This window comes from Liolophura sinensis, chromosome 1 (genome assembly GCF_032854445.1).
Source record: "Liolophura sinensis isolate JHLJ2023 chromosome 1, CUHK_Ljap_v2, whole genome shotgun sequence".
In the NCBI taxonomy this organism is placed as follows: Eukaryota; Metazoa; Mollusca; class Polyplacophora; order Chitonida; family Chitonidae; genus Liolophura; species Liolophura sinensis.
In genome coordinates this window covers 68,455,139-68,743,496 of record NC_088295.1, presented here as the reverse complement: position 1 = coordinate 68,743,496, position 288,358 = coordinate 68,455,139, and the positions used below count along the sequence as shown (strand labels likewise).

The 288,358-nt window shown below is 38.5% G+C and overlaps 10 protein-coding genes across 20 annotated transcripts in view; 5 read left to right on the top strand and 5 right to left on the bottom strand.

Moving 5' to 3' along the window:
* LOC135482225 (uncharacterized) overlaps positions 1–6,655 on the bottom strand; it is a 9,898-nt gene extending 3,243 nt beyond the window's left edge. Inside the window, exons 1-5 of one of the 2 annotated variants that reach the window (XM_064762099.1) lie at positions 6,624–6,655; positions 3,646–4,650; positions 3,193–3,415; positions 988–2,355; positions 58–277 (exon numbers count right to left, since the gene is read on the bottom strand). In XM_064762099.1, coding sequence (XP_064618169.1) covers positions 58–277; positions 988–2,355; positions 3,193–3,415; positions 3,646–4,614 — 2,780 coding nt within the window. In that variant the 5' untranslated portion in view covers positions 4,615–4,650; positions 6,624–6,655. The other variant, XM_064762101.1, reaches the window with a different exon arrangement.
* A 109-nt stretch (positions 6,656–6,764) lies between these two features.
* On the top strand, positions 6,765–9,312 carry LOC135462031 (NADH dehydrogenase [ubiquinone] 1 beta subcomplex subunit 2, mitochondrial-like). The gene is made up of 3 exons (XM_064739366.1): positions 6,765–6,898; positions 8,191–8,314; positions 9,033–9,312. The coding sequence occupies exons 1-3, from the start codon at positions 6,822–6,824 to the stop codon at positions 9,105–9,107; spliced, it is 276 nt and encodes a 91-aa protein (XP_064595436.1). The 5' UTR covers positions 6,765–6,821; the 3' UTR covers positions 9,108–9,312.
* Positions 9,313–16,518: 7,206 nt separating this feature from the next.
* On the bottom strand, positions 16,519–34,310 carry LOC135482221 (adhesion G-protein coupled receptor G6-like). 2 transcript variants are annotated; one of them, XM_064762096.1, is made up of 17 exons: positions 33,093–34,310; positions 32,797–32,947; positions 32,314–32,437; positions 31,904–31,998; positions 30,057–30,288; positions 28,871–29,033; positions 27,498–27,653; positions 26,843–27,031; positions 26,098–26,238; positions 25,276–25,403; positions 24,641–24,758; positions 24,100–24,244; positions 23,748–23,826; positions 21,995–22,374; positions 20,879–20,965; positions 20,419–20,462; positions 16,519–19,044 (listed from the first exon to the last, which is right to left on the bottom strand). In XM_064762096.1, the coding sequence occupies exons 1-17, from the start codon at positions 34,161–34,163 to the stop codon at positions 18,961–18,963; spliced, it is 3,387 nt and encodes a 1,128-aa protein (XP_064618166.1). In that variant the 5' UTR covers positions 34,164–34,310; the 3' UTR covers positions 16,519–18,960. The 2 variants fall into 2 exon arrangements, with proteins under 2 accessions (XP_064618166.1, XP_064618167.1); XM_064762097.1 differs by lacking the exon at positions 20,419–20,462.
* A 24,249-nt stretch (positions 34,311–58,559) lies between these two features.
* On the top strand, positions 58,560–96,650 carry LOC135482218 (connector enhancer of kinase suppressor of ras 2-like). Of its 3 annotated transcripts, none has more exons than XM_064762092.1 (20): positions 58,560–58,667; positions 60,197–60,360; positions 61,757–61,983; positions 62,268–62,397; positions 63,183–63,299; positions 64,287–64,346; positions 65,270–65,338; positions 65,980–66,242; positions 73,721–73,816; positions 77,124–77,353; positions 77,661–78,247; positions 79,042–79,139; positions 82,834–82,918; positions 84,492–84,540; positions 85,310–85,461; positions 85,874–85,968; positions 86,522–86,590; positions 87,208–87,329; positions 90,375–90,425; positions 93,941–96,650. In XM_064762092.1, the coding sequence occupies exons 1-20, from the start codon at positions 58,598–58,600 to the stop codon at positions 93,970–93,972; spliced, it is 2,766 nt and encodes a 921-aa protein (XP_064618162.1). In that variant the 5' UTR covers positions 58,560–58,597; the 3' UTR covers positions 93,973–96,650. The 3 variants fall into 3 exon arrangements, with proteins under 3 accessions (XP_064618162.1, XP_064618160.1, XP_064618161.1); XM_064762090.1 differs by having other exon boundaries at positions 90,375–90,581; XM_064762091.1 differs by lacking the exon at positions 73,721–73,816 and having other exon boundaries at positions 90,375–90,581.
* LOC135482217 (acetyl-CoA carboxylase-like) lies at positions 96,645–165,763 on the bottom strand. 3 transcript variants are annotated; one of them, XM_064762086.1, is made up of 56 exons: positions 165,689–165,763; positions 163,594–163,891; positions 156,307–156,460; positions 155,728–155,866; positions 155,128–155,237; positions 154,006–154,087; positions 153,065–153,163; positions 150,434–150,654; positions 149,396–149,605; positions 148,861–149,034; positions 147,769–147,930; positions 147,238–147,401; positions 146,626–146,776; positions 145,194–145,297; positions 144,810–144,891; positions 143,994–144,064; positions 143,631–143,771; positions 143,042–143,170; positions 142,057–142,147; positions 141,210–141,425; positions 139,925–140,044; positions 139,408–139,446; positions 138,165–138,265; positions 136,564–136,652; positions 135,518–135,642; positions 134,918–135,031; positions 123,529–123,642; positions 122,706–122,795; positions 121,643–121,764; positions 120,718–120,867; positions 119,554–119,671; positions 117,918–118,025; positions 117,565–117,621; positions 117,305–117,346; positions 116,651–116,788; positions 116,279–116,359; positions 115,953–116,042; positions 115,145–115,216; positions 111,845–112,048; positions 111,141–111,296; positions 110,260–110,406; positions 109,104–109,235; positions 108,740–108,877; positions 108,402–108,522; positions 106,949–107,046; positions 106,076–106,186; positions 104,377–104,520; positions 103,758–103,878; positions 103,414–103,510; positions 103,040–103,136; positions 102,650–102,785; positions 102,058–102,235; positions 101,142–101,409; positions 100,424–100,591; positions 99,901–100,034; positions 96,645–98,747 (listed from the first exon to the last, which is right to left on the bottom strand). In XM_064762086.1, the coding sequence occupies exons 2-56, from the start codon at positions 163,830–163,832 to the stop codon at positions 98,615–98,617; spliced, it is 7,092 nt and encodes a 2,363-aa protein (XP_064618156.1). In that variant the 5' UTR covers positions 163,833–163,891; positions 165,689–165,763; the 3' UTR covers positions 96,645–98,614. The 3 variants fall into 3 exon arrangements, with proteins under 3 accessions (XP_064618156.1, XP_064618157.1, XP_064618159.1); XM_064762087.1 differs by having other exon boundaries at positions 156,307–156,433; XM_064762089.1 differs by lacking the exon at positions 139,408–139,446.
* A 2,202-nt stretch (positions 165,764–167,965) lies between these two features.
* LOC135461308 (calcium-responsive transcription factor-like) lies at positions 167,966–183,419 on the top strand. Of its 2 annotated transcripts, none has more exons than XM_064738332.1 (13): positions 167,966–167,994; positions 168,867–169,088; positions 169,934–170,164; positions 170,617–170,774; positions 173,725–173,914; positions 174,537–174,711; positions 175,397–175,534; positions 175,963–176,133; positions 177,457–177,610; positions 178,150–178,315; positions 179,146–179,291; positions 181,807–182,023; positions 183,012–183,419. In XM_064738332.1, exons 2-13 carry the CDS (start codon positions 168,890–168,892, stop codon positions 183,059–183,061), a joined length of 1,995 nt encoding a protein of 664 aa, XP_064594402.1. In that variant the 5' UTR covers positions 167,966–167,994; positions 168,867–168,889; the 3' UTR covers positions 183,062–183,419. The 2 variants fall into 2 exon arrangements, with proteins under 2 accessions (XP_064594402.1, XP_064594403.1); XM_064738333.1 differs by lacking the exon at positions 167,966–167,994 and adding an exon at positions 168,044–168,113.
* Positions 183,420–186,618: 3,199 nt separating this feature from the next.
* Positions 186,619–223,663, bottom strand: LOC135482186 (golgin subfamily B member 1-like). 4 transcript variants are annotated; one of them, XM_064762051.1, is made up of 21 exons: positions 223,624–223,663; positions 221,482–221,648; positions 218,419–218,560; positions 216,964–217,065; positions 215,467–215,745; positions 214,687–214,845; positions 212,836–213,972; positions 212,333–212,450; positions 209,173–209,324; positions 208,541–208,726; positions 207,966–208,116; positions 207,451–207,569; positions 206,981–207,172; positions 197,324–205,408; positions 196,829–196,975; positions 193,508–193,704; positions 192,638–192,797; positions 192,221–192,287; positions 191,408–191,462; positions 190,837–190,994; positions 186,619–188,487 (listed from the first exon to the last, which is right to left on the bottom strand). In XM_064762051.1, the coding sequence occupies exons 3-20, from the start codon at positions 218,533–218,535 to the stop codon at positions 190,862–190,864; spliced, it is 11,556 nt and encodes a 3,851-aa protein (XP_064618121.1). In that variant the 5' UTR covers positions 218,536–218,560; positions 221,482–221,648; positions 223,624–223,663; the 3' UTR covers positions 186,619–188,487; positions 190,837–190,861. The 4 variants fall into 4 exon arrangements, with proteins under 4 accessions (XP_064618121.1, XP_064618122.1, XP_064618123.1 ...); XM_064762052.1 differs by having other exon boundaries at positions 190,837–190,973; XM_064762053.1 differs by having other exon boundaries at positions 212,384–212,450.
* Positions 223,664–224,342: 679 nt separating this feature from the next.
* LOC135482195 (methylosome protein WDR77-like) lies at positions 224,343–250,914 on the top strand. The gene is made up of 9 exons (XM_064762066.1): positions 224,343–224,463; positions 242,248–242,433; positions 243,421–243,562; positions 244,657–244,706; positions 246,841–246,911; positions 247,656–247,710; positions 248,707–248,890; positions 249,198–249,275; positions 250,269–250,914. The coding sequence occupies exons 1-9, from the start codon at positions 224,406–224,408 to the stop codon at positions 250,543–250,545; spliced, it is 1,101 nt and encodes a 366-aa protein (XP_064618136.1). The 5' UTR covers positions 224,343–224,405; the 3' UTR covers positions 250,546–250,914.
* Positions 250,915–257,089: 6,175 nt separating this feature from the next.
* LOC135482188 (staphylococcal nuclease domain-containing protein 1-like) lies at positions 257,090–274,265 on the bottom strand. The gene is given in 24 exon segments (XM_064762057.1): positions 257,090–258,469; positions 259,244–259,489; positions 260,409–260,516; positions 261,189–261,255; positions 261,684–261,807; positions 262,367–262,505; positions 262,923–263,111; positions 263,685–263,797; positions 264,202–264,343; positions 264,858–265,041; positions 265,606–265,688; positions 266,008–266,137; positions 267,433–267,524; positions 267,908–267,998; positions 268,662–268,768; positions 269,028–269,183; positions 269,844–269,937; positions 270,110–270,224; positions 270,227–270,253; positions 270,256–270,266; positions 270,824–270,905; positions 271,666–271,789; positions 272,785–272,934; positions 274,204–274,265. Coding segments are annotated over 24 exon segments (2,688 nt in total). The 5' UTR covers positions 274,252–274,265; the 3' UTR covers positions 257,090–258,403.
* A 647-nt stretch (positions 274,266–274,912) lies between these two features.
* Positions 274,913–282,663, top strand: LOC135482206 (transmembrane protein 216-like). The gene is made up of 6 exons (XM_064762078.1): positions 274,913–274,984; positions 278,030–278,046; positions 279,133–279,226; positions 279,484–279,576; positions 280,182–280,383; positions 281,079–282,663. The coding sequence occupies exons 1-6, from the start codon at positions 274,948–274,950 to the stop codon at positions 281,092–281,094; spliced, it is 459 nt and encodes a 152-aa protein (XP_064618148.1). The 5' UTR covers positions 274,913–274,947; the 3' UTR covers positions 281,095–282,663.
* Positions 282,664–288,358: the final 5,695 nt, after the last annotated feature.

The window sequence follows — 288,358 nt, the reverse complement described above, 5'->3', positions numbered from 1 at the left end:
CTGACAAGTACCACTCCTGCTTTGCTGATATACCTACTGTTAACCTTGATCACATACCTGTACTCTCTACGAAGGTCCTCTGGGGCAAGAGTCAGTCTCTCGCGCACTCCCAGAGCCACACCCACCTCCGAGTCACCAAAAGTCACAGGGCGTGGCTGTGCAGGAGGTTGGGGCTGTGCGGAGGGCTTCATCAGCTGTCCCACAGAGTTGTTGTAGTTGTGCTTTGCAAACACATCCACATACCTGAAATTCGGACTCGTCCATTCCAGTGTACGCACTAAAACCACAAAATCACAGCAACACTGACCTGACTGACATTAACAAGGCATGTGTATGTTACATTTAAGTCTACATGATAAACAAGAGCTAATGATACCATGGTAAGTCTACAAAGCTAAGTCAAAGCAAACTCATTTATGTTACATATATTATACATGTACATGTATTTGATCATCACACAGCTGACAGGGCTTCAACTTACCCACAGAAACATGAATGTGTTTTTCAGGAACTCTCAATACTATGAACATATTCTAATTCCTGCTAGTATAAAAGTGGAGCATCTTTTCAGACTTCAGGCTCTACTAGAGTTACTGTTTTTGCCATAACAATTAGTCTATAACACATTTTATTTCAGAGACAAATAGAAGTCATAAAATGTTACTTTTTTGAGTTGAGTTTTACATTTTGCAAGCAGTTCTCTTCAACACAAACTTTAAACGTCTCTCTGAGGACTCTCAGAATCTGACATACATGTAATGAATAACTTAGTTATGAACTGTATGTACTTGTACTGTAAATTTAATGTACATGTATTGCTAAACAGTGCATAATTACTTAAGTTCCATTCTTATAATGTGAGTCAGAAACTTGTAAACATGATTGGTGCTATACACATGGTACTAGTATATTACAACAGTGAAATAAAATCTGTTATACACTAGCAGAATGGTACTCATATTTAGACTGAGCTGGCGTAAAGCATACCTGGCTGGCTTCTAATATCTGGATTTACCCTGACACCTGACTGCCCTCTGGCATCTGGCTGGCTCCTGACATCTGACGGCATCTTGGTCACTGGCTGGTATGTCACTGCTTGTTGGTAATATACAGCTGGCTGGTGTTTTACATCAGGCTGGGAATTTCTGACACTGCGGTCCTTTGGCTCCAGAGGCGCTTGCATCATTGTCTGCCGAAATGGCCTGGGTTTACTTAGCCCTGTGGTCTTTGCGCCAATCTCTGGCGTTGGGTCACTCCCCCAGTATTTCCAACCCGGTTTCTGCCGAGGTTTGCGCACCTTGGCTGACTGATTCCTCCTGTAGAAGACCCTGTACTCTGGTGGTAAGCTACCCAGGTTTTCCTCATTCTCCCACAGTTCTGGGCTACTCCCGTGACCGCTGTCGTATCCTCTGTCTGTGCTCTCCTCCAACTCGTCCCGGAAACTCACAGACTTCCTCAGGCTGTTTTCTCCACGCCTATCGCGTCGTAGCAGGCGCTCATAATCAGGCATCCTCTCACTTGGGGATCGGCATTCCCTTTTTCTCCCTAAGCTTTCCTCTCTTCTGTCCTCCTCTAGCCGTCTGGCTCGCTGACGCTCCAACTGCTGTTCCAAATCGTCCTTCTGCTCTTCCAGTTTAAGTAGCTCCAGCTCCCTCTCTCTCTTTCTTATTTCATCCATCAGAATTTTGCGTTTCTTTATGCCGTCCATATCAGCTTCTTTGTCTCGCTGCTCCCTTTCTTTCACAGCCTCATCATTAAGTCGCTTGATTTCTGCCTCCCTTGTTGTGATCTCCTCTCGCAGTCGCTCAATCTCACACCCCCTCTTTACAAGTCTCTCCTTATTCTCACTTTCACTTTCTGTCTGAAACTCACTGTTCCTTCCTTTTGTATAATCAGATTTGCCCAGGTGCTCCTCCAACTGGGAACTTACCTTTTCCTGCAGTTCCTTCTGAGTTAAATTTGTCCCTGGGATCAGTGCATCAATATCTTCACTTTTAACAGCACAGGGGACCTCATCCTTCCTATCTTTATAGAAAATGGGATACAGGGGAGTGTAATCTGGGTACCTGTACAAACCAGCATGCATTATGACTGGTTCATAGCGGAACTCTAGGGCTGGGGCTGGTGTGAATGTAGTTGGTTTTGCCAGAGGCCCTGAGGTTGGATAACCTGGCAGGCTCTCCTGAGGATAACTGGTTTGCGCTTCCAGAGATTTCCTGGCTTCAGCTGGCATCTTCAGCTCCAAGTCCAACCTTTCAAACACCTGCATTGGTATCCAAACAGCAGTGTCAAGGGGAACTGCCTCTGTTTTACCATTGCTAAATATCACTGTGATTTTATAGTCTTCGTCTGGACCTAAAACACAAAAATATTTGATGTTATGTTTATGCACCCAAGAGCAGAAGTACATGAAGTACATCAAGAAATGCTATCATGCACCAGGCACTAGACATGACACTCCACAGTCACCTGTACTGACAGGCACCAACAGCAGAAATACATGTACATGCATCAAGAAACACCATCATGCACCAGGCACTAGACATGACACTCCACAGTCACCTGTACTGACAAGCACTAAGAGCAGAAGTACATGCATCAAGAAATGCCATCATTCACCAGGCACTAGACGCAACACTCCACAGTCACCTGTACTGGCAGGCACCAAGAGCAGAAGTACATGCATCAAGAAATGCCATTATGCACCAGGCACTAGACAGGACACTCCACAGTCACCTGTACTGACAGGCACCAAGAGCAGAAGTACGTGCATCAAGAAATGCCATAATGCACCGGGCACTAGACATGACACTCCACAGTCACCTGTACTGACAGGCACCAAGAGTAGAAGTACATGCATCAAGAAACACCAGCATGCACCAGGCACTAGACATGACACTCCACAGTCACCTGTACTGACGAGCACCAAGAGCAGAAGTACATGCATCAAGAAACGCCATCATGCACCAGGCACTAGACATGACACTCCACCCAGTCAGACTGTACTGACACTGGGTCAACCAGAACTTCCCCTATCCATTTAAAGAGTGTGTCAAAAGAGAAAGTACATGTTCTTAAACTGACCTGAAATGTATATGACCAGCCTTAAAGCCATTCAGAAGTAGATGTACATGTATGTGTCATCATATACTCTGTATACAAGTAAACAACTGTGTTTATAGTGAATGTTACCTTGTGCCTCCCTCTTCTCTTGGCCGGTAATCACTGTCCCTGAGCAGAACTTTTCCCCTTCAGGTTCCCAAGGAGCAAGCACTTTGTCCCCAGGAACGATGGCATGGCGCTTAGCATCCTCAAATGATATGATATCATAGACCCATGTTTCCTGATACACGGTGTCCTTGAATTTCCCATGCTTCGTTGGGCCAAATCCTACCAGAAACTTACTTTCCAGGATCTGCAAAAGAGATGAGTTTAAATTATAACCCAAGAAACCCTCAAAACTATTTTGAGGCAATTTTGAAGTCTATTTGAAATCTCTTACACTGCAAGCAAGTTGAAAATAATAAATGAAATGACTCAAGAGCATATGATGGGAAGAATAGCTATTTTCACCAGAAAACAAGAAATTCATTAAATATTAAAACATTTGACATCTGTCATGGAGACAAAGTTTAAACACATTACCTGACTCTGAACTGTGGCAAGATAGAAATAACTATCTGTATTGCTTCTTGCCAATACTCTCTTTCCAATGAGAAGAGCTCCTGCAGAAGGAGAATAACCTAAGTTGTCAAACTTATCCAACATCTCCTCTTGTGCCTTCAGCCATCCCTTTGCTGGGCGGTATCGACTCCATGGCTGTGGGTAGTAATGGTAAGGGAACCCTGGATATATAAAACTGTGTGGGTGACAGCAAGGGTTACAAAAGTGGTTATTGGCCAGCCACACCTTATGGGCAAGATTTAAGGTGTCCTCTGGGTCAACCTGCAGAGTGGTAGAGACACTGCATGACTTGCTGTTAGGATGCATCGTTCCATTCACGGTCCGGATCACCCTCCTCTGGGAATGGTCTATTGCCATGACAGGGGTGACTTTATCAACACAGCCATGGTTTGTCAGGGTGACTACATGGAATGACCCATAGGTCTCTGAGGCCAAATCTTCCAGGAATTCTGATGCTGCAGCATTGATTTCCTGTGTGACGAGATAGATACAGTGAATAGGCCGTCCCTGGCCCGCATAACCTACGTGGTCCAGGATGTCCTCAGGGTACTGGTCTGGCAGTCCATCTGTCACCAGGTAAACTGCATCACAGCTGGGATCAGACAGTGCTGTCAAGAGGGCATCTTGGGTATTTGTCCCTGTTTTGGGTGACAGATCTTTGATCCAGGTTTTTGCCACACTGACCGTCTCTGGTGTACACTGAACCATCTTGTCCGCCCATTGTGTCACCTCTGAGTTGAATTCAATTAAGTTGAACTGCGTTCCTTGGAAAAATGTGGCCCTCTTGGATAGTGTTTCTATTAAATGTTCCTTCACAGCATCTAATCCAACGTACATACTACCTGAGGTGTCAATGCAGAAGGTGACATTTTTGTCAGGAACCAACCCAAACATTGTGGGAAGGTTATGGGCAACAGGTACTTCAGACATGGATCCTGGTATTTTAATACCTCACCACTTTTATACCTGAAAATACAAATAGTGACATTAACATTTAGCATGAAGAAACATGCCAGGGAATGCCCCTAAAAGAGGTATATGACACATAAGCAAAGTTAAAATATTTCCAGAAGAGAAAAAGTATTACAGAGAAAATATCAACAAAGAATGCTCCTTTGTCTAAAATGTTACAGATAACAGCCAACATTTCATACAGCCTATATAAAGATACCTGTACAGTTTCAAAAATCAGAAAGCCTGACTTTGGTGCATTAAGCTAAGGGGGTCTCAGCCAGATACGCCTAAATACATTTAATTACATTTGAAGTATTTGACATAGGTACATGATCCCCTCACCAATTAATGCTACCATGGTGTACATTACACACTAGTTGTAAGACAGCCTTCATGTACAGCTTTTCAGTAAATTATTTCAAAGTGAATCATGAATTACTTTTCAAGGCAATAGATTCAACAACTACAGTACAAGGAAAGTGTTGGATTATGGTTCATATTCATTTGTATATTTATTTGACTGGTATTTAACATCATCAAGAACACTTCACTTATAAAACGGTGAATACGCTTGTGAATTAAGGAAACCAAAGTGCCGTTCACTTAGTCAGATACTGTACGGTAGCTGGCAAATAATTAACTAAACTGAACAAAAATATAAACGCAGCACCCAATATTTCAGATAAAATGAAAATTAACTGCATATCAAATTCCTTTCAATACCATTTTTCACAGGGGCATAAAATGGACTCTCAGCAATCCATTTCCATAACTGATGGAAACAGACAACTGATGGTAACGTTGAGGCAGGTTATGAAACAGGGGTGGGGTAAGTTTGGGAAATTCCACACTTCAGTACTGAGTGTGTCTGTCATTTATTTACTGCACTGCTTCACATCGTCAACGCACAGACCTGTCAATTGTGACTTGAGGAATGTTTTCCCACTCCTGTGCGAGGGCCAAACGCATCTCTGCAATGTTACCTGGAAATGGAAGTTGCCAAAAAATGGGCCCGTCAAGGACACCAACAGGTGTTCAGTTGGAGACAAATCAGGTGAATACCCTGGCCAGTCGAGCACTTAATGTTTTAGGCCTGTAGAAATGCATCTCATCTGCATACAGCAGCAACATGGGGACGAGCACTGTTGGGCTGAAATGTTAGCCCATAGTGCCCAACAAATGGGACGACTATTGAGCACTATTTTCCTGCATTCAATTTACCTTTGATGACATGCAGTTGAGTGTGAAGGACATGGCTTATTCCCGATCACACAAGTACCCCACCACCACCGTATTACACCCTCCACACGAGGGCAGCGTTGGCACAGCGCTGCCTCCCATCGAATGATTTTTATTTTTCCAAGGCAAAGACAATTCATATTAAAGATGTACTGAATGTTCACAATTTTCCCTTTCTTTCCAAATAGTTCCAATCTACATATAAACATGAAGGCCTGAATGAAACGTGAAACCACCAGAGCATATTACATACACATACATTAACAGTAATGGCCACATACAATAAAAGTTCTTGCATTAAGCTCCATGTTACAGCCAGCCAATGTATTAATAGCCAAGAGTGATACTGACCATCTATATACCTGTGCTTACGTCATACCCACAGAATTAATTAACACTTACGTGCCATACTCAATTAAGATGGTGCTATTAAATATAACTGTCTAACGTACCCAATTACTACCTATCGTTAGCAGCGTATAGTATCACGGAATCACCACAATATTACACTACCTGTACATACGTGTTGTGGCTTCACGGTATGTACATGACAGTCACATAAACAAAACCATCGTTAGCAATTTGATCCTCATCACATCAGCTGATGAGTACCGGCAATGTAGACGTCCATTACCTTCAAATACCCCCCAGATAAAAGGTGAGATGCATCTTCTCGTGATAAGAAGCCATAAATACCAGATTAAGTCCTTAATGGTCGATGTGTCGCTGATTATTTGTTTACTCACCCTGTTACCAACGAGCACCTGTCACTAAGGCCGCCATCTTTAAACAGATAAGTAATCTACATTCACAAATGCGTACACTTAAAAATAGTTGTCCTGATAGGAGATTGCTGTATTCTGTAGAATTACCTCCCTTCCCCTGATAACTCGATTCCAGAGAAAGGTAGCATTAGTCGCGACCTCCATGGGACACGGCTGAAAATGTTTGCTGTCAGCAACTTGCGAGCCGTGTCTACGGTCTTAAAGCGAAACATTGGTTCGGTTAGGAATGCTGGAGCGTAAGTATTGATGATATTGTCTCGTTCTTATACGAAATTGGTAGTACAAAACTGAAACGGCACTGACTCGACGCTTCTGACAACTTTATCAGTGATTACAACATCAACGAAAACGGAAAATCCATGGTATCCCAAATTGCTGAAGAATCTTTAGAGAGTTTTACGCGGCGGTTAGATTTATACACCATTGAAATAACTCAAAAAGGTTTAGGTTGCTATCACGTGGTAAAGGGACTTCAAGTCCTTGAAGAACCAACTATTCACAGTGAGTATCTGAGAAGGGGCCCATTGGCATTGGCTGACAAACACGGGCAAATGGACAAACGTAGCCTCTATAAGTTACTATCCTACAACCAAATCATTTTACACATTTATTGCAATCCAGAAGTTTACCTTGCCACTGATGTAGGCGGAGTTTCTACACCAAAGTCTTAATACTGTCCGAATTTTCAGACTAGGTCTTGCAGCAGATATCGTAATAAGCCTGACGGCATGCTGCAGTTCTAGTCCTTCCATCCTATCTTCTTGCTTTGGTTTTTTCCTGGTAACTTCATTTTGAACAATGTTTTAAGGAATGAAGTTTGCCTCTAACAACTCTTTTCTGTGGCCAAGGTGGTTAGCCTGCCAGCGTGGTGAATGAGCCAGGAGCCTCTCACCATTACAGTCGCTGTGAGTTAAGTCCAGCTCATGCTGTCTTCCTCATTTGCCATGCATGGGAAGAGCTGTCAGCAACCTGCTGATGAAGGTGGGTTTCCCACAGGCTCTGTCGAGTTTCCTACCACTATAATTCCAGTCGTCATCGTGTAAGTGAAGTATTCTTGAGTACAGCATAAAACATCTATCAAATAAATTAATAAAACCTTTTATGCTCATGCTTTTGGGCCCTCTTGGCACGCCAGGGCGACGCAATGACTTAGGAGCTTCTCATGCGTGAGGTTGCTGTGAGTTGAAGTCCAGCTTATGTTGGCTTCCTCTACGGCCAAGGGATGGTCTGTCATCAACCTACGGATGGTTATAGGTTTGCCCCGGACTTTTCCACCATAATACTGCCCACCGTAGTATAAGTGGAATATTCTTGAATATGGTGTAAACACCAAATAAATAAGTAAATGTTCATGCTTTCACTTGAACCTGCCACTGAGTGTGCAAAAACTGTTTACATGACACGCATGCTGTGTTTTTCTGCAGTACTTGGTAGGGTCATATTTCATACACCAGAAAGTTTCATCCAATTCTGTGTTCGTAAGATTCTGTTTGTATATATAACACTGCACATTTTTATTTTTGTATAGGTGGACTTACAGAGAGCCCCCAGCTCCACCCCCTAGGTATATTACAACCACAGCAGAGGTTGTAGGGGCTATTGCTTGGTACTGGTTTCTCTGGCATCTGTGGTACCAGCCAGAACATGTGTTTGTAAGCTAATTTTTTTTTTTTTTTTTTTTTTTTTTTTTTTTTTTTTTTTTTCAATTTTAGTACTCATGTAATGGATACCAGGCATTTCATGTTTTCCTTAACACTGACAGTGGTTCACAGTGCTCACATGTTTATATACATGTTTGTTACTCTTTACTTATTCTGTACTTTGTGCCAAAAGGACAGTGTTTCAAATGATTCATTTCGGATTTTAAAACATATAATTGACCTAGTGGTACAAGTGTGACCATGTTTGGACCTATCCTGACATTTAATAATCCTTAAAGGAGAAGAAAATATAAGTACAAATGTATAATGTGTATGCCCATGTGTGGTCCTATATTGTGGATGAATCAGTCAGAATTATGCAAAATTTGTGGATTGAAAAGAGCTTAACTGTAGATGAAATCCACCATGTGACTTGGGGCCTGGGCATTTGTACTTGTAGCAAGATAGCTGCCACTGCTGGTTGGCTGAAAGCCGACATACCTTAACCCTGAACTGGCTGCCTTCATTCTCTTCAAATAAGGGCAAACCACCAAATTCTTTGATCTGACCCTTACAACACTTTATTGTTTGTTTTAAGTGTGGATGTGTGAATAAGAAGACATCCAAAATTACATTAAAATTGTAGTATGGATTTTTGGTCAGTCATCCTTAAAACTCAGTTAGACTACACATGTATAATAAAGCCTTATATTTGTTTTCATGTTAACAGGGCCATTTCCCTTATCCAGACCCATCCAAATGGACAGATGAAGAGCTTGGTATACCACCAGATGATGCTGACTAACTTAATGACTGTACAGGGAATAAAAACCACAGTGCTTGTATAAAAAAAAAACTTATATTATGCAAGCTGTCATAGCAGTGTGTGGAGAGTTACATTCATTAGTCTTCATTGAATTTTTGATAGGTTGACTTCTGCATTGAGAAGCTATGCTACTGTGAATTAGTTTGTTATCTATGAAGTGCTTCAATAAATGTGTTGTGTAGTACTTTCGCCTTGAGTTACAGTTTTCCTAGATATACCTTACAGTGTGTTGTAGGTTTGTCGCATGTTGCAGTACTTCAGAATTTTTTATCAGGTTTGTGGGTGGGGGAAGCACAGTGCCCGGCATAAACCACTGCCAACACCTGGCAGCATAGCTAAAATAAGGAGAGCAGGGCCTATACTTATCAAAGGTCTTTAGAATATGAGGCATAAGTAAAGAATTCAAACACAGCTGCAGTTAAAATGTATTGCTTCAGGAAGAACAAATTTTGTGCACTAATTCTTTATTACAAATCAATGCACCAACCACAGTTTCCTTCTCTGGGTTCGGCTTTTTACCACTTTGTCTTCTAATGTATGACTTAACATTTTAATTGTAGCTGTGTTTGGATTTCTGACCCAAGTCTTGAGATGTTTGATAAATGTGGACGCTGGATTCTAGCCAGTAACAGTAATAGTAGCCAATCGGCTGGGGCAAGAACAAGGCTTCGCTGAACCATAGGAATTATACATGTATACCACTGACTGACTGATTTGGTGTCTAATCAAAGTGATAAGCCTGCATATGTACCCGTAGCTTGATAAGCTACTTGATTGTCTGAAGTCCGTTTCCACTATAGTTCTGCCTATTCCCCTGGACCTACAGTGCTGGACCCCGCAGTGTTTGTTCTGATGTTATCTTCAGTAAACAGTTTTACTCCTTCACGCAATCAGAAGTTTGTTGGATTATTCAACTCCCGGATGATATAAAACTACGAAACATGGTGTCAAAACTGGGATCAGTTTCCCTTCCTGCGGTGGAATGAACTTTATATCGACTGATATTTGTGTTTTTCTCTTTGCGCTGATCGTACAGGTGTTTTGAATCGCCGGGAGTGATGTTTACATACAGTGAGTGACTTTTTGAACTGATATTCTTGAACATTTATGCTCATTTTTCACGCTGATTGAGTGTTATCATTGATGCTGGAGACAAAACTATGGATGCCTGTTACGGATATTTAGCCTTTGCGCGTGAAACTGCATTTCTACGATGTCGCGTATGGGACATTCGGCTCCTACTCTTATGAAACACTAGGAGTTTTTTGTGTTTTATTTCCTGTTTACTATCTACTGTACCATTTCTACTGAAGCTCTGCATGTATATGACATACGGACTTGTTAGCGTAATTCCTGAAAAATGGCGGAAAAACAAGCTAAAAATATACTAGTCCCTATAGTTGTACAAGTCCCTACAAACATTCCACTGCCGAGCAAACTTGATCTTAAAGGAAACTTTGCAATAAACTGGAGGAAATTCAGACGGATGTGGGACAATTATGAGATCGCAACCAGACTGTGTGGAAAGTAAATACAGGACTGCTACTCTTCTAACTTGTATCGGCGTCAGTGCGTTGGATATTTTTGATGGTTTACCCTTCACACAGGAAAAGGATAAACCGGATATAGATATGATATAGGTATTGTTCTCCAGAAGTTCGAAACATTTTGTGTCGGTGAGACAAATGAAACATGAGAGAGATACTGCTTTAATCTCCCGAGACCGTGAGGCATCAGAGACTGTTGACTCGTACGTTGGAGTTGTGGACAACTAGAAGATAGCTTAATAAGGGACAGAATTGTGGTCGGCATTCATGACAACAATACTGGGAAAAGGTTGTTACATTATGCGAGACTGACATTGAAATGTTGCATTGATGTGTGCAGAGCACATGACTCTGCTTTTCAGCGAATGAAATCTATGGCTTCTGTTGATGAAGTTCAGCTTGTTCGGGACAAATGTAAGAACAGAACACAGCACAAACAGAAGAGCCTGAAGCAACAGAATGTGAAACAGGAAAAACAATCAGAGCTGGAATGTAAATTCTGTGGTAAACGTCATCCATTTGTGAAGGAAAAGTGCCCAACCTGGGGTAAAGTTTGTACCCACTGTGATAAAGCTAATCACTTTTTGTCCAAAGGTCAAAATAAAGATAAACAGAGAGAGTATAATGTACACCAAATGGACACTGATGAAGAATCTTCTGATGTTGAGGAAGAATATGTGCTATCCCTAAGCTCAAAGGGATAACAGACAGATTCTGATGGAAAACGATTTCTGCCCTTATGATTCTGAATGGCAAAGCTGTTGTTTTCCAGTTAGACTGTGGAGCTACAATCAACATTCTTTCTGAGAATCTCTACATTGAAATCTTCAATGACAGGAACCTGATGAAAGTGGAAAAATCCACAACAACCCTTGTAATGTTCAACGGGACAGAAACTGTGCCTATCGGAAAACGCCGCATCTGTATGAAGAATCAGAAGAATGGGCGGAAATACAACGTTGGAGTTGTAGTTGTAAAGGGTGACTACAGACCTCTGCTAGGAGCCAGGGCATTTCAACAGATGAATCTGATAACGGTTGAGACTGAGAACACATGCTGCTAGCATAACAGCAGAGCCGCCTTGAATGAAATCAAGTCTTCATATCGAGATGTTTTCCAAGGAGAAGGAAGTCTGGAAGGACTACTGCTTCTTGAAGTCGACGATAAAGTGCAACCTGTTAAGTTGCCATGTTGCAAAGTTCCTACAGCTCTTCAGCCTAAACTGAAAGAAGAGTTAGATACTCTGACCAAGAAAGGTATTATTAGCCAGTTATTTTGCCAACTGACTCTATCTCAGTGATGGTTTCTAAGCGGGATGGACGAATTCGTCTTTGTATCGATCCGAAAACTCTGAACTCTGCTTTGAAACGAAACCATCACCCAACCCTCACTATTAATGATCTACCTGAACTTGTTAAAGCTAAATGATTTAGTCACGCTGACGCGAAGAATGGAATTTGGCACGTTCAGCTTGATGAAGAGGGTAACCACCTAACAACCTTTGAAGCTCCTTGGAGACGATACCGCTGGCTTGGCATGCCATTTGGCATTTCTTCTGCATCGGAAGACTCAACTAATCCATAGAAGGCCTACATGGCGTGAAAGTAGTTCACAATGATGTTTTAGTCTTTGGTGTTGGAGACACCAACCACGAGGCAGATGTGGATCACGACAGAAAGGGGATCGCCTTTCTTGATGGCTGTCGTGAAAGGTACCATACCTTGGACACATCTTGTTTTGAAGGTAGATCCTTCCAAAGTAAGTGCAATTAAAGATATGCAATCACCGACGGCTAAGAAAGGTGTGGAACGTCTATTAGGCATGGTGAATTTCCTGCAGAAATTTGCCCCAAGACCCTCAAGAATGAGAACCACGTTTTCTGGGATGAGTGAATGCTTTAACGTCGTACTCAACAATTGTTCAGTCATATGACGACGAAGGAATCCTTAGAGTGCATGTAATGTGCCTCCCCGCTGCAGGACGGACCGCCGCCGCCCCTTTATTTAGTACTGTTTCACTCAGACGCCTTACCGAAGGCAATTAAGCTGCGCCGACCGAGCCATTATACTGATACGGGTCAACCAGTCGTTGCACTATCCCCTTCATGCTGAACGCCAAGCAAGGAAGTTACAACTTCCTCTTTTAATGTCTTAGGTGTGACTTGACCTAGGATTGACCCTGGAACTACCGCGCCCCGAAAAGGGCGCTCCACCAACTGTGCTATCGGGGCCGGTTTTTCTGGGACGAACAGGTCCATGTAAAATGTCTTCAGTAAATGAAAGACACCCTGCCAAGTCCTCCTGTTCTGAAGTATTTTGACGACAAAACTGATATAGTACTTCAGTGTGATGCCTCCCAAGATGCATTTGCAAAATGGCCAGCCTGTGGCCTGTGCATCGCGTTCTTTCTCTTCGGCAGGGAAGAATTACGCACAGACTGAGCGAGAAATGCTCGCTGTAGTCTTTGGAATGGAAAAGTTCGAACAGTGTGTCTATGGAAGGAAAGTCTGGATTGAATCCGACCATAAACCACTGGAATCGATCGTTAATGACCACTAATGACCATGGAGGTGTCATGCTGATTGATGACAGATGTCCAACAGCCACCGAGACAAAATCCATCCGTATGGTGGAATATCTTACCATCCACACGCGAATAGAGTTGATTCAAATAGCTACTTCGTTGGATCCAACCATGTCAACACTGAAGAGAGTCATACAGAATGGATGGCCAGACAGAAAAGAAGATGCTCCCTAAACAGGAGAGTACAGGAGTACTTTCCCTACAGAGATGAACTCACTGTTCAGAATGGTATCGTGTGTAAAGGTGAAAGAGTTATCGTTCCTATTAGTATCTTGGTCATAGAGCTAGTGTACTAGCCGAACTTAGTAAGGGACATTACCGATTTGCTAAGTAAGTGTGACACGTGCAACACCCTACAGCACAGGCAACCGAAAATTCTCATCAGTCATAAGATTGCAAGTCGTCCTTGGGAAAAAGTGGATTGTGACTTGTTCGAGTTCGAAGGCAAAAACTGATAGTGGAGATTACTACTCTGACTACTTTGAGATTGGTCGATTACATGACAAAACGGCTACAACAGTGATCAAAATGATGACATCTCAATTTGCTCGACATGAGATTCCTGTTCAAATCATGTCAAACAAAGGACCTCCATTTAATTCTTCACTTCTTGTCACTTCTTCACCTGTAACCATAATCGAATGGCAAAGTGGAAAGCGCCGTTAAAACCCTAAAGCACCCAGTTATAAATTCTCTGCATGCCAATACAGATCCTTTTCTTTCTCGGCTAGAATGAAGAAATATACCAGCAGAAATAATTGGTAGTTCTTCATTTCAGAGATTGTTTGGAAGAAGTGCAAGGGCTCTTCTACCTGCGACCAACGAACTCCTCAAGCCGAAATCTATTGACAGAGTTACCGACAAACTTGCCATTAGAATACTGAAACAAGTCCGATACTACAATCGTTCCTCTCGTGATCTTCCTGATCTGCAACATGGAGAAGTCAGAATTAAGCCCTGCAACAGGAACAAACAGTGACTTAAAGTCTAAAGTCCGTTTCCAGTAAGTATAGTTTGCATATTCCCCTGGTCCTACAGTGCTGGACCTTGCAGTTTTCGTTCTGATGCTATCTCCAGTAAACACTTTTACTCGTTCACACAATCAGAAGTTGGATTATTCAACTCCGGTTGATATTAAAAAACAAAATATGTTCCATTAGTACCAAGTGGACAGACTACCGAGTGTGTGACGGAAAAATGCATAAACCCAGCCTCATTACCTAGTTATTTTAATGTCATATTACTCAGATTGCTGTATTTTTTTCTAATCTTTTTTTTACACTCAATGTAACAAAATATACAAGGATAGCTAATTATGAATAAATCATCAATCTGGACACTAATCCTTTAAACATGCGATTCGCATGAAAAACGTTAAATTTTGTTGCCATCAAAAAGCGTAATTATTAACGAACAAAATCGCTGAAGTTTTAATGAAATCGGTTATTTTTCATAGAAGCAGGAGGCTGGTAAACAAGGTTTGTCTCGGCGAAAGTGAAATCCTCGATATGGGTCTCCCCGTCTTTTGTGTATGTAATTGGTGGGGGATAACCTAAAATGAATTAGACAATGTGGTAAAGATACGACGTCTAATAGCTCATTCCAAACCCTTTCTTTTCCAGACCGTATATGCTGTCTTGCCTTTCAAATCTGTACGTTTTCCATTGACGGTACATGACAAATTATTTCGGTGTCGGTTCACATAGCTCATGAAAGGTCTCGAATCCCATAATAATTATCTGAAGAACTCTTCCCAGGCCCACTAATTGTTTTATGTATATTTGTAATTATAAGATGTAATACATGAATGTATATCCATCAAGACCCATGGAAGTATACTTCCCCATGAGATACTCATTAAAACCGCTGCTGGTGTTCTGTTATGTACGTTGAATAGTTTGGGAGTGGCTTAACTCTTATCGAGCAGCGCAGTCGTTTACAGAGAGAAACAGCTCGAAACGTGTCGGATTGAGGGTATATATAGGATTTACCGCTGTTCACATGTGCACTAAATCTTCCGTAGCATAAAGCGACGTCAACTGTGTGTTATATGTAATTAACTAACCAGATATGAGGCTTTCCAAATCAAAAGGATCCATAGCAATCACGCCTGTTCATCAAAAATAATCACATTTTTCATTTAGTGGGTTTTTCGGGATGGAGGCCGCAGTAGAGTGGACCCTGAAAATGCCCCTTTTTTGTCAAGCTGTGTTATTGCCATGTACTATGTTTGGTTAGGCCAACGTAAGAACAGGTTAGTTAGTTATGCATAGAAAGATTTAATGCGCGTGTGAAAAATCGTAAATGTTCCGTCAGACGGACACTTTTGGGGCTGTTTCTCTCCGGAACTCACGAAACTGTGTTGGTTGATCAGATTTACACCAGTCCTAAACTAACGTTTTAAAAGAATTTGTTGGTTTATGTATTGTGCACTTAGACTTTATTTATTGGCCTACAGGCCATACTCCGGTTTTGGTTTATGTCTGAAACAACCCCAGAAAAGCCAGGTATCTAGGGTAACACGGCACTCTCAAAAAATATTCAGTTAAATTTAACAGAAAATCTGTTGTCTGAGTCATGCCAGAATGTATTCTGTCATTGCAGCAGATTATTCTGTTAAATATAACACATATTCTATTAATGTAGCATAACGATTCTTTTAGACAAACAGGATATTATGTTGAATATATGCCTCGGCACTGTGCTGTAATAACAGAATACATTCTACCATCAGTCAGAGAAAAGACTTTCTGTTTAATTACTAGATTAGTTTCTTGACCGCATCGCGTCAAGTACATATAGCAGACGTAACCGAAAGCCGCAACCAGCCAGGTATAGCTGGGTTCAAACCTGCAATGTCAAAACCTAGTAAACTTAGCCCCAACTCTACTAGATGACTTTTAACCATAGAGTGTCCCTAATGGATTGACAGTATATTGTAAATTAACCTAATATGTCGTCCCAAAAAGGGCTTTTGGAAGGAAATACATGTCATTAAATATTAATGTGGGTGCAGAAACTTTTTGTAAATTTCTTAGGAAGGATAAAGTGTACTGTAAAACTGTCTTTGTGCGTGGTAAACTACAGAAGAAACATGACAAACTCAACTTGTCGATTTAACTTACTAGTTTTACCGTATCATGAATCGACATGCTGAGTTTTTCATGTTTCTCCTATATATATATATACATGTACTATAGGAGAAATATCGTTTATTGTCATAATATATAAGACATGAAATGATCACAATCATATACCGTATGATACTCTTTTATTGCAAATAAACATTTACATAAGACATCGTTTATGGCCTTTTGATAAAATGAAGATAGATAAATGCGAAAGATTGAACCCAATTAACCATTAGTTATTAAATAAACTTCAAACAAGGAATATTTTTGAACTGATATAGTAACAAATATACTGAACAAGACGGTTTGATTATTTATTTATTTCTTTGTTTTTAACGCCGTGTATCATCAAGAATTTTCCACTCCTGCGATGGCAGTGCGTACCACCGACCTTTGACAAATTACTGACAAACTTCCCTACACGTGTCGTACAGATATACACACCATATTTGTGGAATACAAGAAATGTTAGGTTAAGCAAACGGCCACATAAGCGTCATTGTCCGCTTATGGTCACCAAGTCGGCCTTATTGCTTCCTGTATTGCTATAGCTTTATGACTTTACGTAAACAATGATTTAGTTCTGTACACTGATATTTTGAAGGACTTCTCGCAGACGGAATGACGGTGTCATATAATAACTTCTGTTTTCCATAACACAGAATATATAAATATTTACATCTAGTAAAATAAACAATTTGAGCTTTAATTACACAAAGATCAATAAATTTACACTATATATACGAATTAAATCCCAAAAAAGTAGGCTATCATGTACAGGATATACATAAAAAATAACACTGAACATATTAAACAATGTATAGAAAGTAGAAATCGGCATTGTCAATAGTAAAAATAAAACAAACAAAAAATAAGAGAAAAAAAAACAATATGTTTATGGCACAGTCCTTATTCCTTTATGAAGCCCACTATAAGGTAAACATTAATATAAATTACGAGGAAATTTTACAGTCCATTTCAGGTGATCATGGTGGTTTGGGCATATATAGGTCAGCAGAAACTAAACTTACTGAAACACATTCTTACTTCATTGTTAGTTTACTTTTTAAAGAATTATCGTCTTTTTTCAGACTAAGAATTACCTATTAAGTGATATTACATTTGTATATTGTTAGCTACATGTAGCAGCATTGCATAAGAAGTAAAGAAAAATCGATGACTGGTTACCTTATGAAAGCTGTGAGATATGCAAACCAACGATAGTTCATCTAAAGCGACAGGAATGTATGCAAATGAACATGTTCAAACATCACTCAAAATTGATGTCACACTTAAGTGAACGTGCCATGATATAGCACTAAATCGCCGACCTCACACGGAATGTAAATTAAACCGCAAATATTGGCTGAAAGCACTGTGGATATTCACAGTTGGAGTTGAATATAGCGTGTAATGGAAAACTAATATGTACAAGTATATACAGACGATTGTTATAAACGTGGAATTCTTTGTCCCTTGTTACAGTCATATAAGGCTATACTGCTATTCAGTCAACAAGAACAGGAAATCCAGCCAGGTAACACTGGAAATATGCACATTATGTTTTCAACTGGATGTCTGTTGAGTTTGTCATCAAAAACTCACGCTCCTCTGACAGTGAGTTATATTGCCAAAATTTTCATTAAGTAACAGTATTAGCGATATTGGCATCGTATGTTCGAATTTATATCGTCGGAATACTGTTAGCGGTACTTAAAATCCACTTTCCATGTGACATCTACCAAGCTGGTATACCCTAACAAGTTCATTTGTGAAAATGAAAAAGTGGCCTACACAGAACGCGCTGCAAGAGGAGATAATAAAACATCTGTTTGTGAGCTTATCGAACAGGTAACAGTAGCTATTTAAACTATGTTACGATGCGTAATTAAACAACATTCCATGTAGGACTAACACTCATTTTTTCTACACAGTATTTCTCCAAACATGTAACACTGATTATTTACACAGTATTCCCCCAAACATGTGACACTGAGTATTTACACAATATTCCCCTAAACATGTAACACTGAGTATTTACAGAGTGATCCCTTCCACACATGCCAATGAATACTTGACGTAGGCCTACACAACGTTCCCTTACTTACGTAATATTATCTGGGTACATATACACATTATTCCCTAAACTTGTAATGTCAATTACTACACATTATCTACACGCTATTGCCTCAACTTTGTAACACTGGATCTCTACACGTTATTTACATGAACATTTACAACGCTGGGCGTTTTGAACAGTAGGTCCCTCACGCCCTACATCTGACATCCCGAAATACCCTTAAACACGTTACAGATGAATACGCAGTTTTCCCTTGGCATGGAACGGCATGCATGATGTACATGTAAATGATATTCTACCAAACTATAATATACGTGCATAAGTATAATCCACACAGTTTTCTCTTCTACATGATAAGTTTCCAGATGTTTTCCATGCATACTGAGGTTTGTAGAGCACCCTTAGGTTTAGGGATTCTCAGGGTGGACAGTTTTCTCTCTGTCTCCAGCTGTAACTAGTGCAGCACGCCTATGTTTCCCATGCAGCTGTAACTAGTATAGTATGCCCAGCGATTCATACGGAGGAGGACTGTTTACCTTGGAGCTTGGTGTCACTGTCGACGGACCAAGAGGAGTCTTAAAAAAAAAAGCAGACATAAATTAGTTTAATTCTCACCTTTTATATGTATATCAAACAAACGCGAAATACATGAACATGAGGTAATTTATATCTAGGGCTGTCAGGGCATCTCTAATTGATAGATTCTTATCTAATTTAAAGTTTCGAAGTAGTTTGATAACCCAGTATAAACAAATGCGAGTCAGTGATTTCTTTGCTCGAGTCACATAGCTACATGTATATGCTCAAATCTAAAAAGGTGTTAATATTTAAAGAAAAACATAGAAAAATGGGAGTATACAAATGAAACTGGGACGAAACAGCAATCTGAATAATTCGCACATTATATAGCGGTTAATTCTATATAAACTGACTTCTTCAAAAATCCGACAACTGCGACCTAGTTTTGTGTTACTTTCTGAGGTGACTTCTACACTATAACCACAAACACCGCTTATTATTTTGCCAGAGTGGAGATACATGTTTGTCGTCGGAGAATTAATAGAGCAGCAGTGCTTAGAGAATTTGCAGAAATAAGGTACAATAATTATACACTTCAAAAGAGGACACTTCAAAACTTCTGTCCGGTAAACTCCCTGCCTTATACAACAAAGCCTAGTGTGGTATACATTTTATCCGAAAATAACTTGTGTGTGTGTTAGTTGTAGATCTTATTGGTCGGCCTTGGTGAAAGATGTGCATCTTCTTATATTGTTTACAGCGTATTTATTTATTTGTTTAGCGTTTAATGTCGTTCTCAAGAATTGCTCACGTTTACTACAGAGGTCAGGTTTATGGATGAAAAAAAATCCCTTCACCATTCAGGTATATCTTGCAAGGCTCCTGGCTTAGAGCGAGTGTTGGATTGGAGATGTATTTATAAGTAGGGGACGTCAACGCACAATAACAAAGCGTATACCCATGGCTACTGGCTTTGGCTTTATCACACCAATAGTGTCTTAAATAAAAAAATATGTGCTGATTTCTTCCGCGTACCGAGCGTCACTGACACGTGACACTTAGTAATAGTTTATTGGTTACGTGAGTCTAATAAATACGCTGTGCGCGGTTTTGAACTCTGTATACATCGAAGAACACCTGCAGCACGAAGAGGTCTTAGAGGAAGTATGAGGGAAGAACTAGGGAAAAGCGAGCAAACTATAATATATAAGTCTGAAGTTCGAAATAATTTACAGCAAATACAGCAGCGTTTGTCATAACAACAAGTTTATAGCAGAGAATTCGAAATAAGAGAAATGGCTGCTTAATGTATAGTTTGTTACTGATTATACGGTTTTTTTGGCTTCTACATTGGTGCGAGGGTATAGGCCGATGTAGACAGATTAGTATGAAAAGGACGCCAGGGATATTAGCTAAGTCAGTAAACTTACGGCATTAATGTCCTCTACATTCTCTTGTATCGTCTCTTTGCTACCTGTATCAAGCCATTACATACGAAATTTTCAATTCGGCTTTACACAGTTTAATGACAATTATTTTTTTATTTGAAGCAATATTCGTGTCAGTATATTCGTTGGAAGAGAAGCACAAGAAGTTACGAAAAGGTAGATCTAATTTGGTCTTAACCTGTCATGCACAGTGTCTCCAAGAAATGAAAACCGAGTCACGTTTGGTTTAACTACTTGATGGCAAGCGTTACCACGTACAGGTCAGGTGTATTTTTTAAAAATCAATACTTAGTCGGTTTGCGTGGATAAAAAAGAACAACAAAACAAAACAGAGAATTTCTACTGTACTACAAGGAAATAAAGACAAGCAAAAAGAGCAGGATTTTTACTAGTTATGGTATCAACACAGTCAGTATATGTATGTAAGCCTATATATACACACCTCTTTTGCTCACTAGCCTCGTCGTCATCACAGCGTTTACAGCCGCCCGAAACCTGTGTTTGGTGCCATGATTTGTACTGTGTGTACCTGTAACACCAAACAGGTGCCCGCGGTTTAAATGAAAATTTACGGATTAATTATTCAGCCACACTGAGTACACAGTATTTATAGAATACATGCGATTTAAACAAGAGTATAATTTATATAATATATAGGTATAAGCGCAGAGCCAAAAGAAAAACAGAAATACCTATCTCACAACAGACTGAGAGTTGAACAAATTATAGATGCGAAGCAAGTTTGTATAATTTGTATATATACGACGTCATATTCTGATCTAGTTGAACATCTGAAGTGTAACATATGTTTCATATAAATGTGACGAGTTTATAATACAAAACATCGATATAGATTGTTCAAAACTGATCCATTTTGTGCCTTCTCGTCAGTTCGCTATTTCGTGGGGCTAGCAAAGTAGGAAATGGTATTTACACACAAATAGCAAATGCACACAAATTAATTAGGACGGACTGTAATCCCAATGTCATTCATTTGCAGAATGAATTCATTATGACTAATGATTCGCGGTGCTTATAACCTGCATAGACACCATGATCCTCACCATGACCAACTAACAGTGTCAACTGTTTGACCCGTATCAACTGATATGCACACCGCGTTGTAGAGCATTTAGCTTTGGAGTGAGTGAGTGAGTGATGGGGTTTAACGTCGTACTCAACAATTTTTCAGTCATATGATGACGAAGGAATCCTTAGGGTGTATGTGATGTGCCTCCTAGTTGCAGGACGGATTTCCACCGCTCTTTTATCCACTGATGCTTCACTAAGACAACTTACCGACGGCAATTAAGGCCGCCCCGCCCGAGCCATTATACTGATACGAGTCAACCAGTCGTTGCACTATCCCCTTTATGATGAGCGCCAAGCGAGGCAGTTACAACTTCCACTTTTAAAGTCTTAGGTGTAACTCGGCCCAGGATTGACATTTAGCTTTGGAAGTCCATTTCCAAGTGCGCGACAATGCCATATTTTGGTCACTTTGTCATGTCTGATCTGCATAATAATAACTGGCAATAGTTAGCTTGGTCCAACTCACCTCTGCTGGATGATGACGGGAAGGACTGAGAGTCACAGCAGAACATCCTCTTCTGTATGTCTCGCTTCATCAGACAAAAAAATATGAAGATAAATAATCCCTGAAGGGAGTTGAAAATGGTAAATAGATATTGGAAGGCCGGGCTAGCGTCGCCTATTGCAAATATGGCGAATATCCAGGTGAGCCCCAGAAGGATGAAAACCCCTGCAACTCCACGAAACTGTTGGCTTAACGAAACTGTCTCCGATTTGTTCAGCTTCTTGGAGGACAGGCCACATATCTGGCGCACGACCATTGCAAAAATGATAGAGTTTCCAATGAGAACGATGCCCACCGGGGCCAAGAAAGTTACATAAAAAGCGACCCGGTTCAACCAGCATCTGTAAACGTAAGGAAAAACAAAATATTATCGGTTTGTGGCAGAGTTTGGAGCTTTGTGGTCCAGACTCTAACCGTGAAATAGTGCATGGGGTTATCATGTGCGTCAAATTAAAACCATCCAAGGATCCATACTGAATCGTGTTAATGCAGTCGTCACACTGTCCCGAAATTCACACCAGATGGGCACACGATAAAGGAAATGTTCAAATTCGGCTCTGATCGTAAAAACATTGAGCCATTCTTGAGGGCATCTTAAGACACCGTATGGCCGCCGGTAGAGTTACTCAGGCTGCGGCAGCAACTTCGTTAGCTTAGGCAAAACCTTTGACATTTCAAAAATTGCCGAAAGACCTTGCGAAGGTTTATTTTCGTGTTGAATTCATTTGTCCATTTTGTCCTTAGTAAGTTCATTGTTAGGGCATCTTGGCAAACCGTGTCATCTTCGTCTTTACTTCGTGTGATCATCGGTGCCATCGGGCATTTTTCGCCTCACGAAGACAATATGAAGGAAACAAGAAGCTGCCTGATTGTCTTAGGAAGACAACACGACTACGTGAAGACCCGCAATGCCGTCGTGTAGCCATCGTATTACAGAACGATGATATCTTGATGGACCATGGTGTCGGCGAAGATAGCCGAATTTGATTAGCTCAAGCGTTTCCCGTGTGTCATGGTGAACATATAAAAGGCCAGCCTCAGAGCATCAGTCCTGAGCAACTCTAGAGATCAGCAATTGAATTTCCCACGGTCGGCTGAATGTTTCATTTCACCTGGAGGCCAAATGACGCCTTCGTGATTTAGTTCGAACCCATCGTACTCTCAATACGACGTCGTGTTGCCATCATGTTGCCTTCGTGTGTCCTGCGGGTATAAACTACTATAAAAATTCACTTCTTAGTGTTACCTTCGGGTGCCATCGTGTGACCTTCTGCAGGCATCGTACTTGCTTCGGTTATTGATTGGCTGTTGATCAAGTTCGGGGCTATCTTCGCACGGAATTCAAAATTCCATATTCGTATGACCATCTGGTGTCAGTTTCGGGACAGTGTGACGCCTGCATAAACATCACGCTCAAACACTCCTAGAGCACATGTTTTACAAGTTATAGTTTTCTCGACTGCTTTGCAAATCCCATCGACCTAAAGTTCAAATTTAGCTACCATCATTTAGGAAACAAAGTAATCTCGAGGTCGAATGCGACGTTCGTATAACAGCCTTCAGTCAAAATGAACGTACCAGGTTAATACAATCGCAAGTCCATGTCAAATTAAAGACATCATGACTTGATATTTGTATCTTTGGTTTATATGTCTAACAGAAAACTTCTGTTTAGATTTGTTTTCGCATGGTCAATATTTTATTCCAGACTTACAGTTTATCATTTGCCAGAGATCCATAGTTTTCTGTCCGGTTTACTCCGACTGTTATTGCGACAATGACCAACGGTACGCCTGAAAAAATATTAGCGTCAAAGGAAGACAAGTAAGCGGACTTGTTCTCAAATATCACAGCAGAGATATTTCCTTCATCAAATACTAATACCGTAGCCGTATAATACAACTCCTATTTAGCATAAGTCTTGCTTTGACCGTTTTCCAAAGGGATGGGGGATTATGCTGTTTCCACCATTGGTCTGGAATATAAATGAGTGTTTGAATTCTAAATGATCGAATTAATGAATATGTACTGCATTGGTACTGTGTCATTCTTATGTTAAAACTTACCCCATCCAATCAGCATGGTCCTCAGCAGGAATCGCCGGAAGTAAGTCCTGAAGACAAGGACCAGGGCCAGGTACATGTAGAAGGCCTCTATACTCATCCAAACCATGGATGATAGCAAGAAATAGTGCATCAAGATTGCAATAGCCTGGGAAAAGTGAAGTTGCACAATGCATACAAGTATACACGTGTACATAATATAACATCAGCTCTGACAATGATGGAAATGAAAGTGACCTAAAAGAGAAACTTTTCACAGGAAAAGCTTAATAAACACAGCAAAGGGAATACAGGAGGAATGAGGAATGAAACACAAAACTTCTTTCTACAATGCACAGAAATATTCGTTTTTCGTTTTGCTGTATGAGCAGTTCATTTGACTATACCATCGTTTCAGACTGAAGAACACTGACTTCAGGGTATGTTGCTGTAGCAACTATTTTACCACAGGTGCCAAATCTCCGAAACGATGACAGAATTTAAATTATTATACAGACGGACAATTAAAAATTAGTTCGTTTTCTTGGAAACATGGGATTGGTACCTTGCACAAAGCTGGGTTCTCAAGGGCATATATCCCAATAATAAAAGTGACATTGGCACAGGCCAGAGCCAGGCAAAGGTTGAGTAGTATCTTTGACGGGGTGTCTCTTCTTAATTTGCTGAAATGGAAATGGAAAGATCTTTCATCATTTGTGTGAACACCTCCTGCTAATTCACCATTCATTTACAGTATATCTGTTACCTGAACAGTAACTTCAGGCTTGCCACAAATATGTATTTTTAGACAGAAATTTGTTGCAATGATGATTTTAGAAATGAATTAATAGTTAATTTCATTTCATTTATTTGACTGGTGTTTTACGCCGTACTCAAGAATATTTCACTTATACGACGGCGGCCAGCATTATGGTGGGTGGAAACCGGGCAGAGCCCGGGCGAAATTTCATTTCATATCAAATAATTAAATATAATTTACATAATTATTTATATGGAGCCTCTTATCTGATGATAATTTTAGATAATATTAATTGTACTCAGCTGAGGGCAAAATCATGTAATTATAATTTACGTGTTTGATTGGTGTTTCAAAGAGTAAATTGTACTCTTTTCTCTTCACTACAACAAACACATAGGTCAATCTTGTAAAACAAAAAAAAAACCTTCAGCTTCTCATACCTGAAGAGACAGTATATGATAATGGTGAGTACGAGTCCGAAGAAGGAGATGGCACAGCCGATAAAGGACAACAGAGTTAGATTCTCCGCATGGTGATTTGATTCTGTCGTGCCGCTGTTATATACGTCCTGCAAATAAATACAACCATTACAATTTCTCCGTTCCATTTTTGAACATAACTTTTCCGTAGCCTACAAAGAACCATCTCTTTTCTCTGCTAGGATGGCGCTTCATATTTTGTTCGCGTTCTGTCTACACCTATCGTAGTCATACAAGCTTATCGTCTGCAATTATCCACGAAGGCAGTTAACCTTTACGCGCAAGTGAAATGGTAAATGTAGCAGAACTGTCTACAGAATGTGACAATAAAACGCGAGGTGTGCCGCTAAAAACAGAAGGTAGTATATGTAAAGGGCACATTCAAAATAGAAAATGTCACAGTAGAGTCGTTGTCTCTAGGAATTTTCTGTAGTATCCAGTTCTTGTTCAGACCGTAGTAGGCTTATGTGAAATGTTGAGCTCTGTAGCGAACAAGTTCGCATGCACTATAATGGGAAATGTATACTTGATCTTACCTAAATTACCTATCATTTGTGTGTTTTTCATCTTGCTGAAATTTATTTATTTATTTATTTATTTGAATGGTGTTTTACGTTGTACTCTCTTGTTGAAATGGTACCCTTGATAAAGCTGCATTACCAAATGTGCTATGTCTCTTTGAAACTGGATTTCAGTCGATTCTAAAAGACATAAATTCCTTTGAAATGTGGTCCTGTAGTTTTGTATATTTTACGAGTTTTAATATTTATTCACAATACTCACCATCAAGAGGGCGAAATTTGTGAGATGATCACACTGGCAGATAGTGTGACTCCCATTGACAGATTCCCTCACCAGGCATCCTCGGTCTGACCATGTCCCATTCAACGTGTCCCAAAACACACACTGGGGATTACTCGAGTTCTGGACGATACACAGTAAGCATAAAACTCTAATGCGTTTTACACCATGCAATCACTGCGCATGGGCAGCCGACTTTCATGATTCGAGATGTGATTGTTTATACAATGTAATATCACAGTGTGTAAACATGACAACTAGGTATCGGTGAAGAAATGGAAAACCAAAATTCACATAAAAATATTTGATGTTATTCAGACTGAAAAGATGAAGGAATATCGCAGAAATTGTAAAGAGAAGTAAGCACAGCTTTTCACCGTGTCTCTGAATTGCGACGAAAATAAAAGGATTCAAAGAAATGTGTTTTGAAGGGTTGTAACTACAATACTTTTGACTTCCGTCGGTATCCCCATAGGTGATGGCACGGCTCGTAACGCCTTAGTTATATTGGCGCTCCAGTGAATGTGTTACTTATTCATTAATTAGAATTAGCAAACCACAAACATAATCACTGTTCCCCTAAGTGATATTAGAAAAGGGAACACCTTTAGACACAGCACGAAGTAAGTTGTGCTTTCAAACCCAGTTCTTGCTAGGTTGCCTGTGTTATTTTCTGGCAGAGTCTTTTTTTTTTTTCTCAAACATCTCTTATTTTATTGTATCTTACCTGCAGACGGTGTGTGAATGTGATGACTACAGGGTCGTGTAGATTTACGAGGGTCAGGTTACCGATACTGACAGACAACACCCGGCTGTTAACCTGCCTGATATCCTCACGATCTGGGGTCTCATTCCCGTCTGAGGTCTCATTCCTATCACCCACAGCCTTCGGCTGCTCCTGGGCATCTTGGATAGCCTTGAATAAATAATGAAATCCGTAAATGAAAAAGTGTGCCAAATACATTTAGTGTGACGTAAACTGTAGCTGCATCAGGTTCTAAATACAATATTGAATGAATGCTTCAAAATGAAGCATTCTGGGAGCCGCATGCCCTACTCTTACTCTACAAATCATAGCCTGTGTTTTGATAACAATGTGTACATTTAAATGAATAGACACTTTTTAAAAAAAAAGGAAAAGGGCTCAAAAGTAATGGACGTTAGTACCATGTACAAGCAGGCAGCTGCATGATACATATATATATATATATATATGTATATTTCAACAACCCAATTATCCATTCATAATTAGAGATAAAATGTGTGAACAACCAAGCTATATCCATCGTTATATCTTGTCCAAGTGTCTGTACTGATATTATTTCATATGCAACAAACCGCAAATGACATTGATGATAATTGTGAATGTTGATCCCGTTTACCTTGAAAAATATGTCATCTTCATGAAGGATGAAACTAGCGCGATCCCCGTCTTGCTTAGAACTGTCGTCAACGTTTGAGAAAAGCGTAGCTGGTAGACTGATAGAATCCTTATACACTCCTTCCGTGACGGTGGACATCGAATCTCCTATTATAACCTGTGCAACACAAATTATCATTGGGCATAAGGATGGGCAAGTAGATAAACGGGATTCCAAATGTCTGATACCGTGAATAATTTGGTGAAAAAATTTTTCAGAATAAAGGGTGAAAATTCTGTATAACATAACTACATCACTGGTGTATATTTCTATTCCACCTGGGAATTCTTCATGGACAAAAGTTGGAACTTTTATCTTGACATAAAATATTGCAGCAGAAAGAAGAGTAAAACCAGACCAGCAGCGTCAGTGTGATAACTGGCAAATGGTCACACGTAACCGGTGAAATACGGCCTCTTGTCATTTTACTATAGTCAGGATTTTATTTTTACTATTCATGCAAATGATTAAGTGGTCATTTGATTTCATGCCTATAATACCTTCCGGGCATGACTGAAAGCTGATGACTGCTTCTCACTTACATTGCACGCTCTTTATTGATATATGGATACCTATTCCTTTGATAACTAATGTTTTGGGTTGCTTTAGAAAGGGATTTTGTGATTATCGGCTTGGAACGTCAAGTCATGGTCTTGCATATAACTGAGCGAAGCTTCGTGGAATAACTCTTACCTTTCTTGACTTCACCTAATGAAAGCCTTTGAAGTACAGCTGCTTCGTGAGTCGCTTTTCCATAAGGTACGGAGCAAGGTTAATGTTACAATTAACTCTTATGAATTAACATGGTGTGTTTTAACACTATAACCGCCGTAACAAACACTGGTAATCCAGTTTTCAACCTTAATGGACGGTTCAGGCCCGGTTCAGCGCATAGGACTAAGGGACAAGAATTTGGAAAACTAAACAAGCATACAAGTTAAGAAATTAAGACGGAGCATTAAGTGGGGGAGTGCAACGACTGGTTGACCCGTATCAGTATAATGACCCGGGTGGGTCGGTTTACTTGCCTTCGGTAAATTGTATCAATGAAACAACACTGGATAAAAGAGCGGTGGAAATCCCTCCTGCAACAAGGAGGCACATACGTGCACTCTAAGGGTTCCTTCTTTGTCATATGACTGAAAAATTGTTAAGTACGACGTTAAACCCTAAGTACCCACTCACTCAAAATGCTGCAGGCCGAGATATGTACACGCCATATGTGCAGGACCCTGCAGTATATTGCTATCGAAGTAAGGATAATGGATGTCAAACCTAAGATCATCCCTCTGTTTAACTATGTACTTGTGATGTAACTTTGCTAAATGACTCACCGACTCTTTCCCCGACACCTGTCTGTCAACCTCCAGAGTAATGTTTTTGAAATCAGTCGGACTGATCTGTTTAACGACGATGGCCAGGTTGGGATTTACTTCCTCTATCGCGGAATCTTTTATATCGACGTGACCCGTGAAATTATCAATCGCCTTAAGATACCTGTAATGGTAAAGTTGATCGCATATCATAAAAAAACACCAGAAAGGTCTGAGAGAAATAGCAGCTGTAGAAAACGTAAATTTGAAGCCGGAGTCAGCTTTGTTTTTAATGGTTTTTGCAATGCAATAAGAAATTATTTCAAATTGTTGACAGTATTCCAGGTCACCGGTTTCGTGTGGGAAGATTAGATCTCTTTTTATATACAGCCGTAAATTCAAAAATCCAGGTAAATTTAAGATAATATTTCTATATCTTCGAGTCTGAGAATCATAAAGGAAATCTTATTTTTTCTCATTTAATCATTTTTACTGAGTTACGATTTACAGTAAGTTATACAGGTGTTCAGCTTTGTAGGATGGAGCTGACCACACCTCCGGCCATGTCACCTCATCTTATGACTTGACTTTCTACCCATGATTTTAAATAAGGACTTGTGCTGAAGACAAATGTATTACAAAGTAAACGAGTAATAAAATGAATTAAATTGAAGACAGACAAGTGGTATATTGTCACATACAACCGACAAAGTATTATACTGGACATTTTCCCTCGTCCTTAAAATTTTTTCCGTCAATTCCGATCCCTGAGTGATGACGGATTGCATTTTCGTTAATATAAACGTATTAAGATGCGTTCCAGAGAACGAATTAATCAGGAATAGATTAATGCGTTAAACTGACGAAAATACAACATATCAACGTAGTGGCTATATATGATATCGATTGATCTTCTGCTCTATGAACGAAACTATCAAACATTAAATACGTTGGCTCATGTCTGAAAAATATGTACTGTATTCCGCCTAAAATTTCGCCCCTGGCTAAAGTTACTCAGCATCATTTTATTTGGATGGTAGGATCATGTCCTGCTGGAATAATGCAAGTTTTAGCACCAACAGCTAGTAATATTTTAATACCGATATTTGTCCCTAAAAATTTTGTGAATTTATAGCTCAAATGCAGTATTTTATGTTCTCTGTGCATTTTGTATATACATGCTTGATCAAAATACATGAGGACATACCCTTTGGCAGATTTATATTTACGCTCAGCACCAACAAGGCTTCTCTTCGGGACTTGGAACATGTTACTCATTGCAGACAACGTGTTCTTTATCACATTCCGATCTCGAGCATCCCTGCTTAGCTGGAGCAATTCTGTGACAATCCACACTGCCTTCTCAACGTCTTGCTCACTAAATTCCGAACTCCTCTCTGTTAACTTCATTATACGACTTGACACCTTCATCGTCTTTTCTGGGAAGAGGAATGATTTAAATACCACTAGAATACGGAGATCCAAAATACGACCCTTCCACCCAACAACATTTCCCAGAATAAAAAGAGGAAAGGGGTTTGCATGGACAAAGTATGTGTGCCTGAAATCCATTATTGCACAAAGCATCTGAACTCCAGTAATCATTCCTAAATGGGAATAATTTGAAAATAACTACCCGATTTCCAGCATACTTAAGCATGTACAAGTTCATATGATAAGAAACATGTATGGCATAAAATTCTTCAAAATCGGTCAGTAGTTTAGGAGGAGTTGTATGGACAAAATCGTGTCTACACACGGACAGAGCCACAGGCAGGGTGATTTTAGCGTACACACCCCCAATCCCCCTTAACTTCGTCCGGGGGACTATAATGCAGTCGGTAAAAGATAACGCCCTGTGAAGATTCAGAACTGTACTTTAATAATGTCAAGTTTTGTATTTCACTTATTAATAATAAACGTATGACCTTAACCTTTATAATGTCATTTAATATAAAAGTTAAATCTTATAATGCTTTTCTGTTACCATTCAAGCTGAACAGACTCGATTCATAACCGAATACTAGTACAGGTACTATATAAAAAAGAACAGTCAAGCACATGATAGCTTTAATGTTATATGCCTATTTACTAGGTCGAAACTAGTCAACCCTGACCCAAAGGCTCTCCTCATACAGTATTAAAGTCTTTTTTTCTATGCCGTTTTCCTTGTAAAAGTGAATGTGCATGACTTGGTACATAAGTGATGCAGCATCACGTATGAAGACTAATATGGTCCCAAATCCATCATATCACAAATATATTATTCTGAGTAAAGTATATACAAGATATATGCCCACCAAACTGAGTATTTGATCATGGATTGGAACCATAATGTTGACCCAAACAAACATATATCTCGGAAAATACAATTACCAGCCCGCATGAAGTGATTAGAGATTAGATTAGAGATTAGAAGTGATTAGAGATAACAAATGTGTTCACACTATCGTTGCCTGACCTAGTACAGCAGGCCAACTTTAATATTGCTGCCCGGGCCTTACGACAAACGGGCAACTTTCAGGCCTGCGTCAACCAGAATTAACGCTCGAAAACATTCTTTTTTCCCTCGAGCCATGAATTCCTATAATGACCTGAGTTCTAAACATTCCACAGAAATTTTTTCTTCACAACAATCTTTTAGAAGGTCAGTTCACTCGATTCTTTTTTAACGGTTTTTCTGTGATTAACATATTTCATGATCTTAACTTCTGATTATAGCGGTTTACAATTCTTACTTTTTAATGAAATTTCAACAAGAATAGTTTTATATATTCTCCTTTGTTTACACGTAGACTTATAACATTCCTGTGTCAAGAATTACATCATATGTTTACTTCTGTTTACACTATCTTTGCACAAAAATTGTATTTTAAATTTTACCTAGCTTTACATATGTGTATTATTCGCTTCTGTTACTCTGTATGTATCCCTGTTACCAGACCTGTAAGTGGGCTCCTGGCCTGTTGGCCCTGAATATTAATAAACCATGTAACCTTTATTTTTCAGATGACGAAAGAAAAATGTAAACACATCATTGGCGCCAATACTGACCTGATATGTTTTCCTTAAGTATGTCATCTAGATCTCCTGTAATCTTACTCTGACATTTACTGAAATCCGGATCCCTCCACGTGCTCGTGCTCGAGCTGTTTTCGAAGGAATAGAAACAAGAATTTGATAGTTTGTCCTTTCTGAGACAGCATCATACTCAATATACTTGAAGTCTAAAATTCCAATAACTCATTTGATTGACAATAAAATAAAAAATCCTGTCTTTACGTTCATGTTACGTTCACTGATGAATGGGCTATTGATTGTGATATCCATCAATCTATACCGTTGCCCAAACTTAAACGAAAGAAGTGATTTTTGCGTTGATGCAACGCACTTAATTTACGGTCACATAAGGAAACATTCTTTATGTAAGCTTACATGAAAAGGTACAGTAAGGTAAGACTTACCACTGCCGTGTGGCTTTTCCCGTAAACTGTCCCGAGCACGGAAGCTCCGCGGTGGATCCTTGAAGCGTTTTAGGCCAGGTAAAACGATCTCCCGTGTTTGTTTGACATACGCACCTGGAGACATCTGGAATTATTGAGCATAGCGTAAAAGCAACGTTGGAGTTCAAGGACTAAGGGTCATCTTGTCAGCCTTTCATGCATAAAATAGTGGTACATTTGACTAAAATAGGCCTACATGTAACGGAACTTCGATTGCCATAGAAATAGCGACAGAAGCCACCTTTGTAGTATGATATTTCCAATGAACCTGGGCTCGATAGTCATGGATGATTCAATCGGATCGACCATCACGCCCATGCTGAAATAGCCAATTACAACCATTTTTAGGAAGATTGTATATATAACCCATATAGGGTAAAGAGAATCATATGGCTTTATGCCCTGGGGATGTTGTTATTGACAAAGAATACATTTTTTGTTTACCATTGACACTGTTGCACAGTTCTCCTTCACAGCATACACTACACCTGCCCTCTGTACAAGTACATCGGTTAGAACATTCATTTGTTACAGCGCATTCCATGGTGTAGTAACTACGGCCTCTTGTCAGTTGAATACTGGACATACAAGCCGGCTGAAAAGCAAAATATCACAACGTGAACTATAAATGCTGAATGCCAAATATATCAGGCTACTTAATGTAAGTTCCTTTAATTTTCATCGCGATCAGATGCATACTTAATTTTCATGCGTCATGCAGGACTGGGAAAATTTCTTACCTTTCTTTCGGTACACTGTGCCGTCTTCTTGCACTGCTTTTCATCAGTCTCGTTACGACATACGTAACAGCTGATCGCCTCGTCCGATTCACTACTATCACTCTCACCCGTCACCCCTGGTGTCGCCACTGACGCTGTTGAACCACTGGAGCCTTTGGAAGGAGAAGAGGCGATTGTTTCTAAGGGTATATGCGTTGTTCTAGTTACTAAAGAATCAGTGTTCGCTACTGAAGGTGAAGTGGCTGTCATATCAGTACGCGGTGAATCAGTCAGCGACTTTGTGGGTGCATCAGTAATCGTCTTTGTAGGTGAATCAGTCAGCGGCTTTGTAGGTTCATCAGTGGTCGGCCTTGTAGGTGAATCAGTCAGCGGCTTTGTAGGTCCATCAGTGGGCGGCTTTGTAGGTGAATCAGTGAGCGGCTTTGTGGGTGCATCAGTAATAGTCTTTGTAGGTGAATCAGTCAGCGGCTTTGTAGGTCCATCAGTGGGCGGCTTTGTAGGTGAATCAGTCAGCGGCTTTGTGGGTGCATCAGTAATCTTCTTTGTAGGTGAATCAGTCAGTGACTTTGTAGGTTCATCAGTTGGCGGCTTTGTAGGTGCATCAGTAATCGTCTTTGTAGGTCCATCAGTGGGCGGCCTTGTAGGTGAATCAGTCGGCGGCTTTGTAGGTGAATCAGTCAGTGGCTTTGTAGGTCCATCAGTGGGCGGCTTTGTAGGTCCATCAGTGGGCGGCCTTGTGGGTCCATCTGTGGGCGGCCTTGTAGTTGCATCAGTAATCGTCTTTGTAGGTCCATCAGTGGGCGGCTTTGTAGGTGAATCAGTCGGCGGCTTAGTAGGTGAATCAGTCAGTGGCTTTGTAGGTCCATCAGTGGGCGGCTTTGTAGGTCCATCAGTGGGCGGCCTTGTGGGTCCATCTGTGGGCGGCTTTGTAGGTGAATCAGTCAGCGGCTTTGTAGGTTCATCAGTGGGCGGCTTTGTAGGTGCATCGGTGGGCGGCCTTGTGGGTCCATCAGTGGGCGGCTTTGTAGATGAACCAGTAAGCGGCTTTGTGGGTGATACAGTAATCGCCATTGTAGGTGGATCAGTCAGCGGCTTTGTGGGTCCATCAGTGGGCGGCCTTGTAGGTGAATCAGTCAGCGGCTTTGTAGGTCCATCAGTGGGCGGCTTTGTAGGTGCATCGGTCAGTGGCTTTGTGAGCGCATCAGTAATCGTCTTTGTAGGTCCATCAGTGGGCGGCTTTGTAGGTCCATCAGCGGGCGGCTTTGTAGGTAAATCAGTCAGTGACTTATTGGGTGCATCAGTAATCGTCTTTGTAGGTCCATCAGTGGGTGGCTTTGTAGGTGCATCGGTGGGTGGCTTTGTAGGTGCATCAGTGCGCGGCTTTGTAAATGAGGCAGTGCTTCCTTTGAAACAAAACCATTTGTTTTTGTTAACAGAAAACGTGTAATCTTGCTTACAAGAAAACGTTCCAGTCGTTTGTAACACACGATATACCACTAGATGAAGTTGAATATATCATTACTAACAACACCCAGTGTGTAAATGTGGTTCAGTGTGCAGCCCTAAAGCTTAGTCCCTGGTAAGGTCATTCCCATCCTTCACATACACTACACTGTTTTCAGACCACAATGGTTTTGCTCAACCAATGATGCAATGAAACGTTCATGTTCCTGTAATTTCTAGTTAGGTCGCCTATCGCAGATTGAGAAAAGAGTGTCATACCTGTACAATTATGTCTTCCTGACGGTAGACTGGAGTCCCAGCTACATCGGAGGCCATACAGCAAAACGTTTTTATTTCCAGACAGGCTTCCCGTCCATTGACAACTGCACTCCTCCCCTTTAGTTTGAAGGTTTCTACAAAGCAAATTAATATGCATTGCAGTGCTTGAAAAAATATTTACCCACTAAACTAATCAATGGATAATAGCCTGAAAAATGGCAAAAGGCATAAGTCCATCCGGTCACATTCTTAGCTTTTGGCTTAACTATTTGAGTGAGGATTTAACTATTATAAAAACCAGAAAAAGGACAACAAAGGGAAAGATAACATACAATTAGTCATCCATGGAAAAAGCTGTAAAAATGACCAATCAAAAGCAAAGGCTCTTTACCATTATTTACACTGACCGCAATCAAGTCCTTCCATTCAGACAATTTTCTTTAAGACGACCTACCGTTAATTTGCTTGTTTAAAGTCATGTATTATATATTATATAATAGTGATTGTTTCACAGTTTAATACAACCAACACTTGAAATGTTTTCTCGGGTTTTATACCTGACTATCAAAAACCATTTGTTTACTGGTATATATTAACTATGTATATGTTATCCATGTATATATTAACTATGTGACAAAACACAGGTGTTTGAATCAAAATAGTTATAAGGCTTCGTCTCTTAAACTAATTTGTGACCCTAAAAATAGCATTTCCGACTGTAAATGACAAAATGGATCTAAATGTATGCAATTGGTATGAGAATAATTTAATATCAGGTAACTTCGTGTACCGATATACTAAAAAACCAAATGTATACTAAAAAACCAAATGTATACGTTTTTATGTCGTGATGTAAACAAGATGTGTATCGCATGTGTACAAGTTGGGTTAAGTTAAAATTAATATGTACATTTGGTATTTTTTTGTACATAATTGCTTTTAGATAGGTATACGAATACTTACACCGCTTTCAAATTTTTCATTGCTGAAAACGTCGAAATATTAATGGTTGAAAAGTTGTTTCCGTCTAGATACCTGAAAAATGAAAACAATTTGACTCAATCTCAATATCCAAACAACAATTACTTCACACAGATAATGGTGACTGATTTGTGGGTGGTATATATATACCATTACATATTCCACATCAGTATTTATGCATAGGTGTGTATGCTTTTCCTTAGTCAAATGACGAGTAGGAATCATTAGGTGTGCGTTTGTGTACATATACTGTGTCTTTTGAGACCATGCGGCCAAAGTGCTGCTGCCACTGAAGTATCATGCCGAAGACACCAAACATGACACCCTACCCATTAACAGTGACCTGAAACCGGTACCACCAGTCCTATTTCCTTGCTTTATCGTCTCAATGCTGAGAGCCAAGCGGGACTGCAATAAGTACCAATTTTTTGGCATTACCCAACCAGAGTTTCATCTCCAGACTTCGAGGAGTTGTGTACATAATTTGAATCCTATCCTGTTCTTATGAAAAAAACATTTTGACATCAAAAGCTGTCATAAAAAGGTACTATGAAATGAAGAGTATGGTTTATAAAACGAAGAATGACATGCCAAAAAATGAGAAAAAAAATTGGGGGCATATATTTCTTAATAGCCCCTTTATTTTAAGCATATTTTCCGTCAAGGGTCGGATATATTCGGAAATGATGTGATCGATGAACGTACTAGAAAGAGGGCCCATTTGGCGCCCGGAATTTGTGCTCTCCCCAAACAAAGTAATTTTGACAGCTTATCACCGTTAACCCTAACCACAGAAAGCTACTTTATTTCCTCACTGATAACTGGGGCCTCAGGAAAACTGTAACTTAAAGCCCCTTTTTCACCCCAAGAAAAATGCTGAGAAGCTTTTTGGTACTTTTATATATTAGGCCACATCATATAATTATAATAATAAGAAAAAACCTTAGCGTTTCAGTCCGCTAAGCTTCAATCTACACTGATTCGACCGAGAAGTAAGTGAGGTCAGGTATCTGAATACCTGGCAATATCATAAACGGAAATAACAGCAACGTCAACCTCCCGTAAAGCTGCAAGTTTGACGTTATTCACTAATTAAATGAATACACATGTATCCATCGGAATCAGTTTAAAGAAATTAGGATACCTCGATGATTTAATCAATGAAGTTTAGAATTTCTTTGGAAATGGGTTTTGCAATTATAGATGGTATCTCGCCATCATGTAAACGTAAATGTGGAGTTTAATAGCCACGTGCGGCCGATACTGTGTTCGCATTGGTCAAGGGTTACTCCTACAGAGGGCATTAGATCACTCGGTCACCAAAACAATTTTATTGAGAAAATACAGTGCTATAGTTGGCATTTTATACCAGAACTTTGTTAAAACCAGTGACTATACAAAGTTTTCACGAGAAAAACAGGAAGGATAAATGACAGTCACTGTGATTGTATTTCCACTTACAAATATTGGAGTTTGTTCAGATTATTATTTCCCACAGACGAAGAAAAGGAGACAGTGTGGATTTTGTTTTCTTTTAAAGACCTGTGAACAGAAAATATGTCAACGTTACACACATGAAGCGTGCTTAAACAAACATGGTGACTTGAACAAAGCATAAAACAAGGGTTTCATTATTGGTATTGAAATGACATTTGCTGTAAGCTATACCAAAGAGCAGCTTCGCCAGAATGGCTCCAAAACAATAATTTTCACTGGCAAATAAATGTAACATGTAAACGCTTGAAGCGTTTCAATATATTTACTTACAGAGTGAGCAGGTGTTTAAGGGTAGAAAATACAGAAAGATCAATCGTTTCGATGAGGTTGTAGTCCAGGTTCCTGTTAAGACGTAAAACAAAAAAGATTTATATCTACCGCTGCGTTCTGGCTATCCCAATAGATATCAAAAAACTTTTGCTTTACTAACTTTTTTTTTTAGATATTTCACGAATTCTATCAGCTTATACTACTATACATAACAGGCTCTGTTCGCTGCATATTTCTCTGACGGTTTCAAAGTGGGGCGATTAACCACATGGTGCACGGTTTAGATCCATCGACTCAGTGGAGAGTATACAGATGTGTCTCACTCCTACACCGACATACATCTAACAGTGGAACAGAATACATTCAAACATGTACCTGTCCAACGCTGCCAGCCGCCAATGTACATGGTAGCAAAGTTCAATATCAACCTGTCCTGCACGGCCGAGATTTTCAGCATGAAATGTTGGAGGCAAAAGTTTTTAAGTCAAATGTGCGCTGAAACTTGTGCACTTGTTAAATGAAGCAGCAGCAGAATCAAAGTAAACACAGACTTACAAGTTTCTTAACTGACTAACCAAGAACCATTGAGTCCCTGATACTGTTGTTATCTCGTTGCGCTTGAGTGACCTGTGAACAGTAAATTAATGCAATTTATCTTCACAGAATGATCAATTCACGTGCGATGCGGCGTAAAGACTGTCTCATATGAAAGCATGCAGGTGCAATCCAATCCATTCTGACATTTAGATTAAAAACTATGTTCCAAGATAGTATATAGCACTAAATGTGTTGATTAACACATAAAAGTTTTATCAATACTTACAGATGCCACAGTTTGGGAAACATCCGAGTAAAGTTAAGGGCTTTGATCTGATTGGCGTCCATAAACCTATCAAAGGGAAATAGTAACGCTGCTTTACTGGCATTTGATTGGATGGTTAGACAGTTGTATTGGGGGTGGAATATAGGGGGTCATATTAGAAGATTTATTTAATTAAGGCTAGTATCATTACCTAGTATCCATTAGTATCCATTTTAATTTTACTTGGATATTTATATGAATAGTCGTTTGTCTGGTCAATACTCCACAGGGACAATGGCATATTGCCATGCAGGAATGCCAGGCAAAAGTGACGAAGGTGTTTTTTCCTAATTATCTGCATGTGCAAAAGGCTTGTATATATATATATATGACGGATATAGTGCTCAGCTGTATAAATTTGTAACGGTTATACCTGCAATGTTCAGGTCCATGTATGCATAAAGGATATATACGTATTTTGTTCACATATGTATAACGGATATATACCTATATTGTTCAGCTAAGTATAATGGATATATACCTATATTGTTCATCTATGTATAATGGATATATACGTATATTGTTCAGCTATGTATAATGGATATATACGTAAATTGTTTAGTTATGTATAATGGATAAATACGTACAGTGATTTGGCAGTCGTCGATATTCCTGCTGGGATGCCTTCCATGCCTTTTCCAGCGCAATAAACGTTTTGGCCTTTATTATCACAAGCGCACCGTGACGGGCATTTTTCTTCGTTGTCAAAAAGCTGCCTGGGAAAGCTGAAATGGCTAGACCAGCATAGGGTTGCCCCCCACGCAGCCAGCAGAAGAATTCTCAGTAAGAGGGATATCATGGTGATGAAGTGTGTACGGTTCTAAAGTTGTCGACCATTTTCACATGTTCGGAGAGTTGCTACGCCAGTCAACTGTCGTCCAGTCCCATTGTGTGTTCTAGACGACAGCAATCCTTTCTACGACTGGAATCCACAGAAGTCTACAACATAACAGAATATCAATAAACCTGATATTGGTATATACTGTAAGTTACTGGGCGAACTATGCAAGTCGTATTGTTTGTTTGTCTTTTAATATGCTTGGGTTTGCCACCGCTTTTAATATCGGTTCTAATAATTATTTATTTATTTGATTGGTTTTTTACGCAGTACTCCAGAGTATTTCATTTATACGACGGCGGCCAGAATTATGGTGGGAGAAAACTAGGTAGAGCCCGGGGGATACCCAAGATCATTTGCAGGTTGCTGGCAGACCTTCCCACGTACGGCCAGAGAGGAAGCCAACATGAGCTGGGCTTGAACTTACCAGCATAGGGTTGCTCCCCTGGGTCATTGCACTGCTAGCGCGCTAACCAACTGAGTCACGGAGGCTCGTCGTTTCTAATAAGTGATATCACGACGGTATCGCCTTATAGTTCAGGCTTTAGTTCAAATCCAGGAAAGTGTTTGTACAAAGCTGCTTCACTAGAACGCCATGCCGAAGACATAATATAGGACGCCTTACTGGCCAACCACAGTCTACCAACACCTGACGCTTAATTGTTTATCGCCTTTCTAGCTGATATCCACATCAGAAATTACCAAAAAGAGGTGTGACCTTCCGGCAATATGCTTCTGTCACTGTTTGATTTTGTTACAAGGTTGATTATTTTTGTCGATTTACTCAAGTTTGTTGCACTAATATAAGGCGGTGATCAAGTTAATAAAAAACGTCATTGTCAATATTGGGCACAGATTGTTTACAAAATAACGGATACACACGAAGTACCCGGATCGTACAATATGTCTGTTTGCAAGGTGTGAGATATACACATACATACATGCACAGTGTATATACCTTTGCCCTACTTACATGTGGGGAGCTGAAGATTTTTGTGTGCTTTATGCTACCCCAGCGGTAAAAAGATGTCGGATTAAATACTTTGAATAGATCTGCGGAACGCCCAAATTAAAAAGAAGTTCTGTAGAAAGGCCCTGTAGATGGGCTGTCCACATCCTCCTTCTGACAGAGGCCTACTTTAAGGCCCATGGCAACGCTGGTTGGACTGTTTACGCAGTAGCATGCAGTATAAGACTATAGGATACACAAGCGCATTGACTTATACAGTTAAAAAATTCAGCCTCAAATATATAGGCCTACATTCCCTAACTTTCGCTTGGTACCAAGCAATACCACTACATACAACTTGCATTTTTGTCTGCAAACATATTAAAAAATTAACGTTGCATGACCTCCATTTTTTGAGCGGTGGCTGCTGGAAGTGCAATGGCACACTGTTAACTCGATGACATACAGACGGTGGGGAGGTGTTTATTATAGTAACACGGGCAAACAATTTCAGTTCTATCCGAAACAGACAAAACTCAATGTAAAACAGTAGCGCAGAAATTTACTGAGTATCGATAACCTAAAATATCTGCGTGGCATCATCTTCAGTTCTTCAATTTGGATGGAATTGTCCGAATAGCTAAGGTACTTATCTTTACGTCACATGTGGAAGAGTCTGTCCGCAGCTTTCCGAAGGTCAATGGTTTTATACCTTCAGTACTCTGGTTTCCCCCACCCATAAAACTGACTACCGTCAAATAAGTGAAATATTATCAAGTATGACAATTAAATGAATAAATAAATAATTCAATTTAAGACTGAATTCATTTGCGACGGCATTCAGACATTGTCAAGACGTCAGAAGACGTCGCTATGAAAACGATATTGTTCATCTATACATCCTATATTGAATCCGATAAGCCGTAACTTGTAAAATTTAACACGAACCGTAAGGATATAAATGTGAATTAGAGTGACGTCCTATACAGCCCATAAACACAAATGTACCAACCCAGAACAATATCAATGGAGAGAACCTACAAATGACATACAATTAATGCTGCAGTGATTAAATGAGTCGAAGCAGTGTGAACGAATGTCACAAGAATGTTAAGAAGCCTTATGGGACGAGATCGAACCGCCGTCGTATACCTTACGTATGGAGATGTTGGGATAAAGGTTAGTCTGTGGTGGTGGGAAGAGTAACACAAGAAATGTCGAAACCAAAAGGCTGGGAATAACATTTAATATTTACATGAAAAAGAAAAAGAATTCATATCCTTCCACCAGTTTATTTTGTTAATATTGCGCCTTCTGTAACACTGAGGTCAGTGAAAACATTGCATATGTGCATATGTATAAAGGAGACTAAAATACCTTCAGAATAATTGTGCTTGTCATTGAATAGGCACTGAATGTATTAGCTATATTTTACGATTTGATAACACCAAGAGGTTTCAAACTGTACATAAATCTTTGCAGATGTATATTTATTTCCTTACTTTATTTATACCCAAGAATTTTTCACGTTTTGCACATGCATATTTAAAGAATACATGATAAAAAAAACTTTATATAAGCATGTTCAAAGAACTCTATAGGCTCATCTACATGAGCAGTAAATAATTCAAATTTAATGTGTTAAGAAATAAGTTTCCAGTTGCATTACAGATACGTGTGGTGCAATACAGGCCCAGCAAAGCATCCGTAACTTGCTAGGGGATGAATGTTTAACAATTCATTTTGGTTCAATTCAGTCTATTAATTCACTCTAAAACTTCTTAGCACGCACAAAATATGCGCTGCATGTTTGTAGAAATGGGTTTGACAACACATCTACAAAATACAAACAAAATACAGGATACATATCAAAATATGTATAAGTTTAGAGTATACGTACAGCAACGTGAAAAGCAGCGTGACACAAGGGATATTTCGGTCATCACTTAAGGAACGAGAACGACCATGCACACAACAACAACGAAGTCATGGACAAAGTTAAGACACACTCAAACAACAAGTACGTTGCACGCCGTCCAGTAGTATACAGTGTTTATACAGTTATTGAGAATAATGTGGAATATAAATGCGATCTCATAGCGTGCAAGGACCAAAGAAGCTGTGTTTTATACAGATTAGCATATATCCATCACCTGATTTCTCATTGGGCACATCCATCGTCTTTTTGTGCAATGAATGTAGTAAAATATTTGTAACTCTACATATAGGTTATCAGTCATCTAGTGTGAAAAAAAACAAGACGCTTCGTTCGGTTTTGACAATTTAATAAACTGGAAATGATCGTAGCTACAGACAGTGATACATAACTTCACAGGTATTTCTCCAGTCTTTCTAAAACTATTTCATATAAACTGATTTGATTCGGTGGACAAATTATTTGTTTTTTGTGGGGCCTGATAAGACTGACTTCAGTTCTGTTAGGTTGGATGTAAAGAGTCTGGCAGTGTCTCAAATAATGCAACATGTCATTAACCCCATAAAACTCATCAAAAGAGGTTTACCTCATTTGTTCATAGGTATTCATGATTTTGTTACTTAATACTTTATTAATAAAAACCCTGCATCACCAAGAAAGTTGAGTTAACACTTGAAACAGACGTATAAAGTTACCTCCTCTTCTTGCCACATCCGCAGCTTGTAAATTTTTTTTTTTTTGATTGGTGTTTTACGCCGTACTCAAGAATATTTCACTTATACGACGGCGGCCAGCATTATGGTGGGTGGAAACCGGGCAGAGCCCGGGGGAAACCCACGACCATCCGCAGGTTGATGGCAGACCTTCCCACGTACGGCCGGAGAGGAAGCCAGCATGAGCTGGACTTGAACTCACAGCGACCGCATTGGTGAGAGACTCCTGGGTCATTACGCTGCGCTAGCGCTTTAACCGACTGAGCCACGGAGGCCCCGCTTGTAAATAGGGTCGTACAGTTCGAGTTACGAATCAAGTCTATTTTTGTCCACGCTTTCAATTCAATTTATAGAGCTGTATTTTCACCCATGCTGATTTGAAAAGCGTTTTTGTTCGGGTAAGTGTTTTCCCCTCTCCCTTAGGAAAAAGGTATGAAATACCTGCAAACAATTAACCGGTGCCTAAACCAATGGGCGAAACTTAGCGTTACAGGTAAACGTGGGGAAATAGGACAGACATGTAGTGAACCTTTATTGATGGATGGGTGGGGAACAGGGTGTACTTATATACCTATACATGGGTTTGACTCATGTATATACACGTGGCTTGTTGAACTAATGAATTTGATTATTAACTAATGCCATGATGCCCCATTTATGTGTAGAAAAGGCAATTTGTCCTACATCCATTGATGTAATATATGACCTTACATTTCAGCAAAAAGTTCTATATTCCAAAGGGTATAACTGCGTAACTTATATATGAAAATGAAACAAACAACCAGGTTTTAAACAACATGAAACAAGAGTTCACGTGTAAACGTTACGCGTTCGATTGTCAACTCGTCGTTCAGTTGTCATCCTAGCCAGACCCTGATATCTCTGGTTGATTAAATGAGGAACCTTCCGTTTGCGTGACATTGTTTTCAGTGTTGCTCTTAATAATACTCCTATAACGCTAGTCCATAAATGTAGATATTGAGGAAATAAATAGTAAGGATATAATTAGATATGTCAAGAGCAAACATGCCACTAAAAGAAAATTCCCTGTGGGTTTTACATAACAGTGTTTTTATGTGATTTTTGCTCTAATATATGGTTTCATTTTATCCGCCATAAATTTGTGATAATAGAGTAAAGCCTTATGATAAGATCGAAACAAACATTTACAGACCTTCGGGCATTCATAAAATTTGCCAGCTTACCACGTTAGTAAAGTGTGACTTACTGCGTTGGTCATTTGCGACTGACCATTTTAGTCAAGTGTGACTTACAACGTTAGTCATTTGTGACTCACCACGATAGTCAAATGTGACTTACCACGATGTGGTCATTTGTGATTTACCACATGAGTCAAGTTTGACTCACCACGCTGGTCAAGTGTGACTCAGCACGATTGTTAAGTAAGACTCATCACGATTGTTAAGTGTGACTTACCACAATTGTTAAGTGTGACTTACCACGATATAGTCATTTGTGACTTACCACTTCAATCAAGTGTGACTTACCACTTTAGTCAAGCGTGATGTGCCACCTTAATGAAATAATTATCCAAGTGTGAACATATGCGAGCTATCTTGACTCATCGTTTCGTTGCCCTTCTAGGTACGAATGCAGAATGACTGGACTATACGTGCAGTACTAACTAGAAAAATATCACCTCCAATGTGAATATCCCAACTATACAAACAACCGAAGCTGAAACCTCCTAGATTTCCTAAAGGAGCTAGCTATTGGAGAACGAAAACGATTTACAACTCATAATAAATGTGTGATGTACAGAATTTTTCTCAACACGCTTTTGTTCAGCAAACGATCTATACGACTCCGTGAGCTGGACCACACAAAAGCATATTAAAAACCTAGAGAACTATAGAAACTGGGCGCATTATCTATTCCCACACACTTAACAAGACTGCTTTGTGTAAGGTTTTAATGCTTTTGTATTCACCTTAGTCCAAGTCTTCCTCAGCATACTATTTGTGTGCTGTTTATGATTGAAAAAGCGAAATATTATTCAGGTGTTCTGGTTTTGCCCCACTCAAAACTGGGACGCAATAGAGACATTTTCATCAGAATTAACACTTGTATCCTAAGATATATGGGTATCATGTAGGACAATGTATATACGCACGATTATATTTGTGTATCTTTAATATTTCTACAGCATAGCCAGTACTAAACTATCCACTTTAGTATTTAATATTCTTAAAGTATAAAAAAAGTTATAACTTTGAAACTGGGTCGTGTATACATGTTGTTAAAGTGAATATCAGTTCTAGTTCAGACATTTCTGATATAGAGTGTCATGCAGTCAAAAAAAATTTCAAAACTAGTGGTTTTTGGTCATGTCAGCTAGTCACATTCACTCATATAAGTCATGTAATACCCCAAATAAAGGCATACTCGCGCAGGCTCATTTGTGCAGATTCCTAAGGATGGGTCAACTAATTCTCTGGAGGACGCCCCGCGGACACTACGCCCTTCGAAAGATACATACACAGCCAGCATAAAGATTCGGTTTTTGATACAATACTAAAATAATAATTGAGCAACATACTTATAGCATGTGCTTTCACACCTTATGAATGACACCCGAGAAAATCGAGAGCTTTCGTTGGCACCCTTCCTTTCCCTGGACTGATCTGTATACTGCATGTGGTTTTGAGTCTATACTGAGTGTTAAAGCTGGGATGAGCATCTCGACCACTTCAATTCTCTCCCATATTTCAAACATATACTGTCAAGATAAGAGACGGTACATTTGACTCCATCAGATGACTGGCAAAAAAAAGTTTTGTAAACTTAACATGGCTGCTATTGGATTCAAACTGGTTGGCTAATTTTTTTTTCAGTAACAGTTTTGACAGTTTCAGATTTCGAAGTAAGTGTTTTTCGAGTGCTGGCCATGATGGCAAATTAGGACAATATCACATGAACTTTTTTGCTTATTCACGAACGGTCTCATGTTATCTTTTCTCCGCATTCTCGGCACTTATATGCCAGTTATACCGCCTAGCCTATATAGATACACACACAATTCAGAGGGTAGTGGAACCATAGGTATACGCAGCATATTAATCACAATGTCTTATCACTATAGCAACATAGCTGATGTTAAGTTGGTGTTTCACAACTGAGTTGTACAAAATTGCTCTTGTGCATCTGACCCGGTGAAGTAAACCTGAGATATTGCAACCCTAACTACAAGTTAGTGTGTGGCGTAAAACTGTGATATTGAAGGCCACCGACTGAGTTGATATTGTACACGTGAGCTAGTGTTCTAAAACTGAATTTGATTCCCACTGAATTTCTTTTAAAGTGTACCACTTCATTGGATATGCCAGTATACTTTCACATGTACATCTCAACAAAGTATTAAACGACGGCTAACACGTCCAGGGTTTCTATAAACCAGTGCAGCTGGTCAGAAATATGCTGGCAGAGGTAGCGGACCGTGAACATCATGTGTTCTAAATCCTTATGACATAACACACGTAAATACATTAGGGTAAGTTAGAATGAGTGAATGAATGCTTAGGGTTTAACGTCGTACTCAGCAAGTTTTCAGTCATATGAAGACAAGGAATCATTATGTGTGTGTACATATACAGTGTGTTCTTGTGGCAGGGCATGTCGCTGCCGTCACTGAAGTAACATACCGAAGACGCCAGACATGATACCCCACCCAAACACATCCCACTGACACAAGGCCAACCAGTTCTGTTTCCTTGCTCTAACCCCTCAGTGCTGAGCGCCAAGCGAGAAGGGTCAGTTTGAGCCAGACAACATATATATTTATATATATATATATATATATATATATATATATATATATATATATATATATATAGTGTATTCAAACTCTCTACACATGCAGGCAGGCAGAGTCTGTAATTGAATGTTTCAAAATAATTTGAAAAAGTGAAACTATATGTTCCAAAAATTAAAAGAATTAATTTTTGGTCAAACAGTGACTTCATATCATACATAATGGTAGGTTGACTTTATAAATGTCTTATGCTTTCCGAGTGACACCATCAATTCCAATCTGAATAAATGTTCACTGTCCACAGCGAGGGCAATTCTTACTAGTGTACACCTAAAACAAACCTAAGAAAGCCTGATGTAAATGCTTCCCTGCATGCTTGGTTCATCGGTCTATTGGTTCCTGATTTGATAACATTTACTTCCGTTTGTTCCGCTGACTGATTCTTTAGCAATGTAACTGGCTGTTTGGCTGTTCCATTTTGTTTTCATTTTCTACACCCCCCGCCCCTCCCTCTTTCATTGCTCATGAGGGGTTGGTGACAGTATAAGCGGTCAATGGCGTCCCTGGGAACGTTTCGGCCCTTTGCGCAGTTTGTTGAAGAGACGTTCACTAATAAACTGTCACACGTGGCAAGTGTCTTGCCAAGGTAACATGCCGAAGGTCGATGGTATATTTCAGGCACCCTATACCCTAAGCACACGCTACTTAAAACACAAAGTAAATCATTTATTTAATAAATCCTTGTTGAAAGTGCCGTGCATGTTTCACTTATTTCCTCATTTTTTCTTCCAGGCTGTAGTTTCTTGCAATTTTCAATCAATGTATACTTTTTAGGAATATATTCACTCTCAAAGAGCAGCACATAGTATTAGCTACATAAATTCTAGGCATTCCAACAAAATTTAAAACTTCTTCGTGGAAATTGGCACATTAGTAATTTAGTACCAGCTAGCTCTCCAAGTTTTCTTACAACGATAAAATGGTTTCCAAGCTTGTGGAGTTGTTCAACTTATATACGGTATTAATCTCTCAGCATATCATGATTAATTGTGTCAACGATTTAAATGGTCTACTTTCTTCCTTGATTGGTAACGGCTCGTTGCATGACTGGTTCGCAGTTAGCTCCTTGCACGTGTAACCACTCACAGGTTATGTATGGTTCGTTGGATTTTTTCCGTTACGTTCCACAACATGGCTGACATTCATTGCCTCCAAGAACAATTGCATATGATGTTATGATATTATGATGTTATAATATTCGATATGCATGAGACTGACCACTATCATTATCCTTAATACAGAATCGATCCCACCACATCAATCTGAGGTTTGGATTAACTTTCATGGATAACCTCAACCTCGCGTGATTTCTCGAGATTTGATACGACCAGGTGTACACGTGGGAAAAGTCAAACAGAACAGAATAAAAGGTGTCAAAGCGTTAATCCGCAAGTTCCTTGTGGAAATAATGATGATCGTGAATATCACTGAACTATGACAACTCCTTCCTCCCGTGGACAGCAGGAACGAACGTGATTTCGTACAATGCACACGAGTCCTGTTAGGAAAACACAATTAACCCGGTTGGTATATAACAGAATCTCCACTCAGATTGCCCTACCCGAGTAAATCGCCGGAGCGAGGTGAATTTTTCAGTAAAACATTGATATACACATAACATTGTGTTGATATATCTCCTATCTTGCTATAAATGTATGCACTCCTTGATTTCGCAACACGTTAAACAGGTTCACGGAAACACTGGAAAGACAACTCTAGGTATGTGTGTGTTAAAATAGGCCTACACGGGAAAACATGAGCACGCAACAATGAACTCTGTTTTTAAAAAAAATGTCGACAAATAAGCGTCATAAAAACATAGCAAAGCGGAAGAATTAAAAGCAATAACATTGTCTCAATGAGAAAGTATGTAGTACCCTAGCCTCTACAAATACATCACACAAGGTAAAAGAGGGCTTTTTTGCATTTTACGTGTTTGTCACAAAAGCAGCTCTCTACATCTACATGACAGGCCTACCCACCTTGTGTACGTCAACTAATATTTACAAATAGCAGACAAATTAAATAAAGGCGATAAAATAATACCTCACGGACCTGATCGTCTTATCATTTAATAGATCTTAAATACTTTTTAATTTAGTTAAATTAATTAGAGTTTTGATAGGACCGGGTCTACTTGTTTAAATACACACCAATTATGGCAGATACAAGTTCCTTCACATAAATCGAACAGCCAGTTAGGATATGACATCTTAATTTCTATCAGCACTACATGCAGTATAAGAAAATATAGATACAATCACTTGGGGATTTTTTAACAATTTTACCAATTACCTTATTCCTTGACATTTCTTTAGGTCAATGCCCTTCACAACTTAAGTTTATATTCTTGTATAATCTAACCGACAGATCTAAAGCCTTGTCTTCTTCACTAGTTTTCAGATCTTGAAATCACTCACACAGGTGTATATATACATAAATCTGTATATCTGTATATCTATATATGTCCATAAACATACGCTTACCTTGTATACTGTGGTTTACTCCACTGCTTTGGTCTTGATTCCTCTAGGTATATGGTAAATCCGTATTTGAAATCCCAAACTCACAAGATATAAACATCCAACACAGGATATTACTGTATAATGTAGGCGATTAGGTGCGTAAACCCCAAGCCAACAGCTGCTGTATATAATCGGACAAATAACAGCTATAATGATTCAAGTTTGTGTCCACAATTTCGACAAATACCCACACGCGGCGGAAGTCAGGTATACTTGAATCAATATAACAGTGAGCTACTTATACAGATCTCCCCTTCACAGATTGTCACACGAAGACCACAGGGACCCCCAAGTACACACCTTAACCTTGAATGCAAGCCCTTGGTATGCCGGGGGGAAAAACGCAGAAGACCGTGAGCTATCTGGCCGAGTAGTTCAACCGCTGGCTTAAAGCGTAGCCTCTGATCATATCAACAAAACAGATGCTATCCGTGTATGAACAGTGTAGAAAGCCTTTGTTAACTAAAAGCATTGGCTGAGTCAGTGAAATGACATGTCTAGGTGCGCGCACCGGGTCTTGAAGTGAATACAGTGGGAAGTATACGGGGATAGAACTATTCATTTGAACACTTCACTATATGCTGACATACTTAACAAGCCTCACTGCATGACAGAGCGGATTTTAGAGGTTTATCTATTAAGATTGAAGTATAATACTTCATGACTTCCCCTGAGGCAATTTATATACTTTCTTACAGTTAAATACAGGGCGATGTGTTTTCATTTGTAAACAAATTCAATTTGCCTTATTTTCATGTGCACATAATCCATTATTCAATCAGAGCATCTGGCTGAGAAGCCTGAAAGTTGATAACATGCACAGAATGTGGCTATAGGATGTCACTCCTCGACGTGTTAGTCACTCAAGCTGTCGAGGACGACTTCTATTAAATAAAAATGCGAACTAATGTCAGTTCTTTTTAAAATTCAGTTCATTTCAAAGTTCGTGAGTATTCTTACTTTTATACACAACAGTATAGCGTATGAAAACATGAATTTTGTATTAAGCAAACGGCTAAAGTTTACTTAAAATTAAGTGCTCATAGTAGACAGGGGTTCTGTTTATAAGTCAGTATTGACAGTAAGAGACACGAGCTGTTTTATTCCACGATCTTCGAAATATATTTCAGGTATAACATGCAGACATATTTATATCATGTACAGTATATAAGAGATATTACACTAGTACTTTATTATTACTTTTTCACGACTTTTGTCATATCAAGTTTAACCCGTACAAACTGAATATTCACATGTCCTATAACAGTGATTGTAAGCGCTTGAAAAGCAATTCAATAGATGTACCCAGAAAGACTTCCGATCAGGTTTCATCACACGCACGTGCACCATTGAAATGACGTCAATGCTGACGTGTGTCTTTCTTTGACATCGCAGGCCTTGAAAAGTCTCCATAAAGGTGGGATGATGGGTAAATGCCAACGATTTAAAGGAAAACTAAACAAATGAAATGCGTAGGGTTTTTCCTATAGCAAGGCACTAATTCGACTGATGAAGCTTTGCTGGTCAAGTGTACATAGTCTTATAACAGTCTTAGAACTTACAAGTCTATTAAAACCCGACTATATAAGAGGTGGACACTTGTCTTGGCCTACCGCACTCGACCAAAGACGGATAAAATAGTTATTTCTTACAGTTTCTCATGAAAATATACCAGAAAATATCAGTATAATGAGGTTCATTTTGTCTTTTATAAACCATCAATCGACAATTGGTTGGAAGATGCCAACATTTAACAAAACAGTCGTACTTCAGTAAACACCGTGCATGCATGGTGATTTAATGAATAAAATCATTATGCGGACCCAGGATAAATGAAAAAAATTAAATTACGAGATATGCAAACAAACATTGTCTGTATAGAAATACTTAATTAAAACCATAAGAATAGTTGATTTCATTTTATTTCCCACAGACGAAAGCCGGTTTGTGTAAAGACGAAAAAAAAATCTCGTAATCATGAGATAAAAATCTTGTAATATGAGATTGCCCCTCCGTAATCATGCCCTGGCTATATCTCCAGTTCTTTTCAATGTACAGTTTTAAGTTCAAGTGGATACATAGATACGGAAATAACAATGTGTGAACGGCCAGAACGGGCTCCTTATTACCAATTTCTCTTTGTCTACTGAATTGATACTTGTAAGTGTGACTGTGAGACTCACCCCACATTTGTTTTGTACATGCTGTTTTAGTTTTTTATGCGTATAAGATGCAGAGGTGATGATGTATCTAGCACAAAAATTAAAAAATATTCTTCCGTATATTGTATAGAGATATATACGTAAAGACAAAATATCGCGTAATTAAGAGTAAATTTCTCACACTTTGAAAATTACGATATTTCCCCCAGAAATATTCTCGTTATTACCATATTTTCTCGCAGTTACACCGTTTACTCTTATTTACGAGAAAATATTACAGTAATTACTAGAAAAAAATGCCACGTAAACATAAAGCATGAAAAATTTTTCTTGTACGGTTACACCACCCGGCAATTCAAATTATACCCTAACTGTACATTAGCCAGAGCTGACAACTTATATACACAGCAGTGGGTGCAATAACTCAGGAGTTTAGCTCATGCTGGCTTCCTGCAAAGTGACCAAAGACCGAAACTATGTGTGAAGTACAATCAGTACATCAGTACAGTGCACTGCGATTTATCTATTTGAGAATTATTATGTGTAAAGATATTTTACGACATTTCTATCAACTATTTGCAAAATGTTAACAGACATTCGTATACCAGCTGTCAACCAAAATATACATTCCGGGTAAATAATTACAAGGCCAATTCCCTAAACAACGTTTAATACAAACCACCAAAGAATTAAGAAAGTAAGTAGAGTACAAAACCAAGACGGATTTAAACAATTTATTTATTTATTTATTATTCATACAAAGGGAATATGACCATGTATATATATATCGCGATACATCACAACATACCCAATACCACCAAGACATGGTCATGGCGTGAACCTAGTTTTCGTGGCGGGAAATATGAGAATAAATATAGGGAGGATGACATGTTTTAATACTGCTCGGAAAAAATGTATTCTGGGGAAGAGGAAGAAAACCTACTGTTGGATGTTGCTGATGCAATGTTGCAGTTTTATTGGAGGCACACGTGGACTGAAGGTTGGCTCTTGCGAATGTATAATCACACCAATATCCGGACTAATTACCCAGAGATGCTGCGAGAGCGGTTACAAGGAGGATAAATATAGCAGAACCACCAAGCTGCCTTAAACTTTACCAGACCTCTTTCAAAAGGATACATGAAACGTTTGGTTTTTATTTCTTAGAGCCTCATATGTAAAAGTACAGAAACATCTCAGTTTTCTTCTTGGGGCTGTAGAAATGGCTACACCTCTACAGTTATCCTGTTGCCCCAGCGTTCAATCTGGAAATTAAGTAGCCTGCTGTGGTGACGTCACTGGTAGAAAATATGCATAAAATAGACGGGCTGTTAATACATACAACATATGCCTCAAAATGAAATATTTTTGAGATGTTTTTCTTCATCTTTCTTTAAACCATACTCTTCGTTTTATAGTACATTTACATGTAGGCCGCTTCGGTGGCCAAATAGTCAGTACTATTTCTTGAAATAGAAAAGACACTGGACAACAACAGGAAAAGTTGCTGCCTTGTCCATCAACCCTCAGGATTGTCCAAGTCGTGGTAAATCATTTCTGGCGCACCTATGACTCCGGCACGACCAGCACGCCATTGCTATACGACGTGGTGGGATATCTTGTCGAGCTTTTTTGTAACACGTTATAAAATTCGTGAAAAGCCAAGTACCAAGACATGTCATTAACAGACCCTCGATTCTCCAGGACTCTCCATTGGCGCACATAGAGGCTAGCTAATTCATGAAGGTGGCAAAGGGGATATCTTACATAGAGCTGCATGCCATAGCTTAAAGTACATTATCTTTTCTTCATTTCAATGCTTGCAGTCTTCGGAAACATCATTCAGAGATTGCCCCGTACTTAGAATCACTACAACATACATTCACCATCAATGGTACGTAAGAAAGCTGGCTCACCCCTGGAACTGAGGATCTGTATAAAATTCCAAATTACAATTCGTTTTACTCCTTCCAAACGGAAGGGAAGGGGTCTTATTCTTTTTGTAAATAGCAGTATAAATGATTCTTTCGTTAGAGATGACCTTTTCTCAAGTCTATTTTTGGAAATTGAACAAATAAGAGTCTTACTGGTTATTTTATAGACCCCAGGGAAGGATCTTTATTTCTTTAACGATCAGCGTAATGCTTTATTAGATAAAATAATATCAGTGAGAAAGTTTTGCACAATTTTTGGTGATTTCAACATAGATCTGTTCAAATCTCATCAACACTTCCTCTAAAAAGACCTTTTTTCTTAGAAATCCTTAAATCAGGCTATCTATTCCCACTGATCACCAAACCAACAAGAATAACTACAAGCACAGCAACTTTGACAGACAATTTTTCACTAATCACATGGCCTCAACCGTAACATCTAGTATCTTACTAAACCGACATAACAGATCATCTACCTATATTCTACATCAAAACATTATCACATGCTGAAGATCACACATCAAAAAACGTGGGGTACTTAAAAATAACAAACCTATCAGAGAGTAATAAAGCAAATTTTATAACCCGATCCAATGGCATTGATTCGGAGGAAACATTTCAATCGACGTACGCAATTGAGGCTTATGATATTATGATCAAGAAAATAGATGACCTTTATCAGTTCAGCTTTCCCCTCATAAATCTTAACAGAAACTGTAGCAAACCAAAACCATGGTTTACTCCAGCCATACGTAACTTAATTAAACAGGACAATATATTGCATGAACAGCACCTGTAAAGAGTAGCAGCAAAGAAATCAATTCATTTATTTATTTATTTGATTGGTGTTTTACGCCGTGCTCAAGAATATTTCACTTATACGACGGCGGCCAGCAATATGGTGGGAGGAAACCGGGCAGCGCCGGGGGGGGGGGGGAACCCATGACAATTCGCAGGTTGCTGGCAAACCTTCCCACGTACGGCCGGAGAGGAAACCAGCATGAGCTGGACTTGAACTCACAGCGACCGCATTGGTGAGAGGCTTCTGGGTCATTACGCTGCGCGAGCGCGCTAATCAACTGAGCCACGGAGGCCCCCAAAGAAATCAAAGATTCATACAGGAAACACATAAATAAATTGAACCACATATTAAGTTCAGCGAAAAAGACCAGAAATTTAATTCAGTAAATAACAATATGAAAGGAGCGTGGAAATTAATAAGTAATGTAATTAAAACAAAACGTAATAAGAAACTACCGAACTCGTTCACCATTGATGGTGTTAGAATAACTGATCCGGAAATACTTGCAGATGATTTTCACACATATTTTAATGACATCCACAATAAACTAGCATCCGAAATACCGCTTGCCTCAAATTGTTTTAGAAGTTACCTTCAACCAATCAATCCCCCAAGTTTTTCACAAGGCCTTTGTTCATATGAAGAATTTCTTGAAACAAGAGCTTGAAAAACAGTTCCCCTCGATTAGATGGCTTTCATCCCTCTGTTATGAAAATGGCAGCTGATTCCTTGGCTCATCCATTGACCCATATAGATAACTTGTCGTTTCAAACAGAATTTTGTCCATATAAATAGTAAGTCGCCAATATCTGCCCCATTTTTAAAGCAGGACGCATGCATGACTTTAGTAATTAAAGACCTATTTCTGTATTGCCTTTTCTAGTAAGATGTTCGAATCATTAGTAGCTTCTAAAAATATTTTTAGAAACCAACAAAATAATTTTTCGAAAATCAGTATGGCTTCAGAGGCAACCATTCTACGATGCATGCTTTGATTTCCCCTATGACAAAAAGCCAAAGAATCAAATAAATTTAGCATATCTCTTTTTCTTGACCCAGCCAAAGCAATCTAGGCGCTCTCTCTCATATCCGAAATTTTCTTCAGAAGAAAACATTACATGTTCTTTGTTATGCCCTTGTATATCCCTTACTTAATTATTGCAACACTTACACAACCCACCTGCTCCCCCAGATACACCTTCAAAAACGTGCTGTTCAACTCATTAATTTTTCCCAAAAAACAGGATCATACTGGCCCATTGTTTAAGCAAAACGCACTATTGTCGATTGAATCTATTAACGTATTTCAAATAAACAAGTTAATTTTTAAGTGCTTACACAGTCCTGATCCAGTCCCTTCCTGTTTCAATACTTATTTTATTAAGCAATCATCGGTTCATTATTACTCTACAGGATCTTCGTCATTCAATTTACAGAGGCCTTTCCATAAAACCAGTCTTAGTTTCTACACTTGTAAGATAAAAGGTCCCATAGAATGAAATAAGTTGCCCTCTGACTTAAAATACTGTGATTCTGTCTTTCTTTTTAAATCCAGGCTAAAGTCCTACATGATTGCTTACTGTCAGCCAGACTAAGTGTCCTTGAATCGCTTCCATCTAAAGCTTTATACAATTATGTGAATTCACCCTGTAAAATATCGTCACCCCTAGTTCAAGTATCTTAATTACTACTACCTATATCCTTAGTTAAATGATGCATATCTTTCATAACATATACACATTAATACGCATGCAATTTTTGATTCTAGCTGGTCTTACTAAGATATTGTTTTATGATTTCCGATTGTTCTGTTTTACAATTTTCACTAGTCCGTTATTTATCAAAAAAACCTTATATTACCTTAGCTCATATTTTCATGATCAACTTCTAAACGGGATAAAGCAAGCCCTCTCGGGTTTATGTTCCCGCCATGGAGCGGCATATCACTATAACATATGCACTTTCTTTACCAGTGTCTTCTTCATTCCTGTTTGCATCTGATGAAATGTGTTTTGTTGTACCCTGCAGCATTTCTGGTGAAATAAAAAAAAATAAACAAATAAAAATAGACCGGAAATTGCTGTTAGCAAGGGAAATGATAATCGGTTTTTGTTTCAAGAAACAGTAATCTCTAGAAACAGTAACGGCTCTATATACCTGAGAAACTTAGCTCTTCTTCTGTAAATTATCCGCTCAGTGTAAACTGTAAAGATTCTATTTTGGAGCGAACCATGTAAGCAACTTCTAGAGAATTCATTTAGTATTCACTGAACTGAAGAAGCGCCGAAAGTTCAAGATTTAAATTAAAAAAAGATGGTCATCAAGGGTTGGTTGTTCGAAGGTATATTGGTTAAGTCGGGCTTAAATCTTAAAACCAGTCTTTTTCTAATATTAAACGGATGAGATCTAGACAGTTAATATCGGTTTTAACGAACTGTTTTCAGGACGAAGGTTATGCATGCAAGCTTATGTCGAGAATACTGTAATTAAATGTAGTGAGCATATGGTAACAGAACATCGGAAACTGTCTCTAAAAATATATCTGCTTATATTTTTAGATTTTTTTCTTATGGATTAAATGCAGCTGTTCAAATTGTAAGGTAAACCATACAGCTAGAGGTACTCTGGCGTCACATCGTCTGTATTTCTTTGTATTTACCTATAGGTACATTATTTTAGAACATTATTTTTGTAATCTTTACTTGTAGGTTATAAGAGCTATTCCAACATTAAAACACCAGCTTTAAGGTTTAAATAGCCTACCATAGAGGTCAAACATTTGAAGGCATTTTTTAAAAAAATCTAAAAATAAATGAAAGTAAATGAAATAATTTCATGGATAAGTTAAGGGAATTTGGCATAATTTGACATTCACATGTCATTATAACTGGCTTCCTGATGGAATGTTGCCAGAATAGAAAATTAGATTATGAAAAGGATAGGGCGTCTCTTTCATATGACGGTTCATCCGGGTTCAGTCACGACATGACATATGTAAGTACCTAAGAATTTAAATTCGGTAATCTTGGGACTACCTCAACATGAGCATGAATAGGCCAAGTGCTGGTCGGTCTGTTTATATAATGTGGCTGAGTAGGGCGTCTTGTTTGGTGTCTTCCTCAAGGGGTTTCAGTGAAACAGAATAATAAATATATCGGGAATAGGTCTATTATAAGGAGACGTCAACGCTGAAAGCTACGTTAAATCCCTACCAGAGTAACAAAGAACCTGTTAAGTAATTATAGGTGCTGTCCCTGTAGAGACTTAATTTTCACACAAGATATTTTCTACAGGCTGATTAAAAACATAAGTGTATACCTTCAATCCCCCAAAACCCAGGACACGTTTAGGTACCGTACAAAGTTAATTTAGTATGCATGTGCGCCTTCTAATATTTGTGTGAGACGGATAATTTAAAAATAAAATAAGATTAAAAACTTCGTAAATTTTTCCTTTGTGACAAAACTGGGTATAATAAACCCTTTGATAATCTCTTTTATCTTTAAGCAATGAAAATTGCTTGTATAGACTGTGTGGGCTTGTAAAGGGCATGGAAGCGAAGTAGGGTGCCCAATACAGATGGCTGGAGAGGGGTGATGTTATGGTGGATGGGGAACGGTGGTGGGGTAGGGGGGAACGGTGGTGGGGTAGGGGGGAACGGTGGTGGGGTAGGGGTGGATGGGTGGTGGGGTAGGGGTGGATGGTTGGTGGGCTAGGGGTGGGAGGTGGCGTAGAGGTTTGAGGCTGGGTTTTTAGGTATTAGTGGTAAAAATCGTTATCAGAATCCATACTTTGGTGTAATGTGATTTGTTAAAACATATGTTGAGGCGAATTTATCGTAACATTACTTTAAAAAAAATTTTCAAAAAAAAAAAAAAAAAAACACCCGACACGATACGATGATAAGCTAAGTCCCATAGTAAAACGGGTTAGACTACCAGTACGTGAATATAATTATCTTAAAGGTGCAGAAAACATAAAAAAATTACACTTCAGATGAACGAGTGTGAAAAGTTAGTAGTAAATGTGGTCTTCAATATTTTTTACGATTTTTCTCTAAATAGAAAAGACACTTGAAAATAATTTTAGTATGGTGGGTATTTGGAGCCACTTCTTGATATATATTTTCTTTGCGTTATTTATTTGATTGGTGTTTTACGCCGTACTCAAAAATATTTCATTAATACGACGACTGACAGCATTATGGTAGGAGAAAACCAGGCAGAGCCCGGAGGAAACGCAGGTTGCTGGTAGACCTTCCAGAGAAGGTGTACGGCCGGAGACGCAGCCAGGATGAGCTGAACTTGAACCCACAGCGACTGCATTGGTGAGGGGCTCCTGGGTCATTGAGCCGCACTGGCGTGCTAACCCCCTTGGCTAAATATTGTTAGTAAAGGGAAACAACTCGTCCTGGCAATTACTGTTACTGAGGCGGAAATAAAAATCAACATCAAATCAAAATCCGTCAGCCAACCTGGAAAAATGGCGATGATGTCGGGGTACATCAATGTGGAAAACTGGGTGGCAGACCAAGTCGCTGCCTGGCTTAGAGGTCAGTAATTTCTGCACCCTGTCTGTTTTGTATAGCGCAAACTCTATGCGTCACGCCAAAACCTCAAAGTGCCCCTTGCCTACAAATGTCAAATCTTGCTCAGCATGTGTTGTTGTTGTTGTACGGTTACCTCCAACATAAGTTATCGTTACTAATAATATTAGACCCTGTTGCTCTGTTAAACCCTAACGACAACCCCAGTCCAATATATCAAGTCGTAAAAGATGTACAGTATCCGTAATCTAGTACTGATACCCGTACTGTGATAGGCATTTTTCTAATTAGCCTACCGGCCCCGATAGCTCAGTTGGTAGAGTGCCCCCTTCGGGAGGTGTAGTTCCCCCTTCGGGAGGTGTAGTTCCTTGGTCAATCCTGGGTCGAGTCACTCCTAAGACTTTAAAAGAGGAAGTGTGGCGTTCAGCATTAACAGGATAGTGCAACGACCGGTTGACCCGTTTCAGTATAATGACATGGGTGAGGCGGCTTACTTGCCTGCGGTAAGTCGTCTCAGTGAAGCGGCAATAGATAAAAGAGCGGTGGAAATCCGTCATGCAACAGGGTGGCAAATAACATGCACTCCAAGGACTCCTTCGTTGTCATATGACTGAAAAATTGTTAAGTACGACATTACACCCCATCTCCTTAATTGTGGAAGGGCGAGTCCATGCCACAGAAGTGCTGCCGCCACTGAAATATCATGCCGTAGACACCAGACATGACACTCAACCTAGTCATATTATACTGACACCTGGCCAACCAGTCCTGTTTCCCTTGCTCTAACCTCTCAGTACTGAGCGCCAAATGAGGCAGCAACAAGTACCATTTTGGTATGACTCAACCCGGCTTTGATCCAGGGTGTAGAATTTGAACACAAACATTTAAATTGCAAGGCAGTAATCAAGCCTCCTAATTAACATGCAGGATATATACTTCAGTATCTATTATATAATAACCCAAGAGGTCTAAATATCAAGGAGATGTGAAGGTAACTGTTTGTATATTATAGATCTTCAGTGGCACCTGACCATGGCGTTATTGTGGTGTAAATGTTACACCTGCAATATTTAATCTTAACAGGCTAACTAAAGTGTTGCTCTTGCTTCAGCTAGAAAGCCCCTATTACCAATGAGATCACCAGATAGAATTGTTCACTGCTTTGATTGGCTTTTAAGGTGTTAAGTTAGTCTAGCTTCATCAGGTATCAGGTGATGAGCGGTGGTTTATTCCAAGCTTTCCTTCATCAATAAATCTGACTGCCTGCTAATAGCTGAAACATTTTTGAGTGCAGTGTTTCATAAACATCATTGAAATAAAACAGAAGTATTAATAAATGCTGTAAGTTGCTTTAGTGGAAGGTTAATTATGTTACATTTTTGGAGTAGGCCTTAAATGAGGTTAGGTATTGTTCCACATTAAATTGCCATGTCATGTTTGAATTATACATGTATCTGTCTGATTAAGATATTCGCCCAAAGTTCACTTGTGGTAAACCACTACTCATGAATTTCTTCTATATATGTCTATTCCAGGCCTAGATGATGTAGTTTTGCCATATGTCCATTTCTTCCTCAACAATGGGATCAATGGAAAGAAGCTTTTAATGCTTACTCATCAAGATTTGGAGGATTTTGGAATAACCAAGTTAGGCCATCAAGAACTTATCTTGGAAGCTGTTGATCTTCTTCGTGCTTTGGTAAGTATATGTACATACAGAACTTAATTTTCTCCTGTAAGTGTATGGATCTAAATGTATGTCAGGTTATCATAGAGGGTGACTCTGTTTTGGATGTTTTGTTTCAGTGTATGTCTTTTTTTCTCTCTCATGAGTTATGTATACAAGTGTTCTTGGAAGACCTCTCAATTTGAAGAAAAATCAAATTACATCCATATTTTAGTACCATGCTGAAGCAGATTCATGAGTTTTAGTTGGTCTATTATAGCGTGAAATGGTGATTGCAAGGGTTCAGTACATAAGCTAATAATTCAGAAATGAACAAAAAAATTTCTGAAGTGATATCTCTTGCATGAGCAGAAGCAGAAGCTTCACTTTAAATAGCCCATCGCGCATGGAACATACGGTACTGTACTTTATACTAATCTACTTTATAACTGACCTAGCTCATGAGTGGTGAGACGGCCAGCTGAGAGCTGGTTAAGCTTTACCTTTAAATCAAGGCTGAGAAACTTGTTTGTCCTATTACAGGAATACAGTCACAAGAGTTGGCAGTATCTGTGTTTAACACTGCAGTATTTGTGTGTTATAATGGTGCAGTGCTTCTATATTTTCACACGGAGCAAAACTACAAAAAAACATAAGTGCAAGCGTTTTGATAAAGTCTGTAAGCTGTAATTGTGCTAACTGGTATAATATTTATCAAAGTCCTATCTGAGAACAAAGTGCTGTTTGATTTATTTGAGGGTTACATTTATGATAACTGTGTGTTACATATGATTGTGATCTCACTGAAGTGCTTTCAGTTCTACTTCCTTGTTTAAGTGGTCTTGATTTTTTCCTGATATCAGGATAATTTTAACTGTGGTATGAAGATCAATCAGATGTTTGTGTACAAGTGTCAGTGCCCTGGCAAAGAGAGCAGTGCGCTGGGATTTAGTGATTTATTGATTAATATGTATGCATCTGTGTACCTGTATATATATTTTTATTGCCATTTAAGACTGTACTCAAGAGTTTTTTTACTCACATGTATATGATGGCTGTTAGTATAATATGGGTGTATTAAGGAGAAAGCGCATAGAGTAAACCACAGACATTTGTCCTATGTTCACATTTGTGACATATGCCATACTGGTGAAAAGCATGTGATCTCCAGTGAACTTCATGTAATACTACATAAAAGAACACCATTAATTGGTTATTACCACCATAGCCCCAAGAGGAATGCAACCAGGGGAATAATGAAAAACTCCCTGTCAGATAATAGTATTGAATCCACAAATAGTTCCCTGTGATTTTATCAGTGAGGCAGCATTCTTAATATACCAGTAACTGTGTACCCTTGTGGCAAGTAGTTTGTAGGCTCCAGAGAGTACATCAATCAAACCCATACCTGTTCCCTGTATATTTACAGCATTATGGCTTTGAGACAGAGAATCTGCAGTCAGTGACACTGCACCTTGGGTGTAAAGCCAAGAGCCTCCATAACGATCTACAAGCGACAGGTGTGGAAAATGACATGAATAATGGTAATGTCAGTTACACTGGACAATCCAATCATCAGAGGCTTCCTGTGTCAGTCCTGTCCTCTGTGGCTGATATCCTCACAGCACTGAAAGTTGTTGTCTCATGGCTGGATAGGTAACAACAAGCAGTATTCTTGATGTCATGTGAATTAATTTAACATTATGGGAAAAAAATTAAAAGCAATATGTTAAAGAAAAACGACCAACAATATGTCAAGTCTGAAAGTATAACATTGTGAAAAAAAATGAAAATATAAATGATCTAAAATGGTGAAAATTGTATACGCTGCATGTGAATATTTGCTCATATTTGTTAAACAAAATCAGTGAAAACATTTTTGTTATGTATGTATTATTATGTAGCTAATTACCGTATGTGTTGTAAATACATTTCACCAGGGCTCCATTTGAAAGCATGTATGAGATGTGCTTGCAAAGGAACACGATTGTGAAAATTGGCATAGATCTGATAGCTGTCACACAGAAGGATCATCCCAGACAGGAGGCAGAGGATGCAATCATGAAAAGTGTAAGAATTCTCATGTAATCCCATCTACCCCTTCACTGATATGCAGCTTGGGTTCTACTTAAAGTGTATTAATGTTAACGGGATCCCAGTCATCCAGCCTTTCACATCTGGAGCAAGCAGCAATCTCAGTTTAAATATGCATATAATAGTGCATTATTTATGTTTTACTGCACTTCATTGCTTATTTGTTTGCAAAATTACCGTGCGGAATTTTGTCCTGGAATTTGTGTTTAGTTTATAATCCAGACAAGAGACCCGGTCACTGCAAACCTCATTTAAACTGACAGTATTCAAGTGTTTAACTCTGTGTATTTTTGCATTTAACATGGCAATATTTGTATGGTTAACATTGCAGTATTTATGCTGTATTATATATATATAGCACCATTTCTGCCTTTTTAAGACATTCTGGCACAGATAGTGTTTCTGTGTTATAGTATGCAGCATTTCTTTTTATAATGATGCAGTATTTCTGTGTTATAATGATGCAGTATTTTTGTGTTATAATGATGCAGTATTTCTGTGTTATAATAGTGCAGTATTTCTGTGTTATAATGGTGCAGTATTTGTGTCCTTCCACAGCGCAGTCTCATGTCTGATATCGTTGAAGAGTTTGTGATACATGCATGGAACTCTCTAGTTATTCAGCCCACTTCATTGACATTGGCAGTATCCATGTGTTTAGTGTTACAGTATTTGTTTGTTATAATGATGCAGTATTTGTTTGTTATAATGATGCAGTATTTGTTTGTTATAGTGATGCAGTATTTGTTTGTTTCTCACAGTGCAGTATTATGTCTGATATCTGTGATGAGATTGTGATCCAGTCCCGGGACCCTCTGGTCATTCAACCCACTTCACTGGAGCTGGCCACCATCAGAAAGAAGCCAGGAGAGGAACTGGTGAGATTCCTGATGTTTCTGTTGCTTGAACAACTTATGACATTTCTGAAGCTTTCAGTTGCTCTGCTTCACTACTACGATAACTTTTCTGAAGTTTCTGTTATGTTAGTTACTGTAGACTTTCCTAATTGTTCTGTTGCTATGGTTACTTTTGGCTTTACTGCAATTTCTTTTGCTATAGTTGCCTTTGATATTTCGGAAGTTTGTTTTGCTATACATGTGTAGTAACTATTTTCTGTTGCTGTAGTTACTTTTGAGTTTTCATAAATTTCTTTTAATAGAGTGTCTACTGACATCGCAGGAGTTTCTGCTGGTATAGTTACTACTGACATTTCTGATGTTTCTGTTGCTATAGTTACTACATGTATTGACATTCCTGAAGTTTGTGTTGCCATAGTTACTATAGGAATTGCAGAAGTGTATCTTGCTCTACTTTCTATTAATATTCTTGAAGTTTTCTGTTTGCTATGGTTTCTGTTGACATTTCTAAAATTATATTTGACCAGTGCAAATAAAGGAAGATATAAAGGAAGAATTCAGTTTTTATGTTTATGAACTGAAAGTTAATCTTTGTGTATGCATGCCAGGGTAAGATTGCACATGTTAATTGGCTGGAATATTATTTTGAAAATATTTGGAGAAAATAAGAAGAAATATAGTAGTCATGATTATACAGTAATGTCTGTCAACTCTAATGGTTACAAACCAGATGGTTTTGCAGGAAGAAAAAAATGTCAACACAGAAAACTTGAGGATATCTGTTATTTTTTTTTATTAAAGCGACATGGAACTGACAGATTTTCATAATTGCTATTTGCATTTGAAATTATGTTATAAAGGGAGTAGAGTTTCAGACAATTACAGCATATGAGGGAGGATACTGACTTCTTTTAGCTGATTGGAACATGCATCGACCAATGTTAATATTAAAATGAAATTAGGAAATTTTTGTGACACTTTAAATATTGTTGCTCTTTTCCTCCACAGGGTATGCACATCCAGTCCTCTTATTATGGAATACACGCTATAGGAGGTGTCAAAGATTTGGTATGCTTACATTTTAATTCAGTCTATATAAAGTATATCTGGTAAACTTTGCCTCAATTTTTTTTTGTTAATATTTTCTCCTTTTTGAGTTGTTCCATCTGCTTGCCACAGAGAAGATTGTCTCATTTTAAATATGTAAATTACTGCTGTAACAACCCTGTAGAGTACCTTATACATATGCACATATGTTTGATGTGGGGATTTAATTCAGGCTTTTGGACCTAATTGCTTATATTAGAGTGTCCGCCTCATAGTCGGCAGGCCTGGGATCAAACGTGGGTCGGCTCTTACCAAAGACTTTAGTATTGATACTTATTGCTGCCAAACAAGAAGTATCTGGGTTGGGTGTCGTGTCTGGTATATTCGGCGTGATACTTCAGTGACGACAGTACTTTGGCAGTACATGGACTCGCCCTGCCACAAGAAGACACAGTATACGTGCACACTCCTAATAACTCCTTGTCATCACATAACTGAAAAATAGTTAAGTATGATGTCAAATCCCATGCATACATATTCAGTTCAGATTTAGTTCATATCAGAAACTTGATAAATTTTTCTGCATGGTTTTTGCATGAGTTTTGAGGCTTCACTCCAAAAACGTTCACTGTATATAATACAAAGTATAATAATGATATACAAAGCAGAGCAAAAATTTTCTGCATCTGCCATGCCATGTTAACGACAAACATAAATTAAAATGTAGTTTGTGCATGATTTGTTTTTATTTAGATGTGAGGTTTTGTAAAAATACATCATTCACTGCTGATCGAATCGTTTGCAGCTTGGAGTTGGAGATGGAAGAAATAAATATTCAGGACATACATGTACATGATACTTGGTACTGATAAACATTTTAGAAATATTAAGTTTTTCTATGAACTTTCTTTCACTTTTACAAAGCGACATTTCTTTTCTTCCAGTCTCCTGCATTTCTGTGTGGTAAGATAGAGAAAGGAGATGAAGTCATAGCTGTCAATCACCAGATTGTGGTAAGATTTGAAATAATAAAATGCCATTATTACTTCTAAATTCAAGTCTCTTTACAATTTTATTTTTACAAGTATTTTTTTCTGTTGTTTGGCACCTGTTTTCAGGTTTGCTTTAACATATTTTAGGCCTGACAAGTGATTAGTCTGCAGCCCGGATCTTTGATAAATGTACAAATTGTGAACAGAGTAGGCTTACACGTTGTGTCGTGTTATATCATGCTAAGCATGCCATACTTGTGTGTGTGCGCTTCTTTCAAATTCGATTTTACTTTTTACTTAGCATTAAACAGGAAGAGGGGTGTTTGACAGATGTTGATGTCAACTCTTTCACGTAGCACTTTTGTGAAATATGTTCTCTTAAAGATGATTCAGAATAGAAGCAACAGTCTAGAAAATTTTACAACTCATTTAATTTAGGGGGAGGTGGTGAATAGGATAAAGGAAAGTTCATCAATTAGAGATTTGGTTTAGATTTACAGTTACTTGGTCTGTGAAGGTTGTATGCACTAAGGAACTGAAGGAGTCAGTTCTCTGAATAAGCAATTGTGGACCATTTGTTGAATGTATGAAAAAGTAAATACTTCTCTATACAACCTCTTAGTACTACACAAATAGAGTTCTTTTATTTTGTATTTTTACAGGTTGGTTGGCAACTGAAAAAGTTAGTGAACACCCTAAAGGAAAAGCCAAAGGAAGTTGTTTTATTACTGAAGAAACGTCCTCACCATATCAACCCGTTTGGAAATGTGCCAAACAAGAAGAAATTGACGCAGAAGCAGCAGGCGGCTACGTTACCCTCAATCACTAAGCGGCGCTCCAGGGAGGGAGACAAGCAGCCACGCCCCTCCCTACAGGAGTTTGTCAGTGTTACCCCACCCGCAGAGGAAGTAGGCTTTTCCCCAAAGTAAGTCCGACTTTACCTTTTATGTCTTAGTTTTTGATGATATCACAACTGTGTTTATGGTACAGTACACAATATACATTAACATGTCGAAGTAGGGCTAAATAGTTTACAATAATACTTTGTTTTTTGCCATAACCATAAGTAAGGAGTTCAGTGTAAGTCTTTTGCAAATTTGGACACTATAGACTTTTGAGACATAATCCTGGAATCATACATTTAGCCAGAGGGGTGTCTCAGTGTCTTTGAGACTCCCGATTCTGACAAAATCAACATGGGAGAGATAGGGAAAATAGGAGAAAATTGGAAAAATTAGAGACAGCCTGATTTTAAGTTCTGGCTAAATCTATGCCTTGATTGAAAACCAAAGATGTAAAGACCAGAGTAGTTCACAGTGACCAGTCATTCTCCTGCTCAGAGGTACAGATATGCCTTTTCTTGGATTTAATTCATGCCTTCGCAGGTACGTGGTCAGGCTCATTTTCAACTATGACAAAGCATTCAGAACTGTTGATAGCTTGCTCAGAACTTGACAAACATATTTCTGTCGTATCTGTGTTGGTCTCATGACATGTGAGAAGAGTTGAGAGTTCCAAGGAAGGATAAGTGGAGTAAGTGCATGCTGAAGGACACCTGTATTCTCACCACTGCTTCAGATGTTTTTGTCCACAAATGTCATGTAAATCTGACCTACGTACTATGCAAATATACCTACATGTATATGTATGTCACAGTGTAGTAAATTTTGTATGTTGGCATGTGAACAGATTTATCATTGCCTGATGAAGGAGACATTATTTTGACACAGCTGGAAAGAGCTACTGGCTCTGTCAGTTGAGTGCTCATTCTTTGTTAAACTGAAGGGTGTGGTCTTGCTTAGAGTGTATAGGTAAGCTTTCATTAGTTTTTGGGGAATGCAGAAACGAGTCATCTTATAATAAGCAATGATCTTACTTCTACTTCATTGTGAATGTGAAAACCAGTTTGAAATATTCTCTGAGTTCATGAAGATTGTATCACTCTTATGATAGTAGTCAAACGTTTGATTGCAAGAAGCATTGTCTTACTGTTCATTACATACTGACTATGTTACTATGCTGACATACGTTGGATGGTCTGTCAGAAACCTGCGGATGGTCCCCTTTGCTCTGCCTGGTTTCTTCCCGCCATAATGCTGGCTGCCATCGTATGGGCAAAATATTCTTGAGCATGGCATAGAACACCGATCAAATAAATAAATACTTTGTTTATACATTCACTTGAGTAACAAATCTGTAAAGTACATAGGTCATGGAATTGGGGGTTTACATAGATATTTTTCATTTTTTGGCAAGTCCCCTTTCACTGTGGCATTAGTTCGCGCCTTCTGATTTAGAAAAAACATATGTTGATTTAAGATTTTATATTTTTATTAGATTGTGAATACGATGGGGGAATCTTAATCTGCACCTGTCAGTCAGTGACTCATAGGTGTATCTGTGTGCTAGTGTGTTTATGTGTGACAGAATTAAATAGGATGGTTTAGTACACACTTTCTGACCACTATTGTCATGAACATATTTATTTTTCAAGATCATTGCTTTCTTCTATTCATTTATATTCAGGTTATAGACTTTAGCAAGTTGCCTGGGTTTTGCAGCTAGAATTTGAGTGTTACCCTGTGAGCAGGTCAGAACCACTCAGTATATGTGGGTGCGTTACTTGATGCCGCCCATGGCCACAAAATATAGGGGAGGAGGCATATATGTTTTATGAAGACCTATCACAGTCTCTAGCAATGTTTTATGTATAGCTGAATTAACAAACCATTGGGACCTTTATAACAAGTATAGGTACCTGAGAAATCTCCTAACATATTAAAGGAATTTCATTGAGAGCTCTAATCCAAAAAACAGTATAATTAAGGCTTAAAATTATGCAAGGAGAATGATATGAGATTACTAGCTAACATCCCTGAAAACTTCTTAATCATTAAATTTGTCATATTTTATTGCTCAGATAATGTGTCAGTTGTTTGGTAATGAATTGTATTCTCGTGTTAAAGCACGTGTAGTGAGTCATACATATAACCCAAAGCACTTCAGCAGTTCGGTGTCCAAGAATGAATTCACTACTCTAAAAATGTTGAATTTGTTCAAGCAGTGAGTCATATTTAAATGTCTAAGCTGCATGGATGAATCATTGTTTAAGGCCCAAGCAATATGTGTCCTATTTTGCATTAAATCTTACATTAAAGATAACCTGGCTGGTAAGATTTGATTTTCCCCTTGGCAATTATACAGAGGGATATAGGAATCAGGTTGTCTGTTTGTATGTAATCATAACCTTCATAAAAGAAAAGAACACATTTATACATGTACAAAATATAACATACCTTAAATGAAAGAGCTATACTACAGGTTAAATAAAATATCTCAATTTTCTGCCAGCACTGCTTGTTATTTGAGTATATAATAGTTAAACATCGAACACTTAGAAATCTCCTTTAAGCCTCCATTTTAACAGATTACTTATGTCATTGTGCTTACCTTTGTGCAGCAGCTATTTGGGGCATGGCATTCCAAACATATCTTGGCAGCTTACAGCCATGCATATAGGCATCATGTGGCCCTCTAATACATCCTAAACTCTTTGTTTTTAGCTCTAACTGTGCACTAGCCCCCCACAGTGTTTTTTACCACCACAATGATTTTCAACTCATTAACATATGAAATTACTGCTCGACAGAATAATAATTTTGGTCTGTCTTGTTGATTTATTGGGAAGATCTGGGCACTAATTTAATTAGAGGATAGTAACTGCATAACAGTGTCAAACATGACTTGAACATTATGCAGTTTTACAAAGTGCTCAATCAGGAGAGCTACTGGTATTCTCTGAATGCCTTCTTAGAGTTGGCTTTCACAGACCTTGGAACCCACTATTATTGCAACACACGTAAGTATTTAGCTGAGACTGGAAATGCAGGGTAATCATATTGTAGAGGTAAACCTAAAGCACACCGACATTACAGTGAAAGAAGGCTTTCCATTGGACAAGCCTAAAACGTGGCGGGACTTCCACTGTGCCTGGAATCAGTGGATTTTATAGAAAATTACAATGTTTAAAACCAATTTCTTTCTTACAAAACTTACAAAAATAATAATAACAATAAAATAAAAAATATAATAATAATTTAAAAAATAGAATTCCAAGCAGTTTGTATACATCCATGTAGCTCTATCATTTAAGAAAACGTGCACCAACTTGGGTTGCGTCGTATCAGTTATTTGCCCTTTAAACGTAGAATGGGGACTTGTAGACAGTGAGTCCTTTTCAGCATCTCCTCTTACAGTGGTGATTGGATTTTCATTAAACTTTGAAAGCATTACATAGACCATGTGAGGATGTATATGTACTTATTACTACTTGGCTTGCGTTGCATTGCGTCAATTAGTTCCTGAGTTATTGTCCTTTAAACATTAATATTGAACTGGTAGATAGTGAGTCCTTGTCAACACAGCTTCTCCTATACTAATGATTGGATTTTCATGAAACTTAAACTTTGTAGGCTTGACAGAGACTATGCGAGGATGTGCATGTGCTGTTTGGATGACACCACATCCTTGTCTTTGGAACATAGAAAGGGACTGTAGAGAATGAATGCTTGTTACAGTTGAATACTGGTCTCTCTGTGGTGATATGTAGTGTGATCAGTCCCTGGTTTCCACCTCTTGATCAGTACTGATTTACATATATGTATGTAAACAGTCTGTGCCGAACTTTCTTAGATTTGTTGACACGCCTGGTTTCATATATAGCACATCTGTATGCTAATTGGGTGAGGGAGTGAAAGGACTAAACTTTCATATGGAGTTTTAACTTTCATATGGATTGAGGAAACTGCAGTGCCTTGGGTAAAGGTAAACCCAATCTTTGGCAAATTACTGATGAACTACCCCTATGTGATGTAGATATTCACATCATATTGATGGAAAACTGCACAAACTTCCCACATGTGATGTACAGATATTCACATCATATTGACAGAGAACTGCACAAACTTCCCACGTGATGCAAAGATATTCACATCATATTGATAGAAAACTGCACAAATTTCCCACATGTGATGTACAGATATTCACATCATATTGATGGAAAACTGCACAAACTTCCACATGTGATGTACAGATGTTCACATCATATTGATGGAAAACTGCACAAACTTCCACATGTGATGTACAGATATTCACATCATATTGATAGATAACTATACAAACTTCCCACATGTGATGTACAGATATTCACATCATATTGACAGAGAACTGCACAAACTTCCCATATGTGATGTACAGATATTTACATCATATTGATGGAAAACTGCACAAACTTCCCACATGTGATGTACAGATATTCACATCATATTGACAGAGAACTGCACAAACTTCCCACATGTGATGTACAGATATTCACATCATATTGATGGAAAACTGCACAAACTTCCCACATGTGATGTACAGATATTCACATCATATTGACAGAGAACTGCACAAACTTCCCACATGTGATGTACAGATATTCACATCATATTGATGGAAAACTGCACAAACTTCCACATGTGATGTACAGATATTCACATCATATTGATAGATAACTATACAAACTTCCCACATGTGATGTACAGATATTCACATCATATTGACAGAGAACTGCACAAACTTCCCACATGTGATGTACAGATATTCACATCATATTGACAGAGAACTGCACAAACTTCCCACATGTGATGTACAGATATTCACATCATATTGACAGAGAACTGCACAAATTTCCCACATGTGATGTACAGATATTCACATCATATTGATGGAAAACTGCACAAACTTCCCACATGTGATGTACAGATATTCACATCATATTGATGGAAAACTGCACAAACTTCCCACATGTGATGTACAGATATTCACATCATATTGATGGAAAACTGCACAAACTTCCACATGTGATGTACTGATATTCACATCATATTGATGGAAAACTGCACAAACTTCCCACATGATTAGGAAAAGTGTGGGAATCTACTGATCCCCTTTGTAGGGCAGGCTTTATTCCTGTACCTCGATGTATCAATTGCAAGCTTCATATTTCACTAATTCTTCAACCTTTTCAACCACATCCACAACCAATTTTTTTTAAACATCCTGAGACAACTGTGTGGTGTAGAAAAATAAGTTGGAACAGTTTTATTTAATTTTGCATCCTTAGTGACACAAACAAATCATTTTTAGTGTCATTTCCACAGTAATTGTATGCATAAATTCCACTGATAAAAGTGTATCAGAGGGTGATAAGGTTGAATATTTACAGCAAATAAAAATAAATGAGAAGGAATATCATTACTTGGGTATGCTTTTGTACAAATGTGTCCTGGATCTGAAACAATGGGTCACAGCCCATGGATTTCATTTACATACATGTTTTTTGCTCAGATCAGATTATATGATAATGCTATCCATATACTGATACAATTGTAAAAGTGATTATCTTGAATGTCTTATTGCCCTCTTCTGACTGCTATCAGCCGTCATACATGTACGCAGCACATGTACTTGATGATATATGTCAGCAGATAACCTGTAGAAATGATTTAATAGCAGTGTATTCTGGAGGAAATAACCTTCCTTCCTTCCTTCCTTCCTGTTGGCATGCTTTTTCAGAACTTGCAGTTTAGCTGGTTTGAATTCCTGTTATTCCTACCAACACATGAAACTCTGTATCGGACGAACACTGATATCATCTCTGAGGTAAAGTAGACATGTGACATGTATACATGCAGTTGGCTTTGCGTGTAGGTAATTAACCGTTTCAGATACATGCAATTATGTGTGTCTAAAATAATCATGTGCTCATGTGAGTTCAGATATCTTCCTGGTAATTTCACTTTGGTTTGGCTCTTCACACATTTTGGGACTGGTATGTCTTTTCATGTAGGCTTTAGGTTTAGGAATGCTTTCTTCATGGTTTGAAAAACAACTGCTAACGAAAGTATACTGTACAGTATGTGCTGCTTTAATATAGGTACTTTATTAAGTCTGTCTTATAAAATACATGTGAGTACCATCTGATACTGTAGACCATGATTGGATATTGTAGATTGATGATTGACACAAGGCAAATGGGTAAGAGTGGATACAAGATCGTGATGACATTGCATGATCTTCTGGTTTTGTATATTTGTACATCTTTCTCACTGGTGATATGTCATGTTAAGATAAAAACCAACTGATTCTAAAGTAACGAGCTTTTGTGAAAGTCAATTTAACGAAGAGGTCACACACCTGATTAAATACTTGTATGTTATGTAACAGTTAAATGGGCATGCATGCATTACCACATAAACTATTGATGGAATGGTTTAATGGAGAAAGTGTGCTTTACTCCCAGTGCTGAAAGTCAGAAATACACTCTGTGTGTGAGTGTGCATAGGTATTTAAATTTTAACACGCTTGGTAGTTACATGAATGTTTAGTTGAGATAGGATCGATACTTTAATCTTGTGTTGTGAAAGACAGTAACATACAGTAACTGAACTCTCTTGATCTTTATTTATTTATTTATTTATTTCATTGGTGTTTTACGCCGTACTCAAGAATATTTCACTTATACGACGGCGGCCAGCATTATGGTGGGTGGAAACCGGGCATAGCCCGGGGGAAACCCACGACCATCCACAGGTTGCTGGCAGACCTTCCCCCTTACGGTCTTGATATTTAAAATATTGATATGTGATAATATTTTGACTTGGCATTGAATGTGTGAAAGCTACGTTCATACTTAGCTTATATAACCTTACAGGACTCCCCACAAGATTATGACCTCTACTTCAAGGTCAGGTCTAATAATTTACAACAAAGCATGATTTTTAGCTAGTTCTCCTAAGTTTTGGGAACATCTTGTCTGCTCCTTTTATCCAATATAAATGTAATCTTGTCAGGATAAGACGTTTTCTCTTTTCTACTGTGGTTAGTCTGTTTTATGAACAACGTATAAATATCTTTACTTTTCCCCCAAAAAAACCCCAAGAAAATGAGAAATGTTGTTTTGGCTCTCTGCACTACTAATATCTGTCTCAAAAATGAGAAGAATTACAGTATTAGTATTGTTCTATGTGCCAGTTTTATAAAACTGTATTCTGTGGAAGACAGATATGCAAATTCAATAATTGTTTTTATGTTTTATGTTTTAGTTGCTTGTAGAAGGCATGGTTGTTTTAATATCTCTCACATGAGTAGAGTATAGATAATCCTATGTTCTTTATGTTGACCTATTGTGTTTAGGTGTTATGAGGCTGTGTATTTTTTTGTAGAAGTGATGAGGCACATTTGAGAGGCTAACCTTATGTCTAACTGTATTAACTCTATGTGTTTATTCCCCCTTCTTGTTTCAGTTTGTGTGTATTTTGATATGCATGAGTGTCTTGTGTTTGATTTTCTGTTGGTCAGTCCAGTGAGTAAGTCGTCTGTTAGGTGGAGCAGACGTGTCCAGAACAAACTGCCTTATCCAGACAACAATCGCTCATCCAACAGTGTACACATGCAGTAAGTAATGATGTCATGCTGCGCACCTGTCATACTGCTCACCTGATATACTATTGCCAGTCTGCAGTTCAAAGTATGGCCTACGCACTGCTGCAAAATTTACCCTAAGGCTTGTATTGCTTTTAATCCTTTTTTTGTTCTTTTAAGTTTGCAGCATCCTGTGTGCCTCGTGCAATGTTACGAGTGAAGGCATCTCACAAATGCCTTTTTAACTCACTTGTGTTGCTTATGTACTGAGTGTTGCTTGTGTACTGCGTGTTGCTTATGTACTGCGTGTTGCTTATGTACTGTGTGTTGCTTATGTACTGCCTGTTGACTTGTACTTGAGGTTGACTGCTTGTGTATTATTGCAACAGATATTTTTTGGACTCCTTTGTTTTAGCCTTAACAACAGTCTAATAAGTGAATAAATTATGACTCAGCTTTGGGTAATTATCATCTTATACTACACATAGATACATGTACTTGTGCATTATTACAGTGGACACATTGACTCATTATCTTGTACTTGCTTGTATTATACAGAAGCGTAATACTTCATGCATTATTACAACAGGCATTGTATGACTCATTTCTGCTATCTTTATGACTTAAGATTGTCTGGTATTTGGCATATACTGCCACATCATGACTGATTTCTGCTTTTTCTGTGCTCATTGTCATCTGGGACTTGGCGCATACTGCTTTTGCATTTTTTACCTTATTACTACAGACATTTTATGACTCAGGTGTGCTGTCTCTGTACTCATTGTCATCATATACTTGGCATATACCGCTTTCACATTATCACAACAGACACTTTGAAACTCATTTGTCCTCTCTCTACATACTAATCATTGAACGGTACTGCTTGTGCAGTATTGCTAGTAACATATTAAGGAGAATTTGTGCTACATTTTTACTTTTATTTAATATTCTTTACTTGGCAAATGTTGCTTTTACATTATTACAACAAATAGCTCCTGGCTTACATTTGTTCTCAGTATAATTGTGTGATTTATTACTGTTTTTGTATTGTGATAATTGGCTCTATTTTTCTACATGTAGCTATCAGTAATCTTCTGTATCCCTTATATAGTTTAAGTACTTCTATGTTATAGCCACTAATATGTGGTTACTCATCACTGTCTTTATCAGTGCCTTTATTCCTTATCGTGTCGTAAGCAAGTAATTAGTCATATATGTGTAGTTCCCCATGGATGTCAGTGGTATTCAGGCAGGTTAGCAAAAATCTTCAAGGCAGTGATGAAATCCAGTTTGTCTAAAGGCTATAGATTTAGCTGTTAATTGATCAGATATTTGACAAGTTTTACTTCCTTATTTAGATTCTCCCCTTATATCTCTTACATGTATTATGCATGTATTCAATAGTGAACCCACAGGTCTGGATTGCCCTGGGCCCCTTTTGTGAGGTGTACCTGTAGTAAGGTGTTTCCTGTATCCAGGAAGTATACCTCTGGTACACCTGAATGTTACCTGTACAAAGGTGTATGCTTTAAGTGTCTTTGTGAGATACTTGAAGATCAGGTTTCCATGCTAGATTATGTGGATGCAGCAGAGCTAGTGTTTGTAAGAGTTCAACCTGGATGTATCAGTAAATGTGGTCGTATGATGTAATGGACTATGGATGGGCTAGACCATAATGGACTTCACATATATATGAGGTAATGGACTGTGTTTGCTGTGTCCAAGAGATGGCCAAGTGTGCAGTGATAACTGATAACACAGATAAATATGATTGACATGTCCAGGTAATTCAAACATGCTGTTTCTGTGCAAGACGCGCAGGTAAGTTTTTACCTGTGAACTGCATGTGCATGTTCAAATTATCCGCTAGAGAGGTACATATGCAGGCCTCAGGTAGGAGAATAAGTTTCTCTTGTCAGATAACGTATTAAACAGCTTTTACTAGAATGTGGGAAGAATATGTACATATTTTTTAGCAGTACTAGAAGTGACAATTACAAATTTATGAGTATGGATACTGTAATGAACTGGATTATTCCAGCATTCCTACATCTTGTGTGGACATCTACATCTGATTATTTATAATAATTTTATGATTTTGTGATTAGCAGAGTGCATCTGTTTTAAGTGTCGTGAGAAAGGTACTTGGTACAGATACTTCAGTCACATGCTCGGACTCAGACAGGCACAGTGTAAATGGATGGTCTATTTATACTAGGTGTTGTGACCTGTTTAATGTTTGCCCCATTCAGGGGAATGCTTTCAAATCAGTTTTCTAACCAGAAGCTGTAGAATGAACCAAGGTACTGAATAGCTAGCTGGTATTAAAGCAGGCTCTTGTATACGTGTACATTCTGTCACGACTTGAATGCTCTACTGTTCTCTTTCTCATGCCAGGCTAAAATGCGAATTCAGAACACATACATGTTTATAAATGTACAAGCTTTTGCACATTAAATGCATATGATTAGTGGAAAATGTTTTTGATGTTTAAACATTTTGTTGAAGTAATAATACCAGCAGCGGATTGAATATTAGATATTTTACATGAACATACTGTACATTTTCAAAAAAATGTTTCTGGTAGTGGTAATGCTAACTAGATAATGTTTCATGCATTAAAGTAAACAGCACTGTTTATTTTAGGATTTAAATTTATTTATTATAGTGTTTTCATCTATTAAACATGCCTATATTCTCAGCTGTATCATTTATCATTGTTTTGTTAATCCTATGAATGTTTGTTCAAAATGCCATAAGTACGAGGTTAAACCCCAAACACTCACTCAAAATGCCATAAGTACGAGGTTAAACCCCAAACACTCACTCAAAATGCCATAAGTACGAGGTTAAACCCCAAACACTCACTCAAAATGCCATAATATGTATTCCATAGAAATTTTCAGAAACAGAATGAAAGTGCCGTAATATAGAGCATAGAAATTAACTGCTCCAACATGGACATTGGTGTACATACTACATGTGTAGTTCTTGTTAATCTACCACATATTGACATCTGAAAGATGCTGACGTTTTCTTGGAATGTGTCCTGTTGTAAAATTCCACCCATAAGCCTTAACCCTTTGTAAAATTGAAATGATATTGAGTAATAAATTGAACGAAATTACTGAAATCATGCCTGGTAAAACCAAAGCACACGATTTTCTTATAATAAAAGTACAGTACACCAGATCTAAAAGTCAGACCAGGCACTAGATTAGTTTGCTCTTAAAGGTCTTGTCGGAAGCTCTACTTTTGGCTTGGTTATTTAGGTGATTAAATACACTTAATGCTCTTATGAAATCCATCATCTTTTTTTTTTTATTATTTTTTATCACAGAGATGGTAACGACACTGACAATGAGGTGTTCAGGAGTGGCTCAGAGTCGCCCAAGTTTAAACTAGAGATAGAAGCTAAGCCTCGTCGTGCAACTGTCAGTGGAGGCTCCCCAACCCTGGAGAGACCAGCTCTTATCATTGAGGATCTGGATGCTGAGGGCCATGAAGCTAGTGCATTTAGCTCCCCTGATAGTGCAGAGGAAGACTTGAGGCCATCAGCAACCTACACACGTAACTGAATATTTATAATCTAGATAATCTAGAATTTTGTCAATTCTAGGTTTTATTATAAATATTACAAAGGGAAATTTCTATGAAATATATTGAGCAAAGATGAATGTGTTGATTTTCAACTTGACTCGGCATTGTTGAAAATATGTTGACATTATTCAGATGGATTGTACATGGTAGGAGTGAAGATTGCTGTCAAGAAACCATGTTTAAGCTGTAGTAAGATGTCACTTGTGGATATATGTATGTCATTATATACAAATTGATAAAGGACATGTTTTTTACTTTACATTATTTGATTGTGCAGATACACTTGAGGTGCCAGAATCTCCACTACTGTCTGCCAGTCAGAGACGACAGGAATATTACAGCAGTAAATCTGACTCTGATGTGCTCAGCCCTGAACAGAAGAGGCAAGACTATCGCCTAACCAGAACAGAGTCTCAAAAATCTCACAAAATAGAACGTCCTCTTCCAGTAGTGGCCACGCCTCCTACTCAACAGGTTCTGAGCACACCAACACCTGTCACTTTGTCTTCTGTTCTGGCCACACCCACACCTGTTCTGGCCACGCCCACACCTGTTCTGGCCACACCCACACCTGTACTGGCCACACCACAGCCTGTTTTTACAACGCAAGTATCATGCCAAACAGTGTCATCACCTGTTCCAGCTTCACCTGCTCCTTCAGACGCCATGCTCGCTTTAGATAAAGCTCTGCCTCCGTCTGCTGTAAACCCGGTATCCCCAACCCTCATACCTTTGGCCACACCCACAAATGCTGACAAACATAAGTCAAGGGGAGAGCAAGAGGTGGCTGGAGCCCCATCAAGAAAAAGTCAACCTAAGTTGATGAAAATAAGAAAACTAGACTCAAACAGACTGATAGACAAGGTAAATATAATTAGATCGTGAATAGGCGCCTAGCATTTTTGAAAACACCCCTTTGGAGAAAGTGGCATGACTCCTGTAACCTTGACCCAATATTATATAACACAGACAAGATGCTTTTTAGCACTTTCTCCAAAGGGGTGTTAAAAATGCTGTGCACCTATATTCAGGCTCTATCACCCAACCCTTCCTAGCCTTTCTTCCCAATTTACTTTAGTTTATATACTTTCTTCTGTATACAGTGTTAGTTAAAGGAAAACTGTGATGTTTTGTACTTCTTTTTTTTGTAAAAAATACTTTCATGTTATTGGACAATTTTGTCAACATATTTATTAATATTCGTTCTTCGTCTTAACTAACATGTATGAGGATTGTGGAATATTTGCCTTTATGTAAGATTGAATGGGAAGCCTGCATTGCTTTTAGAATGTCATGACATTATGGCTGCTCACTTGTTAATGCCTTAGCCAGCTATGTTTATCTGTTCTTCAGTAGAAAACCTGTAGAGAACATTTTAGCAATGTTTGCCCTATTTTCCTATTTGGTTTGCCAGCATTATATTCTCAAAACTACTGAGCCAAATTCAGTGACACTTTATACAATACAATTTATAGATGCAAATGACCTTTGCATCTACTTTCTCGCTCCAGAGTTCATATTTGACTTGTAACACCATGTACATATATTAAAAAGCTACTGAAAAATATTCATTGTAACTCTCTACATGATCTAGTCATTGTGTGGAATAGAGAAATAACTCCAGTATTGAATTACTGTTTACAAGTGTTTTTTTACAGGCTGACAAAGAGTCCGAGGAATCTGAGGAAAATACAGACACAGAAAGGCTGGAGGCTGGAGACATACCTCCGTTAACAAAGAAGGATAGCACTTCCAGGTAGGTCAAAGTACATCTTTAGTGTTGTCATTCATAAGAATCATACCTGTGATCAGGTAACGGGAAGATTATGTTTTGGGTCAGATTGGATTTAGCTCAAGTACATGTAATAAAATTGTAAACAAAATTATTCAGTAAGGTGAGATGTGGAAAAGAAAGCTTGACTCTTACAAAAAAAGAAGGCTCAGAGAATACAGCATTGTTTGCTGAATTAACCTGACCACTGTTGAATTTGCCTAACAAATATATTACAAGCAAATTATATCTCACAAAATGTAGACTGTTGACAAAGGTGGTTAAGGAATGGAAATCATGTTTATAAATAATCCACTTAAAATGCATAATCTGATTTTATGCCTTCTGACATCAAGTTTTATTGGTATTGCGTCTTGTTTTATGGAACATAAAACAGAAAATACATATCTCCCAGTCAAGTATATAAACACAATTAAACCCCCAAAACCTTTTGCTGAGCTACTAATGTTTTGAAGTTTAGATCAGTTCAGTTCACCGTTGATGAGCAAAACTCAAATGTGCCACATGATTCACAAATTATTGTTTCAGCCAAGAATAAATGTTGATCATCATGAGGTGATTGTATTTACTGCAAGGCCCACCCCCATTTCCAAATCCCCATTTCGTTCTAGAAACAGGCATATAAACTGATTTTTCTGTGTGCCTGTCCAGCTTGTCTGGTTAGTGGAATGCCAGACTTATCCCATATGTGGGTGACAGCTTTAATATGTCATATATTTATTTATTTGATTGGTGTTTTGCGCTGTACTCAAGAATATATATATGTCATATACAGTGTACCTCTGAAGTACATGTATTAGACTAGCTTGCACACCTGTCTTCAATGGAAGTGTTTGTCTGTTGTCTGTCTGCATATAATGAGATAAAATCATGCCTCGGTCATCTCTGTAAAGGTAGTAGCTTTCATGTGAACAACTGATAGTGCTGCACTGTCAGACAGGTCTGGCTGACTGTATGGTCAAAAATTTGTACATGTGCTGGAAAATGATATCTTATCCTGGCTGTGTCTCTCATGTCACGAGGTTGCAAAAGGAACTTGAAAGCTGTAACCATATTAGTTCATAGTCATCTATCTTATCTGGATGTGCATGTAGCGAGCTAGCTAGTGACTGATTTGATACAGGTGGACATGACCATGCATGGTTAGAACTGGGTAGGTGTGTTGTTATTTGTGCTGGGGTAAACTCCTGTCCCTGTTACATCAAGGTTTCTGGTGACCCTTCCCAGGATTTGATTCCTTGCAGCTAGAAATACACGTAAGACAGTGTAGCTTTGGGGTAATACATCCATGCAATGTGGAATTTCTTCTACTGATAGCTAACGGGAATTGTATGGATCCGTCACTTTTTACCAAACTGAACTCATGAGTTCCAACACTTAGTGTCATAATTGATCAAGCTCTTCATCGCAGATATGTTTCACCAAGGAGACAAAGAAATGTGCCAGAGGTGTGTGGTTTTACTCTGGCCAGTTTGCTTTGTCCATAAAACTTACGGTATAGGCACAAATTTCTTACTAGGAATTTAATGCCAATCATATAAGTAAATAAATAAACAAATTATCAAAGAAGTCAAATATTTAGTCAAGGAATATGTTGACCAGCTTGAAATTCTTTGGTATCTATATCCTAGTTCATGTTGCTTTCTAATGCAAAACTTGGAAAACTCCCACCTGTAACAAAATGGTCCATAGCAATAAGGTTTGACTGTTCTCGAAAATCAAATAACACAGGTATCAGGTTTTGTATAGGTGACTAGAACATTAAAAATATGTTGAGTGATAGGGCTTAACCCAACTAACTGTGTCATAGTCTTATTTCTTCCCAGTGTATATCTTTAAAATCTGTATTTTTTATTAGTTAATATAGTTCGATGCAATAAAAAAATCTTTGCGTAAAATCCTTCCCGATTTCTGTATTTTCTGTATTTTGGAATGGTGACCGTATTTTGTAAGATGTACTGACTAATGAGCTGTTCCCACATAGGGCCTGAGTAAGGTGATAAAATGGGGTGTCTTAGATTCACCACCTGTACTAGTATATGATACTGAGTATAGTAACATTTGGAGAGGGATCATATAATATCAGGCAGCAGATTCTCTGAATGCCTCCAGTGAAGTGTTCAGGAAATACAGTAATTGTTATGACATCATGATCTGTACACTGTGTTGATAGGTAAGAATGTTTGAGTAAGTCTTTTGTGTAAAGACTATATAAATATCCTTTTTCAGGGAAGAGATTTTTTGATGTACATTTGTTAATAGTCAGTGGAGGTCGAAAGTGACACCAAATCTAAACAGGCCTTGAGCTATTTATAAAGTTTAAACAAAAAAAAGTAAAATAAAAAACACTCTCATTGACAGAGATTTAAAATGTCATTGCAGAGTTCAATAGTCATAGGTAAATGTATGAATGACTACATTTGACCATAATTTTGACTTAATCGTTGATTGTTGACTATGGAGTTTAACAACAGCTAAATATTAACCTAGTCATTTGCATGTCATAGTTTCCATTAGCCGGGTGAGTGTTTCATTTGATATTCATTCCATGTGAAATTTAAAACTGTGATACCGATACCATTCTGTTATACCTAAAGCACATGTATCCCAGTAGCTCAAATGCCCTTGCAGTACATGTACAATACCTGAGTTTGTCACCTGACCTTACATGCGCTACTGATTTCATCAGAAGGAAGACCTCTCTATGGACGATGTGTTAAATCAATGATTGGTGTAAAGAGTGAATCATAGCCTGCTCTTGACGCCAGAGATTGTGTCATTGTGTTCATAAAGCAGAGGAAAACCGCGATCCTATTTCATTATTACTTCCAAGAATTTTTTTTTTTTTTGCAATTACTGCAGCAGTATGAACATTGGCAGAGCTTGTTACTTGGTACACGCATGGTTGGCCAGTGTGTGGACTATAGTAAAACACATGTGATCAGGAAACCTGCAGCTGTTGTGTAAATATCTTAAAAATAGGCTCACAAGTATTTAGATATTTTACATCAAAATTCTTGACTTCTGTTCGCAAAAAATGAAAAGCAAAAACAGGAGGCATTCAGCCATGAAATTGTATATAATGGTGGACTTCTATTTTGTAGTAGAGTTAGATACAGGCAGTCTGACAGAGCTTGGTTTTAATGACCAGTGTTTTTGCTCTGTATATATATATATATATATATATATATATATATATATATATATATATATATATTGTCTTATAAAGTCTGCCGACTGAGCTCCAGACAAATATGTGCATATAAGCATTATAGAAACAATGTCTTCATTTCAATCAAAAATTGGTACCCATGCTGATTTGATAACTACTGTGTGTATATTGAAAGAAAGTAAAGCATATGCGGGTGGCAAACTCAATAATTAAATGTAGCTATGTTAGATTTGCTGGACTGATTCAGCAATTTAATTATTTTTTTTAGTTTGAAATATCATCTCTGAAATGCACCAGTTGCAACTGATTTTTAGTTCCCCGTTTGCGTACACACGCTGGGAACACATGGTATCTAATGTCTGCTGTGAGATTATTAAGTGGGCTACAGCATGATGGAGCTGAGGCTGCGGAGTGTAGGTGTAGCCAGTGCAGAGTAATCAATACACTGATGTCTGTCCTCTGTCTGCTCTCTCTCTCCCTCCCCAGTTACACAGTCACCATCGTCGGGGGTGTCATACAGAAGATGCCCACCCAGGCCGGGGTCGTGCAGGAGAAGACCGTCCAACCAGAGGTAACGTATCCATCCTCACACTTGTCTGATTTCAGCTGGGTAACCCAGTAGGGTCAAGTGTGTCTTTATGGCTAGACTGCATTTTCTTTACAGGCACATTCAGAGTGAAGTGTCAGTTTGTGGATCCACTTCAGGTGAAAGGTCAGCTTTATGGGTAGACTGTGTTTTATTTACAGGCACACTAAGGGTGTAAAGTGTCTGCTGGAACATTTAACAGTGAAGTGTCTGCTTTAAGGATTCACTGTAGGCTGAAATCTATGCATTGAAACTGACATGCATATACCAGCCATCAACCAATGAGGAAAGGTCGAGCTTTGTGGGTCCACTTTGAGGTGAAAAGGCCGGCTTTATGAGTATACTATTTACAGGCACACTCAGGGTGCAAAGTGTCAGCTTTATACGTACACTCTACAGTGAGGTGCTGCTTTAAGGGTTCAGTGTAGGGTGAAAGGTCAGATTTATGGGTCGACAATAAGGTGAAAGGTCAGATTTATGGGTCCACTATAAGGTGAAAGGTCAGCTTTATGGGTTCACTTTAAGATGAAAGGTCAGTTTTATGGGTTCACTATAAGATGAAAGGTCTGAAAGGTTAGCTTTATGGCTGTGCTGTGTTTTATTTCCAGGCACACTCAGTTTACTAAGTGTCAGATTTATGGGTACGAGTATATGGTGTTTTCTTTACAGAAAGTCAGACAGGTATGCTCACTGTGTTTTTTTTTACAAGTGGTCACAGGGTGAAGTCTGGCAGCTTTCAGTGTACACATTAGAGTGTTTAATAGTGTTAGCAGTACAAGTACGGGTGCAACGTTAATACTATGGTTATGCTCACTGTGTTTTTTTACAAGTGGCTGGGCAGCCCCCAGTGTACACATTAGAGTGTTTAATAGTGTTAAAGATACACATTGGGGTGAAAGGTTAGTTCTGTGGATACACACACTGTGTTTTCTTTACAGATACTGCACTCAGTACGGTGTTAGGTTTATGAATATACTGTAGGGTTAAGTGTAAGTTTCATAGGTAGACTTTTTTCTTAGGGCAAAGTGTCAGTTTCATTGGCACCTGTTAGGGTATACTTTAGGGTGAAAGCTCAGGTTGATGGGTAGTCAGCATTTTGTTTTAATTAGGTGATATCAGGTTAAAATGGCAAATTTAATATTGGTACACGTTGGAGTGTGAGGTCGGCTTTGTGGGTACAGTGTCTTCCCTTATACAGGTGTATACTGTAATAAGGTGGCCTATATATACAGTGTAAGACTGGAGATAACATTAGAAGACATAGTTTTATGTAAATGGTCTGTCACTATAAAGTTGAGTTATGTCTTTTGATAAAGTTGATATAAAGTGCAGATACCATTGTGGATACAATTTTAAAAACAAGCTCACTTCACTTTACAGGTATTCTAATTCTGGAAAATTAGACTGACATCTGTGTGTGTCACGTGTGACAGAGCCTAAAAAGATATAGATGTGTTCCAGTGTGATGTTCATCATGAAGTGTAATGTCCCATGTTAAATTTGTCATGGATTAGACAAGGAATGTGTATTTTCTATTCTCACTTTTTCTATATTCCAGTCTCCGGTACCAGTCATGAGGAGACAAAACCGACCTGCCAAGCGAATGGGTAGGACATTTGTTTGTTTATTCAAACACCAGCTATGACAGTGGTTTTAATACTGTACAGCCTGTGTGGTATGGAACATGCAATTATTGTATTAAATCATGTCAGAGATATTACCAAGAAATATCAGCTAATTGTTGGGTCGAGGATTGAACAGATTTGTGGGTTTTGGAAGTCTTACATTTATTAAAGATATAACAAAGGTAATCTCAGTTTCTCCTACAAATTATCAGGCAGTCATGAAAGATCTATGGAAGTGTAGCTTATAAAGGGCTTATAGGATTATGCCTTTGTGTAATTAAAAATTTTGCCAGCAGCTTGTGGAAAACAGGGTAACAGGGTATTTATATTGGGTAATAAGATCCCATTCAGATTTCCTTCATAATTAACAGCCCAAAGTATCAACAGAAACTGTTTGAAGGACGTCTTATGAATTGATTTCTAATTTTTTTGTCAATTGTGTTTATCAAATTTTTATCCTTGCATATTAGTTTAGTATTATGTGTATTAGTATTTGCTGCTTGTGGCTTTGACTTTGTCATCAGAACCCTTTGGATTATCATTGATAACACAGGGACACAGTACACAACATCTGCTCCCAGATTGCTTTTATCTATGTGCGTGTTGTAAAATTCATTCTTAGTTTATGCATCCTCCTTTTTGACTCCAGCATAGTTGTAACTTTTTTTCTCACATATATGACATCCATTTCTGCCGTCAGAAAATGTTTCTATCTTGAATTAAACAATACATACCCTTGTTATTGCCTCAGATCGGCGAGTGTCCTGTAAGGACCTTGGGAAGGGAGATTGCGAAGGTTGGCTGTACAAAAGGAAAAAAATGGGCAGTTTGTTATCCAGCAAGTGGCACAAGCGCTGGTTTGTCTTGAAAAACTACAACCTGTACTACTACAAACATCAAGAGGTGGGCTTTGGCAGATTTTCATTTATTTATTTATTTACTCAGTTGGTGTTTTATGCTGTAATTGAGAATATTTCACTAGCAGTCATTCATGAACTTACCTTGTTATTGACAAATGCACAGTGTATTTTTTAGCAAAATGGCAGGTTCAGTATGATAAATCTTGTAGTATGATATATCTTCTAAAATCTTGTATCTGTAAAAGATGTAAAATGCTGTGATTTATAAACAGGTAATTCGAATATTATATGTACTTCATGTAATCAAATTAAAAGATTGATTCTACCTTAACAGAATTTTATTGCTGTGCAATGTGTGACAGTTTTTTTAGCCAGACACTCTCCACCATTTCTTCACATATTCTACATGTTGTTAATCTGCTGCTTCCATGTTTTATTATTTCTTACTCCTCTAGGATTTACGTGCAGAAGGTGTAATTCATTTACCATCATTTAAAGTGTCCCCTGATGCTACTGATATCAAAGGCATTATAGGCATGAGAAAAATGCAGTGAGTATACATCTGTTCTTGGTGAAAGAAAAAAATGAAAAAATTGTGTTCTGTGATTCAGAACCCTTTTTCTCGTTTTCCGTAACCTTGCAGAAAATATTGTGACTTAAGTGTGTTTGTTTATACTGTTTGATGATGAGAGAAGTAGGTAAATTGATCAGTTATACTAAGTTTTGTGCTTAGCATTTATCATGTAAATCAGGTGTGAAGTTTTGAAAGCAGTGAAGAAACTTTCCTGTCTCCATACTTCCTCTTTTGTACTGCAGTGCTTTCTACTAATGTTGTTGATTCCTTATTGATTCATAGGTTCTTGGTAAGTAGGCTCTATTTCACTACCATTACATCAATAAAAAAAAATGTTTTATCCTTAAAAGTATTTTCAGTGCTTTATAAATATGGTATAATGCTACTTTTCATGTACAGTCTCTTTTAATGACAGTGCAGTCATGATGTTTTCCAGTGCCTTCCTGCAACAAATGGAACTTTATGTAATTTGTGTTAACATGCGTGTATAAATGACAACTGTAATCTGTTGTATTATTCATTTTTTCAGCGCTTTTAAGGTCTACAATACCGGAACAGCATTCTACTTTGCCTCTGACAGACAAGAAGATATGACCAAGTAAGTGGTTTATCATACATGTATAGTAATGCTGCAGGATACGTCCCAGTATATACGGTTACCATGGTAAACCTGGTTTGTTGTATCTAAGTTGACAGAAATTTTTGGAAAAATTGTGTACAAATTTCAGCGTCTGATACATGTATAAGTGTATTTTTGGGAATGTGAATAGAAACTACAGGAAATCTTGTTGCCAATACAACTTTGGCAGACGGGACTAATGTAAAACTGTGGTTTGTGTAAGGATTGATGTTTTCTTATGCTGTTAAAATTAATTCTCAACATTTCCCTGAATACATCATTTACCTTATTAACTTAATCTATTTTATCAAATTTTTCACACATTGATTTTGGAGACAAAAGTATATTGATTGGATTGACCATTTTCTGGGGTTCATAAAAAGTATAATTTTTTCAACACTAAAACATACCTTCATAATAAACACATTCCAAACATGTGAAAAGGTTGAAGAATTACGGTAGCACACATAGATATACAATGGTCTAGTGGAAGCTGATTGGTCAGTGGTTGTCTCACCAACAATAACAATGTACTCAAGATCACCCTTGGTCTGCTTTACAAATACAGTTTTATATTTTACACGTATAACCTATAGGTGGATGAACAAGATGGGTCTAGCAGCCATTGTGTATGCACCCAAAGATTCTGTGGGAGGGTTTTACAGACCTGATACTAGTACACCTGCAGCACCCAGGAGGCAGCACCCTATTGCTGAAGGTAGGCTTTAGAGAGGCAAACGTTTTATGGACAAGCTTCTAACTGACAAGCTTCTCATGGACAATTTTCTATTGGGCAGTTTTCTCGTGGACAACCTTCCCTTGGGCAGACTTCTCACTGACAAGCTTCTCATAGACTATCTTCTTATGGACAAGCTTTTCATGGTCACGCTTTTCATGAACAAGCTTCTCAAAGACAAGTTTGTCATGGACAGTCGTCTCAGTGACAAGCTTCTCATGGGCAATTTTCTATTGGGCAGTCTTCTTATGGGCAACCTTCTGACTGACAAGCTTCTCATGGGCAGGCTTCTCACTGACAAGCTTCTCATGGGCAGGCTTCTCACTGACAAGCCTCTCATGGGTAGGCTTCTCACTGACAAGCCTCTCATGGGCAGGCTTCTCACTGACAAGCCTCTCATGGGCAGATTTCTCACTGACAAGCTTCTCATACTATGCGTTGATGGATTACATCAAAGCATAACATTCTGCGTAGCTATTCGTGTGTGAATATCAAAAGAGGCCTTTTTATTATTATGGCACTGTGTTCACCTCCTGAATGAAGAGGAAATTAAAAAGTATGAAGGTTACTGCCACGTTTTAATTTTCTGTGGCCTTGTCTGTGAATGTCATGGTAAATGACCCAAATTTTGCTCCAAAATATGAATCCTTACCAGCAAATATATATCCTAAAACTTTACTGAAACTTACATTTGCCCAGTAGAACATCATCCTACCTTCCAAACAGTCCTCAAAACACTGTTCTGAAATCTATAGAATTCTCAGAATCGGGCAAAATGTGAAATGGTGGGTCATTTAATTTATTTAGATATAGGGATATCTTTCTTCTACAGGAAGCATTGTGATTATTATGTTAATTTAATAAGGTAAAAATTGTAATTATGTCATTGAAATAATGCAGTTAAAATTGTTCTCTGAACTGAAAACAGACTAGAGTTTTTATGCTAAGGTTAAGTTTAGTTTAACCCCATAATTTGTCTGATTTATATGTATATGCATCCGTTAACCATCCAGATGAAAATGCAGGACACACTTTACATGTGCTTTTTCAATTGCATCATTATATCCCCGTGTTCCTTGTGAATACCCTAGTGCTGGTTCAGGATTTGTGATGTTTCGTCTGAAGTTTTGTATGTGTGTGTCCACCTTTTGGTTTATATTCTCTATCCATGTTTATGGAATTGTCTCTGCATGTTTGTTCATGTGGTCTTCCAAGTACTCTTTGTCAATTCAAGACGACGGACATCTGTGCATTTGTCGTTTTATTCGCTCAAACACAGCAGTGAAAACATTGTCTATATAACATGGGAGTTTCATGCTTCACAGTCTCGTAAGTCCAAAATCAGATTTTGTTGATGTTCACGATTTATATATTCTGTTGTTTTACTTCCTATAATTTCTGGTTGTTATCAGCCTTACTTCTCTGAATATTATCCAGTGTTGTTCACCTCTTTCACCTCATTGTCTACGATTGAAGTCCCAGACGTCCGCAGTGTTGAATTAGCATGATCCCTGTGCCTTTTAGTACTGTTTGTCCAGGTTGTATGGAGGATCTGTGGGTTGTTTTTAACTGCTTCCAAAAGAATGTGCCGAATGCATTTTACAACTTCCATGCAGTGTACATCAGAGGAAGAAAAGTTTGTCAGTAACTTGTGACTTCTGGGCACTTCCTGGGTTTCCTTCACGCATAAAACTGACTGCCGTCATATAAGTGATAAATTCTTGAGTATGGCTTTAGACAGCAAGCAGGTGTAAAATGTCCATGTTATCTGAATGATCTCTTCACTGTTTTGTAGCGCTTTCCCCATTGTGTACATGATCCCTGTGCTTATTGCCCATGTTATATGGATGGTACTTGGGCTGTACTTTTTCTGCCAATTTTATGGATGTCATTAAACCCTTTGCTGATTTGTACTTTTTCTCTGTTTTATGGATGATCCCTGTGCTATTTGTCCTTGTTATATGTACTGTTTTGTGCTGTTTTGTGGTCTTTGTTCATTACGTATGTATGATCTCTGTGCTATTTGTCTTGGTTATATATGCTGTTTTGTGGTCTTTGTTCATTTCGTATGTATGATCCCTGTGCTATTTGTCCTTGTTATATGTGCTGTTTTGTGGTTTTTGTTCATGTCATATCTATGATCCGTGTGCTATTTGTCGTGGTTATATGTGCTGTTTTGTGGTCTTTGTTCATGTCGTATGTATGATCCCTGTGCTATTTGTCCTGGTTATATGTGCTGTGTTGTGGTCTTTGTTCATGTCATATCTATGATCCGTGTGCTATTTGTCGTGGTTATATGTGCTGTTTTGTGGTCTTTGTTCATGTCGTATGTATGATCCCTGTGCTATTTGTCCTGGTTATATGTGCTGTGTTGTGGTCTTTGTTCATGTCGTATGTATGATCCCTGTGCTATTTGTCCTTGTTATATGTGCTGTTTTGTGGTCTTTGTTCATGTCGTATGTATGATCCCTGTGCTATTTGTCCTTGTTATATGTGCTGTTTTGTGGTCTTTGTTCATGTCGTATCTATGATCCGTGTGCTATTTGTCGTGGTTATATGTGCTGTTTTGTGGTCTTTGTTCATGTCGTATCTATGATCCGTGTGCTATTTGTCGTGGTTATATGTGCTGTTTTGTGGTCTTTGTTCATGTCGTATGTATGATCCGTGTGCTATTTGTCCTTGTTATATATGCTGTGTTGTGGTCTTTGTTCATGTCGTATGTATGATCCCTGTGCTATTTGTTTTGGTTGTACGTGCTGTGTTGTGGTCTTTGTTTATGTCGTATGTATGATCCCTGTGCTATTTGACCTTGTTATATGTGCTGTGTTGTGGTCTTTGTTCATGTCGTATGTATGATCCCTGTGCTATTTGTTTTGGTTGTATGTGCTGTGTTGTGATCTTTGTTTATGTCGTATGTATGATCCCTGTGCCATTTGTCCTTGTTGTGATGTTTTGTACTACTATATGGATTCACCTGTGCTGTTATGCTGTTTTGTCCAAGATACTGTGATGTTGCTGATGTTACAGATGCAGACTACAGTGAGAGTGATGAGGAGAGTGAGCGCGAATCTAGCCCAGGTAAACTGTCTCCGTCCTCCAGCGTGCGCTCCCTGTCCAGTGGCTCCTCCTCTGTGGGTTCCCCTGCCTCTCACCCTGCTTCCCCGGAGAGAGTCCTACCCACCCACCTCGATAGCTCCCCTGAGCTAACTCCTGCTGAAACTGCCTCCTCGCCAGGTACTAACCCTGCATCTATCCAGCACAGTCTCAGGCTACAACGTTAAGTTAGGCTACAACACAGTATCAGGCTACAACATGGTCTCAGGTTACAACATGGTCTCAGGTTACAACACAGTCTTGGTTACAGTGTAGTCTCAAGCTGTATTACAGTCTCGGGCCACAACACAGTCTCAGGCTGCAAAAAAGCCTTCATTACAAGGCTACAACATAGTCTCAGGTTAAAACACAGCCTTGGTTACAATGTTGCCTCAGGCTACAACATCGTCTCACGCTTCAACATGGTCTGTGCTTACAACACGATCTATGGCTGCAACACAGTCGAAGGCTACAACACGGTCTATGGCTGCCAACACAGTCGAAGGCTACAATCCAGTCAAAGACTGCATCAGAGTGTCAGTTACAAAACAGCCTTGCTTACATTGTAGTCACAGGTTGCAGTATAGTCACAGGCTACAAAACAACCTTGGTTACTATGTAATCTCAGGCTACAACACAGTCACATGCCTACAGCAGTTCAAGGCTACATCACAGTCTCAGGCTACAACACAGCCTTGCTTACAGTGTAGTCTCAGACTTCAACACGGTCTCGAACTACAACATGGTACAACACAATCTCAGGCTACAATAGGGTCTCAGGCTATGACACAGTATCAGACTATGACCCAGCATTATGCCAAAACACAATACTGGCTAAAACACAGTCTCAGATACATGAAACTTTCTAAATTTCTTTTGATTGGAATTTTTTTATTGAGTGAGAAGCTTGTCTTTTAAAGTTTTGTTAATACATGTAGTAGGGGTTTATTGTAAAATAGTATTCACCCAAATATTCACCCCAGTCTTTGTCCAAAAAAACAAAAGAAAGAATAATAGAACCACATGAAAAAGTAATTAGTTTACATGAAGAATTGAAGATTCTTTAATCAGAACTATAGTGACGAAGTTTTTAATATCATTAAGATTACTGGGATACCACATACACATGTAAACAGCTGCGTGTGGCATTAGATAAAATCAGACATTGCTGTATTACACAGCATTAATGTCTAATGCTGTGAAATGGGAACCGCAAAGTGTAAACAACATGTATTTGTAAATATACAATGTAGTAACTTCAGTACAGTACTAACATTGGCCTCAGATTAATCCATGCTTTGTGTATATTTTCATTTTTTCACCTCATAAAATGATGCAAATACTTCCTAAGATGATTAAAATCACTCAGGACATGTAACAAGCTAAGTATTTTATGCTGACTTCCCACTTGGCTGTTCTGGATAATGACTAAACATATTGATTTTACATTATATATGTAAGTTGGTTTTTTTTTGTGATAGTTGGCAGTCTGCTTAAATATAAGGGTAATTCTTATGGCAGAGAAAATTCACATTGACCCGATATGATCTATCTATATGAAATATATGTATTAGGTATTATTTTGTCAGATGTAAATTAAGAATCATTTTATGAGATAGGATGTAGGTGTATGGAGCTACAATCAGCTTATTTATCACATAATCCAGAAGGGTGTATCATTGGCTTGCACAGAGATACATGTATAAGCATTGCCTACATGCAATCAACTGATTAGCTTGCTTTACTTTGTTTTATTTCTAGCATTCGTTTATTGTACGTAAAAACACTTTGGTTTTTGAGTGTAGCATAGCCTTTATCCTCTCATTTCATTTATATTTGTAAGAAAAGTAGATGCCACATGTGTAACCCCAGCCTTTCCATGTGCTTAGCCTCTGTCCACAGTGACGTTTGTTGATACTGCACATGTAAGTTTGAGTTGTAAGGTAGCTAGCTGAATGCTCTACTCTATTTTCTCCTCAACTCCTCAGGGAAAGGGTGGCAAGTCTCCTAGCTCAGACAAAGCTGATGAGTACACCTCAATATTGCGCTCCCTTGAAAAGGCAGATTTGGCTATAGACGGTACAAACATCAATGTTAAGCGACGCAGTGCTATCACGTCACAAGATGTTTTGAGAGAGCCGCCTAGTGCCCAATCCACCAGATTGAAAAGGATTGTCTTGTTAGAGAGGACAATTAGGTGTGTTTTTCAGTATTGTGACATAAACATGGCAAATTCATATGTTTTAATGCATAACTTACATGGAAATGATTTCTCTGTAAGTGCGTGGGACCGTAAAAAAAAATGTTAATATTTCTGTATTCATACATTTTTATTGTGGGAAATGGCTGTGTGTATCTGTAGGAGGAAAGGGATACAACTTGCATAACTGTGTGTATCTGTAGGAGGAAAGGTAGACTACTCACATAACTCTGTTTGTAAGAGGGAAGGGAGACAACTAACATAACACCTTGATATACTGTTGCCTCTGTATTGTGTTGTCGCAAACCTCACATTTCATTAGTAGATAAGGGGTGTTTCTCTTAGCTTGTCTGTGGCTTGCTCTGTTTGCCAGTGAGGATTGTGAGGTGATGGAGAATTGTTGTTGTAAATCTATTTCTTGTGATTTTATACACTTTGTACAGACTTTACTTTCATGGTCTTCAATAGTTTTTTCCCCAACTTATCATGTTTAAAAGAGGCAAAAATTCATGCACAACACAATGCACATGAAAATAGACTCCATAAAACTGACTAAAATGGAGTGATTGTAATTGTGAAATAATAATACTTGTAGAAGCATTTAGTGTAAGAATGTATTAAACACATCCGAGTTCTTAAGGTAAATGTTGCCTGCGTGCATTATGGTGTGTCACCTGTGATAACCCTGCATGAAGTCTTACACAAGTTGTCAGTTTCTGTTCACTGTGTGTGAACTTTTGCTGTTTATGTTAAAAAATTTTAAGAATTTTAAGCTACAAGATAAGGCTATATAATGATATATACAATGATCTTTTGAACTGGCGATGTTTTGTTCATGTTAGCAAGTGTTTTCAAGTTGAGGCTTTCAGTTTGTGCCTGCTTACAGCATCAAATTACACACGCTTTGATCTTTGGAGAACTTTTTTGTTAACATTGAAGCTTAAATTTATTTTTAATGTTTACACCATTTTAAGCTACAGGCATTAAAGTTAATTTTCTCCTGAATGCAGAATAATCATTAGTCGCGTAAATGAGTATATACCAGATTTCAATAATGATCTGTAGCTATACATACAGTGTATCCAATTTTGAATTAATGGTATTTAACAAAGAGGAGGAAAGTGTAGATCTGTAAATGTCACACTTTACCCATTAACAGTCCTGAATGTTCGTAATTTTCTGGTGTAAAAATCAAAACATATTTGGTGTAGAGGTCATTCTTTCTTTTTATAGTTAAACACAGCATTAGTGTTAGTTTTTGTAATTATTTAAAATAATTTTTCCTCTGTATTTTTTCCAGTCAAAGGAGTTGCTGGTAGAGGCTATAGATAGGCTGTTATCTGAGACACCGGTGACAAGGGAGAAGTTAAAACAATTCACTGATCACTACCCAGATCTGGTGGAGAGGGGTTCAAAAGAGTGATTCTAGGAGAGGTTACCATGACAAAAAGTGCTGCATAAATCACCATATTCATGGAAACGTTTCTGCCATTTCCCGTTCTGGAGCTCTCCGTAGAGCCGTCTCATGCCAGGCCACAGAGCACAAAATCCTTGCAAAACACGGGATACATAGGAGCCACTTGAAAAATGCAGATGACAGCGTACAATACATGACCAGTGGAGAAGCTCAAGCTGTTCATGTATCACTCCATTTGCTGCAGGAGTCAGTAGACAAAAAAAAGCGTCTATAGATGGTTGGCTGTGTCCTGAATCACTCATCTTTCAGCTACAGGAGAGCGTCTTCAGAGATTCCTCTAATGGCACCACAATGTGCTCAAAGTGCCCACTTTGAATAGTAACCATGGTAACATCTGGGCGTCCATTTCCCACAAACTAGTTAATGATGGTTATTTGTTCCAGTTTGTGAATAAGTCAGCACTAGAATGACATAGAACTACCAGAAAGGGGCAAGAAGACCCTTCAAAAAAAGAAAGAGAACACAGATTACGACCAAATCATGAGGCTGAAGCTGTTTGAGTAAACTGCAGCTGAACAACCAGGTGGCAAGTAGAGGACTGTCGTAATGACTTAATGAATTAGTTCTTGCGAGTGAGCAGTCAAGGCTGTCTTGGTTCCATTTGCAAGCCCTCGACCAGTTATGTCACCTATCTGACTATTGTCTCCTGTGCCATGCTTCATCCACTGATTAAAGGGCAGTACAGTATTGTGTAACAGTTCATCAACTGTTGTGGACTAATTGAACTAAGCTAATTAATCAACTTGCCATGCAGTCGAAACAAAATAATTTAAGAACTTTTACACTCAGCTTGTTTGCAATCGGAGAAAATAAACACTGTATTCATAGCACTGTATTCATCAGACATAGGAAACTTAGTCCAGTACACTGGTTGTGATGGCTTTGTGGTAGTGTGGAGAGAAACCAAAGTAGATTAGATGAAACATCCTGGCAACTGGACAACAGTGGACAGAGAAAATGGTTTTATGCGAGTTGGGAGCACTTCTCACAGGTGTATAAGGTGACAGGGTGAGATATCTCAAACTGGAGAAAAGTGGACAATAAGTGACATGCATGCACTTGTATGCTTTTTTTTTTTCTTGTAGCCCTGGACATACCTCTGGGCTTTTATTAACTGTTCACCCCGAATGAATAAGTCAGTAAATGCCCAGTGGTATGTGTAAGGGCTAACTGAAGACACCTGGTGTAGATTGATCAGGCACAAGAGTGATGTCCCTTGAATATGTGCTTCGCTACAAAGTTCTGCAAATTATTGTACAATATGGATTATCAAATTGTATATAGATGTGAATTGTACAGGGTCACAAATGTGGTATAAATGTAATATGTACATGTATCTACGTGAACATTCCATTCCAAGGGAATCCTCCTATTTATCATTATGCATGGTTAAAAGTGAATATCGAAGAATAGGGCATACTGCACTGGGAAGACAATTCAACATGCCAGTTTTCAATTAAGAATAGAAGCATGTTTTAGCCCGGACAAAGAGATTATCTAGCACATTAGGAGTTCTCACTCAACTGTCCAGATGAGTACCAATAATAAAGATATTCACATTTGGCACTGCCTATTCTGTTAATTGTTCAATACCATGTTTAAAAATTGTTCACTTTTATATGCAATGGCAGCCAGTATCTGGATAGAAGAAACTGTTTTACTCAGACTTACATGTATGTTAAAACTCCCACCTTTGGCAATCTTTCTGGTGATGTGAAATTGGAAGACATTTGGTACCTGCTATTGACTTCATGCAGTAGAATTCCACCTCAGTGCTAGGTCTGAAGACCACTTTCCATCCTGTTCAATGACTGGTGTTAGACCTACATATGTCTTGACCCAAAAATATGGAAAAGCAAGAATTTGACTGGATGATGGATGAATAGAAGATTGATAGCTGGGACGCAATTAAACTTAGGTTGTTTCATATGTCCGTTCTCGGATTACAAGTTTGAGTAGAAACCACGATAACTACTAGTCTCATCACATATTGACTTTGTTTAGGGTTATTGCTTGTATTTTCTGTACAAAGAAAATTATCAATGGGATTGCTATAAAATCAAACAGGATTAAAAAGGATTTCAAAACAACTTAATGCCAAAACTCTTCAGTGTTTTTTTGGAAGAATCTTCTTGAAGTCATGTTTTTGTTTCCTTATTAATCCAATCAAAAGTTGCTTTTGACACATGTAGTCCATTTCATGCAATGCGACTTTGGATTAAACCACGAGGCTGAAGAGGTTAGGGTTTAGAATTCAAATATTAAACTCGGACAGGTTGTAGTGTGATTGTGGCTTAAGTGTTCAGTCTTCTACATGTACACATAAATGTGAAACTGGTGTATCATGTTTATAAAAGTGTACCGAGAAGTGTAGATGTTCATAATCAAATGTGCAGAAATCAAATGTGTTAACCAGTATACAATACGGACATAGTGGATTGAGTCAACACTTTATCATGTTACTCCAAAACACTGACCTGAGGTGCTTACAACTATACAGGACACCAGGGTCGCAGGCCTAGCCTAGCCTAGCCTAGCCTAGCCAAACGGGTGACACTATGCGCCGTTATTGTAATGTGATTGGTCCTCATAAGAAGGCGACACAGGTGTTTCCACATAATCGTAAGCGCCCCCTGATCTTCATCATTCTTGTAACAAAATATAACAAACATTCATGTCTTTCAGAGTTTTTGTTTTCTTCAAAAGACGTGTTTCAAATTCATGTAAATGCCAGTTTTTATGAGCAGCAAAATTTTAAATAATCTTGGCAAAAGAGAAAAATGAAATCCCTGTAGACACTGATTTGTTCATCTTTAGTAAATAGACAGAATTTAAAAAAAAATTAGAAGCTGCTGTCCTAAAATAAATTATAACTCGTAAAAAAAAAAAAAAAAAATACAGCATTATACAACAAACACTATGACAACAAAGTTACATGTATATTCAAAATACATCTTAACAAGAGACAGAAACCATACAAAGCTATTTCATAGCCTTATCAGTAACTATTGCACAAAGAAAAATCCAAAAATCTGATTGCTCGTAACAGTGTAATGCAACAACAAAAGTCACTTTTTTTCACGCTGCACAGTAATATTTGATTCTGAACACAGCTGATATTTATGTACATGCGAACTGAAGTGACAATGGCTACAAATTTGATATGTCTCCTTTCCAAGTACAGATGAAAGCCAGTTTTCATCTGTAACAGTAACAGTACATGTCATGAATAATTCCAGAATAACATTTGGTTAATAACATGCATACATATATGTCCAGCTTATATTGATGTACATGAGCACTTCGTGTTCAGGCAAAAAATGTACAACTAACCACCGGTTAAATACAAGATACAGAGAGCAAGTAAACCAAGAGTAAATATCAGCAGCAAGGTGACTATCATGCCTCAATGAATGTGTATTATTAACTGGCACAATTTTTAATCTACAATTCAGTGAATCACCATGGTTTTGGTAGTTTTACCCATAATGCCACTTGCTTTGTTTTTACCAGTTCTATTCGAAAACATCGCCAGCCAAAAACCCTAGACTAATCGTCTAAAAAACGATTCTATAATGTCTTCATAGAACAATTCTAAATACGTCTTCATAAAGCCCTGTGTATGTTTTTCATACTAACCTTTTGTCATCATGTAAGGGTCAAGGTTTACAGCAATCTCCATGAATTCTCCAGCCTATAACAATCTTACTAATCCCGTATCGTGATCAGACGAAGTTCCCACAAATCTGCATATCATCCCATGTGACGTCCACGAGCTCGGTATAATCCTCAAAATAATCCACTATTCTTATCAGCTCCGAATTATCCTACTGTCTGTGAAATATTCCTTACCATACCACTGTGTTGTTGCAGTCATTGCAAACATGTACATTAACACCTTAGACTCAGCTGAGGGGGCAAAGTCAGAGCTATCAACCAAATGAGGCTTATAGACTTGAGATGACAGGCATCACAGTCTGTGACATTATCAAGTACTAAGCCAGGTAATAGCACAGGTATTTCCTGCTGGAATGATTATACATAAAATGAGTATTCTCATTGAGTAAAATGAATAATCAGATCTATTCCTGTCCGCTGGCAAGAGATCCAAAGCAAAACATGGTTCATATGAAACATGCTTTCACAATTCCAAACAAGTAAGTATAAAATTAGTGACCTTTATCACCAGTACGTTTCACAAAGTGATTATAACACGACAAGATGTAAATGTGTGAGTGGTCTTTTGGGTTTGCTAGAAGTTGCTACACTTCAGACTTTGTGTTTCTTTCTCTTGTCTTCGAGCACATCGGCTAAGCACTTGCCTGGTTTTTCGCCATTGGCACTGGTTATCTCCCCTTGGAACACATGCTTGGTTATGAATAACCGTGATTTTGTACAGGGGATGTTGATTATGTTCTGTGATATGAATGATGGAATCCATGGCCTCACCAGGTTGTCTGGAAGGCACTGATTATCTCCCCTTCGACCATCCTTTCTTCATGAAGATGATGTTGAAGACCCTGGTCTGTTACTGAGGATGTTAATAAGCTCTGTCCGCTGACTTGCTGAGATGTTCTGCGTGATGTGAATAATAGAATCCATGGCCACGTCTGGGTTGTCTTGAATTAATCTGCAAACAACAAAACATTCATTCATTTATTTATTTATTTGACTGGTATTCTCTGCCATACTTAAGAGTAACAAAACATTAAAAAAAATATCACAATTTCCACCCTAACGAATTTACAGTTACAACTTACAACTGTTCTTCAGAAGCTTAGCCCATGAAGAAACTTGTGTAAGACAGCAGCACCTGGTAATGGTACCCTCATGAAGCCTCATTATGCTTCATAAATCACTAAAGAAAAGTAATATTGGGCTAAAGCTAACACGACTCTTTTCTGCCCACTTGCATTGTAGCCTATTCACCATGGCCCTTCAGGCACAAAACCTGAAAGTATTAGGGTTTGTCTATCTTTTTTTTTTTTTTTGGGGGGGGGGGGGGGGGGCCTACATGAAAAGATGAAAAGTGAAAGATCATTTTATTCAATATTCCCAGTCCCATTCCCAATATATCTGCGGTGTTGCCTCACTGGACTACCTTACTGCAGACACCAGACATGAGACCCATCCTTCCAAATTCAACTGACTCTGGGTCAACCTCAACTTGGTCAAGCTTTATTAGCTCACCTTACGAAGTTGCAGTGGTCACCCACAGTACACCGACAGTCAACTATCAGTAGCGATTTGACCAAGAAGTCTTACCTCAAAGCTCAGCATTTTGTTCAGCTATTCACAGGGCTGCAATTGCCTCCCATAGAACATGGACTGTGAAGTGCAGTTCGTGATTTGCACATCAAAGACCTTTGATAACACATGAAGTCACTGCTCTGCAATCCTTACACATACGATAAACACTCATAGTCGTGACAGTATAATAATTTTGGTCTTTCATCTTGATTTAATGGCAAGATCTTGGCACTAAATAATTAGAGGATAATATCTTTGTATGACAGTGACAATCATTCTACTTTTTTTTTTTTTTGGTTTAGATGTAAGTTTTTGAACGTATCACATGACTTAAACATTATGCAGTTTTACAAAATGGTCAATCTGGCAAGCTACTGGTATTCTCTGAATGCCTTGTCTATGTTGAGCACCAGGCAGCACTAGTCCATTAGGTTACTAGCTTATATTAATTACCCAAATGTGTCCTATTTTCACTAGCGCAACACCACCAATGTCCTCATTTATCCTGAAAACACATGTACACAGAGACTTACTTCCTGATTTGCTGTGTCACATGCTCCCTCTGTAGACAGCGTAGATTTTCTATGACAGACTTCTTGGTCGGCTCGCCATTCAGCTGATCATCCAGCCAGGCTACTGCAGCCTCGTCATTCTCCCACTGATATGACTGATAACATTGAAAATAGCAGGTTAACGATAAAATAGTACAAACACAATTGAAGGCCATAATGTGACCAAAAATTAACCAACCCTTCACCCTCCCTTTTTCACTACTCACATGTCATGAATTAAGACAGATAGAAAAAGTACAAATGCAGTGGGCTCCACCCTATATTGTATTTTTGTCTTTGTGATTGTGATCCCATTTAACACGTGATAGCTAGCCACTTGCTACGAGTCAGGACAACGGCCAGAATTAGTGTCAGAAAAAAAACGGACAGAGCAGAAGGGAAACACATGACCATAGGCATGGTTGCCTGAAGCCTGCTGTGGGTGAGTTAATGGAATGCCTTGCATATTGAAGTTTTAGTGTCATACATAATGTTGTGCCCTTACATTAACAGTCCCCTGGTCCTCTACGAACCAGCGCCCTAACATGGAGTGCAGCTGACCCTCGCTCGCGTCTGTAACCTCTCGCATCTTCTTCTTCAGACCACCCTCCAACAATAGGCGACGTAGCCGCCAGTAGAAGAATTTGCGACTGGTCCGCCATTGTAAAATACGCTGTTGAAGAGAAGTGTCAGTCAGCATTACATCCGACATACAGAAAACACCTAATTTTGATGCGAAGCTGCTGTAGTAAAGCCTCTGTGAGGTGTAGTGTTATAACAGCTCTTAATTTAGCAATTACTGCAGGACAGGAAATTTAGGATAACTATTAAAACCACAACATTTCTTTCAAAGCCTTGGCTTGAAGTACAGTAGCACATGATGGACAATAAATCTGTAGTGTTATAACATAAGCTTGATTAGAAAATATGATTTGAAAATATTAATAGGTGAACTCAAGTAAATGTGTGGCAAGTGAACTGGTTAGGATCTGAGGCAGACATAAGAACACTTAAGTGCCAGGAGGTTAACAACGGTGTCTTATGTGTGATAGTTTCTGCAATACCAGGCATTTCAAACTCATTACAATTCAATGACATATGTGAAAGCTTTCTTGCTTACAAGTGTCATATATTCTTCTATCCTTGTCTTCAGTTACATGTATATTCAAGATTACTGAAATCACTGAGTGAAAACTTCATACTTTGTGAGACTCAATACTTACAGAGATTACTCCTTTCTCCTCCATCCGGCCGGCTGTATCATGGAGATCAGCAAACTGCACGGCCACCGTGTGATATATGGGCAGTAGCTTCTCCATCCTCTTCAGCAGCTCTCCCTCCAGCTGTACCTTCTCGTCTGGTCCTAGGTCAGGGGTGTTCAGCTTCTCCACCAGGCGGCGACACACAGGGTCGAGGCGTCGGATCGATTTGTCTAAATCCTTACGCCGGAACTTTATCTCCACTGTTCCCTCAGGTTCTAACACTCCACCACTGGTAACAGAATAACGGATGGTTATGGCAACAGAATAACAGATGGTAATGGTAACAGAATAACAGATCGTAACAGTAAGAGAATAGCAGATTGTAAAAGTAAGAGAAGAACAGATGGTAATGGTAACAGAAAAACAGACGGTAATGGTTACTGAACAACAGATGGCAATGGTAAGAGAATGGCAGATGGTAATGGTAGAGAATGGCAGATGGTAATGGTAACAGAATAAAAGACGGTAATGGTTACTGAATAACAGATGGTAACAGTAGCAGATGGTATCGGTAAGAGAACAGGCGATGCTGTTAACCTAAAAGCTGACAATGCTGGAAACCTTAATAGGACTTCCAAACTGCCAAATATAGCAAAGCAACGCAAATGTCTTCTCTCAAAACTGCATATACCCTGATTCATTTTATGCATTTTTGAAGTGCCAATCTTTATTAACATGTAAGTTCTTATCACGCACTAAGAAAACTTCAGTGCACATGATACAACAAAGGAAAGCATTTCCTCAATTTTGTTTTAACAGCCGCTGCCCAAAAAATAGGTTATATTCAGTACAGAAATGACCTCAGTGAGTAGCGATAGCATTTTGTCCCACAGAAATGTCTTTGCTGTAAAACCTGGAGTTAATAACAAGCCCTCACCGACTGAGTTCATCAGCATACATCTCCATGTAGCTGGGATTAATGCTGGGATCCACCACAACCCATGCCCCACCTCGCACCTCCGCGAATGGGGGTATGTAGATCAGGACAGGCTGCTTGTATTCACGCAACGAGTCCACTATATACGATCCAAACTTCAGCACCTGGTCATACATATCTGAAACCAGAGTTCATACCCAATGTCAAATAAGACCCCAGGGAGCTTTGATCATTATATAATGCATTTTAGAGAACTTAGTTTACATGTATATAAATCACAGTCTATTGGCTTCCGTGAACATTAAAATTCCTTCTCAGACCATCAACGGCACTAGGCCCTTTGGGTATAGCTTCAATGACCAATTTGGGAGAAACTGATAGCTAAAAGAACTGTACTAACAACAGAAATTAATTAAAAATCTGGAACTCTTGATATCTCTGCATCATAGAATGATCCTTATATCATCTCTCAGACGGTGAACACAGTGTAATCAAAAATTTCAGAGATACACATTCATTAACATGAAACAACTTCATGGAAAATGGAAAACAAAATGCACTTTGGTGTGGCCAACATTATCACAAGTATTACCTTTCATTCCCCCAGAGAATCCTCTCCAGTTCGCAAATACCATCAATGGGAGTTCTTCTCTGTTGAAGTCCATCATAGCCTGGGCAGTTTTATACGCAGAGTCTGGGAACCAAACTTGTCCAGCTTGTTGAATGACCTGAAAAGTACAATAACCATAATGACAATCTAATCAATAATTTATGGGCATTTTACTCAAAATTCTTCCAATATCGTTTTGCAAAAGTATAACAGATGTTCATCTTTGTAATGTCAAGGACGATGATGTGGTCATTATCAGCATCCTTGGACTCCTTTGTCAAAGGCCAATGCATTCAACCAAAGCCCTGATGTATGACAGCTTGAGAAAAAGAGACACCTCAAATATTTCCACGAGCTTTGTTGAGAGCTGACCTTAGTTTCAGAGTCCAGGTTGGCTGGGTCAGCAGGCACCACTAGCTCCACACTGCGGGTCTCAACACTCACCACGCCTACAGGTATACCCCCCAGCCTGCATCCAAGACAAAGGTGAAAGCGTGATGTGTGTGATATATAGACATATCTAACCTGAACAAAACCTTTCAGCCTTCAGGTAAACAAATGTAAGGTGAAGTCACAATAGACCCTTCAATTAATAAAACCAAGCTAGGAATTCTGGAATAGCACAAATGTAAATCAGGTACAACCATCCTACAGGCGGAATATTACATAAAACATATTTCCTTTTTTTGTTTCTTTCTTTATTTTTCTTTTTTACACATTTATAGATATGTAATTTATACATGTACCTAGCCCTTCCAACAACCACAGTCTGTGCCCAAGGGTGGAGAATTTCATTCCAAGAATTCTGATCAAAGAATCCACTTTGCCAGACAACAGGCTTGTCTGTCAACATACATAAAAACACTATTAACTACAAAAAAGGATGGTTCAGCCCAGGCTCTGTGCGGTTTCCTTCCATCATAAAGTTAAATTCCTTTAAATTGCTTTAGCTAAACAGTGAGATTTTGCATTTAAAGGACAAAGAGAAAAAAACAAGCAAAGTTTTCATCAAAGGAAGCACTGTATGCAAATGCAATTGCAATTGAAGGTGTTATTGAATTAATAATACTGTAATAACTGCCAGGAGCACCTGGGTGAGGTCTGCCAGCCAGCATCCAGCGAGGGTCGTAAGGAGCCTTGGTTGGGGTGAAGTCTATCTCACGGTCTACAGGGTCATGGATTTTCAGCATGGCCAGGGGACCATTACGACACTGAAACACACAGGAACTTACATCTACGTGCATTCAGCAATATTAATACCTCCATCTAGATTTCAGACCTGCTACATGTATATTATTTTGTTTTCACTACACATATATTTAATTACAGAATCATCCTTCACTGCAATTTACAGGGTATTTTGTGACATACATAACAGACACAGCACTCCAACCCTCAACAGAATACTGACACGAGCTACCCTCTAAATCCTGTACTACAAACAAAGGTATTGCTTCTAAAGTTTGGGTATCACTAAGTCTTCATTTCAACCTGATCACTGTGTATATGAAATGGAAGAATGGGTAATACAAAGATTATTTGTCTGACAACTACTTTAAAATACAGTCTTTCCACACTTTCTAAAACTACAGGTACAGCCAACAGTTTACCTCACAATAAAAAATAGATAAAAAATACTGCACAAGAGTCAAGGTCCAACAAGTTCTACATGTACAATTACATGTATATACTGTTCCAGATATGCTTACCAGTGGCATGAAAGAGAGCCATTTTAGCACTTTACAGACACCTTCAAAGTCGTCAGAGACAACATCATGAGACACCCCATTGTTATGCATGATCTGGATGCCTCCAAGCTGGTTGTTACTGGTGTAAACCTCCCGGCCCAGCACCTGTAACAGTAAACAAATCAACCGTCATAAAAACTGTACATTTTAAACAGGCTATGAAATTTAACAATGAAATGATAAGGAAAGACTGTAGTAAACTGTACTACTAGTAAAAAAAAGTTGTGCTCAAATCTGAATACACAAGACAACCTGACTGGGGTTGGATCCAATATAACTGGCTTAATTAGGTCAGCCATTTTAAGAGAACTGCATGTAAGACCACAAAATAGGGCCATGGAAGCCGCAGACAAGAAGCGTTACTTACCACTTATCAAGGCTCCATTGACTATGAAAATATTTATTTATTTATTTATTTATTTGATTGGTGTTTCATGCCATACTCAAAAATATTTCACTCATACGACAGCGGGCAACATTATAGTGGCAGGAATCCAAGTAGAGCCTGGGGGAAACCCACAAGCATCCACAGGTTGCTGGCAGACCTTCCAATTTACAGTGGAGAGGAAGCCAGCATGAGCTGGACTTGAACTCACAGTGACCGCATTGGTGGACTGTGAGAATAGGGGAACCCACAAATTCCCGGCCTGCTTTGAAACCATACATGAGCTACCATAATGACTGAAAGACATCCATCTTAACCATGACCTGTTTCTTTGCTGAGAGGACCTGTAGTCATGTTCCTATCAATGAGGATAATCAAGAATTACCTTTGCTGAGGGGACCTGTAGTCATGTTCCTGACTATCAATGAGGATAATCAAGAATTACCTTTGTTGAGAGGACTTGTAGTCATGTCCCTGACTATCAATGAGGATAATCAAGAAATACCTTTGTAGAGAGGACGTGCAGTCATGTCCCTGACTATCAATGAGGATAATCAAGAATTACCTTTGCTGAGAGGACGTGCAGTCATGTCCCTGACTATCAATGAGGATAATCAAGAATTACCTTTGCTGAGAGGACTTGTAGTCATGTCCCTGACTATCAATGAGGATAATCAAGAAATACCTTTGTAGAGAGGACGTGCAGTCATGTCCCTGACTATCAATGAGGATAATCAAGAATTACCTTTGCTGAGAGGACTTGTAGTCATGTCCCTGACTATCAATGAGGATAATCAAGAAATACCTTTGTAGAGAGGACGTGCAGTCATGTCCCTGACTATCAATGAGAATAATCAAGAATTACCTTTGTTGAGAGGACCTGTAGTCATGTCTCTGACTATCAATGAGGATAATCAAGAATTACCTTTGTAGAGAGGACGTGCAGTCATGTCCCTGACTATCAATGAGGATAATCAAGAATTACCTTTGCTGAGAGGACCTGTAGTCATGTCCCTGACTATCAATGAGAATAATCAAGAATTACCTTTGTTGAGAGAACCTGTAGTCATGTGCCTGACAATCAACAAGGATAATCAAGAATTACCTTTGTTGAGAGGACCTGTAGTCATGTGCCTGACTATCAATGAGGATAATCAAGAATTACCTTTGCTGTAGTCATGTGCCTGACTATCAATGCAGATAATCATGAATTACCTTTGTTAACATGACCTGTAGCCATGTGCCTGACTATCAGTGAGGATAATCATGAATTACCTTGTTAAGAGCACCTGCCCCTGTCAGGATGATGTGGGAATTCTCCACCTGGATCACTCTCTGTCCTAAACGAACCAGGTAAGCTCCTATACCTATAGCTCTGCAGGTCACCTACAGGGAAAACAATGGATGAAAATAGGAAATATTACCCACTGATTTGATTCATTACTGGTACTTAACTTTAGCTATCTAGAAGTAGTAACACGTATATTTTCTTCTCACGTGGCCTAGGTGGTTAGCCTGCCAGTGCGGCGCAACAACCCAGAAGCCTCTTACTAATGCTGTCGCTGTGATTACAGAACATGAACCACGTTTCTCAAAGAAATTCAAATCATTTGATTAACAGAGCAAAAATCAAGACAAGGTTTAATGGTAGAGAATACCGTGTAAAAGCATTTCCTATCACAGGAAGACGTAATCTGTGCAAACATTCTGCTTACAAGGGAGCCAATGCCTCACAAAACCATCTCTCGGGGATTAAGTACAAATAGTGTCAATACTCTAATTCTTCAGTCTTTTTGCGTTTGAAACAGCAACTTTCGGACACAAAACTACATTGGTTACATTGACCAATTTCAGGCCTTTCCAAAAAATATAACTTTATCAATCTACGCAGGATAATGTCTTCAGAATATTCCTGAATAAACACCTTGCAAACATGCAAAAAGGTTGAAGAATTACAGTAAGTCATATTTTTGCCGTCATTTTAATATGGGCGATTCACTCAATGACGAGTACAAGACGACCTTGACTTTGTGTGGGATGTCACAGCTATTTGTGCGCGATACATTTTTTTAAAAAATGTGAAATTTTCACCCCAAAAACAGTTTCTCCTATTCAAAGTGAGAGTGAAAAGAATGACACGACACTTACCAGGTTAATGGTGACTACTTCATTGTAGGCCTGTGATGTCTCTCCTGCGATCATCCCTGAGCCTCTGAGATTCTCTACCCCAAGTCCATCCTCCATACCTGAACAGGTACAACAAACCACAAGTATGAGCACACATCAACAAACCACAGATACAAGCACACATCAACAAAGGAGAGAAACAAACAAATTAACAACCCACAGATATATGTACAAGAACACATACCTATGATATCTGTGATCTGAATGAGGCCTCACCTCTCTTGCTAATCTATAATGTGTGTGACCCTGTATCTGGTCTCTCTTTCATGCTAATCTATAATATCTGTGACCCTGTATCTGGCCTCTCACTGATATTAACCTATGGTATCTGTGATCCTTTTTCTGGCCTCCCTAATATACTAATGTAGGACATACGTGATCCTGTATCTGGCCTCCCTCACATACTATCCTAAGTAACCATAAATTTCGACCATGACTACCTTGCCCATATTTCCTGATTTTAGAAAAGTGCTCTGAGGTTTGCTTGGAACATTGGATGATATTCTACTGGAAAATTGTAACTTTCAGCACCAAAAATAATATTCTGTGCCCTTGATCAGCCATTAAAAAGGCACCTTTGTGGACGAAATTTAGTTCGGGTAACCGATGATATCTGTGATCCTGTGTTTAGCCTTGCTCACATACTAACCTATGATTTCTGTGATCATGTATCTGACCCCCCTATCATACTAACCTATGACCTCTGTGACCCTGTATCTGGCCTCCCTCTCATACTAACCTATGACCTCTGTGTCCCTATGTCTGGCCTTCCTCTCATACTAACATCTGATATCTGTGACCCTGTATCTGGCCTCCCTCTCATACTAACCTATGACCTCTGTGACCCTGTATCTGGCCTCCCTCTCATACTAACCTATGACCTCTGTGTCCCTGTGTCTGGCCTCCCTCTCATACTAACCTATGACCTCTGTGACCCTGTATCTGGCCTTCCTCTCATACTAACCTATGATATCGGTGATCCTGTATCTGGCCTTCCCCTCATACTAACCTATATCCTCTGTGTCCCTGTGTCTGACCTTCCTCTCATACTAACCTATGATATTGGTGATCCTGTATCTGGCCTTCCCCTCATACTAACCTATGACCTCTGTGACCCTGTATCTGGCCTCCCTCTCATACTAACCTATGACCTCTGTGACCTTGTATCTGGCCTTCCTCTCATACTAAGCTATGATACCGGTGATCCTGTATCTGGCCTCCCTCTCATACTAACCTATGACCTCTGTGTCCCTGTGTCTCACCTTCCTCTCATATTAACCTATGATATTGGTGATCCTGTATCTGGCCTCCCTCTCATACTAACCTATGACCTCTGTGTCCCTGTATCTGGCCTCCTTCTCATACTAACCTATGACCTCTGTGTCCCTGTGTCTGGCCTTCCTCTCATACTAACCTATGATATCTGTGATCCTGTATCTGGCCTCGCCTTCATCATCAATCAACTCCGCCTTCACAGATCCCAGAGATCCAGCTTTCTTAAAGTCCTCTGGTGTCAGATAAATGTACTCAAATCCCTGTAAAACAGATCAAAAATAGCAAATGTTGCAAATTATTGATCTCAAAAGCACAAAGAAAACCCCTGAATGAGTAATTCTCAAAAGTACACTGATTTTTTTTGACTAATGAAAGTATCATACTACGAAGACATGGAGAATCATTAAAACTCATCTATGCACTAATTTGTTTCTTCATGAAATATGCCACTTTTCATGTGTACTCATAAATCCCTACCTTATCAGGATCCTCTTTGTCACGCCAGGCCACCTGAAACTGGTGCTTGATTTCCTCTGCGAGTCCTATACGTGCTCCACTATTGGCTGCAATGTACACACGGGGAATCCCCTTCTGCCGAGATAACTCAGAGGCTTTCTATTGGAAGGAAGCGTGTAAAACATCTCTCATGTAGTAAGGCTTTGGAAACATTGTCTGACAACTGATATATTCATATCTATTTTCTCTACCATTTTTTTCTTTTTTTGCTGGAATCTTTCTTTGTTGATAAAATATAGACATCACAATAAATCAATATAAAAAGGCGTCAATTAAGAATTTAATGCCTTAATCAAAGAGAGATTTTTCTAGAACATCAACACACCTTAAACAGTAAATCCTCTTGAGGCCCAAAGGAGCCAATCTTGAAAGTAATGTCGTTTGCAATAACAATGATGTCTCTGCCTTCTGGGAATTCCGGGGTTTTAAATGTCATTCTCCATGCTACCATACCAATCTGTTCAAAGTGAAAGGACAGAAAAAAAATTATGCCTGGACAACTCTGCCTGGCAAATGAACAATATAACCAATTCCCCTGACAAAATTCTGTTCTACACAACATCAAGGGGATAAACTCTTACACAACATTCTACTTTTTTTATATTTAAAGATTAAATAAAATAAAAATAAAAGTCATTGGCAATGTGCCTCAATGTAATCAGCTAAGATGTTTATTGGTCAGTAAACACATGTATTGTATTAAATTTCCTAACTGTATACATCTAAAGCAATAATGTCAAGAACTTCCTTTCATCTGTCTGAAGCAGAAGACTAGAAACTGATTTATTTACTGGACTGGTGTTTAGGAAATGATTAGCAAAAAATCCATCACAGCAAATCCAGTAGGATATTTGTTATTTTATAATAGCCCAAATAGTTATCTTTCACAAAATATCAGCCTTGTCTGTTCTCATTGTAGTATAACCTTTTCCACCAATAGAATCCTAGAACACTATAACTAGCACAGGTAGGAGTCTGACACTGACTGAAAGGCAATAACTGGAGTTATTCTTGGGTAAATACAGGAAATTTGATTCCATTAACAAATACGCATTTTTGCCCAAAATCTTTTGTATGACCTCTTTAACATTGTATTCAATTTTTTTTTATTTATATGTCAGCCTTAGGCCTATGGGTGAAGTAAACATGCTTAGAGTAACCTCACTGTCACGGGCCTGACAGTCGCAGTAATATAGTGCTGCATCTGGCTTAGCCAGAGAGAGCGTGAGAAGAAACCGATATCAGCTGTATAAATATCATGAACTACATGTAATTCATGGACATGCCTATGTGACAATCATCAGTCCCTGATTTACCTACCTCCTGATGTAAACTCACCTTATTTTCTTTATGCAGTCTCTTCTGTTCTGACACATGCCCATGGCCACTCAACACCAGCTCTATGTAACTCATGGGCTCAGCTGGGATGACGGACTCGGGCAAATCGTACTGGTGTATGAACACTTCAGATGTGAACTCACCTCATTCTCTCCATGCAGTCTTTTCTGTTCAGACACATGCCCATGGCCACTCAACACCAGCTCTATGTAACTCATGGGCTCAGCTGGGATGACAGACTCGGGCAAATCGTACTGATGTATGTACTCCTGCCACTGTTTCATCATTGCCTGGACAACAAGAAAAATACCGATACCAACTGAACACATCTCTTTAAAGAAACAGTCTGGAGAGTAACAACCAGATTTCCCTTTTCTTAACTCACTCTGGATGTTTGACATGCTAACACACAGTTGTCTTAGTAAGTATACTTAGAGTCACTGAAATTGAACTTTGGTCACAGCAGTATTATAATTACTGCTTTTTTAACTGACACAAACCTGACTGTTAATTTCCAGCTTTTTGTACCAATATACGCCAACATCAATAAATACCTTTCTGCTACCGAGAATTAAACTATTGAAGATATCAGAGTTTAGGTGAGTATGTGTCAATCTATCTAAAAACTCATAATTTTCAAAAGACAAGATGACAACTTTCTTGTCTGTCAACCTTGTTGCTGTGACCCACTTACTGCACTCCTGATGATGATAATATCTAAGCCCAAATATTGGATAATAATGAAGTCTTTATTTTTCAGAGTTACAATCCTTGATCATTCGGTTTAATTACTTTATTTCAACTGAAGTTTAAAATAATACTTTTGATGCCAACATGCAAGTTTTTCCTGATACAAATTAATCAAACTTCACAAAACACGATAAAGTGGCCCTATAAGGTGGATAAATCAATGAGAAACAAGCAAAATGTGTCACATGAAAAATGACTTTAGGTGAAATACCTCACTCCACTTGACAGAAAATCTTTAATCTGGTGTATCATTGTTTGTTTTCTTAGTTCTCACCTGTCTGAACATCTCTGGGAAGTCGTAGACGTAGGTGGTACCACTGGACTGAGCCTGGAATCTCTTCAGTTGCAGGTGATCCTTAGTCACATATGGCGTACTGATCAACAGGCCATTTAGGGGTCCCTGCTTGGCTCCATAAGCCTCAAACATCACCTGAGAAAGAAACATAAGACTGGTGTGTTTATCATTTTTTTAGGCCATGGAATCATCAAGCATCCTGTTTTATCATGTACTTGGTGTCAGAGGTACAAAAATTATAATTAACTCAAACCCAACACTGATCAGGAGAGGGCATGAGAGGGATTTAACTTACAGGCTTGGCTTTTTAACTGGCAACAATATTTACATAAACTTTTTTTCCCCTTATACACGTTCTGCTATTATAAATGCATTGCACTACCAACTTTATAACTCACTCTGTCAAATATCAATGTCTTATACACTTCTCAATAATATTTTAAAAATTTTTGACTGGCTGTGACTTTAACTCTAGGGTTTTTCAGATTCATGTAAAGGCAAAGGGCAGTAGCTTACCTAGGACACTCCTGTTTACTCCATCCATAAACTCAGCCTCTAAATCACCATCATATAACTGAAGAAAACTGATAAATCACCTATCAATTATTAAATGTAGAACTAAATCTACTAAATTCAACAGGTAAATCTACACGGTAATAGCTAGTGCCTCCTCTGCAACTCACCTGTCCTGTACGAGGGTCCTTAGCCTCCTTATAAAGACTGATATCCAGGTAGTATCCGCTCTCATTGGTCAGGAACAGGCGGATCGGGAAGCTGTTACTGCTGCCTGGCAGGCGAATGGTCAGCTTCAACTCGGCCTGCAGGACCCGTAATTTCCACAGTCGGCTGCCATACCTCATGACCATCCCCCGGACAGTCTCCTCCAGCTACACATGCAGGGGGAGAATACATAAATGCAATATTATAGATTCTCAGAGTAAATCCTCGACATAGCTTACTGCATGGGTGTGTATGTTCATAGCTTTTCTGACAGTACAAAACTCTGCATTCAACTTGTTTACATACAAACACTTGCAGTGTATATTGTTTATAACTGTTGGCATACACTACACTTGCCGAATATATATCAAAATAATTGTACAATACTTGACATGCCTGTGACATGTTTTTCAGACGTGAACAAGCTGGAATAGTTTAGATGTGAACGTACTAGTGTGGATTAATACAAATGTGGACGTACTAGCGTGCTTTATTACAGATGCGGACATACTATTCTGCTTTAATACAGATGTACATGTACCAGTGTGCTTTATTACAGATGTGTATGTACCAGTGTGCTTATTACAGATGTGGATGAACTATTCTGCTTCATTACAGATGTGGATGTACTAGTGTGGTTTATCTGACATTTGGACATACTGGTGTGCTTTATTATTCATTACCGATGTGGGATGCACCAGTGTGCTCTATTATAGATGCGAATGTAGGAGTGCTTTATTACAGATGTGGATGTACTAGTGTGGTTTATTTAATACAGATGTGGATGTACTACTGCAGTTTATCGGATGTGTACGTCCTTGTGTGCTTTACTACAGACGTGGGATGCACCAGCGTGCTTTATTACAGATTCAGATGTACGAGTGTGTTTTTATTGTGGGTGTGGATGTACTACTGCAATTTATCAGAAATGTGGAGGTACTGGTGTGCTTTATGATTGATGGGGTGTGCTATTGTGCTTCACTACAGATGTGGATGTACCAGTGTGCTTTATTATAGATGCGGATGTACGGGAGTGCTTCATTACAGATGTGGATGTACAAGAGTGCTTTATTACAGATGTGGATTTACCCGTGTGCTTTATTATAGATGCGGATGTACAAGAGTGTTTTATTACAGATGTGGATTTACTAGTGTACTTTATACAATACACATGTGGATGTACATGTACTACTGCGGTTTATTAGACATGTGGGCATACTGTGCTTTATTACTGATGTGGATGTATTAGTGTTCTTTATCACAGATGTGGATGTACGAGTGTTTAGTTAATACAGACCGCGATTCATTAGATATGTGGACTCACTAGTTTGGATTATTACAGATGTGAATGTACTAGTGTTCCTTATTACAGATGTGGATATACTAGTGTACTTTATTATAGATGCGAATGTGCGAGAGTGCTTTATTACAGATATAGATGTACTATTCTGCTTTGCTATAGACGCAGATATAACTGAGTGGTTTATAACAGATGCAACAGACTGGTATGGTATATTATAAATGTTGATATAATAGTTTGGTATAATGAAGAAATTGACATACATATATATTTAATAGCATTGTATACTTTTGATATGTATTATATCTGCCCAAATTGTCACCAGGGGATATACTGCATATGTGGACCTAACTGCATGGCATGCTGGAGACATGGACAAAATTTGCATGGCATAATGAACATGCTAACATGCATATATGAGATATCTGGCTGGATACTATCATCTTTAATACAGAAGATGTATACAACAGGGTTACCAGGATAAGTCAAATATATCATACTCGCGAAGGACACAAGGAAAATATAATCAGTGTGCTTGAGTTTACAAGTATGTAAATCCTCTTACTGTACCAAAGGAATACCACTATTTACAATCCCAATCACATACATCACCTTAAATGTTGATGATTACCAATACAAATCCTTCACACCTTGTCGGCGCTACATGTGTGATAGAGTGTTGCTGAAGTCTTAACACTAAATTGTGGGTTAACAGCAACTGCAGTCTTAACTCACACACTTATGTGCTCACACACAATGAGCATCGCTGCAGTTTGAAAGGGTTTCTTTGAGGTCAGGAGATATAATAGGGGTGGAAAAACAAACAACACACTACTGAGTACTCCACAATAACATGGTCACCAGTGGCTCAACAATTTCTTACTGCACTGCAAAATTTTGGAATCTTGAGAGATGACCAAGTGTAAGTGTCAAGACATCTGACGGGCAGGGGCAATAACTCCTGCTCTAACATTTCTGAGATTCCAATGATTTCAGAGGAAATTAGAAACATCTTGAATACTACAAGGTATGTATCTTGATTACACGTACATCTACAGAAACTGTCCCATAATAATAATTATGTCCCATAGTTATGTTAACAGAACTGTTAAAATTCATGTATGAAGGCCTAAACCTTGTTAATGTTAGGTCCCAAATATTGTGGAGTATTGCCTTCCCTAGCTACAGGAAAACTATAGACTATAAAACCCAACACATAGTACAACAACAACACCCAGGTCCCAAAGAGAAAAGGGTAAAGTAATGTGAATATGAAGAATGCCCACGGTGAAAACCAAGCCCTTAGATGAAAATGATCTGAATGTATGTTGTTTAATATTTCTAATCTTTGTAATAGTTCAACTTACTGAACTGAATTCATCTGTGCGTGTTGTATGAGTACTACATTCTGCATGTACTTACTTGTAATTAAAATAGCAAATTCAAACAATGAGCAATGATAAAATAATTCAAATGATTTTGAAAAATTTGAGATTATTACGTTTTGAACCGATTTATCTGCGTTAACACTTTGAAGTGATAATAATGCTGAGCCATCTGTTTTGTTCATCCTGAAAACATTTATTTTCATTGCTTTTCGAAAAAAAACTTTCATGTTTGGCCTCATAAAATTCAATGAAATTCAACCCTGATTAGTTCTTCATGGCCGGTATAAGACGATTTTTCCAGGATGAACAACACAAAACTTTCTGAAATTTTCTTTTTCACAATTTAACATTTCTGCATTCCAGAAAAACAGCAGTTCTGCAGCACTTATATTGGTAACTACTTTTGAGGTCCAGCCAATTCACACAGTATTTTAGCCACAGCTTCAGCTGAATGCTAAACCGACAGCAAAACCTGGATTTTTATCTCTTAGGTTTTAATAAGTCAAAAACTTAAAAATCCAGAATTTCTTTTTTATATGAAAAGTTTTACGAGTTACTTTAACCATCTGAATTACCTTGCTTGGGTCAGAGAGAGTCATACTTGGTACAAAATTCAGGAATATGTGATTACAGTCTGTGCGCTTGGACTGCAACAAGATAGAGTGTTAATCCAGATGAAAAATCTGACAACAGAGGTTAATAAGGACACTCAAACACATACATAAACAATGGACAAAGAAAGGTCACTGTGGTGTTAGGAGGTCAAGGTCATTCTATGGAAGACCTTGACGGCATTTGCACTCTGACCTGACGGGGCTCCATTTCAAAAGTTGTGAGGAAATTCAGAAATATGTCGTTGCCATCTGCCTGAAATCAGTACATTTTGCTCAAACATTACAATGGGTGGTGTGAACAATAAATTAATGATAAAGAGTTTGTTGCATTGAAGGGTACACACAGACTGGCAGATTGTATCAGTACAATAATTTATATTTTTTTTGTGGCAAAAATACAAAGGAACTTATTCACAAAGAATTATATCTAATTTATCAAATTACAAATTTTCTTAGGAAATTTTTCCACATTTTGTTGAGGACATTATCATGTGTTCACATACCCTATTTCGTCTAATTTTTGGGACATCTGGTCTGCTCATTTTAGCCAATATATATGTAATTGTAGCAGGAATACTGAGTGCTTTTCTCACATGTTTAGAGCACCTAATGAACAACATACCCATATCTTTATCTTTCCAAAACGCTGGTAAAGAAATGTAATATTTTACTTTCAACACTAATAATATCTGTCCAAAAATTGGAAGAATTAAGGTATTCATCACAAATGTAACAAAATTCACATCCTGATGCACATTACATAACCTACATATGGGTGAGAGAAGGCCACTTCCAATGCATCCATTGCTTCCAATAGAGTTCTCTCCCCTTCATTCTGGAGATACTCAAACGAAGCCTCCTGTAATACCAAAAAGACTGAATATCAGCAAACAAATTAACCTTGGAACCTCAACATATGCCCATCATGGCACGGGTCACAAGAGACAACATCAAACTTGATGATGATCGAAATACACAGGATTATCCTCTTAAGTAAAGCAGTCCTTCAAAAGGTTGATTTCAATAGGCTTCAGCTCTGGCAAAAAAGACAAAAATAAGTATATAATATTAAGAATTAAGTTCTGTCTTCATTACCTTTGTCACCAGGTCTGAGTGTCTGATGATGGATCGAACAAAGAAACGATAATCAGTCACTTCCTGTCCTTTGGCGACTTGCTGGAAATCAAAGACATTGGAGATATTCAAAAAATGGATTCTTGTACAAAGCATACAGAAGTGGAAAACAAGAATATACAAGAATATATATCATTTATGTAACAGCAATTGGTTTGATTTTGACAATTTGTAGATGCATTTAATCAAGCTTTTTTTTGTAAATAGCACTGCCTTCTGTTTAAAAAAATAACAATTTGTTAGAAACCTGACAAAAACGTGATTTATAAATCATTGGGAAAGTGAGCCCAGCAAACATCAGAAAACAAGTCCTTGTATACACAAACGTCTGACCTTTGCCTTTCCCAGGTAGAGGTGCATCTTGCTGTTGGCTGTTGGGATAGCCTCAAGGTCAAAGTTCCTCATACGATTAATCTCCAGCTGAAAGGCCAGGGCAGGCTCCAGATGACGATAGATACGGTCCTCACGAAACTGAAACATTATTACATGCCATTTTAAGTCAGCAATAGTAGCGCGTTTGTTTACAAAAAAAAAAAATTTAGGATGCCTCTGAAAATAGCGATAAATCATGTTTTGGAGACAAATTATGTTCATGTGCAAAACACGGAATTGTTAAGTGAGGCAGTTCTTCAAATACAGTGTTAATAGACACACACACACACACACACACACACACAAAAAGGAAAAAATATTAAAAAAAGAATAAGAAAGCTTTAAAATCTGAAAGTGGTGTATTTGCTCAGACATGAATTTTACCAATTTTTGTAACTCCAAGTGATGCCAATCTGATGATATATATGTGGTGGTAAAGCCAAATACGAAAGAGACTGAGACCACAATTCCATAATACAGCCCATATATAAGGGCATACTAAAATGCAATTTTCAAAGGGCAATGTCAATCTGCTTTTCACATCTATAAATATGTAGTGTACTCAGCGGTACACATGTACTGAATAAAATAGACACATACAGCATATGTACTTACATCAAACCTGGCCCTGTAAGTGTAATACTTGGGGAAAGCCCTCTGCAAAACAAACACAATAAACTGTAGAAAAATGAGAGATTTATGTGGATGACAAAATGTGCTACTAATCAACAATATCAAATGCACTAACTGCAAAGAAGTGACAGGTTTTAAGATGGTGTACATCTCACAACTTGAGTTAGGAAGATTGAGGGAAAGAAAAGTGGCTGTGATGTTGCTCATGTAAAAACATACTTGTCATAAAGGGAACAACTTACCCTAAACAAGACAAGGATGGTGACTCTGCGGATGCTTTTCTCATTCAAAATGTCTTTCTGAAAGAAGCACGTAAAATTATGGTGAAATAGGCACAGTTTTTAACTCTCCTGAGCCAAAAAGCATATCAGTGGTGTGGAGACCGGCATAATAAAGTATGGAAGGTCCCACAACACAAACTACATATATCTGGGAAATGAAATGAAACTAAGAAACGATGCACACATGTAAAGTAGTAACTCTTAATCATCATGAAATATCAGAACACCTATTAACAGATGAAATAACAAATTACTGATAGGTACTGCCTTGCCATAGATAGCAGATCATGATCGGTTTTGAATGAGAGAGATACCTTTGACTGGCAAAATGTCTGGAATTTCTCCGCAAAGACATCATCGCTGTCTCTCTCCTCACAGCGTATGGCAGCATTGATGATGTGGGTTGGCTCATCTGGGTTTTCCTGTAACACATAATACACTCAATTGAAATACAATTTCTTCAACTTCCTTGTGTTTTAACACGTTTTATTTTACAAATAACTGTGTATTTTCCAGGATGGTCAGCTCATAAATTTGAGTTATATATTTGATTGGTGTTTTACGCCAGACTCAAGAATATTTCACTTATACGATGACCGCCATCTCACAAATATGACACAAATTGTACCACCATATATATGTTCTATATGGTCTACATATATTAAACTTCTACTTCAAATGAGTGAGAGCTTGAGTGCTTGGGGTTTAACGTTGTGCTTAACAATTTTTCAGTCATATAACGACGAAGGAATCCTTAGGGTGTATGTAAGGTACCTCCTTCTTGCATAACGGATTTCCACCGCTCTTTTATCTAGTGCTGCTTCACTGAGATGACTTACTGAAGGCAAGTAAGGCGGCCCGCCCCAGCCATTATACTGATACGTTTCAACCAGTCATTGCACTATCCCCTTTATGCTGAACGCCAAGCGAGGAAGTTACAACTTCCTCTTTCAACTTCAAATGCAAATCTTCACAGAGTATTTAACCATACACTCTAAGATGGATTTTAATATAGACAGGACACCAGAAGTCAGGAATTTTGTAACTTACGGTAATTAATATGCACAAAGAGCATCAACGCTGGGAGAACTTCCTTGTGTTACTGTGCTTTATATGTATGCACAACCTGAGCCCAATACATGCTGTACTTTTTGAGACACAACCCTTAACATTTAACTTAACATTGATTCCAATACACGAGGCAAAAAGTAGTAAATGACATAATTTATGGTAGTTAATTAAACACAGAGCATCAACGATGGAACATCCCCCTTGTATCCATTGTGCTCTACACCTTTGTTGAACATCAGCTCAATGCATGCTTTGGTTTGACATGTTTTCCATTAACAATGATTTAGCTGTTATTAGGTGCAAACAAGATTGAAGTATGACATAAGCTACAACTGTACTTTGCCAAGAGAGCTAAAAACATATGACATGAAGCAGAAAACAGCCTCCAGACATGGAGGGCGAAATTACAATAACAATTACGATGTTGAAGGAGTAGTGACATGTCACAACACTTCTCTGCTCAGAATTTATTTATTTGTTTATTTGATTGATGTTTTATGCCGTACTCAAGAATATTCCACTTATATGACGGCGGACAGCATTATGGTGGGAGGAAACCTGGCAGAGCCCGAGGGAAACCCACGACCATCTGCAGGTTGCTGACAGACCTCCCCACGTACGGCCAGAGAGGAAGCCATCATGAGCTGGACTTGAACTCACAGCAACAGCATTGGTGAGACTCCTGGGTCGTTACGATGCGCTAGCGCACTAACCAACTGAGCCACGGAGGCCCCAGAATTAGGCAAACTGATCACTCTACTTCTGCTTTCCCCACCGTTAGACTGTTCAGCTGAGCAGACATCTTTTCCCATTTTACGGTCTGTTCCTGAACACACTTACAGTGTCGGTCTGCCTATCACATCAAGAGTTCACCCTCACCTGTGTAGCCTCATCATCCAGCTCATACTCTAGCCTATGCGCTATCTCTCTGTCCAGGAGTTTCGGGCTGTCAGGAAGCACGTTGGCACGGAAACGTTCCATCAAAGTGTCAAAGGACCTACGAACACAATTATTATCATACATCAGTAATTACAAGACTATGAACTTCTCACCAGATCTCCCGCAGGGATTCCTAAACTCTCTTCATATTAATATGTTTTTCATCATTTTCCAATGTATTATCCAAAAATTGTTTGCTTACTTAAAGGATAGTTGATGTGACCGGAAAGTGCTAAGTGAGCTTATTTATCTTTTCTTAGAGATTAAAGGTAAAGGCCACTCTAAAGTGAAATATATATCACATGAAAGCAAAAAGTAAAATTGTGTTAAGAGATCAGATTCTACTGGTCTATGTGATCCACATCTGTCCATTTTGACTGAAATAATTTGTTTTAAGGTCAAATTGGCGAATGCATTCATAGATCTATATGTGTATGAGCTTTGAATGATGAAATGTAACACAAACTACATATATCTGGGAAATGAAATGAAACTAAGAAACAATGCATACATGTAAAGTAGTAACTCTTAATCATCATGAAATATCAAAACACCTATTAACAGACGAAATAACAAATTACTGATACGTACTGCCTTGCCATAGATAGCAGATCATGATGTGAAATGTAGCAATGTGTGTTAAGCAGCTAAATCGTCCCTGGTAGCATTGCGATCAGAAAAGGGCACCACAGAATATTCTATTTTCCTGGACAGTTTTTAACAGTCTCTCACCCAATATATACTTCATTTTAGTGTGTTTTTTTTTGCATATGAACAAATATAAACACTCATGGAGGTTCTTGTGTTGATTTGACAAATGAATGACTTGACGGCACATTGGTAATGTTTCCATAATTTTCTGGCAATTACACATATGTTAATAGAGGCAAGGACATTGAAAACTTGGATTAAGTTCACACACTAATGTTGATTCAGTGAAATAAAATGCTGACAAAAGGGAAGAAAAAAAGTTAGGCTTTCTTGTTTTAGGGATCGCAGCTAAACATTAACACACTCTCAATACACCTGTAACTGAGAGACGATAGATTTCTCACAACACTTGAGAAATGTCACTAAGCCTCCTCTGATTTGTGCTGAGCTTACCTTGTGAACTGATCAAATGAGCTGAAGGCAGACATGATTCCCATCCTCTGACAGACAGGGGGCTCATCTGTGGCGTCAAACATGAAGCCCACGTCCTCCTCTATACTGGGCACTCGGGGGATCTTAGAGTCCATACGGATCACCATTAACCTGGGTACAAGAGCGTCCCATCATGACATTCTTAATTAGGGGCATCTTTGGCCGAGTCGGTTAGCCAGGAGCCTCTCACCAATGCGGTCCCTCTTAGTTCAAGTCCGGCTCATGATGGCTTCCTCTTGGGCCATATGTGGGAAGGTCTGGCAGCAACCTGCAGATGGTCGTGGGTTTCCCTCAGGCTCTGACTGGTTTCCACCCACCATAATGCAGGCCGCCAGCGTATAAGTGAAATATTCTTGAATATGGTGTAAAACACCAATCAAACAAAATAAAATAAATACATAAACATTTTTAATTATTCAGCCATTTTCATTGAAAACAGTAAAACTTAAAGCTCACTTTAAGTCAGCATAATTGAAAAATATGGTGTCCAATTTTACTAGCTGTGTTTAAGTTAAAAATGGTGTCTAACTTTAAGAAAATTTGTTTTTATGTTAATGACAGATAATGTTTCAACCGACACACCATCAATGTGAAATGGAAGTCAAAGAAAAGAAGATTTTGATGAAGCTCTTTTCATAGCTCCAAAAACTGAAAACAATTGCTATTTTTTTTGCTGCCTCAGCAAATGAAAAATGTCTGTCTCAGACAGGAAAAGTCTTATGCCTGGGTGCATAATTAAAACCCTCAAATCTCTTCATCGTGTAAAGATACAGAGACATCACTACTGTTTATTTAGTGGCACTGTTGAGAGTTTAGCATTCGTCTTGTTGAGTGTCATATGTGCCCCTTGACATGAGCCCCACCTTCCACCATTACCCTGACTCACCTGTTAGGATGGGAGCTGGGCAGGTAGAAGTGGAACTCTACCACACATAGTCCCTCGTCATTCACCTGGCAGTGCTTAAGACAGTGGAGCTCATAGGCAGTGTATGCTCGTCTTACATATACCTGTCCAACCAAGAATAGACAAATGTTAAGTATCTTTATTTTGACTTCAATTCATGTTATTGGACTTTTCATAAAACAGCAGTTAGGTTTATGGGATGAGGAAACCCTTAGGCCTCACAAATTTCCTTAAAATCTCCCATTTTAAGTCCTTAGCAGATCTAGCAAGACTTGGAAACCAACATGTAACATCTTCAGGTGACGCTTAGTCAACTTGGACCAATTCCACAAAGCCAGTTTTGACGGACTGTTTTCAAAATTTGAAACATGATTTTAGAGCTTATTTTCAAGCCCTGTAAATTAAAATTTTGACGACCTCATCAATGTTATCTTAAGACAAATGTGTGAAAATTTCAACTTGTAAAACAAAAAACTAAGATCTGTGACACTGTTTTAAATTTCACTCCAGTCAAAAATGTCTTTGTGGAATAAGTCCTGAAGCAGTGAAGATGGCTTGGCCACAAAAAGGCCTCATAAATAGGCTTAAAAGCCAAGATAGTTGGAATATCAGACTATATATCAAAATCTTTGTCTGCATGTCTAATGTTTGATTTTCTCTTCACAGCCATTCTACTGATCTGCTTCACACTTGCAAGTGTACTGATGAGGACACGAGGAAAAGGCGATGACGAGGACTTTAAACATTAAGTACATGTATTTCGTATACAAACAAAGCAATGATGATGTCACAAATCCTTCACTTTATAAATACATGCTTTCCTGAGCTGTAGATAAAGTGAATACATGCAACTTACACTGTGTGGCAGACATAATTAATTTTCAACCAGCACTGCACTTGTTTTACACTAACGACTTGCTTATAGCTAATACTAATATAGTCAAGTGCAACTTGAAACCTAGTTTTTACTTAGATCTTGATCTATCAGTGTCAATAATTTATTGGTACAATTAATCCATGGAGTTACTTGCGAGAACAGACTCACCTCAAGGGCAGCCATGCGCACCAGGACATTAGGATGGTACAGAAAATCCTGCAGCACATCGTGTATGGCTGTCTCGGACATAATCAATTTCTGACAAAAGAAAACAGAAATTGTCACACAAGAATACAAAATGAATGAATGATTATGGTTTACTGCCACGTCAGCAACATTTCCGCATGGCAAGGACCTGTTTAAGGTAGGAGGCAGTGTAGAATACAAAAATATTCTGTGGATTACACATACATTGGCTCATCATGTACTTGTACATTTATTTATTTATTTATCTGATTGGTGTTTTACGCCGTACTCAGGAATATTTCACTTAAACAACGGTGGCCAGCATTATGGTGGGAGGAAACCAAGCAGAGCCCAGGGGAAACCCATGACCATCCGCAAGCTGGACTTGATCTCACAGCGACCACATTGGTGAGAGACTCCTGGGTCATTACACTGTGCTAGCGCGCTAACCAAATGAGCCACGAAGGCCCCCATGTACTTGTACAAGAAAAACAATGGTTGTGTATATGTGTTCAGTGCTGTGCGAAACATACACTGCACATGCTGACCACATGTTGACCACATGATGACCACATGTTGACCACATGATGACCACATGTTGACCACGTGATGACCACATGTCACGATAATAAAAGGTAAATTAATCACAGGGCACCTTGTAAGCTACCAAGCACACAGCCTTTATAAAAAATAACAGTTAAAGGTTTCCTCTCCCTCCCCTCCCCCAAAACTCCCCTTATGGGTGGCTGGTACTTTTATTTCTTTTATTGGTTAGTAAATATGGTTATAATAATTAATATCTGACCTGTAGGTTTTCTGGACAGAAATCGTGACCGTATATGTCAATGGCTGAGAGGAAAATAGACTCCATCTGGTTATGCCGTAGTTCATATGGAGGTTGGTGAGCAGCTATCAGCACCTACAACATACCAAAAAATTTACTTATTTACTTGACTGGTGGTTGACACCGTACTCAAGACATAATGAAAAATGGTGGTTAGTTCAGGTCAGAATGTTATGATGACTTGTGCACACTAATGTACACATAACACACCCAAACAAGGCTGCAAGTGAAAGCTCTGGTGTATGTACTGCGGAGTAATACCTGACTTCTGGATCAGGCATGGATTTATAGCTATCGTGCATGTAATGCGGAGTAATATCTGACTTCTAGGCCAGGCATGGATTTATAGCTCTGGTGTATGTAATGTGGAGTAATACATGACTTCTAGATCAGGCATGGATTTATATCTCTGGTGTATGTAATGCGGAGTAATATCCGACTTCTAGGCCAGGCATGGGTTTATAGCTCTTGGTGTATGTAATGCGGAGTAATACATGACTTCTAGACGAGGCATGGATTTATAGCTATGGTGTATGTAATGCAGAGTAATACCTGACTTCTAGATGAGGCATGGATTTATAGCTATAGTGTATGTAATGCGGAGTAATACCTGACTTCTAGGCCAGGCATGGATTTATAGCTATGGTGGTGTATGTAATGCGGAGTAATACCTGACTTTTAGACAGGGCATGGATTTATAGCTCTGGTGTATGTAATGCAGAGTAATATGTGACTTCTAGATGAGGCATGGATTTATAGCTATGGTGTATGTAATGCGGAGTAATACCTGACTTCTAGGCCAGGCATGGATTTATAGTTCTGGTGTATGTGATGTGGAGTAATACCTGACTTCTACGCCAGGCATGGATTTATAGCTCTGGTGTATGTAATGCGGAGTAATATGTGACTTCTAGATCAGGCATGGATTTATAGCTCTGGTGTATGTAATGCGGAGTAATATCTGACTTCTAGGCCAGGCATGGATTTATAGCTCTGGTGTATGTAATGCGGAGTAATACATGACTTTTAGACAGGGCATGGATTTATAGCTCTGGTGTATGTAATGCAGAGTAATATGTGACTTCTAGATGAGGCATGGATTTATAGCTATGGTGTATGTAATGCGGAGTAATACCTGACTTCTAGGCCAGGCATGGATTTATAGCTCTGGTGTATGTAATGCGGAGTAATATCTGACTTCTAGATCAGGCATGGATTTATAGCTCTGGTGTATGTAATGCGGAGTAATATCTGACTTCTAGGCCAGGCATGGATTTATAGCTCTGGTGTATGTAATGCGGATTAATACCTGACTTCTAGATGAGGCATGGATTTATAGCTATGGTGTATGTAATGCAGAGTAATACCTGACTTCTAGATGAGGCATGGATTTATAGCTCTGGTGTATGTAATGCGGAGTAATATGTGACTTCTAGATCAGGCATGGATTTATAGCTCTGGTGTATGTAATGCGGAGTAATATCTGACTTCTAGGCCAGGCATGGATTTATAGCTATCGTGCATGTAATGCGGAGTAATATCTGACTTCTAGGCCAGGCATGGATTTATAGCTATCGTGCATGTAATGTGGAGTAATACCTGACTTCTAGGCCAGGCATGGATTTATAGCTCTGGTGTATGTAATGCGGAGTAATATGTGACTTCTAGATCAGGCATGGATTTATAGCTCTGGTGTATGTAATGCGGAGTAATATCCGACTTCTAGGCCAGGCATGGACTTATAGCTCTGGTGTATGTAATGCGGAGTAATACATGACTTTTAGACAGGGCATGGATTTATAGTTCTGGTGTATGTAATGCGGAGTAATACCTGACTTCAAGACAGGGCATGGATTTATAGCTCTGGTGTATGTAATGCGGAGTAATACCCGACTTCTAGATGAGGTATGGATTTATAGCTAGGGTGTATGTAATGCGAAGTAATACCTTACTTCTACGCCAGGCATGGGTTTGTAGCTCTGGTGTATGTAATGCAGAGTTATACCTGACTTCTAGGCCAGGCATGGATTTATAGCTCTGGTGTATGTAATGCGGAGTAATACCTGACTTCTAAATCAGGCATGGATTTATATCTCTGGTGTATGTAATGTGGAGTAATATGTGACTTCCAGACAGGGCATGGATTTATAGCTCTGATGTATGTAATGCGGAATAATACCTGACTTCTAGGCCAGGCATGGATTTATAGCTCTGGTGTATGTAATGCAGAGTAATACCTGACTTCTAGATCAGGCATGGATTTATATCTCTGGTGTATGTAATGTGGAGTAATATGTGACTTCCAGACAGGGCATGGATTTATAGCTCTGGTGTATGTAATGCGGAGAAATATGTGACTTCCAGACAGGGCATGGATTTATAGCTCTGATGTATGTAATGCGGAGTAATATGTGACTTCCAGCCAGGGCATGGATTTATAGCTCTGGTGTATGTAATGCGGAGAAATATGTGACTTCCAGACAGGGCATGGATTTATAGCTCTGATGTATGTAATGCGGAGTAATATGTGACTTCCAGACAGGGCATGGATTTATAGCTCTGATGTATGTAATGCGGAGTAATATGTGACTTCCAGCCAGGGCATGGATTTATAGCTCTGATGTATGTAATGCGGAGTAATATGTGACTTCCAGCCAGGGCATGGATTTATAGCTCTGATGTATGTAATGCAGAGTAATATGTGACTTCCAGCCAGGGCATGGATTTATAGCTCTGGTGTATGTAATGCGGAGAAATATGTGACTTCCAGACAGGGCATGGATTTATAGCTCTGATGTATGTAATGCGGAGAAATATGTGACTTCCAGACAGGGCATGGATTTATAGCTCTGATGTATGTAATGCGGAGTAATATGTGACTTCCAGCCAGGGCATGGATTTATAGCTCTGATGTATGTAATGCGGAGTAATATGTGACTTCCAGCCAGGGCATGGATTTATAGCTCTGATGTATGTAATGCAGAGTAATTCCTGACTTCTAGATCAGGCATGGATTTATAGCTCTGGCATATGTAATGCAGAGTAATACCTGACTTCTAGGCCAGGCATGGATTTATAGCTCTGGTGTATGTAATGCAGAGTAATATGTGACTTCTAGATCAGGCATGGATTTATAGCTCTGGTGTATGTAATGTGGAGTAATATATGACTTCCAAACAGGGCATGGATTTATAGCTCTGATGTATGTAATGCGGAATAACACCTGACTTCTAGGCCAGGCATGGATTTATAGCTCTGGTGTATGTAATGCAGAGTAATATGTGACTTCTAGATCAGGCATGGATTTATAGCTCTGGTGTATGTAATGCGGAGTAATACCTGACTTCTAAATCAGGCATGGATTTATATCTCTGGTGTATGTAATGTGGAGTAATATGTGACTTCCAGACAGGGCATGGATTTATAGCTCTGATGTATGTAATGCGGAATAATACCTGACTTCTAGGCCAGGCATGGATTTATAGCTCTGGTGTATGTAATGCAGAGTAATACCTGACTTCTAGATCAGGCATGGATTTATATCTCTGGTGTATGTAATGTGGAGTAATATGTGACTTCCAGACAGGGCATGGATTTATAGCTCTGGTGTATGTAATGCGGAGAAATATGTGACTTCCAGACAGGGCATGGATTTATAGCTCTGATGTATGTAATGCAGAGTAATATGTGACTTCCAGCCAGGGCATGGATTTATAGCTCTGGTGTATGTAATGCGGAGAAATATGTGACTTCCAGACAGGGCATGGATTTATAGCTCTGATGTATGTAATGTGGAGTAATATGTGACTTCCAGACAGGGCATGGATTTATAGCTCTGATGTATGTAATGCGGAGTAATATGTGACTTCCAGACAGGGCATGGATTTATAGCTCTGATGTATGTAATGCGGAGTAATATGTGACTTCCAGCCAGGGCATGGATTTATAGCTCTGATGTATGTAATGCGGAGTAATATGTGACTTCCAGCCAGGGCATGGATTTATAGCTCTGATGTATGTAATGCAGAGTAATATGTGACTTCCAGCCAGGGCATGGATTTATAGCTCTGGTGTATGTAATGCGGAGAAATATGTGACTTCCAGACAGGGCATGGATTTATAGCTCTGATGTATGTAATGCGGAGAAATATGTGACTTCCAGACAGGGCATGGATTTATAGCTCTGATGTATGTAATGCGGAGTAATATGTGACTTCCAGCCAGGGCATGGATTTATAGCTCTGATGTATGTAATGCGGAGTAATATGTGACTTCCAGCCAGGGCATGGATTTATAGCTCTGATGTATGTAATGCAGAGTAATTCCTGACTTCTAGATCAGGCATGGATTTATAGCTCTGGCATATGTAATGCAGAGTAATACCTGACTTCTAGGCCAGGCATGGATTTATAGCTCTGGTGTATGTAATGCAGAGTAATATGTGACTTCCAAACAGGGCATGGATTTATAGCTCTGATGTATGTAATGCGGAATAACACCTGACTTCTAGGCCAGGCATGGATTTATAGCTCTGGTGTATGTAATGCAGAGTAATATGTGACTTCTAGATCAGGCATGGATTTATAGCTCTGGTGTATGTAATGCAGAGTAATACCTGACTTCTAGGCCAGGCATGGATTTATAGCTCTGGTGTATGTAATGCAGAGTAATATGTGACTTCTAGATCAGGCATGGGTTTATATCTCTGGTGTATGTAATGTGGAGTAATATGTGACTTCCAGACAGGGCATGGATTTATAGCTCTGGTGTATGTAATGCGGAGTAATATGTGACTTTTAGACAGGGCATGGATTTATAGCTATGGTGTATGTAATGCAGAGTAATACCTGACTTCTAGGCCAGGCATGGATTTATAGCTCTGGTGTTTGTAATGCGGATGTAATACGTCATTTCTAGGCCAGGCATGGATTTATAGCTCTGGTGTTTGTAATGCGGAGTAATATGTGACTTCCAGACAGGGCATGGATTTATAGCTCTGGTGTATGTAATGCAGAGTAATACCGGACTTCTAGATCAGGCATGGATTTATAGCTATGGTGTATGTAATGCGGAGTAATATGTGACTTCCAGACAGGGCATGGATTTATAGCTCTGGTGTATGTAATGCAGAGTAATACCTGACTTCTAGATCAGGCATGGATTTATAGCTATGGTGTATGTAATGCGGAGTAATACCTGACTTCTAGGCCAGGCATGGATTTATAGCTCTGATGTATGTAATGCGGAGTAATACCTGACTTCTAGGCCAGGCATGGATTTATAGCTCTGATGTATGTAATGCAGAGTAATACCTGACTTCTACGCCAGGCATGGATTTATAGCTCTGATGTATGTAATGTAGAGTAATATGTGACTTCCAGACAGGGCATGGATTTATAGCTCTGGTGTATGTAATGCGGAGTAATATCTGACTTCTAGACCAGGCATGGATTTATAGCTTTGGTGTATGTAATGCGGAGTAATACCTGACTTCTAGACAGGGCATGGATTTATAGCTCTGGTGTATGTAATGCAGAGTAATACCTGACTTCTAGGCCAGGCATGGATTTATAGCTCTGATGTATGGAATGCAGAGTAATACCTGACTTCTAGGCCAGGCATGGATTTATAGCTCTGGTGTATGTAATGCAGAGTAATATGTGACTTCCAGACAGGGCATGGATTTATAGCTCTGGTGTATGTAATGCGGAGTAATATGTGACTTCCAGACAGGGCATGGATTTATAGCTCTGGTGTATGTAATGCAGAGTAATACCTGACTTCTAGGCCAGGCATGGATTTATAGCTCTGGTGTTTGTAATGCAGAGAAATACCGGACTTCTAGATCAGGCATGGATTTATAGCTCTGGTGTATGTAATGCGGAGTAATATGTGACTTCCAGACAGGGCATGGATTTATAGCTCTGGTGTTTGTAATGCAGAGTAATACCTGACTTCTACGCCAGGCATGGATTTATAGCTCTGGTGTATGTAATGCGGATGTAATACCTGACTTCTAGGCCAGGCATGGATTTATAGCTCTGGTGTTTGTAATGCAGAGTAATACCGGACTTCTAGATCAGGCATGGATTTATATCTCTGGTGTATGTAATGTAGAGTAATATGTGACTTCCAGACAGAGCATTGATTTATAGCTCTGATGTATGTAATGCAGAGTAATACCTGACTTCTAGGCCAGGCATGGATTTATAGCTCTGGTGTATGTAATGCAGAGTAATATGTGACTTCTAGATCAGGCATGGATTTATATCTCTGGTGTATGTAATGTGGAGTAATATATGACTTCCAAACAGGGCATGGATTTATAGCTCTGATGTATGTACTGCGGAATAATACCTGACTTCTAGGCCATGCATGGATTTATAGCTCTGGTGTATGTAATGCAGAGTAATATGTGACTTCTAGATCAGGCATGGATTTATATCTCTGGTGTATGTAATGTGGAGTAATATGTGACTTCCAGACAGGGCATGGATTTATACCTCTGGTGTATTTAATGCGGAGTAATATGTGACTTTTAGACAGGGCATGGATTTATAGCTCTGGTGTATGTAATGCAGAGTAATACCTGACTTCTAGGCCAGGCATGGATTTATAGCTCTGGTGTTTGTAATGCAGAGTAATACCGGACTTCTAGATCAGGCATGGATTTATAGCTCTGGTGTATGTAATGCGGAGTAATATGTGACTTCCAGCCAGGGCATGGATTTATAGCTCTGATGTATGTAATGCAGAGTAATATGTGACTTCCAGACAGGGCATGGATTTATAGCTCTGGTGTATGTAATGCGGAGAAATATGTGACTTCCAGACAGGGCATGGATTTATAGCTCTGATGTATGTAATGCGGAGAAATATGTGACTTCCAGACAGGGCATGGATTTATAGCTCTGATGTATGTAATGCGGAGTAATATGTGACTTCCAGCCAGGGCATGGATTTATAGCTCTGATGTATGTAATGCAGAGTAATTCCTGACTTCTAGATCAGGCATGGATTTATAGCTCTGGCATATGTAATGCAGAGTAATACCTGACTTCTAGGCCAGGCATGGATTTATAGCTCTGGTGTATGTAATGCAGAGTAATATGTGACTTCTAGATCAGGCATGGATTTATAGCTCTGGTGTATGTAATGTGGAGTAATATATGACTTCCAAACAGGGCATGGATTTATAGCTCTGATGTATGTAATGCGGAATAACACCTGACTTCTAGGCCAGGCATGGATTTATAGCTCTGGTGTATGTAATGCAGAGTAATATGTGACTTCTAGATCAGGCATGGATTTATAGCTCTGGTGTATGTAATGCAGAGTAATACCTGACTTCTAGGCCAGGCATGGATTTATAGCTCTGGTGTATGTAATGCAGAGTAATATGTGACTTCTAGATCAGGCATGGGTTTATATCTCTGGTGTATGTAATGTGGAGTAATATGTGACTTCCAGACAGGGCATGGATTTATAGCTCTGGTGTATGTAATGCGGAGTAATATGTGACTTTTAGACAGGGCATGGATTTATAGCTATGGTGTATGTAATGCAGAGTAATACCTGACTTCTAGGCCAGGCATGGATTTATAGCTCTGGTGTTTGTAATGCGGATGTAATACGTCATTTCTAGGCCAGGCATGGATTTATAGCTCTGGTGTTTGTAATGCAGAGTAATACCGGACTTCTAGATCAGGCATGGATTTATATCTCTGGTGTATGTAATGCGGAGTAATACCGGACTTCTAGATCAGGCATGGATTTATATCTCTGGTGTATGTAATGCGGAGTAATATGTGACTTCCAGACAGGGCATGGATTTATAGCTCTGGTGTATGTAATGCAGAGTAATACATGACTTCTAGATCAGGCATGGATTTATAGCTATGGTGTATGTAATGCGGAGTAATATGTGACTTCCAGACAGGGCATGGATTTATAGCTCTGGTGTATGTAATGCAGAGTAATACCTGACTTCTAGATCAGGCATGGATTTATAGCTATGGTGTATGTAATGCGGAGTAATACCTGACTTCTAGGCCAGGCATGGATTTATAGCTCTGATGTATGTAATGCGGAGTAATACCTGACTTCTAGGCCAGGCATGGATTTATAGCTCTGATGTATGTAATGCGGAGTAATACCTGACTTCTACGCCAGGCATGGATTTATAGCTCTGATGTATGTAATGTAGAGTAATATGTGACTTCTAGACAGGGCATGGATTTATAGCTCTGGTGTATGTAATGCGGAGTAATATCTGACTTCTAGACCAGGCATGGATTTATAGCTTTGGTGTATGTAATGCGGAGTAATACCTGACTTCTAGACAAGGCATGGATTTATAGCTCTGGTGTATGTAATGCAGAGTAATACCTGACTTCTAGGCCAGGCATGGATTTATAGCTCTGATGTATGGAATGCAGAGTAATACCTGACTTCTAGGCCAGGCATGGATTTATAGCTCTGGTGTATGTAATGCAAAGTAATATGTGACTTCCAGACAGGGCATGGATTTATAGCTCTGATGTATGTAATGCAGAGTAATATGTGACTTCCAGCCAGGGCATGGATTTATAGCTCTGATGTATGTAATGCAGAGTAATACCTGACTTCTAGGCCAGGCATGGATTTATAGCTCTGGTGTTTGTAATGCAGAGTAATACCGGACTTCTAGATCAGGCATGGATTTATATCTCTGGTGTATGTAATGTGGAGTAATATGTGACTTCCAGACAGGGCATGGATTTATAGCTCTGGTGTATGTAATGCGGAGTAATATGTGACTTCCAGACAGGGCATGGATTTATAGCTCTGGTGTATGTAATGCAGAGTAATACCTGACTTCTAGGCCAGGCATGGATTTATAGCTCTGGTGTTTGTAATGCAGAGTAATATCGGACTTCTAGATCAGGCATGGATTTATAGCTCTGGTGTATGTAATGCGGAGTAATATGTGACTTCCAGACAGGGCATGGATTTATAGCTCTGGTGTTTGTAATGCAGAGTAATACCTGACTTCTACGCCAGGCATGGATTTATAGCTCTGGTGTATGTAATGCGGATGTAATACCTGACTTCTAGGCCAGGCATGGATTTATAGCTCTGGTGTTTGTAATGCAGAGTAATACCGGACTTCTAGATCAGGCATGGATTTATATCTCTGGTGTATGTAATGTAGAGTAATATGTGACTTCCAGACAGAGCATTGATTTATAGCTCTGATGTATGTAATGCAGAGTAATACCTGACTTCTAGGCCAGGCATGGATTTATAGCTCTGGTGTATGTAATGCAGAGTAATATGTGACTTCTAGATCAGGCATGGATTTATATCTCTGGTGTATGTAATGTGGAGTAATATATGACTTCCAAACAGGGCATGGATTTATAGCTCTGATGTATGTACTGCGGAATAATACCTGACTTCTAGGCCATGCATGGATTTATAGCTCTGGTGTATGTAATGCAGAGTAATATGTGACTTCTAGATCAGGCATGGATTTATATCTCTGGTGTATGTAATGTGGAGTAATATGTGACTTCCAGACAGGGCATGGATTTATACCTCTGGTGTATTTAATGCGGAGTAATATGTGACTTTTAGACAGGGCATGGATTTATAGCTCTGGTGTATGTAATGCAGAGTAATACCTGACTTCTAGGCCAGGCATGGATTTATAGCTCTGGTGTTTGTAATGCAGAGTAATACCGGACTTCTAGATCAGGCATGGATTTATAGCTCTGGTGTATGTAATGCGGAGTAATATGTGACTTCCAGACAGGGCATGGATTTATAGCTCTGGTGTATGTAATGCAGAGTAATACCTGACTTCTAGGCCAGGCATGGATTTATAGCTCTGGTGTATGTAATGCAGAGTAATACCTGACTTCTAGATCAGGCATGGATTTATAGCTATGGTGTATGTAATGCGGAGTAATACCTGACTTCTAGGCCAGGCATGGATTTATAGCTCTGGTGTATGTAATGCAGAGTAATACCTGACTTCTAGATCAGGCATGGATTTATATCTCTGGTGTATGTAATGCAGAGTAATATGTGACTTCCAGACAGGGCATGGATTTATAGCTATGGTGTATGTAATGCGGAGTAATACCCGACTTCTAGATGAGGTATGGATTTATAGCTCTGATGTATGTAATGTGGAGTAATACCTGACTTCTAGATCAGGCATGGATTTATAGCTCTGGTGTATGTAATGTAGAGTAATTCCTGACTTCTAGGCCAGGCATGGATTTATAGCTCTGGTGTTTGTAATGCAGAGTAATACCTGACTTCTAGGCCAGGCATGGATTTATAGCTCTGGTGTTTGTAATGCAGAGTAATACCTGACTTCTAGGCCAGGCATGGATTTATAGCTCTGATGTATGTAATGCAGAGTAATACCTGACTTCTAGGCCAGGCATGGATTTATAGCTCTGGTGTATGTAATGCAGAGTAATATGTGACTTCCAGACAGGGCATGGATTTATAGCTATGGTGTATGTAATGCAGAGTAATACCTGACTTCTAGATGAGGCATGGATTTATAGCTATGGTGTATGTAATGCAGAGTAATACCTGACTTCTAGGCCAGGCATGGATTTATAGCTCTGGTGTATGTAATGCAGAGTAATACCTGACTTCTAGGCCAGGCATGGATTTATAGCTCTGGTGTTTGTAATGCAGAGTAATACCGGACTTCTAGGCCAGGCATGGATTTATAGCTCTGGTGTATGTAATGTGGAGTAATACATGACTTCTAGATCAGGCATGGATTTATAGCTCTGGTGTATGTAATGCAGAGTAATACCTGACTTCTAGGCCAGGCATGGATTTATAGCTCTGGTGTATGTAATGCGGATGTAATACGTCATTTCTAGGCCAGGCATGGATTTATTAATCTGACTGTTGTTAAACACAATACTCAAGATGTTTTGATTTACATCATGGAGGTGAGTCATCTTGTATCTCATCTTAGGTGAAAAAGTGATTACTAGCTTCAACAATTAGGAAAGAAACCCTGATTTCAGTTTTCAATGTAACTATTCTTCAAAAGTTTTAATTTTAAATCTTAGTCACAACATGCAACAAACATACAATGACAATATAAATCAGTACACTTTAGTACATGATTTAATACCATTTTTAAGGGCATTACATTCAATAAATCTTTCACCCAATGGCAATGAACCTATTGATGCACAAAAGTTTAGAGCTACCACTCAATGTTTTCTAGTTTATAAAACATCCTTTAAATGTAAAACAAAACAAAGGCTTCCCATGTTTTAGCTATTGTCCAAGATGTTTAGAACTGTAGTGTATCGGTAGAACTTACCTGACGGGCTCGAAGTGCTACTTTGGCATTTTCTGACTTGTTCAGAGAGGTCAGTTCATTCAGAATACTGGTCAGCTCATCTGTCAAACCGGGTTCACGCCCACACAGGTGATCCTATAACACAAGTCTCAGACATGCAAACTCACAGAATTCATATCCCATGCTTGATATACAACATTTATGCATAAAGCAAACTGTTTTTTTTTTAACTTAACTTGATCCTGAAACAAATTTAATCTGCATACAATACTTTATCAAAATCCCCCACTGTTTGGAGCACTTATTGCACAGAGATGAAAGCTTGGTAAATAGACAATCAAACACACAGGCAAAAATGAATTTCCTTCATTTTCTGCCACAGAATAGAGTTACAAATTTACTGCCAGAGAGAAAGTTATCCAACTGGTAATAACAACTTGTTTTATATTCCAAATCATCTCTGTTTGTCAGCTTTACAACTGTACAATCAATATGAGTCAAATACTGAAGTCATAATTTCTTTGAAAATAAACCATGATTAAGTTAATCTTTAGTGAGGAACAAATCTTCCCTCATAAATGATGAATTACACAGACAATTAAATAACAATACAAAACTCACAATCAACATGATGATCAGAGCATTCTTTTTGAGAACTGCAGAATGAGAGAAGATGGTGGCTGTGACTGCTGCCATATCATCTTTGTTCCGTTCTCTAAGAGCAGCCACACACTTGTCATAATGACCTGATAAACACAAAGGAAACACGTCAAAACTTCACTGACATTCTGCGGTAGTCTAATGATAGATACTTATCAATCTGACCTTTACCACTGAACTACATTGGCATGCTGATACATTAAATTTATTTATTTTTGGGGGGAGGGGCTGCTGAACCGACACCAACATTCCCTGGATAGTGTAACGATTGAGTGACTTGTATTTATTTATTTATTTGATTGGTGTTTTGCGCCGTACTCAAGAATATTTCACTTATACGACGGTGACCAGCATTATGGTGGGTGGAAAGCCAGCAGAGCCCGGCAGAAACCCATGACCATCCACAGGTTGCTGGCAGACCTTCCCACATACAGCCGGAGAGGAAGCGGGCGACTTGTAACCTGTACAATTAAGCGCTTGCCAGTTAAATCAAGCAGCCCGTAAATTCCAGAGAGGAAGCCAGCATGAGCTCAACTTGACCTCACAGCGACCGCATTGGTAGTTCCTGGGTCATTGCGCCACACTGGCATGCTAGCTCCATCATTCACAGAGGTCCCCGTAAATTTTGACAAAGTCAACCTGAGAGGCAGACATCAGTTTGCCTGTTTGAGGTGACCATGCTTTGAGACAGTTATGGAATTTACACACTTGTAACAATTGCTGTCTGATATTTTCGGCAGCTTAACTGAATGGTAAAAATAAAGTTAAGGCTGGTTGGGAAATATTAACATGACACCATGTTAAGCAGATTCACAGCCGGAGCTGTAAAGCAGGGTAATGAAATAGGTATAGGTAAATCACCCTCTTATGTCATCTTACAGCCAACTCAGCCAGTGCGAAAGTAACTGATTTGTGAAACTTTAAGTCATTTACCCTATTTGTTGTCTTTTAGCTAGAAACAACAAGAAAGAGCAAAAAATGCAATGCTTTTGTTATTGATAACTCACCATCTTGAAACTGGGTCTCCACCCTCAAGTACTGTCTCAGAAATTCCTGTACTACACTCTTCATGTGACCACGGATGCCATTACGATACCTGAAACACATATACAGATAGTCAAACACTGAGGTAGTTTGTTTTTGGAGTTGAATCCTTTTACCTTCAACTACATAAAATTCAAGCTTAGTACATTATGTATGTGTGTAGGTATGTATATGTACATGTATGTATGCTTGGGTTTAAAGTCAAACATAACAATTTTTCAGTCATATGACAACGCCGAGTCACTCGGAATGTGTGTATATGCTGTGCGTTCTTGTGGCAGAGAGAGTCCATGCCATCAAAGCGCTGCCCCTACTGAGGTATCATGACGAAGACACCAGACATGACACCTCACCAAGTCACATTATACTGACACCATGTCACATAACACTGACACCATGTCACATAATACTGACACCAAGCCAATCAGTCCTGTTTCCTTGCTCTAACCTCTCAGTTCTAAGCACCAAGCGACAGGTACCATTTTTTAAAGGTATGACCAACCCAGGTTTGGTATGACACAACCCAGGTTTGATCCCAGGTTCCCCACTATGAGGTGGACACTACAACTATCAAGGTGGTCCTATTAATCCAGTAAATTACCTGCAATTTCACGGAATGCTTATATGCATATGAAGAAACATGTATATATGGTCATGCTTCTCAAAATTCCATCATGAAATCATAAAATACCCTATTAGGTAACATGAAACGAGACAGTCGCTGATTCACATAACTGCTGTCTCAAGGTTGAAAATCAGGGCTCCAAACCAGCTTTGCGATGTAGACAGTGTGATGCTGAGACTGAAGGGTATGATATGCTTCCATCCCTCAACCTGGCACAATGATACTTACATGAAATGTGTATCAGAATTCCAGGTCCAGGTGTCATATTTGTAAGGCTTAAAAATTTACACCTCACTAAAGATTGCCATTGTGATAAAAGTATATTGGTATAAGCTAAGACTAGAGCGGTTAAGATACTCTTCAACAAGATATATAAGTACGACTTGTGAGCCTGAGCCACGCGAACTCATGTCGTGACGACGGAAAACTGCTAAGCTACTCAAATTAGACGAGATGCGTCCTCCAAATAAATGAGACCAATGACGTGATTTCCATTCACTGTTGATACATATTAACAATGATGCACAACAGAACATTGTTTACATGTTTACAGCATGGACTGAGCTGGAAAGCTGTCTTGCGCATGCTAGATCATTATCGCACAGCATCATATGCATAAAAATACATGCAGCTAAAAGATTACATTTTCTCGGCTTAACTTCTACATTTTACAACTTGATTCTTATGATAGGCTAAAGCTTAAGGGTAGGTCGTTTTCACTTTTATTTCACACCCAACCCGATAAAACCCCCAAATAATGACTCAGAAATGTATTTTACACGTAACTATCATTCAGCTTGCAAAAAAACAAAAAAAAAACAAGAAGAGGGCGGGATCTAGATCTGCCGAACTTGAAGACATACACAGATAACGATAACAACACTCGTAAGTCGTTCACGAGTATCTTAACCTCTCTGATATCAATGAACTGTGACTTGCCTTTGGACTAACTGGACAATACCCTGTGTGGTCAAGAAGAACACATCTCGGTCATCTCTTCTGTTTAATGTGGCCGCATGTCCGTCAATCACATTGGCTATCTAGACAACGGGGTAAAGTATAAAAGATATGTAAAATATCTACGATGTCAAGACAGTCATGTGGAATTATCACTAAAGCCAAGAAGCTGAATTATACAGTACATGTAATTATCTATACACTAAACTGTGTACAAAATAGATCCTGATTTCTTACAGGTATGTCATTAAATGGCAATAAACACATAAACCTACATTTAAAGAAGACCATTTTACTTATTTTTGTATTCACATATTTACACAATTTTATTTAAGAACTGACAAAACGAATTAAGTGTAGTTTTTGCTTTTTGTAATTTATAGTGTGTTTCTGTATATGAAGGAGGTGGAAAGAGGTGGTGATACTTTAAACAGAACTTCTGCAACATTTCAAATTTCAATAACATAATCTTAAAATAAAGATACAACTTTAAAAAACTTAAAAAAAAAAACTGAGAAAAATAATCTCCTTCCAAAGAAGTATTTTTAAGAAGTTTTTCATCTATGTATGTAGATTCAACAATGTGAATCTCTAAGTTAGCTACATTATTTACAACAAAACTTCCATAGAAACTTACAGATTTCACAAAACATTACCATCACTATACCTTTTGGTCACAATATTTAAAATAGTATTTAAAAAGTAACATATGACTTCAATATTTTTAAAGATGTATGATGGAGTTTCTACATGCATTTTCATAACCACAACAGGGAATATTTTCCTGCTTGAAGTAATTCAGGCCTATGATGTGTAGTCCTTCGCTCATTCTACCTTTTGCGATGAAGACTCATGGACAAACTGTAAACGCAATACCTCTGTATTTCAAGAGAACTATAGTCAATGTGGCTTGGGGTGAGTCAACATTGCACAGGAAAAGCAATTTCTTTGCATAATTTACAGTTTCCACTAGATATTCCTGTTTACACACAGGTTTTAATTCAATACAATTCAATCTGCATCCTTCTAAACCAAAAACACAGTTATCAATATGCCCTATGTAAAAGTTCTCTAAAAGAACATCTCATTTTTGATTTTCACTGACAATTACACTTTTTCAATTAGAATAACCTTGAAGAAAAACTGAACCAATGAATGACATCAGCAAAAAAATATGAATCAAACTTTCATTATCAGAAAGCAAGCATTAACTCAGCTGTCAAACCTTTGCCCCTAATGGCCACTCCTCTGACTGCTGGTACCACTGTTAACATCAAAACTATCTTACAGCATTAAAAATAATTCAACTCCAATAGCGGTACATGTATTATTATTATCATTACTGGTATTATTTCCATCTTAATTAGCCTCAACTAAAGAATTACCTGTGAACTCTTACCACTCAATCAAACCATGAATGGATCCATTCATGATTAGATTGGTGTTCTCACACTGGGGTGGTACAGAGGGATGTGTATTTTCCTGGCATACATACAGTAACTGAGATTCTGTTTGTTGATTTCTTCATGTTTTATACCATATGGAAGATTTTTTTCCCTCTATCACATGTTAGGATGTATTCAGGAACCTGATTTAAACATTCAAAGCCAGTAATTCGACTGAGATTCCAGTCATTACTTCATCAGCAAGGGCCCTCATTTAGTACTGAAATTTATAATTTAATTTTCTTTTATTTTATTTTTTGTTATTCTAATATGAGGACATAGAAAAGTATTTCTCACCTGTTGGCTTGGGAACTGACACAGCACAGAGGTGATATTACTGGAATACGAGGCCAAAAGTTTACGGATAGCACGTTCCACTGGTGGAGGAATTCGCCCAGATATAATTGATATCAACTCCTGAAATGAACATGAAAATTTTGCATAATTAGTGAAACATGTACTTTTCAAAATGTTACAGTAACCATAGAATAAATGGATGAGCAAGTCCTTATATTCTGTACATGCACATTTACAATGTACACTGTATACAAATGTATGTATTATGTCTTATGTATGTATGTATGTACATATGTATGTATGTACGTATGTACGTACATACATATGTATGCTCCTACGCAACAATTTTTCAGTCCTACGAAGACGAGGAGTGATTAGGTGTGTGTACATACACTCTGTCTTCTTGTGACAGGTAAAGTTCATGCCGCCGATGTACTGCTACCACTAAAGTATCATGCCGGAGACACCAGATGTGACACCCAATCCCATTATACTGAAACTGGGCCAACCAGTCTTGTTTCCTTGGTCTAACCTCTCAGTGCCGAGTGCCAGGTGAGGCAGCAACAAGTACCATTTTTAAAGTCCTTGATATGACCTGGCCCGGGATTGATACAACTGAAAACATTTAGTGCTTTAAAAAAAAAAACAAAAAAAAAACAACAACCCAGCTACCATGTACAGTGTAACATAACCTCTCGGCAGCTAAAGTTGAGCAAAGATAAGGGCAGGATGAGCAGACATTTCATTACCTACTTGAAGCCTGAGCAGACGTAAGGAAGGTTTGTGCATGCACTATGTTACCTGCCTGAAGCTCGAGCAAATGTAAGGATGAGCTGTTCACACACTTCATAACTTATCTGAAGCTCGAGCAGAGGTAAGGAAGGTTTGTGCACGCACTATGTTACCTATCTGAAGCTCGAGCAGAGGTAAGGAAGAGTTGTTCATACACTTCGTAACCTACCTGAATCTCGAGCAGAGGTAAGGAAGGATTGTACACGCACTATGTTACCTATCTGAAGCTCGAGCAAATATAAGGAAGAGTTGTTTATACCCTTTGTAATTACCCACCTGTAACTCAAGCAGAGGTAAGGAAGAGTTGTTTATACCCTTTATAATTACCCAGCTGTAACTCAAGCAGAGGTAAGGAAGAGTTGTTTATACCCTTTGTAATTATCCACCTGTAACTCAAGCAGAGGTAAGGAAGAGTTGTTTATACCCTTTATAATTACCCAGCTGTAACTCAAGCAGAGGTAAGGAAGAGTTGTTCATACACTTCGTAACCTACCTGAAGCTCAAGCAGAGGTAAGGAAGGATCTCGCAGACATTTCATGACCTTCTCCACGGTCTCATTCATAAACTTCTGTCCGTATGGATCAGGTAGGGCGTACCCTGCAAGGATATGGTCTAGTTCTGTCTTCGCACTCTGGAACACTTGGTGAAGCTTATCTCCATGGTTGGAAGGCTTCTGGGTCTGGGGAAACTGTCCCGAGAATAGTTTGGCCTGGAGGAAAATGGAACAGAAGAGTAAACGAAATGTACTTGCACCAGGTTCTTCTGGCAATAAAATGAGTAATGATAATTCAGGCCCCAGGGTCATGAGGCTGTATTAAGACTTGGTTTGAATTAGTCTGAGCTTTCAAACAGTATAATGCTTTCAACTGTGACTTACCCATACTTTAGAAAATTTTATTTTTGAACATATAGGACATTCAGGACAAGGCTAAAAACTGGCATTTTAGTTCAAATCTAAGCTGGAGAATACTGCCCCAAGATAAGCCTGACTTAAGTTTAAGACAGCTTAGGATTGTCTTGGATCAAAATTGAAGTATGATTTGGGAACTTAAATTAAATTTGTAACCTTCTCATACATGTTATTTTAAGACAATTACGTCAAAATTTCAACTTCATTTCAACACTAGACATTGTAACATTTCAAATTTTGATTTAAGTCAGAAATGTCTTTGTGGAATTGGCCCCAGACCTCTGATGCTGGCATTCTATGTTAAAACGCAGACGCTTTCTCGACTATTGTACTACAGAACTGAAAATTCTGATCTCACATGCAGACAAGACATATTTTAATACATTTATTTATCAGAGCTATGTTTATGAAATCAGCTGGTGATTCTTACCTGTTGTACTCGGGTGGGGTCATCCAGCTGTAAGTGAGAGACAAGACTTCCTGGGTCTAACACCGCCCCTGGTCGTTTAACATAGTGGATACTATCAGGGAGTAAAAGAGAAACTTTTCTTTACATCACCAGATATGTCACAGACTTTTTACGTAAAAGTCAAGATTTTCCTTTCCGCATATGAAGTATGGGTGATTTGTTGTAATAAATAACAGTAAAATCAATAATCTTTTGATTCACACTGTAGACTTGATCAAAGTCAGCCTTGGGTTTAAATATGTTGTTGCCACAATGAAAGTGCTATTAAGCCATAATCATTCATTCATTCATTCATTCATTCAAAATAGCTTTGCAAGGTACAACTGTTGAATGATTGTTTGAACAATATTCCATGTTATTTCCTCAACCTATACAAACTTTTCCTCAACCTTTATAAACTAGTTTTATAAATGAAGCACAAAGTAGTTTTATAAATAAAGCACTTATTTATTTATTTATTTGATTGGTGTTTTAAGCCGTTCTCAAGAATATTTCACTTATAGGACGGCGGCCAGCATTATGGTGGGTGGAAACCGGGCACAGCCTGGGGGGAAACCCACGACCATCCGCAGGTTGCTGTCAGACCTTCCCACTTAAGGCCAGAGAGGAAGCCAGCATAAGCTGGACTTGAACTCACAGCGACCACATTGGTGAGAGGCTCCTGGGTCATTACGCTGCGCTAGCGCGCTAACCGACTGAGCCACGGAGGCCCAACAAAGCACTTATGACCATTTTGTATTAAGACATGCATAACAGCTAATCATCAATCTTAGGAAATATTATCCCGGTTTGATCAGCGACTGTTTTCAAAAGATAACAAGATTCATTTCAGATGTGTTTCCTTTCATAATGCTGGCTGCTGTTGTATAATTGAAATATTCTTGAGTACACCACAAAGCACAATCAAGTAAATAAATGAATCATCTCAAAAGTCCCTGCCACTCACCAACCACTTTCCGAGACCCGCAGCTCCATGACCATTTTCATGACCTCAATCTCAGCGTACACCTCTCCAGAATACACATGGGCTCCGTCCTCCAATGTGTAATTAATCAGCTTTCCTGCAGACGGTGACCTGAAACCATTCTTACAATACTTACAATGGGGTCAACATGGGCTCACAAATATAGCTTGGAGAACTAGATGCTGCATTAGGTGTACAGAAAACTCGTAAGGCCCCCCCGCCCCCGCTTTTTTGTGGTGATTGGAAAGTTTGAGAAACACACGTATGAGTGATCCAGACTTGCTCATAGTGTAACACTCGCACAGAAAAAAAAGTCCAAAATTCGAAAAATGTGGTAAAAATAAAAAAAAAATAAAAAATTAACACAATATTCTCCATAAATTCATTTCATCATGAAAAAAAACGGTAAAAAATATGTACCACATTTGCATGGACTTCTATGTAATTAGTTTTTGAGATGTTACTGCTTACAACATTATACCATCCATAGACACACAAATCCCCTAAGAAAGATGGAAGTCAACATGACCTTATTTGCATTTGGAAGGCGGCATAAAATTTTGTTACCAACCTAAGAAGGGTGGGATCATTCTCCTTCTGGAAGACACATGTCTGGTTGCCAATGGTTACTCGGTAGCTGCCGATCTGGTCTTTCATGTATGTTGTGTGACTGTTACCATCTATTGACAGCAGCAGGCCTCCATCGCTCAATCTAGATGAGAAGTATGTCAGGTATACACATGTACCAATGGCAAACATGACAACAAGTACATGTGATTTTGCTAGCAATATCAATAAAAGTTAATTTCACATCAGTCCTTACTTGAAAATAAACTGAAATTAAAAAAATATATATATAAAAAGGAGAAAGTACAGCTTTTTTCTAGGTCAATTTCTACTATACATGTGCATACGTTTAGGCAATATTGCTTACCTATGGCCCTCAACATCAATGGAAGAATCATTCATTAAGAGAAAGTAACTGTTTGGACCAGTTTTCACAACCTACAAAGGAAAATCATATAAATTAGTTCTGCAAATTTTGAAATTTATAAAGCATTTGCTAAACATACGCAAAAATGTCTGCTTGTTTGCCTTTAGGTCTTGATCATGCAAGCGCTGACCTCGATCAGGTAACTCTTCACTCTGATTAGGTAATCACTGACTTTGATCAGGTAGCCTCTCACCTTGATCATATAAGCCCTGACCTGGATCAGGTAGCTTTTCACGTTGATCATGTAATCAATTGCTGATCTTGATCAGGTAACCTCTCACGTTGATCATGCAACCGCTGACCTAGATGAGATAACCTTTCACCTTTAACGTATAATCGGTGACCTTGATCAGGTAACCTTTCACCCTGATCATGTAGTCACTGGCCTTGATCAGGTAATTTCTTACCTCTATCATGTATTTGATTTATTTTTTCTGATAGCTGTTTTACACAGTGCTCAAGAATATTTTACTTTCTTGCATTACAGTAGCAGGAAACCGGGCAGAGACCAGGAGAAACCCACCACAATCCGCAGGTTGCGGACAGACCTTTCCACATACAACCAGAGAGGAAGCCAGCATGAGCTGAAGTTGAACTCAAAGCGTCCTCATCGGTGAGGGGATCCTGGGTCATTGCACTGTGTTAGAACGCTGGCCACGCTGACGGGGCCTATAACTTGACCATGTAAACTCACATTAATCGGGTATCCCATATATTAATCATTATTTATTGGACTGATGTTATGCCGTCACTCACCTTGATAATGTATTTGAAGCCTTCATAGATCAAACCCACATCTATTATATTCTTCAGTGAGTTCAAAGGTAGTATTTGGCCCCTGTGGAAATAAAAGTCATAGATCACAGAAAATCTTTTTTTCTTCTCAATTTCATGGTCGCCACAATATGGCTGAAATACTGACAATGTGGTGTTAAAACCCTAATCACTCATTTATTCCCCTTTGGCACATTGGCAATCCAGAAATTTTCACCATGTATTCATAGTTTGAGAAGAGGGCAAATAACTCACACACCTAATCAATTCAGCTTTGCTTTCAGAACAGGCTTCTCAAACAAGTGTTTATCTCCTCTTCAAATTACATTGTTAAACATTGTCTTTAATCACTGTAATTAAAGTTACCTTTCTAGAGATGTTTGGAAATTCTGAAAGCTTTCTCGTATATGCTGATCAGCTACGTGTAGGGCCCCACATACCACAGCTAACATTGTGTCTGGCTTCTCGGCCTGTCAAAATATGGCAATGACAATTAGCATATTTAAAAATATATTCACTGCTTGTCAACAATTTGTACAATTTTATTTCGAAAGGCTCTGTACAATTTACAACAGTTCTCAAATATATGCAAAATTTTTAACACATCAGTTACATTTTTCATCTCTCATAATTCTTCTTGAGCAGAGCCAATGGTTAAGCTTACTACAAAATCAATGTTGAAGAAATAAGGAAATGATATGATATCTGGAATACACAACACTGGTTCAGTTTTCTGGAGTAGCCAAGAACAATGAATATAATGAATAACCAGGACAAATTCTGAGTTGATTTGTCACCGTAATTGCACATTACCGTGGTTTCCTTGCATAAAGACAATGTTACATACAACTACATCCAGGTAGCAAAATGTATCGGTTGGAATTTCTCTAAGTACCTGACTGATTATCTCAATCTTCCAGCCAGCCTGTGTCCATGTGGTTCAGCTGGAACTTCTCTGTGACTACGAAGACAGCTTACCTGAACCTTCTCAGCAATGAGTTTGTCCAGCCAGCCTGTGTCAATGTGGTTCAGCTGGAACTTCTCTGTGACTATGAAGACAGCTTACCTGAACCCTCTCAGCAATGAGTTTATCTAGCCAGCCTGTGTCAATGTGGTTCAGCTGGAATTTCTGAAATTTCACTGTAACTACCTAATGTGGTTCAGCCGGAATTTCTCTGTAGCTATCTAGACAACTTACCTGAACCTTCTCAGTAATGAGTTTGTCCAGCCAGCCTGTGTCGATGTGGTTCAGCTGGATCTTCTATGTGACTATGAAGACAGCTTACCTGAACCTTCTCAGCAATGAGTTTGTCCAGCCAGCCTGTGTCAATGTGGTTTAGCTGGAATTTCTCTGTGACTACGAAGACCTGTGTCAATGTGGTTCAGCTGGAATTTCTGGAATTTCACTGTAACTACCTAATGTGGTTCAGCTGGAATTTCCCTGTAACTACCTAGACAACTTACCTGAACCTTCTCAACAATGAGTTTGTCCAGCCAGCCTGTGTCAATGTGGTTTAGCTGGAACTTCTCTGTAACTACCTAATGTGGTTCAGCCGGAATTTCTCTGTAGCTATCTAGACAACTTACCTGAACCTTCTCAGTAATGAGTTTGTCCAGCCAGCCTGTGTCGATGTGGTTCAGCTGGAATTTCCCTGTAACTACCTAGACAACTTACCTGAACCTTCTCAACAATGAGTTTGTCCAGCCAGCCTGTGTCAATGTGGTTTAGCTGGAACTTCTCTGTAACTACCTAATGTGGTTCAGCCGGAATTTCTCTGTAGCTATCTAGACAACTTACCTGAACCTTCTCAGCAATGAGTTTGTCCAGCCACCCAGTGTCTATGTGGTTCATCTGGAATTTCTCTGTCTCTAACAGTTTGATGAGGTACTCATCTGTTGTCCTGAAGTCACCTCGGATTGACAGCTCCTTCAGGGCTACTACCATGTTCCTGACAGACAAAAATATTGGGCCATTTTCAGCTGTAATGTAACGTACTTAATCGATGTATCACCTCTTCAGCTCATATATGTACTGAAGCACACTTAAACTTTCATCTGTTTTTTTTTTTCAAATACACAACATGATTTCACCAAAGAAAGTTTACATTTAATAATTTATTTATTGTTTAACAACCTTTCTTATCCCTGAACAAAATGCCAATACACTTATAATTGTGCCAGGAACACAATTTTTCTTTTCTCATCTTGTTAGATCATCCTATAAAAAACACACACAGATCTTGACTTTTCCAGAAAGCTGGGAGATAAAGCTTTACCATTCAGTACCACTATCTGTCCTAAAAACTAGAAGAATTACACTACCAACTTTTAACAGAATAAGTAATGGTTCCATCCTGCATTTTCGTATATCTTTTAAATTGTTGAATTATCCTGGAAGGTTATAACTCACTCCCTGGCTTCCTCGCGATCCTCTCCCCAGGAGAAACAATGGCCAAACTGAGAGTCGGCATACTCGTGTAACCCTCCTGAGGCTGTCACACTGAAGTAACCCCACACGTTACGGTTGCTGCGGAAATTCAGCTCCTGTACTGTCCCAGAGCTTGGCTTAAAACCCTAAAACAGAAAGCAAATTCATTTTTGATGGTGCTGAAGGCACATGTAACCATCACTTATTATAAAGTGTCTGGTATACATAACATAATTTTACTTTAGCACCTGTTTTAAGCAACCAGTTACTTAAATTTTGGTAGCTACAAGCCCTGAAATGTTTGTACAAAAAGCTATTAGGGATGACTGTAGCAAACATCAAAAAATAAAATAAATGAACAGTGAAATTCCTTTACTTCCGAAAACCTATATTATTTATGCCAGAACAAAATGATCATCGCCAAAGTTTCTATTCCAGAGAGTGTTTTTTTGACACACTCACAGCAGACAACAAAGACAATGAGAAAAATGTTGGTACAAAAGCCGTACATACCTCATCTGGGTTTTCACTTGTAATTCTTGCAGCGATCACATGACCTTTTGGTTGTGGTTTGAAGGTGGTTTTCTCGAAGTCTATTGGCGATTCGCCAAATGGCTCTTCACCATACAATAACCTAATATCTTTGATTCTGTACAATGGCAAACCCATAGCAATCTGAAAGAGGAGAATCCTGGAATGTTTACCCCGCCTTCATTTTCCTGTCAGTTATGGTTGTAACTGTCAATCAAAACTGTCACTGAAGTGTACTGAAAGTTAACACTTGAATCTTAATACCAGTCTAGGCCTAATGGAAAACTAATGGAACTTTAGTCCAGACTACATTAATACCAGGCTTAAATGCTAATACACATTTGAACAACCAGGTCCTGAATAACAATGTATTATACCAGGGCCTAATCTGGCCTCAGAAGAGTAAGGGGTGGAACCACCAGTGAAGGGTACCTTATTGTTGAATATTTTGATTTTTGTACATTTTTAAGGGCCTCGGTTCCTATAGTTGACCTCCACCCCACGTGCACACCACAACACGTACCTAGCCCGAAAATTCAGTCTAAAAATGGCTTGTATTTACTGATATGTGAAGAACTCTGCCATCCCAGGTGACATGTGCATCTGATCATCACATTGTATCATAGCTATCCCAGGCCATCACTAAAAAGTTGTTTGTTGCGGGTAACAAACCCTATTTTTAGAACTCTGGCTGGTTGGTCGGCATTTTTTTTTTTAAAGTAAACTGAAAGTAATTTAAGACTGACTAACTTTTGATTAACATTTGAACAGCCACTCCCAATTTGGTAACAGCGACTTGTATTTACTGACTGGAGTTTAGATGTAAGTAGAGACTGCTTTGCATATAACTCGCTCTACCTGACCTCTGAGCAGCTCTTAATCATCAAGTTCCCAGATCACATTACATACATTCAAATACTTGGGTAGATTTCACAAAGTGTAACTTGCCTGCTATGAGAGCCATTGTGTACACACTGCAATGTGCACTTCTTGAAAGAAGTTCATACTGGATTATTGTTGATCTAGCTCTTTAAAATACTTTTAACAAGACAAAATCTTAAAGTTGATGTTTACCTGCAGCTGAGCAGCAGGAAGGTTGACATCAGCCACCATCTCTGTACAAGGGTGTTCCACCTGTAGACGGGGGTTCAGCTCCAGGAAGTGGAATGTTTCATCGTCAGTGTTGTACAGGTATTCCACGGTCCCTGCACTCACATAGCCCACCATCTTGGCAAGTTTTACAGCTGCCTGTATAATACAACGCACAAACAGTGTTACACACGTCTAATCAGACCAACGTTACTACTTTGTAATTTCACACCACAAGCTGCAGACACTATAAGACATACGGACTGGTGCCAGCTAAATATGTAAATACCCTAAAGTTTTAGCTCGAGGTACAAATACACATGCAGACGAACATCAGGTTTTTTGTCTGATATTACAAAATGACTGAAAAAAATTATGAAGAAATGATCCCTTATCATTCAATCATTAAGCTACTGCCAGAAGTCCCATAATATAAGAAATTACATAAGGTAAACTAAAAGAAATTATTAGTTATTACACCAACATTGTTGGACATTAACTTCACTGTTCAAGATCTCACCTTTTCCATTTTTTCAAGAACAATTGGTTCAGCTATGGAGGCCGGTGCCTCCTCAATGATTTTCTGATGTCGTCTCTGTATGGAGCAGTCACGCCCAAACACAGAAATGGCATTCCCGTAAGTGTCTGCTAACAGCTGCACTTCTAGATGCCGTGCATGTGTTGCCAGTTGCATCACAAATATTGGAGAGCCTGGCACTTCAGCCTGCACCTGTATCGACAGTATGTACAACTGATATGATCCAATGTTTCCCTGAAGCACTGTTAATGTCTTTCAAACTCTTCCCTTTTACTTTCCAGCATAAAATCAACCATAAAGAAAAGCTGCCATTTACTCATCAGATTACAGGTCACCTGATGAGTAATTACTGGCTATTAAAACAAGTCACCAAAAAGTAATGAATTATTATTTTGACTGAACAATTATGGATGTTTTCCTTTCAAACGAATATCAAAGCTATTATTTACCCATCAGTTAACAGTTCACCTCAGAGGTAATAAATTATTGTTATTACTATTGCTTTCCTTTCAACACAGGCAGAACGTGATTATTTCATGCTTCTCAGATAACAGGTCTCGTAGGAAATGTGAATAATTATTATTATTACTGTACAATTATTAGTTTTCCTTTCAAACATGGAGAAGCTTCTGATTTACTCCTCAGCTAACAGGATTTGTCATACATTATGATTAAAAGTATTAGTGAAGCTTTCCCCCCCTTAACACACAAAGATATTTCACATCAACATTAATCACAAATTATTAAAACCAAGTTGAAAATTCTGAACAATATATAAACTGACACACACTGTTAACTCAAAACATGGAAGTTGGGGAACTGTTTCCACAATCCAGGCAATTAAAATGCTGACAAACACAAGACGTATTCTGGTCAGACAATATCCTTCTGTGTTTTGTCCACTGATAAACCTTCTTTTCTTTCAAAGTAAACGTTTTTCACCTTAAAATCTGTCTTATAATCGCACATAACATTGTTTTCTTTTTTTCAGTATTTCAGTACCTATACAGAAGAGCATACCTGTCTGAAGAGGCTGTTGAAGTCCCCCTCACAGTCCACCTTCCTGATGCCCTTCCCTCCACCTCCCTCTGATGCCTTCACCATGACGGGGAAGCCGATCTTCTTAGCGGCAGCAAGACCCTGGTCAGCGTTCAGCACACAGCCTTTACGGTACACATCCTGAGGAACGGTCAGTGGCCGGTTCCCATCCCGGTCATTCTCTGTCCACTTTAGGGTCAGACCTATACAGCCCATAAACAGGGCATGTAAATACATGGTTGGAATTGACAGATCTCTCATACAGGCCCACACTGCCATTTTCTCATCCCCAGCAGTCTGCGAGCCATTTCAAAGACATCTTCTGTGGTAAAGGGACTCAAAAAATGATGGAAGAAGTTTTGATTTTTTTCAAAATCTGGCCATATGTTCTCATTCAGCTAAATATGGTAAAGGAGCGTTTCAATAAATCGTCTGCTTTGGGTTTAGTTTAAACAAATGAAACGAATGAACACTCACACCATGGGCATCAAATTCATTTGTCTTTTACTTGGGTTGAACAAAATGTTATGTACCCAACGAGTTGATTGTTATGTAGCATGATTTACAGGGAACTCTGCACCAGGCATGTCTCAAATTTACTGACCGCTAAGCGCGTTTATATCCATAACCTCTACATGTATGGGTCTACATGTCATTGGAACTCTGAGAATTGCCGTTTCATCAAATCATAATGCTGCCTTTCACGTAAATAAAGCTTCTGATAAACACTCTTTACTGGCCAATGTCTACCTTGAGAATGACATCAATCCGTCAGCTCATCCTCACGAATGGGAAGAATGAGAAGACTCCAGAGGGCATCAATTCGCCAGATATTATTTAACTTTACAAACTGCTTTACAAGACAAACAGAAGTCAAGAAAGATAGTTTCTAATTTAGTTGCAGGGGTATTTGTATTCATGTACAGTGTACACTTTTGACATAAAGCCCACAGTTATCACACTATGTTGGAAGAATTTATCAGTCACTGGGTATGGTGGCGGATGGGTATCTTATGCTGGGAAAGGCTATAAGCAGTGTGATAGAAAGTATAAACAATCTTTGCTCAGTTGACAACAAAGCTCGACCTAACCTAAAAGATTAAAGGTCTCATTTCCTGATTCCCACATTCCCTACCAGAACTCGCTTGAAATCTGTAGAGGAAAAATGTGAGCATACATGTCATCCATAACACACAAATCATTTCATGTGGCACCTGCATCCCTGTTACGTGCGAGGTTCTGGAAGGTATCCCTCAATTTCCGAGACAACTTGACTGCCTGTCCTAATAATGTCTGCAGTGAATTTAGAATTGCAAGGAATTGCATAATCCATATGCGTATTCACATATACACCGATTATACTAAAGATATGCTCGAAGATATGAATGATGCAGTATGACGTGGAGTAATGTTCATTTCCAGTAAATACATTACCTCATCTCTCATCCCTTGGAAGCCTCAACTCAGACTGAATTAAACTGGATTGAATTGAACTATCCTCTTTACACACTTTTCAGCTGAACGATAGCCACACAAACCTTACAATGTATATGTGGATTACATCAGACTGAACGACAACTGGTACAGGTACTTACTTTAGAAATTGTTAGCAGATAACAAACACAAAAGAAACGCTTGAATAAAATATTATCTGAGAATTCAGACAAAAGCTGACTTTGACAGCTTGTATGTATCCTGCGGAGATTTTTAAGCAGCGTTTTGTAATCACTTATGTTTGTTAATGAAAGTTTACCTTTCGTGAAATAAAGAAATATGCACATTTTGTTTCACCAAGACTCAGTGTGAGTAGATGCTGACACCTGGCTATATATGACAATTAAAACATTTAATCAATGGAAAGCAGGGATTGATCAGCAGGGATCCTCAACACCTGTATGACAGCCGCACGATAAAACCCCGAGTCCCGAGGCTGGATAGAACGTACAGTTCACATTAAATGATTTAAATATTCTTCAGCAGATCTCAAGCACAGATTTGGACAAACACCTATCGCACAATATAGTTGTCAGCACTCCACATCGGCTGGTACGAAACCTGCAAGGCCTGGTATGTCCTAGCACACTTGTACTAGTACTGTGTAGCCTAGGTCTGTATGAGCTTCTGGCTCATATGTCCGACAACATATTTAGAGCTATATATTGAGTATTGGTAGACTCAGGAATATCGTGAAAATATGTAAGTGCTAAACTTGAGCTTTTTTTTGGAAAGGTTAACAAGTGGAACCACTACTGTCGTTCTGTTTCTGTGGATTTGTTTCTTGTGTATACTTGCATTGAAAGCCTCTTTACCGATCGCTGGTTTACACAACGTTTACATGCATCACTATGCAGTGGCTGACCGACATGGGGATTCACTTGATTCAATTAAATCGCTTAAACCAAGTGGGCAAACATAGGGTGTAGATTGAGTTCAGTTTTTCTGAGAAAAAAAAAAAAATAAACGGTTTATGAGGACAGTCCTAAATTTGCACATCAAATCTTTAATTCTCTGAACTCAATGTAAAAAGAAAAACAGACTTTAGAGAATCAGTTTACAGTTCATTTCCAAGAAGTTTAAGGGATATGTCGGACAAAGATTTCGAAGTTTACACACCTGACCCACTCCAGGGCAAGGTGGGTACTCCAGCACTCTGAGCCACGACAGATGAGGCGATCTTGTCTCCTAACGCCCACATAGCATCTTCCGGGGGTCCTGATGACAAATAAAACACAACCATGTACTGCTTTCACAGAGAAAACAAATATATAGGAACTTAGTCAAATCAAAAAATACATCAATATATATACATATATATATATATATATAAAATGATAAAGCACCATGTAGTTTGAAAAGAAAAGCTATATACATTCATACATACAAAAAGCAACTACACAACCAATAGTGCTGTCCCCGCAACTGTCCCAATCAGCAAGAGAAGTAAGGTAGTGGGAGATGGCCCATTACTGACTCCTCCCTAGACCTCCTGCTGGCTGGAATCCCCCACACTTGTACAGAGAAACAAACCAAGTGAGTGGGAGATGCAGCCTTTCCCATCCCCTGTTTGGTTTGAACACTGTACGTGTGTACTAATGTCATACTCATGAAGGTTTTCACTTGAAGTGACAGTGGTCAGGTCTATGGCAGAGGAAAGTGGGTGGTCCGAAATAAAGCCAAGCCAAATGGGTTGATCGGAAAGAAGCCAAGCCAAATATGCTTGGATATGTAACCCCCTAATGTTCAGTTTTCCAGGGTACTCAGCTGTCTGTATGCATAGGTTTTACTTTACAGACAGAACAGATGTACTACCTTAATTCCTCAAACTTTTCACATTTCACTTTAAGTACAATTTCTGTACATTTATAGTTTTGGGAGACAAAACTACATTGGTTGGACTGGCTAATTTCAGGGCTTCACAAAAAGTACAACTTTATCAGTCTACACAGAATAATGCCTTCCAAATATGTCTGAGTAAGTACCTTGCAAACATGCGAATAGGTTGAAGAGTTACAGTACGCCCAATCTCGATTGGCCTTACACATTTCAATACTCACCTATAAATGTTATCCCATTTTTATGAAGCAGTTCTGGAAGTTTGGGGTTTTCTGATGCATGGCCCCAGCCTGCCCACACAGCCTGCAAATTAAACCAAGGATATGGTTTGTAACCAGCCTATTTGCCACTTATCACAAAACAACAGTTGTGACATCACCCTATTGTCAAACTGTAGTTTTTTTTATGGAAACTACAGATAATGTACATTTTTAGTCTGATAAGTACAGTGAGACGGAGAACTTGGTGTACAGAGAAACCAAAATCAGCGTTGCTGTGTGAGGAATATCTGGTCCACGTCGGAATCCATGGTGAAACACTGCACAGTGTTGTGTGGCACTGATCTATATAAAGATGTTTTCACTGTGCCAGCCCGACCTTGCACAAGACACCAGTGCAAATCAGTACTTTTCCCATGTTCTACCGTTATGCCTGTTCATTTAGCATGTGTTCAAAGATCCAAGGAACTTGCACGCAGATATCAGACAATTTAACTGGGCCAGCATATGTAAAACAACCAGTTATAAATTCATGAAGGTGTTGCATTAAGGACATTTATTAAGTTTTCAGCCTAGATATATTTAGTCCAAATTCACTACATAAAATAGGACAATTTGTGTCAATTGTTTACTCCACCTATCATTTGAGCAGTGTAGAAAGTAACTCAGGTACATGAATATTGTTAGAGACTATCATTTAAGACAGAGAAAGCATAGTACTTTCCTAAAAGAGGAATTACCTGTACTCGTTCTCTTTTTGTTAGAGACTATCATTTAAGACAGAGAAAGCATAGTACTTTCCTAAAAGAGGAATTACCTGTACTTGTTCTCTTTTTGTTAGAGACTATCATTTAAGACAGAGAAAGCATAGTGCTTTCCTAAAAGAGGAATTACCTGTACTCGTTCTCTTTTTGTTAGAGACTATCGTTTAAGACAGAGAAAGCATAGTGCTTTCCTAAAAGAGGAATTACCTGTACTTGTTCTCTTTTTGTTAGAGACTATCATTTAAGACAGAGAAAGCATAGTACTTTCCTAAAAGAGGAATTACCTGTACTTGTTCTCTTTTTGTTAGAGACTATCATTTAAGACAGAGAAAGCATAGTACTTTCCTAAATGAGGAATTACCTGTACTTGTTCTCTTTTGGCGATATCAAGAATCAACTCCACATTGGCATAGTTGTTGTTGTTGGCGCCTCCTGTTACAGAGGTGCAGTGGTCAGCCATTCTAATGTACTCTGAAATCACAGGACAAAACAGTTGCTAAACAGTTACTTCCTTTCAATTCGAACCATACTATTAAATTCTGATGTCTTGCAGACAGTAAATATGTTTGTAAATTTTTCTGATTCCAGTATACCACTCCATGTCCTCAACCCCCAACTTCACAGAGGGGACATAATAACTTCATTGAAGAGGGCATGAAGATATTAAAACTGCAGTGTCCTCTATATTATTTTATTTTCAGACAAGATACAGGTATTGCATTTATTACATTAGCTTTCCCATTTTTGAGAACAAAGCTTTCTTTTATGAATGTGGTTCCATGAGTTTGGGGAAAACCATGCCAGATCCTATAAAAGCTGGCGCCCCTATTCACATAAATGCTAAATTAGTATTGGTAGCCCAGGAATTCCAGGAAATCTACCTATGGCATTTTCCCCATGGCAAATAAAGCAGAGGCCTACTATAAAAGTGTACTTGTGAATAACGGCAATAATTAATTACCAGCGTTCGCTTTGAGGTCCTCTGGCGTAACCATGACAACAAACTTGATGGCCTTGTCATTTCGGAACATTTCGTAAGACCACCGTCTGATGGAGCGCATACACTTGACAGCGGCGATTCCATTGTTAGCTATCAAAACCTGCAGAAGTCAGTAAATGTATCTCATTAGTTGCAAACATCCAAAGCATCTGAAATGTAATTAAAATGTTATTATATTACAATCTTATACAAAATAATTTCCAATATATTTTAATTGTTCAGTCAAAACTACAGGTAACATTTTAGAAGTAACATTGAACATTCTGACTGATGTATATTGACATGTAGATCCATAGGCCTACTGGACATTTCTTCAGGTATATGCACTTCACGCTGATTAAAGTAGTTCTGACCTGTTCACAACACATTTCATCAATCAAACAATTGTCTGACCAATATCTTTTTTGAAACACATTGAAAAAAGAAACATATAAGTCATTGGCCTCTGTCATCTAACATCATAAGTGAGTGTCTACGCAAAATGTGATGACACACACTACAGTGGCCCATATTCCAATGGCATATACCTAGGTTATTTACCTTTCTGATGACTCTGTTGCCACCAAAACGTTTCACAAATTCTTCTGGAGTTGCCACACTTGAGTCCTTAGGGTAGGAGGGCTTGCGCGAGGGTCGGTAGTCCATGGACACACCAGACATACTGTGTCTGTGAGTATAGGGACGTGAGTTTGAACTGTTACGGATGAAAGAGTATACCAAAGTGACAACTACAACAACACCAAAGTGGTTAGGGCAAGCGCAGGCTAAATAAGTAGAAAACACTTACCTCTGGATTTTAGTTTTACCTGTGGAAACACTTTTCTTCAAATATTCAAGGCAAGCATTTATATTTCAACAACGTCTTGAATTAGTTAATTACATGAAACTTTTTTTTTTCAATTGAGAATAACAGCTTTATGTACCAATATCAAACTTACCCAATTCTGTAATCAACCTGTTCATGAAGCAAATGTTAAATCCAAATTTTGCGACGACACACATTATGGTTTACTCTAAGCAATATCACATCCAAAAACTGAAATTCAGGTGTACATCTAACAAAACCAGTAAGTAAGTAATTAATCTGACAAATGTAATACACCCTAATAAATCAGTTTCGTTACAAATGAGTGAAAATCCACTGTCACTTGTGCATGTTTATAGCAAAAGTTGTAAATCATGACATATTTTACATATACCTGTATATATTATGTACATAGGAAGACAGCTATCAAAGCTACATGTAATTTATATTTTTATAACACCACAGTGAAGGAACATGTAACCTGACAAGGGGAAAAGCTTAATTTCATTGAAACCCTGATTTTGTGAATTAGTAATGCTGGAGAGTATGTATAGAGTATACTAGTTCAACCTTTTCAACCACATCTCCAACCAATATTCTGAAGAGAATTATGGGGTGTAGAGAAATAATTTACGCAGATGTATGAAGCTTGCATGTTTAATGGCTCAAACAGATCCTTTTTAGTCATTTTAAAACAAATTTTTTGCATAACTCCAACTGAAAAAAGTGCTTTAGTGGTTGAAAAGGTTGGAGATTTAGAGTACTTTTAAATACGGCCATCTCATCACAATATGTTACCACTGCCTTCGTGCTAGCATACCTTTATATGTTTCTTCCTCAATGACCATGCACCTATCCCTTAGAAATCATACGCTACAATAACACTGCCAACACTACAAGACATGCTGGCCTCAAGGTACATGTACATGTAGCTGTCCACACGCAGGTAAACACGAGATTAAGTCATTATCCAGCAATTCAGGTTATGGCTTAGCCCAGATTATTATATGCACATATAACCAACATGGACAAGGGTCATGCCCTACATGTATTACAGCGGTCAGCCTCTTTTGAGCACACAGTGAACAACTTTTCTCAACGAGTATGCTGCCTAATTAATTCTCAGTTTTACATTTCTTGCTTCCTTTAACTGGTGTTTTGAGTCGTATGCAAGCATATGTCACTTATTTGAAGGCTGTCAGGCTATGCGTGGGGGAAAACGAGCACAGGTGTGATAAAACCGAAGTCCCTCACCATTTAGCTGCATGAGCCAGGAAGGGCTTGCAGTCAGTGCTGATATGCATCCAAGTTGACCAAAATGAACATTAGTCTTTTTTCAAAATAGAAAATATCACCATTACTTTTATCAGTCTTTTTGATAAGGAATAAAACCTACCTGTATGTACCAGTATACAAATGAATTCCAAGCATTTCCTACCCTGTCTACATATAAAAGTGAAACTGTCGTTTTGTTCAGTTTAATATTCTAAACAAGTCTGATCTAATTACTTAACAGTATATGAATTCTTATTTAAGCCAAACCTTGCTATAAATTTACAAGTATAATTTGAACAACATACTACTGCATGTATAACTATCAGTTCAATACTGGCCACCATGCTTGCAATATTTGTTAATGAAGCCTGTTAATTTATATAAATATTATGATATATATGTGTGTATGTGCAATTACAATCAATATTATTATTATCTGACATCTTCTATATAGTGCAGCATATATGTATATTTGCACACAAACACCATGCGCCCATGCCAAGACAGAAAAACTAACAAAAGGCTGCATCTGTTTTCTGAGAACAAATCATTTTGTATAACATAAACATGTAAATTTTGCATTCATAACAAATAAATGATTTTTGTTAACATCTAACCTTGAAATAATTATATAAATTTCAAGCAAATCAATTTATTTATTTATCTGATTGCTGTACTCAAGAATATTTCACTTATAAGACAGCAGCCAACATTATGGTGGGTGGAAACCTAGCAGAGCCCAGGGGAACCCACGACCATCTGCACGTTGCCAGCATTTTTTATCCTTCAGTTAATACCTCCATGTTCATAAGAACAGTATCCAAGCAATGCAGACAAAGGTAAAACCAAAAAAAAAAAAAAAGTCAGGGAGAGATAACCTTTGCATTCTGAATAAACACTACAAACATACCTGGATGTAGAGGCAACAACTACGTCACAACTACATGCGCACTACCATTATATCACCACAAAATCTTTGAGGTCTCCCCCAGCAGGGGATTTCTTCAGTTTTTTCTTCATCCTTAGTCTTACTGGCGTTTTTGCAAACTTACATAATGTGCCTACTGTTATCATGCAACTGACGGAGAGTAGAACATAAATCAAACATTTCACAACAATCTGGCTGGCATGCTCGTGTACATGGGAAAAGACACCCAACAGGCGTTTCACAATAACCAACATGTAGCTGGTACAGCTGTGTACATCTGCATGAATCAACCACAGTTTGTGCCTTTAACAATCGGCTGACAGCATCAATGCTTATTGTCTGTAATCATTTTTTCATAAGCTTCCACACTCAGGTTTCTGTTACATGTAAAGGGCATATTTAAAAAAAAAAACTGAAATTACAGCCTGACAAAAATTAATATAATTCCTTCAAATTAAACAAAAACTCAACAGTTTATGAAGAATAAATATCGCTTTGCTATTAAAGAGCTTTATCTTAGAACAGATTTAATGTCTTACTCTTACAACAGGTTTAATTGTTATGTTCACATCTTTCAAGCACAGCCTGAGGATCAACTATAAAATTACAACATGCAAACTGTGTCTCAACCACTAACAGGAATGTCACAGGAAAGGACAAGAATGAGCTATCCTACAATTTTTTTAAATTTTTTTCTCAAACGGAAATATCAGTGAGAATTCTTTTTTTTCTCCACATTTCACACTCAAATACAACTGGCAACAAGAGTACTTACAGCAATCGACCTCTTCGATACCTCAAAGGAACAAAGGCAAACACAGGTTTCCTGATTATTTCACAGCTCCTGAGAGTTTGACAATGATTAAAACAGAGATAGCCCAGAGCTCCTATACCTCCACAATCCTGAATGATGTGCATACATGTACATTATCTGATAAACCTTAACAAGCCTGTGCAGGGATTCTAATGCATTTACAACTTATTCTGCTCACTTGTGTAGAAGTACCACAGTGCCATGTACCAGTACGCACCTGATCCACTGCAAATTCTAAATGCCGCACACCTGTACAGCTAGCTACATTTGCATGTACTGTACCCGACACTATATAAATCAGTACTATACACATATCTATATATCAGTCATACGATAACATAGGCCCACAAATACCACTGTAGCTTAGCAAATATTTTGTTTCCTAGTCCAATGTTTTATAACTACAAGGTCAGCAATTGCTCGACAGGGAAGTCATCAACAGCTTGTCAGTCAGTTATGCCATTATCTAAGGTCAATGACTTCTTGACAATGAAGTCATTTGGTCATTATGTCACTAACATTACCATAATGCTGTGCTTATCCAGCTAAGTCAGTGTCTGCTTGACAATGAAGTCATTTGGTCGTTGTGTCACCAACATTACCATAATGCTGTGCTTATCCAGCTAGGTCAGTGTCTGCCTGACAATAAAACCATTTGGTCACTATGTCACTAACATTACTAGAGTGCATATCCAGCTAACAGACAGTCTCTGTGTGCATATTTAACCTTTAGTTGTCAACATAGAACACAACCGCACCAAAATCATAAAGACAAATAAGGGACACACAATGCTGCCAACAAAATGAGGACTGTACAAAAGAAAAAATATAAATAAATATACTAGCTCTCCAAATCAAGACAATAAAATTCATTAAAATAATCAATATATAAAGATGGTTTTCAAACTGATAAAAGAAACACAGGATGTGTATATACTGTCGAAGATTTGAAGTTAATATACATCAGGTAACTTACAGGATCAACAATTTAATATATCAATACATTTAATCAAACAAAGTGTCTTAAATCCCGGTGGTAATGCACACTGTAATTAAAATGTATACATAAAATATACTTTATTAAAGTGTATTATTATTTTTATTTTTTAATGTTTAGTATTTTAGTATAATATACATTTAATACAGTCTACCGGAATGCACATATTTCAATTATTATAAACAAGTAAAAAAAGCTTAACGACATCAAGAATAAATCCCTTCAAACTGAACTTATGACGACAATGAAACAGGCTTATGAAATTTGGTGGTGGTGGAGGGAGGGAGAAAGGAGGGTGGTGGGGAGGGGGTGTACAAGTACAGTCTGCTTTGAACTGAGGTGACCTTGGTGAGGTCAGCCTGCTATGGTACACATGTCAATCAGCCTATCACTTTATGGCCTTGCCAAACTCAAACTGACCTCCATTTCACACTCAGCAAAGCTTATGCAATATCAAGGTCAGAAGTACAGACACAGGCCAGCCTACACATGCTATCTCTTATCACCTACAGTCAAAAAGGAATAAACCCATCTCTCTTGGCCTACATGTCTCCACCCATGTGATCTGCATCAAGCTGACACCACTGAAGATGATAGCTTAAAAATTATATTATTTTAAGATATGGTTATCAGATATGATTACTACATTTACAACTCAAGATAATGTATTGAAGCCTGAATTAAAATTATCAATGGCTAACCTCATATACATGTACATTTATGTTAAAACATAATCTGACAGCTCAACACGTGTAACTTGTACTGTCAGAAGTCCCGCCATTTGCATTCTATAATACCAAACTACTATATGAAGTTCAAACTTACTTCACAAAGTGTTAATACAAAGCATTGCTGTTTTCAGAGGAAAATGGCAGATTAATATTTAGTAAGTGCACCTTTACGTGAATTAGTGACTACTTTATGTTGTGTACACCTACACTTTAACAAGGATTTATTGTCATGTAACACTGGACATAGCTACAGTACTGTTATTCATATATATATATATATATATATATATATATATATATATATATATATATACATATGTGTATATATATATATATATATACATATGTGTGTATATATATATATATATATATATATATATATATATATATATATATATATATATATATGTATACATATGTGTGTATACATATGTGTGTGTGTATATATATATATATATATATATGTGTGTGTATATGTATATGTATATGTATATATATATATATATATATATATATATATATATATATTCCGCACCCTCTTCATGAAATATGGCATCTGCATCACCTATAACCTATTTTCAAGGTTACAGGATTATGTTCATCTGTAACTCATTAGGTTACAGGGTAGGTTACAGTAACTGAACAGCCTGAAATCCTATTATCTGGGGTATGTATAATGCAGTGATGTAGCCTATCTTCTCTATTCTTTACGGTGATATTTGCCACGTGGCTATAGGGCTAGATTTAATTTTAATTACACATAAAGTGAGAAATTATTTTCTCAAAATAAACTTATTTGGCTTTTTCATTTTTTAAATTTTATTTTAATGTTAATTTATTGTGATGTATGTATCATTTATTTCATTATATATTTTATACTGGTACCAGGAAACCATAAAATATGAAGTTATATAAGTAAAAATATGTGTCATTTACATAAAACTTGGCAAGGCATCATAAGTGACTCCAATGATTTCTGAACATAGCTGTCATTTAAATTATCGTTTTAGAGAATTTAATAGAGCTTACAGTCGCACAGTCAATGACAACTTCCATATAATCTGAGTGTTATGCACTGCAGGTCAGTATATAAAGCCTGGCCCACACGAGGGGAACTTGCTGAACTATAGATCATGAGAAGTGGTCAGCCCAGCAACTTACTCTACACTTGCTTCACCACACACGGGCGCATTAGTCTCAGCATATTTTTCACTCTAATATACCATGTGACCCTCAACTATCCCATGTGAGTGCTCAAAATGGTGGACGAAACGCAGGAAGAAGAGTTGCTTTTACTTCTGCTGTTATTACCTCGCCGTCGACACCGTTGAAATGCATCTTTTCAAAAAAACTGGACTAGATCTCTGTTTTTAAATTCTGCCGTGTTCACAGCATGCAAACTATGATAGTCCTGCCACAGCTCAACGAAGTTATCATCCAAAAGAGCTTCATTCACGAGGTCTTTGATGGTGGCCATGGTGCTAACAGCCACGTGTTACAATAAGCTATTTTTATTTGCTGGTTGAGTTTTCCAGCTCAGCTGTCAGCGCAGAGTGGTCGCACACAGTGAGAATTTGACCTCTAGTGACACAAAATATCCAACATGATAGATACTTTCCTCACTGCCTCTCGTGCAGAAAACCTCACTAAAACTTCGCCGCACATCGTGGACGATGGCTCAGCAAGTTTCTCTCGTGTGCGCCAGGCTTAAGCTGTCAACTGACCATGCGTTATCATATCAATAGCCTCACACACCACATTCTAGTTTTCAAAATAATGCGGTTTTGGATTTTACAAGAGCTACAGGTAGGCCTAATACACTGTAGTGTTTAAAACTAAACATGAATTCACTAAACTACATGCTACATGAAAGCTTTTTAGCAGATTAAGCTTATTCTGTCCACATTTTCAGCTGAAAAGCAAGGGGTGAAGCAAGCTACATGTACCATTGCATGGAATGCGGACATCAAAATACAACACAGACATCGGACATCAAAATGCTGTGATGTAATACAAAGGATAATGGTGATTGCTCAAACATGTCAACATGTTGATAAATATATCATTTTGCCTTCCCACAACACATTTTAATTCAAAGATTGTCAGTGGAAATACTAAGTTTTGTTGTACCTGAAGAGAGGCCTAAGTTTCATGTGCTTCAAAAGGTATGTATGAAGTCTAGTATGTCCTTAATATCTTTCACATATTAGTAATTCTTATATCTCTTCAAACTGGAATGTCATACCACAGAGTTGGACACAGAGAATGGCCTCTTACCTTATACTGCCTTTAATAGCTGTATTAGCTGCAGGCGGTTTGTTGACGCCCTGGGCACTACTGGCTGCACTCGGACCGTTCTGATCCATCATCTCACCGACGACATCTTCCATGTGCTCGCTGCTCCGCTTCTCCAAGGACTCATCACCCACCTTCAGGTCCTCCATCTCATCCGTCGAGGACTCTTCCTCTTGACCTTCAGGGTCTAATATAAATATAACCTGATCTCCATCACTCATTATCCTTACGTCCACGAACCAGACACAGACTTCAGTCAGATGAAAGAAGCGACAAAACTCTGAAACAGGCAGAAAATTGTTAAATGTAAAAAATATACTAATTATATAATAATAATGGCACCTTGTAGCCTCCAAAAACCCAACTATAATGATTTTTATCAGATCATCACAGATTACACACAATAAAGACTGTAATGCACCCAAGTCTGGCATTTTCTGACAGTCTAATCTAAACCTGCTTTTATTGCAGACCTGCTTCTTTGTACAATGAGAAGCTGTACACTATGATGAGGAGATCCCACAAATCAAGATCCTCACTCTACCATGTGAAACTAGCTGATCCTTTCAAACTCCATGTGTGATTCATGCAGCTGTTTAAGAAATTTCTGCAGCAACAGGTTTACAACCAACAAAGGCGCTTAACTGTTTGTGACAAAATAACAATGTGATTTCACAGGGTGTCACAAATTTATATTTGCCCAACATCAATGACAGTCAGATTGCCATAGCCATTAGGGCCAATGGAGGGCCAATGGCTATGGAGGGCCAATAAAAACTGGAGAACTAATACAAAAGCACATTCATTTAATTGATAGTTGTTTAACCCAATACTTGAGAATTGTTCACTTATACGATAACAGCAAGTCTTATGGGTGGAAGAAAGAGGCAAGACCGTTGGCAAGTTAGTAACAAACTTGTTCACAGGCAACATACAAATATGCACACCACACTGGTGGAAGAGAAGTGGTCTACTACAAATATTGGCCTGTGCAGATGGCCACCCAAGTACCTTTTACAGTTTACTGTGACTAAAGCCCCAGGATTAGTGACCCTGTCTGATGCCAGGATTCAACAACAGTATGTAACTATTCCCAGTTTTAAGCCCATTATTACAACGAAAGAAAAAAGCATTTTTCACTGTACTGAAAACGTGCATGATGAACAGCATTGTGGTAGCCATCTTGTTGCAGGTTACACCACACATCACCCACCCACCCTTCCACACCGAAAGTCTACTACTGCTACTATGAAGGTCTGTCCAATGTTCTGCTGTGATCAGGACTCTATCAAAAATCACTATGAATATTGAAAACCACTACAGTAAGTTGTGTCGTTTATCAAAGATCACATCAAAGGGAAGCCAAACATGGTAGTGGAGGAAAATGTCAAGCCAGAGTTTTGATTTTTATCTTCAGGTTTCTTTCTAACAAGGTAGGCCAACTGAACAATATGTGAGCTTGAAGGAGAATACATTCAAAGCATAAGTATACTATTATAAGGCTAGCCCTAGAATTATACTATGCCCTCCCCTATACCTGATAAATCTTCCAATTAAATAAAGTGAAGCTGTAGCTGAAGCAACCATGCAGAGAAAGACTGCAATTCTTTACAAACTTGCCTTAGTTCAGTGATTTGTGAAGGTGCACTTGGATAAAATTTTAACCACTGATTGTGTAAACAAATTGCTGCAAACCAGTTCACAATTCATTTGAATAATATGGTCATGAAGTTATAAAATCCGTTTCATAAAGTCTTCAAAACAACTTTCACTTATTTCACATAAATTAAAATAGCCAAAAAGCGCAAGTTAAACACTGAAATTAATCAGTCATGAAAATAATGAAAACTTTTGTCCGTAATATCTGTCTGGTACAAAATAGACCACATCAACTACACACTGCACGTGCACCCCCGCCATGCAGAGCCGGTGCTATCAACAGTCATGTTTTAGTGTGCAAACGAATAAATTATTTGATTTATAAAAGTGTCATTTCTCTTGCAATGAAATAATAATGCCACCGTTCATTTGTTCATTGCAAGATACACGAAAGCCACCTAATTAAGCTCATACTTACCCGAGAGAGGCGAAAGTCAACGTGGTTCAACTCAGTCGTCAACAAAAACAAATCGGCCGATCCGTGGCGTGACATGGGCCATCCCACATTGCTGAACTCCCAACGCGTTCGGACTTCCGGGCCTCACAGTTATAACCTCTGCCGTTCCCTATTTTCCAATATAGTGGAGTATGTAATTAGTCTATCACATCAACAGCATTCATATCTAGCGTTGGACCTCTAGGTTTTGTGTTGATTTTTACGTTAAATTACACATTTTTCTGAGTCTACTAAAAACAAGGTCAATTTTACAGGTATAATCTGTATTTGGGAAACAAAAGTTAAGAGTCGATGTCCAAACCATTAATCCTTGGATCCCTGTACACATCGATCAGTTAAAAAAATCCAGATAAACGAGATTTCACTGACTTCATTTGGTTCTCTGCAAACATCAGTTTTTTTATGTTTTATAACGTCTTATAAAACGGGGCACAGTGTATTTTAGTATATGATGCTATTTATAGACATAATCATGCTTCAATGTGACATTACTAGGTTGCTTAACTTCGTTCATTTATGAATATTGAGAGAATTCTCGCAGATTGCTGAAAAATTATACTTGTTCAAGCAATATGATTTTATGTACGAACAACATGGAGATTGGGGGTAGTAATTCAAGCTGGAGATTACAGGCGACTTAATTGTCAGTTCACGACATGCGCTTAAAATATCTTACTTTGTCTATTGTCTTTACCGTGTTATGAAAACCATGAAAACATTTCTGGCTTTCATGACAAAAGAAGGGCATAAGAAATAGTTTTGCATGTAGGTTACAATGTTTGTCGTGAATCGTATCAGCTTTAGTGGCAATATATATATATATATATATATATATATATATATATATATATATATATATATATATATATATATATTGCCACTAAAGCTGATATATTCCACGACATTTACGTAACGATTCACGACAAACATTGTAACCTACATGCAAAACTATTTCTTATCAGTCCAGTAAAATTATTCTAGATCTGCAGGTGTCATACTTACATTCATACTGTTAAGTAATCTACATTTTAGCACCACGAGATACCATGCATACGTCTCAACAACAGCTCATATATGCAGTGGAGCTCCTGCTTTACGTATATCAAATATTTTATAATACATACTTTAGTCATATACAAAACGTCTTAAATGAACAAATTAAACAGCCGAAATTAATTTTATGTTCTACATTTATTTATATGATATTAGACAAATAGCATCACAGAAAATTTGTTAAAGAATATAATCATTACAAATTTTTCATTTTGAAAGATGCTTTAAATTGCTTATGCATGTACTGAGGAAACATTTTGAAAGCTTCAACAGAAAGACTATTCATAATAATAAGCATTGTGAAACTATCGTGATTTAATTTTATTATTTTAGTATTTTTTCATGTCTTCCCAAACGTGGACCATAAATCACGCCCACATTGTAGAGTACAAATTCACTGAAAACAAATGTTAACAATAAGTAAAAGCAATATCAGATGTCTTTTTTGGGGGGTCTTCAAGGTCTTTCCCTTGACACTTGCTTCATTTTTTATTCTCGCACTTTAAAATCTCCAACACAATCATTGCAGGCTATTCTGTATATTCATAGGACCTGCTTTATGTAGAAACTTTGTGGGAATAATATGTGAAAATTGCGCGTAGGTCAAAGGTCACTATAACTGTGACCAAACGTATATTACACAGCAGAGTTCCATGCATATATTATATTTAAGTCTAATTTGACCAAAGCCCCATGGATTTGTTAACTTTCTAAAATAAAAGTTATGTATCTTCCACTTGACATATGCTTCTGTGGATGTGGTTTTTCAATACCGTAATAAAAGTTCGTTCAAATATAACATTTTTTTATATTTGTGTTTCGAAATCCTCATTAAAGGTAACATACGGAGACTTTCTTTTATTATAATTAGCCAGATTTATATGGTGGTGATCAAGACGTTCTCGATGACGCAGCAGGGGACGGAATCCACAGGAACCTACCAGTGCCATGCAGATATATAACGAAATGAACATAGAATAAAGGATTGATCTATCTGAGAAGATTCCCTTTTCCTCGCTTAATCCATCCTTTTTTCCAAAATATACACCGCAGACATGGAGAACATGTGGGGACAGGGTATTCTCTCAACAGCAGTCCGTCTATAATGCTGCAGGGATTTTTTTTGTTTAGCCCATTTACAAAAACTTTCACTGACAGGAGGATGGGCCTCCTTCTGGACGCCATTTTGAAGACGAGGTTTTGGCGATTTCGAGGTTTGTGACTCGTTTTCGCTGTTTATCATCATTCTATAAACTCCCGCAGTATAGTAGCACACGGATAGACTGAGTCTCATTCCCTCTCTCTTGATAACATGGTTACGATAGTGTTTGAGGTATTGAACCCTTTATTATCAAATGCCGAATCTCCACTTGAGGAAGTGAACCTTAAAATATGTAGTGCTCGCAGAAAGGCCTAATTATTTTGCATCCAATAATTCACTATTTATCACCTGACGAAGCAGACGGATGACATCTGCAGGTTAGGCTGAGAACAGAAGAAGAATGAAAAAACACTCAGCATTTACTCTTGACGTTGACACATCTTTTCGGCAGACATTTTCTTAGAATTGACAGTCCAAAACTGATGATGTGACTTTACTGTTCCTACTGATGACTTATTATATTTACGATACCAGGAGTTGTGAAATGACCAAATCAGCTAAGTCATTGATGACTTACATTCACTTTGACAGATGTGTCTGTCAAAATAATTAACATGGAGAACATATATATATGTGTGTGTGTGTGTTTGTGTGTGTGAACCCAGTTCAGTTGTGTGAATGAAGAAAGTGCTGTTTGCAGCGACATAATGTATTTGTGTTGAAAGAGCAGGAGTACGATCTCAGCAGACCTGACATTGAATGAATGCTCCAAATTCTGCATGAATTCACAAAACCCAACAGAAATCTACGATTTTTCAATATGGCATGAAACACTATTCGATTGGAATAATAAATATATAAATAAATAACAAGAAGTGCCGCTCAACAAAATATATGAATATGTCCCAGAAATGGAAAACTGTCACGGTCATCCATGGTGAGACTTTTCATTGCAGTTTCATTACTCTGATGTCTTATTTGCAGATTGGCGACTGTTCATGTGAAACATGGCACAGGCCAGCTTGCCTGGCAGTGATATTGGGGTATTGGCAGAGAACGAGGTTTCTAGTACCATGGCTACTAACAGTCAGGTGGTTGTCCAAATTCCGGACTCGGTCAGTGACCTGACAGTGGGGAGCAGCGGCATCGAAATGTCTCTGTCTGTCCCTGAGGGCCTCATCTCCTCAACAGCACCAGGAGGTTTACGTAGGTTATTAAGTGTGCTGAAAAGATAGTGTTTATTCAGATTGTCTCCCCTTATGAACCACTGTGTTCAGATACTGGACATTTATATGTGACAATGGAATTTGACTTTAATGTCTTAGCATAAGCATAATACTTCTTTTCCATTGTGAGTACTGTAGACCCAAAATTTCCCCACATGTCCACTGCATAAGCCATTTACTCCCAACATAAAATAATAATAGTGGTAATGTTTATTTTGGAGATGCTCTTTTGTCACCTGTTTATCTTGGTTTTTTTCTTGAGGTGTTTTATTTGATTCTTTGTGAGAAATGTAGAATACTATTCCGTTCATTATACAGCTATTGTGTACAAGCTTCTCAGACTGGAGTATAGAAAAACTGTTTATATAAGGCTTAAAAACCATTGATATTTGACTGAAGCCAGATGAGATGAGCCTTAAAAACCCATGATGGAACTTAAAAACCTGTTGAGATGAAGCTTAAAAAGTATTGATATGGGGTTCAGAACTATTTGAGACGAGCCTTAAAACAGTAACTTGATTAGGTAATAAAAACTGTTATGACAGACTTAAAAACTGTTGACAAGAATGAGACTTGAAAACTTTTAAAATTGAAAGAAATTATTTAGAAGGTGCTTAATAACTGAGGTAATTTGATGGAAACCATTTGTAGACAGAATTGAGAAATAAATGATACTTTGAATAGGTCTTCCATTCATGTCACATTCTTTGTACATGCATCATTGTGAATGTAAAAAGGTCTATAAATGTGGGCAGTAAAGATAAAGGTGAGTGTGTCTTGTATAGGACACATTTGGATTTCTTGGTTCTGCTTCCTCATCTGTAGGAACTACAGATAACACAACCCTTCAAGGTCTGTTATCTCACTCTGTGACTGTGTCGGGACATCAGCTGATTGCTCAACCAGACGGGATACAGATTATCGCAGTAGCCAACCCTGACTTCATAACGTCTGCTACAGGGGACAACACTAACCGTGTGTGGCAGATAGTACCGGGAACAAGTCCAGAGATAGCCACTATAGTGGCTGTACAAGACACTGAATATGAAGCTCAAGGTCAGTTATAGTGCGATATTACATTTCAACTATTTTATCTGAACAGGTTTTTGTTCTGTATATCTCTGGAAAACAGACAATATTTTTAAGCTGTTTCTCCTAGTGTTTGGAGAAGTGTTTCTTTGAAATTGTGTTGTTTCTGCTAGCGAAGTTTCTTTCACCTGAATATCTTCAGATAAAAGCACACATTACGCCAGACAAATGGGAAAGAACAGAAAAATTTTGTTTCTGTATTATCCACCCAAAGTTACAGTGGCAGATTAAATACACTGCAGTTTTTTTTTTAAACAGTTTGGGAGAGCATCTTGAGAGGAAATGTCATTTAACCCTGCTTTTAAGATGCAGAGGTTTTGACTCTGGAGTAGCTTTTTAAAAAGGGGACTATATTCCAAATGTTGGTATAATTTTTAGAACACCATGAGGTTACAAGTAAATGTTTTATGTCCTAACAGAGGTGACACAAATGGGCTCCCAGGAGACAAGTTCTAATGAAGTGTCCAGCATGGTGTCCTCAGAGTCCCTGCCCACTCTCCTCATCCCTCAGCCCTCAGTCCCTCAGGTTCTACCCCCGAAATGTCCGGCCTGGGCAGCCAGACTCAAGAACTGTGAGGTAAGGTGTATGTACCTTAACTTGTCATACTGAGCTGACCTAATATTTGTTTCGTAATGCATCAGAATTTTTGCTCGCCAAGTTGCATGAAGTCCTCTCATTTCAGACTCTCCACCCTTAATCAACTACATGTAAGTTGTGTCTCCCAACCTGCCCCCACTAACTTCAGTGAAGTTTTACACTAGTGTGGCTGTTGGGTACCAGCCGAAGTGTTAAGTTTCACCTCTAAGCTTGACCACCATAAGTGCTGAGGTGAACATATACATGGGTATGACGTGAATAATTTGTCAAGTACAGTACATCTCAGGCTAAAAAGTCAAAACCAGGCAAGAGATTAGAGTGATCCTAGAGGTCTTTCTGAGAGTTTGTAGAGAGCTTGTAGAGCGCCTTTGGAGAGCTCCGGGACAGATAGTCATTTACAGAGCCAGTGATCCGTCCACTGTGACTGATCACACATGCGAGGCTGAGCATTTTTATACCTACACACTGAGTGTGGAAAGTTGATGACGGAAAATTAAGTTCTTCATTAGAATGATTTAAACGAGTCTTTGAAACACTTAACACCGTCCAAGAAACTGAAGTGTTTGATTGCAACATGGCAATCTTCTTTTAAAGCCATGATTTACGAGTGGGTCCATGCCAGATTCATAATGGATCACCTGCTAAAATTAAGTTTAGATTTCATATGTAATATAACTTTGTGGAGAATTTGTAGTTTATACCAAATCATGTAGGAGAAGCATCCACATAGCACATGTATGAAGGAAAAGTTTTTCTCACAAAAAAAGAAATAATTTCCCATTTGCACCAATATACTTTTTCTGAATTTTCGGCTTACCGGGCACATTGTAGCCTACCTTAAATATTTTCTTTATTGACTCTCTTTGACTACAAAATGCCTTCATGGAAATAATTCCACTCTGTTAATTTATGCATAACAGTACATTATTTTAACCAACACCCAGATGAAATCTGATTTTTGTTTGTGCACTTGTATAAAAGCTGAAGCAGAATGTAGGAATAGCTAATATCGTGCGTGTATGAGTAACGTATGTTTATGAGCTGTTGTTTTTTTCTTGGTTTGGAGAGTAATGTTTTGGTGTGTACTATATTTGTGTGGAAAATATCAAGGGTGTTAGCAGCAACAAAAAAGCGGATTATTGTAGGCTTAAATAAAATAATCAGAAGTTTCATGCAGAGAACTGGAAGAAGAGCTTAGTCATGCAGTCTAAGTGTCCAGCTGTGATACTTGACCAAGATTGAAGAAAATTAGGCATGTTGTATTTGAGTAAGTAAATGATACTCCGAAGTGTTAAACTTTATTAACTGACACACACTGTATGGTTTTGAAAATTTTTAAACACTAGAAATGAATAAATGTCTCAGAACTGCTGAGCTGGATTCACTGTTTCTGTATAAATTCTTCCTTGTGTATAACTTGCCAGGTGGCATTTTGGTCAGCAATTAGGTCTGTAAACAATCAGTAATGTAGGCTAATGTTGAACACCTCGTCAACGCACCAGTCAAATTAAAAAAATACACCAGCAATTTCGGGTTACTGGTTAACAACACAGATAACTGTGGCCAGGCCTATTTGCCCGTCAAGTGGAAGTAGCCTACAGTGGAGAAGAGTCTGCTGTCTACTAATGCCCAATTCTGTCCTGAACATACATGTTTTGGGTTTATGGTATTTTTAGCTCTTTCTATTTGAGGTTTACACGATCCTTGCAGTAATATAAATACATGGTGTTATTTTGATGTAAATTTTAAATGTTCACATAGGTGAATACACGGGGACTGCACCTTCGCTTGCAAACTACCCAGGATTAGTCAGTAGACGGCTATATTCATACCCTCGACGATAATCCTACGTGCCTCAGCATTTCTCCGACAGCTCATTAGAGGGTCTGTCACGTGTCAGTAGAGCGTTAGTCAGTATCTCAAAGCGTGATACCAACAGTAGACAATTGACTTTTAGCATGAGCTGTACTGTATATAAATGTATCCAACTTTTTGAACAGTATGGGATGTGTGTTTTGTATTTTGACAGGTTTTGAGAGCGTTAATATTCCTTCCAGGATACTTTTGTAATTCTGCTGGTATAGTTTCATGTTTGTAGTTAATTAATTTGATGTGGCCTCCGTGGCTCATTTGGTTGGAGCGCTAGCGCAGCGTAATGACCCAGGAGCCTCTCACAAATGCGGTCGCTGTGAGTTCAAGTCCAGCCCATGCTGGCTTCCTCTCCGGCTGTACATCGGAAGGTCTGCCAGCCACATGTGGATAGCCATGGGTTTCCCCTGTTCTCTACCCGGTTTCCTCCCACCGTAATGCTGGCCGCCATCGTATAAGTGAAATATTCTTCAGTACAGCATAAAACACTGAAAATACTGAAAACACAAATAAATAAATAAATTAATAAATTAATTTGATTGCATGAATCATATTCAGACTGCTGCATATTGAATTAAGTTAATGCATTGTCAGACACATTATGTATTTATCAATAGTCTGAAGGGTGATGCTTCACGTTTAACTTGACTGCCTTTACTCAGGCTAGGTCCAATACTTCAGAATTGCTAAATTGATACTGTCTCACTTGATGTTATGGATAAGGGGTAAGTCAGAAGTATATGTTTGCCTGATGTATGGCAGGCAGTAATTGGGTGAGATGTCTGTGCTATGAGATGTCTGAGGTATGGGATGTCTGAGGTGGCATTTGTAGGTATGCATTCAAGAGACATCCTTGTGATGAGGCAGCAATAATGTTGGAAACATAACCCAATGAAACAAGCAGTCTTTTCCCATTAAGGTGTCAGTTTCAGGGTTATAACCATCGCAGGTATGGTGTGCTGACAGTGTATTGTCTATTTCCATCAATTCATCCATCTATTATAATCCATTATTTACATTTGTGAGAGCAGTTGAACATGTGAACTTTGTTTGTTGACAGCAAATTGGTGATTATTACCGTGGCTATGTGGATAGTGAAGTTGAGTTGGACTTACTGCTAACATACCACAAACAACAGACACAGAGTTTCTGGGGTACGCGGCAATCTCCTAGTCAGTCACGTATGTCCACCCGACTCATGTGGAAGTCCCAATACGTTCCCTTTGATGGTATTCCTTTCATCAACACAGGTAAATGGTTATGAATAATCTTAGCTCTACAGACAGGCGTCGATATTGCCAGGTTTTCATTTCTTTTCTCTGAGGGACATTTCAGGGCGGGAATTTTTGTTGTGTTAAAAGTCCTGAGGACCAGGAAAGCTTTTCCTTCTGGGCTCATATTCACAAAATGTCATAAATCAGCTTTTCGTAACTTTTCTTGTAGAAATGCAAGTGAAAAGTAAAAAAAGGTCAGGTCAAAGTGGATTGAACTTTTGTGACACTGGCCCCTGCTCATAGTCAGTGACTTATGTGTAAACCCATCAGTAATTCATCATTGTTTTACCCTTTTAGGAACATAAGAGGGGCAAATTAGTTATAATTCCAAAATAATTTCCCTGTTCTTGCATATTGAAAATTTATATACATGAATTTTTGTGTGAGAAACAGGCTACAAATGTTTAGTCCCTTACAAATAAATTAATGGGGAAGCATGGTATTACTTTTGCTTATTGATAGTGCATTAGTATGCTAGTGCAAGGTGTGTAACCCCAATCAGGTTAAAAAAAAAATACATATAAAACATCTGGATGGTTACATGTTTAGCTTGCAACTGGTATCATGGGTGTAATTGTTGCTGTTTACTTGTTTGCAGGTAGCCGAGCAGTGGTGATGGAGTGTCAATACGGACCCAGGAGGAAAGGCTTCTCCCAGAAGAGGGAACAACCCAGCCAGCTAGTGTTCACATCACCACACACAGTGGAGTACAACACTCAGTATGAGAATCCTTCTGCTGGCACAACTGGCTTCAAAAAAACCTGCCCTGCAAGGTAAGGTCAGGTAGCAGATAAAACAGGATACCTTGACAGGACATATTGTGATTCTCCTTGTGTCTTTCTCATACACTCTCATAATCTTGCTATTTATAAAGCATAACTACATGCCTGATGGAAGTGATGAAATAAAACACCTGATTCCTTCAAACTTGTCAGAAAACTGTAACGCAGTTTTCACTCAAAAGAAAGACAGTTTTGACCAGCTCATGTTCATGACCTATGGCTTAAAAATAAGTTGAGGGAACTGGTTAATCCTGGTCTTCAGACCTCTGAGAATAATGCTTGGAGAAAATAATAACACAAGCAGCATGTAAATAGGCAAAATAGAGTTAACGATATACTGGTAAATGAAATAAAGCTGTATGCAAACAGGGATGTGATTTTTCAGATAATTATCTGATTTCAGATTATATTTGTGAATTGTATTACTATCCAGAAATTCTCATTTTTGTCGGATGCTTGCCAGATCTGGTAGGGTTATTTGTTGTTTTTTTTCCAGATATTTTGAGGGCTCATATTTTTATTGACTCAGATCACACGCAAACATTGTATTATACAAAGGCGTTATGAGGTACTTAAATAGAAATACAGAGCAGCTGATTGGCTGCTTTGAAACCTCAGCTTAGCTGAATGTTAAATCTATAGTTGTTCTGTGTGCTGAAATATTCCCTTTTTGTAGGATATACATTAAGAAGGTGAAGAAATTCCTGCAGTTTGCTGTTGATCCGAACCAGGAGAAGAAACTGTTAAAAACAGCCATGGACAAATCCTTCCAGGCTTTGAGGGGCAGACTGCTGGATGTACCTGGCCAGGAGAGGTAATACCTAGCACTTTCTATAGACATAGGCAGCACCTGTACTGTTGGGATCTGTAGGGTAGAACGTGTCAGTGTATATGTGATACCTTTTAATGTACCCATTTATACACATTTAGTCAGATTCATTGCAAAATGGTGTTCCAATTTTTTGTCTGCTTTTTACATATTATTTTCCAGTGTTATAGACTTTAAAACCAGGTAAAACTTTTAAGATCAGTACAAAACATTATTTTGCTGTTAATATTAAAGCATATGACCAAGAAAGTAGAGCTCCATATTAAGTGAAAAGTTGATTCAAGGCTCTTAATCTGCTAATGATTATTTGTTCATGTATTCTGTAAATGAAAAAGTAAGAGAAAAATGCCAATCCTTGTGAACCTAGCTGGAGAATAAAAATGATAACAAAGCTTTCAATTGATTTCCCTTAGGTTTTACGTACAGCTGCCCACGGACAAAGCTCATGAATTCCACACAACAGGAAGCCGGGAAACCACTGATGAGCAGTCTGGTCAGAGACTTCATCCTCAAGTGGCAACCAAAATCCGAGAGTTGGTCGCCTCCGGAGAGACTCGGTTGTATGCAGTCAGGAAGGCTGTGAGGTTAGTGGCAGAGGAACAGTGAGATTTCAGTAATTCTTATCATCATGCTATAGGTGACTTTGACATCACTGCCATTGCAAATTATTTGTTCTCATGCAGACATGTAGATGTTTCCTAGAACTAAAGCTTGTTCTCAGTTGTTCTCCACTTACAGTTGCTGTTAAGTTGGAGAGAGTTTTGCTGCGAAACAGAAACATTGCTTTATATGCTGTAAATGCCTTTTTACTCAGGGGCATAAACGCGCAGATTTGGTAAGAAGACACATTCACAGGAATCAACTTTTGCGGATCTTAACAGAATTTTTGGACAACTGATCAAACTTCAATACAGAAACATCAAGTAGACAACTCAAGCATTCAAGTAACAATGTTATCATTTAAACTTGTTTGTACCTGTAAGATGTGACAAAAATTCTGTACAAAGCAGTAATTTGATCAGACAAAGGAAGTTAATCCTCCTAAGCTTTTTATCTTTTGAAGACTGTTAATCTTTATATGACTAAGCCTTTAACCTGCTGTTAGCAATTATTTGTGTCACTCACTCTAGGAGACATATAATGTGATATAAATAAATCCCACTGTGAGTGAAACTTTGAGTGAACTGTGCCAGATTTGAGTAAATTTCTCAGAAATCATTATGAGAAGGAAGTTTGAAGTGCGGAAACCCCCGAGCGATTTATCGGGCGCGTTGGAAAGGTGATCTGACTGGAAGGCAAGTACAGTCGATAAAAAACAGCCACTCTCTCATCATATGAATATCGGATCACATATGTCTGACATATAATCCACTTTCCCTGAACCAGCTTCGTATTCTTGTAGCATTCGGAATTTTTTCATCATGCCCTGTACGAATTATCGATTTGTATGTCTCTAACCACAGCAATAAATCAGCAACAACAACATTCTAATTAGGTATTTCTATTTAATGTGTTTGAACAAGTATTAGAACTGTAGTACTTGTTAACGAATTCATAACTGTTACGCATGCTACATTAATAAATTACTTACATCGGTTTTATATTCGATGGCATGGAAATGTGTTTGCCCGACATCGGCAAGTGTTACTACCACGCGAATAAAAAGGCATTTACTGTATGTAAGTTATAGGCATGTCAGATAACTTTACTTTTCAAGGTTTTTAGAAGCTATTGAAATGCCTGCTGTGTTTTGTTGTTGATGTTGATAAAAGGTGATATAATTCTTTGTGATGTATGGGATTTACTCTACTGTACTGTGTTATTGATGAACATGTCTTTTCTGTCAGATATTTCTTGTAGACGCATTTGTTGCATTTTTTTATAATAAATTTTGTAATTTATTGCAGGAATTTTGTAAGCAGGGTTCTTTTCTCAGGATCCACTGATCAACCTGAGCGACATGACCTGAGCTACTTCCCTACTGTCAATGACCTTAAAAACCACATCCATCTAGCCATGACCGACATAGAGAATGGGACACTAGCCCTAACGGCACCTACGGTAGAGTTATATTCACATCACGGCTTGAAATTAAAATGGGACAAATGCTGTTACTTATCTACTAACCCACCCGAGCATTAACTGTGTCTCATACATGTGCTGATGTTGAGAGTATGCTACATTTTATTATTCAATTGGCTTGCATGTTGCTTTGCCTGGAAACAGGCTTGCTTTGTGACTTTGGAGTTGCTGTTTCATTATTCAGTCACTGTGACTATGTCTACCAGTAATGGCAAATTAGTAAGTTCCCCTAAAAAAATCATACACATTTAGCAATGGTATGGTGACCAGCTTTCTTTGTCAGGGGAGATAAGTTTGTACTGAAATGGTTACTGTTAACTGAACAGAGAATTTAGTTGAAAGATGATATGGTGAAACTTTTTGACTACGCAGTGAATCTGCAGTTTAAATAATGCATACATCCATTTTTATCTAAACTTAAGTATAACCACCACTATGTAGTAAAAAATGTGAAAATCAAATCAGGTTTATTAAATAAATGATGTAGGTGTATGATGTCTGATGGTGTGTATTGCCAGGTGAACCTGGAAGTGCTACCATCTACTGATGGGGTCTCAGATGACCAGGAGGTGACCGAGATTAAACAGGTGGACAACACACTGTGGACAGGTCAGCCTGGGGCAGAGGGGGACGGGCCTACCCCGGAGACTGTCACTGTCACCCTCACCCAACACCCAGGGGAAGGTGGGTACAGACGGAACATGTTGATCAAGGGAGGCAACTCTGGCTCCATTTGTGATATGCAGTGTTTTCAAGTGCTGTGAATGTAGTGGTGGTAGGAAATGATCCAGCTTAGTTTAATGAGACTGGAAATGTTCTCACAGTATTTTGTCTTAGTCAAAAATGATACAGCACATCCAGCTCCATTATGTAGAAGTAATATATTTGTGTTTTTCTATAATGGTAATCCAATACGAATTGAAAACCTCTTACTATACTACTAATGAACTGGATGGCTAACGGCAGTATGCTCACAGAGGTTACTGCAGCACACAGTCACACAAAATCCCTGACACATGTCATTAATTTTTCGAACTACAAAACAAATCTTGACAAACTACCTGCATGGCTGCTCACTTGACAACTGCTTAAGGCTGTACAAATGTTCACTCCTTTCACAGGGAATGGAGAAGATCAGGTGCTTACAGTTACACAACTTGTGGTCATCAAATTTACAGTAACATTGACACACAGTTGTAAACAACTTCTGTACTAAATGCCATAGACATTTTCCCAATTATATTACACAATTTTCCTGTAGAGGATGCTGCATAAAATTGGATCTTTACCTGTTTCGCCCCAGAGTTTTTATCAGCGTTCACTCATAAACAAATATGGATGCCATCTGGTCATGTGACCAAGCACCGGTTACATGTACAACAAAAACCGAACAATAACGCTGTAATCAGCCGTTGTGAAATGTTGTATGAAAGGAACAATGATAATAAAATTATCAGGATGTTACAGTTACATGATAGTGATCCTCCTGACGAATGATGTGTTTTATGTTTTAGATGGTCATCATGTGATATCGAGGATAGAGACCCATTTGAGTGATGGGACAACCCAGATCAGTAACACATTGACCCCAGAGACAGCTCAGCTCCTCTCTAATCTCCACCCGTCTATGTTCCCAGGGGGCTGTGGGGGCGTGGTTAAGGTAGGACATTTAATACATGGGCCCCAGAGACAGCCCAGCTCCTATCCAACCTCCACCCCTCCACCTTTTTGGGGTTTCTCTTGGGGTTAGTAAGTGAAATATTAGAGAGAATGGCTTAAAGACCAATAAAATAAATTAAAGGAATACTGTCAAGGTCTTATGATCATCGGTATTTATTTAATAATTACCTCATAATCCCTCATTATAACGAACCTGGATGTTTGTTTACCCCTGGACTCGCTTCCCACGGCGATAGTCGGCTCTCACGCTAGGGAGCCGTCAGCCAGAGTGGAGTTAATGAGGTGCCCGTCACGTGATCCCAGTGACGTCACCGTAAGAACGGGCCCATACTGAACAACACTGTTTCACATACCACATACGATCTTAGGCGCGAAAATACCAAAATAAAATAATGTCAGACTGTGAAACGGACATACTAGAAATTCCAATGTGTATACCACCTATAGACCCGTACATGTATGATCCTATACGAACGGATTCAGCGCGTGGAACCCATGAATTCAGCCCAGTAAACCGTTCCCCTCATTCATCCGACAGCGAGTCTGACCACGTCGACAGCTGTCAGAAACCAGAAGATTTTCGGACCGACAATTTGACCTGGTGACTACATTTTATCTCAGTTAATTCCTTGCTATTTTCCGATTTGCTGGCACTATATGGCCTTATGCTGGCCGCCGTGGCAGAAATGAAATATTCTTGAGTACGGCTTCAACAGCCTATCAAATAAATTGGTCGCAGGTATCCTGGCATTTTCAAAATATCACGGGAGTTAATACAGACCTTTAAATCACAGCATTTTAAGTGCAAAACTAGGTTTTGTTGAAGTTCACAAACAGAAAACGATAAGCATACTGTAATTTCTGGTTACTAGGCCTATAAGCCGTAGCTCTCAAATTATGGCCCGGTGTCACTTTTCTTTCCCTTCCTGTGTTATTTATCACTTTGTCCCTGCCGGTGCCTCAAGCAGGTTAGTGCCCTAATATCCTCGGCTTTGAGGTAATGCCTTGATTCAGAGGTCTGTGTTAACCCACATGTCAAATATTACGATTAAATCATAAGATTCAGTCTTTTGAGATTCACGTAAACTTGGTCTAAATGTCCGAATATGTAAGTAAAAATTTATCGAGGTGCATATTTGTACAACAGCAAATATGTTACGCCGACAGCTGAAGCTTTGAATCCGCTTCTCATCGCATCAAGGAATCTGTACCAACATATGTATGATCTTCTCTGAATATCAAATCTGTTTATTTTCAGGTGTGATTGTGAGAACTGTGATATTATGCCAACTAACGTAGAATGCCTTTGCTGTCAGGAAGTGCCAAGGATAATAGAAATGACTGACGAAGAGCAGCTAGATATAAATTGCATCACAGAACACAAAGGCTTTATTGTTGTTGTTGTTGTTGTTTCGGTACTTCAGACAAAGGACTCGATATCTCAATTGACAGGGGAATGTCCGGTACAGCAACTGTTGTTAGCCGTGCTACTGCATTTTCATAGCCCAGGCTCGCCAACTTCTCTGGGTCTCGATCAAACATGCATTTGGAGAAATGCTTACTGCACAGTTTGTGGTGGTACTTGAGATCGAAGTCCCTCTTGCAATAATGAAGCCAGACTTTCCTCGTGGTCGCATCTTTTGGAAAGGCAAAGAAAGAAATTCCACCTCCCTTGACAAGCTGACTGTTGCATCCGTAAGCTGCACAGATCACAGGCATAACTACCTTTCAAAAATTTCTCAAACAACAGCAAATTTGGGTCGAAATAAATGCCTTTTGGTCGCGTGTTTATAGCCTTCTATTATAGAACTTCTGCACGCATGGAGCCAGAGTCTTCTTACCGTGACGTCACGGGCTCAGCAGCCTCGCTTTGAAATTCACAATATGCATATTCAGCCGAGCGGTATTCGTCGCCGGTTGCATCAGAACGACTACAAGCAGGCCGTTTGTGGTTACAGGGGCCCAAATACTATCAATATGATCTTTTTAAACAGTTTGGAGGCACAAATAATTTATTTTCTTGACAGTATTCCTTTAATAACTCCACCCTTCCATGTTCCTAGGGGTATGGTGGTGGGGGAGGGGGATGAGGTTGTTGTTGGGAAGGGGGTTGGGGTTGAGGGGTGGAGGAATACATGTACACTCATACATGTATTTGGAAGACCTAAGTCACAGATCAGCACTCTGCATAAGTTTTACTTATATTTGAAGTGAAAAGCTCATCAAGAAATGTAAATTAATTGGACCCAAGCAAGATTTCTTCTGTGTTTACATGATTGACTGAAACAGGTTTGTACTTTATATGTACCCATACATTTTTAATTTCCTGCTTTATATGGATATGCTCTTGGCATCAGATCTAAACATTTTAACCTATTACTTTTTAAAGTTCACAGCCTTCTCATTTTATTTAACATTACTTAAGATCTGAGAATGTATGCATGTTTGTTAATAGCAAATGCTGAACTCTGGTGTATGCAAAACTTCTGTTTCAGCTCCAGTCCTCTCAAGTTCAGTCATCACAGGAGAGTGCCGAGAGTGCCCCATCAGAGCAGCCAGAAGAGACAAGTGACATTGAACAGCCGACTGAAACTCTGCCCCTGGGGACCATAGAGATGACATCTGGAGAGACGGGGATGATGGGTGTGGCACCAACAGGGGAAGAGGCCTTAGATGTAAAGCAGGGTGATGGTGAAGCAAACATCTCCACAGGTACATCAAGCAGGACCAAATAAGGAGTGATAGTCTTGTTGACAGATCACCAGATATCAAGCAAGAAGTCTTCCTTTATTAACAACATTCTAATGATGAAGTTGTTCATTTTGATACTTTTAGTTGTACAAAGTGTTACGACCCAAACTGTCTGTATTATAAAGAGATGGCTTGTTCAAAATACACGGCAGTTTAGCCGCACAAAAAAGTAACCAAAACCAGCAGATTTTATTTTACAACAATTTATTAGCTTTAACAAGAACAGATAATAAGACTTATACAAATACTAAAGTACTTAAGTTTAACAAGAAAGGATAGCAGTATCTATACAAATACTAAAGTACTTACGGTGTCAAATCCAAACGGATGCATATATTCCACAATATATACCACACAGGCATAAATGCTCAGAGACAAATTCACAAGAGGGAAAATCCACAGTATACCTGAGTGTATGACGAAATATACACAAAATTCCACAGACAGGGTCCGTGTACTAATAAGCACTGTGTATACAAGAGCACAAATTAAACATACAAGTTCAGACTGAACAAGTGCTCGGTGGAGATAGGATATAACAAAGCCAGAGGCTATAAAGACACCAAAATTCAGCACAAAAGGCCTACTAAAGTAATGCACAGCAAAAGCATCCAAACTCTCAATAATTCTCCTTTCTCTCCTTTTGACCTGCTTTCATAGATCTTATATAGCCTGGTGGAATTGTCTAGAATAAGAAAATTCCTGAACACTTGATGTAAACAAACAGGCACCGAACTGAGCGCATTCTGGAATATTCTAAGATAGAGGCAGATAGCAGGCGCTGAACTCGGCGTATGTAAACAGTGGCAAGCTAAATTTAGAAACTGACGGCAGTCGTGCACATAACAAAAGTCACATGTAATTGCCACCTTTCCAAGTCTGCCTTTATGGTTTATTGAATTTTTTTTAAAGTAATAATGCTTAATTTGATGTCTTTGATCTGTTGCAGATAGTGCAATGGAACAGCTGGTTGCTGATGCCCCAGAGGTTGCCTTGTGATGTCACCAGTCCCCCTTTTGTTCAGTATCACAATTCAGGGAAAGCAGTTAAAAGAAGATTTAAAAACAGGAATTAGTTGCACAGATTCTATTTTGCACTGTTCTCGTAACTCTCTAACACTTGTTTTTAATATTGCAATATACCATATTTCAAATAGTGGAGGGGCCTCCGTGGCTCAGTTGGTTAGCGCGCTAGCACAGCGTAATGACCCAGGAGCCTCTCACCAATGCGGTCGCTGTGAGCTCAAGTCCAGCTCATGCTAGCTTCCTCTCCGGCCGTACGTGGGAAGGGCTATCAGCAACCTGCGGATGGTCGTGGGTTTCACCCGGGTTCTGCTCGGTTTCCTCCCACCATAATGCTGGCCGCCGTCGTATAAGTGAAATATTCTTGAGTACGGCGTAAAACACCAATCAAAAAAAAAAAAAAAAAAAAAAATCAAATAGTGGCAAAACAGTTCCGAAGTTGGTCACCAACTTGTGCTGTCTCAGAACATTTCCCAAAGAAACACTGTTAGCAGTCATTTGTACATCTATTTTTGCATCTATTAGGAAATATTGTCAGTGTTCTTAATAAGATGAAGAAGCCCTTATATTAAACCAGGGTTCACTCTTGAGTCTTATTAGGTCTACGGGTTTGAAAACTACAGTATTGACACGTCACTGGCTTTGTGCTCGCCATATGAGAATAGTAATCTTGTAGAATCTCATTTTTCTTGTCAGCATGGCAATCAGTGGACAGTCCAGTATTGGACGACAACAACATACATTTTAGCATCAGTGAACCCTGATTAGTTTTACTCTGTATCATTTGCACACAGGACTATTCTTCCAGCAACACCTTTTTTCTTTTCATTTTGTTTCTTTAGGAACTATATTTCTATTAAGTATTCTGGAATAGAAATGCCAGAAAACACAAGATAGTGTGAGGTTATGAGGGACAAAAAGTGATATGGGAAATATTGCTCAGGCCATCATCAGTACTTGTGCCCTGTGTCTGGGTGGTGCCCTCAGTGTGGTATTTCAGCAAGACAGCATTATAAATATCATTGTATGATAACATTGGGGCTGGATTGCTACAAGGAAAGACTCTTGTGATGTGACCAAGATAGTGATCAGTGATGTTTCACCCCAAGAAAGTCAGCAAGTTATGATTCTTAGTTTCATCAGGTTCTGAGAAAATGATGTTATTAGTGAATTATTTTTGAGTAAGATCAAAGAAATAAATTCTGAGAAACTTCTTCTTTCATATATAAATATGTAAGATATATTTTAAATTTCAGAAAAATGGTCTAGACAAGAAAGTAAGAAAATGTATATTTCATCATAAATATGATCATTGCATGGCAAAATTAGTTAAAAAGCTCTACTATGTGATTAAAGTTTTAAAAAGTTATTATATGCTTAAAGTTTAAGAAATAAGGTATCCTTATTATTTTGACCTAAATGTAGTTATTTTTTGACAAAATTAATTCAAAAGTTATTATTTCGTGCTAAAAGGCGTAGAAATTGGGTATCCTTTTGATGTGGGATTTCATCTGTCGGAGGTCAGCGAATCCCGATAAAATGATAACTATCACCGTAATTACAACCTCTGTAACAACTCCAGAATTTTACTCAGTGTGAAAGAGTTGCATATTAGCATTATGTAGTACAGAATTATGCGGACTGTACAATGTATTTCTGCTCACCTTGATCAAGCCTTGCATGCCCGTCTGGTATCCCACACCAAACTGACCTGGGTCAGTTACATAAGCAATAGGCTCTGCTCCATTTGTCTAACTGAAGTACCTTCTTTAAATGGTGTGTCTGTTTATGTGAATGTTTGCTCAATACACGAGTCCTTAACAGAGGTGCTTACAAATGCAGAACAACAACTTGTGACTGCTGAATCTAAATAACTTATATTAGTATTTATTATGTAAATAGACTTCCTTGTTCTGTCAGGTTAGTCTTAAAAATCGTAACCAGTGACTTTCTGTGAGGATAAAATCATATCTGTGTTTAGCCACCTCTTTAGTCTTATTGCATGAAGTCCGATATCTGAAGTGATCATGAACCTGAAGGACAAGTCCATTCGGAAGTTTGAAGTACATTGTGCACATACACCTAAATGTATGTGTGTTTGCTTAAATAGGCTGATTACTAAATGCCTATTCTCACAATCCACATCCAGTATATCTTATTTATGAACGTCGTTTGATTTTTGTTTTTATTTTTTTCTTATGTGAAGCTGTAATTTAGCACGTGAACATGTATAAATGCCTACTGTTTGTAATAAATTTCTTCTGATGTGTGACCAATGTCTTTACATAAGAAAGTAAATTACGCACGTTATGAAACAAGTTGGTCAGGAACTGTGTATTACACTGGTTGGAATTGCCATCAAAGTTTTCTTCCTCGAGACATCTTGGACTAGTCTGGTCATGTAAATATTTTTTGTAAATATTTGCACAGTGTGTATATTTGGAATATTGTCTGTAAATGTAGCAGTTTGTGTATTACTTGTTGTGCACTGTGATCAGATATACATGTATACAAGTATGTACAACATTTTTCGTTTGTTTTATAGGACAGCTGCTGTTATGTATTATTGTTGAGTTCTTCATGATATCCTGAACGAAGGCTTTATTAAATAAAATAAGCAGATGTCATTTTCATCAATATTTAATGAAAACGTTACTCTCTGTTATTATCGTGGCTTGTGCAAGGAGATGGCCAATATTTGATTCCTAAGTATAGATATGCGGGGGCCTTCGTGTCCTCATGGATAATAGTGTGCTATCCATAGAGCAGCACAGTGATCCAGGAGTTGTCTCTCATCATTATAGTCGCTGTGAGTTCCAAGTCCAGCTCATGCTGACATGCTTTCCGGGTTGCCTGCGGGACAGCAACCTGCAGATGGTCATGGGTTTTCTCAAGCTGTGTCTAGTTTCCTCCCAGATTAATGCTGGCGGCTACCTTATAAGTGAAATGTTCATGACTACGGCATAATATGCAATCAAGTAAATAGGTGAAGTCCAGTTACGATATTGTGTAATCATCCAGCTTGTTTGGCACATATACATGTATACCCAACTCAAGATTTCTAGGTCAACACATCTGTTTCGGACATGTTGAAATATCTGTCTTGCTGGAAGGTCTTACATGATGTAAAATGCCCATTGCACATGGCCTCATTTGGCCAGTTTGTCTTTATCAGCTATTAAAGAGAGATGAGAGAATTGGAGCTATTTGCTCATATTATGTACCTCACAAAGAAAATTTGAGAAAATTGGTATATGGCAAATGGATATTTAGTACATTGATCATTGTGTAACACCACTGTTGTGAAATTTCAGGTTGTTCAGCCATTGTCATATTCTGAGCGATGGCATCGGCGTACAAGAGAAGAATTTTTTTTTCGTCCAAAAAACATTTGATAAAAGTTTAGATTATTTGATCTTAAAGATACATGCAAAGGCCAAAACTATATTTGTTTTTTTTTTTCAGAGCACAGACTATTTTATAAAACAAATTACATGAACCGTTGGTATAAAAGATACAACAAAGACATTTCCATAATATAGATACGTTCAGGAATAAGTTTATTTTTCTATGAGAAGAGCACCATGACCAATATATGCATGCATGTTATGGTTACAGTGATTGTATATATTATGACTGACTCTCTTCCAACTGTACATGGATGGCAGAAAAAAGTTCTAGTAAATGTACATATTTTTTATGTACAATTTTATAAAATTCACACAGCCATGGTCAAATGCGTCATCACACAACCCTACCAATGTCAGTTTTGTGATGATCGAGATATATTTCAAATAAATTGAATCCATTTAGTACAACTGATAAGAACAAAAAGCCAGAATCCAGTACCACACATGAACATTCACAAAAGGGTATGCTCTTAAAAAATCACAACTTGGTACAGGTACATGTAAGTTTGTCTCTGTACTGTCAGCCCTCAGAGATGAATATGTTTACCATGAAAATATGATTAGTATGGAAGTTGTATGTGTATAACATAAAACTATCTAAAATGATAAAGAAGATTAAAACTGCCATAACCCAGGTAAAGAGGCTCTATCAGAGATTTCTCGCAAACAATCGATCATTGCAAATGCAATCAAATTTTTCCCCCACAAAAATCAGGTTCATCTACGCATGTGTTACTGTACAAAAAGCTCTTTTAATTTATACAGCGGGTCACATTATGACCTTTTAAAACCTTAGGATCATCTTAACACTATGAAAGGCTATTATCTGAGCTTTAAGTAGCGAATATGGATTGTTTGCCTAAAATCTTTGGTATGGCCTCTTTTAACACAACCTGTGGAAAAGACATACAATTCCCTAATTAGATCAGATCACTACACAAGCACATGCCATTCATCTCTTATTTCCGTATAATTTAGCCAATAAGAGGTGGTGAAGGGAAGAATATTTTTGTGAAGTTTTAAATGCAGAAAACAAACGTGTTCTTTTAAACATAACTGGGGGAGCACATGTATGTGAAATAATTCAAAGTTAAAGATAAAACTAAGAGTCTCAACCGGATCCTCAGAACTACAATTAATACAGAGATCACTGTAACCTTCATATGACTCTTTGTAAAAAGTAAAACAATGCAGCTTGTATAAATAAAAGTTTCACCTTTCTCCTGTACTTGCTATAAACCTGGGTTAAACCAGCAATTCATGAAAGACCGTATTGAATGTATCACTTCTCTTAATGTGAGTTTTACATATCAATTTCATACAGCAGCCAAACAAGCATGATTACCATAAATCACTTCTTTAATACATCTATTTATGTACAATTTGCCGTGGGGAAAATAATTTCTTACATTTTGTATGTAAGTATGTCCCGCCGAACAATATCCAAATCTTAATCATTTACTTTTCTTCAACTTAAAAGATAACATCTTCTATCATTTAATACGAAATGGACGAAACAATTTCATACATTTTATGATATCGGGCCAGTTCCCGACAATGTGGAAGATGTACATATCACAGACTTTGTGAAAATAAGGTTGCTTATGAAGTCCAGCATTTTAGGCATGAAAATGACCTACCCAGTGAAAACAAGACAGACAAATTCACCTTGTAGACACTACTAGGGACCTAGCATATACATCAATGGTGAAACCAGATTTATTAGTACATGATGCCATGAAAGTGTTACTGGATAAAAAGTTTTTCCCTAGCTTGTAACTTCAGAAATTTTCACAGATTTACAGATAAGGGGAAGTAACTTCTCTGCTCTAATATTGTAATGCCACTATTCACAGATGGAAACAGTGTGAACACTGAGAGTAATTTCGTTCTGGTAAGCCTTGAGCTCAGCTAACTTAGTTCTTCTCGCCAGGAATGTGTCAGGACTTTGCAGTGATGTATGGGTTTGTGGAGAATCAGGTGACTAACCCATCTGAAAAAAAAAAAAGCAAAAGAAAAAAAAGATTGTTAACAATAATAAATAAATAAATATGGAAAAAGCAAATTGAGAGAATTTATATTGCATCCTAAACAAGCAAAATTTATGCCTGGATCTGGGACAATTTCAAGTTTACACAAAATGAGACAAAATTTGGAAATGAATGCGTTCCAGGCCCAAACTAATATCCCTCGCTTAGTGCAAAAACCTGGAATACGATTCATATGAATAAGGAATTTAAACACATGTGAATGAAGAAAAAAAATCAAATTAAGTTTTTGTTGCCTACAGGTGTCAAACCACAACTCTTCTGACCACTTATACTGAATTTCCAGCACTGAAATTACTCCAGACCAAAGAAAATACTGGCTCGAGTGAGACTTGAACTCACGAATTACGTTGTCTGGTCCCACAACAACTGAGCTAGCATGCCAGATGGGAACAGCTCATTTGTCAGAGACCACTTACGAGTGAGGACCTCAGGAGAAAGCAATGCTTAGGCCACATGAATATGAGCCAGCGAGGGACTCAAGAGAGAGCAATGCTTGGTCCACATGCATATGAGCCAGTGAGGACCTCAGGAGAGAGCAATGCTTGGGCCACATGCATATGAGCCAGTGAGGGCCTCAGGAGAGAGCAATGCTTGGGCCACATGCATATGAGCCAGCGACGACCTCGGGAGAGAGCAATGCTTGGTCCACATGCATATGAGCCAGTGAGGACCTCAGGAGAGAGCAATGCTTGGGCCACATGAATATGAGCCAGCGAGGGCCTCAAGAGAGATCAATGCTTGGGCCACATGCATATGAACCAATGAGGACCTCAAGAGAGAGCAATGCTTGGTCCACATGCATATGAGCCAGTGAGGACCTCAGGAGAGAGCAATGCTTGGGCCATGTGCATATGAGCCAGTGAGGGCCTCAAGAGAGAGCAATGCTTGGTCCACATGCACATGAGCCAGCGACAACCTCAGGAGAGAGCAATGCTTGGTCCACATGCATATGAGCCAGTGAGGACCTCAAGAGAGAGCAATGCTTGGGCCACGTGCATAAGGGCCAGTCAGGACCTCAGGAGAGAGCAATGCTTGGGCCACATGAATATGAGCCAGCGAGGGCCTCAAGAGAGAGCAATGCTTGGTCCACATGCATATGAGCCAGTGAAGACCTCAGGAGAGAGCAATGCTTGGTCCACATGCATATGAGCCAGGGACGACCTCAGGAGAGAGCAATGCTTGGTCCACATGCATATGAGCCAGTGAGGGCCTCAGGAGAGAGCAATGCTTGGGCCACATGCATATGAGCCAGCGACGACCTCGGGAGAGAGCAATGCTTGGTCCCCATGCACATGAGCCAGTGAGGACCTCGGGAGACAGCAATGCTTGGGCCACATGCATATGAGCCAGCGACGACCTCGGGAGAGAGCAATGCTTGGTCCCCATGCATATGAGCCAGTGAGGACCTCAGGAGAGAACAATGCTTGGGCCACATGAATATGAGCCAGCGACAACCTCAAGAGAGATCAATGCTTGGGCCACATGCATATGAACCAATGAGGACCTCAAGAGAGAGCAATGCTTGGTCCACATGCATATGAGCCAGTGAGGACCCCAGGAGAGAGCAATGCTTGGGCCACGTGCATATGAGCCAGTGAGGGCCTCAAGAGAGAGCAATGCTTGGTCCACATGCACATGAGCCAGCGACAACCTCAGGAGAGAGCAATGCTTGGTCCACATGCATATATGAGCCAGTGAGGACCTCAGGAGAGAGCAATGCTTGGGCCACATGCATATGAGTGAGGGCCTCAGGAGAGAGCAATGCTTGGTCCACACGCATATGAGCCAGTGAGGGCCTCAGGATGACTTATTTATTTATTTATTTATTGCATTGTTGTTTATACGCCATACCCTATATTTTTCACTTGCAGAATGGAGAACAGTTTTATGAGTGGAGGAAACTGGAGTGTCTAGGATAAACCACAAAAGTTACTAACCAATGTAGATGTAGAGATATATATATAGATCACACTGGTAGAAGACAAGGTGCATGTCAGCATGAGCGAACAGCCACATGAGTATCACTGACAGCTAGCTGCCACCAAGGGGGCTTCAATATGGATTCAAAGCCACAAACTTCATGGCCAGGTGTAAATGGACTTGAGGGTTGTACCACAGAGTCTCAGGTCTCATCTGACAGGTCCGCTGTTCGAGGTGATTAGATGTAGCCCACAAAACAAGAGAGGATGGTTCTATCTGGTTATAAGGGAGGACTTCAAGATGGATTCAAAGACATGAACTTATGGCCAGGTGTAAGCAGACTTAAGGGTGGTACGAGTCTGAGGTCTCACCTGTTCAGTCCCCTGTTCAAGGTGATCAGATGTAGCCCAGGAAGCAGGAGAGGATGGTTATATGCAGCATGATGAAGTAGATCCAAAGGACGGTCCTTATCCCAGGCCGCATTCTCATCACTCGGGTCAGCTGGCGGCTGCAAAATGAGAAGTTGTCCCTAGAGAGAGAACAGAGGTAAGATACATGCACCACTCACCAGGTAGGAAAATACTGCTAGAAATGGTCACCAAGGCCTTGGGGAGACTGTGCAAGGGTTAATACATTAACATCTACATGTGATACAAAAACACAGGTCAGAGATGTCAGGGATTAATTGCTTGTTTTGTTCAACCATACTGACCACGTGAGCCTTTTGACATGAAACAATTTACATCAAATGAAATATATGTAACATCTTTTCATCATTATTCATGAGATACATGCAGAAGAAAAGTTTACCACCAAACCTATGCCATACAGAATCTGCTCAAATATGTTATCATTAGTTGTTACTTAACCTAGTTTGGTTAAGGGGTGGGAGTAATGAAAATAAACTACGTGTACCTGTAGAGATTGAAAAAATGCACTTACTTTTTAACTCTCACCCATCTCTGAATCCTCTGACAATAACCATTCTCTTGACGAGCTATGTGTGTAAAAGAAAAAAAAATTCCATTCAATACACTTAATACTTTCAAAGAGTCTAAGATAATCAAATACATAAAGGTTTCCATCAGATCAAACAAAAAATTCAACCTTTAATATTCCACCATCTCCACCTTGCTATATAATATATGTGTAGTTAATTTATGGACTCAAATATATCGGGTGGGCATAGAAAAATGGGCTATACTTTGACACTCAATATCTCCGAAACCCTCTTACATCAGCTTCTAAAAATTTACACACCCAGAAGCCTAAGTATACAGACCAAATTTCAATTTCATCCTTTAAGATTTCTGTTCATGGGAACAAAATCAAAATAGAGTCAAAAACGCATTTCCGGACATTTCAAAATAATGTTCTACCTTGTTTTACTTGAAAAGGTGATCAATTCCTTGTCCGCCGCAGAGAAAACCATCCTGATTCAGCAAAACTTGTGCCTATCTGGCAGAACGGTTTCTCTGACACTACAGCCAGACAATTTTTCCAGACAACACTTGATTGACGTGCGTCACACAGGTGCAGCGCATGCTCTACTCATGACACCTGACAGGTGATGCAATGTGGGTCACCGAAACGAGTGTTTTTGAGGCTATGTTTTCATTTTAACCCATTTGAATATCTAAAGTTTGAAAGGGTTTGAACAAAGGATAAAGGAGCAATGCAACTTCAAAGTACGGCCCATTTTTTATGCCCATACGATATATACACAAAGAAGAGGTACAAATCTTTTGCACATACAAAGTATGCGATTGGCCCTCATTAACATAGGTGTTGACTCCTCTTCACCCTCAATCTGCAGGCGAATCTGAAATGAACAAAAAAACAAACAAACAATACAAAACCTTGTTCAATAGTTACACCAATATTGGATAGCAGTGTGAATTTTTATGAGGCAGAATAGATGTAAAAACACTTCTGTCCTAAAATTTGTTACATATTCCAATACTGTTGAACACTGCTTCTGAGATTTGGCAAGTCAAATTCCAAGGATGTTAACCATCAATAGACAACACTAATTTCACAAATTATAATCAATAATGTTGCACAAAGGTCAATGTTCATTCTTTCTGAGAAGTAACATGGTCAAAATAGCTTTCAACAAGAGAGGATCACATTACCATGATGTGACATTGGGAATGTGGGATCCATCCCTACCTCTGAGAGTGCTGCTTGTGCCTGGACCTGAACATGTTCCCTGAGGGCCATCAGTTCCTCCTCCAGCTGGGTGTTACGCTGACGTTCCTTCCCCAGGGACACCTCCATCTCACCCTTCTCTTTCTGTAGTGTTGTGGAGATCTGTTCTACCTGATGAAGCCTGCAGAGGGTTTACAATAACATGTAATGTATCAATAAGGACACATGCTTAGATTAGAAGGCTAATGTCATATAAGTCGGTAGATTTATGTGTGGCATAAATAGGTGAACAGTGGCAGAGACAAGAATATGCAATTAAACCAGATCTTCTGTTAATAAATCATCATAATTCTTTTTTTTTTCCAGAACTTACAACATAAATAGTCAGCTATGGCCAAATCATTCTTAAACCCTATACTTGTATTTTATTTTTATTCAACCGAAAGAAAATTACCCAAAACAAACAAAAATATACAAACACATTTAAAAATGTCATGATCTAGTAATATTGCCACACCTGATTATTCACCATCCTACTATTATTCCTTTGCCTTTACCTGAAGAAAACGGCAAATTCTGTTTTGGATATAAATATTCACTTTCCAGAAAGCCAACCTGTAAGTATATGACTTCAGGGACCACTTCAACAGCTTGAGGAAGCAAAACATTTATTTATTTATGTGACTGGAGCTTTAAAATTTCACTTCTACACCTGCCGTAATTATGGTATTGGGATACTAGACTTTGAAACCCACGACCATCTGCAGGTTACTAGCAAATCTTCCCACATTCCACAGGAAGCATGAACTGGGCATGACCCCACGGCCATCACACCATAGAGGCCTCCTGGAGGCAAATCATGGGAAAATATTAATAACCGGAACACAGTACCTTTGTTGCAATGCTTGTAACTGTTGTTGTACTTCTCCTGTATTTTCACCCTCCCCTGACTCAGTCTGAGGTGCTGCTTGTGTCACAGCCTGAGTCTTGGCAGTTACTGAACTTTCCACAGCTGTGTCAGCCTGGCTAACAACACTGGGCACTCTCTGGGCACTGCTCTGTGTCACATGGTGCTCTACGTCACGCAACTGGGCAAAAGACAGAGTACAACAGAATGAGTAATGTACAGTTGTTCTTACCAAAATACATACATACAAATCTTACATATAATTTTGTGTCTTGCCCTTGTTTCCACAAATTCTGCTTACAAACTTATGATCGACTACACAGTCATTTGTGGTTATTTATTTATCAAATAAAAAAAACAAAAATAATACAAAAAAAACAAAAATAATAAAAAATAAGGCTGTTTGATAACAGCCTTGCTGGGGTCCATGCGACTGGTCTTTTACCTCTTTTGGTAGCCTGATGTCTATAAAATTCATGATAATGGTGAAAAACACCTAAAAAATGTAAAGGAATGCACTGGATTTCAACCCTACACTGCCAAGCATGTTTTACAACTGGCCAAGTGCTGAAGACTAGAATAGAAATTAGGTGGCTCTGATCTTCTGCTGATACCCCAGGACAAAATATAGAAAGAATACATTGTTGTGAAGTTGGTGCCTGAGAGCAGAAGACAGAAAGAATATATTATTGCAGAGTCCATGACTGTTCCCATGCTAAACTGCAGGCAATGGCTTCATGCAATCTAGTACGAAGCTCCTATGTTATTTACATAGGACAGTTTTGCCAAATTTTTGTTGTTTTTTTTTTTTTGGTGAAAACATGAAAATAACAAGAGGTACAAAAATAATTCTTGCAGATTTGTAATTGTGACGTCAATGGGCGTCAATTTTAAGCAGTTGTAAAAATTGACCCCCTTTTGAGCCAAGTAAAGTGGTCAGTTTTGGCCTTATCTGCATACCAAACTAAAAGTTTTTTACAATATGGGTAGGGTGATCCACCTAAAAACTGTAAAGGAAACGGTAAAACAGCACAAAATGTCAAAAGTTGCTTCATATGTTCCTCTTTAGGACTGTATGCAGTATGCTAGAAATATGCACTCAAAAAGAAGAAAAGCGCAAAACAGAAAGAAGGAAATGGAAAGGGGACATGTACTGGCTTTGAATCCTAGACTGTCTTATTAAGGCGCCAAAGTGGTTTTTCTAGCTTTTTGGAGATGTTGCAATTTTATACCTTGACCAAGAATAACAGCAACAATAATCCAAATGATTTCAAGAGGTGTCCCGCTAGGATCCATCTGACTAGACTTTTACCACTTCTGGTAGGCAGAGGGGTAAAAAGTTCATGCTAATAGTAAAAAAACACAGGAATGTACTGGATTTGAACCATGTCTTCTGCTGACACCCAACGACAACATACAGAAAGAATACATTGTTGTGAAGTTATTGCCAGAGAACAGAAGACAGAAAGAATGCATTGTTACAGAGCTGATGACCGCAACAATAATAGTTATCATAATAATCTGAACGACTTCAAGAGGTTTCCCGCTAGGAAACTAACATGGACCCCTAATAATAAAGAAATGAAGAAATAAATGACATACAGCGATACATAATCCTACAAATAATTTTGCTCTGGTGTTAACGCTACAGTACAGTCTCCTGCTCACGCGAATTATGTTAATCACTCAATGGTAGTCTGCTGCTCACACTAATTATGCTACACAATCAGTGGTACAGTCTCCTGCTCACACTAATTATGCTACACAATCAGTGGTACAGTATACTGCTCACACTATTTATGCTTCACAATCAGTGGTACTGTATACTGATCACACTATTTATGTTACACAATCAGTGGTACAGTATACTGCTCACACTATTTATGTTACACAATCAATGGTACAGTCTCCTGCTCACACTAATTATGCTACACAATCAGTGGTACAGTATACTGCTCACACTAATTATACTACACAATCAGTGGTACTGTATACTGATCACACTATTTATGTTACACAATCAGTGGTACAGTATACTGCTCACACTGTTTATGTTACACAATCAATGGTACAGTCTGCTGTTCACACTAATTGTTACACAATCAATGGTACAGTCTGCTGCACACACTGTTTATGTTACACAATCAATGGTACAGTCTCCTGCTCACACTAATTATGCTGCACAATCAGTGGTACAGTATACTGCTCACACTAATTATGTTACACAATCAGTGGTACTGTATACTGATCACACTATTTATGTTACACAATCAGTGGTACAGTATACTGCACACACTATTTATGCTACACAATCAATGGTACAGTGTCCTGCTCACACTAATTATGCTACACAATCAGTGGTACAGTATACTGCTCACACTAATTATGCTACACAATCAGTGGTACAGTATACTGCTCACACTAATTATGTTACACAATCAGTGGTACTGTATACTGATCACACTATTTATGTTACACAATCAGTGGTACAGTATACTGCTCACACTATGTTACACAATCACTGGTACAGTCTGCTGTTCACACTAATTGTTACACAATCAATGGTACAGTGTGCTGCTCACACTGTTTATGTTACACAATCAATGGTACAGTCTGCTGCTCACACTAATTATGTTACACAATCAATGGTACAGTGTGCTGCTCACACTAATTATGTTATACAATCACTGGTACAGTATACTGCTCACACTATTTATGTTACACAATCAATGGTACAGTGTGCTGCTCACACTGTTTATGTTACACAATCAATGGTACAGTGTGCTGCTCACACTAATTATGTTATACAATCAATGGTACAGTATACTGCTCACACTATTTATGTTACACATTCAATGGTACAGTGTGCTGCCCACACTGTTTATGTTACACAATCAATGGTACAGTCTGCTGCTCACACTAATTATGCTTCACAATCAGTGGTACAGTATACTGCTCACACTATTTATGTTACACAATCAATGGTACAGTGTGCTGCTCACACTGTTTATGTTACACAATCAATGGTACAGTCTGCTGTTCACACTAATTGTTACACAATCAATGCTGCAGTCTGCTGCTTAGACTATTTATGTTGCACAATCAATGGTACAGTCTGCTTCTCACACTAATTATGTTACACAATCAATGGTACAGTGTGCTGCTCACACAAATTATGTTACACAATCAATGGTTCAGTCTGCTGCTCAACCTATATCCCGTTAGGGGCTCAGTCTTGATCACATGCCTGAAACTTTACTAAAAGCAGGTAAATATGGTAGCCAATAGTACATCTTGACACTCACCCTGCGGTGTAAATCCTGATTACTTTGACAGACAGTCTGGTAATGGTCTCTGATGGCCGCATACTCAGACTCCATCTCCCTCAGGGCCTTAGACAGGGTGCCCAGCTGTTTGTTCAGGTAACTCCGGTCCTCTGCCAATTGGCTCACCTGTCAGGGATAACACATCAAACATTTCAGGTGAGACACAAATGTATAATAACAAAATACTGACAAACTGAAGAAATACTTCACATTTAACAATTTTACTGATACAGCTTTGAATAAGTATTACAAGAAACTAACTTACCGTACCCTAATTCTTCAACCTTTTCACATATTAAAGAGCAACTTTTAGTGCAATTTGTGCACGTTTTCAATTTGATTTTGAAGATTGGCCAGTTTCAGGGCTTCGCAAAATGTGTACTTTAATCCTTTTATACTAGTACCTACAAAAAGTAATTCAGTGGCAAATAGTTTACAGACATACTGAAATTTCCGCTCAAATCATAAACACACCTGCATCGCCATCTGCTGACACCGTCCCTCTCGTTGTTGCAAGGAATGTTGGGCTTGATTTAACTCCCCTTGTACCTCATTCTTCTGTTCAACAACAACAGCAAACTGCTGCTGGAGCCTTTCATACTCAGCCTGAAACTTAACAAGTTTATCACCACTTGAGGTAACCACTTGAAGCTGAGACTTAAGTGTGTTTGTCTCGAAAGAGAGTTGTTCCAGCTCGCCCTTAGTCTTCAGTAGTTCTTCTTTTAGACTTGTGTTCTCAGTTGCTGATTCTTCACACTGTATTTCCAAATCCATTATCCTCTTCAGCAATGACTGCTTTTCTTTTTCAAGGTGTGCTACCTGTTCAGATGTTATTGTGGAGTTTCTGTTGTCTTCTGACAAATGGCGTAGTCTGTCATGAAGTTCTTCCACCTGTTTTGCCAACGCCATGTTATGTTCGAGCAGCTTGTTATGTTGTTCAGTCACAGATGAATGCTCAGACTTTAAACTACTCAGATCTTGAATTGTCACATTTAGCTCATTGATGTGTTGCTTTAGTGAACCATTTTCCTGCTGAGATGAAAACAGTTCATTCTGCACTTGTTCTAGTTCTTCTTCCAAAGACCCAAATTCTTGGAGTTTCCACTTCATACCCTCCATTTCCTCTCTCACTGACTGCTTTTCCAACTTATGATTATCTATTTCCTCTTGCATAGTTTCAAATTCTACTGCAAACTGGGCTTTCTCATTTTCAAGTTCAGCTATTTTGTCCTTTAGATTATCCTCTGTTACTGAATTCTGAGATTCTAATCTCCTGAGTTTGTCCGATTCAGTTTCAAGGGAATCTCTACAAGCTTTGTTTTCTTCCTGAAGTTCTTGAATAGTCACAGAAAGGCTTTGCTTCTCCTTAGCAATTCTCTCTAATTCCTCTCTGTGTTTATTTACACCACTGCTTAACTCCACCTGTAACTGTTGCTTTTCTTGTTCTGACATATTAAGCTGACCCTGCACAATTTCAAGTTCTTGCCGAATGGACTTCATCTCACTGTCATCTTGTTCTGACCTCTGAACCAGCTGTTCTCTGAGCACAGACTCTGACCTCAACTGCGAATTCTCATGTTTGAATCTTTCAACAAGGACTTGATAATGTTCGATGTCTCTTGACAGCATTTCATACTGTTCTTCAACACTTGACAGTTTAGTTTCTAAAGTTCCTTTTTCTATCTCACTAGCTGACTTGATTTCAGTCAAATTTCTCATTAAACTATCTCTTTCTTCACTCAGTTGTAAGATTTTGTTATTTAACTCGGAACTCTGTTTCTGAAGCTCAACTTTCCAGTGATTTTGTTCTTCAGAGAGGATTCCTTGAAACCGCTGTTTCTCTTCATTTATGGCGAGATTCAAATTTTCAATTTGTAATAGAAGCTTTTGATTCTCTGCAGTCTTAGTGGCTACAAGTTGTTCTTGGCTTGTCATGGCTTCCAACAGGTCCTTTTCTCTTCCCAAGAGAGCTTCTTTATCTGCCTTTGTAGATTCTAATAATGTGTCAAACTTATTTTGTAGCTCATCCAACCTATGGTTTAATTCAGCAGTTTGACTGTCATCTAATGACTCATCTGCTTGTTGGCTGGATGAATTTGCAGCATCAAGGCTGGCTTGTAGCTTGTCGTTCTTGCCCTTCAAAGCTCGGAGTTTAATCAGCAGCTTCTCATACTTGACTTTAGTCACATCTAACTCACTTTTAGTTTTCTCATGCTGATTGTAAAGTGACTCATAGTCTGTCTTAAGCTGAAGCATTTCTGCCTCAGATGTCTGGGTAAAGGACTGTTGTGCAGTTGACCTCTGAACAAGTTCTTCTACCCGAGTCTCTGGTATCATGTCACCCCACCCAGATACCTCAGACTCCTTGGCTGATTCTCTGTGAAAGCCTATTAATTCTGCCTTCAAGGAGTCTGCCTTCATTATTTGAGGCTGATTCTCACGAATTCTTGTTTCCAACTCGTTCTGAGGGCTTTGAATGGTATTTTGTACAGAGCCCATTTCTGAGAGACTTGCTGTTCCATCTTTCGTATCCATGATAACTTCTTTTGTTGATGTTGAGCTCTGTGACGATTCCTGAAGCATGACACATTCTTTGTACAGGTGGTCTGCCTCATCTTTAACTTTAATGTTTTCAGCACGTAGAATTTCACTGGACTCATTTAACCTATCAATTTCAAGACAAGCTTGTTCTAACTTTTCCTTTAAACTGATGGATATGTTTTCCATTTGCACCAAAGCATCATGATCAGCTTCTAGTTTACTGTTCTCGACAGACATTTCATACAACTGACTCTTTATTTCTTCACAATTTTCATGACTAAACTGCAGTTCCATATCAAGTGATTTAATCTGCATCTGCAGCTGGTGTTCCATTGAGTCGTACTTTGCACACAGCTCAGAATTCTCGTCATCTTTTTCTTTACACTCCTGTTTGATGGTTTCTAAGTCAACACACTTCTGCTGAAGCTCTATATGCATTGATGCCAGTTTACCTTTTAAATCGAATTCCTGTGAATCACCAGGTGTTTGTGAGTTTAACTGCTCCTGTAGGCTGGAACACAACACTGAGACTGCATCCTTTTCTTCCTGAAGTGCCACCAGTTTACTGTACATTTCAGTGTTCACATTTTTGCTTTCTGCAAGAGTCTCCTGCATAGATTCCTGAGTCTCGCTGTACTGTTCAATCCTCTGTTTAAGTTCTGTTACAACAGATTCTTTTGCACTTAGCGCTTCTTGTAATTCTGTGTTGAGATCGTCCAAACTTTTGAGTTCTGACTGCAGATCTGCAGGACTTGCTGCCAAAGGCTTTTGCTCAGAGGACCCAGAGTGCTGTAACTCTGACACATGTGCGGACAGTGTTGAGATTTCTCTGTCTTTGGTCACTAAATCAGTTTGCTTTGCCTGAACCTCTGCCATTATCTGATTCATTAGTGTTATAGCATCAGGCTCTTGGTCAGATCCTGATTTTTCAGGTCTTAGAGTAGCCAATAGCTGTAACAGCCACACAGAAAACTGGTCAATTAGGTTCTGCTTTCCACTGAGATCTTGAGAAAGGTTTTCTTGAGTGACATTGGCAGTATGCAGTTGTGACAAGGAGTCATTGAGCTTTTGCTGCTGATCAGCAAAATCTTCTTTTAAGGCATCGGCTTGGACTTTTTCGGCTGCTAAAGCGTTCAGTTGCTCTTTAACGGAAGCCTCCTTCTGCTCAACCGATGTCTCCAAGTCTGTAATCTGTATATGCAATGCTTCAATCTCCTTCTCTAACTCAGAATTTTTTTCTCTGACGCTGGTCAGTTCTGCTTTGATCTCTTCCAGCTCTTTCTCTTGCTCCTCGAGCTGAGGTTTAGCTTCCTCTGCAGCTTTGTGAGCTTGGCCCAACTGGTATTTCAACTTCTTTGCAGTGGCAATGGCTTTTTTGTAAGCCAATTCCTTAGCTTCTAAAGCCTGTGAGACAGACAAAATTTGGGCTTCTTTCTCAGACAGAGTAGTTTTAAGCATCTCAATTGTTTGGTTTAGTTCTTCCTGGCTACTAACTACCTGCTTTTCTTCCGACAAGGCTGATACCTGACCTTCAAGCTCTTGCATGTTTTCCAACAGTGACTGGATTTTGTCGTTCTGATCTCCAGTTTTTTTCACTTCTTGTTCCAGAGAAGACCTTGCTGTCTGTAATTGTGATTTCAACTCTTCGTTCTGCTCAGCATACTGCCGGACTGTTACCTTGAGATGTTCACACTGGGTGGTGAGATGAACCAAAGTCTCCTCTTTGCCCTCTGAATGGCTGGACATTTGCTGAAGAGTTTGCTGATGCACCTGTAGTTGGCCTTCCAGATTATGCACAGTTTCCTCAAGCTTTTCAGACACTGCTCTTGTTTCAGTTAACTGTTCCTCAAGCTCCTTGACAGCATTCTGGGCTATTTCCAGCTGCGAAGTTTTAGTGTCTCTTTCCGCAAGTGCTGAATCAATCTCTACTTGAAGTTGTTCACACTGAGAAGCATAAGACGCAATTTGTTTGTTGTATTCTTCAATTGATTCTGTGAGGGTCAGTATATGATTATCTTTCATTTCTGACTTGGCCAATGCCTCTTCAACTTTTCGATTCAACTTCTTTACTTCTTCTTTCAATGAAGTTTTTTCAGTCTGCAAGGCAGATAGCATTTCTTTCAAATCTTGATCCGTTTTCTGTAATGATGTAATAGTTTTATCTTTTGCATCCACAGTCTCTGAAGTCGCACTAGCTTGTGTTGTCATCTGTTTTTTCAGACTCTCATACTGAACTTGATATTCATTGAGATGGGTTTGTAAAACTCCAATGTTCTCTCTTAAATTCAAACACTCAGTTTCTTTTTCTTTTAAAGAATCACTGGATTTCATGACATCTTCCTTCAGTTGTTCAATTTCATTTTGTAATTTATGCTTCTGATCATTCAGAGATAAAATCACAGCATCTTTTTCTGAGATTTGACCTTGATGGGAAGAGAGCAGAGCTGACTGTTCAGCAAGTGTCTGTTGCATTTCGCTCAACTCACTTGAATCATGGGCTACTTTAGACTTCAATGCTTCTACTTTATCCTCAGATTCCTTGAAGTTTTGTAGTAGCTCTTGCAGTGATGTTTCTTTCCCTGATGACAATTCATGTAACTTTTCCACTTGGTTTTCTAAAGTCTTTATCACCAACATATTTTTGGCCTGCTGACTTGTTAAATCTTCAAGTTCTGTTGATTTAGCCTGCATAGCTACTTTGAGTGATTTGTTCTCCTCGAGTAACTGTCTAAACCTTTCATCTTTCTCCGCAGCGGATGACTGAGACAGTTGCATAGCTTCAGACTGAACACTCAATTGGCCAGTCAGACTTTCAGCAGTCTTTTTCATGGCACTAAGGGCCGTACTTAACTCTTCTATTTTGGCTTCTTTTCCCACAGTCTCTTGAGCTGCGGACACAGCTGTGGACTGAAGCTTTTCTCTAAGACTGTTCACCTCTTTGTTAAGCTCACTGTTTTGTACACCTAATGTCTGGGCTGTGAGCTGGATTGTTTGGAGTCGTTCCTCCAAATCTGCAACAGCAGCTTCTTTAGCAGTCATGAACTCGTTAAGATCAGATTTTAAGGTGTTAGATGATGCTAGAGACAATTTCACCTGTTCAAGTTCAGTGGAAAGCTGAGTAATGAAATGTTCTTTTTCTGAGAGAAGTGCTGTTTGAGTATTCCACTCTTCACATTTAGCCTGGTACTTAGCACTCAAATCTTCAATTGTCGATAATGAGTGCTGAATATCATCCTTAAGGCGATCATTAACTTGCTGAAGTTCACTGAGAGTCTGTGTGCTATCATTTACATTGATATTACTCTGTGCCAATTCTCTTTCCAGATTTTCCACACTGGACTTTAACTGCTCTGCCAGTGCCTGAGATTGGCTAAGTTCTGCTTCTGTTTGCTGCAACTTTTCTTTTGCATCATTCAACATTATGTCACGCTCTTTTACTTCAGCATCCTTCTGTTGTAGATTTGCATGGGTTAATTCCAGCACTGACTTTGTTTCTTCAAGTTTTGCATTGGTATTTTTATAAGTATTGTTTATTTCATCATGAGAAGTCTGCAAAGTGTAGAGTTCATTTTTCAGATCAGAAATTTCTTGTAATGCACCAACAAGTTTTTCTTCTTTTTCAGCCGTGGTGGAAGTATTTAACTGAAACATCTCTGTTTGTTTTTCCAGTTCCATATTCACACCATGAAGTTCAGCTTCTTTAGCTTTTAATGTGGTTTGAGATTGCATGAGAGTTTCATTGCACGAAGACACCAACTGTTCCGTCTTTTCAAGTCTCTCCTGCAATGACGCTGCTTCAGCTTCAAGTTTATCTTTCTCTGTCACCAAGCTTTTAACCTCAGTTCTAAATTGTTCAACTAATTCCTTATGCTGCTGAAGTTCTAATGTTTGATTTTCACGTTTTTCAATACTTTCCTTGTACAAGTCTTTGACAGACAATATTTTTTCACTCAATGTTTGCTTTTCACTGTGTAAGCTTGAAACCTTTTCATTCATGGACTGAGACACAGCTAATAATTTTTCTTCCAATGCAATATTTTGAGACTGCACTGAAGTTAATTGCTGACTCTTTTCATTAAATTCCACATTGATCTTTTCAAGTTCAACTTTATAGTTTTCTTCTGAAACAGACTTTACTTCTAAATCAGCCGTTAGTTTCTCTATGAAGGAATGTTTTTCTTTGAGATTAGTCTCTAATGTCAGCCTAGTCTCGTAGGCTTCCTTTAAATTTAACTTGAGTGTTTCCATTTCCTCTGACAAGGAAATCAAGTCACTCTGCTTAACTGTTAACTGTTCTGTCAGAGAAGAAATCTGCTTGTTCAGCTTCGACTGACTAGACATCCCATCAGCTTGGGCTTCTTCCAACTTCACGTTCAGTGAATCAAATTCACTTTTAAGCTTTTCATTCTCTTCCTGAAGTATTTTCGCAGACTCCTCAGTAAGTTTGAGATTCTGTGTGAATTCAGTTATCTTTTGAGTCAAAGCAGCTATTTGAGTATCCTTCTCAAAGGACACTGCTTGAAGCTCCCGAACTTCGTTACTCAACTTTTCATTGTCAGACGTAAGGGTTTGTAAACTAGACTGGACGAATTTCAGTGATTCTGAATCACTATTCTTGCTTTCAACAGCTTCCTGTAAATTCTCTGATAACTGTTTGATAAGAATTTCCTTCTCTTCTAGGTTGTTCTGTAATGAAATTTTACTCTTTTCTAAAACTTCCAACTCCTTTTCCACATTCACCACTTTTAATTCCAACGCTGAGCACTTCTCCACAAGGGTTGCGATTTCCGCCTCAGTGTTTTCAAGAGTTTGGATCTTCTCCTGTTCGCTTACAGTGGCATGCTTCAAATCTTTACCAAGGCTTTCCAACTGAGACTGGAGGTTTTCAATTTCATCAGCATAAGACTGCAACTGCTCATCTTTGACTGAGAGTGTCTGTATCATGGTATCAAGCTCTTGATGCTTGTCATCTACTGTTACCTGGAGTTCAGACTCCCTTTGTGTCATTTTCTCAATAGCCTGGTCCTTCACATTCATAATATCTTCTGTTTCCCTTAACATTGTCCTTACACCATGAAGCTGTTTTTCTTTCTCACTGCACTCATTTGCCAACTGGTTTACCGTCTGTTCCATCGACTGCAGCTTCACATCTCGCTCAGAAACCTGGTTTTGAAGACTATCACTTTGTTCTCGAATCTGCTTCATTTTTTGTTCAAGTTTCTCTATGTAACTATTGTAGTTCAAACGTTCCTTGCTAAACTGCTCTTCAGAAGACTTTTTTGCATCGTCTGCCTCTGAACTGAGAAGAGACATTTGCTCTTGGGCAGCAGTCAGTTGAGTTTCCCTCTGTTTGACTCTGTCCTCAAAGGTCTTCACAATTTCTTCCCACTGTGTCTTCTGAACGGAGTGATCTTCTACTTTACTCTTCAGTTCTGCTTCCAGAAGAATGTTTTTCTGCTCCATCTCTCCTACTAGCTTCTGTTGCTCAGTCACCTCCTTCTCCATCTCTGACAACTGGTCCAGTAAGGACTGTATTTTAGACTCAAACACTTTTCCTTTCTCAGACTGGCCTTCACGCAACACTTCGATTTCTCTTGAGCATGAATTCAATTCCAACTGAAGTTTACTTATGGACTCTTCTTTTACCTGGAGCTCTGACTGCAGTTGTTCAAGAGTTGAATCTTTTACAGCCATGGACTCCATGACCGAATGTAACTTTTGTTCTCTGCTAATGATAATTTCCTTGTTCTGAGAGGCCTCCGTCTCTACATTCTCCACAGCTTTCTTCAGTTCCAATATCTCGCGATCAGTGCTTTCCCTGTTCACCTTCCATTCCTCTTCCTTCACCGCGAAATCTTTCTGTAAGCTGTTCCTGGAAATTGTCATCTCTTGAAGTTTAACATCCAGACCCTCAGTCTGCTTAGTCTGGTCATCTAAGGCTTTCTCTAGCTCTGACCTTCTAGCTTCAACCTCCTGCAGATTAAACTGGAGAGTGGACAGCTGCTCAGCCATGGTTGTCTGAAAAAGGAATAGAAATCACTTATCAGAGTTAAATGCTTTACCAACATAGATGTTAGATAAGATTTATTTACTTGATTGGTGTTCAGTACAGTGCTAAAAACAAATTTACTTTTTCCTGGTATAAAACCACTGACCTTTGTCAGGTACCTGACAAACCTCAGGACTTCAAGCCTCAACCAAAACAGTGAGTGCTGGATTCAGACATGCAGCCTCATTGGTCAAGTAACACAAGACGATAGCCATTTTATACCATCAATACATGTATTCGTATTTCATCTGCATGTATTTAAATGATTGGGGTTTTATGCCATTTTAAAGAATAATTCATTAATAAGAATGAGTCCATTCTGTTGGTGGAGGAAACTGAGTAGTATGTTAACAAACTTCCCAATGTAGTATAGGCCGCTGTTGAAACAGCCAACATATATATATATATATCATATACATATCATATTCATTATGTTAATCCTGATAGTTAATCCAGGACACTCAAGTTGTGGTTGGAGGACAAGCTGAGCGAGTGTTAACCCAGGACACCCGAACTGTGGTTGGAGTACAAGCTGAGGGAGTGTTACCCAGGACACCCGAGCTGTGGTTGGAGGACAAGCTGAGGGAGTGTTAACTCAGGGCACCCAAGTTGTGGTTGGAGAACAAGCTGCTGAGTGAGTGTTAACCCAGGTCACCCGATTTGTGGTTGGAGGACAAGATGAGCGAGTGTTAACCCAGGACACCAGAGTTGGTGTTGGGGGACAAGCTGAGCGAGTGTTAACCCAGGACACCCGAACTGTGGTTGGCGGACAAACTGAGGGAGTGTTAACTCAGGACACCCGATTTGTGGTTGGAGGACAAGCTGAGGGAGTGTTAACTCAGGACACCCGAACTGTGGTTGGAGGGCAAGCTGAGGGTGTGTTAACTCAGGACACCCAATTTGTGGTTGAAGGACAAGCTGAGCGAGTGTTAACCCAGGACACCCGATTTGTGGTTGGAGGACAAGCTGAGCGAGTGTCAACCCGGGACACCCGAGTTGTGGTTGGAGGACAAGCTGAGCAAGTGAGCTTATTATTAGACAGTGGTGTGCATTTCACTCATTCTGACAATTTGATATGATTAGTGTTTTAACGCTGTACTCAAAAATATTTCACTTATACGCTGGTGGCCAGCATTGTGGTGGGAGGAAAGCAAGCAGAGCCTCATTTTAACAGGCTGTTTTGTGAACATGCTAAAAGCCATACGACATAGGTTTGCTTTAATTACGTAGAGAATGCACTAATATTGTAACCAACATCACAATTCCAATAAACTGGTTTATTGGTTTATGTGTTTCAGTATTTATATGTATTGAACCATTTTCATCCTGAAAGACAAAAAGCATCCATTTTCTGGAGTAATGATGTTGAACCACAGAAATCTACTTCTTGGAAAATCAAAACAAACATGTTAAGGTTCCACAGTCAGACTTGGTCAAAAGACAACATCATTCCACATGATTCTTGACAATAAAACTTCAGCCAATCACTGAGCCGTTCTCTATAGTTCATGTTTTATGAAATGAGGTAAAGTAAAGCTCACCAGTTGCTGTTCTCTCTGTATTAAAGAAGCTGTAAGCTCTTCCAGTTTGGTTTCATGCTGCTGTACTATGGATAATGCTTGTGTTCTCTCAGAATTCATTTTCTCTAGCTGAAGTCTTAACTCATTCAGCTCATTCTTCTGCTCCTTTGACAAATTTTGACTTTCAATCAATTCAGTCTGTAAACCTTCCACCTATAATACAGAGGAGAAAACTTACACTGAATACAATAATCCTACTATGGGCGTTATCAACTGGATATATAAAATCTGAAGAAAAAAAATATATTACAAAATAAAATATATTTATTTTATATTATCTAAAATACTTACAATTGTGTGAAATTCAAAGGAACAAATCAATAAATGTGACAAAAGGATGACTGTTGACTGAATTTTTTTTTGTTCTTTTTGACTAAAAAATGAACAGAATTTATAAACATCATCAGTCAAGACAGAGTACACTCAACTACCTTAGCCTGAAGAGCTTTGTTCTCCTCCTCAAAAGCAATATTAGGTTGCATTTCGTATTCCACTTTCTCTTTCAGTGTTTCAATCTTCTGTAGCAGATCTATCTTCTCTTTCTCAACTCCTGAATAGACAGATCATTTATCCATGTTAAGATCATCATGGTGAACTTCCAGAGTATGGCACATTATAAGATACAGTACATCAGCGACACGTAAGAAACTTTTTAGTACAGTGTGCACCTGTGCAATCAACAGTGTATATAATTCTAAATAAATACATGCACCAATTTATTAAGGTATGTCAGTTGGTTGGGTTTATTAGGTATTTCGCTTCATGATCACGTCAGGAATTTAAAAAATAAATAAGGGGAGCTCATAAATATATAGACAAGTTTTAGCTTAAACAAAAAAATTGTCCCAGAATCAAATGTACAGCAGATAATTTCCCTTTCATTTTACAGATACATCCTGAAATACAGAATCAGCTTGAATGTCAAGTCAGAGTAAATGGTACAAACCTTCTTTCTGTTCTTCAATTTCTGCAGCCTTCATCTCTGACATCACCTTGTCTTCTTGTAACTGTTTGACGATGGCCAGAGTTTCTGCAAGCTCATTCTCTCTCGATGTTAATTTTTCCTGAGCTTCTCTTAATTCTTCTGTTATAGTCACCTGAAAAAAATTATTTTAATCCCACATTAGACCTGTAATATCAAACTTTTCACAATCAGCAGGACTACATAATTTAAAAGCATATGGAAATTTAAAACTAATCAGTATTGAAAAAAAAACCATTTATCTATCCTCTCATATTTCACTATTTGATGCGACCACACCTGAGGATGTGACTCAGAAGCCTCCTTACTTAACGTCACAGCTCTATCAGATTAGGGTGGTATTTCTAGCGAATGTTGTGCAGTGATCTATAATCTTTCGAACCGTTGTGGGTGATATGAGACTGATTCAGTGCTTATACAAGGAATTATCCTGGTCTTATCCTGTGTCTCAAGGACAAGGACCATGCATTAATCTCAGGATGTCACTATGACGATTGTGGATGTTATCCAACTATTAGTCTGTTGCTGAGAAGGCTTACCAGTTGTTGGTCTGTCATCAATTTCTGCTCCTGTAACTGTGCCAGCTGTGCCTGAAGCTCAGTCCCGGAGGCCTCCTGCTGATCCAGCCTCTGTCTTACATCCTGTAACCTGGCAAGTGCCGAGGACAGGTCCTCCTGTAATGTCTGTACCAGCCCTGTCTGCTCACGGTCATAGTCCACTTGGTTCTGAAACAAACATTAGCAATGATAAATCACAAATATCAGTAATGGTAAATTACAAACATTATCAATCGTAAATCAAAAGAATCAGTAATGGCAAATCACAAAAATCAATAATGATCAATCACAAAAATCAGTAATGGCGAATCACAAAAATCAGTAATGATTAATCACAAAAATCAGTAATGGTGAATCACAAAAATCAGTAATGGTGAATCACAAAAATCAGTAATGGTAAATCAGCAGTGGTAAATAAAAAACATTAGCAAAGGTGCATATGAACTTTACAGACATAATATCATAATCTTGCCACATCAAACAACATCCTTGTTTAATATGCAAGAACATGCTACTCACTGTATGACTACAATCAAATTTGTTGAGGATTTAATGTACTACAAGTAGAGTAAGAGCTGTAGACAAATTTACTCTGATCACACTTGTACACATACCTCATCCAGTTTCACCTGTTGGTCTGTGATCACCTGACTCATTTTATCCCGCTCTTCCTCAACCATTTTCAACTGTGACATCACTTCCTGTTTCTCCCCTCCAATCACAGCTTTTTCCTGCTCTAGCTCTCTCACCTGTTTTTCCAGCTCCCCTGAAGTCACAAGCACAAATTCACATTTGTCACTTACACTATTCGCCCTAAAAATTCACCAACAAAAAGAGCATTATAAAGAAAACCAATAAAGGTCATATAATATTACTTTTGGTGCTGATACAATCTCCCAGCAGGAAATCATTCTATCTTCCAAAAAAGCCTTAAAACACCTAAGATCAATAAAACTCTCCTCATCATCAAACAAGTGAGTATTTCAGTCATGGATGAAAGTTTAGGTGAAGTACAATACACAGTAAATACGAGGAGATACCACCTTACATGTACCTGTAGAAATATGCAGGTGTTGCACATCAGTATCTGCATTTCTTCATATACACATGCATATCTATGTTCAACTGTCCTCACATTGTTTAAGGCAACAATGATAAAACATTGAGTTACACGAACATTGACCAAAAAACCAGGCAGACCTACTCTACAAGTAGAAAATGTGAAATATAATGGATATTTTTGAGACAGGAATTCTCCCTACAGTTAACACTGCATGTACAAAATGACCAAAGGCAAAACACCACTGAACAAGCTGTAAATATTATAACAGATGATATCAACCATATCAAAGCGAGTGCTAGTATCTACTGACACGGCATCCTACATACATGTATATGTATTAATCCAGATAAAAGTTGTATGTAAACATCTGGAACTTTCTCACACATATACACCAGAGAAAAAAATATAATATATATATATTTCAACCAAATTATTCTATCTTTATGAATACTGCTATATGGCTTATTTTATTTTTATGTAAGCAATAAAAAATAAACAACAACATAACTTCACAAATGATGCTGTACTGCTGACGTCATTCCAGCAAAACTGCAACATCACATTACATTTATTATCATGTCACCTCAGGCCCCGGGATCTTGGACTGGAGTCAAAATTTCAAGATACTTCAAAATTGTTATGTAACAAGGTCAAAATGTTGCTTGACAACATAATTTCTGGGTATGTTATTGCACAATAAATATCAGCTAAAATAACAGAAAGGAACACACAAAATTTAATGATCAAAAATTTGACTTAAGTCTACAATCGTTTTGTAATCCAGGGACCAACCAAATTTCCAAAAATTACTCAAGTTTTTTTGTTCAGGGCTCTTCAGTCATACGTGAAAAATACAGTTTTACGAAGTAAATCATTCTGAACCATGCTAAAACATGTATGGATTTTCCTTCATACACAAAATACTTTTAAAAGTTTTGTCTAGTTTCTCTTGAATAAATATAAATTGTGTGTAAATATGGTGGTACATGTTACCAAATCACATATACTTATTTCACCCATTTCAACTAGCCATGCTGCCATAAATGATAATAGTTACTGAACATCTCAGTTTCAGTGTAGTTAATTACCATAATTACCATAATTCTTTTATCCTTTTGGAAATACATCAGCCAAATATTCAAGCAGTAATTTGTGATTTGTGATAACAGTAATGTTAGGACGAAAGCTGATTAATTTTAAAAAACTAAAAGTAAGTTTTCCAAAATCCAGAAAAGGCAGCTCAGATTTTTATTTGTATAAATATGTCCAAAAAACATCCAGCTGAGTTTGTGAAGTGAGCTATTCATAGAGTCAGGTTTGTTTCAAGTTTGCACGTTCATTAATTTCACACAGCTTTCATCATAATTCAATACATGAAGTCTCATGATAAAGACAGATTATTTGCATGGCAAGTGAATTTATTTACAGTGTTAAACTGTTTGCATAAAAACAAAATTTTAAGATAAACCATCAATATTTTCCAACGTAACGGATAACATTTTGTAACACTTGTACTCTTATCAAGCAGATGCATTGACAGTTTTCTTACTGCTATATTTGTTTCATCTATACACTTATACATATATTATTTTTGTACACACATTTAAGTCAGAAGAATGCATTTTAGACCGTAGCAATGACTTTAATGTTTACAGACAACATATATGTTTGTGAAAATAAATGTAGGTAAAATGGGAGATAAAAAAACCCATATGAAACAAAAATCCTGAGTAAAACCAAGGAACAAAGAACAATATAGAACCAAACTCTCACAAGGTTGTCATGCACATTGCTGCCAGGCTGGAAAATGGGGGTAAACAAATACTTCATTCAATCTCTTTCACATACATGTACATCTCTGTAACTGAGACCCACAAGGGAATACTTGGTTTTCATGCGTTCCATTCACATTTCAAGCAACGGAGGCTTAAAAAAAGCATGCTGAATAAAATTTTCTGCAGTGACTTCAAGGAATGGATAAAAATTGGGAACAGACATGAAATTAACACATGTAGGTGAAGAGGACGCTATACCTTTCTGAGGACAATATAATATGGTTGCTCTCCATGCTGATTACCCTGCTACTTACATGCATGGTAGGGTCACAAATTCACAAACTATGATAAACAGCCAAATGGTTACTTGGTTCAACATGACACATTCAACAAAACACTTTGTCTGGAAGAAATCAGTGCACAAAATAAAGCTTTGATAGTTTATATAACCCTTCTCCTTCACCCATGCAAATTTGCACTGTTTCACTTCATTTCATTTAAACTGTCAAGAGACAGTTTGATCAATACTGTAGCAAAGCAGATGCTAGAATTCAATTCACACAATGACTGTATCTTCCTTTACATGCCACATACGGTTAAACCAATGCCACAAGCACCGATACAAATGCTCCATAATTTCTGATGTCCTTCACTTGTGACAATATCCTTCAATGGTTAGATAACAGGTTAGATAATATGTTAGCAGCGGATAACAGCTATAAATATGTTAATAGGCTCAAACCACACCAACTCCAAAAGTTAGTTAACAGCGCAGTGATCTAATATTGGGACATATTAAACCAGAAGCCCCTGGGTGCCATTTTTCAAACTGCCCACCCCCTGCTGGCACCAATCAGTCTGCCTCACCCCTTTCACACCATAACTGAGTGACATAAACTTGGTCAGGTAATAAGCAAACAATGTGCACATGTTCACCTTGTACTAGTTTGGTGTCCTCAAAGTCGACCAGCCTCAGCTGAAGGTTACCTTTCTCGTCCTCTAGCTCTGCTACACGGTTCTCCAGACGTAATACTTTGTCAGCCAGGTCACTGTCCTGTGTCATAAGGAAAGGAATATTACTGGTAAAATTGCTGTTTAGAATATTTGTTTGTCTATTACATTCAAGATTACTACAAATATATGTAAGGTTATTCTTGGTAGCAATAAGCAGTTGAAAGTGGCCTTTTGTGTGGTCTTCCATGAAGTTTAAGACAGCTAGTGTTCAACCAACATGACATACATGTACACCAATCTCTTAATATTTCTTAACTGTACATAAAGTATACACATTACCGATCTTCTGTATAGCAATGTACAAAGAAACTCTCCAATTTCCACACAAAATTAAATCTGATATTTAATTAATTTACATACTAGCCAAAAAAACGCATTGCATAATTAAATACCATGGAAAAGGAAAAGGAAAAAGAAATTCATACTTTTCTCAGTTCCTCCAACTGTTTCTCCAGAGATTTGATCTTTGATGTCATCTGTGCTTTCATTTTAATGAATTTTGTGTCCCTGCTGCCAGCACCAGCTTCTGGCTTTTTCTCTGCCAAATCCTTCAACTGGGCATCTTTCTCTGAGAGCTGATTCTTCAGTTTCTCCATCTCATCTGCATAATCTGAAGAGGTCTGTTTGGAGGAACTCATTTTAAGCTGTGAAATCTCAGAATCTCTCTGTGCCAGTTCCTGTTGTAAAGCTATTATTTGCTTTTTGAGATGTTCAGTCTCTTGTGACATCACTGGCTGATCCAGGGAGGACGAGACAGCAGTTGTCTCCCCTGATTTCAGTTTCTCCATTTCTACATAAAGCTGCTGGAAACGTTGCTGTAAAGAGTTGTACTGGGAAGCTGCCTGAGTGTATGCAGCCTCATACTGAGACACCGAGGACTGCATGGTGGCTATCTGTAACTCTTTCTCACTTTTCTCATTTTCATGTTTCTCAGCAAGGTCTTTCAGTTTGCTCTGGAGCTTTTCTCGCTCCTGCTTCCAGTGAAATTCACTTTCCGCAAAGCTCTGCTGGACATGGGTGTTTTGCTCTGTTGTCAGTTGAAGCCTCTCCTTCAAGCTCTTAACCACGGTGTTCTGTTCTTCAATTTGCTTGTCCTTGACTGTCATTTCTTGTTGCAGCACCTCGATGACCTTGAGCTTTCCCTCCAACACCTCATTAGTATCCTTAATACGCTGTTCCATCATTTGTAACACATGGTCTTCCATATTTACCTCCCCTTTCGTCATAAGACGCTGGACATCCCGCTCATGACGTGTAATTATCTCCCTGAGGTCACTGTCTTTAGCAGCAATTTCTACCTCCCTTGAGTGTATCATCTCCTTTAACTGGGCAGATTCGGTTTCTCGCTCTTGAAGCATTTCTTCGAAATATTTCTGAGTTTCCGAAATCTTAGTGTTGAACCTCTCTTCTTCGTTTTTCAGGTCTTGCTCTAGCTTGTTGACCTGTTCTGTAAGGAGGCTTGTTTTCTCCTCACTAGTCTCCACTTTAGATGTCAGTTTGGCAATGAGTGCCGCTTGGTCCTGAACAGTTTGGTCCTTCTCCTTTATGGTACTCTGCAGCACCTGAAGAAAGACCAACAAAACATTACTACAAGAGACTTCACTTCACATGCATCGATCTGCATCTCTATTGCTTGTCTTTGTAATATGGCTATTTTGAATGGCGAACAAAGAAAGGTTTATAATATGTGACCTGCTACAGAGTGGTATAAATTAACAAGGCATTCAGAGAATACCAGTAGCTCGCTTCATTGTTCATTCATATGATACATTCATATATTGACCTCTAAACCCGCCCCACCTCCCCCCCCCCCCAAAAAGTAGAGTGATTGACCCTGTCATTCACAGATATTATCCTCTAATTATATAGTGCTAAGAAATCATTGCCATCAACTGAATGAGAAGCACCAAAATCATTATAATGTCACAACTAGGACTATAAAAGAAGTCCTTGTTCTTTGATATGCAAATCGATACAGATGATTGGCTATCTGTGTAATATGGGTTGCCACTAAAACCCTATGACTGGCCACAACTTTAACCAAACTGGACACCAACACCACCAACAGCATCGGATACCCCTGTCACAATATCTCTCCTTACTTTGTAAGGCAAGCTAAAAATGAAAATTGTGATGGTCATAGCTCAGGTAAACAAGTGATAACACTCACTGTTTGACACCTGACAAGTTACATTTATAATACTAAGAATACCTCAATGAAACTTTAATGGACAAACATCAAATATTCCAGTTAATCAAGTTTCTGCTGGACTGACCTCAATGACCTGGTCCCGACCTCTGATGACCTCATTCTTCTCACTCACAAACTCCTGAAGATCCATTACCTTCTTGTCTTGCTCCAGGATCTTGTTGTTTAACTCTAAGATCCGTGTGTCCTTGTACACCATCTGAGCATACATCTGCTGGGCTGTGTTCTGTAATATGACATCATATCGCTGACTGATTGATTTATTGATTGCTGTAAAATACTCAACAATTTTACGATGCAGTCAGAGTTATGGGTGGATGAAACTAGAGTGCTTGGGATAAAATGTGTAACATGCAGGCTTGCAAGCCATGTTGATGCAAGACAAGTGGTATTCAACAAATGTACGAGTGAGAAAATTGCCATATGAACACCATCAACCATTTACTGTCACCAAAGACTGCTTCAAACAGAGTCTTCCAACCATAACGTTGGCCAACCTCATATAAATTAAATATTTATAATTTTCTACAAATTGCCTGTCTAAGGCTGGGGTTGAACCCGCACCTCCTGTCATTTCAGGTCAGGAGTTGTACTCACTGTCCTACATGAACATTCCGCTGATCGATATACAGCCATTCCAATAAAATCTAACTCAGCTGGGCATAAAGCCCATAAAAAATGGGTTGGCCTACCGAATAAATAGAACCATATGAATATGGTGAATGTAAACAGCAGACAGCCATATTTACAAATTTATACTGTAACTGTGATGTACAAATCATAACAAATATAATTTTTCCTTTTACAGTTACACAGATTCCTACGCTGAGAATCAAGCATACACTACCTCTGCACAATCAGATGAACTCTGCGAACTTTGCATTTCTTCCAGAAGTTGAGCTCTATCTTCAAGCTGAGTGGTCAGCATTTTGATAGTTTCCTCTCGCTCAATGATCAGCTTGTCCTTCAGTCCCAGCTGTTGCTCCTTCTCGCTGATGACATCTGTCTTCTCCTGCAATGCACGGTCCTTCTCCTCCAGCTTCTTCTTCAGCAGCATGGTCTTAGCTCTACTACCTTTGTCCCCAGATGAGTCCTCGGATGTTGAGGCACCCCCCTCATCACTTGTCTATTAGAAAACAACAGCAACAGTATATAACAGCATGTATATCTCATATTGTAAACTACTAAAATATGTTATTTATTTATTTATTTCATTAGGGTTTTAAAAGCTTACTCAAGAATCCTAACACATTTTTAATGCTTTGTATCCAGTTACATGTTTTGTCACTCTGAAATATTTCTGGCTATATTAGCCATCTCAAACTGAATCTCAGTAAAGATAATACAGGGTCAGGGAGAAAGGAAGCTATACATGTGTGAATTTTAAAAACGATAAATCTGCTTAGTTCAAAAGTAACTTTCGTCTAAATTATACAAAGAAAAAGTCAGAATGTCAGTTCTCTAATAATAAGCAGCTGAAGCTCATTTAGCAATGACAGAAGGTCACTGGTGGGTGTTCGTATCACCATCTGGTGTGATGGACCCTCCATCAAAGCTTCCTTCTTCCATGCTTTCAATGGTAATAATTTTGCTTAAATCACTATCATTTTCACTGGCCTAGATCAAAAAAAAAAAAAATTCCTAACCATCTATCCTATTTTTCTAATAGGGTCTGGTGAAACCTACCAAAGATTTCTGTATGGAGGTCCTCACTTAAGACCATTTCAGAGTATTCACATGAATCCTCTGATACACACACATTTAGCCCATCTCTGTTATGACAAACTTGTCAGTTACTAACAAATTTCAGCACAAGTATAACAGTCATATGAGTGACCTTTTACTGTCTCTAACAACAGGCCTGCAACAGAATAGCTGGATATACATATACTCAAACACAAAATTGTTGATGGTTCCCGTTTACTTCGCACAACAATTTTTAAAATTTCATTAACATGGTTTGAGCTCTTACTTTTAGAGCCCAGCATTAAAACTGTGGACATTTAACAGGCATGCAAATCATACACTATTGCGTTAATATATTCTGTGATAATCTCAACATCCTGGGCTATAAACTAAGCATAATAGTATACTTATGTCTAGAGTTTTTACTCAAAAAGCCCAATATTTACTACATGTACCCCATGATGGTGAATAATGTACCCATACTAATGCAAACTGCATGAATAATAACATCACATAAAGGTTAACACTGAAATAGGTAAATGCAAGGGGAATAAAACCTTATGTTTTTAACAATAATAATGAGCTTCTTCACACATACCTGTACAAACAAATCTTGTGTTACATTCTGTCATACCATTTGGTCATGCATTTCAATTACCTTTTTGGGTGAGTCAGCAAGTCCTTTTTTAGCCTCTTGAGTCATTTTCGCAACCTTTGCCTTAGCCTGTAGCTTCATTTTGGACAATTTGCTACTTGTCTCCTAAACAAGCAAAAGAACCATGCAAACAAATTCTGACAAGCCAGACAAGCAAACTACAACCAGGCAAACTGAGCATGAGGAGATGGACAGGCATTATTGCAAGCTTTCTTGGGAACAGTTATCTTTAGAATAGGACTAAGAATAGGATCTACATTTTCTTCACTGTGACTCCTGAGTAAAGCAGCATTTTTTTCCAGGTGAAAAACTAACACTGATAAATGTGTTAAACAAAAAAAAAAGCAGCTGTTTATCACTATTATAAAAGCGTCTCATACGTCAGTAAATTCCAAATAATTACCAGTTTCATGTACCACCCATTAAGTAAGTTTTAAGCCACATGTACCTTTGATAATTATTAAAATCCAAAATCAAAACATGATTAAAGCAAATTCAAAAAATTAAAATGTAGCACATGTCATAAACCAACATAAATGAGTAATGCACGAATTGTGTTGAGTTGGCATTTCTCTCTAATTACCAGGTGATGTCAGGAACCTTACAACATGACTTTGTCGTAACTCAAAATATCCAGAAAATAACAATGAGAGCCAAAACGAGCAAACTGCATGCCAGTGTTACAAAAGAGGAGAGAGAGAGAGAGAGTACCGTTGATGCCAACACTCAGAGGAAAAGAACACTCTTAAAAAGTATAGATCAGCTAAAAAAAACGTTTCTAAAATTAGCTAAAAACAAACGGAATTTGAATTCAATTTAATCATGAAACATATACAATATTTAATACAAGTTATTCTTAGAAAACTGCCAGCTAATGAATACTTATTTTTGTGTGTGTTTTTTTTTTCAGCAAACAATATCAGTTTCACTGGGGGAAACACACGACCATCCACAGGCTGCTGCCAGACCTTCCCACATACGGCCGGAGAGGAAGCCAGCATGGGCTGGACTTGAACTCACAGCGACTGCATTGGTGAGAGGCTCCTGGGTCATTACGCTGCACTAGTGCGCTAACAAAGTGACCCATGGAGGCCCCCTATAACATGAGAAACTGGTCACAGAATAAAGAGGTAATATTTTACGTTAGGTGAGGAAATGGGACATTTTTACATGCAAGATACCTGTTTTCTAAGAAGTCATATAATCAACATTATAAGTACAAAAGATGGGCAAAATGCTGCAGAGAACAGCGTGCAGTGCATGGTGCAAACTACATGGGACCTACTTCATTATTATTTGCTTTATCAATGCATGACATACACACAAGTACCTTGACCTCTTTGGACTACACAAAAGTTATTCCTTCAACACCACCACTGTGCATACCAACTTAACTACAATGTACACGTAGTTACAACAATCAAACGACTTGGCTGGGTTTGAATTCAGTTGCTATACCTTCAGCTCCACATCTTTTTTCTTCAGTGCCTCCTCACCCTCTCGGATCATGGACTTGAGCTGGTCTATCAGAGTCTGCTGCTGCTCTAGCTGCATCCGTAGGTCAGACTCAGCCATGATTACACCTGTCCTCTTCACAAACCTGGACATGAATAATAGCCGGTAACTTTTAATCATTTCAATTAAAAACACTGACAGGAGACGTTTACATCTTTCTATATCATTGGTGTGCACAGACCTCAATGACAAAGGGAGCTAAAAGCTACAGCCTATAGCTGAAGTTCTATAGCCCTTGTGACTGGTGAGGTGGTAGATTCAAACCCCGCTCTTAATGGCTAATTTGTTTGGCTGCAACTTAATGTCAGATACACAGCAAGGAGCAGTAGTATAGCATAATAATTATACAATTCCGTTAACAGATACACTAATTGTCTTGTTGCTGCTCACAACAAACGTCAAGTTAAAATTCGTAGTCATTTTATCTGGTATGTTATCCTGGAGCCTAAAAAGAGGATTTGAATTGAAATGAAAATACCTTACCTGCCCATATCCATTTCATTTGTTGCAAACCTTTACCGTAAATCACATGGAGTTTAGCCGACATTTGAAAAAGTGTATCCCATGATTCATTGTGTTTAGTTGTGATTTTTGGTAATTGGACACAACTGGAGGGCAGTGAGGGTCTGAGGAGTGTGTTCACAGGATTGTACATACCTGTGACAAAACCAGTAAACACGCTCAGGCTTCACTGAACCTACTGCTGTTAGCTCTAGTAGAATGACAACACAGTTAGTCTCAGAATGCACATCTCACATATGGTGTGCCGAGCAATGCCAAAACGCTTCATGTGAGCAATGAAATGTTGCTAGTACCATCTCTACATATTTTCCACCACAGTGAATGTTCCACATATGGTCTCCGAGAGTATGTCGTAACAAAACAGGCGGATTAAGGTCAGATGGAGGACTGATAACAAACAGGCCGACAGTGATAATCGTGCAGGTCACCGAACGACGAATATGTGTCTAGTCTAAAGTAAATAAATACCCATATGCGTTTTAGAAGCTAATTTACAAATACAAATAAATACAACACTTCACTGCTACGACTTATCACAGTTAGGTTCAGCTTTACAGGTCTGCCCTTGTTGGAGTAAGATAAATCCATTTTCACGCAGTTTGCTTGAATTAGAACTCGTGATCGCACTTTACCAATGTAGGCCTGGATGATCTATCAAAAGCATTCATTATATGGAAATTTGGGCGGAGAAGGTGCCAAACTATAACCTACTGAGTTGTATTGATATCATGGCTAATCCCAGCCTTTCGCACAGCTCTGGGTATAGTCTTTGCAGCTACAACATAGTTTAGGAGACTTGTCAATCACAAGAGAGACCTGATCCGACCATCTGATGTTTTGGCAATTGTGTTTAATTTTACTCACTGTAAATGGGTTACGTGTGTTGCGTAAACCACTGAAATACATCACTACATGGCTTTACTGAAATGGTTCAGTAGCAAAGTTCATAGCGGTCTCACAAAAGTTACTGCACATGCATTTCACTCAGCACGTGGCTGTATGAAATTAATGGACTTCCATCTGCCAGTCTACATTCAGCAGGAGATTTCACAATTGTGACTATTTCAATGGGCGGGTCAATGAAAATAAATGCATCTAACTGGCCATTGTTGAAATCGGTAAGCTGTCAGTTACCTGTAGACATTTATGTGCAACTGACTCCGAGTTCTCAGTCCAGTGCTTAGTAATCGGCTGTCACAACAATGAGCGAATCAGGTTAGAACAAGTTGTATATTTAGTCTCGGAAACTTTGCAGAAATGTGTTTACTGTGTTGAACTGAATGAACACGATCTGATATGGTGGGAAAATAGAATTTTTCTGAAATGGAAGGAGAATTTCGATTGTAACGAAATAACAAGTGCGCAAGATGTGGCGAAGTCAACTTTTGTTTTTTTACGAGAGCTGGACGATTGATACTTACCAATCAGACCTGTATCACTGAAATACCTCTTGTACGCAGATTTGCTAAATTTATTTACAGGGCTGTGAATGAACAACATCGGGCGATCTCCACATTACCTGAACAATTAAGCATTCACCAATTTAATTCAGGCCAGCAAGTGTAAACTGCAAATTTAGCCTGTCAACCTGAAAAGTCATACGTGAAGTAGCCTGTTTAGTGTGGACATTTTTGGAATATAGAAGATTGTTGCACTTGTTGCTTGACACTTTTATTTACTTTAATTTACTTGAATTGATTTTAATTCAGTTGATTAGCACTCTGGCGCAGCATAATGACCCAGGAGCCTATCACCAATGCGGTCGCTTTGAGTTCTCCGCCCGTATGTGGGAAGGTCTGCCTGCAACCTGCAGATGGTCGAGGGTTTCCCCCGGGCTCTGCCCGGTTTTTTTCCCACCATAATGCTGGCCTTCAAATAAGCGAAATATTCTTGAGTACGACGTAAACACCGATCAAGTAAATAAATAAATAAAAACAAAGGTGTGACTGATCAGGAAATCTTTAAGCCTCACTGTCAAATACCCTAGTTGACCACATACGGTGCTGATTAGCAACCTAAGCCTTCATGAAGTTTAACGGGGGGGGGGTGGGGGGGTGGGGGGGGTAATGTCTTATGTCATGCCGTCCCCAACTCAGACACTGCAGAAGTAACAGACAGGGGAAATTTCAAATCATTTTCTGAAAGTTATTTCACAGGTAAAAAAAAAATAATAATAATTTACGCGCAACAAAGAACATTTTAATGAGGGTCTAGCTGGACTAGTCGGTGTACAATCAACCTTCTCTCAGTCCATGCCTGGGGAGTTCACCCTTTGTGGCGAGGGCCAGCTGCCAGACCATCACTGGAGTTTACTGCACAGCTGGGGGCTGATCATTCTCCCCGTCATCTTCTCTGGCAAGTCAAATCCGCTAAACTTCACAACCAGAAATTTTCGGCTAAACTCTACGTGATTTACGGTAATTCTAAATAATGTCTCTTTATTTTCAGGGTATTGTGATGCTTCTAAGAAACTTACACACTCACCTGAACTTTTTGCAGAAATTTGATTTTTAAGTGGAAGAGCTATACATAGCTTCACAAATGGACACTCGGACCTAATATTTGTGAAGACATCTTCTGCATCACCTCTGCGCCCACTAATGCATTGTATGTCTAAGATGGTAAATCCTAGCTTCCATTCCACAGTGCACCTGAAACAGAACATAGTTATGTACTAACAGAAACCATAATCTTGCCTATAATGCTTTAGTGGATTGAGCATGTGAAAGAGGCCCCAAGGAACAGTATAAAACTTCGTAATAGAGACATTACACAAACCACACAGTATCACCAATACACATAGGTTTAGCCAGGGGAGGTGCCTCAGTGTCTTTGAGACACCCACATTCTGACAAAATTAACATAGGAGAGATAGGGAAAATAAATGAAAACTGGAAATGAGATGGCCTGATTTCAAATTCTGGCTAAATCTATATAAATGGAGACACCTTTGGTGCGCCATGCTGATGTTTATATCACATGGTAAAAGTAATGATCTCAATCTAGTGATGAATCTGCTTTTCACGGTGAACATCAGAAAAAGGTGACAATTTGTGCTGATTTTGTTTCTGAGTGTATGCACGGCGTCGTCTAGGAGCAGCTGAAAATTACATAAATCCAATAAATACACTATCACTGACAGTGATTCAAAAATTTCCTATGATATAACATTAGGGGGACCATATTTCTTGGTCCACGCTGCCTGTTACTAGGGAGGTCACATGGTCTCTAGCAGGCCATCTTGCAGAATCCATCTATCATATGAGGGCCTTTGAGGGATTCACATTTTACGGAGTTCCACTTGAGGAAGCTTGCATGTATACCAGAAACTGGGCTTAGATTACATGCTTGGACCATGTAGCCTCTTTTAAGCCAACATGCAGTAACCTTACATTGTGACCCCTGTGCTAATTTATATGTAATTTTATGGTGGAATCTCTAACAGTATCTTAATTTACTACTCTCAATCGTGAAACTAGATAACTTCCTGCATGGTGGTCACATTGACTGCTATAGCTTCAGCTGTACTGAGTGTCTCGCTGTCGACAGCCATTTTGAAGTGTCATGTGACCCACTGCTGTGTTTAAAATGCAACTTTTAGCATTGAAATTCTCAAGAAAACTATTATGTTTCGATTGCTGTCTGCAAGAATAACTTCAACCTTCTTAATTCAATCCAAAAAGACATAAAAAATGAATTTGTGTTTTTAGTGCAAGTAAATTTGGGTATCATCAGTGCAGACTTCATTGAAATCGGTCTCATCGAGTTGGACTTTGCAGATGTACCATGATTTACTTGAGAGGCGGCGATGGACGCAGTGTTACAATGAATGTCAGAATGTCAGATGGACTAATGCTTAGTGTGATCTAAATAAACTACTGACACGTATGGATATCGCCACAAAAGACAAGAAAACAAATAAGTCATAATCACTCCATTTGTCGAACACTCAAATACGCAAAGGCTGTGCACCTCCAGAATTCTAACCCCAAATTCTGGTATGTGGTGTGAGCGCTCCCACGGGGAACTCCTGAGAACATGAATCCCTCCTTTATAATTTCCAGTTATTATCAGCAGTATTTAGTTCTCAAAATATCATCCAATCTTGTTCATCTCCCTATACCTTACCATGCTATCTTTCAACACCTAGTATGCTTGCGACTGCCAGTGCAGCCTTTTGCCTGTATGTGGGTCGTCTCAAACTGAGGTACCGCTTAAGTTATCTAGCGTTGGACACTCGCAAAACAAATAAATCTACACTTGAAATATGTAGGGGAATTTAATAGGCCTACTTATTTGTGAGTTGAGCAACGTTGAGCTTAAACTTTAGCATTGAGCAATGTACACAAACAATTATAGTTTTGGGGAAATAAACGAGCCTTGGTTCAACAATACGTCCACATACGATCGTCTTCAAAAATGCCATGACAGATTGCCCTATCCTGGCAATGTTGTTGTTGCACGGAGGTTGTTGACATTGGTGGCAGATTGTCTCTTCCTACAAGCAATATTGATCAGCTTAGTTTGGATAATTTTGTCACCACATCTAAAGAGCACGGACTGTGTAGATTATTTCCATATGCCACACTTATGCGTCAACAGATTGTCAACGTGTACAAGTCTTACCTGCTATCGCCCTCGCCCAGCTTCTTGATGACAGAAATAGGTTATCACGTGACTAAACACAACAAAGTTGTCGCCCTTGGAGCATTGACAGTATTTGCATAATTTCCTTTATTTTTCCTTAATTTTGAAAGTTTGTGAAAATGATGTAATAACAAAGAGCGGTGAAATCATTATACGCACGTTGTGTCTGTCGATTTTAGTTGCGTAACCTGCTTACTATTCTCTGAACTTAGTGACAATCACCGTGTTACCACTGATCCCAGCTAGTACTGATTTAGTTGATTGTGCCTTATGAGGTATGATGTCACAGAATTTCACAAAATGCAATATTTGTCAACTGAAGGCTTTCGGAAACACACAAAATATCTACTTGTTGTGGAAAAACGGCCGAAAAAGAAATATCACTTCCACGGCTGCGACTTCTATTTTTTTAACAACATTGTTTTCGTTCTCAACATACGTTTTCAAAAATCATAAGTTCAGGGGAAGTAACTCGTATAAGCATTACACCTGCACGTGCTCAAGAAAGAAAGTAAGTCACAGGCGTAATCTTTAAGGAAGTAAAAGGCTTGAAGTATGCTGTGTGTTACTTAGCTATAAGATACTAACTTTTTGTCGAAATAAAATACAATTATGGTATAAACATTTATACATTTGGCATGTCGTTCAGCTGGCATCTCCCGCTACAGAACCACTTTATGCTAACCATCCTTCCATGTTGTTGTTCCAGTTTTGTGAAAGAATAGACCAGGGTAAAGTAAAAACGTCTTGCATCAAGAAGCATGGATCAAATACCAGCCGCCATGGACAGGCATCTGGACGTGCTCCAGTCGCACAAAGGTAGGTACTGTACAGAGTCCCTGGTGGGCCCCAGCTGCGTTTTCTAGACAGCTAACTGGTCGGGTTTGCCTTGTCCAGTTCTTGGTACCGATGTCACATTGCCATAACGTTAGAAAACTTAGGTTTGGCAGCATTTGCGACACATTTCATCGGTAAAATCTGTTGAATCACCTGTCGGGTGTTACTGAAGCTAGGCTCACATAGTCGAGGGGTTGATAACTTATTGTCAAGTCGCAGAATAAGGTTAGATCTTGGTAAATCCTGTAGTAAGCTGAAATCGATTGGTTTCGCATTACAACAACAACGCCGTTGACGCCATCGAATTTAAACGCATTTTAATTTAATGACTTCATTGGACTACCAGCCAACACTGACAGATCAATATTTGTTAAAAAGGCAATCTGATCATGGATAGAAATGTCTGAATTCTGTACCCGAATTCATGACATTCGCATTTTGTTTGATATAATACTGTAATTTAAACAAACGTCAGCTAATATAACAGTTTTTGAACAGAGAGTTGGTGTTCAGCTGTGCACATTTATCAGTGATTAAGTTTGGAGTCAGGAGACCAGGGATCAAACCCTTGTGGGGTTGTACCAAAGACTCAGCACTGAGAGGTTGGGGCAAGGAAACAGGACTGGTTGGCTCAGTGTCAGTATGATATGACTGGGTGGGGTGTCATATACCGTATCTCAAATACTTGATTAGGTGTAAACGCCAATCACATTAATAAATAAATTAGAATGTAGTGTGAGTGGCCTAATTCAATAAATAACCGTTAGCAGTCTAAATTTGCCAAGCCTGTGATAAATTGACAAAGCGAGTTTTATGACAACATTACCGTTTCCGTTTGTTTAAAGGATGCATGTATGGTGCAGTTTAATGTAGAATACATTAAACTCTAGCTCAGATCTAGTACCGCAAGGCATTCTTCAGTTTTAATACATAAAAGTGAACAGATTTTTGGGATTCAGTGTTCATGACTTAGCAATGTGAAACAAAGTATGTCTTATTCTCATGAAAAATAGGAGATTAAATGTTGCTTTTTCTTGAGAATTTAAATGGATTTTCACAGTTTTGGCATTTGAAGGCTTAACCTGCTTTCTGTGCTTTCCGCAGTGTGAATGTGATTTATTTATAGCATGTGTCAAGTTTGTCAACAGTAATATTATTTCTAAGACATCTCTCATACCTTCCCGATCAGTCCACATTGTGCTTTTTTGGGGGGAGGGGGGGGGAGGCGTTCAAGTGCTTATTGTCGGCTAATCTGACTCGCTTTTTTCTTGGCTTTTTTCTTTTACTGTATTAGAAGTCAGTTTAGAGAGTTGTTGGATATGGGAATGTCACTTTATACATATACTCGTAGCCGTATTTAATTCCTTGATTTCTGTGTCAGAATAAAGGTCATTTTAGGTGGAATGTCTTTGATGACATCTGGCATCAGGATGGATATTAACCTTGAGTAAGGAAGGGAATACGTCCTTATAATTCAGATGACAGTGTGACAGCTTTGTATGTTTGTAATACCCTCATGATTCAAAACATAGTTTTGATTAAGAGTTTCTGATATATCCATGTAAAATTTTTAAAAGATATCACACAATTCAATTGCCTTTACCTAAAACATTGTTTTGGTCCTTTTTATTCTAAATGTATGGGGAATTTTTTATGTTGTCGTCGATAAAACTGCACATTATTATGGCCTAATGCAGCTTTCAGTTTGGATACCATGAAGACTTGAGAATAGAGACCTGACAGTATTAAAATGCAGAATACTGTGTAGAAATCTATGAAATTTAATACATTTCACCCTCAGTTTTGTTAATGTACTCTATACCAAGTACACATATGCTACAGTTTAAGGGTATTCCACTCCTCCCTGACTTTGGTTACCAGTATTAAGACAGTATGAGCTGGGGTTTGTATTATCCTCAGTTCCCGTATCTGATTGAACTCTTACCACAATGCATGTTGCCAGGCAACAAGGACCTTGATAATACTACTCTGTCATCGTCTTTTAAAACTGCATTATTTGAATATTGATTATGTGGACAAGAAATCGGAATTGGTTATGGAAGCTGAATATGGAATCCTGTGAGTCTCACGATATCACATTCCAAACGTTACATACATGGTTTGATACATAGACCTACAAAAGACCAAGGTCTTTTACAAACAGAATTACCCATTACGGTTACATGCAGCAGGCCACAAATCATCTGTTAATGTACTCGTCGACAAAGATATTTTTCATTCCAAACAAGGTCTACTCCATATTATAACTTACTAGTAGGTCATTTCCGATAATTATTAATGGTTATAGAAGACATAATTTGATCAGAGCTACATGTGTGACTAAGAAAGCAAATATGTAATTAACTGGTTTTGGATCTGGTGAAAAGGGAATAACATGGACTTGGCCCACAGGGGATTTGACTGCAGAGAACACAATGTTTCTGTTTTAATAAATGAAGATGTACTTGGTACCCAATTAAATGCAGACTCAGAAATTCTCTACATTTCATGCAATTTTATCTGTGATAATGCATGATACAAATACATATAGTTACACAGTTATACAGCACATAGATGTTCATGTATTCTGATAGAAGCTACAGTCATTAGATAAATGTTTTAGAAATTTATCTTCAGAACTCATTAGCAGTACACGTAGCTACAATGTAACTTAGCCAGAACACGGGCCTGTACATTAAATTACTACTACATGCATTTGATCATTGTCACATTTTCTTCTTACTGAGCTTGTAAGGATTGTTCACTGTCTGGATCTGAACACACAGTCAGGGTATTATACTGAATTATAAGAGATTGGTCACATGTTATGTATGTACACTATACAGGTACTGGGTCTCATCTGCCCTGTACTGCTACAATAACATTTGACCTACACATATTGTGTTTGTGCAGGCCTTGCTAAAGGTCATTTACACAGGTAAATAAAGCCTTTAAGTTCTCGTTTACTTCCTTATTATAGCCAAAGATCATGGTTTTGACGTTTCTCCAAGTCTTCTTTGAACTAGATATTTATAGTTATGGTGTTCAAGTAGTATTGACTGTTCGGATAGAATGGTCTTAATAAGCAGTGTATTATCACTGCAAGTTTGACTTTTCATTCATATATTAATTCATATACACAGATTTCTATTTAATTTTATCTTGACCACTTGTAACTGGGCTCAAAGTCAGTAGACCCAGGAACAAACGAATTGGGCCATATAAAAGACTTCAAAAATTGTACGAGATTTTCCCTCACTCAGCACTGAGAGCTTGAAGTAAGGAAACAGGACGCAGTTTCACCAAGCGGAATGGAACATTTTTTAATCGTACATTTGTGCAATATTTTGTACATCACTATGATCATTGTCCTATTTGTACGGTCAGGTTACATGTATTACATCTTTGTTTAATCTGGCCCCTGGACTGGTTGGGCCGGTGTCAGTATAATGTTACTGGGTGGGGTGTCATGTCTAGTGTCTTCGGCATGGTACGTCAGTGGCAGCAGAACTTTAGTGGCATAGACGCGCCCTACCACAAGAAGACACAGTATGTGTACACGTACCTAATGACTCATCGTTGTCATATGGCTGAAAAATTGTTAAGTACGACGTAAAACCCCAAGCATACATACATATTGTTTTTATACATTTTTTTGTTTTTTGTGTAGCATACATGTACATGTATGTACATTCATTTTGATTGACATTTAAGAAAAAAACATTACAATTGAGTGTGTGCCAGTCATCATGCTGCTTGGCAAGAAAAAACATCTTGAAAACAATCACATATCAGATAAAGTGAAGGACAATGTTGTAATTTGTTGTAGCATTAAATAACAACCTTTACTGTTGACTAAGAAAACAGGGACTGACAGTAATCAACACCCTGGATGTGTTGTGGGTGCTGAGTCGGGCAAGTTGACACAACTAAGATTAAGATTTGTGGGTTTCATATATTTGCCATACATGTGTAGTGTATGTATGTGTCAGGGACTATGTATTACCTGAGGCGATGGTTCACTGAAGTCTATATTTTAATCCTGAATAGGAGGAAGTTTCTGGCTGCAGAAGTTAAAATTTTGTCAGATTTGTTTTTAACATACTAATTTAATGTAAGTGTGTTTTAAGTGTTGTCGGTTTAAATCTTACAGTTTAAAAGAAAGTAAAAATCAAATTACAAATCTTGATCGTTCAAAGCCCCTCAGATGCTTGGCAATCTGCTGGGAATACATACACCAGAGACCGAGACTGATTTGGAACTTAGGTGTTGCAGATAAGGGAAATTACATTTAAATTAATTTTTGTCTGAAATAAGAGGTACATGTATGATGGAAACTATGTTGACAATATTGTTTTGCCAGTGAAAAGCAAGTTGTTACATGACATCATCTAAACTACTGTACACTAGGAATGTGCTAACCGGATTGGTTTTCCTAGTTGATGAGCTTGTCTGTATCCTGAAGTCTGATATAGACTAGATAGATATAACTTGCAATTTGAAGTTCAAATACTGATTTGTACATGTACTCTAAATACTCAAACTTTTCTACCTCTAAAGCACTTTTCTCAGAGAAATTTATGTGTACAACTATTATGAAAATGCTAAAAAATGACTTGATTTTGTCAATAAGGATGCAAGCTTTGTAAAATGTTCCACATTATTTATCTATACCTCATAGTTCTCTCAGCGTTGGCTGAAAAGGTTGAAGAGTTAAGGTATGTGTGTGTGTGTGTGTGTGTGTGTGTGTGTATATAAATATGTATATATATAAATATATATATATCGATTTCTACAATTTAACACTAACTCACATTGTGAGTATATATACATATTGACAATGACACCAGTGAATTAGGTATACTTCATTTACAGAACAGAAACTAAGTCATATTCTCCTTACACTATGACCTTTAAAAAGTCATTTTAAAAAAAACCCACCTGACTCCAACCTGTTTGTTAATTGCTTACCCAATATGACAAACATAGTTGAGCTTAATAGTAGCAGTGGTAGGAGTAATTACCCTATTTTCTCATTCTTAAAAACCATGTGAATAAGGAGTGTCTAATGTGGAAGATTTGATGTCAGTGTTGTTGTTGTTGTGGTAGAACTAGGAATGTTTTCCTTTTCTGAGTATGAAAAGCTGTAAAATTCATATTTAAATATTTTTTTGCACTAAAAAATCTTAAATTTAGAAAAATTCAAACTCCCTTCTTTATAATTCCAGTTGCTGAAGATATGGCTGAAATATTGATGTGGTGTGGCATTAAACCCTAATCATTCAGTCATCAAATCAGAAAGAAAGATGAATCTGAGACCGTTAATTTTGATGCTATGTAGATCAGGGTGCTTTTATTTCCTTACATCTGTCACAAATCAGTTTTCTGGCACTCTTTTCAAAACTATTCATCATATTGAAATGAATGGTACATGAAATTGGCTTCACACTGATGTGTTACAGATCAAGTTTGAACAGGCTTTTAAATAATGGCCATTTTTTGTCTTTGACAGCTTTCCAGATTTCCCCAGATGGTTTGTTGAATTGAACGGAAACTTGGTATATGGCTTCACCGTGACGAATTATGTGCCAAGTTTGAGTTTTGAGCTGTTACATATTTTGAACAAACGTGGCTGTTTGTTCTTTTATGGCTTTTGACAGTTTTCTGGATAATATTTCAAAATGGTAGCATGGATATTCCGATATTTGGTACATGGCTTCACAGAGACAAGTGACAGGTTTCATGTAGGTTTAGGTTTGGCCTTGTTTTTACCATTTTCACCAAAATTATGGCTGTTTTTGTATCGTTGTGGATATGAACATAGCTATAATTATGAGTCTTTAAGTTGTGTGGCGATAGGTATTTCCAAAGCAATACTTCCACAGAGGGCTTTTTTTTCAGGCCCATACCTGTACATACATTTATACAAATATATTGTGTCAGTATGATAGGTTTTGGGTTCTCAAGGCTAACCAGTTATCTTTGAAGATACATGTTTATAAAATGAGTCCCTCTCCTTCAACAACAGTCACTTGTTAACCTGTGTTCATGTCACAATCAAAACACCTGCACTACATTTGGTAATTTATAGGTAGAAAGCATTGTGTTACTGCATGTAACTTACATGAGGATAAAGCCTTTACCTATGTTGGACTAATAACTTCTGTGTTCAGGTGACAGCTTCCTCTTTGTACAAACATACATGTGTGTAATGAATTAAAACAAATTCTTTTCAAAGGTTTTGTAATGTAAGTACACAGAAAAATACTACAGTACTTAGACATGCTTGGTTGGATGTGTGGTGTATACACAGACACAGTCACCTTCATGCTTGAAATCTGTTCTACTTCGCTCTTTGTAAGTTTGTGTTCTGATTATGCATATAAATCCTGTAGCCTTTTGAAAGCCTTGTCATGTGTGAAGGAACCATTCCAAGGGCATGCTAAAAAAGTGCTTCTGTTGACAACCTTACCCTGTGCGATTTTGTGTATGTTATTGTACAAGCATACTTGTCAATCAACCGGCTACATGTCATGTAAATTCCTGCCTTCAAAAATAACCCTGTCTATACAGAGTTATATGCAGTATTTCTTGAAGGTATACTGACACACGAACGTGTATTTTGTGTATGTAGTACTGGTAATTTGATCAGGTCTAGTCAAAATTAGGATACACCAAAGGGTTTCTTTAAAATACAATTAACTTATCTAAGCATATTATACCAAATGAATAATACAGCTAGATTTATGGATGTACCTGTACAGGTATGCTCAGTGAATAGCACTGTAATTTAGTTGTGTCCTAGTCATTCATTCAGTATGTATTGCTGAATGTATCTATAGGCCCATTATAAACCTGGCACATATTTAGTCACTCTCATGTTGGTAACAGTGGAGAGACCGCTCATGAACCGTGAAAAATTGCTGCATATATCTAAATGTACTTTTGATGACCATGATTAGCAAAGACTTTGAAATAATTCATAGGTGCAACCCTTACAACTTGCTGCCACCGTACATGTATAGTGCAAGTGAGAAAAAGCCATGTTTTTAACTCTGCGAAAAAAATAAGAATCAAAGAAATACATTGATAAATTGTATGGTAACCAAGGAGCAGATGGGTTGATCACTTGAATTTATGGGCATACTTCATCCAGCACTGAATTCTGTCTTAGAGCAAAATTGGATCTGTGACGCATGGAATTCATGTGCTCTCCTTACATGAGCAGTGTAACATTGCCATGATGATTCGCGGGTGCAGCATGGAGCCACAGAATGCACTTGTATAGTGTTGTGATGATCAGCTGTCTGGGTATCACTGTGTCACTCCAGACCAAACTAAGGCTTTCCTGATGACCTTTTGTCAGACTATCACTCATTCAGATGCTCCCGTAGTGACAACAATCCCTGTACAAAAGCCCTGATGATTTGTGGCATTGTTACCTGAGAAGAAATGAAGTAAATCAGCATATGTACATGTTACAAGTACGCTATACAGTAATAATGGGATTTAAGAACTGTTTAACCATATTTTTTTAAGTTCACACCACTTAAAAAAGTGCTATTAGCTACTTAAAAATTTCACTGGGAATCTACTTTTTATCCAGTATTGTCATTGAATATTTGTTTTTTAAATGAAAGAAAGAGAAAAAAGGAATCTACAAGAAATACTGCATATAACCCTGTAGGGGGCCTCCATGGCTCAGTTGGTTAGCGCACTAGTGCAGCGTAATGACCCAGAAGCCTCTCACTCACTTGCGAGTTCCAGCTCATGCTAGGTTCCTCTCTGGCCATAAGTGAGAAGATCTGCCAGCAGCCCTGCGGATGGTTGTGGGTCATACTCCAATCAAGTAAATCAATAAATATAACCCTGTAGCAGTTTTGCCATAGGTTGCTGTAGTAACAAATGAGCATTTTTTCTTGATGAAACTAATCATCTTTTGTTGACTATTGAGGAGTACATGCATGCTGATTCAGCTGTGGTCATAGTTTGATCCAATTGTTGACCTCATAAATCAGGTCACTTACATGTGTCTGAATCCAGTGTTGAAAATGATCACTCATAAAGAAAGGGGAAATACATTAAACTCGAGGTTTTTTTCTGACATTGTAAGTTTCTGGCCGCAGCAGCAGCAGCAGCTCTGCAGGTCAATTGGTGGGCTGGTTTGTTTTGCTGTCCCATTTATTAACAAGGGTCAATAATTACCGAGGGAAATGTGTGCAAGACGGCATCAACGTTTTGCAGAATGTGGCAGCTGTTGCAAATTTGCACTTATTAAACTACATGTACATGCAATAGTGCAGGTATTGTTTGTCAATTATTTAAAGGCAAAGAGAACACTAAAATGAGTGTATATCAGGTGAAAGACCATTAAGCACAGTCCATGAAAATAGTTCGATTTATTTTTTAGAATTTTTTCCAAGCGAGTAGAATGGCTTTAAATCAAACGAATCTACGGTGGTCTGTAGTGACCAGAGGGTATCATTGACGTCACAGCCATGTGTTTTTTCCTCAAATAGTTACGTTTCAGGGTCCATTTGACGAGTGCATTCATAGATCTACATGTATGTGCAATTAAAACGATGAAACCAAGTGATTTACATGTGTGTGCACCAAGTGGCTAAAACCCGATGTGATGTGTCCCATTATGGTCAGTTCAGGTATCCATAGAATCCAAAGTTCCTAATGCAGTTTTCTGGGTTGAAAAAATTTAAAAAAAAAATAAATAAATAAATCAACCTGTTTCTGTGGACAGTTTTTAATGGGCTTTCATCTGACATATACTCCATGTTAGTGTCTTCTTTGCCTTTAAAACTTCATGAATGCCAGCTGCTGATTTCTTGTATACCTATGCTGTAAAATAGCTCCTTTGCTCTTCTTTCTGAGAATCCAGTATAAAAGATACTGTGTATGTGCATTCACATTTACATCTGTTTATCAGGTAAGTGGTTGTTTACTACTAACAATGAGTGCAGAGCCAGACAGGTTTTTGTGAAGATTGGAGGATGGGATGAGTCTGATGAGCAAAGGCCTCCAGCATTTAGCTTCCCTAGCAGGTGTACTGCCATGAATCATATAGTTGTTTTGGAGTCCTAACAGTTGAGTCATCATCTCCATATATTGCATTATCTGATCTCACTGCATGTTTATTTTTGTGTATGATTTATTTATTTTGTGTTTGTGTATATATATGTAAGTACATGTATAATGTGTGTCCTTGGCCTCAACACTGTGGTCTTATAACATCTCGCTCTTTAAAAGATTTATCCACTGCTCAGTTTTTAAAGCAGACTTTGACATAAAGTTTCTCCATCAATATCAAGGTGACAATTTACTTGACATAGTATTTGAAAACTCTCGGATGAAATCTGGAATACTTGTACATGTACATAGTATTTGAAAACTCTCAGATGAAATCTGGAATACTTGTACATGTACATGGTATTTGAAAACTCTCAGATGAAATCTGGAATACTTGTACATGTACATGGTATTTGAAAACTCTCGGATGAAATCTGGAATACTTGTACATGTACATAGTATTTGAAAACTCTCGGATGAAATCTGGAATACTTGTACATGTACATGGTATTTGAAAACTCTCGGATGAAATCTGGAATACTTGTACATGTACATGGTATTTGAAAACTCTCGGATGAAATCTGGAATACTTGTACATGTACATGGTATTTGAAAACTCTCAGATGAAATCTGGAATACTTGTACATGTACATGGTATTTGAAAACTCTCGGATGAAATCTGGAATACTTGTACATGTACATAGTATTTGAAAACTCTCGGATGAAATCTGGAATACTTGTACATGTACATGGTATTTGAAAACTCTCGGATGAAATCTGGAATACTTGTACATGTACATGGTATTTGAAAACTCTCGGATGAAATCTGGAATACTTGTACATGTACATGGTATTTGAAAACTCTCGGATGAAATCTGGAATACTTGTACATGTACATGGTATTTGAAAACTCTCGGATGAAATCTGGAATACTCGTACATGTACATGGTATTTGAAAACTCTCGGATGAAATCTGGAATACTGGTACATGTACATGTATTTGAAAACTCTCGGATGAAATCTGGAATACTCGTACATGTACATGGTATTTGAAAACTCTCGGATGAAATCTGGAATACTCGTACATGTACATGGTATTTGAAAACTCTCGGATGAAATCTGGAATACTGGTACATGTACATGGTATTTGAAAACTCTCGGATGAAATCTGGAATACTCGTACATGTACATGGTATTTGAAAACTCTCGGGATGAAATCTGGAATACTCGTACATGTACATAGTATTTGAAAACTCTCAGATGAAATCTGGAATACTCGTACATGTACATGGTATTTGAAAACTCTCGGATGAAATCTGGAATACTCGTACATGTACATGGTATTTGAAAACTCTCGGATGAAATCTGGAATACTCATACATGTACATAGTATTTGAAAACTCTCAGATGAAATCTGGAATACTCGTACATGTACATAGTATTTGAAAACTCTCAGATGAAATCTGGAATACTCGTACATGTACATAGTATTTGAAAACTCTCGGATGAAATCTGGAATACTCGTACATGTACATGGTATTTGAAAACTCTCGGATGAAATCTGGAATACTTGTACATGTACATCTAACTTTCAGAGGGCCTCCATGGCCGAGGTGGTAAACATTCCAGTATGACCTACGTGTAGGAGGATCTCAGCAGTGTGGTCACTGTAAGTTATAGGCCATCTCATGCTCGATGTCTCTCCGGCCGTACTTGGGAAGGTCTGTCAGTGACCTGCGGATGGCCTTGTGTTTCCCACGCGCTCCGCTTGGTTTCCTCTCATGATAACGCTTTGCCGCCGTCGTTTTGGTGAAATGTGAGCATGGCATAAAAAAACCAGTCAAATGAATAAATAAATTTAACTTTCATTATTCGTTGTTGCCATCTGTTAATCACTAATCAAAAATTTCACTCAGAGCAAAAGTTTAGACAAGATCAAGTTTATTTATGTACTGCACATTATGACTCCAAAAATGTGTCAAAATATTAGTATTACGGTTGAAAAGGTGAAGCAATTGGTAGTGGTAAAAAAAATTACCAGCTGAAGCACAATTTTCTTGATTTCAAATCCTCCATTAGCTGGTCTGGTCTAGACAACTGTTAAGCTGTACATACATGTACATGTAGAGTGAGGTTTGGGTTTAATCCCACCATAATCAAATGCGGGCTGCCATCATGTAAGTGAAATATCTTTGAGTGCGGCATAAAATGCAAATCAAATAAATAAAATAAATACATGTAAATTGACCTCACGACTTTAAGCAAATAGGTTTTTGGAGACTCAAGGAATCCCACAGAATGTCAAAGAACCCAGGAACGCCTAATTGGGTGCCGGTTATTGTCATCTAGGCAGGCTTATGATCAGTGGCAACTGCTGACTCAGCAGTTGCTCGGAGTTGAGCATGTTTTGCTTTTTCTGCAACATGAAGCAACCAGTTGTATCCTGATATGTCAGTCTATAAGTGCTTGTGCTCAGTTGAACACAGCTTGTGCAGATTAGTCATGGTGTATTATCAGTATTCCAAGATGCCACAACATGTGCTCATTAACTGTGAATCTGGTCAGACCCTGCCAGAGATGCTCAGGCACAATGATTGACCCACATCCTAACGTTCGCATGTCCATTTACCTGCTGATTTAGGTGGTCAAGAATTATTGAAATGATGTCTTTATTCATTTCCACTGTTGAATACTTGTGAATACCCATGATCATTACACGGGTAACCGTAGATTTTCTGTGAAAACTCACATGTAGTTGTTGCAGTTGTTAAAGCCAAAGTATAATAGCAGAAGATTTCCAGTAGTTTCATATTTAATTATACTGGGGTAAAGTACAAAATTGAAAACTTCGCTCAAAGTTAAATCTGGTATAGTCTCGAGACAATTTTTGAACAACGTTTAAAATATATTTTTTGTATAAAATCCATGGTTTTTGGCCCACCAAATGATACATATCTTGCCATCTGATCATGACCATATACATATAGGTTATGAAAAATTGAGTTATAATGCTGCATATATATCTGTGGACTTAACATAGGAAATGAACCCCAATCAGGCAGAAGGTCTAAGCTGAGTCTGAGCACAGCTGGTAAATTGGGCCCTGTGATGTGTTTGCAAGTATGAGTGGTGTAGGTGAAACTCTAGGTGTTGTGAGAGCGTGTGTCAAATCGGTCATTCTACCGGATCCGGTTCATGTAAATTCCACTGTAGATATACAATACTGTTTTTACCCCACCTTCCTACCCTGTCTTATGTGGTGTGCTGCTGTCAATGTTAGTTTGTTGAGGGCATTGCAGACCTCATGTGACTAGCCATCCATGCGTGGTGCCCAACTTCATTCAACATGTTTTTCTTTGAGCCCTAGGTTGGAGCACTGTACAGTGTACATGGGAGTGTGGTAAAAAGGCAGCCAGCATGGCACACTCGCGAGCATATTTTGTGTTTCTTTCATCAGATGAGTTACCCTGTCCTTTGGATGTAATGCACTGGTTGGCCTTGGGTCTTATTATTAGATTATTTCATGGGTGTTTTACAAAAGACAGTCTTGTAAACATGTGACATACATGTAACTATTAAACAGGTGCATTACTATATCATTTGTTTTAATACAGCATCAAAATGTATGTTATTTGGTGATTTATGAAGTTCTTCACCTGATGAGGGGTCATTCAGTGTTGTGATAAGCCTGGTGTGCTGGTAAATTAGGTTTTTTGAGCATCTTATTTGGGGCTGTTTTCAGTTGATACAGTTGCAGTTACACAGTTGAGCATGTTTTATTTTTCTTTGATTCAAAGCATGGCTCAGTCTACGTATGCTTACGCCCAGTTGGTCACTAACTGTGATTCATCAAATGACAGTGATACTGTGAATCATAGTGGACATACATGAACTAAACAGAATTTTTTTTTCAAACTTTTTGACTTTTTGAAGCGTTAAGCAGACTGATTAAGTAGCTGATGTATTTTTCACTTACAGTGGACATGTACATAAACGTCTGCAAATGTTAGTGTGAGAAGGAAGACTGAGATCATTTTTACTCTCTTTGATGTGCACAGATGCTGGCAGTACGTGTGCATCTGTGTCAAATATCTTAAGATGCTGGCTTCCACGAGATAAATTGTGTGGACTGTGGTAAGAGTGAAGGCCCTTAAATTAGCATGAAACACAAAGCCGTACATGTAGGTATGCCTTTGTCACATAAATCTTATTGTCACAAAAAGTTTATTCCCATGTTGATACATTTTTCAAAGTGTAGAGATTTTGAACACATGTGGCTGACATGTGACTGACTTTTCGTGACTGACCACACAGCATAGTGAACATATTTGTGGTGTCTAAGTACGTGCTTAACTTTGTAATGTCAAAGACTTGTACCCTGCTCAGATTCATGTACAATATCTGTCTTCTAAAAGGATGTTAGGTACTGAAAGAAACAACGGCATGTATATACCTTATGGAGAAATGAAGTTGTGGTCTTGGACAGGTTGAGTAGATTTGAACAGTGTTGCTGTAATCGTTATGATGGAAAGAGGACATATTCCGTTCATGAAACATTCCCATTTTGTAATACTAAACAAAGCTTGAGATACCATAAGGACAGCATAACAGATAATTAGTAAGTCACTTAGCTCACCACCACTCCCTTCCCCAAAAATTAGCTGGCAACAAATATTAAAATGGATGAATAGCTGGATGACAATAAATGGATATGCTGTAGTTTCTCATATAACTTTTGCAGGTAATTTTTCATTTTGCTCCCCAAAAATGACATAGCATGCCTCTCATGCTGTTTAGCTGGCATGTCTGGGGTTCAAGAACCTCTGGTGTGGTGACATTACAACCTCAAAGTGGCCTCTGGACCCTCACCTTTTGTGTTGGGACACCAGCCCCCTTCAATGTTAAAAATGTTCTGTCCTACCTGTACTTTCAGAATAATTCATACATTGTTCCTTCTGCTTGGGTGTGTTGATACCTACATATTAACCATGACAGGTGGTCGTACATGTTATATGGTAAAATTTCACTTTACCTGTATGGCAATATTAAGGTTAGAAAGCAATAAATCATTCTGTAGCATATACACATATAGGCCTAATATACATATAGGCCTAATTACAGTGTAAAATCTCATTAGAGAGAAACATTTGTGACAGGTATTGGAAGCTGAACTGTTGAAGGTTTCCTAATACTGTCAACATGATTAACTTCTCAAGGCATCTTATGACCTAATTTTTCTCTCTTTTTTTGACACTTTGACAGTTTGTCATTAACCTCAGCAGTTGTAGAGAGATGTACATGTCTTTGAGGTGCTTACATGAAAACAATGTAAGTATTGTGTGGCCAAGGTGTTCTACTTTGTGATGACTTAGTGAAGAGATGACCTACATTTACGTGTATCACAGCATGTGTGTGTCAGTCAAATCTGCTGAGAATTATAGATGGAGAAGATAGTTGGAGCAGATATTACAGATGTACACCTACACACGTAATTAAAGGAGTAGATTAACACCAAGGGCCATATTTATAAAGTGTCTTAAAGGATACATGAAAAGGAACTCTAAAACCAAAAATGTTTCCAAGCCAAGTGAAGGAAATTTTGGCACTGATTTTTGTTTAAAAAATTTAATTTCTGGGGGTATTTTTATACCTGTTTGTTACCCCTGTTTATTACTCCAGTATCTCATGCATATTTTCCATTAAAATTCAGATTTTTGGAAATTACATCATCATTGATCTTGCTCAGAACTTGTGGAACACCCCCAAAGCGCCCGTGAACTGTGTCGCAACAGTGTAGGTAAGGTGACATGTACACAGATACTGCATGACTTCATGGGGCCAGCTTAGCGACCCCCTTCCCTGCCCTGAAACCTGCCCCCATTGGGGCTGTTCCCCACATCCCCATGTGGCTAGACCCATTTGAGTCTGTTCCCCACAGAGTTGTTTTTAAGGCGGGTCACGGCATTGATGTCACGGCTGCAGGCTACAATGTACTTAAGTTCGGTACTGACCACTGGGGCGCTGGGGAAAACTGTACTTTGAAGCCATTTTTACCCCCCCAAAGTGAAATGTGTAAAATGTGTTTGTACTTTTACATGGTATTACACATCATAAATTTACACATTAAAAGATACAACCAAAGCATTTCATGTATCCTTTAAGACTTACTGTAATTCTTCAGCCTTTTTATATATTTGCAAGATGTTTATTCTGGCATACATGTATAAGTTCAGAGCACATTATTCTGTGTAGACTGGTAAAATTATACTAGGGTGAAATCCTAAAATAGGCCAGCCCAATGTAGTTTTGTCTCCAAATCAAATTGAAAATGTGCATAAATTGCAATGGAAGAGGAATTAGGGTGAGTAAAAATTCAAGCCCAGCTGCAGTTGAAATGTTTTGCTCTGTGAAATATGTACACTCATTCTTTGCAGCAATGTACGAGCCCCGGTTGAGTTCTTCCTGTTCTGTTGTTAGCTTTTAGCTATTGATCGTACATTTCACTTACTTGAACTTTCTGATCTTATAGTATGGTTGTTCTCCTTGTTTTCATTGGCATAATAAGTGTTTTCATTATTGTAATATTTGCTTTTGATGATGAAAAAAAAAAAAGTGGAACTCATCTGTATAAATATTTATGAATTTCCTTCCAATCAGTTTTCCTGTTTAGAAAATATTGTCAATGTTATGACAGACTTCATGTAGGCCTATTAACACATTATGTTAGGTCCTTTGTTTATCATCTAAAAACACATTCATGCCCAACTGCAGTTGAAGTATGTAAAATCAAGATGTATGTTTTAATTGGTTTTGTGAGAATGTTAAATGAAAGGTACTAAGAATACACTCATTATTGTATTGATAGGCTTACATGTATACATACATGTGTGATGTAATATTTATGATTTGCTAACATTTTGCATATGCTATAATATAGATTATATAATGCAGTCACATGGTGTGTCCCTGCATTGCTGTATGTAGGCTTACTGCAGTAAGTCTTAGTAAAATCACTATGTGACTATCTACATGTGTGTAATATTAACTGGTTCATGGGCCATGCTCTTTGTCATCCAAAAATATACTCACGGCCTCCCCTATGTCAGGTTTTATGGTGTCACAATGTAATTATGCTGTCATTACTTATTTATTTTCTTACACGACACACGGACAATCTGCTCATTAAGCTAGATGTACATGTATTGGGAGTTTGTACATGTATTGAAGACACACACAGATCTATCTCTGTCATGATGCTGAAGTGCTGCTCCTGTAAAGGTGAAAAGACACCTGCTTGTACAGTCATACATGAAATATGTATGTAAAATATACGGAAGTAATTAACATGACACAAATTATTCCTGCACAGTACATGGATTAAAAACTTATGTGTATTTATATGTTTATATTGCCATAAATGTGTAAAACGTGAAAGAAAGCTGTCCAGTAAATGTAATCCTTGAAATTATATTATAAGACAGCAATACTGTAGAGTAAAAAAATGTTGCTGTCTCAAATGACAAGTAATCCGTTAAGCCTGTTGGTTTGGCCACAGTAAACAATGTCATGTAGGAGTGTAAGAATGACAAGTAATCCGTTTAAGGCCCGCTGGTTTGGCCACAGTAAACCATGTCATGTAGGAGTGTAAGAATGACGAGTTATCCGTTAAGCCCACTGTTTTGGCCACAGTAAACCATGTCATAGTAGGAGTGTAAGAATGACAAGTAATCCGTTAAGCCCGCTGGTTTGGCCACAGTAAACCATGTCATCTAGGAGTGTAAGAATGACGAGTTATCCGTTAAGCCCACTGTTTTGGCCACAGTAAACCATGTCATGTAGGAGTGTAAGAATGACAAGTAATCCGTTAAGCCCGCTGGTTTGGCCACAGTAAACCATGTCATGTAGGAGTGTAAGAATGACGAGTTATCCGTTAAGCCCACTGTTTTGGCCACAGTAAACCATGTCATGTAGGAGTGTAAGAATGACAAGTAATCCGTTAAGCCCACTGTTTTGGCCACAGTAAACCATGTCATGTAGGAGTGTAAGAATGACGAGTTATCCGTTAAGCCCACTGTTTTGGCCACAGTAAACCATGTCATGTAGGAGTGTAAGAATGACGAGTTATCCGTTAAGCCCGCTGGTTTGGCCACAGTAAACCATGTCATGTAGGAGTGTAAGAATGACGAGTAATCCATTAAACCTGCTGGTTTGGCCACAGTAAACCATGTCATGTAGGAGTGTAAGAATGACAAGTAATTTGTTAAGCCCGCTTGTTTGGCCACAGTAAACCATGTCATGTAGGAGTGTAAGAAGGTTTGAAAGGGCTGTTTGGTCTATTTTTTCCTAAAAATGGCACTTTTTCTTCAGTATTAAAGTCATTTGTAAAGGGAGTGTCTTGGTATCTGAATGAAGGCAGATAAGGCCCTGATTGGGTTATTTATGTAAACCTAGGTTCCCTAGATCTTGGTATGTGGGAAGGTCTGCAGCAACCTGCAGATGGTAGTGGGTTTCCAACTCACCCAGGGCTTTGCCCGGTGTCCTCCCACCATAGTGCTGACCGGCATAGAATAAATGAAATATTTTGAGCACTGCATAAAAACCAGCAATCAATCACAATTATCCAGATCAAACTATGAATTTTGTCTGGGATAGCACTGTGATAACATGTTTATGTTGTATCCACAGATGGGGGTATATTACTGGGAGCCTCCAGTCTGACTGGGCGTTACTGGCTGGGATCCATATGGTTCTATGAAAACCCGGACTTAGCCCCAGATGTGGAGAAGTGTACAGCAGGTGTCCAGCTTGAGGCCGGTATAAGTGATCTGCAGTGGGTGGATGATACCCGAGTTTTAGTGGCATTAGACACAGGTAATAGTTTTGGGTTAAGTGGGATTAATTACATGTGTCTTTGATGCTGAAGTAAAGCAATGGATTAGTCTAATAGGGAACAAACGCTGTGTACTCATGTTCTTTTCTACACACATGTAACTTCATTGTTTCTGTACAGCTGTATAGCTAGTAAAGAAAAGGGTTGTTCACAAGGACTACAACATAACAGCTTAACTGATTTGTTCTTTCACAGCTTGGACCTGGGAAATGTTGAATGTTCATGATACCCATTATATATAGTACACTGTCAAGAAAGAGTCCCTTATAGCAACAGTGAATACCAACAGGAGAAAAAACTTGAACATATTTCAAGGAATTAGCTTTATTTTTTTAATAGTTTCTTAAAGTTTTGATCCTGTTTTCAGAACATATTCTAAGCTGTAAGTTCTGTTTATTTTTGGTCAGTGCTTTTTATAATGAATCCTGTGTACCCTAACATTTTATTATATTGGAAACTTTTTATGTCATGAAAACCTACCAATAAACTGTTAAAAGTGAACATTTTGTGTGGCCCCACTGCCTTGTGGTATAATATATAGGGTTCACACCTGGTCATGGGTTTCCCTTGGACTTCGCCTGGTTTCCTTCCACCATAATGCTGGCCGCCATGGTATAAGTGAAGTATTCGTGAGTATGGCGTAAAGCATGAATCAGATAAATAAATAAATGAATATGGGGTTCACAAATTTTTTTAGATAAACCATCTATCTGTAATTATGAACTTGATTCAGAATCACTGTATAGTAGTTGGAGTCTGGATGCTTTACCTGTATATGCAGATATGGACATAATGAATCAGCTGTTATCATGTGTTTCCTATAAACCAGCCTTTAGTTGGCAGGATACACATGTTTTCACCTGTATGTGTCACTCATTTGCAGGCAGTGTTGTTTTACTTTTTGTAAAGAAATAACAAAAACAGCAAAATCATAAGATGTCAACACTTCTTTTGTTTTTCCTTTGCAGGCGGTATAGAACTGTGGCATTTAGTCGACAATTTCCACACATTTACTCATCTTCAGACAGCAACAGAACATGACGATGTCGTCTCCACGGTCTCTGTGTCATGTGACAAGAAAAGAGCTGCATCAGGAAGTTATGATAGGTGGTGAGGACATCCATATGTACCTATTCCTGAGGCTTTTGTCATCTGTATAGATGAATGTATTTGTAGGTGATAGTCAGTATGTACCATAGTCTCTCTCGTAACATTGTTTGTGTACTGACATTGGGAACTGTAGCCTGACACCCCGTCTTGAAGCTTCTAGCCTTATGTTGTAACAAAGTTCTGTGCTACTGAGATACAAGTAACCTTTAACATTTAACTGTCAGACAAAGCGTGTGGCTTTGACAAGTACTTCTAGCTCTGAGTTACACATTCGTGTAAATATAGTCTGTTATAGGCTTTATGCTTACAGTACATAACCTAATATTTCACAAAAATCTCTCAGTGTTCTTGCTTCATTATATATATATATATATATATATATATATATGTAGATGTAGTTACTATACTCAGTAGAGTACAAAACTGGCATACGTTTATGAATACAAGCAATTAAAAATATACAGACATGTTGCTATATTTCTAGTCAAATTGATTTATTTATTATCAAAAAGGAAAAAATCTCTGGAAATCATGTAGACTTTAAGTTGGGGTCTTTTACAGTAGGTGTAAGGAATTAATTAAACCATAAGACACCCATTTTTATGTACACTGACATTTGTTTGTGGTTAAAAATTATGGTCATGTTTAGGTACCACCTGTAAGAGATCACATGCCCTTCACAAGTCATAAAGCAAGTTCAAATCCATCTCTGCTAAGTTTTTATGTCCAGGACATTGATAGAGTAGTAGTATTTATGCTTTGGCTTCCCTCAAACTCAGACATTTCATACACAAAAAACAAGAAAATTAAGAAATTGTTCTCTTTCTGAAATATGTGTATATTGAAAGTGCAGAATGGTTGTGTGATGTCACATCATTTTCACTTCTATAAAGCATAAAATGACGTGTAACATAGGGCAATCACTTGTGTTGTAATCTACATGTTGTAAGGCACCATGCTTTTGCTCAAGTACAGCCTGTACTACTATATCTGCATATTGTCTGTATACATGTACAGTTGTATATATTCCAACATTTGTTTTCTGTAAGTAGCATCTGTGAATGGTACAGCTATCGCTTTGTTCATGTTTTTAGCATCAAAGTTTGGGATCTGGCATCTAACAAGTCTGTCCACAGTTATAGAGGTAAGTTTTGTAGGCTGTGATCACCCCGTGTATCCCTGAATGATACTGACAAAACTGACATCCACTGGCCCCCTCTGCTTCAGATCTACCTAAATGTGTACACCTGTCTGGCTGGCACAGGTCTGAAGGGTGGGAGACTGTTTACTGTCTAAAACTCCCCTTCCCTGGTGTTGTGCCCATTGTGTATACTTACACTCTACTGTTTACATCTCTCAGAAGCTTATAGATGTATAGAGGTGTGTATAATAGTTCCTCGTTATTATTAGTAAACTGGCAGTCTTGAAAGGTGTACATGTACTTCGCTGGCTTGGGACTTAAGGAGAGGCCCAAGTACTGGGAAATATACCATGACTAGATATCATGCCTGGTGTCTTCAGCATGATATTCTAGTGAGGCAGCACTATATAAAAACTGGAATTAAGGACAAGTACTATTGTGGTGATAAACTTGAAGCAAAAAACTCTACGCATGCCAAGAAATAAAGCATTATTGGTACGCATGTGCTTATTTAATGATGTGGTCCCTTTAGTTCCATTACAAATTTGGAATCACAGTTTACCATCCATTTTTGTGTGTTCTGACCAATTTAAGAAATTTTATGGATTTCATCTACATGTGAAATGATGACATCTCCTGATATGCAGAAATCATTATGGTATGGAATTGTCAATCCATCATCATGTAGAAACACTAACATGATCTAACATGGATGACCTCTGTGGCCGAGTGGTTAACATGCTAGCACAGCACAGTGACTTCAGAGTCGCTGTGAGAAACAGGAGTGATGCCTGGTCATTTTTTTAGGATGTTTAAGGTCATGAATATATGTATATAAAATAGAGTTTTATAACATTTGGATGTTGCAATAAGAGTAAGACAGTGGAGCCTGGTATGTTAGTGAGTTTTCTTTGGCTGCTAGGATTTTATTGGGAGGTTTACACTTGTCTGTAGCCTGTTGATCAGTTCCAGCTGTGAGCATATGTAATGTGATCAAACACTGGCCAGACTGCTGTAGTCTTCTTGTCAGAGCAATAACCTGGTTATCTGCCTGACAGGGTTGAGGAGGGTTGGTCAATTACTCCACAATAAAGCTGTAACAACTGATACTCAATCCTTGTCCAGTGGCTGTGAATGATGAAGTAGTAGGCGGGTTTTATTCCAAATTCCACTCTTGCAAGAGACTGCAAGAATCTTGCTGTGTCAGCCAAGCAGTTAAGGGTTATGGAATAGGATAGCTTTACTCTCAACACTAATCTTGTACTGTAAGGGTGATTTAAAAAAAGCAATTTGAAGATATCTGCTTGGACAGTATAATGTGAGAAATTTCAGCCAATCCAAAGGCTATGATTTAAAACATCGGAACTTAGTTTGCTCATGGATAAAAGAAGGAAAGAAAGATGGAAAATTATCCACTGCAGAAAGAGAGGAAAAAATAATCCCATTTAGATGTAGCAGTTTAGTACATTTTACGCATAGTTGATAACACAAACATGACTCAGTTAATTGTGCTTGTAACAATAAATGGGTGCATATTATGTGACCTGCTTTTTCTTTTCATTCCTCGGTTAGAGAAAAAGAAAATGTTTCTGTATGAGATAATCTTCGAAATGAATTTGTGTATTAATGATTAAATGCATTACATATAAATTACATTATTTTCTGTGACTGAGGTGGTTAGCATGCAGTCTCTGTGAGATAAAGTCCAGCTCATACAGGCTTCCTCTCCGGCCATACATGTAAAGATCTGCTAGCAACCTGCAGATGGCCGTGGGTTTCCCCGTGGGCTGTGCCCTCTTTCCTCCGCCATTCTAGAAGTGAAATCTTCTTGAGCATAGGGAGAAACACCAATCAAATAAATAAGTCCATTATGATTGTGAACCTTTTTTTTCCTGCTGTAGGCCTGCTCTCTAAATACTTTGTCAACTTGTGTCAGTTTGCTAACATTTTCATATGTGAAAACTGTGGTTGAATACAAGGGGCATGTGATATGAAATATGAATTGCTTACATATAATCATGAGACGATATTTTGTAATTATGTCCTAAATTACTGCGCAATATGTATTAAAGTTAGAGAGCAGCTAGAAAGTGTATATGAATAAGTGAATGATGTGTTTTAACTTGACTCCAAATAGGTCATGCCGACATGGTGTCAGTGGTAGCCTACAGCCATTCCCAACCTGATGTCTTCATATCGTGTTCTCAGGTATGTGTTTATATTGATCAGTGACTCAGGTACTGCTTTAATGCTGCTCCACCAGGATTTGTATACAAATCAGAATTAATGTTGTCATGCATTCTTACTTGTACACATGAATTACACACATCAACATTTATAACAACACCAGGGATTAAAATACATGCTTTGAGCTTGTCATTCATCGCAAACTTGGCAGCCAATCATCTTTGTTTTGTATTTGCAATATTTTCCCACAAACAAACCTACATGTTGAAGTTCACTCTGTGTCCCCGCTGGAGATGTGTATGGGGACAGTGACCAAGATGAAGAGCTTATACCTACTATTATGGAGGCATTGCAGTGTACAGTCTCCCAGTTAAAGTTTGAATTTTATTGTCCCATAGATCAAAAGTAGCACTACAGTAAATTCTTTCCTCTGTTGTAAAAACTGTTACTTTGATGCTTCAGTAGTCAACGTGTAAATGGTTTCTGCATGATGGTCACATTTTGAGCATTTTGTAATATTAAGGAATATCCAGTGTGCCTTCATAAAAGTATATGTTATTCAATTTATGGGCTATATCATGTTTTCAGGTATGTGATTTAAGAAGTTTATTGCTAAATCTTCAATACATGTTATCAGTGAAATTTCTTTTGAATTTATGAATTAAGTATGTCTGCTGCCCAGATTGTGAATATTTGCATATTGATACATCATTTGGGAGAAATCCTCCGGGCTCATCTGCGGTATAATTGATTTACATTATCCAGGATGACAATTTATTGCTTTGGGACACAAGAAAGCCAAGGCCTGCCAGACAAATAGGTAAATCCACTTATTTAAATGTTTGCAAAGGCTTTTGATTTGTTGTCTAAAAATTATCAATTAAGTGTTGTCATTCTGGCCTGCTTTAGTCTTATTTTACACATATGGTTTCATGTAACAAACATCAGTTTTCATCAGTATAAAAATATGCTTAGGGAATGGTGATTTTTCTCTTAATTGGCATTTTCTTAATACCACAACCTTCCTGTATCAGTAAAGCAGAACTTAGATTTCTCTTCTTGTTGTCAGTATTGTTTGTTCACATACATCTTCTTTTCTTTGAAGCATATATATAAATAAAATATAATTATTTTTACGCTTTATACACAAATGTCTGCTATCACATCGTAACCATTTCTTGTTCAGTCTCTAAAAATGTTTCTTCAACCATAGCAATTAATATGGTGAGCTAAAATTAGTTTTAAGTTTGAAAATATGTTTAATACCCAAACAAGGAGTTCGGTATGTACATATAGATTCTCAGTGTTTGTGTGAGTTCAGAATCACATCCCAATTCTGAACCCTTTTTCTGCAGATAAGATTTGCTTTTAGTACAGTTTCTACACATTAATTTTTTTAATATGGTGGAAAATTTATTTTGGATACATTGATCGTCTTCAAAGTATTACCAAAAAGCATAATTTTTTTTATTTGTATGACGAAATGTCTGCAAAGTTTTGGTGAATAAATAATCAAAAATATATGAATTTTCATGGAAAAAAATTGAGGAGTTTATACAATATGTAAGTGTCTGAATTAAACCCATTGAATGTGTTTTGGAAAGTTATGCCCTGTTCTTACTGATATACATGCCATACGTGAGAAGGTCTGCCAGCAGCCTGCGGATGGTCGTGGGTTTCCCCTCGAGCTCTGCCCAGTTTCCTCCCACCATAATGCTGGACGCCCTCATATAAGTGAAATATTCTTGAGTATGATGTAAAACAACAACCAGATAAATAAATAAATACTGATACACATGGAACCTCTGTGTCACAGATAAACGATGTTTGGAGGCATGCCCCACATGTGTGTGTTGGAAGCCTGACAATGACTACACACTAGGGGTTGGGTCAGAGATGGGGGAGCTGTGTGTGCTAGATACACGGAAAGACAGCGACAAACCCTTATACGGCACTCCACATCGACGAGCAGTCCACAGGTTACAGTTCTCAACTCATTCGTAAGTTTATGCTCTCTATACCATCAAATACTCAGGTCATCCAGTGTAAAAACTGTAGGCTACATCTTACACAGGAGATCTGTCTTCAGGATCTTGAACCAGTCTTAACGTGTTGATATTTAAACATGCACACTAATTCTGTAATTATATCATGAAAGTTTAAAAAACGACTTGTTAGTAGTAACATGAAAAATCCTTATGGTGAGCCACAATTTTAGCCAATGTAAACTATTTCGGTGATAAAGTGTATACAACTCTATACAACTATTGTGTATTACTAGATATTGAAATGATATTCTGTTTACAGACCCTCTCTGCTGGCATCGGTATCGGATGACTCAAGTGTAGCATTGTCACAAATCGACTCCTCGAGTTTCAAGCTTTTGTAAGTACCTTAGCACTGATCTTCTTCAACCTTTTGACGTGTGACATTTGACAAGGTGTTTATTTAAGCATACTCTGAAGGTATCGTTGTGTGGAGTCTGATAAAATCATACTTTTTGTGAAGCCCTTAAATTCAGTCAGTTCAACCAATGTTGTGTTGTCTCCAAAATCAAATTAAAAATGTGCTTAAATTGCATAGAAAGTTGCTTTTTCACATGCGAAAAGGGTAACCCTGAATCAGGTTGAGGAAGCATCACCAACTTTTTAAACAGCCATCTTTGACAACCTCATAATACAGTATCTTTATAGAATGATCTTCGATTTTAATGGTCTCGTGTGTGTCTTTTTGGAAGCAGTGTGCAGACCCTTAGTTAGCACTTTATCGCGTGGTGCAGTGTCATATCTATAGGGAGGTCCATCACGCCTCTGTGAAGCTACTATGCACTGCGCCCTGCCTATAGATCAACATTTTATTCGATTTGCTGTCCTTTCTGCTAAACAGTACTGTTAATACTTTCATCGGCTTGTCGTATCTTATTCACTGATCAATGCTTCTGATTGCAGGATGATTTTTTTCCCTCCAAATATCGAAGAGTAACTATAAAATCGGAAACCTTTCTTTGCCTCATAATTCTTACCCCGAAAGGAGGTTTTTTTTTCATCTATAAATGACAATTTATGTCAAGTCCATCTGTTGGGAAGTAAAATGTTTGACATCCTCTTTGTTGACATGGGCTGGATATTCAAATCTTAATATGGGACCTCATTGTAAGATGACATTGACTTTTTGTGTGATGTCTTAACTGCTGCAACTTCGTGCTTGTTTAGCTTATATCTGCATATAGCTTTTGTAGATGCACAAGTAAAGTGTTAATGTTAAATTAATTTCTGCATGCCATCAATGGTCAACTGGTTAGAGTCTTGTATGCCTAGTCTTCATAAATAGCATATGCCCAGGAATATTTTAGTGTTCACAGCACTTTCTGTTTTGCAGATATAAGGATACTGAACACCAAGACTTTGTGCGTGGCGTATGCTGGGTAAGCACTGTCAAGGTTTACACATGTGGCTGGGATTCTGCAGTGAAGCGCCATCTAGTGGAAATGGATGTTACAAGGCACACTCCTGATCAAAAAGAGCCTGTCATCATGGAAGTGAATGGTGAGAAACGGGACAGCACGACTCCAGATATGGACATGCCCCACAAAAACTGCAGTAATAAAGTGACGGAGGCAGATCAGGGTACCCCAGTGCCAGTGGCCAGCAGTTAAACAAGCAGTTAACAGTGAGGCCCTGTAGTGTCTGGGGAAAAACACAACAACAAAAATCCAAGCAATTCTGTCAAACAAAAACGTGGGATTTGTTTCCTCTGAAATTGTTGATCCTGTGAAAGGGAACAGTGAGAGCAGAGGGAGACAAGTAGAAAATGAAGTGAAGTGCAGAGTTTCCTCACCTGTTTTTTTTAATCTGCATCCATACATGTTTGGGTGATTGGACCAGGTCAGCATATCAATTTTACAGGAAGACTTGAGGAACATTGTGGTTTATCAAACATTGAAAGTGTGCCAATACTTGTATTTGATACTTGCACAACATACATTGTACTTTTTGTCTTGCATTTTGGTCCTCATGATCCATGTCCCTAATTATTTTTTTTTTTTTTTTTTTTTTTTCATGCATTATATCATTTAAAGTGAATGACTGCTACCGGTACCTGGTAAGAGTGCATATATTCAGGTGTTCTGTCAATTTATTGGTGATTGAATTTGGTTCATCTCATGAAAGTTTGTGAATGAATGTCCTGTACCGGTTAGAGTTCAGAAAGTGTATTTTCATTTTGTATATTACAAATGTGAGTCATTTCAGCATTTTGGAGATAGTTCATGTTCATTATTATATGATGTTTGGGTGATATTTAACACGGTACACACTAAAGTACCAGCCTGACAAAATCTTCTTTTTGGATATGCTAGTAGTGAGCCTCTAGTCTGCCAGTGGTTTGGCTGCCGTTCACCTGTGTAATGATATTTAATATTCCATGACCGGTAATTTAAATTATACAGTCAAAACTTCACTTCAGTCAGTCAGATTCACCATTGTACCCATTCATTTGCATAATGGAGTCCAGGGAAAACTGGTGCTGAAAGAATAGTCCAGTGAGAGGTTTATCAAGAGTTATCTCCCTTGTTTCCATCTTCGATGCCTGCTAAAAGTATGCTAGCGGTGAGCTAATGGCATTCCAATTAGAACCTTGATTCAGGATGGGATATACAGATGTGTTGTGTGATAACAAAAGAAACTGCGCCTGGCTGGACAACCTGTGTCACTAGGGGTTGCTTACTGTATGTACTTGGTAACAATTTACAACACTTATGCCATTTGGTATCCTGCTTTCAGCATTAAGACAAGTTGGTATAAAATGGGGAATCATTCCCAAAGCTAATTTCGAACCCTGGGAGTTGTTTATCATTATAGCTGGAAAGTTTTTACCCTGCAGGGCTGTGGATTTACGTCTACGTTACGTTCCTTCACTCTTCCCAACTGCAGAAATACGTGTTAAAACTTAACACAGATTTATGAATGAGAAATTCCTATCCCACCCACCTTGGCCCTTGATTGGTCAAACACTGACAATCTCTTTGGCAAAGCCACAATAAATGGACGAAAGGGACTGTCATGATATGGGAGAAATACTTCCAACCAGATAGATTTGACCCCCTGCACATCATTGATTCAGAGTAGTGTTACTGTTGAGCGCATTGGTTAGTAGTGGGAAGGAACTGCACTGTAGGGGGTGAAATCTGGTTTATGTGTACTGAATCATGTGTATTGGATCAGTTGATTGTCATCATAGGAATTTGGTCAGAAGAAATGTCTGTAAATGTCCCTTAATGTGAGAAATGATGTAATTGTTCCGGAAATGCTATAATTAAGTGCTCATGTAGTTTGAGAACAGCTCTTCGGGTACATCTTAACACAGAACTGTACATTAATGTTTGATACGTGTTCTCATGTTGATGTTATAATTTCTAGAAGATGGGGTTGGAAGAGAATTGCTGATTTTTATTATGTTAAAGAGGCAAGTGATCGGCTGACATATCATTATATTCAGTAACCCTCATTTCATGACATATCATTTTCATCGTGCATAATTCTCAGTACAAGATTATTCTTCATTTTATTGACCTAGGAAGGTGTAATGATTCATCCACCACATTCTTCTGTGTTTGATGTAGAGCTGTATAAACAATCAGCTTTGTGTTATTTCTACAGACATTGTTTGATACCACAAGTCACATACTACAGTGTGGACCTGTATTATTGGTATATCAGATAAAAGGTTTTGTGAAGTTGGGCTAAAGGGTATTCTGATAACTAAGTGAGAGTCTCCCTGTTATGATGCAGGGAATATGGTGCAGTGCTCAAGCCGACCAAGCCAACAAATGGGATTTCCTGAGGTGGTCATGCTACCTCTCAGTGAATGAGACTACATCTTCTAAAGTCTTGATACATGGTAAGATGGGAGGGTGTTTGTCTACAGGTCTGTATGTCTCATGTCTGTAGCATGCAAGGGAAATAGGCTTGAATGTCAAAGCCTATTATAGGCAGTGAAAGAAAAAAATCTGCTACTCAATAAATCTTCTAACATGCAGGGAAGTTGAGAGTTTATTGCCAAGGATGTTTATTGCACAGGATGTTTATTGCACATGCTCATACCTCCTTCCTAACTTACAATCAGGAAAAAAAGCAACATTAATGCAAGAAAAGGAGACTGAAAATTATCTTAAAAATGCTGCCGTCGTATAAGTGAAATATTCTTGAGTACGGCGTAAAACACCAATCAAAAAAAAAAAAAAAAAAAATCTTAAAAATGAAAATGTTTTTCCTACACAGAGAATTTTATCACATAATATTGTGAAGGAATTGACCAACATGCGCAGTATACAAGTGTGGGAGAATAAAGAGGAAGTACAAGCAATATAGCATCTTATTGTTCTGATCCTCTCGGCTTCTGCATAATTTGTACATTGCACACCTGAATAAGGAACAGCTTACCACATAGCATGTTTTGTCATTCAAATTAACGGTGATACATTTATGTTTACATGTAAGTGTGTGTGTACTGTGTAACGAAGCTTTAGTTTGCAGGCAATGTTAGGAACCTGTCTTCCCCTCATCCCTGACAGGGTTATCCCTATGTTGTGCCTCTTCGTTGAATATGAAGTTCATGGAATACTGCAACCAGTTAATTGACCTGTTGTTAGTGAAAGCCCATGTGAAATTTTATGTGATTGTCAGTAATTTCCAAACTATGTCACATGATTTTTAACAACTATCACCCCTCTGTTCTAAGGTTCATACAGCTGTCAGGGTGACATGTTGGTGAATAATTTCATGAAGTCATAGGTTATTTACTGTACATGTAACCTGTGCAGGGCACCAGTCCATCTGTGCAGGGCACCAGTCAGCCCGTGCAGGGCACCAGTCCATCTGTGCAGGGCACCAGTCAGCCTGTGCAGGGTACCAGTCAATCTGTGCAGGGCACCAGTCCATCTGTGCAGGGCACCGGCCCATCTGTGCAGAGCACCGGTCCATCTGTAAATCCAGACCACTGTCTAACAGAAGTCGTATATTGTTATTACCACGCAACTGAAACCCAAGTGTATTCCGCAGAGTGAAAATTTTATGTATGGTTTGAAGTAAATAAATCCCCTGAAGTTTTCCTGTTGTAAGCTCAAAGTAATGAATGTATCTGGTAAGTTGTTCATTTTCTTTCCAGAGTATCACCATAACCACTTTTGAATGAAGGTATAAAAAACAAAACAAAAAAGTTTTTGTCTTCTAAGTGCCGAATGAAAAACTCAGCAATAGTTTGTTCAAGTCCATTTTCCCAGACAAAATATTAAAAAAAAAAAAAAAAATCATGGTACCAGGCAATCAGTGTAAAGATCAGTAAAAATATACAAATTTTATTTCTCTCATGTTCATTTCTGTGTATGTTGTTTTAGAAAATGTGTATGTAATCCATGTTACCTCATTATCAGTGATTTTATGATCAGCTGTCAAAAGTAATTTTACAAATCATATGTAATGTGGAAAGCACTGTGAAATACATGAACAGTGGGTTTTTTTGGGAGGGAAGAAATACATGTACCAAACGGCAATTGAATTTTAATTTGTTTTCCTATCTGTTGATTGTGCCTCATTTCTCCAAGTTTCTCTACTGTGTAAGCTGTTCGATATCCGTATATATGTGTATATCCAGCACTAAATACAGGTTTCCCATTGTCTGACTTCTGTATTAAGATACATGCATTCCTCCAGTTTGACCTTTCTCAAGATCAGGATACATGTATTCCTCCAGCTTGATCTTTCTCAAGATCAGGATACATGTATTCCTCCAGTTTGATCTTTCTCAAGAACAGGACACATGTATTCCTCCAATTGGATCTTTCTCAAGATCAGGATACATGTATTCCTCCAGTTGGATCTTTCTCAAGATCAGGATACATGTATTCCTCCAGCTTGATCTTCCTCAAGAACAGGACACATGTATTCCTCCAATTGGATCTTTCTCAAGATCAGGATACATGTATTCCTCCAGCTTGATCTTTCTCAAGATCGGGATACATGTATTTCTCAAGATCAGGACACATGTATTCCTCTAGTTGGATCTTTCTCAAGATCAGGATACATGTATTCCTCCAGCTTGATCTTTCTCAAGATCGGGATACATGTATTCCTCCAGTTTGATCTTTCTCAAGAACAGGACACATGTATTCCTCCAACTGGATCTTTCTCAAGATCAGGATACATGTATTCCTCCAGCTTGATCTTTCTCAAGATTAGGGTACATGTATTCCTCCAGTTGGACTTTTCTTAAGAGCAGGATACATGTATTCCTTGTTGGATCTTTGTCAAGAGCAGGATACATGGATTCCTCCAGTTTAATCTTTCTCAAGATCAGGATACATGTATTCCTCCAGTTTGGCCTTTCTCAAGAGCAGGATACATGGATTCCTCCAGTTTGACTTTTCTCAAGATCAGGATACATGTCTTCCTCCAGTTTGACTTTTCTCAAGAGCAGGATACATGTATTCCTCCAGTTTGATCTTTCTCAAGAGAGCAGGTTTCTGTAAACTAGGTTATATACAAATATCTCCCAGTCTAAATATTCCTCAACAGGATAGGCCTGAAAATACACCCAGTTTGACTGTTTCACAAGAAATTTCATGAGGCAAACCTAGAAACTCCACATGCATTGCCAATACATGCTATGGCCCAGTTTCTAATACTGAGGCTTTATAGTCATGGAGTCCTGTTTTAGAAGTGAGGATTGTGGTCCAAACCACAGGAAGTTTATGTGATTTCCGTGGTTTCCCCAACAACACAATACATGTTTCTCCCAGAACAACACGTCTGTACAATTGCTCCAGTGTCTCGCGAGAATAGGGCAAGTGAGTGAGTCAATTTTTCAGTCATATGATCACGAAGTAATCCTTAAGGTGTATGTAATGTGCCCCCTTGTTGCAGGACGCATTTCCACCGTTCTTTTATCTTGTGCTGCTTCAATGAGACGACTTACCAAAGCCAAGTAAGCACCTCCGCCCGATCTGTTATACTGATACTGATACTATCCCCCTTCATGCTGAAAGCCAAGCGAGTCTTAGGTGCGACTCAACCCAGGATTGGTCCTACATCTACCGCTCCCAAAGCAGACACTCGACCAACTGTGCTATCTGGGCCGGTCCCCAAGAGAATAGAGCCTACATATGTGTCTGCAATCACACAGTTCCCCGGGTTCCGCCAGGTTACCTTACACTATAATGCGGGCCGCAATCATAAGTGGAAATATTCTTGAGTAAAACGTGAAACTACAGTCAAATCAATAAAACGATTACACAGGTTTCAGCCAAGAGAAATAAAGGCCAGACATCCAGTTAGTACATCATAAGTGTTTTATACACATTGTACTGCATCTCTTCAAAATTCTATACTTTTCAAGGACCTATTTTCTTTTCCATGGGCTTTCAGTTTTTTTAGGCCTTGTAGCTTGTGAGAGATTTGTTTGAATGAACTACACGACTGCATCTACTGAATACAGGATAGTTCTGACAGGATTTTGTTTAATGTAAACTTTACTGTTCTTGTTGGAGAATGTGTATGTAATCCATGTTACCTGATTATCACTGACTTTATGATCAGCTGTCAAAAGTAATGTTACAAATCGTATCTAATATGGAAAGTGCTGTGAAATACGTGAACACGGTGTTTATAGGTTTGGTCAGTTTAAGTGTCATTTCTTCATTAAAGACAAGAATTTTACAAACAAGGGCATACAACCAATTAGTACATTGTAAGTGTTTTACATACATGTACTGCAACAGTACATCTCCTGCCCAAATTCTATACTTTTCAAGGACCTGACTAATTTTCCTTTCCATGGGCTTTCAATTTTTATAAGCCTTGTATCTTGTTTCACAAAACTACATGACAGGATTGTTCTGATTGGACTTTGTTTCGTGTCAAGTTTAGCAAAGTGTTCTTGTTGGAGACTGACCCCATTGCCGTCACATTTGTTAATGATCTCAAAGAGTGAGCTTTCCTCACAGCATCCAGAGGTCTGATTGAAAAAGCTTTAAATGCCGCCTGCTCAGCTAAAAAAGTGTTGGTGTATTCAGTTTTTGCCAACAAATCATGGAACAAACATGAACAAATATCCCATGCGATAACTCAAGCTTGGCTGGTGAAGTTCTATGTACCTTAACCAGTACAACTGCATGACGAAAAAAAACCCCCACTAAAACCGAGTAGTACTGTGATATTTTTTTTTATTATTTAACAGTTTTGCATTGAATATCCAACCACTGTAGACAAGGTTTAGGATAAGTGCTATCTGATGTGACTATCGTCATTCAATAACTCCCTAACAACCAGCAGGGAAGAACATTTCATCAACATTATCTACATGTATACAAAAAATACATGTCAGCCCACAAGGTTGTCTAGACGAATAAAGAATTCATAAAAATATAACATTTTCCCCTTTGTAAAATGTCAGGAAACTGTGAGCAGGGAATCAGACGTTTTTCATTTCTCAAAAAATTTCAAATTCCCGGGATATTTTTCTTCTTTATTTTTTTTTTTTTTTTTAAGAGTTCATTCACACATTTCCATACAAATTAACTTAGTTCTAACAAAGAAATCAGCACTGTGCTTGGAAAGTCTGGCCTTGCTCATGAGTTGCCCTGCACGATGTAGTAAGCCAGTCAATGTTCAAGGTATGTAGGTGAAGATGAGAATTAAAGAGCTGTGAGCTTGCCGAATTCCTCTGATTCATGATAATGTTGGGACGACAAAAATGAAATTGGTCTCTTCAGTGCAAAACTGTCAAACAGCAAGGTCAATACTTTGCATCATTCCAGCACCCGCTCCAGTCAGATAATAATTTTCCACTATCAACGGCAATAGCGGAGAACAAATGAACTTTTGACCATCATATTTTCAAAGGACTTTATACACTGGTGTGGGCCTACCCATCCTCAGTTTGTGACTGTGTAGGTGAACTTGTAATCTGTACTATCATCAACTGACGTAATGATATACATTACATAAGACCATTCACCTGTAAAGTTTCTAAACATCATATGAAGATATTTTGCCACCAGATACTACACATATTCGCTTAACTTTCACTCTTTGATAATGCCTCTTAAAGTTTTTTATGTCATTGTACACTTAAGATGCAGAATGGGCTCTAAACATTCCTCATAAAATACAAACTGCACATAAAATGATATAGTCCTACCTAGGTTATGTATGAGAATCCACATGTACTTCGATATGCCAATATAAAGTGCACAGGAAATGAATGACAATAAAAAAAAATCTCATTATGACATTATCATAACAAACAAATGTTCTCACCTTCCACAGGAAAATATTAACTGACTCCAAAACATAAACATGCGTACCATGCTCTTTTTTCTTTTTTTTTATTTTGATATATAACTCATCAAATGATTCAAATATCCTTAATATATTTTTCCACTTCAAGAAGTGTAAATTTTTTAATTTGAAAATCCTAGCTTCAACTTGGTTCTGCTTATGTAGACCGGCTAGTTGAAACTAGCGCTGGTAGCCAAATTCCTTGGCGTCGTCCTCTGTAAAATCTCCATAACGCCAGAGGTTCATCTGCAACATAGAACGTACAATGATATACAATTTACTTAGCTGGATGTTTTAATTTGATTTACACTGGATTTAAAAAATATTTTTGCTATACACGTATTATAGTTGGATGGGGGAGAAAACGAGAGGAAACAATTTCTGCTCAAGTGTCTGTGTGTAGGACGTAATGCATAGCTGTGGACCTTGTTTGTCTCCAAAACGGGTCCAATGACAGTCAAGTTTTATTTGCTCCTGTATTTTCTACATGATTGGTGTTTTACATCGTATTCAAGAATATTTCACTTATACCACAGCCACCAGCATTATGGTGGGAGGAAACCGATGCAGAACCCGGAGAAAACCCACGATCATCTGATCAGGTTGCTGGAAGAACTTCCCACATACAGTCAATGAGGAAGCCAGTCCAGTTTTACAGTCCAGTTTTTCTACATAGACGAGAGCCAGATTGGGGCACAAAGATGAGACTGTGCCACTTTCTCTGCACAGAAATACCATCTGTAGGTAAATGAGTGATCTGCTCTTCAATTCCTTACTCTATCTTAGAAACATTCTTGTAAGAAATCTACCTTCTTGAAACCAAGTAAATCAGTTTCTTCCCTAACACTGTTGTTAACACATTAGTGACTTTTCAAGGGAAACGCATATATGCAAGTTTGGTTCGGTTTTTACGTCATACTTTTCAGTCACATGACGACAACAGTCATTAGGTACGTGTGCATATACTGTGTCTTCTTGTAGCAGGAGAAAAGTGACAGTTGCTGCAGAGAGACAACTCACCCTGGCTGACTTAGCCCTGTCCTGAGCAGTACGGTAATCAGACACCAGTTTAGCCAGTCTCTTCTCCTTCCTGTTCTCCACCAGAATGAGTCCCTCAGAGACAAGCCCCAGCGCGATGTCCTCCTTTTCTGGGGTCAGCAGGCTCACACAGTCACCTGAACTACTCTTGTACTCCACATTCATCAGCAACTGCTTGTTGAGAACATCAGTGCTTAATGCCTCCAAAGCATCCTTCTTGGCATCTTCCTGGAAAGCAACAAAATACATAACAAATGTTAAATACAATTTCTCAAAGTGGATTACAATACATGTAGCAGACATGGTTTTAAAAAAGTACCTTTTTAGTGGTGTAGTAATTTAGACATTCATATGGATACAGGGAATATTTTCTTATTTGATTGGTGTTTTATGCCTTACCCAAGAATATTTCACTTATACGACCAAGAACAACAAAATACATAGCGAATGTGAATCCAAGTTCTCATAATGGATTACAATACTTGTAGTAGACAGGGTTAATTTTTTTTTTTTTTTGATTGGTGTTTTACGCCGTACTCAAGAATATTTCACTTATACGACGGCGGCCAGCATTATGGTGGGTGGAAACCAGGCACAGCCCGGGGGAAATCCACGACCATCCTCAGGTTGCTGGCAGACCTTCCCACTTACGGCCGGAGAGGAAGCCAGCATGAGCAGGACTTGAACTCACAGCGACCGCATTGGTGAGAGGCTCCTGGGTCATTACGCTGCGCTAGTGCGCTAACCGACTGAGCCACAGAGGCCCCAGACAGGGTTAAAATGACAAATACGGTTATAGCTGGGTAGTAAATTAGACATCACTATCCATCATCATTCACAATTTGTTGGCAGACTGCCACACGTACATCCGTAGAGGAAGCCAGAATGAGCTGCGCTTACATACTAGTCACTAAGCCATGAAAGCCCCAATCAGACGAGAGGAAGAGAAAAAGACATATTCTGCCACTTGATTGGTTTTCAAAACCATACTCGACAGTTTACACTTGTATGACTGCGGCAATATTTACAGAATACAAGTAGAGTGTTACAACTATAATATTACGCCTATCATAAGAGCAGCCAATCATTCAGCTTTTTATCCCATTGAACCAAATAGACAACAAAGAAAATAAGTACATGTACTCACATCTTCTGGAAGTTGAACGCAGGCAAGCGTCATCTCGTGCGCCTGCGCTGGGAGTACGTGGAAAGATGCAGGGAGAACAGCCAGCTTGGATGCAGAGGTTTTCTCTCTCTGGAAAAACACCAAGTTGAATATCTAAAACACAGCCTGACAGACTAAACCATTTACATCGATCACTGTGGAAAACTTGATATCTGTTTCCAGGGTTGATGTTTAATTTTCAGGTGCAACATTCTGGGGGATATAGCTATATAGCTATATTAATGGTTGCTTGCTGGTCAATCTATCAATCTAATTGTTTACATTCCATCATTAAACATGTCCCACGTGCAAGACATGAACTTTTTGAGGGAGCTATTGTAAATTTGCCCTCGTCTGAAATAAAGACACTTTATAGCTATTATTTATTTCATAGCTATTTGTGACAGATGCTGCTATAAAATAAATAATTAATCTCTAAAACTGACACTTCAGTTGGAAAATTCAGACATTTGTGCCATCAACATTTTCCATTAGAAATCTATTCATCACATTGAGCCAGCAAAGGTGTAAAATTAGTCTGAACTATTTATCAAAAATGGATGTAACGTAAAAGCAATTGAAGTAATTTTTGAGATTGATCAAAATGACTATGCATGAAATGTTCCACTGATAATTAACTTTTCAATTAATACCATGTGCAATGCTACATGTACTATACATGAACCATGCAGATACATTAACCTGTCGTCAAACAATGGCAAAATTAACGTATCACAAAGAAATATTCATATTCACACTTACATTTCCGTAATCTATATAAAAGATAGACACTTTAGCACCTTCCACTTTTTCAACTTTAGCCCTGTACCTGAATTAAAGAAAAAAAAAAGTAAGGGACCTCACAACATAGGAAACTGTAAACCTGCAAATCATAAATGTTTTCTGCCAAAGACCACTAAAAAGAAGAGTTACTTTTTGAAGATAAAGCGCTAAAACTTTTTTTATCACTTTATGTCATGACATCCAGTATCAGCAGGCAAGTCACTTGTGTGGAAGGGTGGGGAAGGATTACCTTTACTCATCACCATTTATCCATAAACAAAGACAATAACAAATTTTACAAACTAAAAATTATTACTTGCACTATGCTTAAAGATGCACCTTTCAAACCAACTTTCAGCACTTTAAAAACAATAACCCACCACACATCCCACTGGTCTATGGCTAGTGCCAGAGATATCCTGCAGTATATTTCAGAGAACACAGCCACTAGCACTCCAGGGCTGCACAACTCACCATTCTCCGTCCTCAAACTTGGCCGCACAAAGTTCTCCCTTCTTAGGGGTGTAGGCTCCTGGCAGTGGAGGATTACTCTCCATCTCTTCTCTCAACTGCTCCATTAACTGTTCTAGCTTAGGACCTGACAGAACAATATCACACAGCAAGGTCAGTGTTTTTTTATTTTAACTGATGTTTACAGCGTACGCCATGCTCAAGAATATTTCACAACAATATATGGTGGTGCAGCATTATGGTGGAAAGAAATCAGGAAGAGCAAAATCAGTACTTCTAAATGATATGAAGCACAGACAAAGAACACCAATACTCCATGCACAGAAATTGTCAACCATATTCTGGGCTGGGTTTTATAGACTAACAAAAAGCATGAAAAAATATATCATTCATAAACCTGAATATTTCCAATATGTAGCTAAAACTTTCACTACCAGTTCACTGACTTTCAGTGCTGTGTAGTGCTTCCACTGTTGAGCAGATATTTGACCACATTGGTGGGAGGCTCCTGGGTCACTGTGTCAACCTGGCGTGCAAACCCCCTTGGCTACAGACAATGACTTGCACACAAATAAATTCCTTGACTTACAAGGCCTGAAAATTTCACTTCCCAATTCCATGACTTTCAAACATTTTCCAGGGCTACATGAACAATGTATTATAACACGAGCATAATGGTGACATACCATTGTCGACATACTGAACATAGAACCGCAGATCGTCCAGGAGCTCTGTGACAACCACATTGCTGTAGTTGATTTTCCTTTCAACGGGTTCCTCTACAACCACTTCCTGTTTTGGGGCGTCATCAACCACTGACCAAATCTGGTAGAAAACGATAAAAAAGAAAAAAGAAAGTGTTGATGTTTACTTGCTGAGTTAAGTATGTAGGCAGGAAAGGTCTGTGTACTAGATTTCATGACACTGGACATTCATGACATGACATTCATGCTGAATACTGTGAGAACCCTGAAACATGTATGCTTATTAAACACTGGGGAATTTTTAAAGGCATACTGTTAGTTTACTTGTGTAATTTAGGGTTGAAATTCCCTTCCAACAACAGTATATGGTAAAACAATGTTTACTTTCATCAAGTGTTCTAAACCTACAAACCTACACAACCTTGTAACTGTCTCAGCCTAACCAACCATAAACCACCAGCGCAATGAAAAAATTTTTTGGAAAAATCATTTGTGCACAGAGGCAACGGGTTTCCAATGACACATTTTTAACCCTTACATTCAGCTTCTTTTCCCGAGCTTTCTCCTCCGCATTCAGCAGTGTTTTGTAGTGTGAACTCCGCTCTGCTGTGAAGTGAACTTTAGCAAGGCCTTTGGAGACCAGACCTACTGACAAGTTCAAACCTTCAACAAACAGCCACCCGATGAAGTTGCCTCCCTTGTCTATAGCTTCAACTTCCACCTCTACCTACAAGAATTAATGCATGAGGTTATTTTTATGACAAAAAGAGTGAAGATAGAAGCATTTACAGCCTAGAAGCAAATAAAAAATCATCAACTTATTACTTAACCAACAGTTTAGATTTTATGTATTTGTTTTTAGTTGAACTCAAGAATATTTCACTTATACGACGGTGGCCATTCAGATCCTTGAAAGTTAACTTGCAGCATCAATTCTCTCCAAACAGATCATTCCACTTTTGAATAGTTATAAACACTACTGCACCCATGGGTGTCATCATCCAACATTTCCCGCCCCCTGGTTCCATGATGTGCTACACTGCAGTGGTTGAGAACTACCCATTTACCTTAACTGTACAGAAACAATGATATCTTGCAAATAAGATAGAAAGAACAAAGAGTATACTGCTTCACTTGTTTCAGGAGGGCAATGTTTGGGAGAGCTGGATGAACACATTGCTTCTGTGTGTTTCACTTACTTGTGCCGTCAAAATGTCAACTCTCAAATGTAAAGTAACAATAATATCAAAATGGGCGGTCGGACATTACCACCTAGACTGTGACTCAGCAAATTTCTCACCTCTCGTTGTAGACAGTTCTCTTTAGTATAGACAAGAGCTTCCTCTCCAAAGGGTTCTGCAGGCATCGTGACCCCTCCTGGTCCTGGGCGTGAAGCACGAGGGCAATCAATACCTGGATGACAAAGAAACACTTAACACTTTTCCTCAGCATGCAAAACACCAACAGTGCTCTGTCTTTCAAACCTATAAAATTATAGTACTTTCCAAAGATTATTCCACAAAGCTAATTACTAAAGCTATTATTAAAGGTCCTTCTTATGAAATAAGTTCTAAAGTTATAAATCATTTTTATATGATACTTGTACACACAAAACAAGAACAACATTTCAGCAAGTGCTGACGTTAACAGACTCGTCACCTTACAACTATGCTAGCCAGGGTCCCCCTTACACGATAGCCCTACAGTATCACAAACTGTCGACCAAAAACACACCATGTTAAACATACCTCCCAAAATAGGTATTGAATTAAATGAAAATCGAGAAGTGAAAGAGGGGCATTTCTATGTCTAGTTACCTGAAACAAGGAATGTGATAAGACATGTCTCCCTGGGGATGAAGAGCCTGAGTCTGGAGCCGCTAGCCACAAACTCTACCACTGCCTCACAGCGCCCAGCACGTTGTAAAAATGGAAGAAACTGTTTGGACTTGGGTACATCCTTCAAGCAGAAACATATTCCTCTTTATCTCTATCACTGCAAATTTTCTTCTCCGACTACACTACCACACATGTGGGAATTACATAAATGGATGCTGCTGGATAACAAGCGATTAAGTTGATAAAAAGCATAATGGATATACTTTTGTTTACTTCTTTGATGTATGCTGTACTCAAGAAGTTTTCAACTGTACGATGCGGGTCAAGATCATGCTTGCCCCCCAGGTACATGGTGAAACTCCCGACTACCTCAGTAACGTCACAAGAAACTAACCTAAGAATTTCAGCCAAATACGAGCACTTTTACAGGTAAATAAATGTCATAAAATATTAATACTTTTGGTACTGAAACTTATATTTTCCAACTTGAACATCACCTTTACAGGCCATTAACATAAATGGCTCTTGTATATGCAACGTGGGCTTAACAACCATATGACCTGAGTTAGTGGGTCCATCAACTTGGCACAGACAGAATTATCAACAATTAAGTACAGCAAGAGATCATTTCTCACCCCTGATATATCAGCCACTCTGTGGATAGGAGGTTCTTTCTTGGAATGAAGACCGACACCTTTCTTCTGGGCTCTGGCTTCAGCGGCTAACAGATCGTCATAGTGGGAGGATCTCTGATCATCATCCTGACGATATCTCAAGACTGTCGCCAGTCCCTTACTCACCAGTGCCTCAGCCACATTACTGTTAACACAACCATATATTTAATTATCTACATTTTTGTGAGTTAAGGATTACCCCATAATATTTACGTTATACAATGGCAGACAGGTTATGTTGAAGGAAACTATGTAGAGCACAGAGGAAACCACTGCACTTCATTAGGAAGGTAGTCTTCATAAGGCTGCAACTATTTTCAATTGGTATCATTGACAATAATCAAAGACATTACAACAGCATAAAAGTGGATGCTGAAACTGGATAGCGCCTGGAGAAACCATTGCTTATGCAAGATCCGAAAACAAAAGAACATCTAGGCTTTTCCAGACACATTTTGTCTGTATCTTTACAACAATATGAGGCTAGTGATGTTGCATTCTTTTTTTATCTGGCCTAAAAATTCACAGCATTATTCCTATATAATAATCATTATTAATACATATCAACTCGTCATTTATTCCTTTTTTGTGAAACTGTAATCATTTCCTGTTGTTAAATGGAATTAAGATGGACATTCTTTATGTTTCTTGTTAACGCATTGCAATAATACGGTAACCACATGTATAGACTATAGGGCAGTGTACTCACATTCCACCAATGGTGACCGTACAACAAGACCTCTCCGGGAAGCCCTTGTCTGGGGGCTGGATGTAGTCCACCTGTACGCTCACCTGCTCAAAAAAATTATCATTTATGAGGTGGTAGGTTTCACTTAATGGATCACCAAGCAGCCAGGTATGTTACGGGTCAGATGAAGGTCATCTCTAAATTTTTTTTGTTGTAAAATGGCCATTTATCAATGAAAAATGATACACACAAGTGAAAACTGTTGAACAGCAACAGTTTAACATCACATCAAGCAGCTGTTTACTGCACAAGGTAAATAACACAGTGATCTGGTTGACAACACTGGCATCAGAATTATCTCTAGAGTCATACTCATTACAATAATACACTAATCCCAATGACGATTTAAGCCAGCACTATTACCTTTTTGCCAATGAGTTTTTTCCGTAAAAATTCCCTGGCCTCAAACATGTAAGGTATATCATAGAGAGGTCGTGACCTCTTGTTTCCCTCTTTCTTCTCGGGTGGATTGTCTGGATTTTCAGCCGGTAATCTACAGAAAAAATACAAGTCAGGACATCAACAAATTTCAGGTAGGAAGCAACCTTTTAATAAGTAAATTTTCAGCCAAGTGTATGTCAATCAACCACCTCAATATTAAGGGTCTGGTTATAATGCATCTGTTAACTAAATTACAAGCTGGCACACCATTCACATTTAGATGTAGGACTTGTATGCTACTTGCACATGGCAAAAGTACAAGGTATATGTGCCTCAAAAAGGGTATTAGTCCAAATTAATTAGGTACACAGCCATTTCTGAACCATTACTCATCCAAAACTATGTCTTACTTAAAGGCCCTTGATTTCAACTACTAGACAGAAACAAACCTTTAACATATTTCTAGGGGTGCACACTAGTATTCTAGTGGGACACCTCTTGAAATCATTCAGATTATTATTATCATTCTTAGTCAACTCGTAAAATTGCAACATCTTGAAAACTGGTAAAGGTAGAAAAACAAAACTTTGAAGCCTTACTTAGGAACATATGAAGCAACTTTCGACATATTGTGCTGTTGCGCTGAATCACCAGTCACGTGCGTCAGCGGCCATTTTCAATTTTATTGATAAGCTAAAAAAATCTTCTCCAAAATGGCTAAACCTATCAAGATAAACTTTTCGTTTACAGTTTTTAGGTGGATCACCCTACTGATACATAAAAAACTTTAAGTTTGGTATGCAAATAGGACCAAAACTGACCAATGAGCTTGGCTTAAAAGTAGGTCAAGTTTTAATACTGCTTAAAATCATTAAACAAACACGCAATCTGGTGTCCATTGACGTCGCCATTACAAATCTGCAAGGATTATTTTTTTACTTATCTTGTACTTGTGTTGTTTTCATGTCTTGACCAAAAAACCAACAAAAAATTGACAAAACTGCCCTATGGAAGTAACAAGGGATTTTCATGCTAGACTGCATGAAACCACTGACTGCAGTCTACTGTACTAACAGTCATCAGCTTTGCAACAATGTATTCTTTGTATGTATGTAATGTATGACTTCTGCTCTGGGGCACCAACTTCACAACAATGTACTCTTTCTGTCTTTTAACCTCAGGTATCAGCAGAATATCAAAGCCGCCTAATCTCCATTGTAGTCTTCAGTACTTGACCAGTTGTGAATGATGCTTGGCAGTGTAGGGTTCAAATCCAGTACATTCTTTTACATTGTTTTTGTGTTTTTTACCATTAGCATAAACTTTACAGATATCAGGCTATCAGAAGTGGTAAAAAACTAGTCCCGTGGACCCCGGAAACGCTGTTAGATAACAGCTTTAACCTACCTTGGTGGTCGAATGCTGGCTAAAAAGATCTTCCGGTATTTTCCTTCGGATGTTTTCACCACAAGTGAGTCCCCATTGACAACTTCCACTACCTAGAATAACAAATGAGTCTACATTTAACAAAATGACAATCTCGCGTACAAAGGTATAATTTTGCATTAATCATCAACCAATTCAATTACAAATATACCTTGCAACATTTGATTGTATGTCATAAATATTTTAACAAGAGAAAGTTGAACACCAGACGGAAAAACATCCCTTCATTTCTTTTTTGCACTTATTTCTTTTTCATTTAATTGATTTTATTGGTGGTTTGTGCCATACTCTAGAATAATTCACTTATACAACAGACACAGGTGGCTTCCGCAGAAGATGCTAGCATGAGGCTGAACTCACCACTGTGTTGTACTAGTAGGCAAACCATGGAGACCTTTTTCCCATTAACTTTACTGATTAAGTTGTATAAACTCACATTTCCTTGGAAGTTTTTGTCCTTAATGTCAACTGTGGAGACAGTTGGATTGTAATCCTTCCATATGCGAAGTTTCTTTTCTTTCGCAACTCTGAAGTAAAATTATAAACAGGTTAAAACGGCAACTGTATTCTTCAAAGTTACTGCAGGCGAAGTTGACAGCAACTATCATGGCAACATATCTTTAACAATATTTTTGTGGAGCAGGGGCCAAGAGGATAAATGAAAAGTTGAGATACAGTTAAGATTCTGAGTACTGAGGCCTTCCAACAATAGTGGGAGGAAACCGGACAGAGCCCGGAGGAAACGCACTGTGACTTGCTGAACTTGAAATTAAGGTTAAATGCTAACACTGGTGAGAGGCTTCTGAGTCACTACAATAGAATGCTACACTTGTCACAAGTAATTAGATACTGCATATGATAACTCTGATATTTTCCAACAATGCATATCAACACTATGTGCATATTGTTCATGAAAACTTATTTACCTTCTAACTCTCATGGCTATGATACAGATTTTGGGGATCCCATGATTATCACTTTGGCGATCTGAACAAATGTGTATCCTTTTGTAATAAAACTACATCAATGAACGTGACTGTGACATTTTTATGAGAATCCAAGCAAATTCTCCACATTCTGGATTAGGGGAGTCCTGAAGAGAATTCAATTCCTAGATTCCCATCGAAAGTAATGTCAGGAGTATACAGTAAGCCTAGTTTTACATACATTAGCATACTAGTGTCATTTACCTCTCCGCTGCCCGAAGTTTATCTGCTCCTTGAGATACCACACCCATACTCCAGTCCACACATCGCGCAAATCCTTCCCGCAACAACAGCTCTGTGATATTCCCATTCTAAACAAAACATCAAACAGTTCACTGAAAACGAGATCCTTACAGAGAGCAATATTCTGGAAAAAATGCAAATATAATGTTTTTCACGCTTTTCCCAAATGTAAAATCTCCAGCAAAATAAAGTTTGCAGCAACAAAGTGAATGGAATCAAGGAAGATTACTGCACTTGATACTGCAAACAAGAGAGCAAATTTGGTTCAATGTTACTTAACTCACAGATCTTCACATTACATGTAGGATGTGCACCTGCTTAACTTACTGGATGTAGAACGGTTCCCAATAAATTCTGATTGGACACACCCTCAAGAACGATCTTGACATCTCTCTGCAGTAAACGCGACTCTGTAAAGAATTTAGCTTCCTCTGCAAATGGCTCTGCCACCTGTTCTGTGCCTTCAAGCTTGAACATAGGGCACTGAAATGTATAAAATAGGAACATTAAAACTTGAAACGGGTAAAAGTCATGTCATAATAATAGGCAACAGTTTTTTGCTTTCATTCATGTTTAAACTGCCAGAAAGGACGTGTGTAGTATTTTTTTTTTTTTTGATTGGTGTTTTACGCCGTACTCAAGAATATTTCACTTATACGACGGCGGCCAGCATTATGGTGGGTGGAAACCGGGCACAGCCCGGGGAAACCCACGACCATCCGCAGGTTGCTGTCAGACCTTCCCACTTACGGCGGGGAGGAAGCCAGCATGAGCTGGACTTGAACTCACAGCGACCGCATTGTGTGAGAGGCTCCTGGGTCATTACGCTGCGCTAGCGCGCTAACCGACTGAGCCACAGAGGCCCCGACATGTGAAGTAGGTAAGATTCATCTGACAGACTGAAACAGGTGTCTGTAAAAAATCCAAATTAGATGCAATATTAAGGGCTCTTTTAAACAAAGATTTTCAATTACCTTTTAGCCTGGAAATTACATCAAAAATCAATGAACTTACAGCTTCAAATGAATATTGTCAATATACCAAACTTGAAATGGCTGTGTTATGCAATACAACTTCAAACACACTGACTGAAGAACATTTATTATTAAACAAAAGAAAACATAATTCCATTACTTCAGTTACCTTAACACCTGACAACATCACAGTGACGTAGTGGAAAGATGGTAGAAGAAAGGCTCGTACAGTGCACCCGTCACGCACATGCTCAATAACGGCTGAAAATAGGGAGACATAATTGTTTTAAAAAATCACTCAGAGAGACTGTGCTTAGCAGCTGATCATCAACAAAAAAAAAATAACACGTTATTAACAGATTCTAGAGATCATTACTCTGGTATTCTCCACCAGAGCAGATCAAGACTATTTAACACAGTGACACGTTCCTTACCTCTATGGGTTTGGTATGGAATGAATCCACAAAGTTGCGTGGATTTTCCAGAGTCCACGTGATGTTTCGTACGTGCTCACTGCCTGTTCCTGCTGCCCACTTCCCCTTAGCTGCTGCCTGGCAGAGTCCTCTAGTTGTATCAACCTTGCTGGTTTTCACTGCAAACACACAACCATGTGACATTTACAACTTACTTATCTTACGTAATTCCGTTTTTATGTTGTACTGAAAGTCTCTAGTCTGTTATTCTCTAGCTGTTACACAAATTACCACTGCATTTATACTGATTAGTTGATAATGGTAAGCATCGAAAACATAATGAATGAAAAGCTGTTAACCATAAATAATTTGACTTACTCAATTACATATCAAACTTCTAAACGCCACTAAAGATGTATAATGGTAGGAGAAACCACAAAGATCTCAACAGAAACTTATGACACCAGACTGACTGCCTGGCAGTACTGTATACTGCAAATGTCAGCATTAACTCACTGCAAGTCAATTAGCTCTGACAAAAACGTCAAACACCATAACTCTGTAAAAATGCTGATAAATTGCTCATTGACAGCCTTCATTCATCCTGCAGTACATTTACAGCTTCCACCAGGTGCGACAACTGTAAAACAATATAACACGCAAGGTTAAACTGCACACTGCAGTTGTAGTTCACAGTCCTGTGTCCAGTGGAAACAGGTTAGGCTAGACCACTTACTCTCCAGGTTTAATGCCACTCCTTCGGACTTCCACCAGGCCTTCTGATATTAGAGCTTCAGTCATGTTTTCGCCCGTTGTATCTGACAAGAAATGAAGAATCATATTAAGTATACTGGCTCCTGCAGAAGAATGCAACAATTACTATTGTTTCCAAAGTGAGTGAGTGAGTGCTTGGGGTTTAACGTCGTACTCAACAATTTTTCAGTCATATGACGACGAAGGAATCTTTAGGGTGCATGTACGTGTAATGTGCCTCCTTGTAGGACGGATTTCCACTGCTCTTTTATTTAGTGCTGCTTCACTGAGACGACTTACCGAAGGCAAGTAAGCTGCCTCGCCCAAGCCATTATACTGATACGGGTCAACCAGTCGTTGCACTATCCCCTTCATGCTGAACGCCAAGCGAGGAAGTATATATATATCTATATCTATATCTATATATATGCTGCAAGTATATATCTAGTGAAATTAGCAATTACAGAAGATATACAGCTTTTCATATTTAAATCATCAAAAAGTCATGTTCTGTCTGACTTTTGGCACAGTTCTATTGTGGAGATGCACTGACATGGTTGACGGTGCAAAGTTGTCCCTCACAAAGTATTGCAGGGTGAATTCAAAAGCACAATACCAAAGGCAATGGCAAACACTCAGTTTATCATCTTCGTGTCTGTTCCATGCATTATCCCAATAAAAGTTACATGTCGAAAAAACTAGGTCATTGGCAACTTCAAAACATCACCTACACTAGTAACCTTACTGCTACCAGAAACAGCTCTTCTCCAAGAGATTTAACATAAAACTTTAGTCACCAACTGAACAGTCCTAAATGTAACCTACCTTTGCCCAGATAAACACAGCCATACTCTCGCCCTGTGCCCGGGACCTTGTATTCCACAGTAAACACCACTTCTCTCCCAATCAGCTTTTTCCTCAAGAATTCACGGGCTTCCCAGGCATATGGCTGAACAAAGAAAAGTTTACTTGGTTTATCTGATTGTTGTTTAATGTCATACTCAACAATTAATCACTCTTACCATATGTCAGTGTTGGTCCTTGGTTTATAGATTGAGGAAACTTATGAGCCTGGAGTAAATGGTCAACTTTTGGCCTGATACTGACCAATTTACCCACATGACGCATACAGCTGCGAGCCAAATTGGTGAAGAGAAGTGGTCTTTCCTAAAGGCAAAGTGTGAACGGACCCATGAATACTGTCGACCCCTTAAACAACCTGAAAACAATGTGAGCAGGGGAATCCACATGTATGACTTCCCTGTTCAAGGCAGAGATTAAACCACACCTAATGTGCTTGATGGTTAAGGTTTGTGTATCTAAGCCATGTCCTGGTCCTGAACGATGTAGAGGGGTGGTACACTATATCAATACCCATTAACAATATTTTAACACGACCTCAAACGAGGTTGTATCATGTTAATCTTTAGGGTATCATATTTATTATCTGTAACTGTCTACCTGTATTAGACACTTTCTGTCCATGTACTATAATCATGTGCTGTATTTAACTATCACTGTAGTGTTGATCGTTAACCTCACTCTGCAACCTATTGTATTCATTACATGTTTAATTACAGATGACCTCTTGGAAGACCACTTTTACGACTGATGAAGAAATGTATAATCCTGAATAACAATGTCTATCCTCTGAAAAATAATATTTTATTATATACATGTATATGCACATTCCCATGTATGTCTTTTCATCTCGAATATCATTTTGCCATCACCATAATTTATAACTGTGACAAAGAAAAGGATAACCAATAAACGTCGCAACATATCGCATTCACCCCTGCCAACAGTAGTTAAGATGCAAATGTATAACATTTAAAGTCACTGAGAAAGATTAACTTTTTTAAAGATTCAGAACTTTCTCCTCAGTGTAAGAGAAAGTAGAACAGGAACAGCTGTCACACATATTTTAGGTACCACACTTACATCATCTTTTGTTTCCTGGGATCCCTCCAGATTAGGGTTGGCCCTCCTGGCTAACCTGGGGGCTGTCACATTAGACAGACAGATGGTCCTCTCCGGGGGAGGCCCCCCCTTGGGCTGACCGCGGATGACAACAGCATCTCCTGAGAGAACCTGATAATGACGAAGATGTACTCACGTGTTTACACATGTATTAACTAGTATTATTCTAAACTCTCACATACAGGTATCACCCTGCAGCTGCCTCCCCCCCCCCCCCCCCCCCACCACCAGTCAGTATAAACAATATATCACATTGGGTACTATTCGACCTGCTGTACTGTCAGCCTCGCTATATTTGAAAAGAGCAGGTAATTGCATCAGGGGCCACTTTCACAAAACTTCGTAAGTCATTTCTCGTAACTTTTTTCATAAATGACATCTTGGTTACACTGCCATAAAGCAAGGTCATTCACAGGAAAAGGTATGAAAAAGAGATTTCCCAAGTTTTGTGAAAGTGGCCTCTGGATTTCAATGGAGTGCGCTTTGACTGAACAAAGCTGTTGCAAAATCAAATGTCTGAGGAATCTGCTAGCCTCATTCAGTGGAATGACTACAGACCTATTTACCTAAATCTATCCACCTTCCAGTTTCAATACATACCAAAATTAATTTTCACAATTTCAGATTCAGGGATTCAAACACTGAGTGAGCAGGTACCTATCCCATAATATAATACTCTAGCTTCTGATCTGTCTTAAAGAATTCAGTTCTGCTGTAAAGATTGTTTGAAATTATGATAATTATTAATAAATTATCGATAGAGAGGAAGGTCACATTTAGTTTACTACATTTATAACTCCCTTCAAATCGGTCATACTGTTTTCATGAATAAACGTTGCATTGTGGCAATTCTTGTGCTGCCTCATTTTCATAGGACAGTTTAGACCACTGACGGCTTTCCCAGTTTAATTCCAATTGAGATTTCTTTGAAAATACAGGCCAAAGGCGTTTAGATCTCATTTAGCAACTCATTTTTGTATTTGACTGAACCAAGTAAAAAAAATCTCAATTTATATTCCAGTATGTTCCTTTAAATATTATTAGAGTAAAAGTATTTATTATTTTTGTTTGGTGAATGAAAAAATATCAGCCACACCAACTCTAGATTGCACAGACTGACACGGTGAATCCTGCAAGAATATGTATACACGGATATAACTCTTAAACGGGGCCAGGTATTAAACCATATGTGAAGCTCTCCGCAAACCCAAATGGTCCACATCATCAAAACAACACAGCGGCCATGCTACTTTCCGAACCTCTCGAGCTACAATTTCAGTTTTCTTAAAATCTTCCGAACGGATACCAACGGAACTTTGGCAAGCTTTTCCCCCAAAAAACTGTAATGCTTTCAAATATACCAACAAAATAATTACGCACCTGTTTAACAATACCACGTTGAACAGACGGTGGAGCTGCACTCGTCATGCTGTCCGCTTCGAGTGTACGATGCAAAAGGAAGTGCCTGTCACGTGACCGGGTTATTCCCCGCACTGTGACCTAAATCCTAATGCTGATATTTATTATGTGTTGTCTTCCTAGTGACACGTATATGATAAAATGTGACATAACAACCATTATAGAGTGACTGTAAATTGGTGTATGGACAACATGTGGTTTTAATCTCTTATACTGAGTCAAAACTTGGTGACATGTGTGTGATGTGGCGAAATTATGTAAAACCTTAACTCTTCCGCAAGGATAACGAATATGTGGACCTGGAGACGTTGTTTGTGAATTCTGATTCATCTAGTTTTCATGGCATCTTGACTCTGTTCAGAATATTGGGCAATTTCAGGGTTTCTTTATCGTCTATATTATCAAAAATACACAAGTCATATACAATTTAAAAGTAAAGATGGAATCCCATTAAACTTTATTTTTTTCTGTAAATACTTATATATTAATGACTAATATATACATATCCATTTTTATTTTTTTGGTTTAAATGTCGTTTAAAAATGTAATGGCTTGTTATGTTTTGATATCGTAAATCAAGGCTAGTTTTCGTTTCTTCTTCAATAGAACAATTTTTATATCCCACTCGTACATTTAAACACATATCACGGCAAACAACAGAGAGAAAGCTACGAGTCATGAGGAATAGTTGTGGTAACTACGAAAATGGCGACGACAAGCCAAAATCCACCACCAAACAAAGGTTTGCAAACCATTTATTAACACCATTTTGATTAATGGCGTAAGAGAATTGTGCAGAATACAAGTAAATGATTGTCATAGATGGCATTGAATGTTAACGGTAGTGGACGCAGTGGTATTGCTCAGCTGCTAGTGCTTGTGTAAAAAATTGGCTGTTAGCATGAACGTCATTAGCTTATCCAACCTACCTATAGCTTAAATAACCTACCTGGTCTAGCCCCACCTGCATCTGAGGTCAGCTGCCAAAGGCTCTACCTGTACCCGACGTCTTTGTTATCACTTGTTATGTAATACCTTTCAGCCAGGTAAACACTCTCTAATCCATTCCAAAGTATAGTTTATTTCTCTCCAAAAACATCGCTGGCATCATTCAGAAAAGAATTATCTTGTGTAGCTTGCTGCAACAACAACATGAAAAGAAGAGATTTGACAAATGTTTTACCCAAATTTATGGTTACAGAATGTGAATTTATAGTGAAATGAACTGTTAGTTTCGGGATAAGTGCACTATTCTACTGTACGTATGCAGACTATTGGGTTTTAATTTTAATTTTTTAACTAGGTTTTTGTCACAAATGTACATCCTAAAGTCATCATGAAAAGCAGGGTATAATCCACATATAAAGGAAAGTGCCTGTGGGCTCATAATTGAAAAAATTGTGGTGGAAAATCACACATAATACGAAAACAGTGTATCATGGATCAGTGATTATTTAAGTACTGTGTACTTTACAGTCAACTGTAGTTCCAGGTGTCTGTATTTCAACTCCTCACTTCACATCATTTACATCTATTTATGGTTCCCAGAGTTTTTAGTCGCGGCATGTAACTCTTAAATCAAGCAACACAAAGTGTTAGGAGAGTTACGGAGAGAAACTGCTTTGGTTCGGGTAGATTCAGAACAGGTTAGTTGATTATGGAAACCACTTAGTTGACATCGATTTATGCCTGAGAAATTTTAATGCGCATGTGAAAATGTGGTAAATGTTGTTTACTGTCAATTAGACACATTAGAAGCTGTTTCTCTCTGTAACTCTCCCAAGCCTTTGTGTTGCTTGATTTAAGATCTATTTATGTATTTTGTTTGATTGGTGTTTTACGCTGTACTCCAGAATATTTCACTTATGCAACGGCAGCCAGCATTATGATGGGAGGAAACCAGGCAGAGCCCAGTGGAAACCCACGACCATCCACAGGCTGCTGGCAGACCTTCCCGGAGAGGAAGCCAGCATGAACTGCACTTGAACTGCACTTGAACTGCACTTGATCTCACAGTGACCACACTGGTGAGAGGCCCCTGGGTCATTACCCTGCGCTAGCACCCTAACCAACTGAGCCAAGGAGGCCCCGCTTGATCTACGAGTTACTTTCTGCAACTAGCAGAGTTTCATACACACTGCGGGAACCTATAATAAAGCATACACCGCTCCACTTCAGATCTGACAAGTACTTTATAAATGATATCTGCATTCCTAAACAGGCGTCCACTGTGGCTGTTACCTCCTAACATGCCCACACACACACACACACACACACACACACACACACACACACACACACACATACACACATACCCCATTATATTCCACTCAGTAATGACACACCAGCCATGAGAACAGACCATTAGGAACTAGTTTATGTATTGGCCCCTGGAGCACCATTGGATTATGCTGTGGAAAAGTGGCAATAATTTTTGATATCCATCTATACTGTATGTAGCTAGCCTCACCAAATTATTGAGATGTTACCAAACAATATGTTATAGCTGTTTTGTTACAAACCGCTCAATGTGTCTAGCAGAAGCACAACAACCCACATATTGTTATTGCAAGTTATGATATGGATATGATTACAACGTGACTTGGATTTTAGGTGAGTTGGATAATTTAAACTGGAGTAAGTTAAGCTGAAACCCATGAAATCCACACACAGTTAACAAAGTAAAGTTCCCAATAGTTTAGTGCACACAATGAAAGTAACATGTATGATAATTCAAAGAAGTGATCACAAATAATACCAGGATGATGTGAGTTGCATGTATATCCTGTTCACAAGGGCAAAGTTAAGCTGGTTCCAAAAGGGATTTTGAGCCTGTTTGATATCGCTCATGTGAATGCAAAGCAGGGACATTTATTTCAGTTTTTTTGTCCCTGCTAGCAACTTTGTGAATGGACAGATGGCTTAAAACCGGCTTGGCTACATGGTTCAATTTTACAACTGGCTTCGATTTAAACCGGTTCAGATAAGATACTGATTAAATTTTGGCCGCGTGACCATGATAATATGCTGAGGTGAGTGGGATCTAACCATGGCTTTGGAGGAGTTGGTTGTCCAGCAAGTTGATTGGTGTCCAAGAACCTTGTACCTGTCGGTGTGGTATTTATAGTTCAGTTTGTTTACCTATCTCATGACCTTCTGTAATCTCATTAATTAGTGAGTTTGGATGACACAGTCCTTGATTCCAGCTGGGACCCATTCTACAAATCTGTTGTAATACTGCATCAAGTGCATGTACAGTATGGTGACTCATCTCTTTACTTTATGTTGTCATGGAAATTACACCAAGTGCAGTTTTTGACTGCTTTGTAGAATGGGCCCCTTTTCACTGTATAAGCTGAGAGTACAGAAAAAAAAAAAAAGAAAAAAAAGAAGATAAATGTAGTGATACTGCATTTTTGAGCCATGGGTGCTATCTTGTAATTACAATGCCTTGTCATGCATATTTTCAGTCAGTTCATAACCTACACAAATATCACACATGGAAAAGTTTACCAGTAACTTGCCAGAGGCTGCTGGTTTACTTTTAGTACTCTGGTTTCCTCCACTCATAAAACTGGCCGCCTTCGTAAGTTGAATATTCCTGAGTATGATGTTAAACAACAATGAAATGAATAAGTAAATAAATGAGTCAAGTCCTTTGAGATGGAAGTTGAGAAACAAAAGTGTTGACATTATCAACATTTATGCTTTCAGGTTTTGTGAACTGAATATCAATAGATTATTTTACAAACTCATTTTTAATTATTTGTTTTTTTCCATGTTACAGGTCGTGTTCAGATTATTGTATCCTTTTCTTAATCAGTCTGGAGTTTTTGGAACATAAAATAACAGTTTTATTTATATCAACCTATTTTGTGAATGAGTTATTCATCGTTATGATCATTGGCCTAAAGTGGCAGACCCTTGCATTCAACAGGAGCTATGATCTGTGTTGGGAATTTTAAGGTCTGCAACTGTATAGTGTAAGTTTGAAGGAGCATAACATTTGTATGACAGGTACACTGTTTAGTTATGAAAATGTGAGGTCAGGCCCGTACATGATCATATATGATTTCTGTTTGTGGACAGAGACATTCAACAAAATGTGCATTCTGATGGAATGACAGGAAGGACTTTAACTCAGTATAATATGTATTTAATGTGAACGTCATTTATTATGTATGTCTTTCCAAACAAATAAAACAAACATATACTGAATTCCAAAAGAAATGCGAATGAGAGAAGTAGTATGAACTGCAAATGGGTAAGAACCGGTTGACTTTATTAAAACATATTTCTCTGTATACACAACGGGACAATAACTTATTCAAGATCTAGTATCATGCTGATGCTGAAATGGGAGAACTCATTTAATTTGGCTCAACAGCCACGCCTTTTGGGAATTGTTTTTCTGATGGAATGAAAATTAACGTTAGTAACAAGTGTGACCCCCATAAACATGCACATCTTCTACCCATGCTGTTGAAGAGACTTCAGATGAACCTCCGAGGAATGTTATTATAAGTGTCAATGACATTTGTTGCAGTTGTTGCAAGGTAACTAGCTGCATAAATTGATGGCGAATGCGATGTTCAATTTCATCCCATAGGTGCTCAATAGGATTCAAATCTGGACTTTTAAGCTGGCCAATCCATCAACTGGATTCCATTGTTTAGTAGAAATGTCTGTGTCAATCTTGCGATATGTGCTCTTGCATTATCTTGCTGTAGAACAAGACTGCGTCTTCAAGCAAAAAATGGAACTGCAGGCCTCAACACTACTCAGGACGTACTTCCGATTTGACATTGAAAATATTCGCGTTTCTTTTTGAATTCAGTATATATTCAAAGAAATACAGAAAATGGAAGTTTCCTTCACCAAACTTTTCAGAGATCTTCACTTCCTTATCAAATACTACTCTACATCAACGGATGGTATTTTGCATTTTTCTTTGTTGCAGAAATTCTTATATTTGCCTTTAAAGGTAAGTTTTATGGGTTTTCCTTGCGATGCTATTACATGTACATTTATATTCACATAATGTTTCTGGAAAAGTTTTGAACTTATCATTATAAACCATGTTCACTATTAGTCAGTTGATTATTGCAAGTACATGTAATTATTTTACTGCTTGTTTACATGAGTTAAAAGGTAAATCTTTTATATTACCATTTATTTGCTTTATAATTTATTTCAAATCATTTGCCACACTAGATGTTATTTTTAGTATTTTATTTACAGGAGAGACATTGCCTTTTCCCTCCAGTGTTTTGGCCGCAGAGGTCATTTTACTTTTCATTCTTGCTGGAATTGAGGCATTGCGACTGTTTTTTGGTAAGTAAATATTTATCTCTCTCATTTACCTTATCTGTGAAGTGTGCCTTTGGTGGCAGACCAGTTTTTTCTCTCTTGCAAGGATGCATATATGTACCATGTACAGTGTGGAATGTAAACTCATATAAGGTGGTTCCAAAATCTTTTTTACATTTTCTTAAGTAGATCTTAAGCTTTTTCAGGTTTTTGAGTTCTATAAGAACAAGGTGCCATATCAAGCTAACTACTTGTCCACCCGGACATTTATAAGAAAGTTGTGCATGTATTATCTAGTATATTGTTATGCATAGTCATTGTTAGGACTATTTAATGCTAGTTAGGGGCCTCCGTGGCTCAGTTGGTTAGCGCGCTAGCACAGCGTAATGACCCAGGAGTCTCTCACCAATGCGGTCGCTGTGAGTTCAGCTCATGCTGGCTTCCTCTCCGGTCATAAGTGGGAAGGTCTGTCAGCAACCTGAGGATGGTCGTGGGTTTCCCCCGGGTTCTGCCCGGTTTCCTCCCACCATAATGCTGGCCGCCGTCGTATAAGTGAAATATTCTTGAGTACGGCGTAAAACACCAATCAAATAAATAAATAAATTAATGCTAGTTGTTTTCCATTTCAGGTCAAAAGGGTAATTTAACAGAGCGGATTATTGGTGTTTTGACAAGCATACTTCTCAGTGTTCCCGCTTTATTTGGTGCGATTTATTTGATACTGTGGCAGACTTATGTTTTACGGATTGACATTGTGTTGTCTGCCATTCAGCTCTGTTTCATTTGCCTGGAAACAATTTTTGGAATTGTCTCGATGGTTACATTTGGAAGGTAGGTTGTATGAAATGTCCTAGCCTTCTTCAAAGAGGCAGACACTGTTACATTTGGGCTGTGTGTAATATGTTAGAGTCATTACCACGTAGGACACAATATCTGGTTAGGATATTGTCAGGCCAGACTGCTTGGATATAGAATTCAACCCTGTAGCAGAGAAAGAAAAAACTTAATTTACTTTTGATTAACTTTTAAATTTGTAGCACAAGACCTACACAAATTAGCATGAACACATTGTGAATGTCAGTTTCTGAAGAAAAAATGTGCTTTCAGAAGCAACTACCCTAATTCTTCTAATTTTTGGGACAGATATTAGTAGTATTGAAAGTAGAATATTTCATTTCTTTACCAGCCTTTTGGAAAAGTAAAGATATTAGTATGTTGTTCACTAGATGATCTAACCATGTGAGAAAAAAGAAACTCGATATTCCTTTTATAATTACATATATATATTGGCTAAAATGAGCAGGCCAGGTGTCCCAAATATTAGAAAAAATAGGGTAAAAATGATAGTTTTGATGCCAACATGGAAGATTTTCTGATTAGAAATTGTTCAAACTTCATTAAAAACTCTCTAAATTTTAATGTGGATGAATTGATCACAATCAAGGAAAATGCATGACTTGAAAAATTCTAAACTTGAGGTTAAATACAGCATTGAAATACGTACTGGTATGTTTGCTTTTCCCCAGAGCATCTCCCTATTAATTAGAGGATGTGACACACGCATGAAGATGGGGAAGTGATAGTTCATTGTAACTGAAGCAAGGTGAATCTAGTATAGAGACAGCAAGGAGGCGGGCTTTGGAAGTCAGACAACCCAGGTGAAAAACCACTCTTCACAGCAGACCTTACAGCTCATGAACCATGAAGATGAGCCATGAAGCTGATTTCCATAGCAATACATATGAATCCCATAATTGACAAGGTGGTTGAGTATTTATATGATGCTTATGGAATTTTCTCATCTGACAGATGTTGTTATACTGTGTGGTATGAAGACATGTCATTTGTGAAATGCTACATGTAGTATGATAATTTTAAGTGTAAGGAAGAGAGGAAATCTGCTTGGCAGGACTTCTGTCTAATCTATGTGCCAAGGGACAGACCTGACGCTGTCTCAAAGGGGATTGACAACGGGATCAGTGGCACCTTTTTGTGTACTCTCATTGCTGATATTGCCGTCCAACTTTACAGTGTTCAGTTGAAGTGATGTGTGTTTGTTTGCTACTGACAAAGGACAAGCTGTAAAATGGGCCTCCAAATGGGCCACATTTAATGTTCAAATGGGTGTTAGATGTCAATGTAGCTTAAGCCATAAGAGAAGTGGAAACCCATAGGTTTAGCATTTACACTTGTAAGCTATTTCTAGGAAAATATATTTTGTATTAAAATATTCTGATATGAAATACATGTCATATTGAAAATTCTAAGGCTTCCTAGGTGGTGTATAGTTTCTACAACTTTAATTATTGTAGGCCAGCATTTTAGCAGGTAGAACACTATATATATGTAGTCTTGACCAGAATAAACCATCTTTCAAAAGTGTTAATTTTTCCTATGCATGTGACAACCACAAAGAAAGGTTCCGAATTTGAGTTTTACTGTCCTTTGAATGTCCGTATAAATAGGCATATGATAGACTTCAAACTACGGTGCCTTTTTCACCACAATGTATACAAAATTTTGGTCACAAGACAAGTCGAAATATTAAAGCATTATGTAGACCAGTGAAATTCTTAAAGAGTTTCTGGCACTATGCCTTTACAAAGTGTGGCTGTGATATGGCGCAAAGACATAACCATTCTTTGTATAGTGTGTTTCATCCTCATTTGTTGCTGTATGTTAACCAGTGTTCATGACCATGTATTCTTAATAGTCCATGGCATGGTAGTTACTGGTATGTTGTTGTCTTGTAATGTTGTACCGGCAGATTTTCCTGTCACAAAAGGTGGAACTTGTGTACGCTGCAGTTTCATCTGTGACGTACTTGATCTACCCACTGGGACGTGGCTCTGTTGACGCTGCAGTTGAATGTTCAGCGTCACGTAAGTAACGCATGAAGTCCCACTTCGAATTTCTGCCAGTATCCCATTGTAGACAAACTGTCTACAGGAGGTATAATCGCATATTGAACAGCCGTTCATTACGTTTTATGTAAACCATTCCATTCTGTGTTCAAGATTATGGCCCCAGGATTACAATTTAAGATCATCGGTTGCTGACCATTAATGGTATCATTGTTTCTATATCCTTTTATTTAGACCGAATAAAATTTCTGGCTATTAAGAAGGTTGTCTTGATTTTGAATTTTTTTGTCAACATTATTTGGTTGTATTATTAGGTGAGCAAATGATCTCCAAGTTCTGGTGTATCAGAACATGAGGTATATAAAATCGGTCAAAAAGTAACTGTGCCTTGAAATTACCTAAAAGTATCATAGTGCGAAGAAATAAGATTGTAAAAGTACGTTCCGCATTAAGGTAAAGTTCAGCATACTTCAGAATACCCAATGGAGTGGGGGGGGGGGATCGTATTTTACATGAAGGTATGGATCACATGACACTTTATGGGCTCGTATAGATTATTTAAAGTCTCCTGTTAGAGTGATTTGCCAGTTTTATGTCTCGTGGCAAGGTGCGTGCTTTGTCACCGAAACATCACTCAGTTATTGATCTTAAGACTATACGAACTACAGATATGGTATCAACAACATTTCGTGGTCTTTGCATGAGAAATAAGGCTTTTTGGCGCTGAATAGATTTAGGTATATGTGAGAAAAATGTGTGAAAGATCTTATCAATGCACAGTTTCTTTGAGTTACAGTATAGATTTATGCCTACATACTCAGAAAAAGGTGCATGTGCTCTATGGGCTTTTCATTAACAATCCTGATAAGCTGACCAGATTGAGACTGACCTTTGATAGATTTGGTTTAGGACAAAAGTCTGAGAATTTTTTTTAGTAATTTGGTAGCGATAATAACAATGATGATAGGAATAAGTACATGTACGTACATGTATTGTCCCAGAGACAAGTTTCTTTTCGTCGTATGTACTGTACATTGTCTGATTCAAAGGTGCATATGAATTTAGCAAATTGCAAACCAGATTTGACATACATGACGTGTACAGATTTGACATATGACGAGTAGTGAACGTATCTGGGCTGATGTAATTAACACAACACATTCCACATTGTCTTATAAATGGTTCAAGACATTTTACTTTGAACGATTTTTATAAGATGTGATGGCACGGAACGCATGGTTTCCAACGTACTGTCCATTTCTCAGACAGAAGGCGCTTTGATGGCCAATACCAGTATGGTGGCCTTGTTTTAATCGCAGAGGCTCCGTGCTTAGTTGTGTTACTGAAGGCAATGTATTGTTCTAAGTGTTTGCATACATGTAAAGCAAGTGAAGAATTACACGAGGGGGTGTTACATTCTTCATGCCCTATTTGTATGTTACGTTCCTTAAATTACCAATTTACGCCCTTGTTTTGTACAGAATCCATGTTAAGATAAATATTTAAGCCCTGTGTCTTGTTTACTGAACTGAATGTGTCTTTAACAAGTGAGCTCTTTGGTAACCTTGTTTCCGAATCTAAGCTTGACATCACGTCATATAAACCTGCCTGTGAGAAGAATACGTTTCTAATTTTTCGATTAAAATATTGGAGGCATGTTGAAAGTTGGTGTAGTGGGTTAAGTGTAGCCTACGCAATGTTTGCCCTTAATCGCTTCTCCACATGCAACAATACATGCATAAACCTGACAGCGTCAGAGAAATATTTAGTCAGGTGCTAGATCCTAAACAAATAGATCCATAAATGATGCCGACGTGATGATGAATAGCTAAACGTTAGTATGTCCCTCTATAAAATTTACAGCATGCTAGTACATCAGCTCATGATTCCAAGTAGTGATATATGACTGAATAACCCAAAGTATACGTACCCATGGAACCTCTTTCTGAAAGTCAGGCTTAAAAAATGTGAGCAAAGAACATTTTGATGTGTTCACTTTTACCATACTACCAGCGATAGTTATAGGGCCAAATTTTAAGGGTGGGTTATAGGCCCACTGTCACACTCCAGATAACCTGATTCTATCACAGGTAGTCTATGTACATGTATTACAGCATAATGTCGTAATAGTTAATTTCAGCTCACTAAAAGCATGTATTAAAATGTTGGGTGATGAGACTAAATAATCTTCATTAATTTGTTTTTTATTTATGTTTTTTAGATCTATTGGCTCATATTCCCATGTAATATCAGGCTTATTTATATAATTTATATACTATAAATGTTGCAAAAGCAAATAATGTAACGTGATACTATTAATTATTTATCACTATAGCCTTGCACGAGTTTACAGCAAATGATACAGCAAATACAGACCAATATATATCGTAGAGTTAAAGAATGTAGGCAGATGGATAAACTCATAATTAAAAATGTAATCATTATAAGACTGTATTATGGTTACTTGTAAAAACCGGAAAATTAATTTTAGTCCAAGTACTGTATTTACGATTAGAAATGCTCTTTCTGTTACCAGAGAGGCGTATTTGCTATACGTGCTTGGCGAGCAGTGTCCATAAATAACAATGGATCAACATAATCACGTGTGCACAAACCGTATTTGGTTTGAGAGAAAGATGACAGTCTACATGTATATATTACGTATTCGATTCTTGAACTCGCCTTTTTTAGCAGGATAGCGTTACGTATCAGTCCTGATAAACTCTGTCAAAAAAGAAACGCAACCCCTGTCCTCGAATATCAAAAATTCGTTGGAATAAAGTTATTGCTTCCAAACTAAATTTTAGCCAAATGTAATGAAATTATACACGTTTTTAATGAACATTACCATCCAAACAACTGCCTTTTCTCTCCTAAGTGTATTTTATTGCTTATGACGTCACAACGCATGGACTGACCCTGTTGACGTCGCACACAGAACCATTCACATGCAAATCATGTCAATATAGTGTGGGGGCGTATAAAAGCCCATGTGCTTTCGTATTTTATTCATTCATTCGTCGACGAAAGGCAGTCGGTAAAATGCCGCGACTGAGTGCTGCCGACCGAAATATCGCCATTGGTCGTCTTCAAGCCGGAGAAAGTTTTGGTACTATTGCACGACACCTAAATCTTCACAAAACAACGATATCCCGACTTTGGAGCCGTTACAACAACATTAATTCGACCAACAATCGCCCGAGAAGTGGAAGGCCAAGAATCACGACCCCACTTCAAGATCGGTACATCCGGGTCCTTCACCTGCGTAATCGGCATGCCCTACCAACCGTGACTGCCACACAAATACCAGGTTTGAGGAGAGTGTCGGCTCAAACGATTAGGAACCGTCTGAAAGAAGCGGGTTTACGTGCCTGTAGACCAGTTGTTGGACATGTACTACGCCCCTTACATCGACGCCTACGACTCAGGTGGTGCAACAACTTAAGGATATGGACTTTACAAAACTGGAGGCGCATCTGATTTTCTGATGAATCCCGTTTTCTTTTGACACGTCACGACGGAAGACAACGTGTGTATAGGAGACGTCATGAACGCTTTGCGCCCATCTGCGTCCGGCAGGTGGACAGATTTGGCGGAGGCAGTGTTATGGTTTGGGGAGCCATCTCGTACAACCAGAAATCAGACTTGGTGATCGTTCCAGGGAACCTGACAGCCCAAGGTTACATCAACCACGTGTTACAGCCTCACCTTCTCCCGATTATTGACCGACAGACACAGCTTTTTCAACAGGACAACGCCAGGCCTCATACTGCACGTGCAAAAATGAACTTTCTGCAGGATTCCAACGTCAATGTCTTGCCGTGGCCCTCTAAATCACCAGACCTCAACCCTATTGGACACCTGTGGGATACTCTGGATCGACACGTGCGTCAACGTCAGCCACCGCCACGGACGCTTCAACAGCTCGCCGTTGCGTTACAGGAGGAGTGGAGGGCCATTCCCCAGGAGAGAATCCGGCGTCTTATCCGTTCTTGTCCAAGGAGATGCCGTGCAGTGATTGCAGCTCGTGGTGGTCATACGAGATACTGAGGAAGACGCCCCCTGGTGAGCAACTGGTGTCTGTGAGATGACTTTTGAAAAGACAGTTTTAAACATGACCATCTTGATTATTATTCTGCCAAATTTCTGACTTCTGTCTTCAATAAGAAAAAAGTTGTGCCGTCCTAAAACTAAATATTAAAATCTCTAAAATACGGGGGTTGCGTTTCTTTTTTGACAGAGTTTATTATCTCGTTCTTGTCACCAAAAGTTTCCTCTCATAAATTGGTTGAGGGAAAAGTATATTGACCGGAGCACAAATCTCCAAACTGATAAATTTATGTCGGTCTGTGACATGTTGACCGACAAATGACAGCTTATTGTCGCCATAAGTGGCCCACGAGAAAAGAGATTTAAAAAAAAATGTCTGACTGTCGTGCTGATGAAAATTAAGAAAACTGAAGAAAAAAAATCAGAACTTTTTGAACATGTTGTTCCTTTGCTATTTTTCAACATTTTCAAGATATCAACTGCCTTGGTTCACAACAAGTTACACTTCTCAAATTTAAGGCATTGACAATACGGATTTGATTTGAAGAAGTTCCCAATTTCTTCACTGAGGTGGTTCTGTGTCGTTGTATCTCGAATGCTCAATCTAAAAAACTTTAATGATGAAACACTTATACTACACTTATGGGTTATACAGATTAACGTATATTGTCAGCATTGTTAATGATTCATAAATTCATCTCCCAAAACCCGATTTCAATTAAAGAAGAGTCGGGAAACATGCGCACGGTATAGTGACCAAAGAAATTTTGTACCGCCAATACGTATGGTGAATAGTATTAGCCGTTATCAGTACAATCGTGTACACTTCTACATGCATCATCACCAACGCCATCACCACCAACAATTTCCTCCTCCTTCTCACCATTGTTATTATTATCGTCATCATCGCCAACACATTATTATCGTCAGCATAAGCGTCACTATCGTTACCCGTAACATTCTAAGATGTCCCTATAGGATCTCGTTAGGAGTTTTCTAGGTGTACGTCTATATAGATGACTTAATGGATGCTTCTGTTTACAAATGAATCCCATCTACCAATTTACACAAGTTTCCGCTCCCGAACTTCAAAGTAGCTCGAGAGGTTGTATGTTAGAACAAGGTAAGGGTAATCAGCAATCGATTCTCAGCCAATTAATTAACCCCAGCTAAACCTTGCGTATAACACCTATTACCTGTCTTCGGAGGAAGCTGTGGCCACCTACGTGAACATAGTTTATGCTGTTTATTGTATGTACTAGTGTTAAGAGTACACGCCTCTTTCAATTAACTAAACACTTTAGTTCCGTTATCTCGTACTTATGCCTTGGGAAGCTTAAACAATAAACGAGACCTATCTGTGTTTGATGTACCTACAGTTACCTGACCTGGGTATGTCATATACGTAAATCCTGTACAAGTGTGGGTGTGTATTTATATACGTATGTATGCTTTGGGTTTTTTAAGGTTTTTGGTATAACCAGACTCAGGTTTGATACCAGGTCTCCTGACTCAACCATTAGGCCACCGAAGCGGTGTATGTACAAGTGTAGATCAAACACACATATATGCAACTGTCTTTGATAGAGATGAAAATGATTTGTCCTGTGCCCCTTGTCAACATATATTCAGCTTAGAGACGAGAAGGTCATGGTTTTTGTACTGTACGCTAAATACCAGCAAAACAAATGCGAGGCATCAACATGTGAATATCCCCTTCATGTTATTGTGCTTTACATATGTAAAAGCGGGGCTAATCGCATGCAGAATCTGTTGAGACCACCCCTATAACATTTACCTTAATTTTGATTTCAATGCACAATAAGTTCACCAAGTCGTGACTTTGGTAATTTTGTGCACACAGAGCATCAATGTTGGGACACCCTACTCGT

Bases quoted from the DNA above. Each gene is read 5' to 3' on its own strand.
- LOC135462031 (XM_064739366.1), top strand. From the start codon at position 6,822: ATGTTTGCTGTCAGCAACTTGCGAGCCGTGTCTACGGTCTTAAAGCGA. The intron at 6,899-8,190 runs GTAAGTATTGAT...ATTTTTGTATAG, and splicing joins TCGGTTAGGAATGCTGGAGC to GTGGACTTACAGAGAGCCCC. The intron at 8,315-9,032 runs GTAAGCTAATTT...TCATGTTAACAG, and splicing joins ACCAGCCAGAACATGTGTTT to GGCCATTTCCCTTATCCAGA.
- LOC135482221 (XM_064762096.1), bottom strand. From the start codon at position 34,163: ATGGCGATTACTGTATCACCCACAAAGCCGCTTACTGGTTCATCTACA. The intron at 24,759-25,275 runs GTATGAGAAGCT...TTTCCATTTCAG, and splicing joins ATCATATACTGTCTCTTCAG to CAAATTAAGAAGAGACACCC. The intron at 20,463-20,878 runs GTGTGTATATAT...GGCTTGATACAG, and splicing joins GAGGCTAGTGAGCAAAAGAG to GTAGCAAAGAGACGATACAA.
- LOC135482218 (XM_064762090.1), top strand. From the start codon at position 58,598: ATGGCGATGATGTCGGGGTACATCAATGTGGAAAACTGGGTGGCAGAC. The intron at 73,817-77,123 runs GTAAGTAATGAT...TTTTTATCACAG, and splicing joins TCCAACAGTGTACACATGCA to AGATGGTAACGACACTGACA. The intron at 77,354-77,660 runs GTAACTGAATAT...TTGATTGTGCAG, and splicing joins GCCATCAGCAACCTACACAC to ATACACTTGAGGTGCCAGAA.
- LOC135482217 (XM_064762086.1), bottom strand. From the start codon at position 163,832: ATGAGTGATGGAGATCAGGTTATATTTATATTAGACCCTGAAGGTCAA. The intron at 123,643-134,917 runs GTAAGTTCTACC...GGTATGTTGTAG, and splicing joins TAGCACTTCGAGCCCGTCAG to GTGCTGATAGCTGCTCACCA. The intron at 112,049-115,144 runs GTAATTCAGATG...CTGCATGTGTAG, and splicing joins CTCTCTCTGACCCAAGCAAG to CTGGAGGAGACTGTCCGGGG.
- LOC135461308 (XM_064738332.1), top strand. From the start codon at position 168,890: ATGGCACAGGCCAGCTTGCCTGGCAGTGATATTGGGGTATTGGCAGAG. The intron at 175,535-175,962 runs GTAATACCTAGC...GATTTCCCTTAG, and splicing joins GATGTACCTGGCCAGGAGAG to GTTTTACGTACAGCTGCCCA. The intron at 179,292-181,806 runs GTAGGACATTTA...CTTCTGTTTCAG, and splicing joins GCTGTGGGGGCGTGGTTAAG to CTCCAGTCCTCTCAAGTTCA.
- LOC135482186 (XM_064762051.1), bottom strand. From the start codon at position 218,535: ATGGCTGAGTCTGACCTACGGATGCAGCTAGAGCAGCAGCAGACTCTG. The intron at 214,846-215,466 runs GTAGTGTATGCT...GTCATATTACAG, and splicing joins GTTCATCTGATTGTGCAGAG to AACACAGCCCAGCAGATGTA. The intron at 191,463-192,220 runs GTATGTGCAAAA...TTACACACATAG, and splicing joins GAGGGCCAATCGCATACTTT to CTCGTCAAGAGAATGGTTAT.
- LOC135482195 (XM_064762066.1), top strand. From the start codon at position 224,406: ATGGATCAAATACCAGCCGCCATGGACAGGCATCTGGACGTGCTCCAG. The intron at 244,707-246,840 runs GTAAGTTTTGTA...GACTCCAAATAG, and splicing joins GTCTGTCCACAGTTATAGAG to GTCATGCCGACATGGTGTCA. The intron at 249,276-250,268 runs GTAAGTACCTTA...TCTGTTTTGCAG, and splicing joins TCCTCGAGTTTCAAGCTTTT to ATATAAGGATACTGAACACC.
- LOC135482206 (XM_064762078.1), top strand. From the start codon at position 274,948: ATGGCGACGACAAGCCAAAATCCACCACCAAACAAAG. The intron at 279,227-279,483 runs GTAAGTTTTATG...TTTTATTTACAG, and splicing joins TCTTATATTTGCCTTTAAAG to GAGAGACATTGCCTTTTCCC. The intron at 279,577-280,181 runs GTAAGTAAATAT...TTTCCATTTCAG, and splicing joins GGCATTGCGACTGTTTTTTG to GTCAAAAGGGTAATTTAACA.